General features: G+C 49.2%; 1 protein-coding gene across 2 annotated transcripts; it reads right to left on the bottom strand.

The window, feature by feature from the left end:
• Positions 1-45801: 45801 nt before the first annotated feature.
• On the bottom strand, positions 45802-280319 carry MOGAT2 (monoacylglycerol O-acyltransferase 2). Of its 2 annotated transcripts, none has more exons than XM_063951239.1 (6): positions 280175-280319; positions 210461-210639; positions 75588-75792; positions 67781-67955; positions 57481-57680; positions 45802-46038 (listed from the first exon to the last, which is right to left on the bottom strand). In XM_063951239.1, exons 1-6 carry the CDS (start codon positions 280266-280268, stop codon positions 45884-45886), a joined length of 1008 nt encoding a protein of 335 aa, XP_063807309.1. In that variant the 5' UTR covers positions 280269-280319; the 3' UTR covers positions 45802-45883. The 2 variants fall into 2 exon arrangements, with proteins under 2 accessions (XP_063807309.1, XP_063807310.1); XM_063951240.1 differs by lacking the exon at positions 280175-280319 and adding an exon at positions 245474-245579.
• Between the last annotated feature and the right edge of the window lie 8039 nt (positions 280320-288358).

Raw genomic sequence — 288358 nt, 5'->3', positions numbered from 1 at the left:
CAAACCAATCACTTCAGCGACAGGGTCTGCCACACGACTGTGGCTGAAATAATTGGTTTGTTTGGGCCCCCACAAAAAAAGAAGAAATTAATCACCCCACCAAAAAAGAAGCAATTAATATCTGGGACTGGTGGAAACAGGCAATCCTGAGTACCTGGTACAGACTCCTCTGAGGAAGACACCTCCACAACCTCCAAAACATTTTGTTCTGACATGACACTGACTAGTGATACTGAGCACTGATGATACTACTGAGCAGTGATACTGAGAACTGACACTACTGAGAACTGACACTGAGCACTGACCAGTGATACTGAGCACTGATGATAGTACTGAGCAGTGATACTGAGAACTTACACTGAGCAGCACGATGCAGCACAAGACACTGAGCACTGACCAGTGATACTGAGCACTGATGATACTACTGAGCAGTGATACTGAGCACTGATGATACTACTGAGAACTGACACTGAGCAGCATGATGCAGCATAAGACACTGAGCACTGACCAGTGATACTGAGCACTGATGATACTACTGAGCAGTGATACTGAGCACTGATGATACTACGGAGAACTGACACTGAGCAGCACGATGCAGCATAAGACACTGAGCACTGACCAGTAACACTGAGCACTGATGATACTACTGAGTAGAGATGAGCGCCGGAAATTTTTCGGGTTTTGTGTTTTGGTTTTGGGTTCGGTTCCGCGGCCGTGTTTTGGGTTCGACCGCGTTTTGGCAAAACCTCACCGAATTTTTTTTGTCGGATTCGGGTGTGTTTTGGATTCGGGTGTTTTTTTCCAAAAAACCTAAAAAACAGCTTAAATCATAGAATTTGGCGGTCATTTTGATCCCAAAGTATTATTAACCTCAAAAACCATAATTTCCACTCATTTTCAGTCTATTCTGAATACCTCACACCTCACAATATTATTTTTAGTCCTAAAATTTGCACCGAGGTCGCTGTGTGAGTAAGATAAGCGACCCTAGTGGCCGACACAAACACCGGGCCCATCTAGGAGTGGCACTGCAGTGTCACGCAGGATGGCCCTTCCAAAAAACCCTCCCCAAACAGCACATGACGCAAAGAAAAAAAGAGGCGCAATGAGGTAGCTGTGTGAGTAAGATTAGCGACCCTAGTGGCCGACACAAACACCGGGCCCATCTAGGAGTGGCACTGCAGTGTCACGCAGGATGTCCCTTCCAAAAAACCCTCCCCAAACAGCACATGACGCAAAGAAAAAAAGAGGCGCAATGAGGTAGCTGTGTGAGTAAGATAAGCGACCCTAGTGGCCGACACAAACACCGGGCCCATCCAGGAGTGTCACTGCAGTGTCACGCAGGATGTCCCTTCCAAAAAACCCTCCCCAAACAGCACATGACGCAAAGAAAAAAAGAGGCGCAATGAGGTAGCTGTGTGAGTAAGATAAGCGACCCTAGTGGCCGACACAAACACCGGGCCCATCTAGGAGTGGCACTGCAGTGTCACGCAGGATGTCCCTTCCAAAAAACCCTCCCCAAACAGCACATGACGCAAAGAAAAAGAAAAGAAAAAAGAGGTGCAAGATGGAATTGTCCTTGGGCCCTCCCACCCACCCTTATGTTGTATAAACAGGACATGCACACTTTAACCAACCCATCATTTCAGTGACAGGGTCTGCCACACGACTGTGACTGATATGACGGGTTGGTTTGGACCCCCACCAAAAAAGAAGCAATTAATCTCTCCTTGCACAAACTGGCTCTACAGAGGCAAGATGTCCACCTCATCATCATCCTCCGATATATCACCGTGTACATCCCCCTCCTCACAGATTATCAATTCGTCTCCACTGGAATCCACCATCTCAGCTCCCTGTGTACTTTGTGGAGGCAATTGCTGCTGGTCAATGTCTCCACGGAGGAATTGATTATAATTAATTTTAATGAACATCATCTTCTCCACATTTTCTGGATGTAACCTCGTACGCCGATTGCTGACAAGGTGAGCGGCGGCACTAAACACTCTTTCGGAGAACACACTTGTGGGAGGGCAACTTAGGTAGAATAAAGCCAGTTTGTGCAAGGGCCTCCAAATTGCCTCTTTTTCCTGCCAGTATAAGTACGGACTGTGTGACGTGCCTACTTGGATGCGGTCACTCATATAATCCTCCACCATTCTTTCAATGGGGAGAGAATCATATGCAGTGACAGTAGACGACATGTCCGTAATCGTTGTCAGGTCCTTCAGTCCGGACCAGATGTCAGCATCAGCAGTCGCTCCAGACTGCCCTGCATCACCGCCAGCGGGTGGGCTCGGAATTCTGAGCCTTTTCCTCGCACCCCCAGTTGCGGGAGAATGTGAAGGAGGAGATGTTGTTGACAGGTCGCGTTCCGCTTGACTTGACAATTTACTCACCAGCAGGTGTTTGAACCCCAGCAGACTTGTGTCTGCCGGAAAGAGAGATCCAAGGTAGGCTTTAAATCTAGGATCGAGCACGGTGGCCAAAATGTAGTGCTCTGATTTCAACAGATTGACCACCCGTGAATCCTTGCTAAGCGAATTAAGGGCTCCATCCACAAGTCCCACATGCCTAGCGGAATCGCTCCGTGTTAGCTCCTCCTTCAATGTCTCCAGCTTCTTCTGCAAAAGCCTGATGAGGGGAATGACCTGACTCAGGCTGGCAGTGTCTGAACTGACTTCACGTGTGGCAAGTTCAAAGGGCATCAGAACCTTGCACAACGTTGAAATCATTCTCCACTGCGCTTGAGACAGGTGCATCCCACCTCCTATATCGTGCTCAATTGTATAGGCTTGAATGGCCTTTTGCTGCTCCTCCAACCTCTGAAGCATATACAGGGTTGAATTCCACCTCGTTACCACTTCTTGCTTCAGATGATGGCAGGGCAGGTTCAGTAGTTTTTGGTGGTGCTCCAGTTTTCTGTACGTGGTGCCTGTACGCCGAAAGTGTCCCGCAATTCTTCTGGCCACCGACAGCATCTCTTGCACGCCCCTGTCGTTTTTTAAAAAATTCTGCACCACCAAATTCAAGGTATGTGCAAAACATGGGACGTGCTGGAATTGGCCCAGATTTAATGCACACACAATATTGCTGGCGTTGTCCGATGCCACAAATCCACAGGAGAGTCCAATTGGGGTAAGCCATTCCGCGATGATCTTCCTCAGTTGCCGTAAGAGGTTTTCAGCTGTGTGCGTATTCTGGAAACCGGTGATACAAAGCGTAGCCTGCCTAGGAAAGAGTTGGCATTTGCGAGATGCTGCTACTGGTGCCGCCGCTGCTGTTCTTGCGGCGGGAGTCCATACATCTACCCAGTGGGCTGTCACAGTCATATAGTCCTGACCCTGCCCTGCTCCACTTGTCCACATGTCCGTGGTTAAGTGGACATTGGGTACAGCTGCATTTTTTAGGACACTGGTGACTCTTTTTCTGAGGTCTGTGTACATTTTCGGTATCGCCTGCCTAGAGAAATGGAACCTAGATGGTATTTGGTACCGGGGACACAGTACCTCCAACAAGTCTCTAGTTGGCTCTGCAGTAATGATGGATACCGGAACCACATTTCTCACCACCCAGGATGTCAAGGCCTCAGTTATCCGCTTTGCAGTAGGATGACTGCTGTGATATTTCATCTTCCTCGCAAAGGACTGTTGGACAGTCAATTGCTTGGTGGAAGTAGTAAAAGTGGTCTTACGACTTCCCCTCTGGGATGACCATCGACTCCCAGCAGCAACAACAGCAGCGCCAGCAGCAGTAGGCGTTACACGCAAGGATGCATCGGAGGAATCCCAGGCAGGAGAGGAATCGTCAGAATTGCCAGTGACATGGCCTGCAGGACTATTGGCATTCCTGGGGAAGGAGGAAATTGACACTGAGGGAGTTGGTGGGGTGGTTTGCGTGAGCTTGGTTACAAGAGGAAGGGATTTACTGGTCAGTGGACTGCTTCCGCTGTCGGCCCAAGTTTTTGAACTTGTCACTGACTTATTATGAATGCGCTGCAGGTGACGTATAAGGGAGGATGTTCCGAGGTGGTTAACGTCCTTACCCCTACTTATTACAGCTTGACAAAGGGAACACACGGCTTGACACCTGTTGTCCGCATTTCTGGTGAAATACTTCCACACCGAAGAGCTGATTTTTTTGGTATTTTCACCAGGCATGTCAACGGCCATATTCCTACCACGGACAACAGGTGTCTCCCCGGGTGCCTGACTTAAACAAACCACCTCACCATCAGAATCCTCCTGGTCAATTTCCTCCCCAGCGCCAGCAACACCCATATCCTCCTCATCCTGGTGTACTTCAACACTGACATCTTCAATCTGACTATCAGGAACTGGACTGCGGGTGCTCCTTCCATCACTTGCAGGGGGCGTGCAAATGGTGGAAGGCGCATGCTCTTCACGTCCAGTGTTGGGAAGGTCAGGCATCGCAACCGACACAATTGGAGTCGGACTCTCCTTGTGGATTTGGGATTTCGAAGAACGCACAGTTCTTTGCGGTGCTACTGCTTTTGCCAGCTTTAGTCTTTTCATTTTTCTAGCGAGAGGCTGAGTGCTTCCATCCTCATGTGAAGCTGAACCACTAGCCATGAACATAGGCCAGGGCCTCAGCCGTTCCTTGCCACTCCGTGTGGTAAATGGCATATTGGCAAGTTTACGCTTCTCCTCCGACAATTTTATTTTAGGTTTTGGAGTCCTTTTTTTACTGATATTTGGTGTTTTGGATTTGACATGCTCTGTACTATGACACTGGGCATCGGCCTTGGCAGACGACGTTGCTGGCATTTCATCGTCTCGGCCATGACTAGTGGCAGCAGCTTCAGCACGAGGTGGAAGTGGATCTTGATCTTTCCCTAATTTTGGAACCTCAACATTTTTGTTCTCCATATTTTAATAGGCACAACTAAAAGGCACCTCAGGTAAACAATGGAGATGGATGGATTGGATACTAGTATACAATTATGGACGGGCTGCCGAGTGCCGACACAGAGGTAGCCACAGCCGTGAACTACCGCACTGTACTGTGTCTGCTGCTAATATATAGACTGGTTGATAAAGAGATAGTATACTCGTAACTAGTATGTATGTATAAAGAAAGAAAAAAAAACCACGGTTAGGTGGTATATACAATTATGGACGGGCTGCCGAGTGCCGACACAGAGGTAGCCACAGCCGTGAACTACCGCACTGTACTGTGTCTGCTGCTAATATATAGACTGGTTGATAAAGAGATAGTATACTCGTATCTAGTATGTATGTATAAAGAAAGAAAAAAAAACCACAGTTAGGTGGTATATACAATTATGGACGGGCTGCCGAGTGCCGACACAGAGGTAGCCACAGCCGTGAACTACCGCACTGTACTGTGTCTGCTGCTAATATAGACTGGTTGATAAAGAGATAGTATACTCGTAACTAGTATGACTATAAAGAAAGAAAAAAAAACCACGGTTAGGTGGTATATACAATTATGGACGGGCTGCCGAGTGCCGACACAGAGGTAGCCACAGCCGTGAACTACCGCACTGTACTGTGTCTGCTGCTAATATAGACTGGTTGATAAAGAGATAGTATACTCGTAACTAGTATGTATGTATAAAGAAAGAAAAAAAAACCACGGTTAGGTGGTATATACAATTATGGACGGGCTGCCGAGTGCCGACACAGAGGTAGCCACAGCCGTGAACTACCGCACTGTACTGTGTCTGCTGCTAATATAGACTGGTTGATAAAGAGATAGTATACTCGTAACTAGTATGTATGTATAAAGAAAGAAAAAAAAACCACGGTTAGGTGGTATATACAATTATGGACGGGCTGCCGAGTGCCGACACAGAGGTAGCCACAGCCGTGAACTACCGCACTGTACTGTGTCTGCTGCTAATATAGACTGGTTGATAAAGAGATAGTATACTCGTAACTAGTATGACTATAAAGAAAGAAAAAAAAACCACGGTTAGGTGGTATATACAATTATGGACGGGCTGCCGAGTGCCGACACAGAGGTAGCCACAGCCATGAACTACCGCACTGTACTGTGTCTGCTGCTAATATATAGACTGGTTGATAAAGAGATAGTATACTCGTAACTAGTATGTATGTATAAAGAAAGAAAAAAAAACCACGGTTAGGTGGTATATACAATTATGGACGGGCTGCCGAGTGCCGACACAGAGGTAGCCACAGCCGTGAACTACCGCACTGTACTGTGTCTGCTGCTAATATAGACTGGTTGATAAAGAGATAGTATACTCGTAACTAGTATGTATGTATAAAGAAAGAAAAAAAAACCACGGTTAGGTGGTATATACAATTATGGACGGGCTGCCGAGTGCCGACACAGAGGTAGCCACAGCCGTGAACTACCGCACTGTACTGTGTCTGCTGCTAATATATAGACTGGTTGATAAAGAGATAGTATACTCGTAACTAGTATGTATGTATAAAGAAAGAAAAAAAAACCACGGTTAGGTGGTATATACAATTATGGACGGGCTGCCGAGTGCCGACACAGAGGTAGCCACAGCCGTGAACTACCGCACTGTACTGTGTCTGCTGCTAATATATAGACTGGTTGATAAAGAGATAGTATACTCGTAACTAGTATGTATGTATAAAGAAAGAAAAAAAAACCACGGTTAGGTGGTATATACAATTATGGACGGGCTGCCGAGTGCCGACACAGAGGTAGCCACAGCCGTGAACTACCGCACTGTACTGTGTCTGCTGCTAATATAGACTGGTTGATAAAGAGATAGTATACTCGTAACTAGTATGACTATAAAGAAAGAAAAAAAAACACGGTTAGGTGGTATATACAATTATGGACGGGCTGCCGAGTGCCGACACAGAGGTAGCCACAGCCGTGAACTACCGCACTGTACTGTGTCTGCTGCTAATATAGACTGGTTGATAAAGAGATAGTATACTACTAATATTATATATACTGGTGGTCAGGTGGTCACTGGTCACTAGTCACACTGGCAGTGGCACTCCTGCAGCAAAAGTGTGCACTGTTTAATTTTAATATAATATTATGTACTCCTGGCTCCTGCTATAACCTATAACTGGCACTGCAGTGCTCCCCAGTCTCCCCCACAATTATAAGCTGTGTGAGCTGAGCACAGTCAGATATATATATACATTGATGCAGCACACTGGGCTGAGCAGTGCACACAGATATGGTATGTGACTGAGTCACTGTGTGTATCGTTTTTTTCAGGCAGAGAACGGATATATTAAATAAAACAAACAACTGCACTGTCTGGTGGTCACTGTGGTCGTCAGTCACTAAACTCTGCACTCTCTTCTACAGTATCACAGCCTCAGGTCAATCTCTCTCTCTCTCTCTCAACCCTAATCTAAATGGAGAGGACGCCAGCCACGTCCTCTCCCTATCAATCTCAATGCACGTGTGAAAATGGCGGCGACGCGCGGCTCCTTATATAGAATCCGAGTCTCGCGAGAATCCGACAGCGTCATGATGACGTGCGGGCGCGCTCGGGTTAACCGAGCAAGGCGGGAGGATCCGAGTCTGCTCGGACCCGTGAAAAAAACATGAAGTTCGTGCGGGTTCGGATTCAGAGAAACCGAACCCGCTCATCTCTACTACTGAGCAGTGATACTGAGAACTGACACTGAGCAGCATGATGCAGCATAAGACACTGAGCACTGACCAGTGATACTGAGCACTGATGATACTACTGAGAACTGATACTGAGCAGCATGATGCAGCATAAGACACTGAGCACTGACCAGTGATACTGAGCACTGAGGATACTACTGAGCAGTGATACTGAGCACTGATGATACTACTGAGAACTGATACTGAGCAGCATGATGCAGCATAAGACACTGAGCACTGACCAGTGATACTGAGCACTGATAATACTACTGAGCAGTGATACTGAGCACTGATGATACTACTGAGAACTGATACTGAGCAGCACGATGCAGCATAAGACACTGAGCACTGACCAGTGATACTGAGCACTGACCAGTGATACTGAGCACTGATGATACTACTGAGAACTGACACTGAGCAGCACGATGCAGCATAAGACACTGAGCACTGACCAGTGATACTGAGCACTGATGATACTACTGAGCAGTGATACTGAGCACTGATGACACTACTGAGAACTGATACTGAGCAGCACGATGCAGCATAAGACACTGAGCACTGACCAGTGATACTGAGCACTGATGATACTACTGAGCAGTGATACTGAGCACTGATGATACTACTGAGAACTGATACTGAGCAGCACGATGCAGCATAAGACACTGAGCACTGACCAGTGATACTGAGCACTGATGATACTACTGAGAACTGATACTGAGCAGCACGATGCAGCATAAGACACTGAGCACTGACCAGTGATACTGAGCACTGATGATACTACTGAGCAGTGATACTGAGCACTGATGATACTACTGAGAACTGACACGGAGCAGCATGATGCAGCATAAGACACTGAGCACTGACCAGTGATACTGAGCACTGATGATACTACTGAGAACTGATACTGAGCAGCACGATGCAGCATAAGACACTGAGCACTGACCAGTGATACTGAGCACTGATGATACTACTGAGAAGTGATACTGAGCACTGATGATACTACTGAGAACTGACACGGAGCAGCATGATGCAGCACAAGACACTGTACTAGTATTAGTATTAGTATTAGTGAGCAGCACAAAAGCACTCTGGAATTGTCACCCCCCAGATACAACTGTGACTGGAATGATGATGACCGATGCACAGTCACAGGACACTACCACAGCAACCTACAGCAGCAAGATGCAGCACAAGAGAGACACTGTACTAGTATCCAGGGCTGTTTCTAGCCAATTTGGCTCCCAGTGCGAGATTTAAAAATGCGCCCCCCCCCCATGACATAAAAAAATGTCGTCTCCCCCCCCCCCACACACACACACACCTAGATTAAAAAAAAACTACTTGCGCGCGCACCCGGCAAGGGGCGTGGCCTTATCTAAATGGGTGTGGCCTTGTTTAAATGGACATGGCCTCGTCTGAAAAGACTACCTCACAATCCAGTTTTTGACCCTGCTCCAACAGATCACGACCACCACAGGAAAAAAAATTCTACCATATTAAGCCCCACACAGTAATGCCCCTGCACCATATTATGCCACACACCGCAATGCCCTTGATACATTAAATCCCCACACTACGGCAGGCAAGAGTCCCCATTTCACACATTACGGCAGGTGTCCCCATTTTACACATTGAGAGAGAGAGAGAGAGAATACTTACAGAGGCGTTTACCGCTCTTCGGCCCGCCTCAGCAGTCGCTCCTCGCGCCGGCCTTTGCCTCTTCCTAACTTGGTTCCCCATCTGTACTCCGCGCGGGGGGGGGGGGGGGAAGGGAGGGGGAGTTTCGCGGAGTGACGGGGTTGCGTCGTGATGTAAAGACGCAACCGCGTCATTCCGTGAAACTCCGCCCCCCGAGCGGGTTACTCGGGGAGAAATAGGAGGGGGAAGCAGGGAGCCACAGTTAGTGCCGCGGCGGGCGCCCAGTGCGGTTGCACTGCTCGCCTGCCCCAAGAAACTGCCCTGAGTATTACTGAGCAGCACGATGCAGCACAAGACAATGAGCACGGATACTGAGAACTGACACTGAGAGAACGTAGCCACGTCTTCTCTGTACTCTCTACAATGCCCGAGTGAAAATGGCGGCGACGCGCGGCTCTTTATATGGAATTCGAATCCCGCGAGAATCCGACAGCGGGATGATGATGTTTTGCCTCGTTCGGGTTTTCCGAGTAAGGCGGAAATAACCGAGCCGGGCTCGGAACCGTGTTTGACACGTGGAGTTGGGTAGGGTTCGGTTCTCGGCGAACCGAACCCGCTCATCTCTAGTATGTATATGCCTCAAATCGTTTGATTATATATTGTCACCTGTGTTCATTATCCTCTCCGTCAAACCTTTCTGTTACACTCCCTCTTTTTTATCCATTTATTTCCGTATATAAATATACTGACTGTAAACATATGTGTTAGGTGCTGCGGTCCGCGGCGCCGCTCGGTCTGCTTCCGAGCAACGCTCACGGCCACCGCACCTCCCTTCCTGCCCGCCCGGCGCCTCGCAACGCCAGGACACCGTGCGCGCTGAGCCGCCGGGTCCCTGGCAACGCCAGGACGCTGTGCGCGTTGAGCCGCCGGGTCCCTGGCAACGCTGGGACGCCGTGCACGCGTAGCCGCCGGACCCTTAGCAACGGGGACGCCACAGACGAACCGCGTTCCCCGTTGCTTCCTATCAATCAATACACCTGTTAGCTCTGGTCGTGCAGCAGGGCAGCTGCACGACATTACTAATTAAACTTCGCTGCAGCTATTGGAGGGCTCCCTGTTATATTCTCCCTCACTACCTGGCACAGACGCCGGTGATAGCTTCCTGTATGCTGTTCCTGCCTTGTAACGTCTGTTTCTGGTCAGCTGTATCTGGTCGATCCTGCTCCCTGTGCTCCTGAGTCCTGGAGTTCTGAAGCCGGTCCTGGGGATCCTTCCTGTTCAAGTGAACCTGTTGCAGTCATCTGGGGGTTCTCGTTTGTTGGGGTTCTCTCCCGGTTTCGTGAGTAGCGGCTCCTGCCGCGTATTGCGGCCTAGGCCGCTTAGTCCTTTTGGTACTTTGTATTGGTGGTTTTTGCGGAGGTTTACGCTTTTCACTGTCCTCCCCGGAACTCAGCGGTGCTGTGTGGGGGTGTGGACAGTGGTATTTTTGTTGTTCTTTTCCTTTGGCGGCGTGGCGCACATATATTTAGGTTTAGGGTAGTTAGTAGCCCCTAGCTTCTGTTTGCTTTAGTTAGAGGTCCCCTTGTTATTATCCTGTCTCGGTTCACGCTTTGTCTCACCCTAAGACCTGGGGGCATCGGAGTTGGGCAGACCTAATCCGCCCTTCAAACGCGGCTGCCGTGGGCCCAAGAAACCATAGTCACTCAGGCGTGAACTGACCACACGGGTAAAACAACGGAGGTAGGGTGCTAGGGGCTATTCCCGTTCCCTCCCTATTTCAACGTCACGTCCTGGTGCTCTGGACTCACTTCGCAACATCTTTCTAGTTCTGAGCATCAGGAACGTAACAATATGTGTTTGTTACATTGTTTATTTGTTTTGAATGTATGTGTAAACAAGTCTGGTAAAAAGACGCCATTATGACTATAATCTTCTAGAACTGTTGAGAAATTTTGCTATTACCCATATATCCTCACCCAATGGTGTGGTTCTTTCAGATCTAATTGCCTGTGGGACCATTTTAGCCATACCATTAATTATCGCATAAGGTCTGTCTGACAACTTAATTGGTATGTATATACTTACTACTCCGATATATGACCACCGGATTGAAAATCGTATCATTATTATTTATATATTTAATTCAGATATTTAGATCCCTGATTCAGACCCCTGATGAAGTCCGATGGACGAAACGCGCTGGATTGTTCTCTACAGATTTGAAGTCATCATGCGTCTATTAATGTGACTCCGAGAAGCAATTGGATCATCGATTCTATTCCCACAATTAATTGTGTTATATATGGTTTTAAAGAAATTGTATATATAGTGTGGATGTACCATATGTATTGTTGACATAGTATTTACATATATTGGGATCCATTGTATATGTGAATAAAATTGGATTTTATTTATATGATTGTGGTCAAAGGAGTTTGGAGAATTAATAGATAATGTTATAATAGCTCCCTTGGGAACCCCTTTGTGTGTGTGTATATATATATATATATATATATATATATATATACACCATAAAGTAGCACCATTGCTCCACCTCTCTCATATTAAGCACCGCTGGTATTCATACCACGTATTGTTCATTTGGGGGTGCAGTATTGCTCCACAGCACCCCCGATTTCTGTCCGTATTTAGTAATCTAGTGGACAAATAATATCTCAGAGAGCAGAGGTGATTCGGCACCAGTTGAGATGATGTGAGTACTCAAAAATCAACCAAAATTGGACAATACTGTATATAGGAACAACAAGAGTTCATTAGCTAGTCCACTTGGTGGTGCGTCCAGAGTCAGAGGTAAGTATGCATACAACACAAGGAGAAAAAGAAGACTCTTGTATAGGGGCACTCTTATTTAGTCGGTAAATACCGTGTAAGGTTAAGCTAGGGTAAAATATCACTTTTAATTATATATGATTAATTTAAAACCAATTGGTATCTCACAGACAAAGGCTAGAATAAATAATCACAGAAACAATACAATGAGAGTCAGAGTATAACATTTGCAAATACAGTTAAGATAAAAAAAATGATAAGGTATGCTCTGGTCAGTCTTAGCGTGAGATGGGTTAAGGCCAGGGTATATAGATATGAATTAATCCTACACCCTTTCGCCCTGACCAGTACAGATAAAACTGTGTTAATTACGCCTCAATAGGCCAGTCGGCATTATGGGAGAGCCTCAGCCAATTTTAGTGGTACCGTATAGATGACTGTACCGCTAGATTCTCATAGCAGGTTCGTAATACAAGATATTAAGGGATACTGATAGCAGAAAATGAAGGAAGAAATGTGATTCTGCTGTTATTGTTGGATTAATATCAACACCCTATTAATCCATATGAACCAACAGGGTGTTGATATTAATCCATATGAACCAACAAGTATTTTTTTAGGTCAAAAAGGCTCATTGTGCGGGCAGGGGTGTATCTAGGGGTCCGAGCGCCCCTGGCAAAGTAAAGGAGTGCACCCCCCTCCCCCCTATCCCGCCAGGTAAGGTAAATAGAAGAAAAGAAACAGCGGCACTCCTGGTCTTGCGTAATCAAAAAGTGTTGTATTAAGGCACTAATAAGAATGCAGAGACCGCAATGTATTATCCTTTGGTTTCAATACTATCTCCTGAGTTGGGTCTATCATTTGTTTAATGAGAAATACATTGTATATGCATATCATAGCTCTCAAACCATGCATTCTGTAGATCGTATATCTGGCTAAACCTCACATTATCCTCAAAACAGTTCTGGTCAAAAGTACATTACACCCAAGAGATAGGCCCTCATTCCGAGTTGTTCGCTCGCTAGCTGCTTTTAGCAGCAGTGTAAACGCTAAGCCGCCGCCCTCTGGGAGTGTATCTTAGCTTAGCAGACGTGCGAATGAAAGGATCGCAGCGCTGCTACAAAAAAAGATTGTGCAGTTTCAGAGTAGCTCGAGACTTACTCCTAGCTAGCGATCACTTCAGATTATTTAGTTCCTGTTTTGACGTCACGAACACGCCCTGCGTTCGGCCAGCCACGCCTGCGTTTCCCCTGGCACGCCTGCGTTTGTATCTGACACGCCTGCGTTTTTCAGCACACTCCCTGAAAACGGTCAGTTACCTCCCAGAAACACCCACTTCCTGTCAATCACTCTGCGGCCAGCAGTGCGATTGAAAAGCGTCGCTAGACCTTGTGTGAAACTGCATCGGTTGTTGTGAAAGTACGTCGCGCGTGCGCATTGCGTCCCATACGCATGCGCAGAAGTGCCAATTTTTAGCCTGATCGCTGCGCTGCAAACAACGGCAGCTAGCGATCAACTCGGAATGACCCCCATGGTGTGGTCAAGCAGTTTACTCAGCCAAGATGCGATTAAACATGAATATGTATTTTCTTTATAATCTGTATTTATGTATGGATTACAGGCTGGGATGTCCTGTTATTGTGATCAGGATAATTACTAGCAGGCCCGGGTTACGGGAAGGGAGGAATTTGTAGCTTCTAGTGCATAACAATAGCATATCTTCTAGCAGCTCAGGAGTGATGGTCCTACTGTTCAGATTAGACACAGATCCTTATATTCAGTAAATGAATTCTAGCCTGTGCAGCCTATGCAGACCCCCCCCCCCCCCCCCCGCAGCATCCTCCCCATGTGCAGAATGTTTCTGCCAGAATCCACAACCCCCTGTGCTGTGCAGAATCTCCTCCATCCATGCAGGATGCCCAGCTCCCATCCCCACCTGTGCTGCAGTGGGATCGCCGATGGTTGGGGAGTCCCGCGGCCGATCTTCTCCTCAGGACTCTCCTGGGCAGCCAACACCCAGCTGGCTACAGGCCGTAGCGGGCAGCGGGCGGGCCGCTCTGGGACTGTGGGTGGGAACGGTGTAGCCGGACAGGCTGTGCATCGGCTCTGGGAGCACGGGCGGGGTCCGGCACTGCACCACTCTCTACTAACAAGAAACTACATAAACTACACCTCCCAGCAGCCCTTGCTGCCGGGAGCTCCTGGTTGCAAGGGCTGCTGGAGGGTGTAGTTTATGTAGCATTTCTTGTTTGTAGTGCGATGCAGTGCCGGCCCCCGGCGCCCACTGCTGCATGGTGTGTTCATTACTGGCAGCTTATGAGGAACTACCCAGCGCGGGGAGAGGAACGGATCCAGCTGCTACCTACTGGCCGTGGGTGGCACCGCTGGTGGCGCCCCTTCTCTGCTGGCGCCCCTGGCGAGTGCCATCCTGGCCAATAGGTAGATACGCCCCTGTGTGCGGGCACAGCAGAGATTTTTTACTTTTCAAAAAGGCCTGAAAAGTGGCCGCAATTGTATATCTACTGTATAATTGCACCGCTTTGTGCTTTGCTATCTGTAAACAAGAGCTGCTAGATGTATATTAGTGGCAAACGCAGGATTTCTAGAGGGGGGTTTCCAAATGCAGTCCACAATCTCCCACTCTGAGGAACACTGGAGCAAACGTGGGAGTCTGGGGAGAGGTAGAAGAACCTAGTGAAGACCCTGGACATTAATGTAAACATTAGTCTATTTTTACAGTTTTAAATTTAGCACTATAGATGGTCTATAGCGTAGGCCAGCGGTGGCCAACCCGCGGCTCCTTCTATGTCCGCATGCGGCTCGTAAGCTCCCACGGCGCCTCTCGCTGCCCTACTGCAGTGCCTGGCCACGGCCCGTGAGCCAATCAGAGCTCGCAGGCCAGCAGCCAATCAGGAGTCTTAGCTGCCGGTCCACGAGCTCTGATTGGCTCACGGACCGGCGCCAGAGAGAATCAACGCCGCCGGAGACTGAGGGGCAGGAGAGGCACATGATAGTGTCTCTTACCCTTGACTACAGATCTTTTCTGGCTCTTTGCCTCTGACTGGTTGGCCACCCCAGGTATAGGCTGTATATAACAATTAAATAATATAAATACGTGGTCAGGAAAAGGTTAAGTATACCATAATAAATAAATACACAAACATATTAAAACCAGTACTGCACTTTCTAAGCACACATTCTCCCACCTCATGGTAAGGCTTCTGTCTCTTCTTCCTGGTAGCTACTCTCCAGTCCAGTGCACTTATTGAGGAGTCAGATCCACGCACACACAGCAAACTTGGTTGAAGAAGCTGCTACCACTGGGCACGTGCAGCAGCTCTGCTCTTTCCCTTACACTGCATGATGTGGCGGCAGCTCTAGTAATCATATTATATATCATTGCTATTGTTTTCATAATTTGAGCCACTTGCCAAGAGGAGGGGGGTTTCCCGAAAACCGGAAACCCCCCTCCCTCCCCTTGCGTTTGCATATGTATATTGCTATGAAGTGAAGGAAATACCCCATGACACTTTACTTTTTGCTTATCATTATGCTATATCATGCTATATTATGGCCCAGATTTATCAAGCCTTGGAGAGTGATGATTAGCACGATTAGCAAAGTACCAACCAATCAGCTCCTAACTGCCATGTTGCAGGGTGTGTTTGAAAATGACAGTTAGGAGCTGATTGGCTGGTACTTTATCACCGTGCTATTTAAAGGATTGTTAAAAATGGGCATATATATCATATATACACAAGTACAGCTTTGGGCACATTCATCCGACACTATTACATTTAATCTCAGAGTGAACGTTTGTCCCAAGGAGCTTACTCAGCTTTTTTTTGTATTATTTGGCTTCGTTCCAAACACTATCAGTGGTAAATATGTTATTATGCAACGAGATACAACATTACTGTAATGGTTTGGCAGAGCCCCCGCGCTGTCTGCACCCTTTGCAAGGGCAGATGTAAGGTCACAGACTCTACAGTTTGCATTATCGCTGGTCACAGTCTCAGCCTCTTGCTGCATGTAGAATCTTTCCCTTACATTTGTTTGCTACATGTTCCTAAGAGTGGGGCAAAGAGAAAATGGTTTAGTGGAAAAAGTTTTATTATAAAAGGTATTACTGGTATTTCTCTGGCATTTCAGCCCTTGTACACTTGTAGCATACACTGTTGTTCTGCAGGATGGGGGGGAGGGTTATTAAATTGTGCAAATAGATTTATAGTTGGGATCGGGTAACAATCTGAGCTCATTTGTAAATCACAGCGTTAAAGTAAGGCTGCCTAGTATTAGTGGTCTGCATGCAAAACCAGAATGTATTTTACGTGCATGCAAGAAAATTACATGTGTCTGGAATGACAATGGTGGTCATTCCGAGTTGATCGCTAGCTACATTCGTTCGCTGTGCAGCGATGAGGCAAAAAATCAGCAGTTCTGTGCATGCGTATGCGGCGCAATGCGCACGCGCGACGTACTATTACAACGAACTATGGCCCTCATTCCGAGTTGTTCGCTCGCTAGCTGATTTTAGCAGCATTGCACACGCTAGGCCGCCGCCCTCTGGGAGTGTATCTTAGCTTAGCAGAATATCGAACGAAAGATTATCAGATTTGCTACTACATAATTCTTAGCAGTTTCTGAGTAGCTCCGGACCTACTCACAGATTGCGATCAGTTTAGTCAGTTTCGTTCCTGGTTTGACGTCACAAACACGCCTTGCGTTCGGCCAGCCACTCCCCCGTTTCTCTAGACACTCCCGCGTTTTTCCATGGCACACTTGCGTTTTTCCGCAAACGCCGTGAAAACGCTGAGTTGCCGCCCGGAAACACCCACTTCCTGTCAATCACACTACGATCATTGAAAAAACTTCGGTCGAGCTTGTATAAATCTACTAAGTTCTTAGTTAAATTACTAAGCGCATGCGCTCTGCGTACCATGTGCATGCGCATTTTCCACCTATTCGCAGCATTGCGAAAATCGTCAACGAGCGAACAACTCGGAATGACCCCCTATGTAGTTTCACACAAGGTATAGCGAAGCTTTTCAGTCGCACTGGTGGCCGCAGAGTGATTGACAGGAAGTGGGCGTTTCTGGTTGTCAACTGACCGTTTTCAGGGAGTGTTCGGAAAAATGCAGGCGTGGCAGAAAAAACGCAGGCGTGGCTGGGCGAACGCAGGGCGTGTTTGTGACGTCAAATCAGGAACTGAACAGTCTGAAGTGATCGCAAGCGCTGAGTAGGTTTTGAGCTACTCTAAAAGTGCACAAAAATAAATTGTAGCCGCTCTGCGATTCTTTCGGTCGCACTTCTGCTAAGCTAAAATACACTCCCAGTGGGAGGCGGCATAGCGTTTGCACGGCTGCTAAAAACTGCTAGCGAGCGATCAACTCGGAATGACCCCCAATGTCATTATAATACGTCCCTACAAATTTCACTCACTGGTGAGAGGCCTTCAGGGAGATTTGCAATACTTCCCAGGAGTGCAGGAGATCTCCCAATGGGGGGTCATTCCGAGTTGATCGCTAGCTGCCGTTGTTCGCAGCGCAGCGATCAGGCTGAAAATCAGCATTTCTGCGCATGCATATGCCCCGCAATGCACACGCGCGACGTACGTGTACAAAGACCTTTGTGGTTTTGCACAGGTTCTAGCGAAGCTTTCAGTCGCACGGCACAACGCAAGGAGATTGACAGGAAAGGGGAGTTTCTGGGTGTCAACTGACCGTTTTCAGGGAGTGTTTGGAAAAACGCAGGCGTGCTGGGGAAAACGCAGGCGTGGCTGGGCGAACGCTGGGCGGGTGTGTGACGTCAAAAGCCAACCCTCCAACGTTAGAATCAACGCACACGAAGAGTAATTCCAGGGCTGGTCTTGTTTTGCACAAAATGTGTTTGCAGGCGCTCGGCTGCACAGGCGTTCGCACTTCTGCAAAGCGAAAATACACTCCCCGGTGGGCGGCGACAATGCGTTTGCACAGCTGCTAAAAACTGCTATCGAGCGATCAACTCGGAATGACCCCCAATAATCCAGGAGCTTCACATAATTACAACTGTAGCATGCAGTGACCCCTGTGCGTCATCCAGGCCCGGACATTTTGGGATACGGTCGTTAGGTCGACAGTCATTAGGTCGACCACTATAAGTCGACATGCATTAGGTCGACAGGTTCACTATGTCGACATAGTCATTAGGTCGACCTGTACTAGGTCGACAGGTCAAAGGTCGACATGAGTTTTTCACATTTTTTAAAAATTTTTTGGACTTTTTCAGACTTTACGATCCATGTGGACTACAATTGGGAACGGCAACCTTGCCCGAAGCTCGCGAGCCATGCGAGAGGACACGGTGCACTAACTGGGGTTCCCCGTCACTTTACGGAGAAAACAACACCAAAAAAATTCCAAAAACTCATGTCGACCTTTTCACCTGTCGACCTAGTACAGGTTGACCTAACGACCATGTCGACCTGGTTACCCTGTCGACCTAACTAATGCATGTCGATCTATCGTGGTCAACCCAATGACTGTGGACCTAAGTTGAGTCGACCCAACGACCCACAGCCGACATTTTATGGGTGAGATGTATCATGTATCGCAATCTGACACAGCTCTTGTGCCTACCTGAGAGTTAGATTTGGGTGGGTTATTTTGTTTCTGTGCAGGGTAAATAATGGCTGCTTTATTTTTACACTGCAATTTAGATTGCAGATTGAACACACCCCACCCAAATCTAACTCTCTCTGCACATGTTACATCTGCCTCCCCTGCAGTGCACATGGTTTTGCCCAACTGCTAACAAAAATCCTGCTGCGATCAACTTGGAATTACCCCCATGGTGTTGGGCCCTAGCCCCAATGGGGTCTGCATTGCGGTCAGAAATTGAGAGTCCGCAGCTAGATTTCGGAGATACTAGATTTGCTGCGATCCCTCCATAGTTCATGTCGGGGATCAATAATTTTTGCAGGTACTCACCAAAAACGTCTGTTTTCGGTGAATATCCTGCAAATATTGAATTTTAAATATACCCCTATATCTAATGCGGATCCGTTGCAATACCAGCTACAGACAACAGGTGGGCAGTACACCGTTAACACTGACAGGCTACAGAGGACAGGCGACACTGACATCGGCACACTTTATTTCTACTTACCACAAGCAACAGTGTGCTAAAGTCCAGTCACTTAGGACTACATTCTGCAACTCGCCGACTTGGGTTGCGTCCTTCATAACCTGTTCTCCCAGGAATCAGTGGCTTGGCCAATCATGGCCTCTCTCTGATAGCTGCCCCAGTCAAATGGTTATATCCTGGGATGCCCATCAGCTTTATACCCCTATGGTGCAGATGGAACTCAGCCAGAACATCACACAGTCCAGTACACGGACTCCTGAGATTCCTCAGCTGCCAAGATGTTCCTTCAGCAGGTGATCAGGGTAGTTTTCTTGCCTCCTGGGATAGGCTGAGGATAAACCTCACACTGGCCCCAACTTCATAGAACTAGTCAAGGCAGTAGCCATCTTTACAGTAACACTGACCGGTCCCATGCTGTGAATGACAAGACCACATAGGCTGGCCTGCTTGGATAGGTCTCATACCTTTCACTATATGTTTGTATATTTAGGATCCTGTTTCTCAAAATGCAGTGATAAGGATGATTAAGTGTTGGAGAGAGATAAAGTATCAGCCAATAAGCTCCTGTCATGTTACAAGCTGTGTTTGAAAAATAACAGTTAGGAGCTGGTTGGTTGGTACTTTATCTCCCTTCACTTTATCTCTCGCCAAGGCTTAGTACATAGGGGGTAATTCTGAGTTGATCGCAGCAGGAAAATTTTTAGCAGTTGGGCAAAACCATGTGCACTGCAGGGGAGGCAGATATAACATGTGCAGAGAGAGTTAGATTTGGGTGGGTTATATTGTTTCTGTGCAGGGTAAATACTGGCTGCTTTATTTTTACACTGCAATTTAGATTGCAGATTGAACTCACCACACCCAAATCTAACTCTCTCTGCACATGTTATATCTGCCTCCCCTGCAGTGCACATGGTTTTGCCCAACTGCTAAAAATGTTCCTGCTGCGATCAACTTGGAATTACCCCCATAGACCCCTCAATTACTTATCGTCGCAGTTCATCTAGAAAATATCAGCGGCCAGCTGAGGAACGCAGCGCTGCCCCAGCTATACTGGATCAGATTGGTTAATAATGACATACCCATTAGTTGGGCCAGCATCAAAAACAATTAAGAAATAATGATAAAATAGAGCATTTTTTTAAAAATAAGTATTTAAAAAACATGTACACAGTGTAAAAATGTTTTAGGCAAATAATGAAGCAGATTGTGATAAAGCCTGCTAAACAGGCAGGGTGTTAGCGAGGGGGCAGCACGGTCATTGGCACAACAACAACACCGGTTTACAGCTTGCTGGATGTTCTAGAAAGGCACCCGGTGCCCATCTCCCTTCTACCATGGCACTTGTTGCGTAACATCATGATGTAATGTGCGCTGGGGGCGGGGTGTGTTAGCAAACTGCACCCCTGAGCCATGCAGTGATATAATAGGGACGGAGAGAGATATCACAGGTGAGGTGGTGACTCTTACTGTCTAGGGAAAGTAAAAAAACGTATTTATTATTATAATTATTATCCTTTATTTATATTGCGCCACAAGGGTTCTGCAGCGCCCAATTACAGAGCACAAAAATGAAAAATCAAAAGAGGACAACAGTGACTTACAGTTGAAGACAATATAGGACAAGTACAGGGTATATAAACATAGCTGCATCAGCAGATGACACTGACATAAGTATCACGGTGGCAGAAACCGTGGGATTAGGTGCCGTTGAGGATGTTTAAGTAAGAGAAGGGTAAGCACATGAGGGAAGAGGGCCCTGCTCGTGAGAGCTTACATTCTAAAGGGGAGGGGTAGACAGACAGGGGTGACACAGACGGGGTACACAGAGAGCGTGGAACAGAGGGTTAGGAATAGGATGAGATTTGGCTGGGTTTGGTGAAGAAGTGGGTCTTGAGAGTCCGTTTGAAGTTTTGTAGAGAGGAGGAGAGTCTGAGGGGGAGAGGTAGGGAATTCCAGAGAATGGGAGCAGCACGTGAGAAATCTTGTAGGTAGGAAGTAATCAGAAGACAGGAGAGTCGGCGTGCATTAGCAGAGCGAAGAGGACGGGTGGGAGAGTAAAGGGAGATAAGGTCAGAGATGTAAGTGGGAGAGGAGTGGGTGAAGGCGATTCTGAAGGGGTAGGGGAGCCAGTGAGGGGCTTGTAGGAGAGGAGAGGTGGACGTAGTGCGTTTGGTGAGGAAGATGAGCCGGGCTGCAGCATTGAGGATAGATTGGAGTGGAGAGAGGTAATTGTCAGGAATGCCAGTCAGGAGGAGATTACAGTAATCCAGTCTGGAAATAATCAGTGAGTGAAGAATGGTGGCATCCTGGGTGAGAAAGGGTCTGATCCTGGAAAGTTTTTGATATGAAAGTGACAGGTTTGTGAGAGGTGCTGAATGTGTGGTTTGAAGGAGAGGGAGGAGTCAAGGATTACGCAAAGACAGCGCACTTGGGGGCTAGAGATAGTATTTAGACCCAAAAGATGTAAAAATATGAGGAATCTTGTAAACACAAATTTGGGATTTCGTATGAGCTGCCGCCGGAACGCTCAGTGTACGCCCAATCTGCGTGCTTCCCCCATCACATGCATTTTCGCCCTTGTCGGCCATGCTGCGCAGTGTCATGCAGTGTAATGAAGGACAAAACGAGATCCGTTAAGTCCTTTATTACATCATTCTGATTTGTACAACGTTAACAATATGTCGGTCCGTCGGCCGCCATATCGTCTGGGTATACATGGCTCCAGTGTGTACCCGGCATAAGGCATCTGCTGGTCTGTACAGAAACTCAGCTCCATTCCCAACATGCGTTGTACAGCCAGTGGTAATGGCCTGTGTCATGCTTCACATTTATCAAGAAAAATGTCAGACTATTTATTACTCAGGCAGCCAAGGAGAGGGCGGCTATCTTCTGCCCAGTTCTGTGTATGCAGAAGTGGCAGAATTGTGCCAATGATTTTTTGGATTGGATACGCAGTAGGAGGACAGATGCCAGAAGAGAGGAAATGAAATGAATGAGGAGGGAAAGAGTAACCTTGGAGTCAAGTTCGTGGGAACGCAATATTTGGAGAGAGAAAACTGTTGCTCTTTGTTGTATAATCTCCACACAAAACGATTATTCCCAGTGTACAGTTATATTATTATACTTCAGGTTGGAGACGTCAGACAGAAGTTCAACACAGCCACGGTTAATACAGTTACAAATATATTGGTCACTGAGTTTTGCCAGAAAGCGAAAAGTCTCAAAACCATGGGGGTAATTCCAAGTTGATCGCAGCAGGAATTTTTTTAGCAGTTGGGCAATACCATGTGCACTGCAGGGGAGGCAGATATAACATGTGCAGAGAGAGTTAGACTTGGGTGGGTTATTTTGTTTCTGTGCAGGGTAAATACTGGCTGCTTTATTTTTACACTGCAATTTAGATTGCAGATTGAACTCACCCCACCCAAATCTAACTCTCTCTGTACATGTTATATCTGCCTCCCCTGCAGTGCACATGGTATTGCCCAACTGCTAAAAAATTTCCTGCTGCGATCAACTCAGAATTACCCCCCATATACATATATACAACCGTTATACACACGTGTTGCCAGATAGGGAATTGTTGCATAAAATATCATTTAGTATCAGATTATTGTCTAAAGTAAAAAATCATTAATGATGAAAGGTGATTTTAATCATAGTGAAAAGTATAGATGTATATTTTGTAGTAAGGAATAGATGAAGTAGGGTTGAAGGTAAAAGTTAATTATTTAGACAATTTAGTAGCATGTATATAGATGTGTATTTGTGTTTTACTGTACACTAGAACGATTTTGTCCAATTTCAGCTCAATACGGTCATTTGGGCCGATATATAGGGGGAAATCGTGCATTTTTGGTATGTATACGATCCGATCCGATGCGCGGCTCCGTGAGCCAGGTCGTTAGTGCTGCACTTGTGATATGTCGTAATCAAATGGAATCGTATGGAATCATATATGGAAAAAAGTGTGCTTTTTGTGCTCGCTATATATCGCATGCGATGTATCACACAAGTTTGACTGACATTCTCCAGTACACTCCCAGCCCCTGTAGCCCTCAATCCAGCCCATTAGATGTATCTGATGGTACCTATGAATGCATGCTATACATCGCATGCAGTATGTCGGCGCTTGACATATCGAATGCGATGTATAGCATGCTCAAAAAAGTAAAATTGTACCAAATCATTTGGAATCGTATGTAAACACTCCCAGCAGTAGCGGATCTTGCCACGGGCAAGCAGGACTTTTGCCCGGGGCGCCACCTTCCGGAGCACCAGGGCAAGATCCGCTGCTGCTGTGCCCCCCGCTGCCCGCTGCCGCTGTGAAGGAAAACTAGACGCGTATGCGTCTAGTTTCCCTTCGTGGAGAGGACCTTTGCTGTGCGGTGCGCGATGACGTCCTCACGCACCGCACATCATTTCAGTCTGTGCAGGGGGCGTAAATGACCACGCCCCCTGTATGAAGCTACGCCCCCTATTGCCTATTGACAACATTCAGTATTCGGCAGGATTTCTGGTAGAATCCATGAAAGACCTGGGTTCCCTGGCTGCAGGAATTTCTTCCATGTCTGTCTCAGCTCGTTGAGGACTGTAGCTGCGCCAGTGGTCTGCCGATGCGGAATCCAGGAGGAGTGTGACCCTACCCTACACAGGTCAGGCTCTCTTTGGGGAAGCGTTGGATGCGTGGATCTCCACGGCTACAGCGGGTAAGTCACCATTTCTTCCCTTAGCTGCACCTGCTACGAAGAAACCCTTTTCTTCAACTGCATCACAGCACTTTTGGGCTGCCAAGCCACGAAAGGTCAGACCGTCCAACACCTTCTTTAGAGGAGGCCGGCCCAAATCCAAGAAACCTGCTGCGGCGGGTTCCCAGGAACAGAAACCTGCTTCAGGTACGCCGAAGTCCTCCGCATGATGGTGGACTGCACGCCCCGGAGGTGGGGCCGGTGGGAGCGAGACTCAGGCATTTCTGTCACGTCTGGGTGTCGTCCGGCCTGGATCCCTGGGTGCAAGATATCGTGTCCCAGGGGTACAGGCTGGAATTTCAAGATCTCCCTCATCACCGATTCTTCAAATCAGGCTTGCCAGCTTTGCTGGCAGACAGGGATGTCCTGCAGGCAGCCGTCCAGAAGTTGGTGGATGCACAGGTTATTGTACTGGTCCTTCCTCATATGCAAAACAAAGGTTACTATTCAAACCTTTTTGTGGTGCCGAAACTGGATGGTTCGGTCAGGCCCATTCTGAACCTAAAATCGCTAAATCCCTTTATGAAGGAGTTCATGTTCAAAATGGAGTCTCTAAGGGCGGTTATATCAAGTCTGGAAGAGGGGAAATTCCTGGTATCCCTGGATATCAAGGATGCGTACCTCCACATGCCGCCGCATCAGGCTTATATCCGATTCGCACTGTTGGACTGTCACTATCAGTTCCAGGCTCTGCCATTTGGCCTCTCCACATTCACCAAGGTGATGGCGGAAATGATGGTTCTCCTCCGCAGACAGGGGGTGAACATAATTCCATATCTGGATGATCTGCTGATAAAGGCACCGTCCAAGGAGAAGCTGTTACAGTCCATCCTTCTCACGACCCACCTGCTCAGGGAACACGGTTGGATCCTGAATCTTCCAAAATCAAATTTGGAACCAACCAGGAGGTTGTCCTTTCTGGGAATGATCCTCAACACGGAAGTGCAGAGGGTGTTTCTTCCAGAGGAAAAAGCGTTGGTGATACAAACAATGGTCCGGGATGTCCTGAAGCCAGCCCGGGTGTCGGTTCATCAGTGCATTCGCCTTATGGGAAAGATGGTGGCCTCTTACGAGGCTCTAGAGTATGGGAGGTTTCATGTTCGGTCCTTCCAAGTGGATCTACTGGACAAGTGGTCGGGATCCCATCTACATATGCACCAGATGATACGTCTGTCACCAAAGGCCAGGATTTCACTCCTCTGGTGGTTGCAACTACCTCACCTTCTGGAGGGCCACAGGTTCGAGATTCAGAACTGGATCCTTCTAACCATGGATGCAAGTCTCCGAGGCTGGGGCACAGTCACTCAAAGGGAGACCTTCCAAGGAAGGTGGTCAAGTCTGGAAGCCGGCCTGCCGATAAACATTCTAGAACTAAGAGCCGTTTACAACGGTCTCCTCCAAGCGGCCCATCTTCTGAGAAATCGGGCCATTCAAGTGCAGTCGGACAATGTAACGACAGTGGCTTACATCAACCGACAGGGCGGAACGAAGAGCAGAGCTGCAATGTCAGAGGTAACAAGAATCATCCTCTGGGCAGAAAAACACGCGTTGGCGCTGTCAGCAATCTTCATTCCGGGAGTAGACAACTGGGAAGTGGACTTCATCAGCAGAAACGATCTCCATCCAGGAGAGTGGGGACTCCATCCGGAGGTGTTCACGGTGGTAACAGATCTTTGGCGTGTACCTCAAATCGACATGATGGCGTCTCGTCTCAACAAGAAGCTTCGGTGATATTGTTCCAGGTCGAGGGACCCGCAAGCAGTGGCAGTGGATGCCCTGGTGACTCCGTGGGTTTTCCAGTCGGTGTACGTGTTTCCACCACTCCCACTCATTCCAAGGGTGCTAAAGCTCATAAGGAGAACAAGGGTTCAAGCAATCCTCATTGCTCCAGACTACGTTTCCTACGGTGGAGTTTCAACTGATACGTTTTCTCCTCTTCCTGCAAGCAGGTGTGGATATGGGCCTGAGGTTGGGATCCATAAAGGTCCAAATTTCGGCCCTATCCATTTTCTTCCAGAAACTGTTGGCTGCCCTCCCTGAGGTTCAGACTTTTTTGAAGGGAGTTCTGCACATCCAACCTCCCTTTGTGCCGCCTACGGCGCCCTGGGATCTTAACGTGGTGTTGCAGTTCCTCCAGTCGGACTGGTTTGAGCCTCCACAGGTGGTTGAGGTCAAGTTTCTCATGTGGAAGGCTGTCACTTTGTTGGCCTTAGCTTCTGCTAGACGTGTGTCGAAGTTGGGGGCTTTGTCCTGTAGAAGCCCATACTTGATCTTCCATGAAGATAGGGCTGAGCTTCGGACACGTCAGCAGTTTCTTCTGAAGGTTGTGTCGGCATTTCATATCAACCAACCTATTGTGGTGCCAGTTGCAACTGACTCCTCAATTTCATCAAAGTCTTTGGATGGTGTAAGGGCTCTGAAAATCTATGTGAAGAGGACTGATTGTCACAGGAAATCGGACTCCCTGTTTGTCCTGTATGATCCCAAGAAACTTGGGTGTCCTGCTTATAAGCAGACAATCTCTCGCTGGATCAGGTTCACTGTCCAGCATGCGTATTCTACGGCAGAATAGCCGTGTACTACGTCTGTTAAGGCCCACTCTACTCGTAAGGTGGGTTCTTCCTGGGCGGCTGCCCGGGGTGTCTCGGCTTTACAGCTTTGCCGAGCGGGTACTTGGTCTGGGTCGAACACGTTTGCAAAGTTTTACAAGTTCGATACTTTGGCCGCTGAGGATCTGAAGTTTGGTCAATCAGTTCTGCAGGAGCCTCCGCGCTCTCCCTCCCATTCTGGGAGCTTTGGTACAACCCCATGGTACTAATGTGGACCACAGCATCCTCTAGGACGTAAGAGAAAATGGGATTTTGGTAGCCTACCGGTATATCCTTTTCTCGTAGTCCGTAGAGGATGCTGGGCGCCCGCCCAGCGCTTCGTTTTCCCTCTATCATTATTTGGTTCAGTACAACTTTGTTTTAGTTGAGTACTGCATTGTTACTTGGTAAGTAATGTTTCAGCGGTTGCTGCATTTCAAGCTAGTTAGCTTGATGTGCCTTGTGTGTGAGCTGGTGTGAATCTCGCCACTGTCTGTGTAAAATCCTTCTCTAGAAGATGTCCGTCTCCTCGGGCACAGTTTCTAGACTGAGTCTGGTAGGAGGGGCATAGAGGGAGGAGCCAGCCCACACTCTCAAACTCTTAAAGTGACAGTGGCTCCTGGTGGACCCGTCTATGCCCCATGGCCCTGCATCGAGGGACTAAGGGGGGGAGCAGTGTCCGCCCTGCGGAGTCTGAGCCACTGACTCCGCTGACTGGACACTGAGCTCCAGAGGGGTTGGATCGTTCCCCGCCACAGGGGACCGCTCGCCCCAGCAGCATGCCGGCAACCCCTTACAGAAGCTGAAGAGTGGTGAGTGAGACACCGACCCCCCTAGCAAGCGGGGGGCCGGTGTGAAGATGGCGGCAACGGGGAGGGAGCGCAGTTAGTACTGGGAAGTTTCAGAGGCACATAGTGCGGCGCTGTGAGGGGCCAGCGCTTACCCCCACACTGGTCCACAAGTCTTTCGGGGTCCGCGGATCTCAGCCAGCAAGTTTCTCCTCAGGCCAGTAAAATCTATGAAGAGTGGGAAGACAGCGCCATTAAGAGGGCAGAGCTTCTCCTCAGAGCGGACCCAGCAGCGTTCCAGCACCATTTTCCTGCCTGCACAGCGCTGGATGGAAGAACAGGTCCCTCCACAGCAGCTCCAACTGTCAGTACACGGTACCAGGGGGTTGTAGAAGGGAGGGGAGGCTGTAAAACGACTGTGTCTCCTATTAAGGGTCACAGTCTGCGCTGACAAGGAGTCTCCCTTTGCTGAAAGCACTGTGTGTGGGTTGGCTCCGATCTCTGTGTCTCTCTTTTCACTGAAAATAAAAAAGCCTCGCTAACCTTCCCTGCGTCAAAGGAATTGAATGCTATATTTGAAAAAGCATGGGTAAACCCTGAGAAAAAATTCCATGTCCCTAAAAGGGTCCAGGTGGCATTTCCTTTCCCTGAGGAGGATAGGAAAAAATGGGAAAACCCGCCGATTGTTGACGCCTCTGTGTCCAGACTCTCAAAGAAGGTGGTTTTACCTGTTCCAGGATCTACCGCCTTAAAGGAGCCGGTTGATAGGAAAATTGATAACACGCTTAAATCAATGTATACTGCTTCAGGGGCCATATTACGTCCCACTATTGCTACAGCATGGATTGCAAAGGCTATAGTAAAGTGGTCGGCTACCTTACTAGAGGATTTGGATACTATGGATAGGGATGATGTTGCTTTGTATTTACGCAACATACGTGATTCTGCAGGTTTTATGGTAGAATCCATGAAAGACCTGGATTCCATGGCTGCGGGAATTTCTTCCATGTCTGTTTCAGCTCGTCGGGGACTGTGGCTGCGCCAGTGGTCGGCCGACGCAGAATCCAGAAGGAGTGTGGAGTCCCTACCCTATACAGGTCAGGCTCTCTTTGGGGAAGCTCTAGACGCGTGGATATCCACCGCTACAGCGGGTAAGTCTCCGTTTCTTCCCTCAGCAGCACCTGCTCCGAAGAAATCTTTCTCTTCATCTGCACCGCAGTCCTTTCGGCCCAACAAGCCCAGAAAGGCCAGAACATCCAATACCTTCTTTAGGGGAGGTCGGGTTAAGTCCAATAAACCTGCCGCTGCAGGTTCCCAGGAACAAAAGCCTACTTCGGGTACGCCAAAGTCCACCGAATGACGGTGGACTGCACGCCCCGGTGGTGGGGCCAGTGGGATCGAGACTCAGACACTTCAGTCATGTTTGGGTATCGTCCGGCCTGGATCCCTGGGTAATAGATATTGTGTCTCAGGGATACAGGCTGGAATTTCAAAGTCTCTCTCCTCATCGCTTTTTCAAGTCAGGCTTACCAACTCTGTTGGAGGACAGCACAGTATTACAAGACGCTGTCCGGAAGCTGGTGGAGGCACAGGTCATTGTGCCAGTGCCACCACACATGCTGACCAAAGGTTACTATTCGAACCTTTTCGTGGTACCGAAGCCGGATGGTTCGGTCAGGCCCATTCTGAACCTGAAATCATTGAACCCCTTTCTAAAGGAGTTCAAGTTCAAGATGGAGTCTCTCAGGGCGGTGATATCAGGTCTGGAAGAGGGAGAATTCCTGGTATCACTGGATATCAAGGATGCGTACCTCCACATCCCGATCTGGCTGCCGCATCAGGCTTATCTCCGCTTCGCATTGCTGGACTGTCATTTCCAGTTCCAGGCCCTGCCATTCGGCCTCTCCACAGCACCGAGGGTGTTTACCAAGGTGATAGCGGAAATGATGATTCTCCTCCGCAAGCAAGGGGTGAACATCATTCCATATCTGGACGATCTGCTGATAAAGGCATCGTCCAAGGAGAAGCTACTGCGGTCCATTGTTCTCACAACACGACTGCTCCACAGTCACGGTTGGATTCTGAACTTTTCAAAGTCACATTTGGAACCAACCCAAAGGTTGTCATTTCTGGGAATGATCATGGATATGGAAGTGCAGCGGGTGTTTCTTCCGCAGGAAAAGGCGTTGGTGATACAAGCTATGGTCCGGGATGTCCTGAAGCCGCCCCGGGTGTCGGTTCATCAATGCATTCGCCTGTTGGGAAAGATGGTGGCCTCAAACGAGGCTCTCCAGTACGGGAGGTTCCACGCTTGAACCTTCCAACTGGATCTCCTGGACAGGTGGTCGGGATCTCACCGCCACATGCACCAGAGAATTCGTCTGTCGCCAAGGGCAAGGATTTCACTCCTCTGGTGGCTCCAATTGCCTCACCTTCCGGAGGGCCGCAGGTTCGGGATTCAGGACTGGGTCCTTCTAACCACGGATGCGAGCCTCCGGGGCTGGGGAGCAGTCACTCAAGGAGTAACCTTCCAAGGACGGTGGTCAAGCCTGGAAGCCGGCCTGCCCATCAACATTCTGGAACTAAGAGTCGTCTACAACGGTCTTCTTCAGGTGGCCCCTCTTCTAAGAAATCAGGCCATTCAAGTACAGTCGGACAATGTAACAACAGTGGCTTACATAAACCGACAAGGCGGAACGAAGAGCAGAGCGGCAATGTCAGAGGTGACAGGAATACTCCTCTAGACAGAAAAACACGCGTTAGCGCTGTCAGCAATCTTCATTCCGGGTGTAGACAACTGGAAAGCAGACTTCCTCAGCAGACACGATCTCCATCCGGGAGAGTGGGGCCTCCATCCGGAGGTGTTCAAGGAAATCCTTTGGGGACTACCCCAAATAGACATGATGGCCTCTCGTCTCAACAAGAAGCTTCGGCGGTATTGTTCCAGGTCGAGGGACCCACAGGCAGTGGCAGTGGACGCCCTGGTGTCTCCGTGGGTGTTCCAGTCAGTGTACGTGTTTCCACCACTCCCACTCATCCCAAGAATCCTAAAGCTCATAAGGAGAACAAGGGTTCAAGCGATCCTCCTTGCCCCAGACTGGCCAAGAAGAGCTTGGTACACGGACCTTCTGAATCTACTGCGAGAAGATCCGAGGCCTCTTCCTCTTTGGGAGGACCTGCTGCAGCAGGGGCCGTTCGCCTATCAAGACTTACCGCGGCTACGTTTGACGTATTTGGAAGAAATACGTCTCTTGGTGTGAATCCAAGAAGTTTCCTACGGTGGAGTTTCAACTCGGACGTTTCCTCCTCTTCCTGCAAGCAGGTGTGGATATGGGCCTGAGGTTAGGATCTGTGAAGGTCCAGATTTCGGCCCTATCCATTTTCTGTCAGAAACAATTGGCTGCCCTCCCTGAGGGTCAGACCTTTTTGAAGGGAGTTCTGCATATCCAACCTCCCTTTGTACCACCTACGGCACCTTGGGACCTTAACGTGGTGTTGCAGTTCCTCCAGTCGGATTGGTTTGAGCCTCCACAGGAAGTAGAGGTCAAATTTCTTACATGGAAGGCGGTCACTTTGTTGGCCTTAGCTTCTGCTAGACATGTGTCCGAGCTGGGGGCTTTATCCTGTAAAAGCCCTAACTTGATCTTCCACGAAGATAGAGCTGAGCTCCGGACACGTCAGCAGTTTCTTCCGAAGGTTGTGTCGGCATTTCATATCAACCAACCTATTGTGGTGCAAGTGGCTACTGACTCCTTAATCACATCAAAGTCCTTGGATGTCGTAAGGGCTCTGAAGATATATGTGAAGAGGACTTCTCGTCACAGAAAGTTGGACTCTCTGTTTGTCCTATATGATCCCAAGAAAATTGGGTGTCCTGCTTCTAAGCAGACGATCTCTCACTGGATCAGGTTCACTATCCAGCACGCTTATTCTACGGCAGGACTGCCGTGTCCAAAATCTATTAAGGCCCACTGTACTCGTAAGGTGGGGTCTTCCTGGGCAGCTGCTCGGGGTGTCTCGGCAGTGCAACTTTGCCGAGCTGCAACTTGGTCAGGGTCGAACACGTTTGCAAAGTTTTACAAGTTCGATACTTTGGCCTCTGATGACCTGAAGTTCAGTCAGTCAGTTCTGCAGGAGCCTCCGCACTCTCCCTCCCGTTCTGGGAGCTTTGGTACATCCCCATGGTACTAATGTGGACCCCAGCATCCTCTAGGACGTAAGAGAAAGTAGGATTTTGGTACCTACTGGTAAATCCTTTTCTCGTAGTCCGTAGAGGATGCGGGGCGCCCGCCCAGCGCTTCGTTTTCCTGCAAATGTTATTTGGTTCAGTACCACTTCGTTTTAGTTGAGTACTGCGTTGTTACTTGGTAAGTAATGTTTCAGCAGTTACTGAGTGTTCAAGCTTCGTTGGCTTGACGTGCCTTGTATGTGTGAGCTGGTATGAATCTCACCACTATCTGTGTATAATCCTTCTCTCGAAGTATGTCGTCTCCTCGGGCACAGTTTCTAGACTGAGTCTGGTAGGAGGGGCATAGAGGGAGGAGCCAGCCCACACTCTCAAACTCTTAAAGTGCCAATTGCTCCTGGTAGACCCATCTATACCCCATGGTACTAATATGGACTCCAGCATCCTCTACGGACTACGAGAAAAGGATTTACCGGTAGGTACCAAAATCCTATTTACAGGTGCCAGGAGCCGGGGATCGGGGCTCCGGTGAGCGCTGCCGGTCACCGGATCCTCCATATGCTGCACTATGACCCCGGGCTGTTTGCAGCACGGGGGTAGACGTGACGAGGGGGTGGGGGATCCTGGCGGCGGTAGCGATGGACAGCAGCACATGCGCAGCAGAACATCGGGGTATTTTTAACAAAAAATACCCAGATGATGCTGCGGAGTATCATCGCAGAGACCGAGCTTTCTCGCAAGCTCAGTCCCTTTATGCGATAATTGATATATCCAGTGCTGTTTCTTGCGGTGGGCGAGCCGTGCAACCGCACGGGGCACCCGCCGCTGCACTTCTGGTGCTCTTTGCTTCCCCCCTCCTCCCGAGTATCCAGCTCGGGGGGCGGAGTTTCACGGAATGACGCGGTTGCGTCGTGACGTCACGATGCAATCGCGTCATTCTGCGAAACTTCGCCCCCCGAGCTGGGTACTCGGGAGGAGGGAGGAGGGGGAGCCAAGCTACAGGAAGGGCCAGCGCGACAACGACGAGGGAGAGGCTGCCGAAGAGCGGGAAGAACCGCTTCAAATGTAAGTCTCTCCCTCTCTCCCCCTCCCCCCCGTCCTCTGCCACCTGCCAGAATGTGTAAAATGGGGACACTTGCCTGCCTAATGTGTAAAATGGGGACACTCGCCTGCCTAATGTGTAAAATGGGGACACTCGTCTGCCATCATGTGTAAAATGAGGACTCTTGCATGCATAATGTGTAAAATGGGGACTCTTGCATGCTTAATGTGTAAAATGGGGACTCTTGCCTGCCGTAATGTGTAAAATGGGTACTCTTGCCTGCCGTAATGTGTAAAATGGGTACTCTTGCATGCGTAATGTGTAAAATGGGGACTCTTGCCTGCCGTAATGTGTAAAATGGGTACTCTTGCATGCGTAATGTGTAAAATGGGGACTCTTGCCTGCCGTAATGTGTAAATTGGGGACTCTTGCCTGCCATAATGTGTAAAATGGGGAGTCTTGCATGCGTAATGTGTAAAATGGGGACACTTGCCTGCCTAATGTGTAAAATGGGGACACTCGCCTGCCTAATGTGTAAAATGGGGACACTCGTCTGCCATCATGTGTAAAATGAGGACTCTTGCATGCGTAATGTGTAAAATGGGGACTCTTGCATGCTTAATGTGTAAAATGGGGACTCTTGCCTGCCGTAATGTGTAAAATGGGTACTCTTGCATGCGTAATGTGTAAAATGGGGACTCTTGCCTGCCGTAATGTGTAAATTGGGGACTCTTGCCTGCCATAATGTGTAAAATGGGGACTCTTGCATGCGTAATGTGTAAAATGGGGACACTTGCCTGCCGTAATGTGTAAAATGGGGATTTAATATATCAAGGGCATTGCGGTGTATGGCATAATATATATATATTTTATTTTTTTCCTGTGGTCGCCATGATCTGTCGGTGCAAGGTCAAAAACTGGGGTGTAAGGTAGTCTTTTCAGACAAGGCCACGCCCATTTTAACAAGACCACACCCATTTTTATTGAGGCCACGCCCCCTTGCTGGGAGCGCGCCTATGGCGCACGCATACCTTTTTCTTTTTTATATCTATATGGGGGGGGGGCTTTATTTTTCTCTTACGTCCTAGAGGATGCTGGGGACTCCAAAAGGACCATGGGATATAGACTGGATCCGCAGGAGCTTGGGCACACTAAAAAGACTTAATCTGGGTGTGAACTGGCTCCTCCCTCTATGCCCCTCCTCCAGACCTCAGTTAGACTTTGTGCCCAGGAGTGACTGGATGCACACTAGGGGAGCTCTACTGAGTTTCTCTAGAAAAGACTTTTGTTAGGTTTTTTATTTTCAGGGAGACCTGCTGGCTACAGGCTCCCTGCAGCGTGGGAGTGAGGGGAGAGAAGCAGACCTACTTTTTCTTAGTTAAGGGCTCTGCTTCTCGGCTACTGGACACCATTAGCTCCAGAGGGTTCGATCACTTGGTGCGCCTAGCTGCTTGTTCCCGGAGCCACGCCGTCGCCCCCTCACAGAAGCCAGAAGCCAGAAGTCGGGTGAGTATGAGAAGATCAGAAGACTTCAGGACGGCAGAAGACTTTAGTAAAGGTACAGCGGATTTAAAATTGGCGGGCCGAATCGCGCCGGGAAGGGGGCGGAGCTTCGTCCCGCAGCTCACGGGCGCCATTTTCCCTACAACACGCGGCTGAGGGATAGACGCTGCTGGGACCTCCACGCTTCTCTCCCAAGTAACGGGGGGGCAATTTCAGAGGGGGGCCGCAGTGTGGTGCTTAATATTAACATAAGGCAGCGCTGGGTACATATATCGTTTCTTGCGATATATGGACGCTGGGGTGTGAGCTGGCATACTCCCTCTGTGTCCTCTATCTGGGCTTTATTGTGGGCCTGTCACCTAGCTGGGACGTTCTGTGTGTTGTGGTGTGTCGGTACTATGTGTCGGCATGTCTGAGGCTGAAGGTTATTCACCGGAGGAGGTTATTGGGGGAGCGGATGCGGGGCTAGAGTTGGGACTGTCGACGCAGCCGACACCTGATTTGCTAGCATTGCTCAATACGATAAATTCAAATGTAGCTTCCTTATCAAAGAGGTTAGATAAGTCTGAGTCACAGACGCAGGTGTGGAAAAAGTACATGGAAGAAGCTTTGTCTCAGGTACAGACCTTATCCGGGTCGCAAAAGAGGCCATTTACTCAAGTGGTAGATACTGATACCGACACGGAATCTGATTCCGAGGTCGATTTCACTGAGGCAGCTTTGCATCCACGGTTATTCAGTACATGATTGTGGCTATAAAAGATGTTTTACACATTTCTGATGAACCTGCGGTACAGGAAACAAGGATTTGCTTGTTCAAGGGAAAAAAACCTGAGGTGAAGTTTTCCCCCCTCTCATGAAATGAATACTCTTTGTGAAAAGGCTTGGGAGTCGCCAGATAAGAAATGGCAGATTCCCAAAAGGATTTACATGGCGTATCCTTTCCCCTCTGATGACAGGGAAAAATGGGAGGCATCTCCAAATGTTGACAAAGCTCTATCTCGTTTGTCTAAGAAAGTGGCACTTCCGTCTCCTGACACGGCAGCTCTCAAAGATCCGGCGGATCGCAAACTGGAGACGTCTCTGAAGTCCATTTTCGCTAATTCGGGTGCATTGCTCAGACCCGCTGTGGCGTCGGTATGGGTGAGTAGTGCTATTGCTAAATGGGCTGAGAATTTAGCTAATGATATGGATACTCTTGATAAAGATAATGTCCTTTTAACTCTCGGTTATATTAAGGACGCTGCAGATTACATAAAGGACGCGGTGAGGGACGTCTGTCTCTTGGGTTCAAGAACCAATGCCATGTCGATATCAGCCAGAAGGGCGGGTGGATCCATCAATGGAACGCTGATGCCGACTCCAAGAGGGCTATGGAAGCGCTACCCTTCAAAGGTACTGTCTTGTTTGGGGACGGCTTGGTTGACCTGGTCTCGACCGTGACTGCGGGTAAGTCCTCTTTTCTTCCTTATGTTCCCACACAACAGAAAAAGGCACCACATCAGCAAATGCAGTCCTTTCATCACAATAAATACAGGCGTGGAAAAGGTTCGTCCTTCCTCGCTTCAAAGGGTAGAGGAAAGGGAAGAAAACCTCCTGCAGGCTTAGGCGCCCAGGACCAAAAGTCCTGACCTGCTGCTACCAAGTCCACCGCATGACGCTGGGGCTTCCCTGGGGGAGTCCGGACCGGTGGGGGGCCATCTACGAATATTCAGTCAGGTCTGGATTCAATCAGGCCTGGATCCTTGGGTATTAGAGATCGTGTCTCAGGGATACAAACTGGAGTTTCAGGAGATGCCCCCTCACCGGTTCTTCGTTTCGGCATTACCAGTAGTTCTTCCGGACAGGGAGGTGGTGCTAGCAGCGATTCAAAAACTGTGTCTACAGAGGGTCATTATTCCCGTTCCCTCGTCCCAGCGGGGGGAGGGTTTCTACTCGAGCCTCTTTGTTGTGCCGAAACCGGACGGTTCGGTCAGACCAATTCTAAATCTAAAATCCCTCAATCCATACTTGAAAGTTTTCAAGTTCAAGATGGAATCTCTTCGAGCGGTGATTGCCAGCCTGGAAGGGGGGGATTTTATGGCGTCAGTCGACATCAAGGATGCCTACTTACACGTCCCGATATATCCTTCGCATCAGGCCTTTCTCAGGTTTGCGATACAGGACTCTCATTACCAATTTCAGACGTTGCCGTTTGGGCTTTCCACGGCTCTGAGGATTTTCACCAAAGTCATGGCGGAAATGATGGTTCTCCTTCGCAAACAAGGGGTTACAATTATCCCGTACTTGGACGATCTCCTGATAAAGGCGAGGTCCAAGGAACGGTTGCTGAGAAGTGTAGAGTTGTCACTGTCGGTTCTGCGACAGCACGGTTGGGTGCTCAATTTCCCAAAATCCCAGTTGATTCCGACCACTCGGCTTCTTTTTCTGGGCATGATTCTGGACACGGAATTACAGAAGGTATTTCTTCCAGAAGAAAAGGCTCTGGAACTGCAGACGATAGTCAGGGAACTTCTGAGGCCGACGAGTGTGTCGATCCATCAATGTACTCGGGTTCTGGGGAAGATGGTAGCGGCGTACGAAGCCATCCCATTCGGCAGGTTTCACGCCCGGGTGTTTCAGTGGGACTTGCTGAGCAAATGGTCCGGGTCTCACCTGCACATTCATCGGAAGATAAGTTTATCTCCCAGAGCCAGAATTTCTCTCCTGTGGTGGCTACAAGGTCATCACCTCCTAGGGGGACGCCGATTCGGTATCCAGGATTGGGTACTTCTAACAACAGATGCAAGTCTCCGGGGCTGGGGCGCAGTCACCCAAGGAAGAAACTTCCAGGGGAAATGGTCGCTTCAGGAAGCCTGTCTCCACATAAATGTTCTCGAGTTAAGAGCCATTTACAACGGCCTGCTGCAAGCAAGAAGCCTTCTTCAGGGTCGACCTGTCCTGGTGCAGTCAGACAACATCACAGCGGTGGCGCATATAAACCGTCAAGGGCGGAACGAGGAGCAGAGCGGCAATGGCGGAGTCCACAAGAATCCTTCGCTGGGCAGAACAACACGTGTGCGCCCTGTCAGCAGTCTTCCTACCGGGAGTGGACAACTGGGAAGCAGATTTCCTCAGCAGACACGATCTCCATCCGGGAGAGTGGGCTCTTCACCAAGAGGTATTTGCAGAGGTGACAAAACGCTGGGGAATGCCGTTGATCGACATGATGGCGTCTCGTCTCAACAAGAAGCTCCCGAGGTATTGTTCCAGGTCAAGGGACCCCCAAGCCACTGCAGTGGACGCCCTGGTGTCTCCGTGGGTGTTCCAGTCGGTGTATGTGTTTCCTCCACTTCCTCTCAGGTACTGGGGATCATTTGACGAGCAAGGGTTCAGGCGATTCTTGTCGTTCCAGACCGGCCAAGAAGGGCCTGGTACCCGGATCTTCAGGACTTACTGGTGGAAGATCCGTGGCCGCTTCCTCTAAGAGAGGATCTGTTGTTGCAGGGGCCATGCGTGTTTCCAGACTTACTGCGGCTGCGTTTGACAGCATGGAGGTTGAGCGCCAGATGTTAGCTCGTAAGGGTATTCCCAGGGAGGTCATTCCAACTCTCATTAAGGCTAGGAAGGAGGTTACGGCGAAACATTATCACCATATTTGGAGAAAGTATGTTTCCTGGTGTGAGTCTAAAATGGCTCCTGCGGAAGATTTTCACTTGGGTCGCTTTCTCCACTTTTTAGAGGCGGGGGTAGATGCAGGCCTGAAATTGGGTTCCATCAAAGTGCAGATTTCGGCTTTGTCTATTTTCTTTCAAAAAGAGTTAGCTGCCCTCCCAGAGGTTCAGACTTTTGTGAAAGGAGTAATGCATTTTTTAATTTCGCACTGGGAGCCAAATTGGCTAGAAACAGCCCTGGATATATCCATGCGATGTACTCAATTATCGCAGTGCGAGTTTGGACGATATTATCACCTGTCATCCTCATCATCAGATGCGGATGGTGAAAAATCGGCCCCTAAGTCATTGTGTAGAAAACAGGTTTATACTGCTGCAGCCGTAAGGTCAAATTATATAATGAATATTACATTGGACATCACACAATTGAGAGCCCTTCATAAGTCTTTCACTGCTTAATTCCCCAAAACACCCTTATGTGAGGTGAGCCCCCACACCTCCCAATAAACCACTGGACGGCCGAGCACAATGAGGGGTGTTTTTCCCTGCCATGCAATTACGCATATACTTACTAATTAAACAATCAATGTCTGATCCAGATTAAATACAATTTAGAGTAAGCATTTTATGTCTGGCTAAATACTAAAGTTTGAATGAGAGAGAGAGAGAGAGAGAGAGAGAGAGAGAGAGAAAATAGGGAATTTGGTAACATTTTGTATAAAAGTTATTGTGGCAGGGACAGCATGGTTCCACATGAGGTTAATGTGGAACGTCAGGCTTTGCAGGATTGGAGCACCAGCAACAGATACAGTATGAAGGAATCCAGTCTGGGTTTTGGCTGAGTCTGTTGTAAGCCACAACTGGGCTTATTACTACAACTTGTCTACTACCTTTAAAAGTGTGTTTGTGCAGTAGGTCATTGCTCCTGATGCCAGCAAGTGGCCAGGTGATAGGTTGGGGGTCTGGGGTTACATTAGGAGCCATTTGGAATCTGTACTACTTGTGCGTATTAGAACTTGAAATGTTGTGCTGCTGTTTAAAGACTGCCTGTAAAATGTGACCTGCAAAACCTGCATGTATTGTGTAACCTGCCTGAGGTGGAAATAAAGTGAGTTGGACTGTACTCCGTCTATGTGGCTCTGTCACATTATATATATTATATGTCTGATCAGAGGTAGTCTGAACAGGTTTTAGACAGTCTGTAAATGATAATGGCTATGTGAATTACAGTAGAACCCTATTGGTCACTTGGGTCTAGTGAAATTACATTGGACACACATGCATACCAAATCTAGAGTCAGCGATAGTGACGCACGGGGCCCGCGCATCGCTAACGTTGGGGGGCATAAACATGGAGTGATCCGTGCTTAATTTCTAAGCAGTCTAGTTAGATTGCTTATAATTTAAGCACGGATCTCTCCGTGTGTACCCCCTTATGAGAAGATATCAGCTAATTGGTTACGTTAGGTATAAATTCTGTACATGAGTTCAGTCAGAAGAAGTAAAGGCAGAAGATGAAGGAAGCCAGGAGAGGTCAGAGGGCTAGAAGGAGAGAAGATGAGGAGTTAAGAAGAAGCTGGGTGCAGGAGGAGGGAGGGGAGATGGTCACACAGAGGAAAGGTTCTTCAGGACGGTAACTATGTACTTGCAAGTGCACAGTCTATGTTAGCAATTGTCTACGTTTGTTACATTGTTTCATGCTGATTAATGTTCTATAATTAAGGAAGCATTAATATAATTATTATATGTATCACTACTGTGTATATCTTATCCTGTATGTATAGGTGTGCACAGGGGGGGTGCCTGGGGCGCACAGGCACCCCCTAATGTCTGGCACCCCGATCTCACATGCCTGATGCAGCGATTGCCGAACAGGCTGATTACTGTCCCCTCTGCGCTGCACCCTGACAGGACTGCATTACTGACCAGATGCCTGGGTTAATCAACGATGCCACTGCCACCGGCTTTCAAACTTCCGGCTCCACCTCCATGTACAGAAACAGCGTGATGTGACGTGATTACATCATGCTGCTCGCACGCCCACCTGTCACACCCGTCACACGCCCACCTCTCTTCTTCTATGCTATGTCAATGCCAGCCACTGATGAGGATCAGCATGCAGCCAGCGTTCCTCTTAGGAAGACAAATTCAATACTGGCAGGCGGTTGGCAGCAGCATTGACACGTCACTCGTTTTTCCAGCAGCAGCAGTACTAGTCTGTGACTGTCAGCGACAGTAAGTGGCTGACTTGTAAGTAAGCTGCTGCAGCTTGCAGGGGAAAGAGAGGGGGAGCCAGACCAGGCTGAGGAGGAGCAGTGTAATTGCAGTGAGTGCCATCAGGGGTGTTTGTTTGGTGCACACCACAACATCTGACAATGCATCTGCTTTATTAGGATTGGCACAAGGGTGGATATTTTATATTGCGTTGACCGTCAATAGATGGTGCTAAACACGCCCAAAAGGCGGTGCTGACACACCCCTCTAACGGTGCACCCCCTAATAAAATGTGCTGCGCACGCCAATGCCTGTATGATTTGATTTGCCTGTAAATAATCAGATGATAAGAGCTGTCATTTCATGTCTGAACTCACTTTAAGCAATCATAACTTCAGAATTTCAGCATTCATTTGTATAAGAACTGCATACATTAATCAGCCACCTAGTTTGTAAGCCTGACATAATATACTTGTGGATATATGACTGACACAGTGGCGTCACTAGGTTTGGTGTCACCCAGTGGGGACTCCTTGCTCTTGAATGGGGGCGTGGCCTCCTGTCAGCCATGTCACCCCCCCTGGTGTATTACATTTTGGGGATGTTACCACATTACGCTCCCCATTCTTATCACACTTGGGACCTGCCCAGTGCTCTGGGAGCTGTTGGGCAGTCCTCAGCTTTTCCCAGCATAGTGTGGATGACACAGGTATACACAAATCATCCATCACCGGTGCTTGGTGACACCATCTGAGGGTGTGACACCAAAATAGCAGATATTTTGGTGTCACTCCCCCCCACCCCCACCCCCCTCGGATGGTGTCTCCCTGTGCAGTCTGCACCCCTCACTAGTGATGTCACCTATCTGACATTCTCATTAAATGAACTATTGCTCACATATTTCTGAGAACTACCAAGAACTTGAAATCAATATGGATAAACTAGCATATATTGCATTGTCCACGTATAAAAAAAACCTCATTGGGTAAGTTAGACCCTAGCCGGGCTGTGTAGATTTCCTTATTTGTTTCTAAAAAGCTGGTGGGTTACATCATATATTTGAGCGTTCTTTTTGGACTATAAATCGGCTAGTATTATTTAACGTTGAGCCCTAATGATGTTTTTTTCAATAATACTTTTGATTTTTCTCTCTTGACAGCTTTGTTCTGAGATAAAAGCAACGTTCTCAAATTTATCGTAACTTCATTTCTATTGGAATAGCATTTTTTTACTAGTACCGGTGGTTTATTGATTGTGCCTTGTGTTAAGAATTCTGGATATTTCCTGTCCTTGAACTCTGAACTAGTGTTAACTCTATTGCTGGCCACACACTAGGTGGATATCATGTACGACTATACGATTTTGATGCCTCATACGCTGCATCGCGTGCACATCGCGCATGTTTTGGGTACGATTACGATGCAATGCGCAGTTCTGCAGGTCGAACGTTGCATCCTCAGATCATACGTGCAGCCCATATTATCCGTTGTAATCGTATGCACATCGTACCCTGAGCCTAATCCAGACCTGATCGCTCCTCTGCAAATTTGCAGAGGTTTGCGATCGGATAGTCGCCTCACAGAGTGAAAAACCACCCCGTGAAAGTCTGCGTACGCTGTGCGAAAAGTTTTGCAAATCCGTTTGCAACTCACTCACCATCTGATGATTTTTCCAGTCTGTGCGTAGCCCAGGACTTACTACAGTGCAATACAAACAGGCTGATTGGGGCCGGAGCTGACGTCACACACCCTCCCTGAAAACGGTTGGGAACGCCTGCCTTTTCCCTGACACTCCCAGAAAACGTCCAGTTACCACCCCCAAACGTCTGCTTCCTGTCAATCCTGTCCGTTCCAGCTACGCAACATTGCTCGTATCAGGCCATTTCTCTCCCAGAGTGCAACTAAACTTATCATCCCGTGCTGCACCCCTTCAGTGGAACGCGCTCCCCCGCTCCATTAGACTCTCCCTGATCTTGAAAAGCTTCAAACGGGCACTGAATACCCACCTATTCATCAAAGCGTACCCTTCCGATGCATAACCTAGTCTTGAGGCTGCTCCTCCATCCCCCTGTCTCATTCCTTGAACATCTCCACTTTGCTTACATACTGCCATCAGGCTACCTCCCGCTTGCTTGCACCTCTTGTCATCTGTCTGTCGAGTCGACCCTTCCCACTAGATTGTTAGCTCTTCAGAGGAGGACCCTCTTTCCTCTTGTTATCTAAGCCCTCTTCTCAACACATTTCATTCGCAGCTCTCCCCTACTCAGCAACCATCTTTACCGCTTTCTCTCCTGCTGGTAAAGGCTCATCTCTATCTATGGCCGCCAGCCCCAAGTAGTACGCTGATTACTCCCTCACTACTTACATCCTAGCTGTATTATGTATGAGAATTGTGCGGCTCTCTGTTACCTGTACTCTGTTTCTGTTATTTATTTACTGTAATGCTAAGTTTTGTCTCGCTGTGCTGTCCTTTGTACGGCGCTGCAAAACACTTGTGGTGCCCTATAATAAAATGTAATAATAATAATAATCAGCCTGCATTTGCCTAGCGATCAAAAAAAGATGTTGGATTTTTTTGGCAGTTTGGCCTCGCGCCTGCACATTACGATCCGTACGCATACTCAGTTATTCGATAATCGGACAAAGTGCAATTTCACACAACAGTAATCAGGTCTGAATGAGGCCTCATGTTTTATGCACATACGATGCATTGTACGATTTTCAGTGGCATTTACCTGGAATTTTTTTTTTGTGAGGCACACAATCGATCATTTAACGATGGGTCGTTAGCACATTGTGTGTGTCACTCGTGTTGGCCAGGACTGCCAGGGAGCTGCCAGGATGCGGGTCATCCTGATGTATGGCTAGCATAAGAACTAGTTTTATTCATGATGCAGGGTAGAGACTACTCTTCAGATCATTAGTATCTCATCAAGTTACAGTCTATAAAATCTGATGTGGGTGGAAAAAGTATTTTCAGTTGTAATCATTACATATTCATTTATGTACAGTAGTTTGGCGTAACTAAGGGTGAATGTTGTCCCCATTGCTGTACCACAGATCTGTCAATAAAAGCAGTCAATGGGGGGGGAATTCAAATGTTTGGTGTCTGTTTTTTCATGTCTATTAGATAGCACCCAACTGACTTTTCAAACAATTGAATACCCCCCAATAAATTTGAAGTAATTGTTAAATAAAACATATTAGTGTACATACACAATTTGCATGGACAATTGTAATTGTAATTGTTCTTCAGACTTTCTTCTTAAGCTCATATAATTTGTGTCCGTCAAGTGCAGTGATATACGAATGGACATCTCTGTATAAAGCACTTATTGTTATATGTAAGGGTAATAAGTAATTGTTGCTGACTGCAAGCTGCCATACTGATCTCTCACAAAGAAAATCAAAGTAAATGGTGAATTCTGATTGTGATGCTTTTTAAATGGGAAATATAAATGTCTAGTGTATATGACAGTGCAGTTTATCAATAAATCCATGTCAGTGACTTCAAAAACAGAATGGATGTTATATGGCAGTGTTCAGCAAGCAACCTCTGATAAATCTTGTGTTTTAACCTAAGCAGTTACGATAGTTAATGAAAGATTCAAGTAAAGACCAGCTAGAATCACGTAAGGATAGACAAGGACATCTAATAATGGGCGGGATGTACTAATGTACATCGCCGCCCATCGCCGCCCTGCGCCACGATGCTGATCGCATATGTACTAACATATGCGATCAGCATTGCGGAGGACAGCTCTTCCGATAAGAGCTGTTCTCCGCGATGCGCAGCGGCAGCCTGACTTCCGGGATTTGGCCCCGGGAGTCAGTGTGCGCATGCGCGGGGTGACGGGGCGGCCGCAGGGCATGCTGGGAGAGATCCGATCGGATCCCTCACACAGCGCCGCAGAGAGAAGCCCATAGGCTTCTATGGACTATCGCCAGCTAAAGCTGGCGAACTCCGCCGCGGCGCTGACCTGCCGGACGGGGCTTAGTACATCAGGAAAATGCGGTAAACAGGGGGTTTACCGCATTTTCCGCTTAGTACATCCCGCCCAGTGACTCTGTAATGTTCTCCAGAATGTCAAACAAATTCTTCATCTTCAGGTAACTTTAATTTTTGTGTATCCTCTTGTAACTTTTACTAAATCATTTTATTTTCTCTCTGGAATAATTCCATATTCCTTCACCAAAGAGTTTCCAGCCAATGTTTTTGCTGTGTCCCTTGGATACGACACACAACTGCTTTGCTGATACTATATAAAACAGTGCATACAGCATAGATGATGGGCTGCAGTCATTATGTTGACATTTACAATGCTGGAAATAATGTTGACACTACAATGTTGACATCTGCGGAATGTCGACATGTTCACTGCCACAGGAAAAGCCAGAAGTCACCGTCAGCTGACCAGGAAAACACTGCTGGAGCCACCGGTCCCCCCAAACCAGTTAAGTTACTGCCAGACATCCAGGAACATTATGTCAACAGTCTAATCATGCTGACATTTGCTACACAATGACTGTCGACGTGGTCAATTTTGACATGCTGAATGTTGACAAAATAAAACTGACTCCTATTACACACATTTCATAAAGGAAAAAGAAGAATATTCTACCTACTTAATGTATGGGCCCTGCAGAAAAGAGCAGAAGGCCAGAAAGATGAAGCAACGTTGTTAATAAACCACAGTCACCTGAACATGGAATCCCCGCTAGCAACATCCTCCTTGTGTTTCTATTACACGGTGGTGATAATTCACAGATCGCACAATTCAGCTGTGATGGCTACCTATCTTCTGAGAGCGGCTGTACACAGACTAAGGGGGAGATTTACCAAACCTTCTAAAAAGTACAAGTGTAGTTGTTGCCCATAGCAACCAATCAGATTTTAGCTAACATTTTATTTGCACTACATAAATGATAGCTAGCATCTGATTGGTTATCATAGGCAATACCTCCATGAGTGTCCCAGCAGCCTCATCCCCATGGCTGTCTCTTATCCCAGACTAATTTCGCTTACCTTATACAGTCTCCCCCCCCCCCCCCCCCCCTCCCGTGTCTTTTTCTCGATTCTTTCCCATATTTCTCTTTATGTCGGCACCACTTGTGTCTTTCTCGCTTACACAGTGGAGGACCCCACTCTCTGTATTTGCAACCAATGGGAAACGTACTGCACCAAGCATTTCGCAGAGTACCCCCATTATGGACGTAGGTACATAATGAACGTGCCCAAATTTCCAGAGTGATGGGGCGAAGACCCCTACATGGTAAGTTGGTATGTTTGGTGGAGGGGGGTGGCATGTGTTGTGCCTTAAAGAGCCACATGGCGTTGTGGCATGCGCAGGGCTGTAGAGAACAGCGTGGGGCCAAAGTAAGGCATGGGGGTGTGGGACCTGAATAGGGGGCATGTCCACGTCCCCTCGAAAAAATACATATAAAAACAATTGTGGGTCCATGAAGCGTGTCGTTAAAATTGTGTGTGTGTTGGGGGGGGGGGGGGGGAGGGGTAGGCTTCCTTTTTTGGGAGATGCCACTGATGAGGAGGAGGGACCTGCTTCCCAGATCAAGCTACGTATACTCAGGGGGAAGGGGGTGGTGGATCTGGGCCACTGCCAGGCCCATCCAGCAAGCCCGGGCTGGGTAATTAGTACCTGCCCCCCCCGCCCCTCTCTCTTGGCACCAGTGGGCATGCACACCTCCCTCTACAGTAACTCTCATTACCAAGCACCCTTCTAGCCAGATGCAGGAGCTGTGGGCAGCAGGCAGCAGAATATATATATATATATATATATATATATATGTGTGTGAAAATATTTTTTCCCACAGCTACATATTTCAGTGTTATTTACACACTATAACTATATTATCATTAATGATGACACAAGACAACAGATGTACTGAATACATAGAACTGCTTTATTACTGCGCCGTCAGATATCCGACCGTGTAAACGAGAGTCATTTTCCTGTGGAAGAAGTTATATAAATGTCAGATGTTGATCCGCGGGGACGTTATACTGGCTCTTGTGCGCCTCGAATAATTCGCAGAGCTTCTCAGTGTAGATCTGGTGCACCCTGTCTATCTCCTCGCTGGATGGGTTGGGATTCTCGGCCACTTTGATGGGCTTCCCGACTGCAGGAAACGAAATATTTATTTACACACAAAAACATTCTGACACAGGAGTTATGACATGTGTAACTATACAGCCTGACAGGGCAAAGAGCGTTCCCCAGCCAGTGCTGGCTACTGCTCATACAACAATCACCAAAAAGTAGCAGTAATTCCATTTTATTTTTTTATGGTTTTCGGAACTTACTGAATAACTGGTCTCCAAGCAACACTATTCCCTACCACGGCAGGGATTCCTAAGGCAGTGGGGACTCCCAAAAATGGGGTCCTCTAACCCTAAGGACAACCAGGCCTGGGTTCTTCTCCGCACCCACGGGGCTTTGGGTGGTAGAGTATTATTAGTAATATAAATATTGTTATTTACAGGTATATTGTTCTTTACAGGCATCTCACACATGAAGGCTGGAATGCTGGATGCAAGTCTAATTTAACAAGGGAGGGAATTCCTGAGGTCAGGAGCAGCGCAGCACAGTACTAATTAATTGGTTCTGTGGAATAATAATTTTGTGTTGAAACGGTAGCATAGTGGGGGTCATTCCGAGTTGATCGCTAGCTGAATTTGTTCGCAGCGCAGCGATCAGGCTAAAAATCGGCAGTTCTGCGCATGAGTATGCGGTGCAATGCGCATGCGCGACGTATGGGCACAACGAATGATGTCGTTTTGCATATGATCTAGCGATGCATTTCAGTCGCACTGCTTGCCGCAGAGTGATTGACATGAAGTGGGCGTTTCTGGGTGGCAACTGACCGTTTTCAGGGAGTGTACGGAAAAACGCAGGCGTGAAAGGAAAAACGCAGGCGTGGCTGGGTGAACGCTGGGCGGGTGTGTGACGTCAAAACAGGAACTGAACAGTCTGAAGTGATCGCAAGCGCTGAGTAGATTTTGAGCTACTCTGAAACTACACAACATTTTTTTTGCAGGCGCTCTGCGATACAACCGTTCGCACTTCTGCTAAGCTAAAATACACTCCCAGTGGGCGGCGGCATAGTGTTTGCTCGGCTGCTAAAAACTGCTAGCAAGCGATCAACTCGGAATGACCCCCAATGTTCGTTAGAACAAAAGTTAATCATGAATTGTATTCTTCCAAATATTTCAACAGCCGACAAGATATCTACATTAAATACATACAGGTCCCGACCCATACATTATGTCAGTGGCTGCATTCATATGTTGAATTCTCAAGAACACTAATTCTCAACGCCAACCCTTAAGTACTCCCAGCAGGTCATGTTTTCAGGATTTCTGCCTGTTGAAGCAGGTGGGATAATTAGCAAACTAGATGAACTCACCTGTGCTTGATTAAAGTAATCCACAAAACATGGACTGTTGGGGGAGCACCTGAGGACTGGCGTTTAGGAATATTGGTGCAGCTGACAGAACAGCAGCCTCCGCTTTTATACGGCAGAATCTCTCCAAGTAAATGGAATTGCTTATCTTAAATTGCGGATCTGAGCATAGTCCCAAGTGGCCACTGTTTACCTCCCTCCAGAAAGCGCTGGCTGTAAGTGGACATTAGTGCACATATCTGATGCTATTAATAAAGCCTCTATGAGCAGTCACCCTGTGTAATAGTATCTGCCAGTACATTGTGTACGGTGCGCTGTTTGCCTGTCACATTAGTGCAGCTCACAGGAGGAATTATTAATTCATTAATAAGACACACTGTCATCGGAGAGCCTGCGGATTGTCAGCTGCTATATGGAGAGTCAGTGTGTCCCTCTATAAGAGTGTGTCTAATAACAATCCTTCTGCGCTCATTACCCCAATGCTGATCCCATTAGCCCTGCAAACAGCACCAGAGTATTCAAACATCTTTCCGCCTCCAGTCTTTCCGCTCCCTGATTGTGCTTCTCAGACTCATTCAATCAGTGAATTACTTTCCTAGAATTCAGGACCATTACCTTACCCATGATGCAACCAATCAGCTTTCAAGTAACCTTTATCAGGTGCATTCTATAAAATGATACGTAGCAGCTCACTTCTCCACTCCTTTCACTACTTCATGAGTAGACCCCACGTCCGTTACTTCCTTTGCACTTGCCCTTCTATTTTTATTAAGGTTCTTTAAACTGCTTGTAAAAATATTGTCAATTGAAATTCAAAAGAAACTATTATATTCTTCTTGTAAGAAGCGGTGATGACCCCTTTTTCTTGCACTTTTGCCAAAATGTGTTGTTAGGCTGACAAATCAGAGACTTCTCCAGCAGCGCCTTCGACTTCTGTAAACAATGTCGCCGCCATAGCTGGCTTTGTTGACGGGGAAGTGCGCTACTGTGCAGACTTCAAGTTGCTACTGCGTCAGGGAAGCTTCATTCTCTGTACCAAGATGGCCGCTGAGGCTACTACTGAGCCAGTGCGGAGCCATCTTAAGATGTGTGTGAGTGCCACAGTGGGAGACAGTGGTATTACACTTAGCTTAAGTGAGACCTGCGATTACCTGCTGGCGTTACCACTGTTCCAGCATCCTGCACCACTATCCGGTACCTACATACACTCAGTGGCTGGGGAGCTGTGTGACACCACGCTCTACTGAAGCCCCGCCCCATCTACCAGTGAGTATAACAGTGAGTACAAATGTACCTACTTTAACTTCAATAAAACCACTCCACTGGTTAATTAACTGGGCTGTTCGTAGGTGCAGGGAATTCACTGGTGTGAACCTGGTGAGTAGCTCCCAACCTGCGCAGCTCCTGCGCACTGCCAGGGAGCCGTGTTCCGGGATGCAGCGGCTGCGTGTGACGTCACGCAGCTGCTGCAGCCGTCCCCCCCGACAGCCCGGACACTCTTCCGTTGTCCGGACCGCGCCCTGCCAATGGCATTCTAATGCCGTTGGCACGCCCCCTCCTGCCCCACGACCGCCCCTGGCAGTTGCGGGGCAGAGGCGACTGCCTCTGGAGGTCGCAGGGCAATCAGGCAGAGGCGATCGCAGCCAGTGAGATGCTAATAGCATCTCACTGGGCTCCCTGGGGTGCGCACTTGCAGTGCGGCCGCAGCGCGTGAGCACTCTACAAAGTAATTCAGACTGCGATCGCTGCCGCTGCAGGGATGCAGTCTGAATTACCCCCGAAAGTCTCTGACCTACGAATAAGAGCTTAGCACAAAATAGCTCAGGTGTATCCTGTAGAGATTGAATAACGCTACTTTTTGTGCAAAGTATCATTCAGATAAGGTTTATCAGGCGTAGCAAAGTCTTGCAGCTATAAAGCTGAGGCAACCAATCTACTGTTGGAAATATTAACTGTTTATCCGGGAACATTGATTAATTGGCTCCGGTGTGTAATTAATAGCCCGATTATTTGTTATTCAGCAGTGTTACGTCGCTCTTAGATCCCTGCTTGTATGAACTTTTCACCTGGGAAGAGCGTCAACAGGCAATGAGTGTATGATACATCCTCTCCTTCTGGAGGAGCCATGGGTACAGAGGGGCCGCAAGCTGCCCTATGGGGGTTTCTGACTGGTTGCATCAGATCGGACAGCGGGCTTAATTCAGACTTGATCGCTAGCAAGCGATTTTTGCAGCATTGCGATCCAATAGTCGCCGCCTACAGGGGAGTGTATTCTAGCTGTGCAAGTATGCGATCGCCTGTGTACCAGAACTGTACAAACTGATTTTGTGCAGTCTCTGCGCAGCCCAGGATTTACTCAGTCGCTGCCATCACATCAGCCTGTCCGGGACCGGAATTGAGGTCAGACATCCGCCCTGCAAACGCTTGGACACGCCTGCGTTTTTCCAACCACTCCCTGAAAACGGTCAGTTGCCACCCACAAACGCCCTCTTCCTGTCAATCTCCTTGCAGTCACCCGTGTGAATGGATTCTTCGCACAAACCCATCGCTGAGCGGCGATCCACTTTGTACCCGTGCAACGCGCCTGCGCATTGCGGTGCATACGCATGCGCAGTTTAGACCTGATCGCAGGCTGTGAGAAAACGCAGCTTAGCGATCAGGTCTGAATTACCCCCAATGTCAGGGAAAGCCCAACCTGGAGTGGTCACGTGAGATGCAACCACACCAGGTAAGTGGTTACAAGTGCTCAATCTCCCCCTGTAGGGTATACTCTTTTGAAAGATGGCAGCCCCTATCTAAACTTATGGGACCCCTGAGAAGTGTTCCCTGTACTGCAGAAGTCTATAGATGGGGGTAAATCTCACCCATCGCGACTTCAAGAAACACAGGGGTAACCTCATTGAAAAGAGCGGAGTCTCTTCTTCCAAATGATGTGGCCCCTTGGTGGTTTATGTCTGGTAAGTGCCTTTGACGAATGGGTGAGTCTAATTAATGTGCATGATATTACCCATCCTAGCATATAGACACTCAGAGGGATGGTATCGGGATCCGACGCTTGGTATGCTGGCGGGCAGATCCTCGACGCACTGGATCCCGACACCTGGAAGGTAGGTATGCTAACCTTTCTCTTCTACCTCCCTAACCCCCCCTTTCCACAGCCTGACTCTAACCGCCTACCACCCTAATGTCCCCTATTAGTAGTAATTTTCTGGAGATCATTGACTCCCCATACTACAGACAGCATTAAGAACTCCAGAGATTGGGAATTGTAGCGCCCAGACCCCCACAGACTGACATCAATAAACACACAGGCTGGATGTAGTAGGTCATCTCATGTTCAGAATGTTTTAGGCCACCATGTTATCCCTACACACGTATAACTCAAACTCGTAATAATAATAATAAAATAGGATTTTAATTACCTACCGGTAAATCCTTTTCTCGTAATCCGTAGAGGATGCTGGGGTCCACATTAGTACCATGGGGTATAGACGGGTCCACTAGGAGCCACTGGCACTTTAAGAGTTTAATAGTGTGGGCTGGCTCCTCCCTCTATGCCCCTCCTACCAGACTCAGTCTAGAAACTGTGCCAGAGGAGACGGACAACTTCGAGAGAAGGATTTTGCACAGATAGTGGCGAGATTCACACCAGCTCACACATAACAAGGCACACAAGCTAACTAGCCTGAAAACTCAGCAACGGCTGAACAATATTACTTAACCAAGTAACAAAACAGTACTTAACCAAGAACTAAGCAGTACTGAACTAAGTAACCACTGCAAGATCACGAAGCGCTGGGCGGACGCCCAGTATCCTCTACGGACTACGAGAAAAGGATTTACCGGTAGGTAATTAAAATCCTATTTTCTCTTACATCCTAGAGGATGCTGGGGTCCACATTAGTACCATGGGAAAGTACCAAAGCTCCCAGAACGGGAGGGAGAGTGCGGAGGTTCCTGCAGAACTGATTGACCAAACTTCAGGTCCTCAGAGGCCAAAGTATCGAACTTGTAGAACTTAGCAAACGTGTTAGAACCAGACCAAGTAGCCGCTCGGCAAAGTTGTAAAGCCGAGACACCCCGGGCAGCCGCCCAGGAAGAACCCACCTTACGAGTAGAGTGGGCCTTAACAGATTTTGGGCACGTAGAATATGCGTGCTGAATAGTGAACCTGATCCAGCGAGAAATCGACTGCTTAGAAGCAGGCCACCCAAGTTTCTTGGGATCATACAGGACAAACAGAGAGTCCGATTTTCTGTGACGAGCAGTCCTCTTCACATAGATCTTTAAAGCCCTCACAACATCCAAGGACTTTGATGTAATTGAGGAGTCAGTAGCCACTGGCATCACAATAGGTTGGTTGATATGAAAATCCGACACAACCTTTGGAAGGAACTGCTGACGTGTCCTGAGCTCAGCTCTATCTTCATTGAAGATTCAGTAGGAGCTTTTACAGGAAAAAGCCCCCAATTCCGACACACGTCTAGCAGAAGCTAAGGCCAACAATGTGACAGCTTTCCACGTGAGAAACTTGACCTCAGCCTCCTGTAAAGGCTCAAACCAATCCGATTGCAGGAAATGCAACACCACGTTAAGATCCCAGGGTGCCGTCGGCGCCACAAAGGGAGGCTGGATGTGCAGAACCCCTTTCAAGAAAGTCTGAACCTCAGGGAGTACAGCAAATTGTTTCTGGAAGAAAATGGATAAAGCCGAAATCTGGACCTTTATGGATCCCAAAGGCAGGCCCATATCCACACCTGCTTGCAGGAAGAGGAGAAACCATCCAAGTTGAAACTCCACCGTAGAAAACCTCTTGGATTCAGACCAAGACACATATTTTTTCCAAATGCGATGGTAATGTTTAGACGTTACTCCTTTCCTAGCCTGTATCAGGGTAGGAATAACCTTGCTCGTAATACCCTTCCAGGCTAAGATCTGGCGTTCAACCTCCATACCATCAAACGTAGCCGCTGTAAGTTTTGATAAACGAACGGCCCCTGTTGCAGAAGATCCTCGCGAAGAGGAAGAGGCCTCAGATCTTCCAGCAGTAAGTCCAGAAGATCCGCGTACCAAGCTCTCCTTGGCCAGTCCGGAGCAATGAGAATTGCCTGAACCCTTGTTCTCTTTATGAGCTTTAGAATTCTTGGAATAAGTGGAAGTGGAGGGAATACATACACAGACTTGAACACCCACGGAGTTACCAGGGCATCCACTGCCACCGCTTGTGGGTCTCTCGACCTGGAACAGTACCTCCGAAGTTTCTTGTTGAGACGTGAGGCCATCTTGTGTTTTTGAGGCACGCCCCAACGACTGGTCATGTCTGTGAACACCTCCGGAATAAAGGCTCCATTCTCCTGGATGGAGATTGTGCCTGCTGAGAAAGTCCGCTTCCCAGTTGTCCACTCCTGGAAGGAATATTGCTGACAACGCCACTGCGTGCTTTTCCGCCCAGAGAAGAATTCTTGTTACCTCTGACATAGCAGCTCTGCTCTTTGTTCCTCTCTGTCGGTTTATGTAGGCCACCGTCGTTACATTGTCTGACTGCACCTGGCCTGATTTCGTAGAAGATGCGCCGCTTGGAGAAGACTGTTGTAAACGGCTCATAGTTCCAGAATGTTTATTGGAAGAATGGACTCCAGACTTGACCATCTTCCTTGGAAAGTTTCCCCTTGAGTGACTGCACCCAACCCCTGAGGCTTGCATCCGTGTTTAGAAGGATCCAGTTCCGAACCCCGAACCTGCGCCCTCCAGGAGGTGAGGCATTTGCAGCCACCAAAGGAGTGAAATCCTTGCTTTCAGCGACAGACGTATCCTCTGGTGCATGTGTAGGTGAGATCCCGACTACTTTATCAGCAGATCGTCCAGATATGGAATTATGTTCACTCCCTGCCTGCGGAGGAGAACCATCATCTCTGCCATCACCTTGGTGCCGTGGAGAGACCGAATGGCAGTGCCTGGAAGTGATAGTGACTGAGTGTCTAACAGTGCGAATCTGAGATAGGCCTGATGCGGCGGCCAAATCGTAATGTGGAGGTACGCATCTTTGATATCTAGGGATACCAGAAACTCTCCATCCTCCAGACCATTGATCACCGCTCTCAGGGATTCCATTTTGAATTTGAATTCCCTCAGGAAAGGGTTTAACGATTTCAAGTTCAAAATCGGTCTGACCGAACCATCTGGTGTCGGCACCATGAAAAGGTTTGAATAGTAACCCTTATTTTGCATATGAGGTGGAACTGGGACAATGACCTCTGACTTTTCCAGTTTTTGGATGGCTTCCTGTAGGATAGCCCTGTCTGTCAGTAAAGCTGGCAAGCCTGATTTGAAGAATCGGTGAGGCGGTAGTTCTTGAAACTCCAGTCTGTACCCCTGGGACACAATATCCTGTACCCAGGGATCCTGGCCGGATGACTCCCAGACGTTGCTGAAACGTCGGAGTCTCGCCCCCACCTGCCCGTTTTCCAGGCTGTGCGGACCACCGTCATGCTGAGGATTTTGAGGAACCAGAAGGAGGCTTCTGGTCCTGGGAACCTGCAGGTGCAGGTTTCTTGGATTTTGCCCGTCCACCTCTAAAGAAGGTGGTAGGAGGTTTGGACTTTTTGTATTAGCGGCGTGGATGAAGAAAAGGGTTTCTTCGTAGAAGGAGCAGCTGACGGAAGAAAGGGTGACTTACCCGCGGTTGCCATGGAAATCCACGCATTCAACGTTTCCCCAAATAGAGCCTGACCTGTGAAGGGTAGGTTCTCCACGCTTCTCCTGGATTCCGCGTCTGCAGACCAGTGGCGTAGCCAGAGTCCCCTCCGTGCCGAGACAGCCATGGAAGATATCCTTGCATTCAGAGTACCCAGGTCCTTCATGGCCTACACCATGAAACCCGCAGAATCCTCTGTATGTTAAGTAAAAACAATTCAATGTCACTTCTATCCATAGAATCTAATTCCTCTAGTAATGTGCCTGACCACTTTACTATGGCTTTAGAAATCCATGCACAGGCAATAGTGGGCCGTAGCGCCACTCCTAACGCAGTGTACATGGATTTGAGCGTAGTGTCAACTTTACGATCAGCCGGTTCTTTTAACGCGGTAGATCCAGGGACAGATAAAATCACCTTTTTTGACAGTCTGGAGACAGATGCGTCAACTATGGGTGGGTTTTCCCATCTTTTTCTATCCTCCTCAGGGAAGGGAAAAGCAACCAGAACCCTTTTTGGGATCTGGAATTTTTTCTCCGGGTTTTCCCAGGATTTTTAAAATATAGTGTTTAATTCTTTAGACGCAGGGAAGGTTAGTGAGGCTTTCTTATTATCTGTGAAGCAAGCCTTCTCAACCTGTTCAGGTGGTGTGTCAGTAATTTGTAACACATCCCTAATGGCCTCAATCATGAGCTGCACCCCTTTTGCCAGGGATGCCGCCCCCCTCAGCACATCCCCAGCATCGTCTGCCGTGTCAGAGTTGGTATCCGTGTCGGCTTGCATAATCTGGGCAAGTGCGTGTTTCTTTGGATATATGCTAGGAGATTTAGAAGGAATAGGAACAGAACCTGACCAAACTGCCATAGAATTCTTTAAAACCTGAGTTTCAGTCTCAGTATGAGCTACCCTAGTAGAGATCTGAGAGATCATTCCCTTAATAGAAGTCAGCCATTCTGGCTCAGTAATAGGAATCTGAGACAAGACATTACATTCCTGGGTACAAGGAATGGATTCCTCTGGAGAAGAAACATCCTCTGCAGCATAAGACACAGGGTCCCTGGACATGGCTATGTGAGAAAACATACATCCACACACACACAGGAAAATGTTAGACACAGTTTCCCCCCCAAGTACCCTCAGAGAGAACACAGAGCTTGGAGCCAGCACACACACACACAGCGCTCAATTAGGTACGTAAAACCAACCTGGCGCTGACTGTATACCCTTAATAGACTACACAGTAATACACAGCCCCCCCCCCCCTCTTCTACAACCCCCTGGTACCGCACAGGATAACTGGAGTCGTGTGGAGGGACAGCACTCCCTCTCAGCGTCTCTGTAGCTGTATCTGCAGTGAGAAAATGGCGCTGAACGCTGCTGGGTCTGCTCTGAGGAGAAGCTCCGCCCCCTGGACATGGCGCGTCTTCCCGCACTTTAAAATTTTTATACTGGCCTGAGGATTTTGCTAACAGCGTTACCGAGGTCCCTGATAGCCTTGAGTGACCAGTGTAGGGTATTTGCGCTGGCTCAGGGCGCCCCTCATAGCGCCGCACTATGTACCGCTGAGCTCTCCGAAGCGCAGTTAGTACTGCGCTCCTACCCTGTTGCCGCCATACACACCGGCTCCCCGCTTGTCGGGTCGCCGGTGACACACTCGCCACCGGAATCTTCTGCCTCTGTTAGGGGGTGGCGGCATGCTGCGGGAGTGAGCGGTCGCCTCGGGCGGCTAACGATCATCACCCTCAGGAGCTTAATGACCTGTCAGTGGAGATAGTGGCCATTAACCTCTCTGGGTTGGACACTACTCCCCCCCTAAGTCCCACGAAGCAGGGAGACTATTGCCAGCAGCCTCCCTGTGCCTAACTCTAAGAAAAATAAGAAAACTAGAAAAAACTCCTATGGAGCTCCCCTAGCTGTGACCGGCTCCTCCGGGCACATTTTCTAAACTGAGTCTGGTAGGAGGGTCATAGAGGGAGGAGCCAGCCCACACTATTAAACTCTTAAAGTGCCAGTGGCTCCTAGTGGACCCATCTATACTCCATGGTACTAATGTGGACCCCAGCATCCTCTAGGACGTAAGAGAAAAATACTTTATCATTTTAAAGTGCAGATTTTTTTTGTCAAGCTACAGATGGAGCCACGGTTATCTTGACTAGTTTGCTGCGCCTAGTCACACCATAGTTTATTAGCATAAGCCTTTCATCTATTGTTCTCAGCTCCAATACAATACAGAGAGAACAATACATCAGGGGATTAAGTCATTACAGCAGGGGATTAAGGGGGTCATTCCGAGTTGATCACTCGCTAGCTGTTTTTAGCAGCCGTGCAAAGGTATAGTCGCCGCCCACAGGGGAGTGTATTCTCGCTTTGCAAGTGTGCGAACGCCTGTGCAGCCGAGCTCTGCATAAAACATTTTGTGCAGTTTCTGAGTAGCTCTGGACTTACTCAGCCGCTGCGATCACTTCAGTCTTTTTGGTCCCGGAATTGACGTCAGACACCCGCCCTGCAAACGTTTGGACACGCCTGCGTTTTTCCAAACACACCCAGAAAACGGTCAGTTGCCCCCCACAAACGCCCTCTTCCTGTCAATCTCCTTGGATCGACTGTGCGAATGGATTCTTCGTTAAATCCATCGCCCAGCAATGATCCGCTTTGTACCTGTACGTCGCACCTGCGCATTGCGGTGCATATGCATGCGCAGTAGTTACCTGATCGCTGCGCTGCGAAAAATGGCAGCGTGGGATCAGGTCGGAATGACCCCCTAAGTCCGACAGCCCTGGCTCAATTAAGGCCAAAATAAAGATGGCTTCATCTGTATGTGGTGAATGCAGCTTTCCACTGTTTATTGAAAAGGAGGATTAAAGCCAAAACAAGAGCCACAAAGGGGCATATTTATCCCAATAGGCCCCAAAGTGTTTCTTATCGGTGGTTAGCAAATACAATAAACACAATTCCTTTATTTTCTTGCAGTCCCAATAGAGAACGGCCCTTTGTGGCCAGTTTGGGTAGATGGTCTCCGCTCTGTGAGGAGAAATGAGCGCACTAATGCTATTTACTGGCAATACAAAGTCTTCTGCATAAAACAAACGTATGATGTGTGTGGGTTCTGCACAAATCATTACTAATATTGATGCTGGATTGCGACCAGCCCAAATTCCTCTAAAATAAACTCAGCCGCAAAGGGGTTAACAGACCTATAACATTTTACCTAACATTGGAGTTAATGTATCAAGCAGTGACATGATTGGAGAAGTGGGTCAGGGGAGATGTTGCCTATAGCAACCGACCAACCGGCTATCATTTTATAGAATGTGCTTGGCAAATGCTTCCTCAAAGCTGATTGGTTGCCATGGCAACTTCTCCACTGATCCACTAGCATTCTTCAGGAGCTTGGGATCTGGTACAGCAAATAAGTAGTGTATAATATAGGTCTTTCCTCCAAACCACTTGGACCGGGAACTTACCGACAGTATAAATGGGCCTTCTGTATGGGAGCAGGCCAAAGCTGTACTGGAAGACCCCCCGAGCGTGGAAGAGCGGAAGAGCGACACCCATGGCCTTCTGTAGCTTTTCCTGGACTGTTCTCAGGAAAGATCCCTTGGGGTTGTCCACCTGGTCGAAGAGCTCATTTTCTCCAAATGAAAATACTGGGACCAAGGAAGTTCTGCATAGAAACAGGGACATTGACTACGGTGAGATCTTACAGTTCAGGCAGTGCCGTTTCATGCGGCGGACAAGCCATACGACCGCATGGGGCACCCGTCATGGCACTTTGTCTCCCATTCTACTCCCCCTCCTCTTTCCTAGTACTCCACTCAGGGGCGGAGTTTCGCGGAATAACGCGGTTGTATCGTGACATCACGATGCAACCGTGTCTTCTGCCAAACTCCGCCCACCCGAATGTAGTATTAGGGAGGAGGGGGAGCATGTTATCAGTGCTGGCGGGTGAATATCCTTTATACACCCCCTTGGCAACAAGCATTACCCTTGGCAACAAGCATTACCCTTGGCAACGAGTATGGATCCCAGAGCATGAAACCCCTGGCAATGAGCGTGACACCCAGCTTGTGAAACCCCTGGCAACGAGCATGACACACAGCACATGAAACCCCTGGCAATGAGCATGACACCCAGCGCATGAAACCCCTGGCAACGAGCATGACACCCAGTGCATGAAACCCTGGCAACAAGCAGGTAATGTAAAAGTAATTAGAAGCTTTACTGTAGGGTATAATGTATCACGGGCATTGCGGTATATGGCATAATATGGTGCAGGGGCATTACTGTGTGGGACTTAATATGGTGGAATATAAATTTTTTTCCTGTGGTGGCCGAGGTCTGTTTTTGCAGGGTCAAAAACTGGGGTGTAAGGTAGTCTTTCCCTGCAAGGCCACACCAACTTTTAGTGAGACCACACCCATTTTAGTGAGACCCTCCCCTCACCAGGATTGTGTACACCTTCGGCGTGCGCAAAATGTTTTTGTTTTATGTCTGGGGGGGGGCACATTTTGAATGTCTATGGGGGGGGGGGGCGCACATTTTTTTTCTGTTCGCACTGGGAGCCAAATTGTCTAGAAACTGCCCTATTTCAGGCTGTAGTCATTACAAAAGGTCATACTTGAGTACAGGTACCTCTGTCATGTAACCATCTGTGATCAAGCAGGGATAGTACCCTAAGTTACTTCCCACAGTAAACCCACGACAAGCCCGTGAGGTGCGGACAGGAATAAGCGTTAAGTAGGGCTTTTTGCGATCTTACAGTGTGCGGTAACTGTATCATAACTGCTGGCCCTTAACCCGGAAGCTGACGCTTACCGTGACTAGGCACTGTGAGCTGGCCCCTGCGATCAGATGCATCCAGGGTTCCAGTGATCGCCTGCACTGTGAAAAGTCTGTGAAAACTCATCGGAAGGTGTGCAAAGCATGTACTATATTATACATATATGCACACTACATGTAAAATGGAAACATAAAACCATCAAACTGGAACTAAATATCCCACATTTTTGGGTATACTTTAGAAGAGGATCTGTATAATATTTCCTTTGGGTGTAGGGAATCTTTTTTTCCGCAGTTGTTTGTTGTACACTGCTATATTTCTGTGAAAGTCCATGTCACAGTATAAGCCAGTGAGATTGGATATAGTGATACTCTCATCAGTAGGGCTGCCTCAGAGAATGCTGGGCACGCCCCCACAGTGACGGGAATGGTGGATCTGTGAAGCTCCACCCTTTGCTGTCACGTGCGCACCTTTGGGGCACGCAGGGTCCCGCTCAACTGGCCACCAATGTTGGGAGGTATGGATAAAGTAATAACCAATCAGCTCCTAACTGCCATGTTACAGGCTGTGTTTGAAAAAATAAGATTTTACTTACCAGTAAATCTATTTCTCGTAGTCCGTAGAGGATGCTGGGACTCCGTAAGGACCATGGGGAATAGACGGGCTCCGCAGGAGATAGGGCACTTTAAGAAAGCTTTGGATTCTGGGTGTGCACTGGCTCCTCCCTCTATGACCCTCCTCCAGACCTCAGTTAGGGAAACTATGCCCAGAGGAGATGGACAGTACGAGGAAGGATTTTTGTAAATCTAAGGGCGAGATACCAGCCACACCAATCACACCGTATAACTTGTGATAAACTTACCCAGTTAACAGTATGAACAACAACATAGCCACGGTATCACCGAAAACTACAACATAACCCTTATGTAAGCAATAACTATATACAAGTCTTGCAGAAGAAGTCCGCACTTGGGACGGGCGCCCAGCATCCTCTACGGACTACGAGAAATAGATTTACCGGTAAGTAAAATCTTATTTTCTCTAACGTCCTTGAGGATGCTGGGACTCCGTAAGGACCATGGGGTCCCATACCAAAGCTCCCAAACGGGCAGGAGAGTGCGGATGACTCTGCAGCACCGATTGAGCAAACAGGAGGTCCTCCTCAGCCAGGGTATCAAACTTATAGAACTTTGCAAAGGTGTTTGTCCCCGACCAAGTAGCTGCTCGGCACAACTGTAATGCTGAGACCCCTCGGGCAGCCGCCCAAGAAGAGCCCACTTTCCTAGTGGAGTGGGCCTTAACCGATTTCAGTAACGGCAATCCTGCCGTAGAATGCGCCTGCTGAATCGTGTTACAGATCCAGCGAGCAATAGTCTGCTTTGAAGCAGGGGCGCCAACCTTGTTGGCCGCATACAGAACAAACAAAGCTTCAGTCTTCCTGATCCGAGCCGTTCTGGTCACATAAATCTTCAAAGCCCTGACTACATCCAGGGACTCAGAATCCTCCAGGTCCCTTATAGCCACAGGCACAACAATAGGTTGGTTCACATAAAAGATGAGACCACTTATGGCAGAAAGTGAGGACGAGTCCTCAACTCTGCCCTATCCACGTGAAAAACCAAGTATGGGCTTTTATGGGATAAAGCCGCCAATTCTGAAACACGTCTCGCCGAAGCTAACGCCAACAACATGATCACTTTCCATGTGAGGTATTTCAACTCCACAGTTTTAAGTGGTTCAAACCAAGGTGACTTGAGGAAACGTAACACCACGTTAAGATCCCAAGGCACCACCGAAGGTACAAAAGGAGGCTGAATATGCAGCACCCCCTTCACAAAAGTCTGTACCTCAGGAAGAGAGGCTAATTCTCTTTGAAAGAAAATGGATAAGGCCGAAATCTGGACCTTTATGGACCCTAATTTTAGGCCCAAAGTCACTCCTGTTTGAAGGAAGTGAAGTAGACGGCCCAAATGGAACTCCTCCGTAGGAGCAGCTCTGGCCTCACACCAAGAAACATATTTCCGCCATATACGGTGATAATGTTTTAACGTCACGTCTTTCCTAGCCTTGATCAGGGTAGGAATGACTTCCTCCGGAATTCCTTTTTCTGCTAGGATCCGGCGTTCAACGTCCATGCCGTCAAACGCAGCCACGGTAAGTCTTGGAACAGACAGGGCCCCTGCTGCAGCAGGTCCTGCCTTAGAGGAAGAGGCCACGGATCTTCTGCGAGCAACTCTTGTAGTTCCGGATACCAAGTCCTCTGTGGCCAATCTGGAACAATGAGGATTGTTCTGACCCTGCTTATTCTTAGAATTCTCAATACCTTGGGTATGAGAGGAAGAGGAGGAAACACATAGACCGATCTGAACACCCAAGGTGTCACCAGAGCGTCTACTGCTACCGCCTGAGGGTCCCTTGACCTGGCGCAATACCGCTTTAGCTTTTTGTTGAGACGGGACGCCATCATGTCTATTTGAGGCAGACCCCACCGATCCGCGATCTGTGCAAAGACGTCTTGATGAAGTCCCCACTCCCCCGGATGCAGGTCGTGCCTGTTGAGGAAGTCCGCCTCCCAGTTGTCCACCCCCGGGATGAACACCGCGGACAGCGCGCTTACATGGCCTTCCGCCCAGCGTAGAATCTTGGTCGCTTCTGCCATGGCCACTCTGCTCCTTGTTCCGCCTTGGCGGTTTAAATAAGCCACTGCCGTGACATTGTCTGACTGAATCAGAACCGGTCTTCTCTGAAGTAAGTTCTACGCTTGGCGCAGGGCGTTGTATATGGCCCTCAACTCCAGGACGTTGATGTGGAGACTAGTCTCCAAGCTTGACCAGAGACCTTGGAAATTTTTTCCCAGTGCCACTGCTCCCCAGCCTCGGAGGCTTGCGTCCGTGGTTACCAGGACCCAGTCCTGAATGCCGAACCTGCGACCCTCTAGAAGGTGAGCACTGTTCAGCCACCACAGGAGAGATACCCTGGTCCTGGGAGACAGGGTGATCCTTAGATGCATTTGTAAATGGGACCCGGACCACTTGTCCAAGAGGTCCCACTGAAAGAGATGGCCTCGTATGAAGCCACCATCTTCCCCAGGACCCGCGTGCACTGATGCACTGAAACCTTCTTTGGTCTCAATAGGTTCCTGACCATGGTCATGAGTTCCAGAACCTTTTCGATCGGAAGAAAAACCTTTTTCTGGTCTGTGTCTAGGATCAGGCCCAGAAAGGTCAGACGCGTTGTAGGAACTAGCTGGGACTTCGGTATATTGAGAATCCAGCCGTGTAGCTGCAACGTCTTCATGGACAGAGACACGCTGTCCAGCAACTTCTCCCGAGATCTCGCCTTTATTAGGAGATCGTCCAAGTATGGGATAATTGTGACCCCCTGCTTGCGCAGGAGCACCATAATTTCCGCCATTACCTTGGTGAAAATCCTCGGGGCCGTGGAAAGCCCAAACGGCAACGTCTGAAATTGGTAGTGACAGTCCTGCACTGCAAATCTCAGGAATGCCTGATGAGGGGGGAATAATGGAACATGAAGGTATGCATCCTTTATGTCCAGGGACACCATCCAATCCCCCCCCTCCAGGCTGGCGATGACCGCCCGGAGTGATTCCATTTTGAACTTGAACCTTTTCAAGTACAAGTTCAGAGATTTCAGGTTTAAAATGGGCCTGACCGAACCGTCCGGTTTCGGGACCACAAACAGGGTCGAATAATATCCCTCTTCCTGCTGGAGAGGAGGAACTGTGACAATCACCTGTTGAACATACAATTTTTGGATTGCTGTCAACACTAACTCCCTCTCTGACGGGGAAGTCGGTAGAGCCGATTTGAAAAAACGGCGAGGAGGCAAGTCTTTGAATTCCAGCCTGTATCCCTGAGCAACAATCTCTATTGCCCAGGGATCCACCTGTGATTGAACCCAGACATGGCTGAAAAACCGAAGACGAGCCCCCACCAGATCTGCCTCCCCCCGGGAAGCCCCAGCGTCATGCGGTGGACTTTGCAGACGCAGGGGAGGACTTCTGCTCTTGGGAACTAGCTGTGTGCAGCTTCTTTCCCCTGCCCTTTCCTCTGGTTACAAAGGACGATCCCCGCACCTTCTTGTTTTTATTGGCACGAAAGGACTGCATTTGATAATGAGGTGCCTTCTTAGTATGCTGCGGGTGGACATAAGGTAAGAAATTCAACTTACCGGTCGTAGCCGTAGAGACTAGGTCCGAGAGGCCGTCTCCAAACAACTCCTCCCCCTTGTACGGCAAGGACTCCATGTGCCGCTTAGAATCGGCATCTCCCGTCCACTGCCGGGTCCACAGGAGTCGCCTAGCAGAAATAGACATAGCATTTATTCTGGAGCTTAATAAACAAATGTCTCTCTGAGCATCTCTCATATACAAGGCAGCATCTCTGATATGCTCTATGGTCATTTGAATGGCATCCCTATCTAAGGTGTCAATCTCCGCAGATAAGGAATCTGCCCATGCCACAACTGCACTACAAACCCAGGCCGACGCCATCGCCGGTCTAGCAATAGTACCGGAGTGAGAGTAAATGTGCTTCAAGGTAATTTCCTGCCTGCGATCGGCCGGTTCCTTGAGGGAAGCCATATCCTGAGAAGGCAGTGCCACCTATTTGGACAAGCGTTTCAGCGCCTTGTCCACTTTTGGTGAAGATTCCCAGCGTATCCTATCAGTTTGTGGAAAAGGATACGCTGTAAGAATCCTTTTGGGAACTTGTGGTCTCCTATCTGGAGAGTCCCAAGCCTTTTCGCACAATTCACTTAACTCAAATGATGATGGAAAAGTGACTTCAAGCTTTTTCCCTTTATACATGTGTACCCTCGTGTCAGGGACAGGGGGTTCCTCAGTAATATGCAAAACCTCTTTAATGGCAATAATCATGTACCGAATACCTTTTGCCACCTTCGGCTGTAATTTAGAATCCTCATAGTCGACACTAGAGTCAGAATCTGTGTTGGTATCTGTGTCATCGATCTGGGATATGGTGCGCTTCTGAGACCCCGACGGGCCTGGCGCTACAGGGACAGGCATGGACTGGGTACCTGACTGATCCCTAGCTTCTGCCTTGTCTAACCTTTTATGCAATAGATTTACATTTGCATTCAAGACATTCAGCATATCCACCCATTCCGGTGTCGGCGTTGCCGACGGCGACCTGACATTCAAACACTCCCCCTCCACCGTAAGCGAGCCTTCCTCGTCAAACATGTCGACACACGCGTACCGACACACTTCACACACACAGGGAACCCCTTTTCTGAAGACAGTATCCCTGTCAAGGCCCTTTGGAGAGACAGAGAGAGAGTAAGCCAGCACACACCCCAGCGCAATAACCCTGGAGACCAACACAAAATGTTTTTCCCCAGCAGCGCTGTGTAATATGTAAACCGCCAATTATGTGCCCCCCCCTCTCTTTTAAGCACCCTTTCACCGTGTGTAAGCAGGGGAGAGTCCGGGGAGCTTCCTCTCAGCAGTGCTGTGGAGAGAAAATGGCGCTGGTGAGTGCTGTGGGAGAAGCCCCGCCCCCTCGGCGGCGGGCTTCTGTCCCGCTCAAACTTAGTAAAATATGGCGGGGGCTCTTTTATATACATGTACAGAGCCCACCTGTACATGTATATAGTCTTTTTGCCATGCAGAGGTTTATATTGCTGCCCAGGGCGCCCCCCCCCTGCGCCCTGCACCTTACAGTGACCGGAGTGTGTGAGGTGTATGGGAGCAATGAGGTAACGCACAGCACTGCAGCTGTGCGCTGCAGTGCTGTGCGTTACCTCAGTGAAGCTGAAGGCTTCTGCCGTCGGAGACGTCTTCTGACTTCTGTACTTCTGGCTCTGTGAGGAGAACGGCGGCGCGGCTCCGGGGGTGGACGCCCAGTAAGAACCTGCGTTCACCCCCTCTGGAGCTAATGGTGTCCAGTAGCCGAGGAAGCAGAGCCTATCTTTGACAAGAAGGTCTGCTCCTCTCTCCTCAGTCCCTCGATGCAGGGAGCCTGTTGCCAGCAGTGCTCTTTGTGAAAAAGTAGTAAAAAGTAGAAGAAAAATCCAAACAAAAATGCTTTCAGGCAGAGAACTCTGGAGAGCTCTCTGCAGTGCACCCATCTTGCTCTGGGCACAGTGTAAAACTGAGGTCTGGAGGAGGGTCATAGAGGGAGGAGCCAGTGCACACCCAGAATCCAAAGCTTTCTTAAAGTGCCCTATCTCCTGCGGAGCCCGTCTATTCCCCATGGTCCTTACGGAGTCCCAGCATCCTCAAGGACGTTAGAGAAATGACAGTTAGGAGCTGGTTGGTTGGCATTTTATCACTCTTCAATTTATCACTCTCCAAGCTTTGATACATATCACCCTTATGGTGAGTACACACGGTGAGATCCTTTCTATGCCTGATTTTCACTTGCGATTTCCCCTGAACTCCCCGGAGCCCAGTACCACCGATTTTGACTAACTTTTCTTGAGATATGTACTATGTGTGCTTACGATTTTGGCTTATGTGAGATTTTGGCTTATGTGAGATTTAATTGACATGTGAGATGAACTAGATCAGGGGTGGCCAACCAGTCAGAGGCAAAGAGCCAGAAAAGATCTGTAATCAAGGGCAAGAGCCAGTATCACGCGCGCGCAAAAATGGGGGGCGTGGCCTAGTTTTCACAAAGCCACACCCCATTTTGTGCGCACACCTTTCGTTATGATATTTGTAGGAGTATGACCTTGTGTCATAACTCCGTTTTCAGTCATGTTGTACAGTGCCAAATACATATAATATCCCAGTACAGTGCCACATACATATAAAAGTGTCAAAAAATGTGTGTCTCCACACTGCCAGAAACATATGTCCCCACAGTGCCACATACATATATGCCTCACAGTGCCAGATATACATGTCCCCCCAGTGCCAGATATACATTTCCCCCAAGTGCCAGATATGCCCCCAGTGCCAGATATATATGTCCCCAAAGTGCCAGCTCTGCCCCCAGTGCCAGATATACATGTCCCCACACAGTGCCAGCTCTGCCCCCAGTGCCAGATATACATTTCCCCCCAGTGCCAGCTATGCCTCCAGTGCCAGATATATATGCCCCCACACAGTGCTAGCTATGCTCCTAGTGCCAGATATATATGCCCCCACAGTGCCAGCTATGCTCCTAGTGCCAGATATATATGCCCCCACAGTGCCAGCTATGCTCCTAGTGCCAGATATACATGTCCCCACACAGTGCCAGCTCTGCCCCCAGTGCCAGATATACATGTCCCCACACAGTGCCAGCTCTGCTCCCAGTGCCAGATATACATGTCCCCACACAGTGCCAGCTCTGCTCCCAGTGCCAGATATACATGTCCCCACACAGTGCCAGCTCTGCCCCCAGTGCCAGAAATATATGTCCCCACACAGTGCCAGCTCTGCCCCCAGTGCCAGATATATATGACCCTCCAGTGCCAGCTATGCCTACAGTGCCAGATATATATGCCCCCACAGTGCCAGCTATGCTCCTAGTGCCAGATATATATGTCCCCACACAGTGCCAGATATGCCCCCCAGTGCCAGATATACATGTCCCCCAAGAGCCAGATATATATGTCCCCACAGTGCCAGATATATATGTCCCCACACAGTGCCAGCTCTGCCCCCAGTGCCAGATATATATGTCCCCCAAGTGCCAGCTCTGCCCCCAGTGCCAGATATATATGTCCCCCCAGTGCCAGCTATGCCCCCAGTGCCAGATATATATGCCCCCACAGTGCCAGCTATGCTCCTAGTGCCAGATATATATGTCCCCACACAGTGCCAGATATATATGTCCCCACACAGTGCCAGATATATATGTCCCCACACAGTGCCAGATATATATGTCCCCACACAGTGCCAGATATGCCCCCCAGTGCCAGATATATATGTCCCCACAGTGCCTGATATGCCCCCAATGCCAGTGACCCCATAGTGCCAGATATACATGTCTCCCCAGTGCCAACTATGACCCCAGTGTCAGGTATACATGACCCAACAGTGCCAGCAATACCCCAAGTGCCAGATATACATGACCGTCCCCCCCCCCCCTTCCCCCGTGCTGCTGCTGTCTGTGAGGGGAGGAGAGCGCAGCGTGCGCGTCTCCTGACCCTCACTCTCCGGCGGCTGGGTCTCTTAAATTAGGCGCCGGTCCGTGAGCCAATCAAAGCTCGCGGTCCGGCAGCCTTAGCTGCCGGTCCGCGAGCTCTGATTGGCTCACGGACCGCCGCCGGAGAGTGAGGGGCAGGAGAGGCGCACGCTGTGCTCTCCTCCCCTCACAGAGTGACAGCAGCAGCGCAGTGAGCCCGGGGGATGGGGGGGCCAGGGCTGCGGTGGCCAGGACCTGGCTGAGCCGCATGCGGCGGATGAAAGAGCCGCATGCGGCTCGAGAGCCGCGGGTTGGCCACCCCTGAACTAGATAGTACACCGATCTAGCAAGGATTGACTTACCTGCACAGTCTACCTTTTCTTGCGATACCGATCTGGCGGGACCGCGCATGGGGAACGAATCGGGATCGCAAGTGGCATAACACCTTGCGATTTACACTAACTTTTCTTGCGATTTTGACTATATAGTCAAAATCGAAAGAAAAAATCTCACCGTGTGTACACACCATTAGGGGAACATTTACTAAGCAGTGATAAGAGCGGAGAAGTGAGCCAGTGGAGAAATTTCCCCATCAACCAATCAGCAGCTCTGTATCATTTTATAGTATGCAAATTATAGATGTTACTTCAGTGCTGATTGGTTGCCATGGCCAACTTCTCCACTGGCTCACTTCTCCGCTCTTATCACTGCTTAGTAAATGTCCCCCTTACTTTGCTATAAGTTACGGCACATTATTGCACCATGTCAGTAAATGGGGTGTGGTCTGTTTTGCGTTCCACTCTAGAAAGCTTTACAATGAATAACGCCATAAAGTGGGTGGGGTCTGTAGACTATAAAATGAAGAGTAGTGAATGACATTACCCGTGTTGTATGGCGAGTTTGATAAATCCTTTTCTGTTTTTCAGCAACAACTTGAACGCGCCAGGCCGAGCGTCCAGTGACTCTGGGGCTCCGCCCACAGCGATGACAACAGCATTTCCACCCGTTTTTCTCCTCAGCAAGTAGGAGGCGCTCTCTTTGTCTGACGGGATCAGTCCTACAAGACCACAATACAAATTGATCATTTAAATCGTTTTTATTCAGAATAATAATAATAATAATAATAATAATAACAATAATAATAATAATAATAATGTCCATCTTATTATATAGCATTTACAGTGTTCTCCATCAGTACGTATCTCCCACATGGGCGTTGATGCACTATTGCATTACCAAATTAAGCGTAACACGTCTCCCTTCATCTGTAAAAACAAGGATGGCCCACGGGGCAAATGCCCATCTGCTCCTTCTGTAAGCTGACTATAGTCTTATGGTCAGTTACTGTGCGTAAATGTATTCATCATCTTTCTTTAAAGATGCCAAGCAAGAATCACAGCCACAGGAAGGACTCCCGGAAGAAATGATCATTTGCGTGTTCTACACCTGTTCCCATAATACGAGGTGCGTTTAGCTGCAACCAAATTCGGCAAGAAGAACCCTCTAATTACAATTCATTGTTCCCTGTCCACTGTTCTGGACTCAAACACAAGACAACTTTGGAGACCTGCATACAGGGAGGTGCAGAGAAGGACGGTTTTACATCAGGGTGGAAAAGTTGACGCGTTTCGCATCATCATGGCATCACGTAAAGCCTATTAATATGTGATGTCACAGCATCACAGCACAACGATGAGTTCTGCATCATTACACAGCCTGTGCCGCCCGTGAAGATGCAAATTACATCATCGTGCCCCTGCCCCCAACTACTTCTCCCAGACGTACATTGTATCTCAGGAGATCTCTCATAAATCTGGGAGCTTCCCGGAAATTCCAGGAGAGGTATCATGTATGGTATGCACTTACAGCTAGTTTGGTTTAGTGTTCTACACCCACAATGTGTTATATTGTATCACTGGGCTTATATCTGGGTACACTTGTGTGTGTATGCTGTACATCTCCTATATAATAGCCCAGATCTGTGATCTTGTGATTCATTTGCTAACGCTGGGCGGAGTCACAGCAGTGGGCGGAGTTAGTCAAATGAGTTACAGATCTGGCCCAGGGCCGGTTCAAGGGCGCAGAGCGCCCCGGGCAGGAAAGGGGCGTGGCCTAATACAGGGGGCGTGGTGAGTCACGCCCCCTGTACATTGAAAGCGCCGCTTGAATGCTGAGCGGTGCGCGATGACGTCATCGCGCACCGCACAGCAAAAGGTCCTCTCCACGAAGAGAAACTAGACGCTATGCGTCTAGTTCCCTTCGTGGAGAGGACCTTTGCTGTGCGGTGCGCGATGACGTCATCGCGCACCGCTCAGCAGTTACTCTCCACGAAGGGAAACTAGACGCATAGCGTCTAGTTCCCTTCACAGGAGGCGCCGAGGACGGGGACGGCAGCGGGCAGCGGAGGCGGACGGGGGACACAGCGGGCAGCAGTGGCGGATCTTGCCACGGTGCGGCGCCCTCCGGATGGCGCCAGCGCCCTCCGGAAGGCGGCGCCCCGGGCAAAAGTCCTGCTTGCCTGTGGCAAGAACCGCCACTGATTCTGGCCAAATCTATAGGACACTAGGAGCAGCTGCAGAAGCAGATAGTATGGACATGGCACAGGCAGGGGTGCATACCTCCCAGCTTTCACACACACACACACTCACACTCACACACACACACACACACACACACACAGCGAAAAGGGGGCGTGGCTTCACGGGAGGGCACCCGTTTTCGTCAGTGAGGGGGCTTGCCCAGCGCTCTGTGAGCTGCTGGCATGCCCCCAGGGGCTGATTATGAGTCTGGGGGGCACAGGGTACTTGAGACAGGGGAGCCCTATCTCATTGCTGTGCCTGCTGTGGGTTGGGGGCGTGGCCAAATCGCGTCCCGCGTGGCCACGCCCCTTATGCAAATTCCAGTTGTTTTTTTTTTTTTTTTTTTTTTTTTTTTTTAATGGGATTTTGGCCCCTCAGCTAGGGCTAAATCCAGAGGTGGTGGTCGCTCCCCCCTACACACCCGCACAGGGAGAAGAAAGGAGGGAGACTGCTGCCTCCCTGCACCACCACAGACCTGCCAACACGCAGCAGCATGTGCTGACTGTAGCACAATGCTGCTGCTGTTGCTGGCAGGACGGGGGAGCTTCTGAGCTGGGACAGAGCTACTCGAGCCGGGGGGGCCCCTAAAACTGTGGGGCCAACGGTACGTACCGCACGCCCCCCCCCCCCCCTTAATCCGGCTCTGCTGCTGGAACCCCCCCTTAATCCGTACCCCCTGATGCCCCCTCTCCCTCTGTCTCAACTATTCACCACTGCTCTGCTAAGCAGAACAGCGAGTACAGGAGCTTTCCAACTGCTCCCCCCCCCCACCGCAGGACACTGCGACCCGCGGGTGGGACAGCGGGACAGACCCCAAAAAATGGGACTGTCCCGCAAAAATTGGAACATTTGGGAGGTATGGGGGTGTGTGAGGGGGTATGCCATACTTGACCCCCACATCAGCATACTCAGCAGGGTCTCTCTGGCGGGGAGGAGCGTCACTTTCTGGCACACTCCACGCTTCTTAGCTGTAGTTTTGTGGGTCACCAGCCGCTGTGCACTTTCCGTACTGCCTCTGTTATCTCCAGCCCCTGCGACCCCACCGCTAGCTGCAGCGCTGCCACCCGCAGTGAGTTGCGCCCAGCTCCTTCACACACTTTAGCCGGCGGGTAGCGCTGCAGAAGTCCGCGCTGCTTGCAGGCTCTGACCCCCTCCTCCCTCCAGCATCAGCGTCTCCTGGGAGCTAACCAGTCACTCCCAGTCTCCCCTTACCATAGTGCCCAGCAGCCGTGAGGTCCGCGCCACGTGCATGCTATGACCCCCTCCTCCCTCCAGCCGCAGCATCTCCTGGGGGCTAACCAGTCACTCCCAGTCTCACCTTACCACAGTGCCCGGCAGCTGCGCGAGGTCTGCGGTGTGTGACTGAGGAGGGGGGGGAGTGATGCGGACGGGCAGAGGAAGCAGGAATACAGCCTAAGAGAGTCAGCCATGCCAAGTCTCCACCAGCAGCAGATGCCAACAGGTTGGAGTGGAACAGCAGCAGCCAGCAGCAGTGACTCCGGTAAGACACATCTGTCTGTCACCACTGTTCTGTCCCTAATACCAATCTCTCCCGTGCCCTGTGTTCTGTCATGTCCCTGTCACCCCTGGCCTTGACCTGCCACCCTTATCCTGGCCCTTTCACCCTTATCCTGGCCCTTTCACCCTTATCCTGGCCCTGTCACCCTTATGCTGGCCCTGCTACCCCTATCCTGGCCCTGTCACCCCTGTGCTTGCCCTGTCAACCCTATACTGGCCCTGTCACCCCTGTCCTGGTCCTGCCGCCCCTACACTGACCCTGTCACCCCTATCCTGTCCCTGTCATTTCTGTCCTGGCCCCGTCGCCCATGTCCTGGCCCCGTCACCCCTGTCCTGGCCCCGTCACCCCTGTTCTGACCCTGTCACCCCTGTTCTGACCCTGTCACCCCTGTCCTGGCCCAGCCAACCCTGTTCTGACCCTGTCACCCCTGTCCTGGCCCTGTTACTGCATACCCTCCAAATACCTTTTTGGCAGGTACAGTACCCGCAGCACCTCCAGACCTCTCCCCAATGCACCACACCTCCGCACCTTCCCCTCCACCACATGCAACACTACACCCCTCCCCCACATGCTGTGCCTCCAGACCCCCTACACCACCCGCGGCTCCCACTCCTCCGCCCCTTCACCACCCCCAGCAATCTCCAGGCCCCCTCCACCATTCACCCCCCTTATATATCTCCCCCACACCTGCCCCCCTCCACCCGCAGCATCTGCAGACACCCTCCTCCATCCGCGGTCCCCCCCTCACCCACCAATGGCACCCCCGCACCTGCCCCACCACCACCTGCAGCACCTCCGGACCTCCTTCCCCATCTGCCGCAACACCCGTACCTGCCCCTCCCCTACCCATGGCGTCTACGGACCCCTACCCCAACAGTGGCACTCCCGCCCCTTCCCATCCCACAGCACCTCCGGAACCCTTCACCCATCTGCAACATCCCCACACCTTCCCCTCCCCCACCCATGGCACACCTGCCCCTCCCCCACCTGCAGTGCCTCCGGACCCCTCCCCCATCTGCATCCCCCATTCCTCTGCCCCTCCCCCACCCGCAGCACCTCCCAACCCTTCCCCATCCGGGCCCCACCCCCACTTCCGCCCCCCCCTCCATCCGCAGCATCTACAGACACCATCCGCAGTACCCCCCGCACCCGCTACATTCTGTACATTGTGGCCTGCAGGTGCTGTTCACGCCGTCGCAAGGGGCTGCGCCTCCTTCACCATCGCACACCCTTTCATTGTGCAATATTTAACCACTAACAAAGGAATGCAGGTGATACTCCATATAACACAAATATTGAACCCCAGAAAGGCATGCAAGGGTTAAGGGGGCGTAGCCCCTTGCGACGGTGTGAAGAGCGCCCGTAGGGCGCGATGAAGCACCTAGTTTTATATATATATATATATATATATATATATATATATTTATTATAATTGTTGATAATTAAATCAATCGCATTGACATTTACAGAACCACACTGGACAAGGAGATAGTGGGGGTCATTCCGAGTTGATTGTAGCCCTGGGGGCTACGATCATGACAATAGACAGGCGGGGGGACGCCCAGCACAGGGCTATCCCCCCCCCCCCCCCGCAGAAGTGCAAAAGCATCGCACAGCGGCGATGCTTTTGCACTTTAGGAGTAACTCCCGGCCAGCGCAGCTTTAGCGTGCTGGCCGGGAGCTACTGGTCGCTCCCCGGCCCGCAGCGGCTGCGTGTGACGTCACGTAGCCGCTGCGGCCTGCCCCCGCACGGTCTGGCCACGCCTGCGTTGGCCGGACCGCACCCCCCTAATGGCGGCCAAACGCCGCCATGCCGCCTCCTCCCGCCCACCGACCGCCTCTGCCTGTCAATCAGGCAGAGGCGATCGCAGGGAAACGACGGCCTTCGGCCGTCCAGCATGAGCCGGCGCATGCGCAATTCCGACCCGATCGCTGCGCTGCGATAAACTGAAGCGAGCGATCGGGTCGGAATGACCCCCTGTATCTGTTTTCCAATCTTTCCTCTGTCTCAGTACGCGCATGTTCATTTGTCTGCCTGTCGTAATTAATAAGATTGTAAGCTCCGGGGAAGTGACAGTTGTGAATGAAAATAATAATTGAAAGTGCTATGTGATATATAATGACACATATTACAGCGCAGTTTTGTGTCTAAATGCAATCATAGGTGGTCATTCCGAGTTGTTCGCTCGGTAATTTTCTTCGCATCGCAGCGATTTTCCGCTAATTGCGCATGCGCAATGTTCGCACTGCGATTGCGCCAAGTAAATTTGCTATGCAGTTAGGTATTTTACTCACGGCATTACAGGGTTTTTTCTTCGTTCTGGTGATCGTAATGTGTGTTGTTTCTGGGCGGAAACTGGCCGTTTTATGGGAGTGTGTGAAAAAACGCTACCGTTTCTGGGTAAAAAAACGGGAGTGGCTGGAGAAACGGAGGAGTGTCTGGGCGAACGCTGGGTGTGTTTGTGACGTCAAACCAGGAACGACAAGCACTGAACTGATCGCACTGGAAGAGTAACTGCACAGAGAAGTCTTTTCGCAATATTGCGAATCTTTCGTTCGCAATTTTGATAAGCTAAGATTCACTCCCAGTAGGCGGCGGCTTAGCGTGTGCAATGCTGCTAAAAGCAGCTTGCGAGCGAACAACTCGGAATCACCCCCATAGTGAATAAGCCCTATGATGGAATACTGCCTCTAGTGGCCAAGGTGATTTTTACACTGCGTGTCAGACATAGGGATATTACTGCTGATAACAGCTCTTTAAATCATGGTTTATTATTAAAATAAATAACCCAGAAGACCCGTGTGACATGGAGCCTTCTCAGTATGCTTCCTTTAGGATTCTGAAGGTAAGTAGAGGCGGAATGATCAATCAGCTGCAAATCCGTTCGCAACTCACTCACCATGGAATGATTGTTCCACTGTGTGCAGTGTGTGCGCAGCCCAGGACTTACTTCTACAGTGCGATAGAATCAGGCTGATCAGGGCCGGAGCTGACGTCACACACCCACCCTGAAAACGCTTGGGAACGCCTACGTTTTTCCTGACACTCCCAGAAAACGATCACTTACCACCCCCAAACGCCGGCTTCCTGTCAATCAAAGAAAAAGGTTGAAAGCGCTGTCCACAATAAAGGAGTTTTTTATTTGATTAAAAAATTATAAAATCACTATTCACATATAATCACTAATCAATACTGATCTAAAGGTTTAGACATCAAAACATATTACGGACCATAGCTATTTTCCAGTGGTACCTATTAGTGAAACAGTTTCAACACAGTGGATACACTTGCATTAAATTGACACACTCTACATCAAATTAAACAATTGTGTTAGATGTCATATACTAATCCACTCAGTGTTTATTTCCTTTTTGATAGTTCCCTCCTTTGAGCAGCCTCCTATAAACGTAATTGGAAGGGTTAAATGTTCACAGTCCCAGACATATCCGGAGAGATATGTTCACCATGAATCTAATTTATATATCTCCTCCCGCTGGGACAATAATCCATCCAACACCACAGATTTGAAGCACGCAATATCTGAATTAAGGAGATAAAGTAGCTACTTTTCTTAATACAGTCCCTTAATTCAATAAATGGAGGCCGCATACACGGCTATTCTCTATAGCCGTGTATGCGGCCTCCATTTATTGAATTAAGAACTCACGAATGAACTGTGGAGCATGCCTATATAAACAGGAGTCCTACTGTATATAATTAACTTTCATCACCAGACGGGGACGCCCGTCAGAACGGCAATTTATTCAGTTCTAATAGCCGCCAATTAAGGGACTGTATTAAGAAAAGTAGCTACTTTATCTCCTTAATTCAGATATTGCGTGCTTCAAATCTGTGGTGTTGGATGGATTATTGTCCCAGCGGGAGGAGATATATAAATTAGATTCATGGTGAACATATCTCTCCGGATATGTCTGGGACTGTGAACATTTAATTTAACCCTTCCAATTACGTTTATAGGAGGCTGCTCTAAGGAGTGAACTATCAAAAAGGAATAAACACTGAGTGGATTAGTATATGACATCTAACACAATTGTTTAATTTGATGTAGAGTGTGTCAATTTAATGCAAGTGTATCCACTGTGTTGAAACTGTTTCACTAATAGGTACCACTGGAAAATAGCTATGGTCCGTAATATGTTTTGATGTCTAAACCTGTAGATCAGTATTGATTAGTGATTATATGTGAATAGTGATTTTATAATTTTTTAATCAATTAAAAAACTCCTTTATTGTGGACAGCGCTTTCAACCTTTTTATTTGATTTACATATAAACTATTGGGATTCAACAAACCCATTATTGAAAGCAGCAGTGCACAATTGAGAGGAGGTGTATTTTATTATTAAGGAGCTGCACAGCTGACACACACAAGAGCATAGCGCTTTCTAAGTTTGAGGTTACTTTCCTGTCAATCACCCTGCATACAGCTAGCGATCAAAAAAGAAGCTGGATTTTTTCGCAGTTTGGCCTGCGTACTACGATCCGTACGCATGCGCAGTTGATCGGCAATCGCCCGGCTTGCGAATTCGCACAACAGCGATCAGGTCTGTATCGGGCCCAATATACTTACCGCCGCTCATAATGTAGTCCCTGAAAAATGGAACCCGGAACCAGAGCGGCAACATCAGGAAGTGCTGCGTAATTCCTGGGAACAGGTCAGAAAATCCCGTGGCCTCCGTGCAGAAATTGGTGAAACCTCCAGCAATAAGGACCCCATGAGGGTGAAACCCCAAAATGTAGTTCTCGCGTGGATCCAGGTCCGCTGTTTTAACCAACTGCAAAACATGGAGATCAATAGCGTTAATTACAGGCTTTAATTACAGTGTAATGGATTTTGCAATTCCTACGTTTGGCGATAGATTTGGTTTTAATGAAGAACAACAGACAGTTTATATCAAAGTGAAGTTTGATACAAAACTAAAGAAGATTTATTTGTGACACGCAAAATCGCACCGGCAATATGGAATATACACTCTTCTGTATGCTTGCAAATAACCTTAATGGTAATTATGGGGGTCATTCCGAGTTCGCTCGCAAGCTGCTTTTAGCAGCTTGCACACGCTAAGCCGCCGCCTACTGGGAGTGAATCTTAGCTTCTTAAAATTGCGAACGAAAGATTCGCAATATTGCGAAAAGACTTCTCTGTGCAGTTTCTGTGTAGCTCGAGACTTACTCTGCCAGTGCGATCAGTTCAGTGCTTGTCGTTCCTGGTTTGACGTCACAAACACACCCAGCGTTCGCCCAGACACTCCCCCGTTTCTCCAGCCACTCCCGCGTTTTTCCCAGAAACAGTAGCGTTTTTTCATACACACCCATAAAACGGCCAGTTTCCGCCCATAAACACCCACTTCCTGTCAATCACATTACGATCACCAGAACGAAGAAAAAACCGTGAGTAAAATTCCTAACTGCATAGCAAATTTTACTTGGTGCAGTCGCAGTGCGAACATTGCGCATGCGCACTATGCGGAAAATCGCTGCGATGCGAAGAAATTTACCGAGCGAACAACTCGGAATGACCCCCTATGTCCTTATACCTAATGACCAGTATGATTTTGCCCGTGTCGGTATTTTCACCGTGTCGGCATTTTGACTGTCAGTCAATGGCTGTTGGGATTATGGCCGTCGGTAAATCATACTGAACCCCTAATGACTGGTGTCCTACGCTTCTGCCTCTGCTGTGTATTCCTGTCCAGCATCCGTGCGGTTAAACTAGCTCTGTCCTCAGAGGTTTCGCCATGAACTTCAGGTCTCTCAAGTTCAAATCCATTTGTGTTCCAGATCCCAAACCAGTTAAACTCCAACCATGAAAGCAAACAGATCGCCCAATAAGTGACTTATACACAACAAAGACAGGATAATAATGTTATCACAGTCTGTTGTGGATTCAGAATAGAGCAGAGTTTCTAGGAACTGGCCGGTATACCCCCAGGGGGACATCAGACCGATTCTAGAGGTCCTTCCACCAGTTGAATGAAGCCCCATAAGCACACCGGAGGGTCTTGCGAGCGTCGTTACAATAAACCGTTCTCTCTGAAGGGTCTATATGTGTGACACATTGATACGCGATAGGGGGTAACGACAAAGACTTTGGGCCTGATTAGAGTTATAATGGGTACACACTGGAGCAGTGTGTACCAGGATGATATTGCGGCCGACAGGATGCCATATTGTTACCGCGGTACACATTAGAACGATCTAATGAAGGACGAAACAATTCCTCATTCTGTTCTTCATTGCCTTGTATGATGCAGCATACGATATCGTCTGGTTGGCCGCGCAGCAAGGGCAACCGGACGATATTGCATGCAGCCGCTGGAGCGTGCAGATTGGACGTACACACTGTACGATCCAGCTGATATGTCGTTCCGATTTGGCCGGAAACAACATATCGGGTCTAGATCGCTCCAGCGTGTACCCAGCTTTAGGCCTAATTCAGACCTGATCGTTGTGCTGCGTTTTTGCAGAGGTCTGCGATCAGATAGCCACCGCCCAGGGAGAGTGATAACCCGCCCCGTGCAAGTGTGCGAATGCATGCGTACGCCGTGCGAAAACTTCGCCAGACAGTGGACAGCTGCAAATCCGTTCGCAACTCACCATCAAATGATTTCTCCAGCCTGTGCAGTGTGTGCGTAGCCCAGGACTTACTCCTACAGTGCAATGAGAACAGGCTGATCGGGGCCGGAGCTGATGTCACACACCCTCCCAGAAAACGCTTGGGAACACCTGCGTTCTTCCTGACATTCCCAGAAAATGAGCAGTTACCACCCACAAACGCCTGCTTCCTGTCAATCAGCCTACGTTCGCCTAGTGTTATAAAAACGCAGGATTTGTTCACTGTTTGGCATCGCGCCTGCGCATTGCGGTGCATATGCACGCACATTCGTTCGATAATCAGCCGCTGTGCGATTTCGCACAACGGCGATCAGGTCTGAATCGGGCCCTTTTTACGTAGGCAGATTTGCACAACAGTGATTTAACATGGAGATTGGACAGACTTCTCACCAGCTGAGAGAGCTTAGTGAATAACACCTGGAAGTTACAAATCAGGGGATTAATCCGAGACGGACAGGGAAATGAGCAGATTATGTTCCTGTAATCAAACAACGCACAGTCAGGATTCATTAGGATAAAAGACGCAACAGACACAAAGACAAATAAGAGGCTAAGCGTTTATCGCTTTATCTGTGCATTTAAAACAGCTGCACATAGTGACATTCTCACCTTGATTAGCAGTGCAAATATACTAAGGGGAGATGTATCAATGCTTGGAGAAAGAGAGAGATAAACTACCGAGCAATCAGCTCCTACCGCAGTCTGTAACATGGCAGAAGTTGATTGGTTGGTACTTTAGCTCTCTCCATTGCAGGGATGTATCAATTATCGCATGCAAGGACATAACTTGCAAGAAAGCTCTGTCCCTGTGAATCCTCTCCGCACACTTCTCGGGGTATTTTTCATGCACCGCCGCTGGCTGCCGCCACCACCATTACCCCCAGACCCCCCCCTTGCACCCGGTGATCCACAGTGAGTTCCTCCATGAATCCGGTCATCTGATCGCCGGCTTCCAGCTCTGTGAACCCGTCATCTGCTGTAAACTGAGATGCCAGTTCACAGCAGACATCAGATGACCGGGGTCAAAGAGTAGGAAGCCGGCAAACACATGACCAGAGTCACGGAAGAGCTCACCGGCTAACCGATCACCGGATCTTGGTGCTTGTAAGTATTTTTTTTTTTTTTTTAAGTCTTATTAGACCCACATGGCTGATAACAAGCATCGGCTCCCGACTCTGCTTTGCCTCTCAGAGCAGAGAAGGAGCCGGGGAACCAGAGGGAACAATGGATAACGCCATCTGAAAATGGCATTGTTATCGCAGGGCTCCCTCCAGTATTTTTTTACATTTTTATTTTTAGTAAATGTGCCAGATCGCATTTCCCATTATAAGTATGTGAAATGTAATCTGCTTACAAAAAAAAAGCAAATTAAAGGTAATGGAAGCTGAGTTCTCCCGACGTGCGGAATGCCGAACATACTGTAGTTATGCCTTGTAAATGATTGCCCCTTCAAAAAAATGTCTGAGTTCATCCGAGATCCCGCACGTTGGGCGAACTTGGACTCCATTACATCTGAACCCAACCTGTTATATTATCTCAGTCTTGCTAAAGGCCAGCCTCTTCGAATGCCTTTGGTTTTTGCATGCGCAGTATGGATTCTACACTTTCAGCGGAAACTAGAGATGTGCATCGGAAATTTTTCGGGTTTTGTGTTTTGGTTTTGGATTCGGTTCCGCGGCCGTGTTTTGGATTCGGAAGCGTTTTGGCAAAACCTCCCTTAAAATTTTTTGTCGGATTCGGGTGTGTTTTGGATCCGGGTGTTTTTTTTCAAAAACCCCTCAAAAACAGCTTAAAGCATAGAATTTGGGGGTAATTTTGATCCTATAGTATTATTAACCTCAATAACCATAATTTCCACTCATTTCCAGTCTATTCGGAACACCTCACACCTCACAATATTATTTTTAGTCCTAAAATTTGCACCGAGGTCGCTGGATGACTAAGCTAAGCGACCCAAGTGGCCGGCACAAACACCTGGCCCATCTAGGAGTGGCACTGCAGTGTCAGACAGGATGACACTTAAAAAAATTGGCCCCAAACATCACATGATGCAAAGATAAATAAAAAAAAAAAAGGTGCAAGATGGAATTGTCCTTGGGCCCTCCCACCCACCCTTATGTTGTATAAACAGGACATGCACACTTTAACAAACCCATCATTTCAGCCACAGGGTCTGCCACACGACTGTGGCTGAAATGACTGGTTGGTTTGGGCCCCCACCAAAAAAAGAAGCAATCAATCTCTCCTTGCTCAAACTGGCTCTACAGAGGCAAGATGTCGACCTCATCATCATCCTCCGATTCCTCACCCCTTTCACTGTGTACATCCCCCTCCTTACAGAGTATTAATTCGTCCCCACTGGAATCCACCATCACAGGTCCCTGTGTACTTTCTGGAGGCAATTGCTGGTGAATGTCTCCACAGAGGAATTGATTATAATTCATTTTGATGAACATCATCTTCTCCACATTTTGTGGAAGTAACCTCGTACGCCGATCGCTGACAAGGTGACCGGCTGCACTAAACACTCTTTCGGAGTACACACTGGAGGGGGGGCAACTTAGGTAAAATAAAGCCAGTTTCTGCAAGGTCCTCCAAATTGCCTCTTTTTCCTGCCAGTATACGCACGGACTGTCTGACGTGCCTACTTGGATGCGGTCACTCATATAATCCTCCACCATTCTTTCAATGGTGACAGAATCATATGCAGTGACAGTAGACGACATGTCAGTAATCGTTGGCAGGTCCTTCAGTCCGGACCAGATGTCAGCACTCGCTCCAGACTGCCCTGCATCACCGCCAGCGGGTGGGCTCGGAATTCGTAGCCTTTTCCACGCAGCCCCAGTTGCGGGAGAATGTGAAGGAGGAGCTGTTGACGGGTCACGTTCCGCTTGACTTGACAATTTTCTCACCAGCAGGTCTTTGATCCTCTGCAGACTTGTGTCTGCCGGAAAGAGAGATACAACGTAGGTTTTAAATCTAGGATCGAGCACGGTGGCCAAAATGTAGTGCTCTGATTTCAACAGATTGACCACCCGTGAATCCTGGTTAAGCGAATTAAGGGCTCCATCCACAAGTCCCACATGCGTAGCGGAATCACTCTGTTTTAGCTCCTCCTTCAATCTCTCCAGCTTCTTCTGCAAAAGCCTGATGAGGGGAATGACCTGACTCAGGCTGGCAGTGTCTGAACTGACTTCACGTGTGGCAAGTTCAAAGGGTTGCAGAACCTTGCACAACGTTGAAATCATTCTCCACCGCGCTTGAGTCAGGTGCATTCCCCCTCCTTTGCCTATATTGTAGGCAGATGTATAGGCTTGAATGGCCTTTTGCTGCTCCTCCATCCTCTGAAGCATATAGAGGGTTGAATTCCACCTCGTTACCACCTCTTGCTTCAGCTGATGGAGGGGCAGGTTCAGGAGTGTTTGCTGGTGCTCCAGTCTTCAGCACGCGGTGGCTGAATGCCGAAAGTGGCCTGCAATTCTTCGGGCCACCGACAGCATCTCTTGCAGAGAAGTGGAACCTAGATGGGATTTGGTACCGGGGACACACTACCTCAAGAAACTCTCTAAGTCCCTGTGAATTAACGGTGGATACCGGACACACATCTATCACCAACACAGCTGCCAAGGCCTCAGTTATCCGCTTTGCAACAGGATGACTGCTGTGATATTTCATCTTCCTCGCAAAGGACTGTTGGACAGTCAATTGCTTACTGGAAGCAGTACAAGTGGTCTTCCGACTTCCCCTCTGGGATGACGATCGACTCCCAGCAGCAACAACAGCAGCGCCAGCAGCAGTAGGCGTTACACTCAAGGATCCATCGGAGGAATCCCAGTTAGGAGAGGACTCGTCAGACTTGCCAGTGACATGGCCTGCATGACTATTGGCGTTCCTGTCTAAGGAGGAAATTGACACTGAGGGAGTTGGTGGTGTGGTTTGCGTGAGCTTGGGTACAAGAGGAAGGGATTTAGTGGTCAGTGGACTGCTTCCGCTGTCATCCAAAGTTTTTAACTTGTCAATGACTTCTGATGAATTCGCTCCAGGTGACGTGTAAGGGAGGATGTTCCTAGGTGGTTAACGTCCTTACCCCTACTTATTACAGCTTGACAAAGGCAACACACGGCTTGACACCTGTTGTCCGCATTTCTGTAAAAATAACTCCACACTGAAGAGGTGAATTTTTTTGTAATTTGACCAGGCATGACAATGGCCATATTCATCCCACGGACAACAGGTGTCTCCCTGGGTGCCTGACTTAAACAAACCACCTCACCATCAGAATCCTCCTTGTCAATTTCCTCCTCAGCGCCAGCAACACCCATATCCTCATCCTGGTGTACTTCAACAGTGACATCTTCAATTTGACTATCAGGAACTGGACTGTGGGTGCTCCTTCCAGCACTTGTAGGGGGCGTGCAAATGGTGGAAGGAGCCACCTCTTCCCGTCCAGTGTTGGGAAGGTCAGGCATCGCAACCACCGACACAATTAGACTCTCCTTGGGGATTAGTGATTTAGAAGAACGCACAGTTCTTTGCTGTGCTTTTGCCAGCTTAACTCTTTTCATTTTTCTAGCAGGAGGATGAGTGCTTCAATCCTCATGTGAAGCTGAACCACTAGCCATGAACATAGGCCAGGGCCTCAGCCGTTCCTTGGCACTCCGTGTCGTAAATGGCATATTGGCAAGTTTACGCTTCTCCTCAGATGCTTTTAATTTAGATTTTTGGGTCATTTTACTGAACTTTTGTTTTTTTTATTTTACATGCTCTCTACTATGACATTGGGCATCGGCCTTGGCAGACGATGTTGATGGCATTTCATCGTCTCTTCCATGACTAGTGGCAGCAGCTTCAGCACTAGGTGGAAGTGGATCTTGCTTTTTCCCTATTTCACCCTCCACATTTTTGTTCTCCATTTTTTAATGTGTGGAATTATATGCCAGTAATATAATATATTATTATATCAATAGCAATGGCCTACTGTACTGTAGAGATGAGCGCCTGAAATTTTTCGGGTTTTGTGTTTTGGTTTTGGGTTCGGTTCCGCGGCCGTGTTTTGGGTTCGAACGCGTTTTGGCAAAACCTCACCGAATTTTTTTTGTCGGATTCGGGTGTGTTTTGGATTCGGGTGTTTTTTTCAAAAAACACTAAAAAACAGCTTAAATCATAGAATTTGGGGGTCATTTTGATCCCAAAGTATTATTAACCTCAAAAACCATAATTTCCACTCATTTTCAGTCTATTCTGAATACCTCACACCTCACAATATTATTTTTAGTCCTAAAATTTGCACCGAGGTCGCTGTGTGAGTAAGATAAGCGACCCTAGTGGCCGACACAAACACCGGGCCCATCTAGGAGTGGCACTGCAGTGTCACGCAGGATGTCCCTTCCAAAAAACCCTCCCCAAACAGCACATGACGCAAAGAAAAAAAGAGGCGCAATGAGGTAGCTGTGTGAGTAAGATTAGCGACCCTAGTGGCCGACACAAACACCGGGCCCATCTAGGAGTGGCACTGCAGTGTCACGCAGGATGTCCCTTCCAAAAAACCCTCCCCAAACAGCACATGACGCAAAGAAAAAAAGAGGCGCAATGAGGTAGCTGACTGTGTGAGTAAGATTAGCGACCCTAGTGGCCGACACAAACACCGGGCCCATCTAGGAGTGGCACTGCAGTGTCACGCAGGATGTCCCTTCCAAAAAACCCTCCCCAATCAGCACATGATGCAAAGAAAAAGAAAAGAAAAAAGAGGTGCAAGATGGAATTGTCCTTGGGCCCTCCCACCCACCCTTATGTTGTATAAACAAAACAGGACATGCACACTTTAACCAACCCATCATTTCAGTGACAGGGTCTGCCACACGACTGTGACTGATATGACGGGTTGGTTTGGACCCCCCCCCAAAAAAGAAGCAATTAATCTCTCCTTGCACAAACTGGCTCTACAGAGGCAAGATGTCCACCTCATCTTCACCCTCCGATATATCACCGTGTACATCCCCCTCCTCACAGATTATCAATTCGTCCCCACTGGAATCCACCATCTCAGCTCCCTGTGTACTTTGTGGAGGCAATTGCTGCTGGTCAATGTCTCCGCGGAGGAATTGATTATAATTCATTTTAATGAACATCATCTTCTCCACATTTTCTGGATGTAACCTCGTACGCCGATTGCTGACAAGGTGAGCGGCGGCACTAAACACTCTTTCGGAGTACACACTTGTGGGAGGGCAACTTAGGTAGAATAAAGCCAGTTTGTGCAAGGGCCTCCAAATTGCCTCTTTTTCCTGCCAGTATAAGTACGGACTGTGTGACGTGCCTACTTGGATGCGGTCACTCATATAATCCTCCACCATTCTATCAATGTTGAGAGAATCATATGCAGTGACAGTAGACGACATGTCCGTAATCGTTGTCAGGTCCTTCAGTCCGGACCAGATGTCAGCATCAGCAGTCGCTCCAGACTGCCCTGCATCACCGCCAGCGGGTGGGCTCGGAATTCTGAGCCTTTTCCTCGCACCCCCAGTTGCGGGAGAATGTGAAGGAGGAGATGTTGACAGGTCGCGTTCCGCTTGACTTGACAATTTTGTCACCAGCAGGTCTTTCAACCCCACCAGACCTGTGTCTGCCGGAAAGAGAGATCCAAGGTAGGCTTTAAATCTAGGATCGAGCACGGTGGCCAAAATGTAGTGCTCTGATTTCAACAGATTGACCACCCGTGAATCCTTGTTAAGCGAATTAAGGGCTGCATCCACAAGTCCCACATGCCTAGCGGAATCGCTCCCTTTTAGCTCCTTCTTCAATGCCTCCAGCTTCTTCTGCAAAAGCCTGATGAGGGGAATGACCTGACTCAGGCTGGCAGTGTCTGAACTGACTTCACGTGTGGCAAGTTCAAAGGGCATCAGAACCTTGCACAACGTTGAAATCATTCTCCACTGCACTTGAGACAGGTGCATTCCACCTACTATATCGTGCTCAATTGTATAGGCTTGAATGGCCTTTTGCTGCTCCTCCAACCTCTGAAGCATATAGAGGGTTGAATTCCACCTCGTTACCACTTCTTGCTTCAGATGATGGCAGGGCAGGTTCAGTAGTTTTTGGTGGTGCTCCAGTCTTCTGTACGTGGTGCCTGTACGCCGAAAGTGTCCCGCAATTTTTCTGGCCACCGACAGCATCTCTTGCACGCCCCTGTCGTTTTTTAAAAAATTCTGCACCACCAAATTCAAGGTATGTGCAAAACATGGGACGTGCTGGAATTTGCCCATATTTAATGCACACACAATATTGCTGGCGTTGTCCGATGCCACAAATCCACAGGAGAGTCCAATTGGGGTAAGCCATTCCGCGATGATCTTCCTCAGTTGCCGTAAGAGGTTTTCAGCTGTGTGCGTATTCTGGAAAGCGGTGATACAAAGCGTAGCCTGCCTAGGAAAGAGTTGGCGTTTGCGAGATGCTGCTACTGGTGCCGCCGCTGCTGTTCTTGCGGCGGGAGTCCATACATCTACCCAGTGGGCTGTCACAGTCATATAGTCCTGACCCTGCCCTGCTCCACTTGTCCACATGTCCGTGGTTAAGTGGACATTGGGTACAGCTGCATTTTTTAGGACACTGGTGACTCTTTTTCTGAGGTCTGTGTACATTTTCGGTATCGCCTGCCTAGAGAAATGGAACCTAGATGGTATTTGGTACCGGGGACACAGTACCTCCAACAAGTCTCTAGTTGGCTCTGCAGTAATGATGGATACCGGAACCACGTTTCTCACCACCCAGGATGCCAAGGCCTCAGTTATCCGCTTTGCAGTAGGATGACTGCTGTGATATTTCATCTTCCTCGCAAAGGACTGTTGAACAGTCAATTGCTTACTGGAAGTAGTACAAGTGGGCTTACGACTTCCCCTCTGGGATGACCATCGACTCCCAGCGGCAACAACAGCAGCGCCAGCAGCAGTAGGCGTTACACGCAAGGATGCATCGGAGGAATCCCAGGCAGGAGAGGACTCGTCAGAATTGCCAGTGACATGGCCTGCAGGACTATTGGCATTCCTGGGGAAGGAGGAAATTGACACTGAGGGAGTTGGTGGGGTGGTTTGCGTGAGCTTGGTTACAAGAGGAAGGGATTTACTGGTCAGTGGACTGCTTCCGCTGTCACCCAAAGTTTTTGAACTTGTCACTGACTTATTATGAATGCGCTGCAGGTGACGTATAAGGGAGGATGTTCCGAGGTGGTTAACGTCCTTACCCCTACTTATTACAGCTTGACAAAGGGAACACACGGCTTGACACCTGTTGTCCGCATTTCTGGTGAAATACCTCCACACCGAAGAGCTGATTTTTTTGGTATTTTCACCTGGCATGTCAACGGCCATATTCCTCCCACGGACAACAGGTGTCTCCCCGGGTGCCTGACTTAAACAAACCACCTCACCATCAGAATCCTCCTGGTCAATTTCCTCCCCAGCGCCAGCAACACCCATATCCTCCTCATCCTGGTGTACTTCAACACTGACATCTTCAATCTGACTATCAGGAACTGGACTGCGGGTGCTCCTTCCAGCACTTGCAGGGGGCGTGCAAATGGTGGAAGGCGCATGCTCTTCACGTCCAGTGTTGGGAAGGTCAGGCATCGCAACCGACACAATTGGACTCTCCTTGTGGATTTGGGATTTCGAAGAATGCACAGTTCTTTGCTGTGCTGCTTTTGCCAGCTTGAGTCTTTTCATTTTTCTAGCGAGAGGCTGAGTGCTTCCATCCTCATGTGAAGCTGAACCACTAGCCATGAACATAGGCCAGGGCCTCAGCCGTTCCTTGCCACTCCGTGTGGTAAATGGCATATTGGCAAGTTTACGCTTCTCCTCCGACAATTTTATTTTAGGTTTTGGAGTCCTTTTTTTACTGATATTTGGTGTTTTGGATTTGACATGCTTTGTACTATGACATTGGGCATCGGCCTTGGCAGACGACGTTGCTGGCATTTCATCGTCTCGGCCATGACTAGTGGCAGCAGCTTCAGCACGAGGTGGAAGTGGATCTTGATCTTTCCCTAATTTTGGAACCTCAACATTTTTGTTCTCCATATTTTAATAGGCACAACTAAAAGGCACCTCAGGTAAACAATGGAGATGGATGGATTGGATACTAGTATACAATTATGGACGGGCTGCCGAGTGCCGACACAGAGGTAGCCACAGCCGTGAACTACCGCACTGTACTGTGTCTGCTGCTAATATATAGACTGGTTGATAAAGAGATAGTATACTCGTAACTAGTATGTATGTATAAAGAAAGAAAAAAAAACCACGGTTAGGTGGTATATACAATTATGGACGGGCTGCCGAGTGCCGACACAGAGGTAGCCACAGCCGTGAACTACCGCACTGTACTGTGTCTGCTGCTAATATATAGACTGGTTGATAAAGAGATAGTATACTCGTAACTAGTATGTATGTATAAAGAAAGAAAAAAAAACCACGGTTAGGTGGTATATACAATTATGGACGGGCTGCCGAGTGCCGACACAGAGGTAGCCACAGCCGTGAACTACCGCACTGTACTGTGTCTGCTGCTAATATATAGACTGGTTGATAAAGAGATAGTATACTCGTAACTAGTATGTATGTATAAAGAAAGAAAAAAAAACCACGGTTAGGTGATATATACAATTATGGACGGGCTGCCGAGTGCCGACACAGAGGTAGCCACAGCCGTGAACTACCGCACTGTACTGTGTCTGCTGCTAATATATAGACTGGTTGATAAAGAGATAGTATACTCGTAACTAGTATGTATGTATAAAGAAAGAAAAAAAAAACACGGTTAGGTGGTATATACAATTATGGACGGGCTGCCGAGTGCCGACACAGAGGTAGCCACAGCCGTGAACTACCGCACTGTACTGTGTCTGCTGCTAATATATAGACTGGTTGATAAAGAGATAGTATACTCGTAACTAGTATGTATGTATAAAGAAAGAAAAAAAAACCACGGTTAGGTGGTATATACAATTATGGACGGGCTGCCGAGTGCCGACACAGAGGTAGCCACAGCCGTGAACTACCGCACTGTACTGTGTCTGCTGCTAATATATAGACTGGTTGATAAAGAGATAGTATACTCGTAACTAGTATGTATGTATAAAGAAAGAAAAAAAAACCACGGTTAGGTGGTATATACAATTATGGACGGCTGCCGAGTGCCGACACAGAGGTAGCCACAGCCGTGAACTACCGCACTGTACTGTGTCTGCTGCTAATATATAGACTGGTTGATAAAGAGATAGTATACTCGTAACTAGTATGTATGTATAAAGAAAGAAAAAAAAACCACGGTTAGGTGGTATATACAATTATGGACGGGCTGCCGAGTGCCGACACAGAGGTAGCCACAGCCGTGAACTACCGCACTGTACTGTGTCTGCTGCTAATATATAGACTGGTTGATAAAGAGATAGTATACTCGTAACTAGTATGTATGTATAAAGAAAGAAAAAAAAACCACGGTTAGGTGGTATATACAATTATGGACGGGCTGCCGAGTGCCGACACAGAGGTAGCCACAGCCGTGAACTACCGCACTGTACTGTGTCTGCTGCTAATATAGACTGGTTGATAAAGAGATAGTATACTACTAATATTATATATACTGGTGGTCAGGTCACTGGTCACTAGTCACACTGGCAGTGGCACTCCTGTAGCAAAAGTGTGCACTGTTTAATTTTAATATAATATTATGTACTCCTGGCTCCTGCTATAACCTATAACTGGCACTGCAGTAGTGCTCCCCAGTCTCCCCCACAATTATAAGCTGTGTGAGCTGAGCAGTCAGACAGATATATAATATATATAGATGATGCAGCACACTGGCCTGAGCCTGAGCAGTGCACACAGATATGGTATGTGACTGACTGAGTCACTGTGTGTATCGCTTTTTTCAGGCAGAGAACGGATATATTAAATAAACTGCACTGTGTGTCTGGTGGTCACTCACTATATAATATATTATGTACTCCTGGCTCCTGCTATAACCTATAACTGGCACTGCAGTAGTGCTCCCCAGTCTCCCCCACAATTATAAGCTGTGTGAGCTGAGCAGTCAGACAGATATATATAATATTATATATAGATAATAGATGATGCAGCACACTGGCCTGAGCCTGAGCAGTGCACACAGATATGGTATGTGACTGAGTCACTGTGTGCTGTGTATCGCTTTTTTCAGGCAGAGAACGGATTATAAATAAAACTGGTGGTCACTATCAGCAAAACTCTGCACTGTACTGAGTACTCCTAATGCTCCCCAAAATTAGTAAATCAAGTGTCTCTCTAATCTATTCTAAACGGAGAGGACGCCAGCCACGTCCTCTCCCTATCAATCTCAATGCACGTGTGAAAATGGCGGCGACGCGCGGCTCCTTATATAGAATCCGAGTCTCGCGATAGAATCCGAGCCTCGCGAGAATCCGACAGCGTCATGATGACGTTCGGGCGCGCTCGGGTTAACCGAGCAAGGCGGGAAGATCCGAGTCGCTCGGACCCGTGAAAAAAAACATGAAGTTCTGGCGGGTTCGGATTCAGAGAAACCGAACCCGCTCATCTCTACTGTACTGTACTACTATATACTGCTCACAACAATGCAGCACAGATATGGATACTTGCAGTGACACGGAGCTGCAAGATACAGCAATGGCCTACTGTACTGTACAACTATATACTGTTGGTCACCAAAATGCTGCACTGTACTACTATATATACTGCTCAGGGGCGTCGGAACAGGGGGGGCAAGGGGGCAGCTTGCCCCCCCCCCCCCCCAAATATGACAGAGGCGTAGGGGAGCCGGCGCTGCTCGCTCAGCAAGGGTATACAAAGCAGGGAGGCGCTCTCCCTGCTTTGCTACCCTGCTGCTGCGCCTGTCAAACTGGATATGACAGCTAGTAGCAGCGCTGGCCCCGTGTAGCGCCGCTCACTCCCCCAGTGTGCGGCCTCTGCCCACACACTGCTACGCTGCTGCCGCCGACTTCCCCTGCTGCCGGGACGTTTTGGGGGTGTGGCCTAATCGCGGGCGGCGTGGCCACGCCCCTTTATGGAAAAAGTGGTGGTGGGGGAATCTGTGCAGTGCCTGACCCCTGACTGAGTCCCCAGCCCTGGCTCAGCCCCTCAGCCAGGTTCAATTCGAGGGGAGGAATGTGATCAGTGTGATCACCCCCCCCCCCCCCCCACACCTATACAGGAAAAGGCAGGGAATGAGAAAGAACAGCAGCCTATCTGCCTCACTGCAGCACAGCACACTGCAGCTGTGCTGCCAACATGAGAGCTTATGCTGCTGCCCAGTAAGGAGGGAGAGGGGTGGGAGTGCAGTGCACCAGGGCCCCCGGCAGGCCCCTCTATCAGTCCCAGGTCTGGGTAATTAGTACCTGCTTCCCCCCCCTCCTCTCGGCGTCACTGACGACATAGGATGGAGCCGCTGCTCCTGGAGTAACGGAGCAGCGAGACACCGGAGGCGGAGAAGAGAGAGGAGAGTCAGCGCCTGAGCCGGGACCTCCTGCAGGTACTGGGGCCGCACTGTGGAGGGAACGAGGGCATAGGGGGTTATTCAGAGATGAAAGCAGATTGCTGCATACGCAGCCAGATCTGCATTCATCCCTGCACATGCTGAGGGCCGCCCAGCACAGGGCAAGGCCGCCTCCCGATGCTTCCGCAGTTAGATTGCGGACACATCTGATCTAAGGTTGTGTTGGCTGGCTGCGCTGTCAGGCGGTCAGCAGACTTTTTTGGGGGGGAGCGTTTGTGTGTGACGTCATGCAGCCGCCCCAAAAATGGTCCCGGCCTGCCCCCGTTTTTCCGTCACCGCCCTGCCTTAATCCCGCTACGCTGTCACCTGTCAATCACATTGTGGTTGGATCCATCGGAGAAGCGACCACAATGTGTATGGCCTCACGCCCACTGCGCATGCGCAGTTTGGTGCCACCAACAAACTGCGCTGCGGGCCGCTTTTGCGGCGGGGTCTGAATGACCCTTATAATGTGTATAATGGGCTGTACCTGGCATAATGTCTATAATGGGCTGTACCTGGCTCTAGCTGGATAACGTATATAAGGGACTCTACCTGGCATAAGTGTATAAGCAGCTCTACCTGGCATAACATGTATAAGGTGCTCTGCTGTGGCGTAACGTGTATAAGAGGCTTTTACTCTGGCATAACTTGTATAAGTGGCTCTCCTGTGTGGTGTAACGTGTATAAGGGTCCTACTGTGCAGTGTAATGTGACTAACGGACAATACTGTACAGGGTAATGTGAATTGGTACTATTCTTTGGCCCTATATTTTTTTCGCGCACCTTCGGCGCACACTGTCTCTGTTTTCAGCGTGACGGGTACCAAAGGAAACTTTTTCCCTGAGCTCCTCAAGGTCTGGAACTGGCCCTGTCATCGATTTTTTTTTTTTTAAACTATCTTTTTCTTTTCAAATGCAATACAGAGGAGGTGGCGCTGAAACATACCTTTGCTCAGGGCACCATGGCACCTAGCTATACCTCTGATAAAGAGCACTATTGTATGTGGGCATTGTGTATAAGGGATAGTACTGTGTGGCGTACCATGTATAAGGGGCATTACTGTGTGACGTAATGTGAATAAGGGGCACTATTTTGTGGCATAATATAAATCAGGTGCACTACGTTTGGGGTAATGTGAATAAGATTGTAATACTGTGTAGCATAATTTGAATTGCCTGCAGATCCACGCGGGCGGCATCTCCTTTAAAAACAGCCTGCTACCGCAGGGTGCTGTGTCCTGCTATCTTCATTCGTTGTGTCCTAGCCACCGCCGGCTGTCTCCTTCACAGTTGCATTACTGGGAGGAGGCGTGGCTATGGTCCCGGGATGTCCCAGCCTGGCTACGCCTCCTCCCAGTAATGCATCTGTGAAGGAGAGACAGCCGGCGGCGGCAAGGACACAACGAAGATAGCAGGACACAGCACCCTGCGGTAGCAGGCTGTTTTTAAAGGAGATGCCGCCCGCGTGGATCTGCAGGTAAGCGCTCATCCGCACAGCGGCGGGGGACTAAAAAGGTAGAGGAAGCCGGCACCAGGGGGGCGCGAAAATAATTTTTTTCTACGCCCCCCCCCAACCTAAAAACACTCCAGCGCCCCTGATACTGCTCACAACAATGCAGCACAGGTATGGATACTTGAAGTGATACGGAGCTGCAAGATACAGCAATGGACTACTGTACTGTACAACTATATACTGTTGGTCACCAAAATGCTGCACTGTACTACTATATACTGCTCACAACAATGCAGCACAGATATGGATACTTGCAGTGACACGGAGCTGCAAGATACAGCAATGGCCTACTGTACTGTACGACTATATACTGTTGGTCACCAAAATGCTGCACTGTACTACTATATACTGCTCACAACAATGCAGCACAGATATGGATACTTGAAGTGATACAGAGCTGCAAGATACAGCAATGGCCTTCTGTACTGTACAACTATATACTGTTCGTGACCAAAATGCTGCACTGTACTACTACTATATACTGCTCACAACAATGCAGCACAGATATGGATACTTGCAGTGACACGGAGCTGCAAGATACAGCAATGGCCTACTGTACTGTACTACTATATACTGCTCACAACAATGCAGCACAGATATGGATACTTGAAGTGATACGGAGCTGCAAGGTACAGCAATGGACTACTGTACTGTACAACTATATACTGTTCGTCACCAAAATGCTGCACTGTACTACTACTATATACTGCTCACAACAATGCAGCACAGATATGGATACTTGCAGTGACATGGAGCTGCAAGATACAGCAATGGTCTACTGTACTGTACGACTATATACTGTTGGTCACCAAAATGCTGCACTGTACTACTATATACTGCTCACAACAATGCAGCACAGATATGGATACTTGCAGTGACACGGAGCTGCAAGATACAGCAATGGCCTACTGTACTGTACAACTATATACTGTTGGTCACCTAAATGCTGCACTGTACTACTATATATACTGCTCACAACAATGCAGCACAGATATGGATACTTGAAGTGACACGGAGCTGCAAGATACAGCAATGGCCTACTGTACTGTACTACTATACTGGTGGTCACCAAAATGCTGCACTGTACTACTATATATATATATATATATATATATATATATATATATAGTATATACTGGTCACACAACAATGCAGCAGATATTGAGCACTGATGATCAGGATACTGTCTAGAACTGAGTCTGACACGGAGCTGCAAGATACAGCAATGGCCTACTGTACTGTACTACTATAATTATATACTGGTGGTCCCCACAATGCAGCACACTGAGCACAGATATTTGCAGCACACTGAGCACAGATATGGAGCTTTTCAGGCAGAGAACATAGCCACGTCCTCTCCGCTCAATCTCCAATGCATGAGTGAAAATGGCGGCAACGCGTGGCTCTTTATATGGAATACGAATCTCGCGAGAATCCAACAGCGGGATGATGACGTTCGGCCTCGTTCGGGTTAACCGAGCAAGGCGGGAAGATCCGAGGCTGCCTCGGACCCGTGTAAAATACGTGAAGTTCGGGGGGGTTCGGATCTCGACGAACCGAACCCGCTCATCTCTAGCGGAAACGCAATAGCAAACAATCGTCCAACTATGCAAACATCAGCGCTGCATCCACCTCTGAATCAGGCTCTTAAAAGGCTTACTATACTATCTCTTAAAACTGGGACGCTCATGGATTACACAGGTTCTGTGGCTGATTACAACTAGGGGAAATGCAGGCTTGAAGTCAGCCAGCCCCAGAACCTGTGTAATTCATGAGTGTCCAGATTTAAAGGGATAGCACGGTAAGCCTATGTATAATTGATTTCCAATGACTGAGCTAATGAATATTACGTACGGGCTGTGCCCCAGCTGCAGCGGATGCTGGGATTTTTCCATCACTAGTAATACTGCATTAAATGAAAGGATGGTATAATCTGTATGACAGAGCTTGTTAGTTCAGCAGTCTTCATACAAAGCTTCTAGTATTTATTATGACATAACTTTAAATTCTGTAATAAATTAATTTTTGTACATTTTGAACGGATTATTTATTTTTTTGCTAATTGATTTAGCCCGTCTTTATCACAGAATCCACATTAAAGGATGTTCCAAGTCACAGATATTTTTCCATAGACATAAACATCTCCGATACATAATAACTGCGCTAGTCACAAGCTATTATGTTTCATGCTTATTTACCCTTATTTTAATAATTTCCCTGATAGGATCTACTGTAGCCAAGAGCTGGGCGGAATGTGGTCAGAACCTCGGCGGTCGGGTTCCTGCCAGTTGGAATCCTGATTCCAGAATCCCAACGCCAATATCCCGAAGGCGGTATCCGGACATTCCAATCCAGCTGGACCCATCTAATCACTGCCCAGAGAATACTCCCCACATTGGGGCAGCCTCAGGCCATGCATCAGGATGAGCGGCTGGGAGCATGGAAAGAACTGCATCCTTTTTATAGTTTAATGGTAAAGAATTGATAAGTCTCAGCACTGCACCTAGTGAACGTACGTATTCCCACTTTCCCAGGGGCGTAATCAGAACTTTGGGGGCCCAACAGCAACATTTTGAAGGGGCCCCAGACACCTCTCTGCAGCATTTGTCAATTTTATGCCCCATAACAGTGCCCTAGTTCATTTTCAGAATCATAGTAGTGACCTAGTTAATATTATGCCCCATAGTAGTGCCCTAGTTAGTGCTATACCCCATAGTAGTGTCCTAGTTAGTGTTATACCCCATAGTAGTGCCCTAGTTAGTGTTATACCCCATAGTAGTGCCCTAGTTAGTGTTATACCCCATAGTAGTGCCCTAGTTAGTGTTATACCCCATAGTAGTGTCCTAGTTAGTGCTATACCCCATAGTAGTGTCCTAGTTAGTGTTATACCCCATAGTAGTGCCCTAGTTAGTGTTATACCCCATAGTAGTGTCCTAGTTAGTGCTATACCCCATAGTAGTGCCCTAGTTAGTGTTATGCCCCATAGTAGTGCCCTAGTTAGTGTTATACCCCATAGTAGTGCCCTAGTTAGTGTTATGCCCCATAGTAGTGCCCTAGTTAGTGTTATACCCCATAGTAGTGCCCTAGTTAGTGCTATACCCCATAGTAGTGTCCTAGTTAGTGTTATGCCCCATAGTAGTGTCCTAGTTAGTGCTATACCCCATAGTAGTGCCCTAGTTAGTGCTATACCCCATAGTAGTGTCCTAGTTAGTGTTATACCCCATAGTAGTGCCCTAGTTAGTGTTATACCCCATAGTAGTGTCCTAGTTAGTGTTATACCCCATAGTAGTGCCCTAGTTAGTGCTATACCCCATAGTAGTGCCCTAGTTAGTGTTATACCCCATAGTAGTGCCCTAGTTAGTGTTATACCCCATAGTAGTGCCCTAGTTAGTGTTATGCCCCATAGTAGTGCCCTAGTTAGTGTTATACCCCATAGTAGTGCCCTAGTTAGTGCTATACCCCATAGTAGTGCCCTAGTTAGTGTTATGCCCCATAGTAGTGTCCTAGTTAGTGTTATACCCCATAGTAGTGCCCTAGTTAGTGTTATACCCCATAGTAGTGTCCTAGTTAGTGCTATACCCCATAGTAGTGCCCTAGTTAGTGTTATGCCCCATAGTAGTGCCCTAGTTAGTGTTATGCCCCATAGTAGTGCCCTAGTTAGTGTTATACCCCATAGTAGTGCCCTAGTTAGTGCTATACCCCATAGTAGTGTCCTAGTTAGTGTTATGCCCCATAGTAGTGTCCTAGTTAGTGCTATACCCCATAGTAGTGCCCTAGTTAGTGCTATACCCCACAGTAGTGCCCTAGTTAGTGTTATACCCCATAGTAGTGCCCTAGTTAGTGTTATACCCCATAGTAGTGCCCTAGTTAGTGCTATACCCCATAGTAGTGCCCTAGTTAGTGCTATACCCCACAGTAGTGCCCTAGTTAGTGTTATACCCCATAGTAGTGCCCTAGTTAGTGCTATACTCCATAGTAGTGCCCTAGTTAGTGCTATACCCCATAGTAGTGCCCTAGTTAGTGCTATACCCCATAGTAGTGCCCTAGTTAGTGCTATACCCCATAGTAGTGCCCTATTTAGTGTTATACCCCATAGTAGTGCCCCAGAGCATTGTAAAGCGAGGGTGGGGCTATGATGGCGTCATTCCGCACAAATCGTGTCATTGCCAGTGGTGGATCTAGACTTAACTTTTAGGGGGGGGTGATTTAAGAATTATGACTACTCCCCCCTAATCATAGCTCCTCCCACTTAGAAATGCCCCTCCCGTTCGCTTCTAAAATTTCCTATTGTTGCCATTACTAATAAAATGTTGCCAGTTAGTGGAGAGAACCCTGCGCGCTGGTGATACAGACTGGCGAATCGCCATACCTGCAAAGCACACAGAATGAGCTGAAATTCACATTATAGCACATGGTATGAGCCGAAATTCACATTATAGCACACGGTATGAGCCGAAATTCACATTATAGCACACGGTATGAGCCGAAATTCACATTATAGCAAACGGTATGAGCCGAAATTCACTTTATACCACACGGTATGAGCTGAAATTCACATTATAGCACATGGTATGAGCCGAAATTCACATTATAGCACACGGTATGAGCCGAAATTCACATTATAGCACACGGTATGAGCCGAAATTCACATTATAGCAAACGGTATGAGCCGAAATTCACTTTATACCACACGGTATGAGCCGAAATTCACATTATAGCACACGGTATGAGCTGAAATTCACATTATACCTCACGGTATGAGCTGAAATTCACATTATACCTCATGGTATGAGCTGAAATTCACATTATACCTCACGGTATGAGCTGAAATTCATAATATACCACACGGTATGAGCTGAAATTCACATTATAGCACACAGAATGAGCTGAAATTCACATTATAGCACACAGTATGAGCCGAAATTCACATTATACCACACGGTATGAGCTGAAATTCACATTATACCTCACGGTATGAGCTGAAATTCACATTATACCTCACAGTATAAGCTGAAATTCACATTATACCTCACAGTATGAGCTGAAATTCATAATATATCACACGGTATGAGCTGAAATTCACATTATAGCACACAATGAGCTGAAATTCACATTATAGCACACAGTATGAGCCGAAATTCACATTATACCACACAGTATGAGCTGAAATTCACATTATAGCACATGGTATGAGCCGAAATAATGCAGGCACTGGGGACAAGGGGAATCCTACCCCCTTATTAACTGTACACTGGGGCAGAGAGGAAAAAAAACACAGGGGAGCCTGCCCCCTTCTTTCCTCTCTTAGGCAGAGCATTGCAGCGGAAGGGCTTAAACAGTATCTCACCCAAAGCTGCGGGCCTGCGGCTCTTCTGTCACCTCCGACCGGCTCTCGGGCTGCGCTCTTTGTCCCAGGTCTCACTGTCCGAGGTCCGCTTCTGCACTCCGCATCCAGGTCAGAGTCATCTCTTGGTCCTCTGCTGGGTTCCTCTTCACTCCAGGCTCCTGTCAGCACCGTCCTCCGCACATCAGCCGGGGGTCCTACCACGGTCCTTCTCTAGGTAGGCGGGGTGTCTTCCACGGTGCCTGCGATTCCAGTCACCCGCTCCTCCGCTGCTCCTCCACTTCTCCTAGTCAGGATGGGGGTCTTTCATGAAGTCTCTCGCCCGGCTGCTGTCCCTCTGCCACGGCGCTGTCGTCACTCCACCAGTGGCGGCCCTTTCTGGTGCTCCGTCCGGGCAGGCAGTGCTGCGGGTAGCTATCCTCATCAAAGGGGTCCTCTCTGGTCACTGGTCCTCTCCACGCTGCTGGCTCAGCTCACCGGCTCCCGATCTCATGCTGCCGGAGGCCTCCTTCTTTTCTGCGGACTGCGGTCACTGGTCCTCAGTGCTGCAGGTGGGTCTCTTGTGCTGGCTGCCACTGCCGCAGATGATCATCGTGACGGCCGCCGGGCGGAAGTACTGTACGGCCGGGCAGAGCCGGCCCTAACTAATTTGGTGCCCTAGGCAAGATTTTGGCAGGTGCCCCCTATTTTCAGGGAACATGCTTTCTCAGTGGAAGCTCCAGAGGGATAGATGTGTGTTAGCACATGTGACGAATGCTTACCTCCGCTCACCGCTGCTCAGCTGTGGGCTGTGTCTGGATCCCCACTTTATGTGACTGGAGGTCCTCTGCCAGATCAGTCATGTGTCCTGCCGCTCCACTCAAATGGCCGGTCGTGCTGTCCCTGTCTTGGAGGTACATGGTGACATACACACTGGGGCTTTAAGGGACATAATGCCAAATACAGGGGCTAGGAGAGGGGTTTGGTGACAAACATACTGGGGGAGGGGGGGCATGGTGACATACACACTGGGGCCTGGGCAGTGCCCTAACTAGGCATTTTAGCGCTGTGTGCAAGATAAGGGCATCGGCGCCCCCCCTCTATGTAAAAAAGGGGCAGTGCACCAGGTACAGCCCCTCTTACACATTACGGCGGACAGATTCCCCTTTTTACACATTACGGCAGACAGCGTCCCCTTTTTAAACATTGCGGCAGACACCTTTTACACATTACGGCAGCCAGTCCCCCTTTTACACATTACGGCAGACAGCTTCCCCTTTTAGACATTACGGCAGCCAGTCCCCCTTTTACACATTACGGCAGACAGCTTCCCCTTTTACACATTACGGCAGCCAGTCCCCTTTTTACACATTACGGCAGACAGCTTCCCCTTTTACACATTACGGCAGCCAGTCCCCCTTTTACACATTACGGCAGACAGCTTCCCCATTTTACACATTACGGCAGACAGCGTCCCCTTTTTACACATTACGGCAGACTGCGTCCCCCTTTGTACGCATTACGGCAGACTGCATCCCCCTTTTACACATTACGGCAGACTGCGTCCCCTTTTTACACATTATGGCAGACTGCGTCCCCCTTTTTACACATTACGGCAGACGGCGTCCCCCTTTTTACACATTACGGCAGACAGCGTCCCCCGTTTTACACGTTACGGCAGACAGCGTCCCCTTTTTTACACATTACGGCAGACAGCGTCCACCTTTTTACACATTACGGCAGACAGCGTCCCCTTTTTTACACATTACAGCAGACAGAGTCCCCTTTTACACATTAGGTAGACAGACCGATAGATAGATAGATAGATAGATAGATAGATAGACAAATAGAATAGATGATATTTACCATCTCTCAGGCAGTCAGGCTCCTCAGTGCTGGCAGCTCCGGGTGGCAGGGGAGAAGGAGGAGGAGGAAGCCGCAGCAGCGCACTGTAATTACCGGCGGCGCCGCATGCAGCTGTACCTCTCCTTCAGCATTGGCTGGCCACCGCCGCTTTGAATGCTGGGATGAGGGAAGCGCATCCCAGCATTCACAGCAGCGCCGGGCCAGCCAATGCGGAAGAAGAGGGACTGCTGCAGCGGCGCCGCTACCAATTACATAGCGCTGCTGCGGCTCCCTCCTCCCCCTCCCTCCTCCTCCTTCTCCGCTGCTCCCTCTCCTCCTCCGGCACAGGCGGCTTGTAATGAGTCAAATTGACTCATTACAAGCTGCTGGCCATTGCGCCCTCAGTGCGACTGCGCTGTGTGCCAGGCACACCTGGCACACACGTAGTTACGGTACTGGGCCTGGGACGGTACAAGAGCAGACACACACTTTAGCAAGGGGGGGGGGGGGGCACTGGGACGGTACAAGAGCAGACACACACTTTAGCTAGGAGAAGAGGTGGGGATACATGGCACACACACACTTTAGCTAGGAGAAGAGGTGGGGAGACATGGCACACACACACTTTAGCTAGGAGGGGAGGCATGGCATACACACACTTTAGCTAGGAGGGGAGGCATGGCATACACACACTTTAGCTAGGAGGGGAGGCATGGCATACAAACACTTTAGCTAGGAGGGGAGGCATGTCATACACACACTTTAGCTAGGAGGGGAGACATGGCATACACACACTTTAGCTAGGAGGGGAGGCATGGCATACACACACTTTAGCTAGGAGGGGAGGCATGGCATACACACACTTTAGCTAGGAGGGGAGGCATGGCATACACACACTTTAGCTAGGAGGGGAGGCATGGCATACACACACTTTAGCTAGGAGGGGAGGCATGTCATACACACACTTTAGCTAGGAGGGGAGACATGGCATACACACACTTTAGCTAGGAGGGGAGGCATGGCATACACACACTTTAGCTAGGAGGGGAGACATGGCACACACACACTTTAGCTAGGAGGGGAGGGGGGGAGATGCGAACACAGACACTTTAGCTAGGAGGGGAGGGGGAGACGTGGCACACACACACTTTAGCTAGGAGAAGAGGTGGGGAGACATGGCACACACACACTTTAGCTAGGAGGGGAGGCATGGCATACACACACTTTAGCTAGGAGGGGAGGCATGGCATACACACACTTTAGCTAGGAGGGGAGGCACGGCATACACAAACTTTAGCTAGGAGGGGAGGCATGGCATACACACACTTTAGTTAGGAGGGGAGACGTAGCACACAGACACTTTAGCTAGGAGGGGAGGGGGGAGACGCGAACACAGACACTTTAGCTAGGAGGGGAGGGGGAGACGTGGCACACACACACTTTAGCTAGGAGAAGAGGGGGGGGAGACATGGCACACAGACACTTTAGCTAAGAGAAGAGGGGGGGAGACATGGCACATAGACACTTTAGCTAGGAGGGGGGACATGGCATACACTTTAGCCAGGAGAAGAGGGGGGAGACATGGCACACAGACACTTTAGCCAGGAGAAGAGGGGGGAGACGTGGCACACACACACTTTAGCTAGGAGGGGAGGGGGGAGACATGGCACACAGACACTTTAGCTAGGAGGGGAGGGGGGAGACATGGCACACAGACACTTTAGCTAGGAGGGGAGGGGGGGAGACATGGCACACAGACACTTTAGCTAGGAGAAGAGGGGGGAGACATGGCACACACACACTTTAGCTAGGAGAAGAGGGGGGAGACATGGCACACAGACACTTTAGCCAGGAGAAGAGGGGGGAGACGTGGCACACACACACTTTAGCTAGGAGGGGAGGGGGGAGACATGGCACACAGACACTTTAGCTAGGAGGGGAGGGGGGAGACATGGCACACAGACACTTTAGCTAGGAGGGGAGGGGGGAGACATGGCACACAGACACTTTAGCTAGGAGGGGAGGGGGGAGACATGGCACACAGACACTTTAGCTAGGAGGGGAGGGGGGAGACATGGCACACAGACACTTTAGCTAGGAGGAGGGGGGAGACATGGCACACAGACACTTTAGCTAGGAGCGGAGGGGGGAGACGTGGCACACACACACTTTAGCTAGGAGGGGAGGGGGGAGACATGGCACACAGACACTTTAGGTAAGAGAAGAGGGGGGGAGACATGGCACACAGACACTTTAGCTAGGAGGGGAGGGGGGAGACATGGCACACAGACACTTTAGCTAGGAGAAGAGGGGGGGAGACATGGCACACAGACACTTTAGCTAGGAGCGGAGGGGGGAGACATGGCACACACACACTTTAGCTAGGAGGGGAGGGGGGAGACGTGGCACACAGACACTTTAGCTAGGAGCGGAGGGGGGAGACATGGCACACACACACTTTAGCTAGGAGGGGAGGGGGGAGACGTGGTACACAGACACTTTAGCTAGGAGAAGAGGGGGGGAGACGTGGCACACAGACACTTTAGCTAGGAGCGGAGGGGGGAGACATGGCACACAGACACTTTAGCTAGGAGGGGAGGGGGGAGACCTGGCACACAGACACTTTAGCTAGGAGGGGAGGGGGAGACGTGGCACACAGACACTTTAGCTAGGAGCGGAGGGGGGAGACGTGGCACACACACACTTTAGCTAGGAGAAGAGGTGGGGAGACATGGCACACACACACTTTAGCTAGGAGGGGAGGCATGGCATACACACACTTTAGCTAGGAGGGGAGGCATGGCATACACACACTTTAGCTAGGAGGGGAGGCATGGCATACACACACTTTAGCTAGGAGGGGAGGCATGTCATACACACACTTTAGCTAGGAGGGGAGACATGGCATACACACACTTTAGCTAGGAGGGGAGGCATGGCATACACACACTTTAGCTAGGAGGGGAGACGTGGCACACACACACTTTAGCTAGGAGGGGAGGGGGGGAGATGCGAACACAGACACTTTAGCTAGGAGGGGAGGGGGAGACGTGGCACACACACACTTTAGCTAGGAGAAGAGGTGGGGAGACATGGCACACACACACTTTAGCTAGGAGGGGAGGCATGGCATACACACACTTTAGCTAGGAGGGGAGGCATGGCATACACACACTTTAGCTAGGAGGGGAGGCTTGGCATACACACACTTTAGCTAGGAGGGGAGGCATGGCATACACACACTTTAGTTAGGAGGGGAGACGTGGCACACATACACTTTAGCTGGGAGGGGAGGGGGGAGACGCGAACACAGACACTTTAGCTAGGAGGGGAGGGGGAGACGTGGCACACACACACTTTAGCTAGGAGAAGAGGGGGGGGAGACATGGCACACAGACACTTTAGCTAAGAGAAGAGGGGGGGAGACATGGCACATAGACACTTTAGCTAGGAGGGGGGACATGGCATACACTTTAGCCAGGAGAAGAGGGGGGAGACATGGCACACAGACACTTTAGCCAGGAGAAGAGGGGGGAGACGTGGCACACACACACTTTAGCTAGGAGGGGAGGGGGGAGACATGGCACACAGACACTTTAGCTAGGAGTGGAGGGGGGAGACATGGCACACAGACACTTTAGCTAGGAGGGGAGGGGGGAGACATGGCACACAGACACTTTAGCTAGGAGGGGAGGGGGGAGACATGGCACACAGACACTTTAGCTAGGAGGGGAGGGGGGAGACATGGCACACAGACACTTTAGCTAGGAGGAGGGGGGAGACATGGCACACAGACACTTTAGCTAGGAGCGGAGAGGGGAGACGTGGCACACACACACTTTAGCTAGGAGGGGAGGGGGGAGACATGGCACACAGACACTTTAGCTAGGAGGGGAGGGGGGAGACATGGCACACAGACACTTTAGCTAGGAGGGGAGGGGGGAGACATGGCACACAGACACTTTAGCTAGGAGGGGAGGGGGGAGACATGGCACACAGACACTTTAGCTAGGAGGGGAGGGGGGAGACATGGCACACAGACACTTTAGGTAAGAGAAGAGGGGGGGAGACATGGCACACAGACACTTTAGCTAGGAGCGGAGGGGGGAGACATGGCACACACACACTTTAGCTAGGAGGGGAGGGGTGAGACATGGCACACAGACACTTTAGGTAAGAGAAGAGGGGGGGAGACATGGCACACAGACACTTTAGCTAGGAGGGGAGGGGGGAGACATGGCACACAGACACTTTAGCTAGGAGCGGAGGGGGGAGACGTGGCACACACACACTTTAGCTAGGAGGGGAGGGGGGAGACATGGCACACAGACACTTTAGGTAAGAGAAGAGGGGGGGAGACATGGCACACAGACACTTTAGCTAGGAGGGGAGGGGGGAGACATGGCACACAGACACTTTAGCTAGGAGAAGAGGGGGGGAGACATGGCACACAGACACTTTAGCTAGGAGCGGAGGGGGGAGACATGGCACACACACACTTTAGCTAGGAGGGGAGGGGGGAGACGTGGCACACAGACACTTTAGCTAGGAGAAGAGGGGGGGAGACATGGCACACAGACACTTTAGCTAGGAGCGGAGGGGGGAGACATGGCACACAGACACTTTAGCTAGGAGGGGAGGGGGGAGACATGGCACACAGACACTTTAGCTAGGAGGGGAGGGGGGAGACATGGCACACAGACACTTTAGCTAGGAGGGGAGGGGGGAGACATGGCACACAGACACTTTAGCTAGGAGGGGAGGGGGGAGACATGGCACACACACACACTTTAGCTAGGAGGGGAGGGGGAGACGTGGCACACAGACACTTTAGCTAGGAGCGGAGGGGGGAGACGTGGCACACACACACTTTAGCTAGGAGGGGAGGGGGGAGACATGGCACACAGACACTTTAGGTAAGAGAAGAGGGGGGGAGACATGGCACACAGACACTTTAGCTAGGAGGGGAGGGGGGAGACATGGCACACAGACACTTTAGCTAGGAGAAGAGGGGGGGAGACATGGCACACAGACACTTTAGCTAGGAGCGGAGGGGGGAGACATGGCACACACACACTTTAGCTAGGAGGGGAGGGGGGAGACATGGCACACAGACACTTTAGCTAGGAGCAGAGGGGGGAGACATGGCACACAGACACTTTAGCTAGGAGGGGAGGGGGGAGACATGGCACACAGACACTTTAGCTAGGAGGGGAGGGGGGAGACATGGCACACAGACACTTTAGCTAGGAGGGGAGGGGGGGAGACATGGCACACAGACACTTTAGCTAGGAGCAGAGGGGGGAGACATGGCACACAGACACTTTAGCTAGGAGGGGAGGGGGGAGACATGGCACACAGACACTTTAGCTAGGAGGGGAGGGGGGAGACATGGCACACAGACACTTTAGCTAGGAGCAGAGGGGGGAGACATGGCACACAGACACTTTAGCTAGGAGGGGAGGGGGGAGACATGGCACACAGACACTTTAGCTAGGAGGGGAGGGGGGAGACATGGCACACAGACACTTTAGCTAGGAGGGGAGGGGGAGACATGGCACACAGACACTTTAGCTAGGAGGGGAGGGGGAGACGTGGCACACAGACACTTTAGCTAGGAGGGGAGGGGGGAGACGTGGCACACAGACACTTTAGCTAGGAGGGGAGGGGGGAGACATGGCACACAGACACTTTAGCTAGGAGGGGAGGGGGGAGACATGGCACACAGACACTTTAGCTAGGAGCAGAGGGGGGAGACATGGCACACAGACACTTTAGCTAGGAGGGGAGGGGGGAGACGTGGCACACAGACACTTTAGCTAGGAGGGGAGGGGGGAGACATGGCACACAGACACTTTAGCTAGGAGGGGAGGGGGAGACGTGGCACACAGACACTTTAGCTAGGAGGGGAGGGGGAGACGTGGCACACAGACACTTTAGCTAGGAGGGGAGGGGGAGACATGGCACACACACACTTTAGCTAGGAGGGGAGGGGGAGACGTGGCACACACTTTAGCTAGGAGGGGGGCAGACATGCTGACACATATTGTATTTTGGAGTCCGTTGGGCCGCACGCTGCAGCATCAGGAGACAGAGAAGGGACGGCAGAGGCAGCAGTGTACACAATCGCTGTAGCCTGTCCCCGCCGGCCTCTGTTCTGACCACACCCCCTCCTCCCTGTACGCTCATCACGACGGACAGATTGGCTGCTGCTGCGCTGTGTCACTCTTCCGCTCTCTCTCCCCTTCCCCCGCCACGCTGCACCGCTCTCCAGTCCGTTACAAGAAGAACACTTCTATTATTTGAATACATTTTGCTGGCGGAGGGAAGAGGCAGGTTCTTTGCCTAGAATGCCTATAGCTAAGGCCGGCTCTGCAGCCGGGTGATGCCGCAGATGATTGTCGCGGCGGGACCCGCCCATCCACCCCGGCGCCGGTATGTGTAGGGGGGGGCGTTCGCCCTAATCGCCCCCCGCTAAATCCGCCACTGTGCCACGCCGACTTTTACTAAGTAAGCAGATGGCTGTTCCGGGGGATGTGGGCAGTTGGGGGGGGGTGGGGGGGTATAGGGGTGTGTGGATAGGTGGAGGCTGACTTGGGAGACTTGCCCTCTCTTCCAGGAGGCCATGGAAGTGCAACCCGATTTTCGTGATCCTCCCAGACGTTCAAGGACAGTAGGCAAACATGGAGAGCCGAATGATGGTATATATAGAACAGTAGTTATGAAATGATCAGAGACAAGGGTGCACTACATGTTGCTTTACCAGCAACTTAAAATAAAGTATGTATCAAATCCGAGGTACTGAACTGTAGTTTAGAAACATGTGTAACTAATTTTCACGCATATCATCCTTTTTTTGATCTTCACACACGGTGGCATAGTGGTTAGCATTACTGCCTCACACAGCTCTGACATCATGAGTTCAGTTGCTGACCAGGGACCTATATGTGTGGGGTTTGCATGTTCTCCCTGTACCTGAGTTTTCTTTGGGTGCCCCAGTTTCCTCCCACTATCCAAAAACATACCGGCAGAATAATTGGCTTCTGATCAAAAAAAGTTGTCCCCATTGTGCCCATGTGGCAGGGAATATAGAGTGTAAGCTCCACTGGGGCAGGGACTGATGGGAATGAGTGAAATATTATCTGTAAAGCACTGCGGAATATGTGTGCGCTATATAAACTGTTAATGAATATAAAAATATTCCCATATTTGACTTCTAACGAAGTAAGTGCTGAGATAAAGAGCAGACAAATGTATTGTGAGTGAAATGGGTCCGGCTGATGTCCCTTAGGCTGAGTACACACCATCATGACTTGACAGCGGACCCATCGTCACAGCGACCGAGCGGCCAATCCAGGTAAGCATACTAGTGATGAGCGGGTTCGGTTTCTCGGAAACCGAACCCCCCCGAACTTCAGCCTTTTTACACGGGTCCGAGGCAGACTCGGATCTTCCCGCCTTGCTCGGTTAACCCGAGCGCGCCCGAACGTCATCATCCCGCTGTTGGATTCTCGCGAGGCTCGGATTCTATCGCTAGACTCGGATTCTATATAAGGAGCCGCGCGTCGCCGCCATTTTCACACGTGCATTGAGATTGATAGGGAGAGGACGTGGCTGGCGTCCTCTCCGTTTAGATAGAGAGTGAGACACTTGATTTACTGGAGCATTAGGAGTACTCAGAGAGTGCAGAGTTTTGCTGATAGTTATACTAGTGACCACCAGTTTTATTTATTATTTAATATAATCCGTTCTCTGCCTGAAAAAAAACGATACACAGTCACATACCATATCTGTGCTCAGCCTCAGTGTGCTGCATGATAATATCATCTATGTATATCTGACTGTGCTGAGTGCTCACTGCTCACACAGCTTAATTGTGGGGGAGACTGGGGAGCAGTTATAGCAGGAGTACAGTGCACACTTTTGCTGCCAGTGTGACTGACCAGTGACCACCAGTATATTGTCTGCCTGAAAAAGTTAAACACTCGTGTGGTGTTTTTTTATTTTATTCTATAAACGCATTCTGCTGACAGTGTCCAGCAGGTCCGTCATTCATTATATTATAATATATACCTGCAGTAGTGATATATATATATTTTTTATATCATTATCATCCAGTCTATACTAGCAGACGCAGTACGGTAGTCCACGGCTGTAGCTACCTCTGTGTCGGCAGTCGCTCGTCCATAATTGTATACCTACCTGTGGTGGGGTTTTTTTTTCTATCTTCTTCATACTAGTAGTTTAGGAGTCTGCAGTGCTGACAGTGTCCAGCAGGTCCGTCATTATAATAAGAATTTACTTACCGATAATTCTATTTCTCGGAGTCCGTAGTGGATGCTGGGGTTCCTGAAAGGATCATGGGGAATAGCGGCTCCGCAGGAGACAGGGCACAAAAAGTAAAGCTTTTCCAGATCAGGTGGTGTGCACTGGCTCCTCCCCCTATGACCCTCCTCCAGACTCCAGTTAGGTACTGTGCCCGGACGAGCGTACACAATAAGGGAGGATTTTGAATCCCGGGTAAGACTCATACCAGCCACACCAATCACACCGTACAACTTGTGATCTAAACCCAGTTAACAGTATGATAACAAAGGGAGCCTCTGAAAGACGGCTTCCTACAACAATAACCCGATTTTTGTAACAATAACTATGTACAAGTATTGCAGAATAATCCGCACTTGGGATGGGCGCCCAGCATCCACTACGGACTCCGAGAAATAGAATTATCGGTAAGTAAATTCTTATTTTCTCTATCGTCCTAGTGGATGCTGGGGTTCCTGAAAGGACCATGGGGATTATACCAAAGCTCCCAAACGGGCGGGAGAGTGCGGATGACTCTGCAGCACCGAATGAGAGAACTCCAGGTCCTCTTTTGCCAGGGTATCAAATTTGTAAAATTTTACAAACGTGTTCTCCCCCGACCACGTAGCTGCTCGGCAGAGTTGTAATGCCGAGACCCCTCGGGCAGCCGCCCAAGATGAGCCCACCTTCCTTGTGGAATGGGCATTTACATATTTTTTGCTGTGGCAAGCCTGCCACAGAATGTGCAAGCTGAATTGTACTACAAATCCAACGAGCAATAGTCTGCTTAGAAGCAGGAGCACCCAGCTTGTTGGGTGCATACAGGATAAACAGCAAGTCAGATTTCCTGACTCCAGCCGACCTGGAAACTATATTTTCAGGGTCCTGACAACATCCAGCAACTTGGAGTCCTCCAAGTCCCTAGTAGCCGCAGGCACCACAATAAGCTGGTTCAGGTGAAACGCTGACACCACCTTAGGGAGAAACTGGGGACGAGTCCACAGCTTTGCTCTGTCCGAATGGACAATCAGATATGGCTTTGTGAGATAAAGCCGCCAATTCTGACACTCGCCTGGCCGAGGCCAGGACCAACAGCATGGTCACTTTCCATGTGAGATATATCAAATCCACAGATTTGAGTTGTTTAAAACAATGTGATTTTAGGAATCCCAAACTACGTTGAGATCGCCCAGTGCCACTGGAGACATCAAAAAAGGGGTTGTATATGCAGTACTCCCTTAACAACTTCTGGACTTCAGGAACTGAAGCCAATTTCTTTCTGGAAGAAAATCGACCGGTCGAAATTTGAACCTTAATGGACCCCAATTTGAGACCCATATACACTCCTGCTTGCAGGAAATGTAGGAATTAACCTAGTTGAAATTCTTCCGTGGAGCCTTCCTGGCCTCACACCATGGCACATATTTTCACCTAAGCGGTGATAATGTTGTGCGGTCACCTCCTTCCTGGCTCTGACCAGGGTAGGGATGACCTCTTCCGGAATGCCTTTTTCCCTTAGGATCCGGCGTTCACCCGCCCTGGCGTCAACGCAGCTGCGGTAAGTCATGGAACAGACATGATTCTTGCTGAATCAAGATCCTTTCTAGTATCTCTTGAAGTTCCGGGTACCAAGTTCTTCTTGGCCCAAACCGGAACCCCGAGTATAGTTCTTACTCCTCTCCTTCCTATCATTCTCCATACACTGGGTATGAAAGGCCGAGGAGGGAACACATACACCGACTGGTACACCCACGGTGTTACCAGAGCGTCCCAGCTATTGCCTGAGGGTCTCTAGACCTGGCGCTTCATGTGGGACGCCATCATAACCACCTTTGGTCTTTCCCAACGGTTTACAAACATGTGGAAACTTCCAGATGAAGTTCCCACTTTTCCGGGTGGAATTCATTTATGCTGAGGAAATCTTCCTAGTTGTCCACTCCCGGAATGAACACTGCTGACAGTGTTATCACATGATCTTTCGCCCAGCGAAGAATCCTTGCTGTCATTGCCCTCCTGCTTCTTGTGCCGCCCCGTCTGTTTACGTGGGCGACTGCCATGATGATGTCCTACTGGATCAGCACCGGTTGACTTTGAAGCAGAGGTCTTCCTAGGCTCAGAGCATCGTAAATTGCCCTTAGCTCCAGTATATTCATGTGGAGAGAAATCTCCAGACTTGACCACACTTCCTTGGAAATTTCTTCCTTGTGTGACTGTTCCCCAGCCTCTCAGGCTGGCATCCGTGGTCACCAGAACACAGTCCTGAATGCTGAATGTGCTGCCCTCTAGAAGATGAGCACTCTGCAGCCCCCACAGAAGAGACACCCTTGTCCTTGGAGACAGGGTTATCCGCTGATGCATCTGAAAATGCGATCCGGACCATTCGTCCAGCAAATCCCCCTGAAAAGTTTTTGCGTGAGATCTGCCGAATGGAATCGCTTCGTAAGAAGCCACCATTTTTCCCAGGACTCCTGTGCATTGATGCACTGATACTTGGCCTGGATTTAGGAGGTTTCTGACTAGGTCGGATAACTCCCTGGCTTTCCCCTCCAGGAGAAATACCTCTTTCTGGACTATGCCCAGAATCATTCCTAGGAACAGCAGACGTATCATCGGAAAACAGCTGCGATTTTTGGAATATTTAGAATCCACTCGTGCTGTCGTAGAACTACTTTAGATAGATCATTTCCGACCTCCAACTGTTCTCTGGAAACTTGTCCCTTTCAGGATATCGTCCAAGTAAGGGATAATTTAGATGCCTTTCTTCTTTTAAGAATCATCTTTTCGGCCATTACCTTGGTAAAGGCCCGGGGTGCCGTGGATAATTCAACGGCAGCGTCTGAAACTGATATTGACAGTTCTGTATCACGAACCAGAGGTACCCTTGTTGAGAAGGGCAAATTTGGACATGGAGGTAATCCTTGATGTCCAGGGACACCATATAGTCCCCTTTTTTCCGGTTCTCTATCACTGCTCTGAGTGACTCCATCTTGATTTGAACCTTTTTATGTAAGTGTTCAAAGATTTCAGATTTAGACTATGTCTCACCAAGCCGTCTGGCTTCAGTACCACAATATAGTGTGGAGGACTAATACCCTTTTCCTTGTTGTAGGAGGGGTACTTTGATTATCACCTGCTGGAAATACAGCTTGTGAATTTTTTCCCAATACTGCCTCCTTGTCGGAGGGAGCCGTTGGTAAAGCAGGCTTCAGGAACCTGCGAGGAAAAAATGTCTCGACTCTCCAATCTGTACCCCTGGGATAATACTTGTATGATCTAGGGGTCAACTTGCGAGTGATCCCACTGCGCGCTGAGACTCTTGAGACTACCCCCCCACTGGTGGAGGGCTTCTTTTCCTGGGAAGGGGCTGCCTGCTGCAGTCTACTTCCCTTTCCTCTATGTCTGGGCAGATATGACTGGCCTTTTGCCCGCTTGCCCACATGGGAACGGAAGGATTGAGGCTGAAAAGACAGTGTCTTTTTCTGCTGAGATGTAACTTGGGGTAAAAAGGTTGGATTTCCCAGCTGTGGCCGTGGCCCCCAGGTCCGACGGACCGACCCCAAATAACTCCTTCCCTTTATACGGCAATACTTCCATGTGCCGTATGGGATCTGTATCACCTGACCACTGTCGTGTCCATGACATCTTCTGGGAGATATGGACAACGCACTTATCTTTATGCCAGAGTGCAAATATCCCTCTGTGCATCTCGCATACATATATATAGAATGCATCCTATTAAATGCTCTATATCAATAAAATATTTTTAGTCAGGGAATTCGACCAAGCCAACCCAGCACTGCATCTCCAGGCTGATGGCGATCGCTGGTCGCAGTATAACCACCGTCTGTGTGTATATACTTTTTAGGATATTTTTCCAGCTGCCTATCAGCTGGCTCCTTGAGGGCGGCCGTATTTGGAGACGGTAACGCCACTTGATAAGTGTGTGAGCGCCTTATCCACCCTAATGGGTGCTTCCCAACGCGCCCTAACTTCTGGCGGGAAAAGGTATAACGCCAATATTTGCTATCGGGGTAAACCCACGCATCATCACACACTTCATTTTATTTTATCTGATTCAGGAAAAACTACAGGTAGTTTTTTCACTTCCACATAATACCCTTTTCTGTGGTACTTGTAGTATCAGAAATATGTAACAGCTCCTTCATTGCCCTTAACGTGTGGCCCTAATGAGGAATACGTTTGTTTATTCACCGTCGACACTGGATTCAGTGTCCGTGTCTGTGTCTGTGTCGACCGACTGAGGTAAATGGGCGTTTTTTATAAAAAAACCCTGACGGTGTTTCTGAGACGCCTGGACCGTTACTAATTGTTTGTCGGTCGTCTCATGTCGTCAACCGACCTTGCAGCGTGTTGACATTCTCACGTAATTCCCTAAATAAGCCATCCATTCCGGTGTCGACTCCCTAGAGAGTGACATCACCATTACAGGCAATTTCTCCGCCTCCCCCAGCATCGTCCTCATACATGTCGACACACACGTACCGACACACAGCACACACACCTGGAATGCTCTGACAGAGGACAGGACCCCACTAGCCCTTTGGAGAGACAGAGGGAGAGTTTGCCAGCACACACCAAAAAACGCTATAATTACATAGGGACAACCTTATATACCGGTAAGTGTTTCTCCCTAATAGCATCTTTATATATATATTTATATCGCCAATTTGTGCCCCCTCTCTCTGTTTAAACCCTGTAGTGCAGTGCAGGGGAGAGCCTGGGAGCCTTCTCTCCAGCCTTTCTGTGAGAGAAAAAATGGCGCTGTGTGCTGAGGAGATAGGCCCCGCCCCTTTTACGGCGGGCTCGTCTCCCGCTCTTTAGTGAAGTTTGGCAGGGGTTAAATATCTCCATATAGCCTCTGGGGGCTATATGTGAGGTATTTTTAGCCAGTATATAGGTTTACATTTGCCTCCCAGGGCGCCCCCCCCCAGCGCCCTGCACCCTCAGTGACAGCGTGTGAAGTGTGCTGAGAGGAAAATGGCGCACAGCTGCAGTGCTGTGCGCTACCTTTAGAAGACTGTCAGAGTCTTCAGCCGCCGATTCTGGACCTCTTCTAACTTCAGCATCTGCAAGGGGGCCGGCGGCGCGGCTCCGGTGACCATCCAGGCTGTACCTGTGATCGTCCCTCTGGAGCTAATGTCCAGTAGCCAAGAAGCCAATCCATCCTGCACGCAGGTGAGTTCACTTCTTCTCCCCTCAGTCCCTCGTTGCAGTGATCCTGTTGCCAGCAGGACTCACTGTAAAATAAAAAACCTAAGCTAAACTTTCTCTAAGCAGCTCTTTAGGAGAGCCACCTAGATTGCTCCCTTCTCGGCCGGGCACAAAAATCTAACTGGAGTCTGGAGGAGGGTCATAGGGGGAGGAGCCAGTGCACACCACCTGATCTGGAAAAGCTTTACTTTTTGTGCCCTGTCTCCTGCGGAGCCGCTATTCCCCATGGTCCTTTCAGGAACCCCAGCATCCACTAGGACGATAGAGAAATAATATATACCTGTCCTGCAGTAGTGATATATATATATTTTTTATATCATTATCATCCAGTCTATACTAGCAGACGCAGTACGGTAGTCCACGGCTGTAGCTACCTCTGTGTCGGCAGTCGCTCGTCCATAATTGTATACCTACCTGTGGTGGGTTTTTTTTTTCTATCTTCTTCATACTAGTAGTTTAGGAGTCTGCAGTGCTGACAGTGTCCAGCAGGTCCGTCATTATATAATATATACCTGTCCTGCAGTAGTGATATATATATATTTTTTATATCATTATCATCCAGTCTATACTAGCAGACGCAGTACGGTAGTCCACGGCTGTAGCTACCTCTGTGTCGGCAGTCACTCGTCATCCATAAGTATACTAGTATCCATCCATCTCCATTGTTTACCTGAGGTGCCTTTTAGTTGTGCCTATTAAAATATGGAGAACAAAAATGTTGAGGTTCCGAAAACAGGGAAAGATCAAGATCGACTTCCACCTCGTGCTGAAGCTGCTGCCACTAGTCATGGCCGAGACAATGAAATGCCATCAACGTCGTCTGCCAAGGCCGATGCCCAATGTCATAGTACAGAGCATGTAAAATCCAAAACACCAAATATCAGTAAAAAAAGGACTCAAAAATCTAAAATAAAATTGTTGGAGGAGAAGCGTAAACTTGCCAATATGCCATTTACCACACGGAGTGGCAAGGAGCGGCTGAGGCCCTGGCCTATGTTCATGGCTAGTGGTTCAGCTTCACATGAGGATGGAAGCACTCAGCCTCTCGCTAGAAAAATGAAAAGACTTAAGCTGGCAAAAGCACAGCAAAGAACTGTGCGTTCTTCGAAATCACAAATCCACAAGGAGAGTCCAATTGTGTCGTTTGCGATGCCTGACCTTCCCAACACTGGACGTGAAGAGCATGCGCCTTCCACCATTTGCACGCCCCCTGCAAGTGCTGGAAGGAGCACCCGCAGTCCAGTTCCTGATAGTCAGATTGAAGATGTCAGTGTTGAAGTACACCAGGATGAGGAGGAAATGGGTGTTGCTGGCGCTGGGGAGGAAATTGACCAGGAGGATTCTGATGGTGAGGTGGTTTGTTTAAGTCAGGCACCCGGGGAGACACCTGTTGTCCGTGGGAGGAATATGGCCATTGACATGCCTGGTGAAAATACCAAAAAAAATCAGCTCTTCAGTGTGGAAGTATTTCAACAGAAATGCGGACAACATTTGTCAAGCCGTGTGTTGCCTTTGTCAAGCTGTAATAAGTAGGGGTAAGGACGTTAACCACCTCGGAACATCCTCCCTTATACGTCACCTGCAGCGCATTCATCATAAGTCAGTGACAAGTTCAAAAACTTTGGGCGACAGCGGAAGCAGTCCACTGACCAGTAAATCCCTTCCTCTTGTAACCAAGCTCACGCAAACCACCCCACCAACTCCCTCAGTGTCAATTTCCTCCTTCCCCAGGAATGCCAATAGTCCTGCAGGCCATGTCACTGGCAATTCTGACGAGTCCTCTCCTGCCTGGGATTCCTCCGATGCATCCTTGCGTGTAACGCCTACTGCTGCTGGCGCTGCTGTTGTTGCTGCTGGGAGTCGATGGTCATCCCAGAGGGGAAGTCGTAAGACCACTTTTACTACTTCCACCAAGCAATTGACTGTCCAACAGTCCTTTGCGAGGAAGATGAAATATCACAGCAGTCATCCTGCTGCAAAGCGGATAACTGAGGCCTTGGCATCATGGGCGGTGAGAAACGTGGTTCCGGTATCCATCATTACTGCAGAGCCAACTATAGACTTGTTGGAGGTACTGTGTCCCCGGTACCAAATACCATCTAGCTTCCATTTCTCTAGGCAGGCGATACCGAAAATGTACACAGACCTCAGAAAAAGACTCACCAGTGTCCTAAAAAATGCAGTTGTACCCAATGTCCACTTAACCACGGACATGTGGACAAGTGGAGCAGGGCAGACTCAGGACTATATGACTGTGACAGCCCACTGGGTAGATGTATGGACTCCCGCCGCAAGAACAGCAGCGGCGGCACCAGTAGCAGCATCTCGCAAACGCCAACTCTTTCCTAGGCAGGCTACGCTTTGTATCACCGCTTTCCAGAATACGCACACAGCTGAAAACCTCTTACGGCAACTGAGGAAGATCATCGCAGAATGGCTTACCCCAATTGGACTCTCCTGTGGATTTGTGGCATCGGACAACGCCAGCAATATTGTGTGTGCATTAAATCTGGGCAAATTCCAGCACGTCCCATGTTTTGCACATACCTTATATTTGGTGGTGCAGAATTATTTAAAAAACGACAGGGGCGTGCAAGAGATGCTGTCGGTGGCCAGAAGAATTGCGGCACACTTTCGGCGTACAGGCACCACGTACAGAAGACTGGAGCAACACCAAAAACGCCTGAACCTGCCCTGCCATCATCTGAAGCAAGAAGTGGTAACGAGGTGGAATTCAACCCTCTATATGCTTCAGAGGTTGGAGGAGCAGCAAAAGGCCATTCAAGCCTATACAACTGAGCACGATATAGGAGGTGGAATGCACCTGTCTCAAGCGCAGTGGAGAATGATTTCAACGTTGTGCAAGGTTCTGCAACCTTTTGAACTTGCCACACGTGAAGTCAGTTCAGACACTGCCAGCCTGAGTCAGGTCATTCCCCTCATCAGGCTTTTGCAGAAGAAGCTGGAGACATTGAAGGAGGAGCTAACACAGAGCGATTCCGCTAGGCATGTGGGACTTGTGGATGGAGCCCTTAATTCGCTTAACAAGGATTCACGGGTGGTCAATCTGTTGAAATCAGAGCACTACATTTTGGCCACCGTGCTCGATCCTAGATTTAAAACCTACCTTGGATCTCTCTTTCCGGCAGACACAAGTCTGCAGGGGTTCAAAGAACTGCTGGTGAGAAAATTGTCAAGTCAAGCGGAACGCGACCTGTCAACATCTCCTCCTTCGCATTCTCCCGCAACTGGGGGTGCGAGGAAAAGGCTCAGAATTCCGAGCCCACCCGCTGGCGGTGATGCAGGGCAGTCTGGAGCGACTGCTGATGCTGACATCTGGTCCGGACTGAAGGACCTGCCAACGATTACGGACATGTCGTCTACTGTCACTGCATATGATTCTCTCCCCATTGAAAGAATGGTGGAGGATTATATGAGTGACCGCATCCAAGTAGGCACGTCAGACAGTCCGTACTTATACTGGCAGGAAAAAGAGGTAATTTGGAGGCCCTTGCACAAACTGGCTTTATTCTACCTAAGTTGCCCTCCCACAAGTGTGTACTCCGAAAGAGTGTTTAGTGCCGCCGCTCACCTTGTCAGCAATCGGCGTACGAGGTTACATCCAGAAAATGTGGAGAAGATGATGTTCATTAAAATGAATTATAATCAATTCCTCCGTGGAGACATTCACCAGCAGCAATTGCCTCCACAAAGTACACAGGGAGCTGAGATGGTGGATTCCAGTGGGGACGAATTGATAATCTGTGAGGAGGGGGATGTACACGGTGATATATCGGAGGATGATGATGAGGTGGACATCTTGCCTCTGTAGAGCCAGTTTGTGCAAGGAGAGATTAATTGCTTCTTTTTTGGTGGGGGTCCAAACCAACCCGTCATTTCAGTCACAGTCGTGTGGCAGACCCTGTCACTGAAATGATGGGTTGGTTAAAGTGTGCATGTCCTGTTTATACAACATAAGGGTGGGTGAGAGGGCCCAAGGACAATTCCATCTTGCACCTCTTTTTTCTTTCATTTTTCTTTGCGTCATGTGCTGTTTGGGGAGTAGTTTTTTGAAGGGCCAGCCTGCGTGACACTGCAGTGCCACTCCTAGATGGGCCAGGTGTTTGTGTCGGCCACTAGGGTCGCTTAGCTTACTCACACAGCTACCTCATTGCGCCTCTTTTTTTCTTTGCGTCATGTGCTGTTTGGGGAGTAGTTTTTTGAAGGGCCAGCCGGCGTGACACTGCAGTGCCACTCCTAGATGGGCCAAGTGTTTGTGTCGGCCACTAGGGTCGCTTAGCTTACTCACACAGCTACCTCATTGCGCCTCTTTTTTTTCTTCTTTGCGTCATGTGCTGTTTGGGGAGTGTTTTTTGGAAGGGCCATCCTGCGTGACACTGCAGTGCCACTCCTAGATGGGCCAGGTATTTGTGTCGGCCACTTGGGTCGCTTATCTTAGTCACACAGCTACCTCATTGCGCCTCTTTTTTTCTTTGCGTCATGTGCTGTTTGGGGGGTGTTTTTTGGAAGGGCCATCCTGCGTGACACTGCAGTGCCACTCCTAGATGGGCCAGGTATTTGTGTCGGCCACTTGGGTCGCTTATCTTAGTCACACAGCTACCTCATTGCGCCTCTTTTTTTCTTTGCGTCATGTGCTGTTTGGGGGGTGTTTTTTGGAAGGGCCATCCTGCGTGACACTGCAGTGCCACTCCTAGATGGGCCAGGTATTTGTGTCGGCCACTTGGGTCGCTTATCTTAGTCACACAGCTACCTCATTGCGCCTCTTTTTTTCTTTGCGTCATGTGCTGTTTGGGGGGTGTTTTTTGGAAGGGCCATCCTGCGTGACACTGCAGTGCCACTCCTAGATGGGCCAGGTGTTTGTGTCGGCCACTTGGGTCGCTTAGCTTAGTCATACAGCTACCTCATTGCGCCTCTTTTTTTCTTTGCGTCATGTGCTGTTTGGGGGGTGTTTTTTGGAAGGGCCATCCTGCGTGACACTGCAGTGCCACTCCTATATGGGCCAGGTGTTTGTGTCGGCCACTTGGGTCGCTGAGCTTAGTCATCCAGCGACCTCGGTGCAAATTTTAGGACTAAAAATAATATTGTGAGGTGTGAGGTGTTCAGAATAGACTAAAAATGAGTGGAAATTATGGTTATTGAGGTTAATAATACTTTGGGATCAAAATGACCCCCAAATTCTATGATTTAAGCTGTTTTTTAGGGTTTTTTGAAAAAAACACCCGAATCCGACAAAAAAAATTCGGTGAGGTTTTGCCAAAACGCGTTCGAACCCAAAACACGGCCGCGGAACCGAACCCAAAACCAAAACCCGAAAAATTTCCGGTGCTCATCACTAAAGCATACACACTTACGATCAGCCACTCAATGTGGCGTTCTTGCATCACAGCTGGGTGACCAGTGGCGCACGCAGGGGGGGTTTCCGAGTACCCGGAAACCCCCCCTGATGAGCCAACATTTATATTTTTGAGATGGAGACAGCAGTGTCTCCATCTCAGTAAAAGCTACGATCGCGTACGCGACCGCTACAGCGGAGCAGCTGCAGCAGAGAGCTATGTAGCTCTCTGTATAGAGAGTGTCCCGGGGGAGCTGCTGCTGCGCATACTCAGCCATAGCAGCTCCCTCCGTTAACACAGTGCCACCAGGCTGCTTCCGCCTCCCAGCCCCTGATGGACGGTACAGTACTGTATATTAAAATATGTAGTGTATACAGCATGTGAAGTTTGTGTGAATGTATGTATGTGTGTTTCTGTGTGTGCTTGTGTATGTATGTTTGCATGTATACAGGGGCGGATTGGGATCGAACACCAGCCCGGGAAATTTATGGAAGCAGCCCTAATGGGAGCGAAGTCTGAGGGGGAGGGGTCTGTCAATAGGGTGGGGTCACTCCTCAGAGGTCTTGATTCTGAAACAGACACAGTTGGAACATACTTGCCTACCCTCCCGGAATGGCCGGGAGGCTCCCGAAAATCGGGTGACCCTCCCGGCCCCCCGGAAAGGTGGGCAAGCCTCCGCTTTCCCCCACAGCCGCCCGCAGCAGAGAACAAGCGGGCGGCCCGAGGGGGTCCGATGACGCGATTTGCGCTGAATCGCGTCATCGTAGCTCCGCCCCCCGCTATGCAGCGGCTCGTTTCTCGGCACAGCACAGCGGGGGGCGGAGTCACGATGACGCAAACCTGATGTAATGCCCCCAGACCGCCCATCCTGCTGCCGGCCACGCCCCCGGACCACCTATCCTGTGCCGGTCACGCCCCCCATACACCTACAACGCTGCCTCCTCCCGGAGGAGGAGGCAGCACAGTAGGTAACTATGAGTTGGAACCTCCTTTGCTTTACGACTTTATGCATATGCTGCTACAATGCCCTTCCCTGATGTACATCCATATGTCTGAATATACAAGGACTGACATGGCCACTTTCAGTGTCTACTGACACTGCAGTCATGCCTTTAATCTACTTCTGATTTTATTGATTTTTCATTCTACAAACCCCTTCTGTTTAACCTTATATGTTTCAAAGTACAGGGAGGGGGAGCACACACTACATACAGCACAGTACAGGGAGGGAGCACACACTACATACAGCACAGTACAGAGAGCACACACTACATACAGCACAGTACAGGAGGGAGCACACACTACATACAGCACAGTACAGGGAGGGAGCACACACTACATACAGCACAGTACAGGGAGCACACACTACATACAGCACAGTACAGGGAGGGGGAGCACACACTACATACAGCACAGTACAGGGAGGGAGCACACACACTATATACAGCACAGTACAGGGAGGGGGCACACACTACATACAGCACAGTACAGGGAGGGAGCACACACTACATACAGCACAGTACAGGGAGGGAGCACACACTACATACAGCACAGTACAGGGAGCACACACTACATACAGCACAGTACAGGGAGGGAGCACACACTACATACAGCACAGTACAGGGAGGGAGCACACACTACATACAGCACAGTACAGGGAGCACACACTACATACAGCACAGTACAGGGAGGGAGCACACACTACATACAGCACAGTACAGGGAGGGAGCACACACTACATACAGCACAGTACAGGGAGGGAGCACACACTACATACAGCACAGTACAGGGAGGGAGCACACACTACATACAGCACAGTACAGGGAGCACACACTACATACAGCACAGTACAGGGAGGGAGCACACACTACATACAGCACAGTACAGTGTGTTAGGTGCCGCAGTCCACGGCGCTGCTCGGTCTGCTTCCGAGCAACGCTCACGGCCGCCGCACCTCCCTCGCTGCCCGCCCGGCGCCTAGCAACGCCAGGACGTCGTGCGTACTGTAGACGCCGGGTCCCTGGCAACGCTAGGACGCCGGGCGTCCACAGCCGCCGGGTCCATGGCAACGGGGACGCCATTGGCGGACCGCGTTCCCCGTTGCCAGATAAAACTGGATTAGTTGTTCGTGCAGCAGGGCAGCTGCACGGCAACTAGTAATTAGGGTCTGGGGGCTGGTCTTGCTGGCCCTCCTGTCATTGGCCAGCAGGGTCTTTTTATGGGAGCCAGCACACTGCAGCCTCGCCGGTGATAGCTTCCTGTATGCTGTTCTTGCCTTGCAAAGTTTGCTTCTAGTCTGCTGAATCTGGTGGATCCTGCTCCCTGTGCTCCTGAGTTCTGGAGTTCTGAAGCCAGTCCTGGGAATCCTTCCTGTCCAAGTGAACCTGTTGCAGTCATCTGGGGGTTCTCGCTTATTGGGGGTCTCTCCCGGTTTTGTGAGTAGCGGCTTCTGCAGCGTGTCGCGGCCTAGGCCGCTTAGTCCTTGCGTTTGTTTTGTACTGGTGTTTTTGCGGAGGTTTCCGCTTTTCACTGTCCTCCCCGGTACACGACGGTGCCGTGTGGGGGTGTGGACAGTGGTATCTTTTGTTGTTCTTTTCCTTTGGCAGCGTGCCGCACATATATTTAGTTTTAGGGTTGTTAGTAGCCCCTGGCCTTCTGTTTGCTTTAGTTAGAGGTCCCCTTGTTATTATCCTGTCTCGGTTCACGCCTTGTCTCACTCTAAGACCTGGGGGCATCGGAGTTGGGCAGACATAATCCGCCCTTCAAACGCGGCTGCTGTGGGCCCAAGAAACCATAGTCACGCATGCGTGAACTGACCACACGGGTGAAACAATGGAGGTAGGCTGCTAGGGGCTATTTCCATACCACACCTTATTTCAGCGGCACGTTCTGGTGCTCTGGACTCACTACACAACATCTCTCTTGTTCTGAGCACCAGAAACGTAACATTATCACCGGCCAACAAAAAGAATAGAGAGTTATTTGTATTTGGTGGGCCTTGAAATTCGGCCTCATGAATCCGGCAGTATTAGGACCGAATCCCAGCCAGCTTTTGGCCAACCAGATTCAGGAACTAACTCAGATGGTTCAGGATCTTACTCTTCGTGTGAGATCGCAGGAAGATCTTTTGCGAGCCTCCCCGAGTATGATTCCAGAACCAAAGATGCATCTTCCCGACCGTTTTTCGGGTAACCAAAAGGATTTTTATAATTTCAAGGAAGCTTGTAAACTTTATTTTCGTTTAAGGCCCCGATCCTCTGGTACTGAGTCTCAACGGGTCGGGATTGTGATGTCATTACTACAAGGCGATCCGCAAACCTGGGCTTTTGGGCTAAAAGCCGATGACGCAGCCTTGCTATCTGTAGATGCCTTTTTTAAGTCCTTAGGCCTTTTGTATGACGACCCTGATAGGGAAGCGTCGGCTGAGAGCCACCTGCGTGTACTTAAACAGGGGAAAAATCCCGCAGAGGTGTATTGTACCGAATTTCGCCGTTGGTTGAACGACTGTGGCTGGAACGACCCGGCCCTGCTCAGTCAGTTTCGCCTAGGTTTGTCCGAAGTTATCAAAGACAGTCTCCTTCAGTACCCCGCTCCTGAGACTTTAGATAAACTCATGGAGCTTGCTATTAAGATTGATCGTCGTCTCCGAGAGCGGAGGGCTGAAAGGGGAGCTAATTTCAGGCCCAGTCCATGTGTGTATACTTTCCCTGAGGACGGAGAGGAGCCCATGCAAATGGGTCTCTCCCGGCTGTCCCCAGAGGAAAGAGCCAGAAGGCTAAATTCTGGGCTCTGTTTGTATTGTAGTGGCAAGGGACATGTTGCGCGTAATTGCCCAAATAAGCAGGGAAACGCGCTGACCAAGTGAATTGTGAGGGGGTTCACTTGGGTCTGCAATTAATCTCCTCTAACAATTCCTTATTAATTCCTGTAAAAATTTCCTTTGGTAGTCTCACTTCGTTGGTGTCGGCCTTCGTTGACAGCGGAGCTGCAGGAAATTTTATGGATCTTGTTTGGGCTCAGGCTTTGGGCCTTCCGCACATACCTTTAGATAAACGTATCACCATGCACGGCCTGGACGGTGGTCCACTTTCTAATGGGGTAATTACTCACCGCACGCCTCCAGTACAACTGACTGTGGAGGCCCTACATTCGGAGAAAATCAAGTTCTATCTTACCCATTGTCCGGCTGTTCCCATTGTCTTAGGTCACCCCTGGCTTGCCTTTCATAATCCCACCATAGATTGGCGGTCTGGGGAGATTTCCCGATGGGATTCCTTTTGTATTGAGGAGTGTATTTCGCGTCCAGTCCGGGTCGCGGCTGTCATTCCAGAACTTATTCCTTTGCAATATCAAGATTTTGCCAATGTTTTTTCCAAGGGTAATGCGGATATCCTGCCTCCTCATCGGTCCTATGACTGCGCCATTGACCTGGTTCCCGGTGCCTCTCTACCCAAAGGGAGACTATATGCCCTGTCTGGCCCGGAAACTACGGCAATGGATGAGTATGTACAGGAGAGCTTGAAGAAGAGCTTTATTAGGCCCTCAAAATCTCCATTGAGCGCAGGATTCTTTTTTGCTGAGAAAAAAGATGGGTCGCTCAGACCATGTATTGATTATCGGGCGTTGAATAAAATTTCTGTTAAAAATACCTACCCCTTGCCACTGATTTCGGTACTATTTGATCAGCTCCGTACTGCCGTTATCTTTTCCAAAATCGATCTTAGAGGGGCTTACAATCTCATCCGAATAAAATCTGGGGATGAGTGGAAGACGGCTTTCAGCACACAGTCGGGACATTATGAATACCTGGTGATGCCGTTTGGGCTGTCTAATGCTCCTGCTGTATTTCAGGATCTCATTAACGACGTCCTTCACGACTTTCTAGGAAAATTCGTAGTCGTTTATTTAGACGACATTTTGATTTACTCTGAGTCCTTTGAACAACATATTACCCATGTGCGACTGGTCCTTTAGAGGTTACGGGAAAATCATTTGTACGCCAAACTGGAGAAATGTGATTTCCACATCACAGAAGTGTCCTTCCTGGGGTATATTATTTCTCCAAAGGGGTTTTTCATGGAACCAAAAAAACTCCAGGCCATCCTAAATTGGGCACAACCCACGAACTTAAAAGCTATCCAGTGCTTTTTAGGGTTTGCAAATTATTATAGGCGTTTTATTCATACCTTCTCAGATTTGGTTGCTCCTATTGTGGCGTTGACTAAAAAAGGAGCGGACCCTTCCAATTGGTCGCCTAAAGCCAAGTCTGCCTTCCTGGCCTTGAAACAGGCCTTTGTCTCAGCTCCAGTACTCAGACACCCTAAACCGGATCTCCCCTTTATTGTCGAGGTAGATGCCTCAGAGGTTGGAGTGGGGGCTATCCTTTCTCAGGAAGACCCGGAGTCTCGGGAATTACACCCATGTGCCTTCATGTCCAGAAAATTCTCCTCCGCAGAATCCAACTATGATGTTGGTAATCGAGAATTGTTGGCAGTTAAATGGGCTTTACGAAGGCCGATGCCCTGTCCCGTTGTTTTCTTCTGGTTCACAATAACCACCCGGCTACTACCCCCATAGTCCCATCGTCTGTCTTCCGGGCTGGCCTCACACAGGATTTATTTACACAGCTAGTCCAGCTTCAGCAACAGGCTCCCAATGTCACTCCTGCAGATCGTCTCTTCGTCCCTGAATTTCTGAGAGGCACTGTTCTAGCTGAGTTTCATGATAATAAGGTTTCTGGTCATCCGGGTATCACTAAAACCTTGGAGTTAATCTCTCGCTCAGTGTGGTGGCCTAATCTTTCTAAAGATGTGAGGGAATTTGTCCGTTCCTGTCAGGTTTGTGCTCAGTACAAGGTATCTCGATCGTTGCTGGTCGGGCAACTCATGCCTCTAGCCATTCCTCTCGGGCCATGGTCACATATATCCATGGATTTCGTGGTGGACCTCCCTCTTTCTGCTGGGTTCCGGGTTATTTGGGTGGTAGTAGACCGTTTTAGTAAGATGGCCCACTTCATTGCTCTTCCCCGATTACCCTCCGCTCAAGGGTTGGCAGTTTTGTTTCTCCGCCATGTCTTCAGGCTCCATGGTTTACCCAGGGATATTGTCTCTGACCACAATTCATTGCCCGTTTCTGGAAACGTTTTGTGCCTCATTAAATATGAAACTCTCTTTAACATCTGGGTACCATCCACAGTCTAACGGACAAACTGAACGTGTTAATCAGTCATTAAAACAGTATTTACGGCTATATTCGGCCAAACTTCAGAATGATTGGTCTGAATTTCTTCCTTTGGCCGAGTTTGCCTATAATAACTCTTGTCATTCTTCCACCAAGGAGTCTCCATTCTTTTCGGTCCTGGGCTTTCATCCTAGAGCCAATTCTTTTTACCCTCATTTTCCAGTCTCTTCGTTGACCTTAACTTCCCGTCTCAGAATGATTTGGAAAAAGGTGCACCTTGGCCTTAAGAAGGCTGCCTTCCGATAAAAAAAAATTTCAGATAGGTTCCGACGCCCATGCACTTTTAAGGTGGGAGATAAGGTGTGGTTGTCAACCCGCAACATCAAGCGGGTTGACAACCCTCGGCTAGATTGGGACCCAAATTTATTGGACCATTCCTTATCGTAAAGAAGGTCAATCCAGTTGCTTTTCGGCTATGCTTGCCTAAATCACTCAGAATTGGCAATACTTTTTACTGTTCCCTTCTGATGCAATATATTTCTTCCAGGAGATTCCCTCGGAAAACTTCCCAGGGTAGACCTCCGGTGGATGTTCAGGGGCAACAAGAGTTCCTGGTGGAGAAAGTTTTAGATTCCAAAGTTTCTCGGAGCCGGCTTTATTTTTTGGTTCACTGGAAAGGCTATGGCCCGGAAGAAAGGTCTTGGGTTCTGGATAACAATTTACATGCCCCTAAATTTAAGAGATTATTCTTTCAGGAATTTCCTCAGAAACCCGGCTTTGGGGGTTCTTTAATCCCTCCTCAAGGGGGGGTACTGTTAGGTGCCGCGGTCCACGGCGCCGCTCGGTCTCCTTCCGAGCGATGCTCACAGCTGACGCACCTCCCTTGCTGCCCGCCCGGCGCCTAGCAACGCCAGGACGCCGTGCGTACTGTAGCCGCCGGGTCCCTGGCAACGCTAGGGTCCGTATGTCTGAATATACAAGGACTGACATGGCCACTTTCAGTGTCAGTGTCTAACGCCAGGACGCCGTGCGTACTGTAGACGCCGGGTCCCTGGCAACGCTAGGACGCCGGGCGTCCACAGCCGCCGGGTCCATGGCAACGGGGACGCCATTGGCGGACCGTGTTCCCCGTTGCCAGATAAAACTGGATTAGTTGTTCGTGCAGCAGGGCAGCTGCACGGCAACTATTAATTAGGGTCTGGGGGCTGGTCTTGCTGGCCCTCCTGTCATTGGCCAGCAGGGACTTTTTCTGGGAGCCGGCACACTGCAGCCTCGCCGGTGATAGCTTCCTGTATGCTGTTCCTGCCTTGCAAAGTTTGCTCCTAGTCAGCTGAATCTGGTGGATCCTGCTCCCTGTGCTCCTGAGTCCTGGAGTTCTGAAGCCGGTCCTGGGAATCCTTCCAGTCCAAGTGAACCTGTTGCAGTCATCTGGGGGTTCTCGCTTGTTGGGGTTCTCTCCCGGTTTCGTGAGTAGCGGCTTCTGCCGCATGTTGCGGCCTAGGCCGCTTAGTCCTTGCGTTTGTTTTGTACTGGTGTTTTTGCGGAGGTTTCCGCTTTTCACTGTCCTCCCCGGTACACGACGGTGCCGTGTGGGGTGTGGACAGTGATATCTTTTTTTGTTCTTTTCCTTTGGCGGCGTGGCACACATATATTTAGTTTTAGGGTTGTTAGTAGCCCCTAGCCTTCTGTTTGCTTTAGTTAGAGGTCCCCTTGTTATTATCCTGTCTCGGTTCACGCCTTGTCTCACTCTAAGACCTGGGGGCATCGGAGTTGGGCAGACCTAATCTGCCCTTCAAACGCGGCTGCCGTGGGCCCAAGAAACCATAGTCATGCAGGCGTGAACTGACCACACGGGTGAAACAATGGAGGTAGGCTGCTAGGGGCTATTTTCATACCACACCTTATTTCAGCGTCACGTCCTGGTGCTCTGGACTCACTACACAACATCTCTCCTGTTCTGAGCACCAGAAACGTAACACAGTGAAGGAGCAGACACTACATACAGCACAGTACAGGGAGGAAGCACACACTACATACAGCACAGTACAGGGAGGGAGCACACACTACATACAGCACAGTACAGGGAGGGAGCACACACTACATACAGCACAGTACAGGGAGGGGGAGCACAGACTACATACAGCACAGTACAGGGAGGGGGAGCACAGACTACATACAGCACAGTACAGGGAGGGAGCACACACTACATACAGCACAGTACAGGGAGGAAGCACACACTAGATACAGCACAGTACAGGGAGGGAGCACACACTACATACAGCACAGTACAGGGAGGAAGCACACACTACATACAGCACAGTACAGGGAGGGGGAGCACAGACTACATACAGCACAGTACAGGGAGGAAGCACACACTACATACAGCACAGTACAGGGAGGGAGCACACACTACATACAGCACAGTACAGGGAGGGAGCACACACTACATACAGCACAGTACAGGGAGGGAGCACACACTACATACAGCACAGTACAGGGAGGGAGCACACACTACATACAGCACAGTACAGGGAGGGGGAGCACAGACTACATACAGCACAGTACAGGGAGGGGGAGCACAGACTACATACAGCACAGTACAGGGAGGGAGCACACACTACATACAGCACAGTACAGGGAGGAAGCACACACTACATACAGCACAGTACAGGAAGGGAGCACACACTACATACAGCACAGTACAGGGAGGAAGCACACACTACACACAGCACAGTACAGGGAGGGGGAGCACAGACTACATACAGCACAGTACAGGGAGGGGGAGCACAGACTACATACAGCACAGTACAGGGAGGGGGAGCACACACTACATACAGCACAGTACAGGGAGGGGGAGCACACACTACATACAGCACAGTACAGAGAGGGGGAGCACAGACTACATACAGCACAGTACAGGGAGGGAGCACATACTACATACAGCACAGTACAGGGAGGGGGCACACACTACACACTGTATGATACAGCACAGTACAGGGAGGGGTAGCACACACTACATACAGAACAGTACAGGGAGGGGGAGTACACACTACATACAGAACAGTACAGGGAGGGTCACACACTACATACAGCACAGTACAGGGAGGGAGCACACACTATATATAGCACAGTACAGGGAGGGGGGCACACACTACATACAGCACAGTACAGGTAGGGGGAGCACACACTACATACAGCACAGTACAGGGAGGGAGCACACACTACATACAGCACAGTACAGGGAGGGGGAGCACACACTACATACAGCACAGTACAGGGAGGGAGCACACACTACATACAGCACAGTACAGGTAGGGGGAGCACACACTACATACAGCACAGTACAGGGAGGGAGCACACACTACATACAGCACAGTACAGGGAGGGGGAGCACACACTACATACAGCACAGTACAGGGAGGGAGCACACACTACATACAGCACAGTACAGGGAGGGGGAGCACACACTACATACAGCACAATACAGGGAGGGAGCACACACTTCATACAGCACAGTACAGGGAGGGAGCACACACTACATACAGCACAGTACAGGGAGGGAGCACACGCTACAGGGAGGGAGTACACACTACATACAGCACAGTACAGGGAGGGAGCAGACGCTACATACAGCACAGTACAGGCAGGGGGAGCACACAGTACATACAGCACAGTACAGGGAGGGGGCACACACTACATACAGCACAGTACAGGGAGGGGGAGCACACACTACATACAGCACGGTACAGGGAGGGAGCACACACTACATACAGCACGGTACAGGGAGGGAGCACACACTACATACAGCATAGTACAGGGAGGGAGCACACACTACATACAGCACAGTACAGGGAGGGATCACACACTACAAACAGCACAGTACAGGGAGGGGGAGCACACACTACATACAGCACAGTACAGGGAGGGAGCACACACTACATACAGCACAGTACAGGGAGGGAGTACACACTACATACAGCACAGTACAGGGAGGGGGAGGACACACTACATACAGCACAGTACAGGGAGGGAGCACACACTACATACAGCACAGTACAGGGAGGGGGAGCACACACTACATACAGCACAGTACAGGGAGGGGGAGCACACACTACATACAGCACAGTACAGGGAGGGAGCACACACTACATACAGCACAGTACAGGGAGGGGGAGCACACACTACATACAGCACAGTATAGGGAGGGAGCACACACTACATACAGCACAGTACAGGGAGAGGGAGCACACACTACATACAGCACAGTACAGGGAGGGAGCACACACTACATACAGCACAGTACAGGGAGGGAGCACACACTACATACAGCACAGTACAGGGAGGGAGCACACACTACATACAGCACAGTACAGGGAGGGGGAGCACACACTACATACAGCACAGTACAGGGAGGGAGCACACACTACATACAGCACAGTACAGGGAGGGAGTACACACTACATACAGCACAGTACAGGGAGGGGGAGGACACACTACATACAGCACAGTACAGGGAGGGAGCACACACTACATACAGCACAGTACAGGGAGGGGGAGCACACACTACATACAGCACAGTACAGGGAGGGGGAGCACACACTACATACAGCACAGTACAGGGAGGGAGCACACACTACATACAGCACAGTACAGGGAGGGGGAGCACACACTACATACAGCACAGTACAGGGAGGGAGCACACACTACATACAGCACAGTACAGGGAGGGGGAGCACACACTACATACAGCACAGTACAGGGAGGGAGCACATACTACATACAGCACAGTACAGGGAGGGAGCACACACTACATACAGCACAGTACAGGGAGGGAGTACACACTACATACAGCACAGTACAGGGACGGGGAGGACACACTACATACAGCACAGTACTGGGAGGGGGCACACACTACACACTGTATGATACAGCACAGTACAGGGAGGGGTAGCACACACTACATACAGAACAGTACAGGGAGGGGGAGCACACACTACATACAGAACAGTACAGGGAGGGGGCACACACTACATACAGCACAGTACAGGGAGGGAGCACACACTATATATAGCACAGTACAGGGAGGGGGAGCACACACTACATACAGCACAGTACAGGGAGGTAGCACACACTACATACAGCACAGTACAGGGAGGGGGAGCACACACTACATACAGCACAGAACAGGGAGGGAGCACACACTACATACAGCACAGTACAGGTAGGGGGAGCACACACTACATACAGCACAGTACAGGGAGGGAGCACACACTACATACAGCACAGTACAGGGAGGGGGAGCACACACTACATAGAGCACAGTACAGGGAGGGAGCACACACTACATACAGCACAGTACAGGGAGGGGGAGCACACACTACATACAGCACAGTACAGGGATGGGGCACACACTACATACAGCACAGTACAGGGAGGGGGAGCACACACTACATACAGCACGGTACAGGGAGGGAGCACACACTACATACAGCACGGTACAGGGAGGGAGCACACACTACATACAGCACAGTACAGGGAGGGAGCACACACTACATACAGCACAGTACAGGGAGGGAGCACACACTACATACAGCACAGTACAGGGAGGGGGAGCACACACTACATACAGCACAGTACAGGGAGGGAGCACACACTACATACAGCACAGTACAGGGAGGGAGTACACACTACATACACAGGGCCGGCTCCGGGGCTTGTGGCGCCCCGGGCGGCTTTAGGGGACGTGGCTTTGTACAGGGGGCGTGGTCATTTACGCCCCCTGTACAGCTGAATTGATGTGCGTGCGCGATGACGTCATCGCGCACCGCACAGCAAAGGTCCTCTCCACGAAGGGAAACTAGACGCGTAGCGTCTAGTTCCCTTCGTGGAGAGGACCTTTGCTGTGCGTTGCGCGATGACGTCATCGCGCACCGCACAGTAAAGGACCTCTCCAGGAAGGGAAACTAGACGCGTACGCGTCTAGTTTCCCTTCCCAGCAGTAACGGCCGGGGGCAGCGGGCAGCAGGGGGCACACACCAGTAGCGGATCTTGCCCTGGTGCGGCGCCCTCCGGAGGGCGCCCTGCGCCCTCCGGAAGGCGGCGCCCCGGGCAAAAGTACTGCTTGCCCGTGGCAAGATCCGCTACTGTACATACAGCACAGTACAGGGAGGGGGAGCACACACTACATACAGCACAGTACAGGGAGGGAGCACACACTACATACAGCACAGTACAGGGAGGGGGAGCACACACTACATACAGCACAGTACAGGGAGGGGGAGCACACACTACATACAGCACAGTACAGGTAGGGAGCACACACTACATACAGCACAGTACAGGGAGGGGGAGCACACACTACATACAGCACAGTACAGGGAGGGGGAGCACACACTACATACAGCACAGTACAGGGAGGGAGCACACACTACATACAGCACAGTACAGGGAGGGAGCACACACTACATACAGCACAGTACAGGGAGGGAGTACGCACTACATACAGCACAGTACAGGGAGGGAACACACACTACATACAGCACAGTACAGGGAGGAGGAGCACACACTACATACAGCACAGTACAGGGAGGGAGCACACACTATATACAGCACAGTACAGGGAGGGGGAGCACACACTACATACAGCAAAGTACAGGGAGGGGGAGCACACACTGCATACAGCACAGTACAGTGAAGGAGCAGACACTACATACAGCACAGTACAGGGAGGGGGAGCACACACTACATACAGCACAGTACAGGGAGGGAGCACACACTACATACAGCACAGTATAGGACGGGAGCACACACTACATACAGCACAGTACAGGGAGAGAGTACACACTACATACAGCACAGTACAGGGAGGGGGAGCACACACTACGTACAGCACAGTACAGGGAGGGAGCACACACTACATACAGCACAGTACAGGGAGGGAGCACACACTACATACAGCACAGTACAGGGAGGAGGAGCACACACTACATACAGCACAGTACAGGGAGAGAGCACACACTACATACAGCACAGTACAAGGAGGGATCACACACTACATACAGCACAGTACAGTACAGGGAGGGAGCACACACTACATACAGCACACTACAGGGAGGGAGCACACACTACATACAGCACAGTACAGTACAGGGAGGGAGCACACACTACATACAGCACAGTACAGGGAGGGAGCACACACTACATACAGCACAGTACAGGGAGGGAGCACACACTACATATAGCACAGTACAGGGAGGGGGAGCACACACTACATACAGCACAGTACAGGGAGGGAGCACATACTACATATAGCACAGTACAGGGAGGAGGAGCACACACTACATATAGCACAGTACAGTACAGGGAGGGGGAGCACACACTACATACAGCACAGTACAGGGAGGGAGCACATACTACATACAGCACAGTACAGGGAGGGAGCACACACTACATATAGCACAGTACAGTACAGGGAGGGAGCACACACTACATACAGCACAGTACAGTACAGGGAGGGAGCACACACTACATACAGCACAGTACAGGGAGGGGGAGCACACACTACATACAGCACAGTACAGGGAGGGGAGCACACACTACATACAGCACAGTACAGGGAGGGGGAGCACACACTACATACAGCACAGTACAGGGAGGGAGCACACACTACATACAGCACAGTACAGGGAGGGGGAGCACACACTACATACAGCACAGTACAGGGAGGGAGCACACACTACATACAGCACAGTACAGGGAGGGAGTACACACTACATACAGCACAGTACAGGGAGGGAACACACACTACATACAGCACAGTACAGGGAGGGAGCACACACTACATACAGCACAGTACAGGGAGGGAGCACACACTACATACAGCACAGTACAGGGAGGGAGTACACACTACATACAGCACAGTACAGGGAGGGAACACACACTATATACAGCACAGTACAGGGAGGAGGAGCACACACTACATACAGCACAGTACAGGGAGGGAGCACACACTATATACAGCACAGTACAGGGAGGGAGCACACACTATATACAGCACAGTACAGGGAGGAGGAGCACACACTACATACAGCACAGTACAGGGAGGGGGCACACACACTACATACAGCACAGTACAGGGAGGGAGCACACACTACATACAGCACGGTACAGGGAGGGAGCTCTCACTACATACAGCACAGTACAGTACAGGGAGAAAGCACACACTACATACAGAACAGTACAGGGAGGGAGCACACACTACATACAGCACAGTACAGGGAGGGGGAGCACACACTACATACAGCACAGTACGGGAGGAAGCACACACTACATACAGCACAGTACAGGGAGGGGGAGCACACACTACATACAGCACAGTACAGGGAGGGAGCACACACTACATACAGCACAGTACAGGGAGGGGGAGCACACACTACATACAGCACAGTACAGGGAGAGGGAGCACACACTACATACAGCACAGTACAGGGAGGGGGAGCACATACTACATACAGCACAGTACGGGAAAAAACACACACTACATACAGCACAGTACAGGAAGGGAGCACACACTACATACAGCACAGTACAGTACAGGGAGGGAGCACACACTACATACAGTACAGGGAGGGAGCACACACTACATACAGCACAGTACAGGGAGGGAGCACACACTACATACAGCACAGTACAGGGAGGGGGAGCACACACTACATACAGCACAGTACAGGGAGGGGGAGCACACGCTACATACAGCACAGTACAGGGAGGGAGCACACACTGCATACAGCACAGTACAGTGAAGGAGCAGACACTACATACAGCACAGTACAGGGAGGGGGAGCACACACTACATACAGCACAGTACAGGGAGGGAGCACACACTACATACAGCACAGTACAGGGAGGGAGCACACACTACATACAGCACAGTACAGGGAGGAGGAGCACACACTACATACAGCACAGTACAGGGAGGGAGCACACACTACATACAGCACAGTACAAGGAGGGAGCACACACTACATACAGCACAGTACAGTACAGGGACGGAGCACACACTACATACAGCACAGTACAGGGAGGGAGCACACACTACATACAGCACAGTACAGGGAGGGAGCACACACTACATATAGCACAGTACAGGGAGGGGGAGCACACACTACATACAGCACAGTACAGGGAGGGAGCACACACTATATACAGCACAGTACAGGGAGGGAGCACACACTATATACAGCACAGTACAGGGAGGAGGAGCACACACTACATACAGCACAGTACAGGGAGGGGGCACACACACTACATACAGCACAGTACAGGGAGGGAGCACACACTACATACAGCACGGTACAGGGAGGGAGCTCTCACTACATACAGCACAGTACAGGGAGAAAGCACACACTACATACAGAACAGTACAGGGAGGGAGCACACACTACATACAGCACAGTACAGGGAGGGGGAGCACACACTACATACAGCACAGTACGGGAGGAAGCACACACTACATACAGCACAGTACAGGGAGGGGGAGCACACACTACATACAGCACAGTACAGGGAGGGAGACACACACTACATACAGCACAGTACAGGGAGGGGGAGCACACACTACATACAGCACAGTACAGGGAGAGGGAGCACACACTACATACAGCACAGTACAGGGAGGGGGAGCACATACTACATACAGCACAGTACGGGAGGAAGCACACACTACAGACAGCACAGTACAGGAAGGGAGCACACACTACATACAGCACAGTACAGTACAGGGAGGGAGCACACACTACATACAGTACAGGGAGGGAGCACACACTACATACAGCACAGTACAGGGAGGGAGCACACACTACATACAGCACAGTACAGGGAGGGGGAGCACACACTACATACAGCACAGTACAGGGAGGGAGCACACACTGCATACAGCACAGTACAGTGAAGGAGCAGACACTACATACAGCACAGTACAGGGAGGGGGAGCACACACTACATACAGCACAGTACAGGGAGGGAGCACACACTACATACAGCACAGTACAGGACGGGAGCACACACTACATACAGCACAGTACAGGGAGGGAGTACACACTACATACAGCACAGTACAGGGAGGGGGAGCACACACTACATACAGCACAGTACAGGGAGGGAGCACACACTACATACAGCACAGTACAGGGAGGGAGCACACACTACATACAGCACAGTACAGGGAGGAGGAGCACACACTACATACAGCACAGTACAGGGAGGGAGCACACACTACATACAGCACAGTACAAGGAGGGAGCACACACTACATACAGCACAGTACAGTACAGGGAGGGAGCACACACTACATACAGCACAGTACAGGGAGGGAGCACACACTACATACAGCACAGTACAGGGAGGGAGCACACACTACATACAGCACAGTACAGGGAGGGAGCACACACTACATACAGCACAGTACAGGGAGGGAGCACACACTACATAAAGCACAGTACAGGGAGGGGGAGCACACACTACATACAGCACAGTACAGGGAGGGAGCACACACTACATATATCACAGTACAGGGAGGAGGAGCACACACTACATACAGCACAGTACAGGGAGGGAGCACACACTACATATAGCACAGTACAGTACAGGGAGGGAGCACACACTACATACAGCACAGTACAGGGAGGGGGAGCACACACTACATACAGCACAGTACAGGGAGGGAGCACACACTACATATAGAACAGTACAGGGAGGAGGAGCACACACTACATACAGCACAGTACAGGGAGGGAGCACACACTACATACAGCACAGTACAGGGAGGGGGAGCACACACTACATACAGCACAGTACAAAGAGGGAGCACACACTACATACAGCACAGTACAGGGAGGGGGAGCACACACTACATACAGTACAGGGAGGGAGCACACACTACATACAGCACAGTACAGGGAGGGGGCACACACTACATACAGGGCCGGTTCTGGGGCTCTGTGCGCCCTGGGCGGCAATAGGGGGCGTGGCTTCGTACAGGGGTCGTGGTCATTTACGCCCCCTGTACAGACTGAAATTATGTAATCGCGCACCGCACAGTAAAGGACCTCTCCACGAAGGGAAACTAGACGCATACGCGTCTAGTTTCCCTTCACAACGGCAGCGGGCAGCGGAGGGCACCACAGCAGCAGCGGATCTTGCCCTGGTGCAGCGCCCTCCGGATGGCGCCCCGGGCAAAAGTCCTGCCTGCCCGTGACAAGATCCGCTACTGACTACATACACTGTATGATACAGCACAGTACAGGGAGGGGGAGCACACACTACATACAGTACAGTACAGGGAGGGGGAGCACACACTACATACAGCACAGTACAGGGAGGGAGCACACACTACATACAGTACAGTACAGTACAGGGAGGGGGAGCACACACTACATACAGAACAGTACAGGGAGGTGGCACACACTACATACAGCACAGTACAGGGAGGGGGAGCACACACTACATACAGCACAGTACAGGGAGGGAGCACACACTACATACAGTACAGTACAGTACAGGGAGGGGGAGCACACACTACATACAGAACAGTACAGGGAGGGGGTACAGACTACATACAGCACAGTACAGGGAGGGAGCACACACTACATACAACACAGTACAGGGAGGGGGCACACGCTACGTAAAGCACAGTATAGGGAGGGAGCACACACTACATACAGCACAGTACAGGGAGGGGAGCACACACTACAGGGAGGGAGCACACACTACATACAGCACAGTACAGGGAGGGAGCACACGCTACATACAGCACAGTACAGGGAGGGAGCACACACTACATACAGCACAGTACAGGGAGGGGGCACACGCTATATACAGCACAGTACAGGGATGGAGCACACGCTACATACAGCACAGTACAGGGAGGGTAGCACACACTACAGGGAGGGAGTACACACTACATACAGCACAGTACAGGGAGGGGGAGCACACGCTACAGGGAGGGAGTACACACTACATACAGCACAGTACAGGGAGGGAGTACACACTACAAACAGCACAGTACAGGGAGGGAGCACACACTACATACAGCACAGTACAGGGAGTGGGAGCACACACTACATACAGCACAGTACAGGGAGGGAGCAGACGCTACATACAGCACTGTACAGGGAGGGAGCACATACTACATACAGCACAGTACAGGGAGGGAGCACACACTACATACAGCACAGTACAGGGAGGGAGCATACGCTACATACAGCACAGTACAGGGAGGGAGCACACACTACATACAGCACAGTACAGGGAGGGAGCACACGCTACAGGGAGGGAGTACACACTACATACAGAACAGTACAGGGAGGGAGTACATACTACATACAGCACAGTACAGGGAGGGAGCACACACTACATACAGCACAGTACAGGGAGGGGGAGCACACACTACATACAGCACAGTACAGGGAGGGAGTACACACTACATACAGCACAGTACAGGGAGGGAGCACACACTACATACAGCACAGTACAGGGAGGGAGCACACGCTACATACAGCACAGTACAGGGAGGGAGCACACGCTACATACAGCACAGTACAGGGAGGGAGCACACGCTACATACAGCACAGTACAGGGAGGGAGCACACGCTACATACAGCACAGTAGAGGGAGGGTGCACACGCTACATACAGCACAATACAGGGAGGGAGCAGACGCTACATACAGCACAGTACAGGGAGGGAGCAGACGCTACATACAGCACAGTGCAGGGAGGGAGCAGACGCTACATACAGCACAGTAGAGGGAGGGAGCACACACTACATACAGCACAGTACAGGGAGGGAGCACACACTACATACAGCACAGTACAGGGAGGGAGCACACACTACATACAGCACAGTACAGGGAGGGAGCACACACTATATACAGCACAGTACAGGGAGGGAGGAGACGCTACATACAGCACAGTACAGGGAGGGAGAGCACACCCTACATACAGCACAGTACAGGGAGGGGGAGCACACACTACATACAGCACAGTACAGGGAGGGGGAGCACACACTACATACAGCACAGTACAGGGAGGGAGCATACGCTACATACAGCACAGTACAGGGAGGGAGCAGACGCTGCATACAGCACAGTACAGGGAGGGAGCACACACTACATACAGCACAGTACAGGGAGGGAGCACACGCTACATACAGCACAGTACAGGGAGGGAGCACACGCTACATACAGCACAGTACAGGGAGGGAGCACACGCTACATACAGCACAGTACAGGGAGGGAGTACACGCTACATACAGCACAGTACAGGGAGGGAGCACACACTACATACAGCACAGTACAGGGAGGGAGCACACGCTACATACAGCACAGTACAGGGAGGGTGCACACACTACATACAGCACAATACAGGGAGGGAGCAGACGCTACATACAGCACAGTACAGGGAGGGAGCAGACGCTACATACAGCACAGTACAGGGAGGGAGCACACGCTACATACAGCACAGTACAGGGAGGGGGAGAACACGCTACATACAGCACAGTACAGGGAGGGAGCACACACTACATACAGCACAGGGAGGGAGCACACGCTACATACAGCACAGTACAGGGAGGGAGCACACGCTACATACAGCACAGTACAGGAGGGAGCACACACTACATACAGCACAGTACAGGGAGGGAGCAGACGCTACATACAGCACAGTACAGGGAGGGAGCACACGCTACATACAGCACAGTACAGGGAGGGGAGCACACGCTACATACAGTACAGGGAGGGAGCAGACGCTACATACAGCACAGTACAGGGAGGGAGCACACACTACATACAGCACAGTACAGGGAGGGAGCAGACGCTACATAGAGCACAGTACAGGGAGGGAGCACACGCTACATACAGCACAGTACAGGGAGGGAGCATACGCTACATACAGCACAGTACAGGGAGGGAGCAGACGCTACATACAGCACAGTACAGGGAGGGAGCACACGCTACATACAGCACAGTACAGGGAGGGGAGCACACACTACAGGGAGGGAGCACACACTACATACAGCACAGTAAAGGAAGGGAGCACACACTACATACAGCACAGTACAGGGAGGGAGCACACACTACATACAGCACAATGCTACATACAGCACAGTACAGGGAGGGAGCACACACTACATACAGCACAGTACAGGGAAAGAGCACACACTACATACAGTACAGGAAGAGAGCACACGCTACATACAGCACAGTACAGGGAGGGAGCACACACTACATACAGCACAGTACAGGGAGGAAACACACACTATATACAGCACAGTACAGGGAGGGGGAGCACACACTACATACAGCACAGTACAGGGAGGGGGAGCACACACTACATACAGCACAGTACAGGGAGGGGGAGCACACACTACATACAGCACAGTACAGGGAGGGAGCACACACTACATATACAGCACAGTACAGGGAGGGAGCGCACACTACATACAGCACAGTACAGGGAGGGAGCACACACTACATACAGCACAGTACAGGGAGGGAGCACACACTACATACAGCACAGTACTGGGAGGGAGCACACACTACATACAGCACAGTACAGGGAGGGAGCACACACTACATACAGTACAGTACAGGGAGGGAGCACACACTACATACAGCACAGTACAGGTAGGGAGCACTCACTACATACAGCACAGTACAGGGAGGGGAGCACACACTACATACAGCACAGTACAGGGAGGGAGCACACACTACATACAGCACAGTACAGGGAGGGAGCACACACTACATACAGCACAGTACAGGGAGGGAGCACACACTACATACAGCACAGTACAGGGAGGGAGCACACACTACATACAGCACAGTACAGGGAGGGTGCACACACTACATACAGCACAGTACAGGGAGGGAGCACACACTACATACAGTACAGTACAGGGAGGGAGCACACACTACATACAGCACAGTACAGGGAGGGGGAGCGCACACTACACACAGCACAGTACAGGGAGGGAGCACACACTACACACAGCACAGTACAGGGAGGGAGCACACACTACACACAGCACAGTACAGGGAGGGAGCACACGCTACATACAGCACAGTACAGGGAGGGAGCACACGCTACATACAGCACAGTACAGGGAGGGAGCACACACTACATACAGCACAGTACAGGGAGCACACACTACATACAGTACAGTACAGGGAGGGTGCACACACTACATACAGCACAGTACAGGGAGGGAGCACACACTACATACAGCACAGTAAAGGGAGGAAGCACACGTTACATACAGCACAGTACAGGGAGGGAGCACACGCTACATACAGCACAGTACAGGGAGGGAGCACACGCTACATACAGCACAGTACAGGGAGGGAGCACACGCTACATACAGCACAGTACAGGGAGGGAGCACCCGCTACATACAGCACAGTACAGGGAGGAAGCACACGCTACATACAGCACAGTACATGGAGGGAGCACACGCTACATACAGCACAGTATAGGGAGGAAGCACACACTACATACAGCACAGTACAGGGAGGGAGCACACACTACATACAGCACAGTACAGGGTGGAGCACACACTACATACAGCACAGTACAGGGAGGAAGCACACACTACATACAGCACAATACAGGGAGGGAGCACACACTACATACAGCACAGTACAGGGAGGGGAGCACACACTACACACAGCACAGTACAGGGAGGGAGCACACACTACACACAGCACAGTACAGGGAGGGAGCACACACTACATACAGCACAGTACAGGGAGGGGGAGGACACACTACATACAGCACAGTACAGGGATGGAGCACACACTACATACAGCACAGTACAGGGAGGGAGCACACACTACATACAGCACAGTACAGGGAGGGAGCACACACTACATACAGCACAGTACAGGGAGGGAGCACACACTACATACAGCACAGTACAGGGAGGGAGCACACACTACATACAGTACAGTACAGGGAGGGAGCACACACTACATACAGCACAGTACAGGTAGGGAGCACTCACTACATACAGCACAGTACAGGGAGGGGGAGCACACACTACATAGAGCACAGTACAGGGAGGGAGCACACACTACATACAGCACAGTACAGGGAGGGAGCACACACTACATACAGCACAGTACAGGGAGGGAGCACACACTACATACAGCACAGTACAGGGAGGGTGCACACACTACATACAGCACAGTACAGGGAGGGAGCACACACTACATACAGTACAGTACAGGGAGGGAGCACACACTACATACAGCACAGTACAGGGAGGGGGAGCGCACACTACACACAGCACAGTACAGGGAGGGAGCACACACTACACACAGCACAGTACAGGGAGGGAGCACACACTACACACAGCACAGTACAGGGAGGGAGCACACGCTACATACAGCACAGTACAGGGAGGGAGCACACGCTACATACAGCACAGTACAGGGAGGGAGCACACGCTACATACAGCACAGTACAGAGAGCACACACTACATACAGTACAGTGAGGGTGCACACACTACATACAGCACAGTACAGGGAGGGAGCACACACTACATACAGCACAGTACAGGGAGGAAGCACACGCTACATACAGCACAGTACAGGGAGGGAGCACACGCTACATACAGCACAGTACAGGGAGGGAGCACACGCTACATACAGCACAGTACAGGGAGGGAGCACACGCTACATACAGCACAGTACAGGGAGGGAGCACACGCTACATACAGCACAGTACAGGGAGGGAGCACCCGCTACATACAGCACAGTACAGGGAGGAAGCACACGCTACATACAGCACAGTACATGGAGGGAGCACACGCTACATACAGCACAGTACAGGGAGGAAGCACACGCTACATACAGCACAGTACAGGGAGGGAGCACACGCTACATACAGCACAGTACAGGGAGGAAGCACACACTACATACAGCACAGTACAGGGAGGGAGCACACACTACATACAGCACAGTACAGGGAGGAGCACACACTACATACAGCACAGTACAGGGAGGAAGCACACACTACATACAGCACAATACAGGGAGGGAGCACACACTACATACAGCACAGTACAGGGAGGAGCACACACTACATACAGCACAGTACAGGGAGGGGGAGCACACACTACACACAGCACAGTACAGGGAGGGAGCACACACTACATACAGCACAGTACAGGGAGGAGCACACACTACATACAGCACAGTACAGGGAGGAAGCACACACTACATACAGCACAATACAGGGAGGGAGCACACACTACATACAGCACAGTACAGGGAGGAGCACACACTACATACAGCACAGTACAGGGAGGGGGAGCACACACTACACACAGCACAGTACAGGGAGGGAGCACACACTACATACAGCACAGTACAGGGAGGGAGCACACACTACATACTGCACAATACAGGGAGCGAGCACACACTACATACAGCACAATACAGGGAGGGAGCACACAAATACAGCATAGTACAGGGAGGGAGCACACACTACATACAGCACAGTAATGGGAGGGAGCACACACTACATACAGCACAGTACAGGGAGGGAGCGCGCACACTACATACAGCACAGTACAGGAAGGGAGCACACACTACATACAGCACAGTACAGGGAGGAGCACACACTACATACAGCACAGTACAGGGAGGGGGAGCACATACTACATACAGCACAGTACAGGGAGGAGGAGCACACACTACATACAGCACAGTACAGGGAGGGGGAGCACACACTACATACAGCACAGTACAGGTAGGAGGAGCACACACTACACACAGCACAGTACAGGGAGTGAGCACACACTACATACAGCACAGTACAGGGAGGGAGCACACAATACATACAGCACAGTACAGGGAGGGAGCACACAGTACAGGGAGGGGGAGCACACACTACATAGAGCACAGTACAGGGAGGGAGCACACACTACATACAGCACAGTACAGGGAGGGAGCACACACTACATACAGCACAGTACAGGGAGGGAGCACACACTACATACAGCACAGTACAGGGAGGGAGCGCACACTACATACAGCACAGTACAGGGAGGGAGCGCACACTACATACAGCACAGTACAGGGAGGGAGCGCACACTACATACAGCACAGTACAGGGAGGGAGCGCACACTACATACAGCACAATACAGGGAGGGAGCGCACACACTACATACAGCACAGTACAGGGAGGGAGCACACACTACATACAGCACAGTACAGGGAGGGAGCACACACTACATACAGCACAATACAGGGACGGAGCACACACTACATACAGCACAGTACAGGGAGGGAGCACACACTACATACAGCACAGTACAGGGATGGAGCACACTCTACATACAGCACAGTACAGGGACGGAGCACACACTACATACAGCACAGTACAGGGAGGGAGCACACACTACATACAGTACAGGGAGGGAGCACACACTACATACAGCACAGTACAGGGAGGGAGCACACACTACATATAGCACAGTACAAGGAGGGAGCACACACTACATACAGCACAATACAGGGAGGGAGCACACACTACATACAGCACAGTATAGGGAGGGAGCACACACTACATACAGCACAGTACAGGGAGGGAGCACACACTACATACAGCACAGTACAGGGAGGGAGCACACACTACATACAGCACAGTACAGGGAGGGAGCACACACACTACATACAGCACAGTACAGGGAGGGAGCACACACTACATACAGCACAGTACAGGGAGGGAGCACACACTACATACAGCACAGTACAGGGAGGGAGCACACACTACATATAGCACAATACAGGGAGGGAGCACACACTACATACAGCACAGTACAGGGACGGAGCATACACTACATACAGCACAGCAGGGCCGGCGCCACCATTAGGCAGCTGCCTATGGGCGGCAGCACTTAAAGGGCGGCGCTGAGTTCAACAACAAAAAAAAATATGAAGAAAGTGACAGCTCTGCGATCACCATGAGGGATGTGAGACACCCGCTATCCACTCACCCGGTGTCGGGTCTGGCGGATCAAAACCACATGTCTGGAGCTGTTTCCACGTTCCCTTCTTGCATTGCTCACTTTCACCGTCCTCCCGACCTGATTACCATTTAGGAGGTCATCTGCTCCCTCCACCGGCTCCACAAACCTGCCAAGGAGGCAACGGAGCTGCTGGAGCCCGAGGAGGAGGAGGAGGAGGAGGAGGAGGAGGAGGAGGAGGAGGAGGGGGCCAGGACACTTTTTTTTTCAGAGAAGGAGAACCTTGTCTCCATATCTGCACTGGACGCAGGTCACCTGATGCTGTCATTGAAGCTGCTGGCAGCCAGGTTCGGAATCTACCTTCTTGTAGCCGAGTAGCGGAGGTCCTGGCCGAGAGCATGGGGAGGGGGCACCCGCAAGCGGGGGAGGGTGTTACAGCCGAGAGCAGGGGGAGGGGGTGTAGCGCCCGCAAGTGTGGAAGGAGGGTCCGACCATGAGAGTGGGAACAGCGGCGGCCGTGAGTGAGGTATAGGGGCGGGCATCCGTTCATAGGAGGTGGAGGGAGACATCTGCAAGCGGGGTCCGTCCATGAGAGGGGGGTCTGACCACCGCTGCCGATAGGATCCATGCAACAGCGCAACTCAGTGATTACCGGCTCTGAGTTCCTCAGCTGTGACTACCCCGTGGCCAGCCAATTAGCATGCAGGGTCAGCCTGCACAGTGCACAGGCTCCAGGAAAGAAAAAGGTCGGGTGTAGCAGCAAGTGAGACGAGACCTGAGCAAGCAGCTAGTGTATTGTCCCAACAGGCAGTCTACACACTCAGAAACGTAAGTAGCAACTAGTAATACACAGTGTAGAATAGAGGGCACCAGGTGGGTGCATATAGTGTAGAATAGGGGGCACCAGGTGGGTACACATAATGTAAAATAAGGGGCACTAGGTGGGTACACATAATGTAAAATAAGGGGCACCAACTGGGTACACAGAGTAGAATTAGGGGCACCAGGTGGGTACACATAGTGTAAAATAAGGGGCACCAGGTGGGTACACGCAGTGTAGAATAAGGGGCACCAAGTGGGTACACATAGAGTAGAATAAGGGGCACCAGGTGAGTACACACAGTGTAGAATAGGGGGCACAATGTGGGTACACATAGTGTAGAATAGGGGGCACTAGGTGGGTACATGCAGTGTAGAATAGGGGGCACCAGGTGGGTACATGCAGTGTAGAATAGGGGGCACCAGGTGGGTACACACCAGTGTAGAATAGAGGGCACCTGGTAAGTACACACAGTGTAGAATAGCGGGCTCCAGGTGGGTGCATATAGTGTAGAATATAGGGCACCAGGTGGGTACGTGCAGTGTAGAATAGGGGGCACCAAGTGGGTACACATAGAGTAGAATAAGGGGCACCAGGTGAGTACACACAGTGTAGAATAGGGGGCACAAGGTGGGTACACATAGTGTAGAATAGGGGGCACCAGGTGGGTACACGCAGTGTAGAATAGGGGGCACCAGGTGGGTACATGCAGTGTAGAATAGGGGGCACCAGGTGGGTACATGCAGTGTAGAATAGGGGGCACCAGGTGGGTACACACCAGTGTAGAATAGAGGGCACCTGGTAAGTACACACAGTGTAGAATAGCGGGCTCCAGGTGGGTGCATATAGTGTAGAATATAGGGCACCAGGTGGGTACGTGCAGTGTAGAATAGGGGGCACCAGGTGGGTACACGCAGTGTAGAATAGGGGGCACCAGGTGGGTACACGCAGTGTAGAATAGGTGGGGATAAGGTGCATTTTAGAGAAACTTGTGTATTGTGCATTTGCAGAGACATCCTGGTACTCCGCATCCCATACCTACCTGTGTGCTGTGCAAGAGTGGAGATGTCCTGGTGCTGTGTATTGGAGATGACTGTGAGTTGTGCATTTGAGAGACATACAGGTACTGTCTATTAGAGCTGCCTGTGTGCTGTGCATTTGAGCTCCCTGCATGGACATTGCAATGAGGGCACACTTGCTTGCAGTTATTTATAATTGTTTCTGAGACACTGTGGCACATGCCACAAGTTTTGTGCAGTCCCAGGGGTGCTGCCCTGGTCCTGACCCTGATTGCCCTGAATCTCAACCCTTGTCTCAAACCTCACCTTGGCCCCTAGCCCTTGTATCCTAGCCCGGGCGGTTAGGCCTTCCCTGGTGCCCTAGCCCAAACCCTTAGACTAAGCCCAGTGCCCTGTCCCCTGGACCAAACCTCTAAACAAACCCTGGTGAACTGGCCCAATCCGCTGAACCAACCCTGGTGCCCTGTCCCTAATGCCCTAGCCCTTAACCAAACCACCTAAACTGGCCCTGGTACCCTGGCCCAGTGCTCTGGAACAAGCCTAATACCCTATCCCTACTGCCCTAACCCAAACCCCTAAACTAGCCCTAATACCCACACCACTAGCCCAGACCCCTAAACTAGCCCTAATACCCAAACCACTAGCCCAGACCCCTAAACTAGTCCTAATACCCACACCACTAGCCCAGACCCCTAAACTAGCGCTAATACCCAAACCACTAGCCCAGACCCCTAAACTCGCCCTAATACCCAAACCACTAGCCCAGACCCCTAAACTAGTCCTAATACCCACACCACTAGCCCAGACCCCTAAACTAGCCCTAATACCCAAACCACTAGCCCAGACCCCTAAACTAGTCCTAATACCCACACCACTAGCCCAGACCTCTAAACTAGTCCTAATACCCACACCACTAGCCCAGACCCCTAAACTAGCCCTAATACCCACACCACTAGCCCAGACCTCTAAACTAGCCCTAATACCCAAACCACTAGCCCAGACCCCTAAACTCGTCCTAATATCCTAACCCAAACCACTAAACTAACTAATATAAGTAATTTGGACCCATCCTACAACATTATACTGGTTCCCCCAAGACCCACTGTGCATAATGGAGATGCACAGACTATACAGCATGGTATTCCAAGCAGTGTTGGGATCCCGAACGTTGGGATCCTGACCACATTTCCTAAAGATGATGCATGCTGTATAGTCTGTGTGTATCCGTTATGCACAGTGGGGCCTGGGGGAACCAGTATAACATTGTAGGATGGGTCCAAATTATTTATTTGTAGAGAGAGAGAGAGAGAGAGAGAGAGAGAGAGAGAGAGAGAGAGAGAGAGAGAGAGATAATTATATATATATAAAACACATGGATCCCGATGACACGCAATAAAGCTTTAAACATCGATAATCTATCCTGTGTTGTTGTAATCGTGTCCTGTGTATATATGTATATTTTATAATCTATATGAAATGTGGTCAGGACCCCATCATTGGGAACCCTGGGATACCAAAGTGCAGGGACTCTTGAGAAGTAAGCTGTGGGGGGTGTTTGGGGAGAGGTTAGGTCTAGGCTGCGGCGCAGGGTTAGGCTGCAGGGTGGGAGGGGTTAGGGTTAGGCACCCCTGGAGAGGGTTAGGGTTAGGCTGCGGGAAGGGGGGTTTAGGGATTAGGGATAGATTACTTAATTAGTAAGTGTCAGAATTTTAATCTCCGGGATGCCGCTGTCGATTGTGGCTGTGGAAATTCTAAAATGGCGTGTCTGACTTTTTTACCTGAGGGCTCGGTATTTTGGCAGGGGGGGGACACTGACTATTTGCCTAGGGTGCTGAGAAACCTTGCACCGGCCCTGCAGCACAGTACAGGGAGGGAGCACACACTACATACAGCACAGTACAGGGAGGGAGCACACACTACATACAGCACAGTACAGGGAGCACACACTACATACAGCACAGTACAGGGAGGGAGCACACACTACATACAGCACAGTACAGGGAGGGAGCACACACTACATACAGCACAGTACAGGAAGGGGGAGCACACAATACATACAGCACAGTATAGGCAGGGGGAACACACAATACATACAGCACAGTACAGGGAGGGAGCACACACTACACACAGCACAGTACAGGAAGGGAGCACACACTACATACAGCACAGTACAGGGAGGGAGCACACACTACATACAGCACAGTACAGGGAGGGGGAGCACACAATACATACAGCACAGTACAGGCAGGGGGAGCACACAATACATACAGCACAGTACAGGGAGGGAGCACACACTACACACAGCACAGTACAGGGAGGGAGCACACACTACATACTAGAGATGAGCGGGTTCGGTTTCTTTGAATCCGAACCCGCACGAACTTCACTTTTTTTTTCACGGGTCCGAGCGACTCGGATCTTCCCGCCTTGCTCGGTTAACCCGAGCGCGCCCGAACGTCATCATGACGCTGTCGGATTCTCGCGAGACTCGGATTCTATATAAGGAGCCGCGCGTCGCCGCCATTTTCACACGTGCATTGAGATTGATAGGGAGAGGACGTGGCTGGCGTCCTCTCCATTAGAATAGATTAGAAGAGAGAGAGATTGTGCAGACAGAGTTTACCACAGTGACCAGTGCAGTTGTTGTTAAGTTAACTTTTATTTAATATATCCGTTCTCTGCTATATCCGTTCTCTGCCTGAAAAAAACGATACACAGCAGTCACACAGTGTGACTCAGTCTGTGTGCACTCAGCTCAGCCCAGTGTGCTGCACATCAATGTATAAAAGCTTATAATAATTGTGGGGGAGACTGGGGAGCACTGCAGGTTGTTATAGCAGGAGCCAGGAGTACATAATATTATATTAATTTAAAATTAAACAGTGCACACTTTTGCTGCAGGAGTGCCACTGCCAGTGTGACTAGTGGTGACCAGTGCCTGACCACCAGTATAGTAGTATATTGTTGTATACTATCTCTTTATCAACCAGTCTATATTAGCAGCAGACACAGTACAGTGCGGTAGTTCACGGCTGTGGCTACCTCTGTGTCGGCAGTCGGCACTCGGCAGGCAGTCCGTCCATCCATAATTGTATAATTATATACCACCTAACCGTGGTATTTTTTTTTCTTTCTTTATACCGTCGTCATAGTCATACTAGTTGTTACGAGTATACTACTATCTCTTTATCAACCAGTGTACAGTGCGGTAGTTCACGGCTGTGGCTACCTCTGTGTCGGCAGTCGGCAGGCAGTCCGTCCATCCATAATTGTATTATTATAATATATACCACCTAACCGTGGTTTTTTTTTCATTCTTTATACCGTCATAGTGTCATACTAGTTGTTACGAGTATACTACTATCTCTTTATCAACCAGTGTACAGTGCGGTAGTTCACGGCTGTGGCTACCTCTGTGTCGGCAGTCGGCAGGCAGTCCGTCCATCCATAATTGTATTATAATATATACCACCTAACCGTGGTTTTTTTTTCATTCTTTATACCGTCATAGTCAGTCATACTAGTTGTTACGAGTATACTACTATCTCTTTATCAACCAGTGTACAGTGCGGTAGTTCACGGCTGTGGCTACCTCTGTGTCGGCACTCGGCAGGCAGTCCGTCCATCCATAATTGTATTATAATATATACCACCTAACCGTGGTTTTTTTTTCATTCTTTATACCGTCATAGTGTCATACTAGTTGTTACGAGTATACTACTATCTCTTTATCAACCAGTGTACAGTGCGGTAGTTCACGGCTGTGGCTACCTCTGTGTCGGCAGTCGGCAGGCAGTCCGTCCATCCATAATTGTATTATAATATATACCACCTAACCGTGGTTTTTTTTTCATTCTTTATACCGTCATAGTGTCATACTAGTTGTTACGAGTATACTACTATCTCTTTATCAACCAGTGTACAGTGCGGTAGTTCACGGCTGTGGCTACCTCTGTGTCGGCAGTCGGCAGGCAGTCCGTCCATCCATAATTGTATTATAATATATACCACCTAACCGTGGTTTTTTTTTCATTCTTTATACCGTCATAGTCAGTCATACTAGTTGTTACGAGTATACTACTATCTCTTTATCAACCAGTGTACAGTGCGGTAGTTCACGGCTGTGGCTACCTCTGTGTCGGAACTCGGCAGGCAGTCCGTCCATCCATAATTGTATTACAATATATACCACCTAACCGTGGTTTTTTTTTCATTCTTTATACCGTCATAGTCAGTCATACTAGTTGTTACGAGTATACTACTATCTCTTTATCAACCAGTGTACAGTGCGGTAGTTCACGGCTGTGGCTACCTCTGTGTCGGAACTCGGCAGGCAGTCCGTCCATCCATAATTGTATTATTATAATATATACCACCTAACCGTGGTTTTTTTTTCATTCTTTATACCGTCATAGTGTCATACTAGTTGTTACGAGTATACTACTATCTCTTTATCAACCAGTGTACAGTGCGGTAGTTCACGGCTGTGGCTACCTCTGTGTCGGCAGTCGGCAGGCAGTCCGTCCATCCATAATTGTATTATAATATATACCACCTAACCGTGGTTTTTTTTTCATTCTTTATACCGTCATAGTCAGTCATACTAGTTGTTACGAGTATACTACTATCTCTTTATCAACCAGTGTACAGTGCGGTAGTTCACGGCTGTGGCTACCTCTGTGTCGGCAGTCGGCAGGCAGTCCGTCCATCCATAATTGTATTACAATATATACCACCTAACCGTGGTTTTTTTTTCATTCTTTATACCGTCATAGTCAGTCATACTAGTTGTTACGAGTATACTACTATCTCTTTATCAACCAGTGTACAGTGCGGTAGTTCACGGCTGTGGCTACCTCTGTGTCGGAACTCGGCAGGCAGTCCGTCCATCCATAATTGTATTACAATATATACCACCTAACCGTGGTTTTTTTTTCATTCTTTATACCGTCATAGTCAGTCATACTAGTTGTTACGAGTATACTACTATCTCTTTATCAACCAGTGTACAGTGCGGTAGTTCACGGCTGTGGCTACCTCTGTGTCGGCACTCGGCAGGCAGTCCGTCCATCCATAATTGTATTACAATATATACCACCTAACCGTGGTTTTTTTATACCACCTAACCGTGGCAGTCCGTCCATAATTGTATACTAGTATCCAATCCATCCATCTCCATTGTTTACCTGAGGTGCCTTTTAGTTCTGCCTATAAAATATGGAGAACAAAAAAGTTGAGGTTCCAAAATTAGGGAAAGATCAAGATCCACTTCCACCTCGTGCTGAAGCTGCTGCCACTAGTCATGGCCGAGACGATGAAATGCCAGCAACGTCGTCTGCCAAGGCCGATGCCCAATGTCATAGTACAGAGCATGTCAAATCCAAAACACCAAATATCAGAAAAAAAAGGACTCCAAAACCTAAAATAAAATTGTCGGAGGAGAAGCGTAAACTTGCCAATATGCCATTTACCACACGGAGTGGCAAGGAACGGCTGAGGCCCTGGCCTATGTTCATGGCTAGTGGTTCAGCTTCACATGAGGATGGAAGCACTCAGCCTCTCGCTAGAAAACTGAAAAGACTCAAGCTGGCAAAAGCACCGCAAAGAACTGTGCGTTCTTTGAAATCCCAAATCCACAAGGAGAGTCCAATTGTGTCGGTTGCGATGCCTGACCTTCCCAACACTGGACGTGAAGAGCATGCGCCTTCCACTATTTGCATGCCCCCTGCAAGTGCTGGAAGGAGCACCCGCAGTCCAGTTCCTGATAGTCAGATTGAAGATGTCAGTGTTGAAGTACACCAGGATGAGGAGGATATGGGTGTTGCTGGCGCTGGGGAGGAAATTGACCAGAAGGATTCTGATGGTGAGGTGGTTTGTTTAAGTCAGGCACCCGGGGAGACACCTGTTGTCCGTGGGAGGAATATGGCCGTTGACATGCCAGGTGAAAATACCAAAAAAATCAGCTCTTCGGTGTGGAGGTATTTCACCAGAAATGCGGACAACAGGTGTCAAGCCGTGTGTTCCCTTTGTCAAGCTGTAATAAGTAGGGGTAAGGACGTTAACCACCTCGGAACATCCTCCCTTATACGTCACCTGCAGCGCATTCATAATAAGTCAGTGACAAGTTCAAAAACTTTGGGTGACAGCGGAAGCAGTCCACTGACCAGTAAATCCCTTCCTCTTGTAACCAAGCTCACGCAAACCACCCCACCAACTCCCTCAGTGTCAATTTCCTCCTTCCCCAGGAATGCCAATAGTCCTGCAGGCCATGTCACTGGCAAGTCTGACGAGTCCTCTCCTGCCTGGGATTACTCCGATGCATCCTTGCGTGTAACGCCTACTGCTGCTGGCGCTGCTGTTGTTGCCGCTGGGAGTCGATGGTCATCCCAGAGGGGAAGTCGTAAGCCCACTTGTACTACTTCCAGTAAGCAATTGACTGTTCAACAGTCCTTTGCGAGGAAGATGAAATATCACAGCAGTCATCCTACTGCAAAGCGGATAACTGAGTCCTTGACAACTATGTTGGTGTTAGACGTGCGTCCGGTATCCGCCGTTAGTTCACAGGGAACTAGACAATTTATTGAGGCAGTGTGCCCCCGTTACCAAATACCATCTAGGTTCCACTTCTCTAGGCAGGCGATACCGAGAATGTACACGGACGTCAGAAAAAGACTCACCAGTGTCCTAAAAAATGCAGTTGTACCCAATGTCCACTTAACCACGGACATGTGGACAAGTGGAGCAGGGCAGGGTCAGGACTATATGACTGTGACAGCCCACTGGGTAGATGTATGGACTCCCGCCGCAAGAACAGCAGCGGCGGCACCAGTAGCAGCATCTCGCAAACGCCAACTCTTTCCTAGGCAGGCTACGCTTTGTATCACCGCTTTCCAGAATACGCACACAGCTGAAAACCTCTTACGGCAACTGAGGAAGATCATCGCGGAATGGCTTACCCCAATTGGACTCTCCTGTGGATTTGTGGCATCGGACAACGCCAGCAATATTGTGTGTGCATTAAATATGGGCAAATTCCAGCACGTCCCATGTTTTGCACATACCTTGAATTTGGTGGTGCAGAATTTTTAAAAAAACGACAGGGGCGTGCAAGAGATGCTGTCGGTGGCCAGAAAAATTGCGGGACACTTTCGGCGTACAGGCACCACGTACAGAAGACTGGAGCACCACCAAAAACTACTGAACCTGCCCTGCCATCATCTGAAGCAAGAAGTGGTAACGAGGTGGAATTCAACCCTCTATATGCTTCAGAGGTTGGAGGAGCAGCAAAAGGCCATTCAAGCCTATACAATTGAGCACGATATAGGAGATGGAATGCACCTGTCTCAAGTGCAGTGGAGAATGATTTCAACGTTGTGCAAGGTTCTGATGCCCTTTGAACTTGCCACACGTGAAGTCAGTTCAGACACTGCCAGCCTGAGTCAGGTCATTCCCCTCATCAGGCTTTTGCAGAAGAAGCTGGAGGCATTGAAGAAGGAGCTAAAAGGGAGCGATTCCGCTAGGCATGTGGGACTTGTGGATGCAGCCCTTAATTCGCTTAACAAGGATTCACGGGTGGTCAATCTGTTGAAATCAGAGCACTACATTTTGGCCACCGTGCTCGATCCTAGATTTAAAGCCTACCTTGGATCTCTCTTTCCGGCAGACACAGGTCTGCTGGGGTTGAAAGACCTGCTGGTGACAAAATTGTCAAGTCAAGCGGAACGCGACCTGTCAACATCTCCTCCTTCACATTCTCCCGCAACTGGGGGTGCGAGGAAAAGGCTCAGAATTCCGAGCCCACCCGCTGGCGGTGATGCAGGGCAGTCTGGAGCGACTGCTGATGCTGACATCTGGTCCGGACTGAAGGACCTGACAACGATTACGGACATGTCGTCTACTGTCACTGCATATGATTCTCTCAACATTGATAGAATGGTGGAGGATTATATGAGTGACCGCATCCAAGTAGGCACGTCACACAGTCCGTACTTATACTGGCAGGAAAAAGAGGCAATTTGGAGGCCCTTGCACAAACTGGCTTTATTCTACCTAAGTTGCCCTCCCACAAGTGTGTACTCCGAAAGAGTGTTTAGTGCCGCCGCTCACCTTGTCAGCAATCGGCGTACGAGGTTACATCCAGAAAATGTGGAGAAGATGATGTTCATTAAAATGAATTATAATCAATTCCTCCGCGGAGACATTGACCAGCAGCAATTGCCTCCACAAAGTACACAGGGAGCTGAGATGGTGGATTCCAGTGGGGACGAATTGATAATCTGTGAGGAGGGGGATGTACACGGTGATATATCGGAGGGTGATGATGAGGTGGACATCTTGCCTCTGTAGAGCCAGTTTGTGCAAGGAGAGATTAATTGCTTCTTTTTTGGGGAGGGTCCAAACCAACCCGTCATATCAGTCACAGTCGTGTGGCAGACCCTGTCACTGAAATGATGGGTTGGTTAAAGTGTGCATGTCCTGTTTTGTTTATACAACATAAGGGTGGGTGGGAGGGCCCAAGGACAATTCCATCTTGCACCTCTTTTTTCTTTTCTTTTTCTTTGCATCATGTGCTGATTGGGGAGGGTTTTTTGGAAGGGACATCCTGCGTGACACTGCAGTGCCACTCCTAAATGGGCCCGGTGTTTGTGTCGGCCACTAGGGTCGCTAATCTTACTCACACAGTCAGCTACCTCATTGCGCCTCTTTTTTTCTTTGCGTCATGTGCTGTTTGGGGAGGGTTTTTTGGAAGGGACATCCTGCGTGACACTGCAGTGCCACTCCTAGATGGGCCCGGTGTTTGTGTCGGCCACTAGGGTCGCTAATCTTACTCACACAGCTACCTCATTGCGCCTCTTTTTTTCTTTGCGTCATGTGCTGTTTGGGGAGGGTTTTTTGGAAGGGCCATCCTGCGTGACACTGCAGTGCCACTCCTAGATGGGCCTGGTGTTTGTGTCGGCCACTAGGGTCGCTAATCTTACTCACACAGCTACCTCATTGCGCCTCTTTTTTTCTTTGCGTCATGTGCTGTTTGGGGAGGGTTTTTTGGAAGGGACATCCTGCGTGACACTGCAGTGCCACTCCTAGATGGGCCCGGTGTTTGTGTCGGCCACTAGGGTCGCTTATCTTACTCACACAGCGACCTCGGTGCAAATTTTAGGACTAAAAATAATATTGTGAGGTGTGAGGTATTCAGAATAGACTGAAAATGAGTGTAAATTATGGTTTTTGAGGTTAATAATACTTTGGGATCAAAATGACCCCCAAATTCTATGATTTAAGCTGTTTTTTAGTGTTTTTGGAAAAAAACACCCGAATCCAAAACACACCCGAATCCGACAAAAATAATTCGGTGAGGTTTTGCCAAAACGCGTTCGAACCCAAAACACGGCCGCGGAACCGAACCCAAAACCAAAACACAAAACCCGAAAAATTTCAGGCGCTCATCTTGACTACATACAGCACAGTACAGGGAGCACACACTACATACAGCACAGTACAGGGAGGGAGCACACACTACATACAGCACAGTACAGGGAGGGAGCACACACTGCATACAGCACAGTACAGGGAGGGAGCACACACTACATACAGCACAGTACAGGGAGGGAGCACACACACTACATACAGCACTGTACAGGGAGGGAGCACACACTACATACAGTACAGTACAGGGAGGGAGCACACTCTACATACAGCACAGTACAGGGACGGAGCACACACTACATACAGCACAGTACAGGGAGGGAGCACACACTACATACAGTACAGGGAGGGAGCACACACTACATACAGCACAGTACAGGGAGGGAGCACACACTACATATAGCACAGTACAAGGAGGGAGCACACACTACATACAGCACAATACAGGGAGGGAGCACACACTACATACAGCACAGTACAGGGAGGGAGCACACACTACATACAGCACAGTACAGGGAGGGAGCACACACTACATACAGCACAGTACAGGGAGGGAGCACACACTACATACAGCACAGTACAGGGAGGGAGCACACACACTACATACAGCACAGTACAGGGAGGGAGCACACACTACATACAGCACAGTACAGGGAGGGAGCACACACTACATACAGCACAGTACAGGGAGGGAGCACACACTACATATAGCACAGTACAGGGAGGGAGCACACACTACATACAGCACAATACAGGGAGGGAGCACACACTACATACAGCACAGTACAGGGAGGGAGCATACACTACATACAGCACAGTACAGGGAGGGAGCACACACTACATACAGCACAGTACAGGGAGGGAGCACACACTACATACAGCACAGTACAGGGAGGGAGCACACACTACATACAGTACAGGGAGGGAGCACACACTACATACAGCACAGTACAGGGAGGGAGCACACACTACATACAGCACAGTACAGGGAGGGGGAGCACACAATACATACAGCACAGTACAGGCAGGGGGAGCACACAATACATACAGCACAGTACAGGGAGGGAGCACACACTACACACAGCACAGTACAGGGAGGGAGCACACACTACATACAGCACAGTACAGGGAGCACACACTACATACAGCACAGTACAGGGAGGGAGCACACACTACATACAGCACAGTACAGGGAGGGAGCACACACTACATACAGCACAGTACAGGGAGGGAGCACACACAAGTAGTGAAACACAGACACAGAGGACTAGCGCATCAGAATCTGTCCAAGTGGCCAATCCGCCCCTGATTACATACATAGCCACCACATTATTACATACATAGCCACCACATTATTACATACATAGCCACCACATAACACGAATAGCACCACATTACACGTATAGCACCGCACTACACGTATAGCACCGCATTATACAAAATAGCACCACATTACATACGTAGCCACTGTATTACATACGTAGTCACCACATTACATACGTAGACACCACATTACATACGTAGCCACCACATTATATAAATAGGCCTATCATCATGGACAGACATTGGGCAGCTCTAGGGCTGAAGGGCTTTGCATTAGGGGTGGTCTTCGGGTTGCCGACTGTTGGGATCCCGGCGCACAGTATACCGGCGCCGGAATCCCGACAGCCGGCATACCGACAGTTTTTCTCCCTCGTGGGGGTCCACGACCCCCCTGGAGGGAGAATAAATAGCGTGGCGTGCGTAGCGCGCCACCGTGCCTGCAGCATGGCAAACGCAGCGAGCCCGCAAGGGGCTCATTTGCGCTTGCCACGCTGACGGTATGCCGGCAGTCGGGTTTCCGGCGCCGGTATGCTGGTCGCCTGGAGCCCGGCCGCCGGCATACCATACCACACCCTGCATTAGAGATTGTCCCAGGGCTGGCTGTGAGTGCAGCCTGATCAGCTGGCACCTGAGAACAAAGTACGTCCTGCTCCTGTCCAGTCCCCAAACTATACACTGTGACCGGGGACGCTCTGACCCTTACACCATCATGATAATACAAATAATGTAATTAAATATAACCTCTCTGCCAGGCCCCCTTCAGTGCTCAGTTGCCGCTCTGGCCAGTTCAGTGAGAGTGCGGGAGCTGGGGTGGCGGCGGGTGTAGTGAATCTGGCTCCGACCATCATTATGCTGCTACTCCCGGTACGGGCTCATTGAAGAGACCTTTGGCTGGGGTCAGGGAGAGGATGCTGCTGGGCTGGTTAACTTTCTCCAGGCCCCCTATTGGTAGAACACTTTTCACGGCTCGCGGCACCTGGAAGTCCTTTCTAGCCTAACTTCCAGATTGCGTTTCAATGAACCACAAGTACTGGAAGCAGTGTGAGCCAGCCCAGCCTGAGTGCGAATCAGCCTGGCTGAGGGGGATATGGGACCGGCCCATCGGAATCTGTCATGGTGTCCTGGTGGGCCAATCCACCCCTGCATGTATCTATGTGTGTCTGTATGAATGAATGAATGTGTGTGCTATATAGCGGCAGCACCCGAAGAAACATCGGGGGTTTTTACTCCCGATGTCTCTTCGGGCAAAATTGAATATCCCCCTTAGTTGGTAAGGTTATCGTGTAATGATGTCATGCAGTCCGACATCGGCCGATAGAAAGTTTACAGCATTTGACAACTAATTAGTGTATGGGCTTGTGTATCCTAAGGCACTTCAACAGCAAGGGAGGCTTTGGCGCATGTGCGCAGGAAAAGACGCATTTATACGAGTATGTTCAGTCGGACACATCTCAATCTGTACATCAAAAGTATTTGTGCAGGTTTACATCATAAGTAGCAAGTGTGTACAATCAAGGACCACGATAGCGCATTTAGGGGCTGATTCTCAGTCCCACTCTGAAAAGTCACGTCTCACGGCGTCTGTGTACAAAATGATAAGACCAACTGTGCCGCACTGACTCTGGAATGTATTGGGCGATCCCAGGTGGTGGCTAAACAGACGTACCAAGATATTCCGTTTGCTGTGTAATGGAAGTATCACAGGAGTGTGACAGGAGTGGTTGCGAACTTTGGGGCCCATTGCATATGATAAATGGTACTCCAGCCAATCAGCTTTTACCTGTCATGTGTTTAAAAAATAACAGTTGGGAGCTGATTGGATAGAACACCATTTATCATAAGCAGCAAGTTTTAAATAGCTAATACTCATTGATAAATGGGCTCATAAGATTCTTAATCATGTACATTGGAGGCAAAACTCTGACGGAGATTCTGCACCTAGCAATGGACTGGTGCAAGTTACAAAGGTGCATCCGATGGTTGCGACTGGGTGTTCCAGATCTACAGCATTCAGATGTACATGTGTACAGCAGAGGGAGGGGCTTTACTAGCAGTAGCGGCGGCAGCAGCAGTTATCAGCCCCAGGAAGCTCAGAGATGCGGATTAGCAGTTTTAGCTGTAAAGGTAACTTATCCTTAGTGTAGGGCCACACATAGCGGCCAAGCGGTTCCTGTTCAGCGGGACCCGCTTGGCCGGAAGGAGACTGCACATGGGCACCTATGCAGACGCCCACACATGTGCGGCAGTCCCGCCGGCGGCGGCTACGACCGCAGCATGCTGTGGTTGGGCCAGACGGCAGGACGACAGGATTTCATTGTGAACACATGTATTTCACGCTGTGTGTGTGTGTGTGTGTGTGTGTGTGTGTGTGTGTGTGTATGTATATAGCCGTGGCCTACCGTACTGCTGCTTAGTGCTTATATATAAATATAATATACTGTATAACGGACCTGGTGGACAGTGTCAGCAGCAGACTGCTAAACTAGTATGAAGAAAGAAAAAAAAAAACACCACAGGTATACAATGTAGATGGATGGATAGTATTACTTATACTTATGGACGACGAGTCGACACAGAGGTAGGTACAGCCGTGGCCTACCGTACTGCTGCTTAGTGCTTATATATAAATATAATATACTGTATAACGGACCTGGTGGACACTGCAGTGTCAGCAGACTGCTAAACTAGTATGAAGAAAGGAAAAAAAAAACACCACAGTGTTTTTCAGGCAGACAAACGTATACTGGACTGGTGGTCACTGTCAGCAAAACTGTGCACTGTACTCCTGCTATAACTGCTCCACAGTCCCCACAATTAGGCAGTGTGAGCAGTGCACTCAGCACAGATATATCATGCAGCAGTGCAGCACACTGAGTGAGCACAGATATGGTGGAGCGTTTTTTTTCAGGCAGAGAAACAACGGATTAAACTCAAAACCCTGCACTGTACTCCCTAACAGCTGCTCCCCGTCCCCAATCCTCCCCACAATTTATAACTAACTAAGTTCTAATATAATACAACGGACTCGGAGAGGACGCCAGCCACGTCCTCTCCCTATCAATCTCAATGCACGTGTGAAAATGGCGGCGACGCGCGGCTCCTTATATAGAATCCGAGTCTTGCGAGAATCCGACAGCGGGATGATGACGTTCGGGCGCGCTCGGGTTAACCGAGCAAGGCGGGAGGATCCGAGTCTGCTCGGACCCGTGCAAAAAAGGGTGAAGTTCGGGCGGGTTCGGATTCCGAGGAACCGAACCCGCTCATCACTAATATATATATATATATATATAAATATATATATACTCACACATACACACGGAAAACCCGCTGACTAGATCCTGCGTTTGCCTCTGGGTTGGGCATTTGAGGTTGACCACCCAGTTGTGATGTCAGACCCTGTAGCCGGCGTGCTGCTGTCCGTAAACACAGCCAGATGCACCGCTGTATCTGAACATCGGTCATCGGTCACAGACGCAATATGTCTGTGAATGACATCGTTCACAGCCATATCGTTGGTTACTCCCACCGACCATCTAGCGATATATCGCCTGTTCGCTCGACCGCCCGATATATCACCTAGTGTCTCCCCAGCTTTAGTACACAAACACAAAATACTATAATTTCCCTATCTATATTCTGTTCTGCACTCTCTTCCCAGCCCAGAATTTTCAGCAGTATGTTCTTAAAACCCCCTACAAGAAAACAGTATGTGAAAGCGCTATATTTCATCCATAAGGCAGTAGTGTATTGTATGTTATTATATTTTAATTTGAAGATAGCTATTAGTGAGATAAGGGTGGTCATTCCGAGTTGATCGCTAACTGCATTTGTTCGCAGTGCAGCGATCAGGCTAAAAAACGGCAGTTCTGCACATGCGTATGTGGCGCAACGCTCACACGCGACGTACGGGCACAACGAACGATGCAGTTTTGCACAGGGTCTAGCGATGCATTTCAGTCGCACTGCTTGCCGCAGAGTGATTGACATGAAGTGGGCGTTTCTGGGTGACAACTGACCGTTTTCAGGGAGTGTGCGGAAAAACACAGGCGTGCCAGGGAAAACGCAGGTGTGGCTGGGCGAACGCAGGGCGTGTTCGTGACATCATAACAGGAACTGAACAGTCTGAAATGATCGCAAGCGCTGAGTAGGTTTTGAGCTATTCTGAAACTACATAAAAATGTTTGCAGGCGCTCTGCGATCCTTTCGTTCGCACTTCTGCTAAGCTAAAATACACTCCCAGTGGGCAGCGGCATAGCGTTTGCACAGCTGCTAAAAACTGCTAGCGAGCGAACAACTCGGAATGTCCCTCATGGTCTCTATTCATCTCCCTCCTCAGCACATATGTGACAGCTAACATCCAATGTGTCTTGGCTCCTTCTAGGAAAGGTATGTCCAAAACACTGAAGAGCTAGATTACTAAATTCCAGGTAAGCGATGTATCGGCACTAGGTGTCCTAGTGGTATCAGCGTCACGGGATAGAGGGGGGACTATTGCTGACTGATATCTCCGTCCTCCCGTCCCAAGCCTGCAGTTCTCCTGGTCACTGTTTTTATTGACTTGAGATGGTTTCTAATCAGTTAATCATTGGCCTCTGTAGTTACTACTTGTATAACCTTGAACTCATTTTAACCAGCAAAACTTGGGAATAAACATGTTTTTGTGGAGTGTGCAGCAACTGAGCAGGGTTCCGGGGCGGATTAATGTTTTACCTTCAGATTTATTCATAGTGATTATTACAGCTGTGTTATGGCTCCTGCAGACTGACCCGCAATAAATAGCCACCCTCTTTTTCACTCCCCCAACGTGCCCACAATCACAAAGAGGAAGAAAACATGTTATTATTATACTCTGAGATTACACTACGACATTCCTGATTCTGTGTAGTGACACCGCTGGGTTCTGTGTCGCGCGAGACAGCCGGTAACATTTACCACCTACAGTACCAGAAAACTAAGGGGTATATTTATTAAACATAGATAAGAAAGCGGGGTCACAGTTGCATCTTTGCCTCCATGTTGGCCTGGCAAAGCGATAAATCATGCCATACCGTTGCGATCCGGCATTGCCAGGGAGCAGAGCAGGAGCCCACGTCTTTCTGGTGAATTGTGGCAATAGAAGAATTTCTGTGTTGGTCCCCTCCTCCCCAGTCTCCTGTGGGTGCAGCAGCTGCTGAGAGGGACAAATGTACCCCTGTGCGGCCACTGGCCCCCACTGTGTCCCCCTGTTCATCGCACAGTGCGGTTTTATTTTACAGCTTTTTTAAAGAGGCGCCGTGGCCACGCCTCCCCATAACTGTCCAGAGCCTCCTCAGTACCGGGGGGCGTGGCTTCTCTCTATGGCCCTGGCAATGGCACCCTCTGCCACTCTTCTGTGACATCCTGACATCATATTGCTGGTAGCGGGGAGCGACCGGGCACAGAAGTGTCCTACTATGGCCAGGGCCGGCCCTAGGCATAGGCAAACTAGGCACAAGCAGCTTCTGCTGATTAAAATGATATGCGGCATGCCTATATTCTGTGTGTGACTGCGGCTGTATCTGCATATGAAATGCTACGTTACAGTGTATTACTGGAAATCACTGTAACATGCATATTGTATGCAGATAGTGACAGTCGCACACATAATATAGCCATGCCGCATATCATTTTAATCAGCAGAAGCATAGTAATGCAAATAAGATCCATTTTCATCAAAAAAGGAAAACGACGTTAGCAGAGCTGGCAGCTGACTCATGCCAGGCATCTCCTGCTGCATGACATATTGAGGCAGGATGTATGAGGACACATCTGTGTCCAAGCAGAGGTCACAGTGTTAGTGGCCATGTGAGTGCTGTGTGCGGGTGGGTTGGTTCTGCAGTAGTGTTCGCATATATGTAAGGGCACTACTGTTTGGCCTAATGTGAATAAAGAGCAATATGGTGTGGTGTAATGTGAAAAAGGAGCAATTCAGTGTGATGTAAGGTGAAGAAGGGGCACTACTGTGAGGAGTAACATTTATAAGGTAAAGTGGTGCTACTGTGTGATGTAACGTGAATAAGGGACACTATCGCATGGTAAAATGTGAATAAACAAGCGGCAGTACTAGGGGGCACCAGCCAAAATCCTGCCTATGCCATCATATTGGTTAGGGCCGGCTCTGACTATGGCCCTCCTCTTATCAGCGTCCTGTTAAAGTCACATTGGCCAGATCAAGGCCTGTGGGTTTCCATGGCAGCACCATGCCCATGTTGAGTGGTTTATGCAAAGCATGTGGTTCCCGCCTCATTTAAAGAACCTAAAAGGTTCTAAATGTTGTCTTTATATTGGCCCTTGCCGATGTTATCAGTGTTGTCGCTGATGCACCTGCTGCGTGTTATTAGCGAATGCCGTTATCACCGCGTTACTGTTCAGCTAATCTTTACACTAACATTGTACTACTGTCTTATTACTTGTTATGTACATTTTATGGTTACGGTAATCTCAGCCACTTTATCTCTGACAAGGGCAGATTCCTTTCTCCTCACTCCTTGGTTACTGGCCTGTCCGTTACCTGGCCATTTACTAAACATGCCAAGTGGCTTTCCCCTTTTTCCAGATGTGTACGAGTCATCGCTGGTCATTTACTATAAGCCGGACATTGGTTTCCTGAGTTACCCCTGGCAGAGCTGGCCAAGGCCGGCTGCAACCCCTCAAAGAGAGAGCGCGACTTGGGCGGAGAGGTGAAACCAAGGAGGATATTTACTAAGCCTTGGACAGAGATAAAGTCAATGGAGATAAAGTACCAGCCAACCAGCTCCTGTCATTTTTCAAACCCAGCCTGTGACAAGGCAATTAGGAGCCGATTGGCTGGGACTTTGGGGGTGATTCCGAGTTGTTCGGTCGCTAGCTGCTTTTAGCAGCATTGCACACGCTAAGCCGCCGCCCTCTGGGAATGTATCTTAGCATAGCAGAATTGCGAACGAAAGATTCGCTAATTTTCTCGTAACGATTACCCCGCAGTTTCTGAGTAGCTCCAGACTTACTCTGCCATTGCGACCAGCTCAGTCCTTTTCGTTCCTGGTTTGACGTCACAAACACGCCCAGCGTTCGCCCAGCCACTCCCCTGTTTCTCCAGACACTCCCGCGTTTTTCCCTGAAACGCCTGCGTTTTTCCGCACACTCCCATAAAACGGCCAGTTTCCGCCCAGAAACACCCACTTCCTGTCAATCACACTCCAATCAGCAGAACGATGAAAAAACTTTGTTACGCCGTGAGTAAAATACCAAACTTTTGTGCTAATTTACTTGGCGCAGGCGCGCTGCGTACTTTGCGCATGCGCAGTTTGCAACTAATCGCTCCGTAGCGGAAAAAAATAACGAGCGAACAACTCGGAATGACCCCCCTTTATCTCCGTCGGCTTTTTCACTATCCAAGGCTTAGTAAATAGACCCCTTAGATACCTGTGAAATGTACCACCCATTCTGGGGAAGCCACTCCCACTTCTGATAAGCCACGCCTATTTTGGGGTCTGCAGTTTGTGAGTCCTGCAAAAGCCTTGTATACTGGGAGGTACAGTCACCATTGTCCCAACACAGTTATCTTTATTTTTCCAACAAAGGGCCTTATCCTGAGTCGGAAGCAACTAGGATTATGGGTATCCGTTCACATGGTCGACCATGTTATGGTCGACAGTCATTAGGTCGACCACTATTGGTCGATATTGACATGGTCGACATGGACACATGGTCGACACATGAAAATTGTCGACACATGAAAGGTCGACACGTGAAAAGGTCGACATGCGTTTTTTTTACTTTTCTTTCTTTTGGGGAACTATTCCATACTTTACGATCCACGTGGACTTAGATTGGAACGGTAATCTGTGCCGAGCGAAGCGAAGGTACCATGCCCGAAGCATGGCGAGCGAAGCGAGCCATGCGAGGGGACTCGGTGCACTAATTGGGGTTCCCAGTCACATTACGCAAAAAACGACACCAAAAAAAGTAAAAAAACTCATATCGACCTTTCACGTGTCGACCATTTTCATGTGTCGACCATTTTCATGTGTCGACCATGTGTCCATGTCGACCATGTCAATGTCGACCAATAGTGATCGACCTAATGACTGTCGACCATAACATGGTCGACCATTCATACCGGAACCAGGATTATGTATGGCTCATGCACATCTTAACATACTGCCCATGAAGAAATAAGTGGCTGCGATTGGGCTGGATCAAGGTTACACACACGGATTGATTGCACCACTCTTTCTGTGAAATGGGCATTTCTTGGTGGTACCCGGGCAGCCGCTTAAACTTCTTTTCCCACCGTTTAACCTCCTAATGCAGTCAAAACAACAAGAATCCATGAAAGCCCTTGCAGCCCCCATTTGCTAGTAGGGCATTCTGGGTTTTGTAGTTCCACAGCAGCTGGAGCGAAACAGGTGGCCAGTGAGCTGCAGCATCTGTACAATAAGTGGAATAAATCTTCCTATTACTCCGTCTGTCATTTTTGACCGTTACCTGTAGCCGAGGGGACTAATTGCAGACTCGCTCCTACCTGACATATGTTACACTGAGGGGTTTTGTTTAGCTCTTCTAGATTAGATTTATGGATTACATAAAGCGAGCTGATTTCAGTCTTTATGGGTCAGGGACGGGACAGGTTTCCATGGCAATCTCAGCGACCTTACTAAAAATAGTGCTTAAATTTACTAAGGTGTCTAAGATTTAGTGGGACTTTCAGTACAGTAATAGGAGAGAGATGTAAGCTCTGTCCATCCGTGAGGGGCATGGAGTGCGTGTTCCTGGTGTCGTTGCATATGGAATGTAGCGAAGGGATACGCTAATAAAATGGTCTGCGTTATCCTGTGCATTCTATAGTAACATACGGGATAATGGGGCTCATTCAGATGCGGCTGGAGTTGCGATCACTTCCTTGGAAGCAGCAGTGATATATATGTATGTATATATATATATATATATATATATATATATATATATATATGTATAGTATGGTAACGCAGCAGGAGACATCGGTTGCATCAGCACATGCCGGTGAAGGTTTGTGACTGGGCGGCTTTATACGTAGGCAAAGTTTAGTGAGGGCGTGTTGACAGAACTGACAGCTACGCAAAGCTGTGCGAACGCGTAACAACACCTGTTTTTTATATACTAGCTGTTCTACCCATTCTTCGCACGGGAGTTTCTGATTTTCACTGTTTTAAAAATAAATGAGTGTTCAAAATGTAATAAATCTATAGAGATGTAAATTTGAGACGTCTTAATGTAAGTAAATATTAATCCATGATTCTTGGCGTTACCCGAGGAGCACCCGTAGCAGATACGGTAAAAAGTGACAGGACCATTTTTGTAGTCTATTAAATTCTACACACTGGAGGTACAATCCAAATTTTTAACCGGTTGTTCGTTTCGGTGTTATCATTCACGCAACGCAAGCTACGCATCGGTAATGATGTCATTATGTCAACCCCCTTTTCATCCCCTTAGGGGAGGTTTATTAGAATTCTAATTATGTGGTTTTCCTATTTCCCATCTGAAGAATACCTATGTTACATTTCAGCTTCCTAATATATCGGGAAGTAAGAGAATTAGCGATGAGTCAGTGGGGTATATTTACTAAGATTCGTAATTTTCCGTTTGAGGTCAAAGTTCAATCACGAATGACATCGAAAATAAGAATTTACTTACCGATAATTCTATTTCTCGTAGTCCGTAGTGGATGCTGGGGACTCCGTCAGGACCATGGGGAATAGCGGCTCCGCAGGAGACAGGGCACAAAAGTAAAAGCTTTAGGATCAGGTGGTGTGCACTGGCTCCTCCCCCTATGACCCTCCTCCAAGCCTCAGTTAGGATACTGTGCCCGGACGAGCGTACACAATAAGGAAGGATTTTGAATCCCGGGTAAGACTCATACCAGCCACACCAATCACACTGTACAACCTGTGATCTGAACCCAGTTAACAGCATGATAACAGCGGAGCCTCTGAAAAGATGGCTCACAACAATAATAACCCGATTTTTGTAACAATAACTATGTACAAGTATTGCAGACAATCCGCACTTGGGATGGGCGCCCAGCATCCACTACGGACTACGAGAAATAGAATTATCGGTAAGTAAATTCTTATTTTCTCTGACGTCCTAAGTGGATGCTGGGGACTCCGTCAGGACCATGGGGATTATACCAAAGCTCCCAAACGGGCGGGAGAGTGCGGATGACTCTGCAGCACCGAGTGAGAGAACTCCAGGTCCTCCTCAGCCAGGGTGTGCCCCTGACCAAGTAGCAGCTCGGCAAAGTTGTAAAGCCGAGACCCCTCGGGCAGCCGCCCAAGATGAGCCCACCTTCCTTGTGGAATGGGCATTTACATATTTTGGCTGTGGCAGGCCTGCCACAGAATGTGCAAGCTGAATTGTACTACACATCCAACTAGCAATCGTCTGCTTAGAAGCAAGAGCACCCAGTTTGTTGGGTGCATACAGGATAACAGCAAGTCAGTTTTCCTGACTCCAGCCGTCCTGGAAACCTATATTTTCAGGGCCCTGACAACATCTAGCAACTTGGAGTCCTCCAAGTCCCTAGTAGCCGCAGGTACCACAATAAGCTGGTTCAGGTGAAACGCTGACACCACCTTAGGGAGAAACTGGGGACGAGTCCGCAGCTCTGCCCTGTCCGAATGGACAATCAGATATGGGCTTTTGTGAGACAAAGCCGCCAATTCTGACACTCGCCTGGCCGAGGCCAGGGCCAACATCATGGTCACTTTCCATGTGAGATATTTCAAATCCACAGATTTGAGCGGTTTAAACCAATGTGATTTGAGGAATCCCAGAACTACGTTGAGATCCCACAGTGCCACTGGAGGCACAAAAGGGGGTTGTATATACAGTACTCCCTTGACAAACTTCTGGACTTCAGGAACTGAAGCCAATTCTTTCTGGAAGAAAATCGACAGGGCCGAAATTTGAACCTTAATGGACCCCAATTTGAGGCCCATAGACACTCCTGTTTGCAGGAAATGCAGGAATCGACCGAGTTGAAATTTCTTCGTGGGGCCTTCCTGGCCTCACACCACGCAACATATTTTCGCCACATGTGGTGATAATGTTGTGCGGTCACCTCCTTCCTGGCTTTGACCAGGGTAGGAATGACCTCTTCCGGAATGCCTTTTTCCCTTAGGATCCGGCGTTCAACCGCCATGCCGTCAAACGCAGCCGCGGTAAGTCTTGGAACAGACATGGTACTTGCTGAAGCAAGTCCCTTCTTAGCGGCAGAGGCCATGAGTCCTCTGTGAGCATCTCTTGAAGTTCCGAGTACCAAGTCCTTCTTGGCCAATCCGGAGCCACGAGTATAGTTCTTACTCCTCTACGTCTTATAATTCTCAGTACCTTAGGTATGAGAAGCAGAGGAGGGAACACATACACCGACCGGTACACCCACGGTGTTACCAGAACGTCCACAGCTATTGCCTGAGGGTCTCTTGACCTGGCGCAATACCTGTCCAGTTTTTTGTTCAGGCGGGACGCCATCATGTCCACCTTTGGTTTTTCCCAATGGTTCACAATCATGTGGAAGACTTCCGTGTGAAGTCCCCACTCTCCCGGGTGGAGGTCGTGCCTGCTGAGGAAGTCTGCTTCCCAGTTGTCCACTCCCGGAATGAACACTGCTGACAGTGCTATCACATGATTTTCCGCCCAGCGAAGAATCCTTGCAGCTTCTGCCATTGCCCTCCTGCTTCTTGTGCCGCCCTGTCTGTTTACGTGGGCGACTGCCGTGATGTTGTCCGACTGGATCAGCACCGGTTGACTTTGAAGCAGAGGTCTTCCTAGGCTCAGAGCATTGTAAATTGCCCTTAGCTCCAGTATATTTATGTGGAGAGAAGTCTCCAGACTTGACCACACTCCTTGGAAATTTCTTCCCTGTGTGACTGCTCCCCAGCCTCTCAGGCTGGCATCCGTGGTCACCAGGACCCAGTCCTGAATGCCGAATCTGCTGCCCTCTAGTAGATGAGCACTCTGCAGCCACCACAGAAGAGACACCCTTGTCCTTGGAGACAGGATTATCCGCTGATGCATCTGAAGATGCGATCCGGACCATTCGTCCAGCAGATCCCACTGAAAAATTCTTTCGTGAAATCTGCCGAATGGAATCGCTTCGTAAGAAGCCACCATTTTTCCCAGGACTCTTGTGCATTGATGCACTGACACTTGGCCTGGTTCTAGGAGGTTCCTAACTAGCTCGGATAACTCCCAGGCTTTCTCCTCCGGGAGAAACACCTTTTTCTGGACTGTGTCCAGAATCATCCCTAGTAGCAGCAGACGTGTCGTCGGAATCAGCTGCGATTTTGGAATATTTAGAATCCACCCGTGCTGTCGTAGAACTACTTGAGATAGTGCTACTCCGACCTCCAACTGTTCTCTGGACCTTGCCCTTATCAGGAGATCGTCCAAGTAAGGGATAATTAAGACGCCTTTTCTTTGAAGAAGAATCATCATTTCGGCCATTACCTTGGTAAAGACCCGGGGTGCCGTGGACAATCCAAACGGCAGCGTCTGAAACTGATAGTGACAGTTCTGTACCACGAACCTGAGGTACCCTTGGTGAGAAGGGCAATTTTGGGACATGGAGGTAAGCATCCTTGATGTCCAGGGACACCATATAGTCCCCTTCTTCCTGGTTCGCTATCACTGCTCTGAGTGACTCCATCTTGATTTGATCCTTTGTATGTAAGTGTTCAAAGATTTCAGATTTAGAATAAATCTCACCGAGCCGTCTGGCTTCAGTACCACAAATAGTGTGGAATAATACCCCTTTCCTTGTTGTAGGAGGGGTACTTTGATTATCACCTGCTGGGAATACAGCTTGTGAATTGTTTCCAATACTGCCTCCCTGTCGGAGGGAGACGTTGGTAAAGCAGATTTCAGGAACCTGCGAGGGGGAGACGTCTCGAATTTCCAATCTGTACCCCTGGGTTACTACTTGTAGGATCCAGGGGTCCACTTGCGAGTGAGCCCACTGCGCGCTGAAACTCTTGAGACGACCCCCCCCACCGCACCTGAGTCCGCTTGTACGGCCCCAGCGTCATGCTGAGGACTTGGCAGAAGCGGTGGAGGGCTTCTGTTCCTGGGAAGGTGCTGCCTGCTGCAGTCTTCTTCCGTTCCTCTACCCCTGGGCAGATATGACTGGCCTTTTGCCCGCTTGCCCTTATGGGGACGAAAGGACTGAGGCTGAAAAGACGGTGTCTTTTTCTGCTGAGATGTGACTTGGGGTAAAAAGGTGGATTTTCCAGCTGTTGCCGTGGCCACCAGGTCCGATGGACCGACCCCAAATAACTCCTCCCCTTTATACGGCAATACTGCCGTTTGGAATCTGCATCACCTGACCACTGTCGTGTCCATAAACATCTTCTGGCAGACATGGACATCGCACTTACTCTTGATGCCAGAGTGCAAATATCCCTCTGTGTATCTCGCATATATAGAAATGCATCCTTTAAATGCTCTATAGTCAATAAAATACTGTCCCTGTCAAGGGTATCAATATTTTCAGTCAGGGAATCCGACCAAGCCACCCCAGCGCTGCACATCCAGGCTGAGGCGATCGCTGGTCGCAGTATAACACCAGTATGTGTGTATATACTTTTTTGGATATTTTCCAGCCTCCTATTAGCTGGCTCCTTGAGGGCGGCCGTATCTGGAGACGGTAACGCCACTTGTTTTGATAAGCGTGTGAGCGCCTTTAATTTTCTATTGGGGGAGACCCACGCATCATCACACACTTCATTTAATTTATCTGATTCAGGAAAAACTACAGGTAGTTTTTTCACACCCCACATAATACCCTTTTTTGTGGTACTTGTAGTATCAGAAATATGTAACACCTCCTTCATCGCCCTTAACATGTAACGTGTGGCCCTAATGGAAAATAAGTTTGTTTCTTCACCGTCGACACTGGAGTCAGTGTCCGTGTCTGTGTCTGTGTCGACCGACTGAGGTAATGGGCGTTTTAAAGCCCCTGACGGTGTTTGAGACGCCTGGACAGGTACTAATTGGTTTGCCGGCCGTCTCATGTCGTCAACCGACCTTGCAGCGTGTTGACATTATCACGTAATTCCCTAAATAAGCCATCCATTCCGGTGTCGACTCCCTAGAGAGTGACATCACCATTACAGGCAATTGCTCCGCCTCCTCACCAACATCGTCCTCATACATGTCGACACACACGTACCGACACACAGCACACACACAGGGAATGCTCTGATAGAGGACAGGACCCCACTAGCCCTTTGGGGAGACAGAGGGAGAGTTTGCCAGCACACACCAAAACGCTATAATTTTACAGGGACAACCTTATATAAGTGTTTTCCCTTATAGCATCTTAATATGTAATAATATCGCCACAAAAATGCCCCCCCTCTCTGTTTTAACCGTTTCTGTAGTGCAGTGCAGGGGAGAGCCTGGGAGCCTTCCCACCAGCAGTTCTGTGAGGGAAAATGGCGCTGTGTGCTGAGGAGAATAGGCCCCGCCCCCTTTTCGGCGGGCTTCTTCTCCCGTTTTTCTGACAACCTGGCAGGGGTTAAATACATCCATATAGCCCCAGGGGCTATATGTGATGTATTTTTAGCCAGCATAGGTACTTTCATTGCTGCCCAGGGCGCCCCCCCCAGCGCCCTGCACCCTCAGTGACCGTTGGTGTGAAGTGTGCTGAGAGCAATGGCGCACAGCTGCAGTGCTGTGCGCTACCTTAAAAAGACTGGGAAGTCTTCAGCCGCCGATTTCTGGACCTCTTCTCTCTTCAGCATCTGCAAGGGGGTCGGCGGCGCGGCTCCGGTGACCCATCCAGGCTGTACCTGTGATCGTCCCTCTGGAGCTAGTGTCCAGTAGCCTAAGAAGCCAATCCATCCTGCACGCAGGTGAGTTCACTTCTTCTCCCCTAAGTCCCTCGATGCAGTGAGCCTGTTGCCAGCAGGACTCACTGAAAATAAAAAACCTAACAAAACTTTTACTCTAAGCAGCTCTTTAGGAGAGCCACCTAGATTGCACCATTCTCGGCCGGGCACAAAGATATAACTGAGGCTTGGAGGAGGGTCATAGGGGGAGGAGCCAGTGCACACCACCTGATCCTAAAGCTTTTACTTTTGTGCCCTGTCTCCTGCGGAGCCGCTATTCCCCATGGTCCTGACGGAGTCCCCAGCATCCACTTAGGACGTCAGAGAAAGTGTAAATATGCAACTTTTTGAATTTAGTACGACTAATTTACTAAGCTGCCGTATTCTGCATTTTCGGTTTTACCGATGTCGATGTCATTCGTTTTTTTAGGCAGTGTTTTACGTGAGTGACTTGTAAAACACTGCCGACTTTAATACAATGAATCTCGGCCGGATCTGAGAGATCCGTGCTGGGCTTCATTGTGCACCTTGTTAAAAAAAAAACAACAGTGTTAAAATAAAAAATAAAAATTGCGTGGGGTCCCCCCTCCTAAGCCAAACCAGCCTCGGGCTCTTTGAGCCGATCCTGGTTGCAAAAATATGGGGGGAAAAATGATAGAGGTTCCCCCATATTTAATTAACCAGCACCGGGCTCTGCGCCTGCTCCTGGTTCCAAAAATACGGGGGACAAAAAGCGTAGGGGTCCCCCGTATTTCTGAAACCAGCACCGGGCTCCACTAGCCAGATACATAATGCCACAGCCGGGGGACACTTTTATATAGGTCCCGGCGGCCCTGGCATTACATAACCAACTAGTCACCCCTGGCCGGGGTACCCTGGAGGAGTGGGGACCCCTTCAATCAAGGGGTCCCCCCCCTCCAGCCACCCAAGGACCAGAGGTGAAGCCCGAGGCTGTCCCCCCCATCCAAGGGCTGCGGATGGGAGGCTGATAGCCGTTTGGAAAAAAAATGAATATTGTTTTTAGTAGCAGTACTACAAGTCCCAGCAAGCCTCCCCCGCAAGCTGGTACTTGGAGAACCACAAGTACCAGCACGCGGAGGAAAACCGGGCCCGCTGGTACCTGTAGTACTACTACTAAAAAAATACCCCAATAAAAACATAAGACACACACCTTGAAAGTATAACTTTAATGCATACATACACACCTCCATATACACATACTTACCTTATGTTCACACGAGGGTCGGTGCTCTTCTCCATGTAGAATCCATGGTGTACCTGTGGAAAAAATTATACTCACAAAATCCAGTGTAGAAGCCTCTTCTTCTTTTAATCCATTTGTAATCCACGTACTTGTCAAAATAAAAAAACGGACACCCGACCTCGCACTGAAAGGGGCCCCATGTTTTCACATGGGACCCCTTTCCCCGAATGCCAGAAACCCCCTCTGACTTATGTCTAAGTGGGTTCCATCAGCCAATCAGGGAGCGCCACGTTGTGGCATCCTCCTGATCGGCTGTGTGCTCCTGTACTGTCTGACAGGCGGCACACGGCAGTGTTACAATGTAGCGCCTATGCGCTCCATTGTAACCAATGGTGGGAACTTTGTGGTCAGCGGGTGACCGAAAGTAACCTCACCGCTGACCACAAAGTTCCCACCATTGGTTACAATGGAGCGCATAGGCGCTACATTGTAACACTGCCGTGTGCCGCCTGTCATACAGTACAGGAGCACACAGCCAATCAGGAGGTTGCCACAATGTGGCGCTCCCTGATTGGCTGATGGAACCCTCTTAGACATAAGTCAGAGGGGGTTTCTGGCATTCGGGGAAAGGGGTCCCATGTGAAAACATGGGGCCCCTTTCAGTGCGAGGTCGGGTGTCCGTTTTTTTATTTTGACAAGTACGTGGATTACAAATGGATTAAAAGAAGAAGAGGCTTCTACACTGGATTTTGTGAGTATAATTTTTTCCACAGGTACACCATGGATTCTACATGGAGAAGAGCACCGACCCTCGTGTGAACATAAGGTAAGTATGTGTATATGGAGGTGTGTATGTATGCATTAAAGTTATACTTTCAAGGTGTGTGTCTTATGTTTTTATTTGGGTATTTTTTTAGTAGTAGTACTACAGGTACCAGCGGGCCCGGTTTTCCTCCGCATGCTGGTACTTGTGGTTCTCCAAGTACCAGCTTGCGGGGGAGGCTTGCTGGGACTTATAGTACTGCTACTAAAAACAATATTCATTTTTTTTCCAAATGGCTATCAGCCTCCCATCCGCAGCCCTTGGATGGGGGGGACAGCCTCGGGCTTCACCCCTGGTCCTTGGGTGGCTGGAGGGGGGGGACCCCTTGATTGAAGGGGTCCCCACTCCTCCAGGGTACCCCGGCCAGGGGTGACTAGTTGGTTATGTAATGCCAGGGCCGCCGGGACCTATATAAAAGTGTCCCCCGGCTGTGGCATTATGTATCTGGCTAGTGGAGCCCGGTGCTGGTTTCAGAAATACGGGGGACCCCTACGCTTTTTGTCCCCCGTATTTTTGGAACCAGGACCAGGCGCAGAGCCCGGTGCTGGTTGTTTAAATATGGGGGAACCCCTATCATTTTTTCCTCCATATTTTTTCAACCAGGATCGGCTCAAAGAGCCCGAGGCTGGTTTTGCTTAGGAGGGGGGACCCCATGCATTTTTTTTTCCTAAAAATAACACTTTCCCATCCCCTTCCCACTGATAAACATGCACGGATCTCATGGATCCGTGCATGCCTATCCAAACACGGTAAAAAAAAGCAGGTCTGTTTTTTTTTAGCACTTTTTCACGAATTGTATTTCAGCACGGCAGTGTTTGGCTATTGTCGGCAGTGTTTGTGATTTGCACTTTTTAGTAAATTACCGATTTCTACCAAATTGCAGGTGTATTTGACCGATGGTGTATTGATTCGTGATTTTTTCCTAGGACTTCCAATATATTACGAATGCCCTCATCACTGCCGAGATTTTTGCTTAGTAAATTCCCGACATGACACTTTGAAGAAAAAACGTCATCTCGGTCAAAATCGGGAGCTTAGTAAATATACCCCAGTGAGTGCGTTTGCATTTTTGTAGTTTCTTAAATTCTACCCACTGGAGGTGCAATCCAAATGTTGATCCGATTGTCCGTTTGGGCGTTATCGTTCACGCAACGCAAGCAAAGCTTTCACGTTTATATATATAGATACCATACCATACAATCACTGCTGGAACCTGCCAATTGGGCATCTTGAATTAAAGCATTTGGATATGAATGGAAGGGAACAGGTCACCAACTCCTTATAAGTTACTGATAGCTCCTTATTATCACTGACTGGTACCAGATTTCTGGGTGGTCTTCAGTTTGCCAGTGGCCGGGCTCCCGATGTCCAGCATACCGGCGCCGGAATCACGACCGCCGGCATACCGACAGCTTTTCTCCCTCTTGGGGGTCCAAGACCACCCTGGAGGGAGAATAGATAGCGCCACTGTGGCCGCAGCATGGCGAGCGCAGTGAGCCCGCAAGGGGCTCATTTGCGCTCACCCAGCTGTCGGTATGCCGGTGGTCGGGATTCCGGCGCCGGTATGCTGGCCACCGGGAGCCCGACCGCCGGCATAACATACTACACCCCAGATTTCTACATTACAGTCACTGAAATAATATGAAACATTCTACAACGCCTCACAAGTTTATTTATGAAGCGTAGAAAAGCCAGATCTCCACGGAAAGCACAGCAGAAACGTTTGGCCACTGCTCCTCACAATGTAACACAGGAGATCTGATGACGACCTATTTTGGGTGACTTTATGTTGTCTCCATAGACCTGTATGGGAACGGCTGCCTTAGTCAATTTAACAAGCGATGAAAAGACAAGTTTGTTGCTGCTAGCGATTACTTATCATTATCTATATCCGGCAATGAGGACCGCCGAAGCTGCAGACCTGGATCCACTCCGATTCATATTGCCTGTGTAATGTGTATGTGCCAGATGCCAGTCTGTAATGTTAGGCGAGGTGAGAGGGAGAAAATCTTCCTATTCCAGAACTTGTCCCCACTTCTAACACCATCTGAAGATAGCGTTAGCCCATAATAGCCTACAGGCTACTCCATCTGCGTCGACCCCCACAGCTGTGCTTGTATTGCACAGAGTGTACGCACAAGGGTACTGTTGCGTTTGAGACACAAAGATCACAAAATGGTCAGTTTTATAGGCATGTTATGGGAGTGTTGCAAGCATGTTAGTGAAAGCGGCTGGGTACACAGATGCACAGCCGCCGGCATAGGAGGCTGCGGTCAGACGGAGGCACTGCACCTGCCATAGGGCTGCTGCAAGCCTCCACTGTGAACCAGTTGGTGCACCCTGTTGCACATTGGTACGCAGGATGTACACTAGGGAAGGACTGTGATAAATAAGTGCGCAATAAGTTCCCCATTATATTCACGCTTGCAGTCACCTGTGCTGAATGAATGAATGGATGAGAAGGGTGTTTCTTAAAAGCATAAACTAGACTTCCGGTTCCGGCAGCGCATGGAGTAGCCGCGCTCCGTTTTAGCTCCGGTGCCCGCCGCCTCTTACCCGGCGTATCGCCTATCTAAGCATCTCCACCGCAACCCCACCGCAGCCTGAACCTCCTGGGGCCCCCCCTTCACGTGTATGGAGCGGTTCCTGGCCGGCAACATGCCTGGGAAGCTTCCACGTACCACTAAGGATAGTGACCGCAGCGCCACTCCTAAGATGGCCACCGCAGCAGCACCAGGTTCTGGATCCACAGACCTCACAACCCTTGTGGAACTACAGGTACACAAACGGCCCCACAAAAGTTCTGCACTCGATGCAGCCCTCAGCACTACTAATGACTGTACTCTCTCTTATGCTGATATTGTGAGGGCTGTTAAAGAAACAGTGCAACCATTATTGCAGGAGCAGGCTCAGTCTCAAGCAGCTGCATTACAGCAGGCAGTGTTAGATATAAAAAGCCAATATAAACAGCTCACGAAGAGGATAGCCTAAGTTGACCAGACGGTGGGCTCTAACTTTCAGGATATTGCTGAATTAAAAGACACCACCGCGACTCCAAAATCTGATGCACAGGTCTGGGCGAAGCTAGACGATTTAGAAAACAGATCGCGCAGATGTAATTTGCGCCTTATTGGCTTACCAGAGACGGTCCGTGGCCCTGAACTATCGCTTCATACGCCACACGTTACCTGAGTTATTGGATGTTCAAGAGGTCTGTGCGGATTTAGTTGTGGAAAGGGGTCATAGAACCGCCCCCCCCCCCCCACAGACTTTCCAGCCCGAATTCTAGACCACATGCAGTTTTATTTAAATGTCTCAATTTCCTTCATAAGGAAGCGCTGTGGTCGGCATCTTGCCGTCTCAAGGATCTGACGTGGGAAGCAAATAAACTTCCAAGATTACTCCCCAGAGTTAACGAGGCTGCAAAAAACTTTTACACCTTCCTGTTCTAAGTTGGTAGCCGCTGGACGCAAATTTGCCTTATTATACCCGGCTCGTAATTCCTTTAAAGACTTTTCTACCCCGGAAGACGCTGAGTCTTACCTCGCAGAGGGAAACGCTCCTGCAACTGAAGATATGACCTAGCTTGCTTCCCGTATTCATTTATCACACACACCCACAGTGTTTGGTCACCAGCCAGTCCGGTTTAATATTCATCTACCTGTTCTGAAGTGGATTTTATGGAACTATACTTTCCTACTGGGTAGTGGACTCCCTGCTGGTACTTTTCTCTGACACTGTCATACAGATGGGTCCATGTTTATCTTGACCTTTAACAGGAAAACTGAGACTGGCCAGTCGGATTTAATCCCCTGTTGTGACGACTTAATCCACTGCTGTATTGTTCTTTGTATTCTATTGCATCTGAGAACAATACATGAAGGGTTTATGTTAATAAACCATGTTGTGCCTAGACGCAGCAAACTAGCCAAGATAACTGTGGACCCATCTGTATGTCTGACGGCTATACACTTGGAGTCAAAGTGGTCTGACTGATTTCTTTGTTCTTCTTATCCCCCCCCCCCCCAGCTCCCCCCGCCAAATTGTAGATTCAGTGTTTATTTTATAACTCCTTCTCTTTGTTTTCTATATTTTTGGGAAAGTTGCGGTGATTATAATAAGAATTTACTTACCGATAATTCTATTTCTCGGAGTCCGTAGTGGATGCTGGGGTTCCTGAAAGGACCATGGGGAATAGCGGCTCCGCAGGAGACAGGGCACAAAAAGTAAAGCTTTACGATCAGGTGGTGTGTACTGGCTCCTCCCCCTATGACCCTCCTCCAAGCCTCAGTTAGGTACTGTGCCCGGACGAGCGTACACAATAAGGAAGGATTTTGAATCCCGGGTAAGACTCATACCAGCCACACCAATCACACTGTACAACCTGTGATCTGAACCCAGTTAACAGTATGATAACAGCGGAGCCTCTGAAAAGATGGCTCACAACAATAATAACCCGATTTTTGTAACTATGTACAAGTATTGCAGACAATCCGCACTTGGGATGGGCGCCCAGCATCCACTACGGACTCCGAGAAATAGAATTATCGGTAAGTAAATTCTTATTTTCTCTATCGTCCTAGTGGATGCAGGGGTTCCTGAAAGGACCATGGGGATAATACCAAAGCTCCCAAACGGGCGGGAGAGTGCGGATGACTCTGCAGCACCGAATGAGAGAACTCCAGGTCCTCCTTAGCCAGGGTATCAAATTTGTAGGATTTTACAAACGTGTTTGCCCCTGACTAATTAACCGCTCGGCAAAGTTGTAAAGCCGAGACCCCTCGGGCAGCCGCCCAAGATGAGCCCACCTTCCTTGTGGAATGGGCATTTACATATTTTGGCTGTGGCAGGCCTGCCACAGAATGTGCAAGCTGAATTGTATTACACATCCAACTAGCAATAGTCTGCTTAGAAGCAAGAGCACCCAGTTTGTTGGGTGCATACAGGATAACAGCAAGTCAGTTTTCCTGACTCCAGCCGTCCTGGAACATATTTTCAGGGCCCTGACAACATCTAGCAACTTGGAGTCCTCCAAGTCCCTAGTAGGTGCAAGGCACCACAATAAGCTGGTTCAGGTGAAACACTGACACCACCTTAGGGAGAGAACTGGGGACGAGTCCGCAGCTCTGCCCTGTCCGAATGGACAAACAGATATGGGCTTTTTTTGAGAAAAAACCACCAATTTGACACTCGCCTGGTCCAGGCCAGGGCCAAGAGCATGGTCACTTTTCATGTGAGATGCTTCAAATCCACAGATTTGACTGGTTTTAAACCAATGTGATTTGAGGAATCCCAGAACTACGTTGAGATCCCACAGTGCCACTGGAGGCACAAAAGGGGGTTGTATATGCAATACTCCCTTGACAAACTTCTGGACTTCAGGAACTGAAGCCAATTCTTTCTGGAAGAAAATCGACAGGGCCGAAATTTGAACCTTAATAGACCCCAATTTGCGGCCCATAGACACTCCTGTTTGCAGGAAATGCAGGAAACGACCGAGTTGAAATTTCTTCGTGGGGCCATCCTGGCCTCACACCACGCAACATATTTTCGCCACATGTGGTGATAATGTTGTGCGATCACCTCCTTTCTGGCTTTGACCAGGGTAGGAATGACCTCTTCCGGAATGCCTTTTTCCCTTAGGATCCGGCGTTCCACCGCCATGCCGACAAACGCAGCTGCGGTAAGTCTTGGAACAGACATGGTACTTGCTGAAGCAAATCCCTTCTTAGCAGCCAGAGGCCATAAGACCTCTGTAAGCATCTCTTGAAGTTCCGGGTACCAAGTCCTTCTTGGTCAATCCGGAGCCATGAGTATAGTTCTTACTCCTCTACGTCTTATAATTCTCAGCACCTTAGGTATGAGAAGCAGAGGAGGGAACACATACACCGACTGGTACACCCACGGTGTTACCAGAACGTCCACAGCTATTGCCTGAGGGTCTCTTGACCTGGCGCAATACCTGTCCCGTTTTTTGTTCAGACGGGACGCCATCATGTCCACCTTTGGTATTTCCCAACGGTTTACAATCATGTGGAAAAAACTTCCCGATGAAGTTTCCACTCTCCCGGGTGGAGGTCGTGCCTGCTGAGGAAGTCTGCTTCCCAGTTTCCATTCCCGGGATGAAACACTGCTGACAGTGCTATCACATGATTTTCCGCCCAGCGAAAAGTCCTTGCAGTTTTTGCCATTGCCCTCCTGCTTCTTGTGTCGCCCTGTCTGTTTACGTGGGCGACTGCCGTGATGTTTTTCCCACTGGATCAATACCGGCTGACCTTGAAGCAGAGGTCTTGCTAAGCTTAGAGCATTATAAATTTACCCTTAGCTCCAGTATATTTATGTGGAGAAAAGTCTCCAGACTTGATCACACTCCCTGGAAATTTTTTCCTTGTGTGACTGCTCCCCAGCCTCTCGGGCTGGGCTCCGTGGTCACCAGCATCCAATCCTGAATGCCGAATCTGCGGCCCTCTAGAAGATGAGCACTCTATAACCACCACAGGAGAGACACCCTTGTCCTTGGATATAGGGTTATCCGCTGATGCATCTGAAGATGCGATCCGGACCATTTGTCCAGCAGATCCCACTGAAAAGTTCTTGCGTGAAATCTGCCGAATGGAATTGCTTCGTAGGAAGCCACCATTTTTACCAGGACCCTTGTGCAATGATGCACTGTTTTTAGGAGGTTCCTGACTAGCTCGGATAACTCCCTGGCTTTCTCTTCCGGGAGAAACACCTTTTTCTGGACTGTGTCCAGAATCATCCCTAGGCACAGCAGACGTGTCGTCGGGATCAGCTGCGATTTTGGAATATTTAGAATCCACCCGTGCTGTTGTAGCAGTATCCGAGATAGTGCTACTCCGACCTCCAACTGTTCCCTGGACTATGCCCTTATCAGGAGATCGTCCAAGTAAGGGATAATTAAGACGCCTTTTCTTCGAAGAAGAATCATCATTTCGGCCATTACCTTGGTAAAGACCCGGGGTGCCATGGACAATCCAAACGGCAGCGTCTGAAACTGATAGTGACAGTTCTGCACCACGAACCTGAGGTACCCTTAGTGAGAAGGGCAAATTTGGGACATAGAGGTAAGCATCCCTGATGTCCCGGGACACTATATAGTCCCCTTCTTCCTGGTTCGTTATCACTGCTCTGAGTGACTCCATCTTGATTTGAACCTTTGTAAGTGTTCAAAAATTTTTTTAGAATAAGTCTCACCTAGCCTTCTGGCTTCAGTACCACAATATAGTGTGGAATAATACCCCTTTTCTTGTAGTAGGAGAGGTAATTTAATTATCACCTGCTGGGAATACAGCTTGTGAATTTTTTCCCATACTGCCTCCTTGTCGGAGGGAGACCTTGGTAAAGCAGACTTCAGGAGCCTGCGAAGGGGAAACGTCTCGACATTCCAATCTGTACCCCTGGGATACTACTTGTAGGATCCAGGGGTCCTGTACGGTCTCAGCGCCATGCTGAGAACTTGTCAGAAGCGGTGGAACGCTTCTGTTCCTGGGAATGGGCTGCCTGCTGCAGTCTTCTTCCCTTTCCTCTATCCCTGGGCAGATATGATCTTATAGGGACGAAAGGACTGAGGCTGAAAAGACGGTGTCTTTTTCTGCAGAGATGTGACTTAGGGTAAAAACGGTGGATTTTCCAGCAGTTGCCGTGGCCACCAGGTCCGATGGACCGACCCCAAATAACTCCTCTTCCTTTATACGGCAATACACCTTTGTGCCGTTTGGAATCTGCATCACCTGACCACTGTCGTGTCCATAACATCTTCTGGCAGATATGGACATCGCATTTACTCTTGATGCCAGAGTGCAAATATCCCTCTGTGCATCTCGCATATATAGAAATGCATCCTTTAAATGCTCTATAGTCAATAAAATACTGTCCCTGTCAAGGGTATCAATATTTTTAGTCAGGGAATCCGACCAAGCCACCCCAGCTCTGCACATCCAGGCTGAGGCGATCGCTGGTCGCAGTATAACACCAGTATGTGTGTATATACTTTTTATGATATTTTCCAGCCTCCTGTCAGCTGGTCCTTGAGGACGGCCCTATCTATAGACGGTACCGCCACTTGTTTTGATAAGCGTGTGAGCGCCTTAGCCACCCTAAGGGGTGTTTCCCAACGCGCCCTAACTTCTGGCGGGAAAGGGTATACCGCCCCTAATTTTCTATCGGGGGGAACCCACGCATCATCACACACTTTATTTAATTTATCTGATTCAGGAAAAACTACGGTAGTTTTTTCACATCCCACATAATACCCTCTTTTGTGGTACTTGTAGTATCAGAAATATGTAACACCTCCCTCATTGCCTTTAACGTGTGGCCCTAATAAGGAATACGTTTGTTTATTCACCGTCGACACTGGATTCAGTGTCCCTGTCTGTGTCTGTGTCGACCGACTAAAGTAAACGGGCGTTTTAAAACCCCTGACGGTGTTTTTGAGACGTCTGGACCGGTACTAATTGTTTGTCGGCCGTCTCATGTCGTCAACCGACCTTGCAGCGTGTTGACATTATCACGTAATTCCCTAAATAAGCCATCCATTCCGGTGTCGACTCCCTAGAGAGTGACATCACCATTACAGGCAATTGCTCCGCCTCCTCACCAACATCGTCCTCATACATGTCGACACACACGTACCGACACACAGCACACACACAGGGAATGCTCTGATAGAGGACAGGACCCACTAGCCCTTTGGAGAGACAGAGGGAGAGTTTGCCAGCACACACCAAAAACGCTATAATTATATAGGGACAACCTTATATAAGTGTTTTCCCTTATAGCATCTTTATTATATTTCTAACGCCAAATTAGTGCCCCCCCTCTCTGTTTTAACCCTGTTTCTGTAGTGCAGTGCAGGGGAGAGCCTGGGAGCCTTCCCTCCAGCCTTTCTGTGAGGGAAAATGGCGCTGTGTGCTGAGGAGATAGGCCCCGCCCCTTTTTCGGCGGCCTCGTCTCCCGCTCTTAACGGATTCTGGCAGGGGTTAAATATCTCCATATAGCCTCCGGAGGCTATATGTGAGGTATTTTTAGCCAAAATAGGTTTTCATTTTGCCTCCCAGGGCGCCCCCCTCCCAGCGCCCTGCACCCTCAGTGACTGCCGTGTGAAGTGTGCTGAGAGGAAAATGGCGCACAGCTGCAGTGCTGTGCGCTACCTTTAGAAGACTGAGGAGTCTTCTGCCGCCGATTCTGGACCTCTTCTTACTTCAGCATCTGCAAGGGGGCCGGCGGCAAGGCTCCGGTGACCATCCAGGCTGTACCTGTGATCGTCCCTCTGGAGCTGATGTCCAGTAGCCAAGAAGCCAATCCATCCTGCACGCAGGTGAGTTCACTTCTTCTCCCCTAAGTCCCTCGTTGCAGTGATCCTGTTGCCAGCAGGACTCACTGTAAAATAAAAAACCTAAGCTAAACTTTTCTAAGCAGCTCTTTAGGAGAGCCACCTAGATTGCACCCTTCTCGGCCGGGCACAAAAATCTAACTGAGGCTTGGAGGAGGGTCATAGGGGGAGGAGCCAGTACACACCACCTGATCGTAAAGCTTTACTTTTTGTGCCCTGTCTCCTGCGGAGCCGCTATTCCCCATGGTCCTTTCAGGAACCCCAGCATCCACTAGGACGATAGAGAAATATTGCTTATTACCTTTATAGGCGTTGTGGCCAGCGGCTCACTTGCTCCCTACTTCACTTACCTGTTCTCTTCACGCCGTGAAGTCATTCTACAGTTTATGTAACAGAGATGAATGTTATATATTTCTGTTACTGTGTATTACGTTTTCTTGTTTGTCTTGTGCGATTTCTTATTTTAGAAGTTAATATTTTTGCTTCCCGCTATGTGTTATGTACAGTTTATGCTCCTAATACCGTACTTATTCTAAAGCATTTTTCTGTTCCCTGCTTACTCAGCCATACTCTTTTTCTTCCCTACCTCTGATTGTGTGAAGGGGGGGGGGGGGGGGGGGGGGAGGAGAATTTCAATATTATTTATTCGAAGTATATGGATACAAATTCTACCTCCTCGACTCGTGTTCCTCCCAAATTTGTTATACCATACATAGAACAACAGCTCAAGCTATCGGATATATGGAGATTTCTACACCCCACTGAGAAGGAGTACACCTGCCTCTCTGCAGCCCATCATTCCCTCTCCAGGATTGATTACTTACTGATCTCTGATCCCCTAGTTATCAATACTTTAGATTCTAATATAGAACCAATGGCGCTGTCAGACCACTCAGTTGTCTGGACTTCCATATCTACCAGGTTAGATGTAGGTGTCTTCAAACGCTGGCGTTTCCCCACAGATTTTTCCTCGTCTATGAAATTCCGTAGGGAACTCAAATTTTTCTGTGATGACTATGCCACTCTTAACGCCCAAATGGCTCCGGATGATCCTTTGGTTTTCTGGCAGGCCTCTAAAGCGGTCCTTCGTGGATGACTCATTGAATATGTTTCTCGCAGAAAGAAGTTTACTGCAAACTTTAAGCAATCCCAACAACAGCTGACAGAGGCCTACCAGCGATTCAAACTAAATCCTTGCCCCACCCTAAGGCGTCTTTATTTGATGTGAAAGTCGCTTTTGATGCTGTGCTAAATGCTTTAGGGGAAAAACACACTTATTATAAAAATCATAGATTTTATCGCTTTGGAAATAAAACGGGTAAGCTATTGTCAAATTTACTATGGGGAACCACATCAAATTCTCTTATTCATCCACTTAAACGTTTAGATGGTTCTTTAGCTTCTAGATCTAAGGATATAGCTCAGGTCCTCTCTGATTTCTTCACAGATATTTATCAATCCCCTACTGTTGATGAAAACGGTAAATCAACGTTTTGGGATTCTATCTCTCCCCCCTCAACTAGATTCGGCTTTAACGGATCACCTCTGTCCCCCAATTACTAAATCTGAGGTTGAAACTGCTATTAAGCACCTCAAGCCTCTTAAGTCCCCCGGCTCGGATGGTTTATCCGGGGAATATTATAAAATACTATCCTCTAATTTACTTCCTTCCCTCACTACATTATTTAATGTTATTCTCATGTCCCATAAAGTACCTCCTTATTTTAACGACGCTTTCATACGTCTTCTTCCTAAACCGGGCAAAGATCCACAACTTCCTGGGTCCTATAGGCTTATATCACTTCTAAATGTAGACTACAAGCTATTCACGAAGATTCTTGCTGATAGACTAAAAACCCTGCTCCCCTCTGTGGTCCATCCAGACCAAACGGGATTTATTTCCGGGAGGCACTCCACTAGCAATATACGCAAGATACTGGCTGCGGCGCATTGGTTGGGCAGCACTGGGAACCCAGACCCACACTTTCTTTTTTCTCTAGATGCCGAAAAGGCTTTTGACCTGGTGAGTTGCGACCATTTCTACATCACTTTGGCAAAGTTCGGGTTCCCGCTGGGCCTGGCTCGTGTGCTGTAGGCTTTATACTCCATGTCTAGTTCTCGCATCTTATGCAATGGCTACCTCTCAGAACCTGTGATGCTGGGACGGGGAACTAGACAGGGGTGTCCTCTCTCGCCATTACTATTTGCGCTCGCTATAGAACCCTTGGCAATGGCATTGAGAAACCTCCTCTCTTTTTCTGGTATCACAATACTAGACCAGGAACTTAAAGTTAGTCTCTTTGCCGATGACATGCTGCTTTTTATTTCCCACCCAGGGATCTCCGTCCCGGCTATTATGGACAAAATTAGTTTATTCAGTCTATTTGCTGGATACCGAGTGAACTCTTTAAAATCTGTGTTTCTCCCCCTTACCCCAGCAGCTTCTCGTTTGTCCTCCCTCCCATACTTTTCCCAATTTGTTTTTAATACCTCCAAATTAAAATATCTTGGGGTTTATATCCCGGCCAATCTATCTGATTTATACAAGGTAAATTATACCCCTATTCTGACTAAGATTTCCCTCCAACTTAAATCCTGGTCAGCACTCCCACTATCTTTACTTGGTCGAACGGCTGTCCAGAAATTTCCCAAAAAATTCTTATTCGCTCCAATTGTTGCCCTTGAAGCTTACTAAAGCCGATTCTACGTGTAACCCACTCTTCACATAACCAGGCTAATGAGTTACAAATTTAACAAATGAGCTACCTTTAAAACGAAGTGCCTCCACCCAAGTATTTATATATCATGGGGCCTACTTAGGAAAACCCAACGATGAATATTGTTTACCTTAATGCCAAGATACTATGTATATTACATTTAATATATATTGTTACATATATAAACCACTTGCAATCTCTCTTGTATTTTCATGAATAGATTTATTAATGTCCTTTGGTCAAGACTCCCCTGTTTCACCGTACCCACATGAAACCCTCAGTAAGTGAAAGATACAGTTTTCAACACAATGTGGGTACAATCCTTTAAATTTGGGTAGGACTGAGGAAATAAGGCAATAGAATTATATTACACAACAGCGACCTACATTTATATATCCAGGGGTCAACCTCAGTAACTCAGTGCTATCCAATGTGGTTAAACCAGTTTAAAGTATATATCTACGTACAACTATTGCATGAATTTACTGCTATGTCTAGTTTACAACAGGTACAGTTTTTCCCACACACGTTTACAACATTAACACGACACATCTTCAGTTAATACATATCACGTCCCTTGTAGGAGAAATCATCCTACATTTCTTTAAGTCCTGGAGACATACTGTAAGTGGTTACATTCCTTACCACATGTCAAGCTCATTTTTACTTGGTCAGTTACTTATGTTTGGACTGGTAATTATCATGCCGAATGTACTTGGTTCTCAGATATGAAGTTAGTAGATCATATATATGCATATATATTATTTGTATATTTAATGAGCTCTCCACTCCCTTTCCTGGCTGAAATAGGTTTCTCGTTAGATGGACTGTCGTCGTATGGCTCCTGATGTAGTTTAATGTAGTCCCACGTATTTGACTTTGGAAATAAGATGTATCTAATAAAGGCCCTCATTCCGAGTTGTTCGCTCGCTAGCTGCTTTTAGCAGTATTGCACACGCTAAGCCGCCGCCCTCTGGGAGTGAATCTTAGCTTAGCAAAATAGCGAACGAAAGATTCGCAATATAGCGAAAAGATTTTTCTTTGCAGTTTCTGAGTAGCTCGAGACTTACTCTTCCAGTGCGATCAGTTCAGTGCTTTTCGTTCCTGGTTTGACGTCACAAACACACCCAGCGTTCGCCCAGCCACTCCCCCATTTCTCCAGCCTCTCCCGCGTTTTTTCCCGAAACGTCAGCGTTTTTCAAACACTCCCATAAAACGGCCAGTTTCCACCCAGAAACACCCACGTCCTGTCAATCACATTACGATCAGCAGAACGAAGAAAAAACCTCGTAATGCCGTGAGTAAAATACCAAACTTCTTAGCAGATTTACTTGGCGCAGCCGCAGTGCGAACATTGCGCATGCGCAGTTTGCGGAAAATCGCTCCGATGCGAAGTAAATAAGATCAGCTGTTTCCCCTTCTTTTCATATTATTGTCAGGTGCAGCTCTGTCTTTGCCTAAGTTTGCAGAGCCTTCTGTCCTGTGTTACAGGTGGCTAGAAGCCCTTTTACTCAGTCAGTGGAGGGCTATATTACATGCAGGTTTTGCAGCAGAGTAGTGTATAAACCTGTCACAATGTGCTGGCTCAGTCACAAGTTATAAGCCTACTGAATTCTGGTAAAGACAGGTAACCGCTGGCCACCCCATTACTATCTGGCCCCTGATGTGTGAGATATGCAGTGAGTTCGTACAGACCTCTCCTTTATGCAGCACTGGTCATCTCCATTAATTAGCTGTGTAGCTCCCACAACTTATACCCCTTTTCCACCTACGAGCACGGGTCGCAGCCGGGAGCCTGACAGGGGTACTACCCGGCTGCGGCCCGTGCTCAGCCCCTTTCCCATCAGCAGTCACCAACCCGGCATATTGCTGGGTTGGTGACGCTGCTAGTGACGCGGCAGGGGCGGCGCTCGGAGATCACATGATCTCCCAGCGCCGCCCTGCCATACAGTGTAAACGGGAGCCGTGTCGCATCGACACGGCTCCCGTTTACACTACAACCCTACCCGGATCATTCCCGTGTCCTACCCAGGTAGATAGCCGGGTAGGATTCACGGGTCACTTGAGCCGGGTTTTTGCGGGGGGACCCTTTTCCACTTGCAAAAAACACGGGTAAATGCGCGCCCCCGTGCATTTACCCGTGTTTTTTGAGCTAGTGGAAAAGGGGTATAACTGTACAGCCTCCTCTAGAAGGGAAATGCAGGCACGTGAATGCTGATGCCTCTCCACACCCTTGTCCTCTGAGCACTGTTCTGGCTGTCACTGATACTTGTCAGTGCTGCCGCCTATACTGCTGCTCCTTCTCCCGCTGCTTTAAGCTGCAAGGGTCCTGCCTCTTTACATACAGGACCTGTCTCCTCTCCTGAGAGCACGAACTCCGTCTCTCACATGAGGTAAAATCCTCTCCTCAGCTCCTGAGGTACCGCTCTCCTCAGGGGCGGGATGTACTAATGTACATCGCCGCCCAGCGCCACGATGCTGATCGCATATGTACTAACATATGCGATCAGCATTGCGGAGGACAGCTCTTCCGATAAGAGCTGTCCTCCGCGATGCGCAGCGGCAGCCTGACTTCCGGAGTTCGGCCCCAGAAGTCAGTCTGCGCATGCGCGGGGTGACGGGGGCGGCCGCAGGGCATGCTGGGAGGGATCCGATCGGATCCCTCACACAGCGCCGCGGAGAGAAGCCCATAGGCTTCTATTGACGTCTGGCGTACCCCGCCGCAGCGCTGTCCTGCCGGCCGGGGGTTAGTACATTAGGAAAATGCGGTAAACAGGGAGTTTACCGCATTTTCCGCTTAGTACATCCCGCCCCAGGTACCTCTACAATCTCGTCAACTGATGCCTGTTGCAGGCTCCTCCCCCCTGTTCAGGGCTCATGGCGGTTATTGCGAACTGCACAGGGAGTTTCTAGAAAAGTCTCTGGCACCTTCTCTGCTCGTGTACATTTCTTATGTATATTTGAACAATAAGACATTTAATATACATCTTTTAATAATAAACAGTACTGTATATTATACAGTACATACTGTATATGTACTCTGCTGCTTTCCTGTAACTCCCATTATGTGGATGGAGGTTACATACGCTCTATGACAAACTATTTACAAAATTTCTATGGGCAAATAAGAAGCCGCGAATAGCGCTTACCAAACTTAAACTGAAACGGGAGGACGTAGGTCTCGCTATCCCAGATTTGCCTTTAGATACATTACCGATTGGCTATTGATGAGTTCCACCTATACCAATTATCATCTTGAACAAGCTTTAATGTCCCCTTATAACTTGAAGGCCCTATTGCAATGCATACCCCATCTCCTTTATTACCTCCAATGGCGAAAGACAATTTGTTATTTTGGGACTCTTATCTGGCTTAGAAAGCGATTAATAAAGCGATGAATCGAAATTATGAACGCTCTGATTTTATCCCCATTTGTGGAAACCCGCTTTACCCCACCTTTGGAAAATACAAAGTTTGCCCTATGGCAAACTAAAGGAATCAGTTGTATTAGGGACGTTTTTGATCCGGAGGGAGTAATGTTCTCTTTTTCTGGACTAATAGAAAACGCACAGCAGCGATCGAGTCTGAATCGCCCCCCTGAGGCTCTCTCCCTGCTAACCACCCCGGCCTGCCAGGCTGAGCTCACGAAAACTGAGTATAAAGAATCTAATTATATACACTTTCCAGATGTGTAATAAATGGCCTGCTTCTGAAGCGTGTCCACTGATTCATTAACATTTCTATGGTCCTGATTCATGTTTGTAAGTAAAGCAAAAAAAGCCAGTAACCTTGTGCCTGGAACAAAGCACGATGCCACGCAAGAGAAGGGTTCAGTATGATTTACTGACGGACACAATACTGACGGTCATAATCCCGACAGGCATTGACCGACAGTCAAAATACTGACACGGTCTAAATACCGACATTCATTATGCCGACGTGTTCAAAATGCCGACATATCGGGTAATTCAGATCTGATCGTAGCAGCAAATTTGTTAGCCACCCAAATCTGACTCTCTCTGCACATGTTACATCTGCCCCTCCAGCAGTGCACATGGTTTTACCCAACTGCTAACAAATTTGCTGCTGCGATCAGATCTGAATTACCGCCGTAGTCTGAATACCGACATTTGAAATGCCAACATTTCAAAATACCGACATGACTTTTTCTGGGGGGTTTTACGTCAATGTTGACATAGACACCGTGTGCAGCGTCCCCTTCGGGCACGGTGCCTCACTGCACTCGGCACAATATTATATTCCCCCTCCAGGTCCACTGGGATGTTAAAGTATGAACAAGTCTGTTTTGGGGCAAAAATTCCTTTAAAACGCATGTTGGCATTTTGACATGTCGGCTTTTCAAATGTCGGTATTCTGACTATGTCGGCTTTTTTAATATGTCGGTATAATCAATGTCAGTATTTTGACCGTGTCGGTATTTTGACTGTCAGTCAATGGCTGCCGGGATTGTGACCGTCGGTATTGTGTCCGTCGGTAAATCAACTGCTTCCCCAAGAGGAGCAAATACATGTATATATTGTTTCTGCGCAGGCTAAATACTGGCTGCTTTTGCGTGCGGCCCACCAATGTCAGACAGCTTTATTTTTACACTGCAATTTAGATTTCAGTGTGAACACACCCCACCCAAATCTAACTCTCTCTGCACATGTTACATCTGCCCCACCTGCACTGCACATGGTTTCGCCCAGTTGCTTGCTTTTCTGCTTTACTTACAGACATAAATCAGGCCCAATATCGGGAAAGGCACAAGGAATAAGCAGAGGCCAGCTGACTGTGAGAATGAGGTTGAGTTTTGCTGACACATTTTAGCGCTGTTGTCAGACCAGCTTCGGTGACTTACGATTCGTCAGCTACTTGCTGGATTCTCCATCATATACCAATGGCTAAGTAAATTACCAGTTATTCATGTGGACCAGCGTTTGTTACTAACAGCGGCACTTGTCACATTATGGTCGTGTAATGTTATATTTCTTCTGACAATCAGTATCACAAGCAGCTGCCGTGGCTTTGACTTATATACGTACACGGAGCTACATAGTACATACAGAGGGGCAGATCTGAGATGGTTGGACGCTGTGTAATCACATTAACGTCTTTTGCTGTAGTTGCACCTTAATGCTAATGCCAGTATTAGCCCGTTATAAGTATGACAACTGCAATCTGGAATGGGATTTTAAGGGCTGGGAGGAGAATCTGGCTAATTCTCCTGCAATTGCCCTTCAGAACATTCTGGCGATACTAAAATAATGTGAAAAGGGTGTGAAAAGTGCAAACACCCTTAGTAATAATATACTGGTAAAGCTTATTTACTTATATTGATCACCAGTATGTATTTAAAAAATATTGCAAATCCAATTAGCTCTGAAGGGTGCAATGTGCCGTCGTTGCAACGTTTCAACGCTTGCAACGGCAACCAGTTTCGCCCCCTTCACGGGCTGGCTTCAGCCTGAATTCGCACATAAATTGCTCGGAGCCCTATGGGGTGGTGTGCATTTTTGTGCAAATTCTGGCCACCGCAAAGTGCGGCCGCTGCCGCGATGGCTCTCACCCGCGAGTTCATTGCGGCTAACTGGATTGACCCCCAATGTGTGAGAAATTAACTAAAGTTTAAAAACAAATATTGAAAAATTCATAGATAGATTCTTGTCTGCACGAATGCATGAAATCGCGCTGTACTGATAGGATTGTCTAAAATACCCGCATTGTCTAATTGCCTACATGGGATGGCGTGATCAACAAAGCAGGTAGCAATTGCCGCCGTAGTGCTTGTAAATAGGCTTCCCGAGTAGAGACATGTGACAGCATTTCCTGGCGAAGGTTACCGCCGGTGGCAGTAGCGCCCGCGATAAACACTCCCATGTATTGTGCAATGCAATAACGAGAACTGTCAGTGGCGAAAACACCTATTTTCAATGGATACCAAGCTAATCGCTCTCTGATAAGTAACTGTGCCGCAAATAAATGGTGGTAGTGTGTGAGCGGCACATATACATGAGGGAAAGGGCTCTCAGTATGAAATAAAATGTACAGTAAAAGTGAATAATAGGGGAAAGCTGTTAATAGTTATATTATACTGTATGTGATAATAGTGATAATGGCTTTAAATGCAGCAACAGTAAGAAATTGGTATATTCACAAAGAGGAGCATAGCGCCACCTAGTGGTAATGTTGGATATTGCTGAATATCAAACGTTCCCGGTGTTCCCAGATTATTTAGGGGTGATGGTCCTGGATTTCTTTTAGTGCAGGCATTTCTTTATATTTTGTTTCCATCAAGCTTAGCAAGTCTATGGATCAGTTTAGCGTGCGATTGGATGGCGTTGTCACGGGGTGAGAGTAGCGCAGTTACACCCTCTATGCAGCAAGTTAGTCTGTGACATCAATATCACAGACTAACCTGCTGCATTGTCGGGACAATTGTAAATCGCATAGACAAACTCACATAACGGTTGCAGTGCAAGTAACACACTTTGCAGAGTGTGCTTATGTATCCGGACTATTGTTGAAACTGTAAAAGTAGATAGCATGCAGGGCCGTAACTAGGTGAGTGTTGAGTGTGCCACCGCACATAGCGCTGCAGGGTAGGGGGCCCTGTTGGCGGCACTTGTTAATTATGTTTTAATTACTTTCACTTGTAGCTTCCCCCCTTTTTGAAGCCCAGCATCTCCTGACCGCCACTGTCTCCTACCCTCACCTCTTCGGTCACTAATACCTATACAACATTCATGAACTTAACTTGAGATGTCTTTGTTATTCAGTCACACTGTCCTTTATTACATTTCAAGATGCTGACATACCCGGGATTCAAACCCAGTGCCTGCGGCATTGCAGTCAGACAATCTATTCATTGAGCTACAGTATCTGCCCTTGCATAGAAAGCTGGCAAATTCTAACTATTTGAAGCTTACCTTGTACTTTGTGAGGAAATGATCAGCATTGCGACTGAGCAGATCTATGTAGTGTGCGGCTGCAAGAGATTGGATGTGTGACCTCACACTACATAGATCCGCTCAATTGCAATGCTGATTTTTTACAAAGTACAAGGAGTTTCACATACTGTAGTTAGTAATCTTTTATGCAGGATCAAATAGCTCAATGAGTAAGGTGTTTGACTGGAATGCAACAGGTTATAGGTTTGAATCCAGGGTATGGCAGTATATTGAAATGTGTTAATTAATAAAGGGTATCGTAACTGAATAACAGTGAGCTCTCATGTTTAGTGCAAGAATGTGGTATATAGAGGTTTGTGTCCAAATAAATTTTCTTGCAGTGTGTAATAAATGTGTGTATAATATATATATATATATATATATATATATATATATATAAAGAGAGAGAGAGAGAGAGATAGATAATGTAGAAAGGATCAATTTTGTCATGCCCTTTACCCATGAGGCATGCTCCTTATGTCCCTATTGGAAAAATGCGGGGAGGGGCACCAATTCTCTTTCTAGCACAGGGCACCAAAAAGTCTAGTTACAGCTCTGGGAGCATGGACCCAAATCCCCGCTACACACATGTTCTCAGGGCCGGATCAAGGCTCCAGGGGGCCCGGGGTACTTTAGACAAGGGGGGCCCCTGAGGGCTAAATATAGTGTATATACTGTAGGAAGGGGAGGTTCCTTACAAATATATATATATATATATATATATATATATATATATATATATATATATATATATATATATCTCTAAAGGTGGGTACACACTGGAAAGATATATCTGCAGATCAATTGATCTGCAGATATATCTATAGACGGATCGGGCAGTGTGCTGTGCATACACACTGCCCGATCCGTCGGGGACTGACGTCATGAACTGGCCCAGTTCAGCTGTCAATCACCGCCGGCCGCCGCAGCATGTGTACGGGCGGTCGGCCGACCGCCGTACACACACAGCGACGCGCCAATATATCGGTAGATATATTGGCCGTCGGCTGTGCTGCGGGGCCGACGCGATACGTCTGTGAACGACGGAGTTCACAGACGTATCGGCCATACACACTGGCCGACGGACCCGCGATATATCGGCCGTTCAAGAGAACGGCCGATATATCGGCCAGTGTGTACGGGCCTTAAGATAAATAAAAGTGTGAGCAGAAAGCTGTTGGAGGCAGCAACAAAGGATAGCACATATTATTAAATAGAAAATTAGCATACATACACACAACACACACATAGCATACATAAACACTCACAAACAGCATACATACATACCACACAGCATACACACACACACACACACACACACACACACACACACACACACACACACACACACACACACACACACACACACACACACACACCAACGAGGAGAAGAGGAGGAGATTCTGCCGGAGTCCTTGTGAGTTAAGCACAGGAGGCAGAGCTGCTGCTGCTGCTGCACATGCTCAGCAGCTCCCTCTACGGTGTTAGAGAGGCAGAGAGCTCAGCTGATCAGAGGCAGAGCTCTCAGTGAGGAGCAGACGTGCATTTCATTCACGGCAGTTCGTTAGTGCCTGTGGGTGGCCCCGCCGGGTGCAGAGACGGAGACAATGCTGTCACCGTCTCTGAAACACAAAATTTGTCTGCAGAGGGGAAAGTTTACACCACTGCCACCAATGAATGAACTTACTAGAATAAAAAAAAACAACCAGTGTTTGACGGCAGGCACGGGGGGGCCCTTAAATATGGGGGGCCCAGGGTAATGTGTCCCCTGGGCTCCCCCCTTAATCCGGCTCTGCATGTTCTGCAGCGCTTTACAGAGAATATTCTGCCCCAGTGGAGTTCATACTCTGTGGGGTCAATCCAATAAGGTGTGAGCTAGATCCTGTGAGCCGTTCTCACCACAAACTCCCACTGCGCATTACAATCCAATCCCAAATTTGCGCGGCCTCAAATGACACCAAAATCAACTTTATTATTTGATTATGTGCCCCAAATTTAATGAAACTATTTATTTCAACAAAAACACTTTGCTTTTTATAATATTTTTTTATTATTATTATTATTTAGTCGCCTCAAATTCCCCCCAAAGCACCTTTTTTTAGATTTTGATAATTTTTTTTGCATTTTAACTCTCTCCAAGCTTTGATACATACGACTCTTGGACCCGGTATGTAGTGCTATCTGTAGATGGTGTTGTCTAATAGAACCCTATGGGCTTTTTTTCATATTTTGCACTGAGAGGGATCCCTCCCAGTGTCCCCTGCGTCACCAGCCCCAACTGCATGTGGCACTACACGATGCCTACCCGGTGTTGGGAACGCGGTTGTTGCGGCCCCTCTACGCAAGGTCTCTCTGCACACTAGGCAAAGCTTCAGCCTTGCGCCCCCTAACCTGCAAACTCCCCCCAATGGTGGTCATTCCGAGTTGTGCGCTCGGTAATTTTCTTCGCATCGCAGCGATTTTCCGCTAATTGCGCATGCGCAATGTTCGCACTGCGACTGCGCCAAGTAAATTTGCTAAGAAGTTTGGCATTTTACTTACGGCATTACGAGGTTTTTTCTTCGTTCTGATGATCGTAATGTGATTGACAGGAAGTGGGTGTTTCTGGGCGGAAACTGGCCGTTTTATGGGAGTGTGTGAAAAAACGCTGCCGTTTCTGGGAAAAACGCGGGAGTGGCTGGAGAAACGGGGGAGTGTCTGGGCGAACGCTGGGTGTGTTTGTGACGTCAAACCAGGAACGACAAGCACTGAACTGATCACATACTTGCCGACTTCTGGGCTGCTCTCTACGGGAGAGAGCAGCCGGTCGGCTCATCAGGGCAGGTGGGAAGTGAGGGGACGTCCAGAGGGGGACGGGCCAGAGGCGGAACGGGGCGGGCCAGAGGCGGGACGGGGCGTGGCTGATTGATCGCGTCATGTAAGCCACGCCCCCCGCTGTGTAATGCCGCTATTCTCTGCATTATACAGCAGGGGGCGTGGCTATGATGATGCGATTCAGCAAGAATCGCGTCATCGCCTGCTCGGACCGCCCACTTTACTCGCTAAGTGGGCGGCCGGGCAGGGGGTGACCGCTGAAATCGGGAGACTTGTCTGCCCTTCCGGGGAGCCGGGAGGGTCACCCGATTTTCGGGAGCCTCCCGCCCATTCCGGGAGGGTAGGCAAGTATGACTGATCGCAGTGTAGGAGTAAGTCCCGAGCTACTCAGAAACTGCTTAGAAATTTCTATTCGCAATTTTGAGAATCTTTCGTCGCAAATTTGCTAAGCTAAGATTCACTCCCAGTAGGCGGCGGCTTAGCGTGTGCAATGCTGCTAAAAGCAGCTTGCGAGCGAACAACTCGGAATGAGGGCCAATGTCCGTAGTGTAGATGCAGGCGGAAACTAGGAGGGCTGGAGTGAATTACACAATTATATGTGTAGAGAGAAAAGAGATGGTACTATTAAAGTGAATATATATATATTGTAAACAAAGGGCCTTATTCAGCTTTTATCAGAAATCAGATGCCTCCGGGTAAGGAGGTGGATGTAATCATTTTAGACTTTGCCAAAGCTTTCGACACAGTACCACACATGCGACTTATCTATAAGCTACAAGAAATAGGGCTAGGGAGCACAAAATGCACTTGGGTCAGTAATTGGTTAGATAATAGGGAGCAAGGGTCTGTACTAGGGCCACTTTTGTTCAACATTTTCATCAACGACCTAACAGTAGGTCTAGAGAGCAAGGTGTAAATTTTTGCAGACGATACCAAATTGTGTAAGGTTATAAATACGGAGGGGGAAAGTGAGTCTCTTCAGAACGACTTAACTAAACTGGAAGCATGGGCAGCAAAATGGAGAATGAGATTCAACACAGACAAGTGTAAGGTAATGAAGAGCGCGTGCGAATAGCGCAAGCGAGCGTAAAATTCTAGGCTGTTAGGATTGCATGGGCTTTACACAATGTGTAGGTTACTTAACAGTTAATAGGCTTGTGGGGTTAGTCTTAATTAGAATAGTGTAGGGAGGAGCTAGCAGACATTTTGAGTCAGACAGGATCTGCATCCTGTCTCTTTCCCCCAGGAGTTTCCAACAGAAGGACATGTGCTCCTGTGAGTAGCTCTTTGATTCTTTTTTGTCTCTCCAAAATCCTCTTTCTCTACTCTGCTTTATTCTTTCACTAATTCCTATCTATTCTATAGCCTCTTTATTCTCCCTTCTTTCTCTTATTCCCTCACTATCCCCTTTTTCATTCTCCTCCTAATGGCCGCTCGCCCACGCAGACGGGCGCACCCCCCTGCTCGCTACCTAGTCCCCGGGTCTGGTGCGGCTTCAGCGGTATCTTCCGCGCTGCGCCACCGTCAGTCCCTCAGCCCTGCCCTGCTACCTGCTGCTGCGGGCGCACCCACGGGTGCTTCCCCCGGCGGTCTAGGGGCTACTTCCGCCGGAGGTCCCGCGACGCGCTCGCGTGGCTCCGGCGGATCGTGGCTACACACGGCGCTTCTTCCACCCCGGCCCCCTCGGCCGCGCAGGGTGCGCGGGACGGGCCGGCGGCGGGGGCGGACACAGGAGGACATTACCCCTGGGGGTGCTGCGGTAGCCTCCAGGGGTAGGGGCACACGCAACACCACCCGGACATGGGCCGCAGGTGGGGGGCAAGGCGGGTCTACTGGGGGGAATAATTTGTCAGCCTCCAGGGGCTCGTCCCCCCAATACTGTTCAACCCATTCCTGCTGAGGGGCCCCCACGGGATCGTGTGGTGCATGCGGGGGCAGCGGCACGTGCGCTCTTCCCGCCACGCGGATACCGGGCGCGGCGTGCCGAAAGGCGTGGTGCTGCTGTGCCCAGTCTGGGGGAGACCCCAGTGTTTTATGCTCGCCCTGCATTAGGTGCCCCCCGTCCGGTCGGCAGCCCCCTCGCGGTTGTTGGCCGGTCCCGGGCGGGCGCTGGGCGCAGGACGAGACGCACAGCTTCAGGTACTACGCATCCGGCTGGTGGTGCGGGGCCTTTGGCCGCCGGCGCACCTGCGGCGAGCAGCGTGGTCCTCCCTATTGCACCTGCGACAGTGGCCGCTCCTGCGGACAGGGACACGGCGGCTGTTTCCGCACTGCTGGTCTCGGTTATAGGGATTTTGACTCCCCTGTTGACGGCGCGGTCATCTGCAAGTGGTTCGGCTGGCCAGTTCGGTGACTTGCGGACCGCACTCACCCCACTGGTCGCTCAGCTGACGTCGTTATGCGCCGCTCCCCCTTCTGCTGCAGGTCAGCAGCCGCTTGTTTCCACTGGGTCCAATGCGCAGGCGCCTGCACTTAACCACTTGCCAGGCGCTTCGCTGGCACTTTCTGTTCCCTCTCCTGTTGCAGATCCGGTGGACATGCCGGAGAGTGATTCCAGCGACAGCGACCAGTCTTCCGCATCGGCTGCCACGAGACGGGACTCCCAGGCCTCCCCATCCGGTGAGACTAATGGTAATGGCGCTTTGGGTCAGCAGGATGCCGGGGCCGAGACTGCCAAGGGCAAAGACCAGGCGAAGGTTGTCAAGGGTAAACGCCATAGGCACGGGCGTTCCCACAAGCGCAGTAAGCGATCGCGCCGCCATAGGCATGGTAGCAGTAGCAGCAGTCCGGAAGAGTGCAGCCCCAGCGACGTTGTGCGTTGCCCATACACCAAGGTTATGCGGGGTCTTCGCCCACGGATACGGGATCGTATCAATAGCGGATCTTACGTGGATGTCTTCGCATTAACATCCAAGTCCCGCAAGGCTTTGGTGGCGGCCAAGAAAAAGAGTGGGATAGGTGAGGACGCATATAGGTCCTATGTTAACTGGCTCAAGGGGTTCTACACATTCTCAGCCTGTTACCTGGAGACTCGCCCGGAAGAGGCCATGAACATCGTGCGCTACCTGCACATGATTCATGGTCTATTCCTTTCTAACAGGCCTCTCGCCTGGCTTCGGTACGACACGGAGTTCAGGCGTAAACAGCACGGTCTGCATCTCCTGTCTTTCGGTGTCAAGGATGTTGAAGTATGGCTTGAGGTTACGGAGGGCTCCCTCGAGCTTCCGGAAGCCTCTACGGCCAAGCCCGTTAGCACGTCCGCTAGGGGTTCCTTTCGGGCCACCGCGGGACGAGGGTCCAAAGGTCGTTGTTTTGCCTTTAACAACGGCAATTGCGGGTCCAAATGTCGTTTCCAGCACAGCTGCCTGCGCTGCGGAGCTTCCCACCCGGCTAAGGAATGTCCCAAGCCTGCCGGTGCGGTTCCGGGTGGCAGATTACTAGTGCTAAGTAAAGCCCCCTCCCCTGTCCGGCTGGACGCCATGCACAAATGGCTTACTTGGTACCCACTTCGCCCTCAGGCCCAATTTTTGCTGGAAGGTTTTACAGAGGGATTTCGCCTCCCCATTAGCGGCGAGTTCCCTTACTCAGCTCCTCGGAACTTGCGCTCGGCCAGAGTGCTTCCCCACGTTCTGCAAGGTAAAGTGGCCAAGGAAGTGCAGCTGGGACGCATGGCCGGCCCCTTTGCTGCACCCCCTTTGCCGAATTTGGTTTTATCCCCAGTTGGAGAGGTCCCTAAGAAAACTCCTGGCAAATTTAGGCTAATCCAGCACCTGTCTTACCCTCATGGCGCGTCTGTTAACGATGCGATCCCCGAGGCGCTATCCTCGGTTACGTATCAGTCGTTTGATGACGCTTTGAAATTAGTCAGAGCGGCGGGCCCCCATGCGTTATTGGGTAAAGTTGATGTGGAATCTGCATTTCGTCTTTTGCCATTGCACCCTGATTCGTTTCGTTTCATGGGCTTTAGGCTGGACGACGACTTTTACATCGACAAATGCCTACCCATGGGTTGCTCAGTATCCTGTGCTTTTTTCGAGGCTTTTAGTTCATTTCTCCATTGGTGCATTTGCGCTGGGACGGGTGAACCGGGAGTCGCACATTATCTGAACGATTTCCTGTGCATCGGGCCTTGCAGCTCGGACAGGTGTGCTCGGCTGCTCTTCTCCTTGAAAGCACTTTTTTCCGAGTTCGGGGTACCAATCGCTCTGGATAAATGTGAGGGTCCTTGCACCCGCCTCTCGTATCTAGGCATCGAACTGGATACTGAGGCGGGATGCTGCCGATTGCCCTTAGACAAAGTTGCCAAGTTGCGTGTGTGTATTGAGAGGGCATTGGCAGGTGGCAAGGTTACCTTGCGCCAGTGCCAATCCCTTCTCGGTCTTTTCAATTTTGCATGCAGGGTCATTCCCATGGGTAGAATCTTTTGTCGCAAATTGGAACGGGCGACGGCTGGCGCTCGTAGGCCGCATCACTTCATTAGATTGTCATCCGAGATTTGCAGGGACCTGCGAGTTTGGGATGCCTTTCTGCATGAGTTTAATGGCGTAGCCATTTGTCTGTCTGATGCGGTCCATAGCCCAGGTATCCAGTTGTTCACCGACGCGTCGGGTTCCTGGGGATATGGTGCATACCTCTATGGTACGTGGTCCGCTGCCCCTTGGGCGGACTCCTGGTTCCAGCTGGGCTTAACCCGCAACCTTTTGTTGCTGGAACTGTTTCCCATTGTCGTTGCATTGGAGCTGTGGGGGGAGCGGATCAAAGACCAGCACGTGGTCTTCTGGTGCGACAATCTGGGCGTGGTTCAGGCGATCAATGGGCAGCGATCTTCTTCGCTTCCAGTTCTTCGCTTGTTGGCCCGCCTGGTCTTGCTCTGTTTGTATCTGAATGTTCACTTCGTTGCGCGGCACGTCCCAGGGGTTGACAACAGCATTGCCGATGCTCTCTCTAGACAACAGTGGGCTCGGTTTCGCGTGTTGGCTCCTGCTGCAGCGCTTACAGGTGACGTTTGCCCTTCTCATTGCTGGCAGGTTATATGGCTGGGATAACTGCTTTGGCCAGCCAGTCGGTGGCTCCAGCCACGCTGGTGAAATATCGGGCGGCGTTCCATGGGTGGGAGGCATTCATTGCGCACAAGCGAAACGAAGGTAAGCCTTCCTTTCGACTATTGTTGGATTTTGTCTTGCGTATGTACGTAGCTGGAAGGTCGCGCGCTGTTGTCAGCCAGATGCTGGCAGGTATCTCCTTTTTTCTGCGTTTACAGGGTAGCCACAATTTCACTAAAAGCTTTTTGGTGAGACGCTGTTTGCAGGGCTGGGCTCGTGGCACTCCTGTGTCTATGGACAACAGGCGTCCTATATCGGTTGCACTGCTGGGTCGTCTGCTGGAGGTTTTACCATCCGTTTGCGATTCTCAGTATGAGGTGTTGCTTTTCCGGCTTGCCTTTGTGATGGCTTTTCCCAGAGCCTTTCGGATCGGCGAGTTGGTGGCCCCCTCCAGGTCCGCGGCCCCTCCTTTGCTTGAGTCCCATGTGTTGCTGGCGGATGCGTTACTGTGCAAATTAAGCCGTTCTAAGACGGATCAGTTGGGGAGTGGGCATTGGATTACCTTGCCTGCCTGCCCTAACACTAGCGTCTGCCCCGTAACCTTGGCACGCGTGTATGGTGACTCCCGGCCACGTGGTGGCAGAGCGTGGCTTGTCCACCTCGATGGGTCACCTTTGATGTTGTACCAATTCCGGTGGGTATTTAAGCAATGCATCCTTGCGTTGGGATTGTCGCCATCACTGTATGGTACACATTCCTTTCGTATTGGTGCTGCGACAACAGCCGCTTCATTGGGTTTTTCTGAGACTGAGATTAAAGCGCTTGGTCGATGGAAATCCAATGCCTACAAGCGCTATGTCAGGTAATTCCATTGTCCAGTTTACGGCAGGCCTTCTTCTGGTTTGCCTCAAATTTTTCTTGTTCTCCTTGCTTTCTTTTCAGTTTACTCGAGGGACGACGGGATGGCGGGCCGGCGGTTCGGTATTGGGGTGCCCTCGCTAACCGCTACGTTTTTGGCGGGTTCTGCGGGAGTGCCTTGGCTCTGACTCGTTTCCCCGTCTTTTCGTCTCTCCTCGACTGGACTCGACCTGTAGCCTTTTTTGGCCACTCGTCACCGTTTGAACGGTGGGGGTCCCGTTGGATTTTGCCCTGCTTTTCTCCTGAGATCCCAGAGGGTGCTCTTGGCCTGCGCCCTCTGCGGCAGGTTTTCACTTCGGGACAGGTCGTTCCCCTCCCCTCCCCACCCCTTATTCGTTTTTAGGACGCACATTTCAGTAGACCAGATGGCGTCCTTTGTCTGATGAGGGCATTTGTTTAGGTTGGAAGGTAGTTTCCGAGTTCTTTATAGGTCAGCTTTAGTTAGTTCGTTGTTAGTCAGGGTATGTTGGCGGCACCGGCTCCTTACAGGCCGGTGTGTGGCGGGAAAGAACGGCAGTTACAGTGGCTATTGCGCCGCTGTTTGTGGGTGCGCTCTTTGCCCAATACATTGTATACTCTGGCCCTCCTTACCAGGGGTCATTGGGGCTCGGCTGTCTGGCCGGCTCTATTATGGTGTATTGGGGAGAGAGTTGGAAACTCAGCACTTATTGGCGTAAGCCAATGAGATAAAGAAGTCATGTCGTTGACATGCGTAGCGGCAATAAGTCGTAATGTCACTGTTGGTCTGGCCGTTCTTTCTCATTGCCACCATACTTAGCTTAAATATATCATAATAAATAACGGTTGACCGATTTTAATGGCATTTCAGTGGTCTGTGTCGTTATTTCTCTGTGTCATTTATTTCTAGATAAGTTAAGTTAGTTCACATTTATTTGTAAGGTTATTGTGTAATGATGTCATGCGTTCCGACATCAGATGATAGAAAGTTTATGCACTGTGGGGGCAAGACCAAAAATTACACCTACATACTAAATGGGGTAATATTAGGGGATTCTGTACTGGAAAAAGACTTAGGGGTTCACATAGATAACAAATTAAGCAGCAGTACCCAAAGTAGGATTGCAGCAAAGAAGGCTAATAAGATATTAGCGTGCATAAAATGTGGAATTGATGCAAGGGACGAGAGTATTATACTCCCATTATATAAATCACTAGTGAGGCCACATCTTGAATACTGTGTGCAATTTTGGGCACCATATTACAAAAAGGATATCCTGGGGCTAGAAAAAGTTCAGAGGCGGGCGACCAAATTAATCAAGGGCATGGAGACGCTGGAATACGAGGAAAGGCTTGCAAGGCTAGGCATGTTTACATTAGAAAAGAGGAGACTAAGAGGGGACATGATCAACATCTACAAATATATAAGGGGTCAATACACAGAGCTTGGGAGGGACCTGTTTTCTATAAGATCAGCACAGAGGACACGTGGTCACTCGCTTAGGTTAGAGGAGAGCAGTTTCCGCACATTGAGGCGAAAAGGTTTTTTCACAGTAAGGACAATACGTGTTTGGAATTCCCTGCCTGAGAGAGTAGTAACTGTGGACTCAGTCAACACCTTTAAGAATGGGTTAGATAAATTCTTATTGGATAAAGATATTCAGGGTTATGGTGCGTAGTCACGCATTATAGTTAATATAACTAGTCCTAACATAAAAATAACTAGTCCTATAATAAGACTGCATAGGAGACCACAAATAGGTTGAACTCGATGGACAATTGTCTTTTTTCAACCTTAGTTACTATGTTACTATGTTATGTTACTATGATGCAATTGCATTCTCCCAATCCGCGGGCCAGGGCGCACGCATAGGGCCCGTTCTGCACATGCGTGGCCCGTGAAATGCGATCGCATTGCATTGATGCGCACACCTCTGCCTGATTGACAGAGGTGTTCACGAGGCGGTCGGCGGTGGCATGGTGAGGGCAGGGTTCCTCTTACAGGTGGCAGCAGCATTACAGCGACGCTGCGGGTGCAGACATGTAGTCAGGTGCTGCTTGCTGCTGGAGAGCCGGGATCCAGGGGCCTGGAGGAGGTGCATCAGGGCTATGAGGAGCGGCCGTGGGGGCACACCTCGGGAGCCATAGTAGCATCCGCCTCCTATGTGCCTTCACATGACTTGATGATACATGTTTTGGCACGGAGGCTGAGGCACAGGGGGTCATTCAGACCCGATCGCTGCTGTGCGTTTTCGCTCAGCAGCGATCGGGCCTGAACTGCGCATGCGTATGGGCCGCAATGCGCATGCGCGTCACCCCCCCAGCGACGGGGAGCGCCGGACAGCGACGGGATGGATGAAGAAAGCGATTGCACTGGCGATCGCAAGAAGATTGACAGGAAGAGGCCATTTGTGGGTGGCAACTGACCGTTTCCAGGGAGTGTCCGGAAAAACGCAGGAGGGACCAGGCGTTTGGAGGGAGGGATTCTGACGTCAACTCCGGCCCCGATCATCGCACTGGAAAAGTAAGTCCTGGGCTGTGCAGCTCTCTGCACATCCGATCGCTCCCTGCACAGCGATTTCCCCCTCCCCCTGTAGGCGGCGACTACCTTGTTACGACCAGGTCTGAATTAGGCCCACAATGCGGCGCAGCCTGGCAGCGGCGGCTGCACCTGATCAGACCCGCAGCTGCCAGCGCAGTATAAAAGTAGGATGTCTCTCACACAGAGACATCCTTCAGTTTATTGCTCGGTGAGTTCAGTGGCGCCCTCAGAGGCCGGCGCCCTTAGGAAGCTGCCTTCTGGTAGAGCTGGCCCTGGCTCTTTGCTCAGCTGGTGTAGAACAAGAAATCCATGTGACAGGCCAGATAAATGGGGACAGCCCCCTGTAATGTTACTCCATAGGACACTGGTGCTCTGATAGAGGTGTGACATAAATATGGTGCATTAACCCCATGAATCAATCCCATGAGTGCAACACAGATTTCTTCCTCCTTAATAAAGGGGATACGTACCTCAGGGGTGAAATAAAAAGGGGTGTTACCATGGTAACAAATGACACCAGGGGCCCAAGGCCATTACCCCATAAGCCCTTTTGATACTCCCCACAGTTATGCTCCACACTGCTGGCTTCTAGCCCCTCTCCTATAACTTAAGGTGGGTACACACTGATAGATATATCTGCCGATCAATTGATCGGCAGATATATCTGTAGACGGATCGGGCAGTGTGTTGAGCATACACACTGCCCGATCCGTCGGGGACTGACGTCATGAACTGGGCGGGCGTGTACACACGCCCGCCCAGTTCAGGTGTCAATCACCGCCGGCTGCCGCAGCATATGTACGGGCACACACACAGCGACGCGCCAATATATCGGTAGATATATTGGTCGTTGGCTGTGCTGCGGGGCCGACGCGATACGTCTGTGAACGACAGAGTTCACAGACATATCGCCCGTACACACTGGCCGACGGACCCGCAATATATCGTCCGTTCAAGAGAATGGCCGATATATCGGCCAGTGTGTACCCACCTTTAGACTGATCTAAGAGGGGTCCAGCAGGCGGGTGTGGATCATAGTGTCGACCTCACTTAGGTCGACAGTCATTAGGTCGAACAGTATTGCTCGACAGTGTCTAGGTCGACACCTGGAATAGGTTGACACAGTCCTTAGGTCGACATGAACAAGGTCGACATGGAAAAGGGTCGACATGAGTTGGTGTCATTTTCTCTGTAAAGTGACCAGGAACCCCAATTAGTGCACCATGTCCCCTCGGTCCAGGTGCCTTGTTCCGCTACCGCTGCGCTCGGCACAGATTACTATTCCCAATCGTAGTCCACGTGGATCGTAAAGTATGAAAAAGTTCAAAAATTATAAAAAATTTGAAAAAGTCATGTCAACCTTTTTCCATGTCGACCTAGTGACCATGTCGACCTATAGGCCATGTCGACCTAATGCATTTCGACTAATAGTGGTCGACCTAATGACTGTTGACCTAAGTGTGGTAGACCCAGAGACCGGATAGCCAGGAGGCAGATCCCAGCAATGTGCTCCTCACTCCTCCAGCAGGCAGATCCCAGCAATGTGCTCCTCACTCCTCCAGCAGGCAGATCCCAGCAATGTGCTCCTCACTCCTCCAGCAGGCAGATCCCAGCAATGTGCTCCTCACTCCTCCAGAAGGCAGATCCCAGCAATGTGCTCCTCACTCCTCCAGCAGGCAGATCCAAGCAATGTGCTCCTCACTCCTCCTGCAGGCAGATCCCAGCAATGTGCTCCTCAATTCCTCCAGCAGGCAGATCCCAGCAATGTGCTCCTCACTCCTCCAGCAGGCAGATCCCAGCAATGTGCTCCTCACTCCTCCAGCAGACAGATCCCAGCAATGTGCTCCTCGCTCCTCCAGCAGGCAGATCCCAGCAATGTGCTCCTCACTCCTCCAGCAGGCAGATCCCAGCAATGTGCTCCTCACTCCTCCAGCAGGCAGATCCCAGCAATGTGCTCCTCAGTCCTCCAGCAGGCAGATCCCAGCAATGTGCTCCTCACTCCTCCAGCAGGCATATCCCAGCAATGTGCTCCTCACTCCTCCAGCAGGCAGATCCCAGCAATGTGCTCCTCACTCCTCCAGCAGGCAGATCCCAGCAATGTGCTCCTCACTCCTCCAGCAGGCAGATCTCAGCAATGTGCTCCTCACTCCTCCAGCAGGCAGATCCCAGCAATGTGCTCCTCACTCCTCCACATAAACGTCTCTGGTCACAGATTGGACAATGCTTATTGCTCCGGGCCAGATACCTCCCGACACGAAACTCATAAAGTAGAGGCTGCGCTAGGGGGTGGGAGCCGCCAAGCAGCCGCTGGGGAAAGGGCAGACGTGGAGTGTACGAGACCACAGATTCAGAAGTATTTGGGACACCATTGCACAAATAGCTTTTCCCCTGGGCTCGCTCACCATCTTGTTAATAATATAATAATAATATAATAATTTTATTTATATAGCGCTCTTTCTCCAACAGGACTCAACAGTTACTTTTGCAACTCTCAGCCATGGGAGTACCTGTGTTTTAATTTTGATTAAATGATCACTTTTCCGTTAATGTCTCCAATAAAACAGATTTATATCATAGTGTGCCCGACAGGTGGCCCGATTCAGAGTTGCGCGTAAAGGATATGCAATTACAGCCGCTTTCCCTGCTCGGATATAAATGGGAATATTCATCTATATTGAGAGTCACGACGCACCAGCGGCACACTTATCCTACGTGCAAACGCCCAGATACCCTCATTCAACAGCAAGTTGTGATATGACTAGATCTGTATGACTCTAAATCACCGGTAATTGTGCTACGTTGTATATGCCTGCGCAGTTTGCCACAAATAGCGAGATCCATCCGCGGACGGGCTTGTGTTTACCTGAGATACAGACCCTCCTAGTGTGCTGAAATGTTGTGCAAACTGTGTGTGACCGGCTGTGGCAGCGAGAGACAGTTCATTCCGGCGTGTTGTGCGGGTGTGGGGGAGGACTGTGAATAAATTCTGCTGAAAAATGTGCAAATTTCTCAGCCAAATGCGAAAGGAGCAGAATATTTTGCAGAACATTTTTGAAGGTTCAGCTGATAATTATATTCTAGAATGTTTCAGTTACCGTATGGCGGTTACTAAATCTGCAGTTTGGAAGGCAGCCCACTAGATGGCAGTCTACACAATGCAATTAACCTGAACATGACATTAATAAAGTACAAAGCTTTCTGTGCAGTAGTTACATTTGTGCAGTACTCAGAATAACATCTTGTACTGTACATGCTGCATGCAGTCGTTACAGCGCCGAACAAAACCTTGTACAGTACCCTGTATTTACTTTTAACAGAGCAAAGAAAAGAGTTACATATCCCAATTTATGACATCATCCCCTAGCTTCCCTGCAGAATATTGCACATTATCATTAAGAGGGGTGGTCTTCAGTATGCCGAATGTCGGGATCCCGGCGCACAGTATACCGGCGCTGGGATCCCGACACCCGGCATACCGACAGCTATTCTCCCTCGTGGGGGTCCACGACCCCCCTGGAGGGAGAATAAATAGCGTGGCGCACGTAGCGCGCCACCGTGCCCGCAAGGGGCTCCTTTGCGCTCGCCGCACTGTCGGTATGCCGGCGTTTGGGCTCCCGGCACCGGTATGCTGGTCGCCGGGAGCCCGGCCGCCGGCATACCATACTACACCCCATTAAGAGGCCTATTTATCATACTTGCCTACCTGACCCTGTCCATGAGGGAGAAAATGCTCTGTTCCTGGACTTTCCTGGTAATGTATGATTGCCATCACCTGTGGTGAGCTAGTTAATTGATAAGCAGGGCCGGTGTTAGGGTGTTCGGCGCCCCCCTGCAAATTATAAATTTGCGCCCTCCCATACTTTACAGAGGGACAGCACACAGTGAAAAAAGGGGTGTGGTCTCACAAGAAAGGGGTGTGGCCACACAATAGTACCCCCATTTCAAATTACTCCACACAGTAGCACAATCCTATTCACATTACACCGCACGCATAGTGCCCCCAGTAGTAGCACCGATTTCCCTCCACTCACCTAAGTCTGTCTGGCTGGATCAAGAGCAGCATCCTCTCCCTCTTCACACACAGCTGCCTCGTCCCCTGTAGCTCCGCCCCTCTGACCTGTATGACTCCGCCCCCTCCGGGCGTTTAGCCCTGCCCTTTTTTCCCATGCACAATGCTGCTGAAGGGAGAGGGGGTGCGGACTCTTCAAGCTGCCGGCGCCACTGCCTGTGTAATGTGACAAGCGCAGCGGCAGCTAGCAGCAGCAGCAGCAGGGACCTCAGCACAGGGATGCAGAGCAGGTAAAGCGCCTATCCAGCACAGCGCCTCCCTGCACTGCATCCCTTTGCTGAGTGGGTAGCGCCGGGCCTGTTGATAAGAAAGGTGTTTCACCACAGGTGATGGCAATCATACATTACCAGGAAAGTCCAGGAACAGAGCATTTTCTCCCTCATGGAGAGGGTCAGGTAGGCAAGTATGCTATTTATTAACATTATTTTTACTAAAATAATGTGAAAAAAGGTGTTTTATGTTTTCACACCATTTTCACGTTATTTTAGTATCACCTGAATGTATTACATGGCATTAGGTGCAGTTTTCATGAAAAACTGCTCCATACCCTATAATTTACTTTTTTCTAGTAATTAGAATCAGCTTTATTGGCCAGGTATACTTGCGTATACTAGGAAAAAAAATTTCGGTTACCCAGATCGCATTCCTCATACTTATAAAGGGAAATGCGATCTGGGCCAAATTTACTAAAAACAAAAACGTGAAAAAAACTCTCAGTGTGCCCTGAGATAATTAGGCCAGCTCAGGCTGGCGAAATCACAGGGCAGCACTGCGAGATCCCTGCTTCTGTCCAGCTTTCTCTGCCCCCTGGCAGAGAAAGCTGTGCGGGTCCCGGCAGTGTACTCAGCTCTGTGTGTCCGATGGACACACAAACTGATCACTGCTAAAAAAATAAAAAAAGTAAAAACAAAACATACTTACCAGTCCAGGGAGCCGGTGATTGGTGCTCCGGTGCGGGCTGCCGGGCGCCGGTCCTCTATGTGCTGTGCTGTGACCCTGCAAAATGGCAGCTCACTTTACAGCTGCGGGGGTCACAGCGGCACACAGACAGTGATCACTGACTCCTGGGACTGGTAAGTATTTTTACTATGGGAGGGTGGGTCAGGGTCAACCCGGCGGCAGTAGCGGCGATGTTGACGGTGGCAGTGCATGCGCAGCAGGACATTGGGGTATTTTTCCCAAAAAATACCCCGATGATGCTGCGGAGAGGCATCGCAGGGACAGAGCTTGCTCATAAGCTCTGTTCCTGCATGTGATAATTGATACATCCGTGCGATGTAATCAATTGTTGCAGTGCGGATTCGGGCGATTTTATCACATCACATCTGCATCCTTGGATGCGGATGGTGATAAATAGGCCCCTAAGGGAGCTTTCCCATAAAACTCCATTCTATATTACTGGGAGTCAGTGCTGCTAAAACCTTTAGGCTAAGTTAAAATTGTGAAATACAGCCATTGCTGGTCAGTGATATGCCTGATTCAGAGGGGGACGTTGATTCGGTCACAGATGGGTGATGTTTGGTGATCTGCATATGCGGCAGAGCTGGACTGCGCATTTTCCTCAATGGTCTTGTGACGGCGGTCGCAGTACAGCTCTAGACGCAACTTGATTGACAGGCCACAGGCATTTGGGGACGATACCGGGGAGTGTGTAGAAAACAGTTGCGTTTCACCGCTGTTGTGGGTGCGTGCCAAAGCCAGCAACTGCGTCTTCAGATGCAGATTCACTGCAATGTCCGGTGGACTCCCCAATTAAGGGGAGACCTCTCGGACTCTTATTAGAGCAGGCAATTCTCCCAGGAGGGAGGAGCCGCAATCACATCACTGTGCCCCGCCTCTTTAGAATGCTGCATTTCACTGTACCGTACGTGGTGGGAGGGCCACAGTGATGCAATTCAATGCAAATTGAAGGCTGTTCCTCTCTACCCAACATTTCAGGAGAGCAGGTACGTATGACAAACCGTTTGTGCCACTTACGTGATGATGCAAATGATGTCACGGAGCCCAGCCTGTCTCAGAGAACGCCAAGAGAACAGGTGTATCTATGATAATGAAATAGCTGTCTGCATATGCCAGCCCCACCCACTTGATGACAAACAATGGCAGCAAGCCACACCCACCATTTATTTTTATACTTCCCAATGGCTAAGAAAGAAAAATGAGCAGATATAGCAGGGGTGGGCAATTATTTCAGCTGGGGGGCCGCTTAACACTTCCAGCGAATATTCGAGGGCCACACACAAAATACTCAAAAAGAGTCCCCTTTTTACACATTACGGCAGACAGCGTGCCCTTTTTTACACATTACGGCAGACAGCGTCCCTCTTTTTACACATTACGGCAGACAGCGTCCCCTTTTTACACATTACGGCAGACAGTGTGCTCTTTTTACACATTACGGCAGACATCGTCCCCCTTTTTTACACATTACGGCAGACAGCGTCCCTCTTTTTACACATTACGGCAGACAGCGTGCCCTTTTTTACACATTACGGCAGACAGCGTCCCTCTTTTTACACATTACAGCAGACAGCGTGCCCTTTTTTACACATTACGGCAGACAGCGTCCCTCTTTTTACACATTACGGCAGACAGCGTCCCCTTTTTACACATTACGGCAGACAGTGTGCTCTTTTTACACATTACGGCAGACATCGTCCCCCTTTTTTACACATTACGGCAGACATCGTCCCCCTTTTTTACACATTACGGCAGACATCGTCCCCCTTTTTTACACATTACGGCAGACATCGTCCCCCTTTTTACACATTACGGCAGACAGCATCCCCCATTTTTACACATTACGGCAGACAGCATCCCCCATTTTTACACATTACGGCAGACATCGTCCCCCTTTTTACACATTACGGCAGACAGCATCCCCCATTTTTACACATTACGGCAGACAGCATCCCCCATTTTTACACATTAAGGCAGACAGTCCCTACCCCCCTTTCCTCCCCTCCCCTAAACCCATATTGCAGTTTTTAATCCCCCTCCCTCCCCACCCCTAAACCTATATGGCAGCTTAAGCACTGATCCAGGGGTTGGCTGGACAGGGGGTTTACCTGTTTGTCACCGTGACAAACGATCCCCGCTGTCCGAAGATCCGCGCTGCTGCTGGCCGGAGTCACCACTGATGTGGCCTCTCCTGCTCCGGCTCGCTGCCCGCCGCTTCTCCTCACTGGCCACCGCTTAATCTCCTCCTCACGGTAGTCCGATATAGAACCAACCTCCTCCTCACAGGCCGCCGCTCCTGGTCACTGCAGTGCCCGCTCCCCGTGCCGCCCAGCTAACAGAGGAAATCCCGGTCAGCTGACTCTGTGACGTGACCGGGATTTCCTCAGCGGCGCCGCGTCTGAGAGCAGTGCAATGACAAGCGGCATGTCGGGCCGCTTGTCATTGCACTCTGGTGGGGCACAGCGGGCCAGGCAGGATCGGTCCGCGGGCCACATCCGGCCCGCGGGCCGCCTGTTGCCCACCCCTAAGATATAGCTTACAGGAACCCTTTCCTCACATTAGGTGAATATTTATAAAGTGGGCCCACATTCATCTCCGGGCCCCATAGCCACTGCATCATCTGCAATGGCGGTACTTTCGCCGCTGAGCCCTATAATTACAGTAACATATCACTGCAGGAAAGTAACAGTGGTTGACTTACTTTAATAGGAAAATAATCCCTGAGGTATCTCCACACTACGCTCCTCTGGAGACTGAGACTCCTCCTGCCGCCCTGGCTGGGTGTGTCCCAGTCTGTGAACCACCATATTCCGTATACAACACTGATGATCCAAAAGCGGGTGAAGAGCAGGACGAAGTATAGAATGATGCAGGTCTGGGCTGCAAGAGAGGAAAATGAGTCCATATTAGATTGTGATTCTCCACCAAAATGCAAATGTAAAGCACAAAATGCAGGAGGAGACCTGACCAGTTCAGTGCTGGTGCACAACAAAGTCCATGTGGGGAGGGAAATGGCCAAGTGCCCCTCCTCCGGCCAGGAACCGCCCTAATAATGCGGTATCCAGTCTATAGATCTACATTAAAAAGGTCTACAGTCACTAATGGTCGACATGTATTAGGTCGACAGGATAAAAAGGTCGACAGGGTCAAAAAGGCGATATGGTCAAAAGGTCGACAGTGTCAAGAGGTCGACGTATGGTCGACACATCTTGTAAAAATTAAAAAAAAAACTAAAAAACTTTTGCTGCATTAACTATCCATGTCACAAACTATTACCTTTAGTTACCTTGTGGCGAGCGAAGCGAGTCCGCGAGGGGACGCATTTCAACAAACTGAGGTAAAAAATATGTAAAAACACAAAACACCCCCCATAAATGTGGGCGTCGACATTTTTATCCTGTCGAACTTTTGACCCTGTAGACCTTTTGTCTGTCAACTTTTTGAAACTGTCAACCTTTTACTGGCGACCTAATGACTGTCTATCTTTTTAATGTCTTATCTTCTGTATCACACCCAAATAATGCACCCGTTTCACTAGAGCCGTAACTACATGTGTGCAGTGTGTGCTTTGCACACAGCGCACATGTACTGGGAGCGCATTGTGCTCCGTGTCCGTCCCCAATTGGCCGCCCCGGAGATGACAGCAGGCAGCGCTGGCTTATGTGAGCAGAGATCCGCGCGTCCTGCGTGGAGAGGCTCACAGGAGGAGGTGTGTGTGTGTCCGTGCATCGCCGGTTAAGAAATCAGCGGTGGCCGGGTCCTGCTGCTGGGAGAGGTCGTAGATGGGCGTGGGAAAGACGCATAGATGGAGGTGTGAGTGCCAGGTATGAAAGTGGCGGTGGCCGAGTCCTGCTGCTGTGTGAGGACGGCCTGGGGAGAGGAGCAGAGGTGTGTTGCATCAACTAAGGCTATCTACCACTGTTACAGTACCAAAGTAGCACATGTACAGTACTTGCAGCATCTGGATAAAAAGGGGGACTCTGCTGCTGTAATGTGTAAAAAGGGGACTCTGCCTGCTGTAATGTGTAAAAAGAGGGACTCTGCTATCGTAATGTGTAAAAAGAGGGACTCTGCTGCTGTAATGTGTAAAAAGGGGACTCTGCCTGCCATAATGTGTAAAAAGAGGGACTCTGCTGTCGTAATGTGTAAAAGGGGGACTCTACCTGCCATATTGTGTAAAAGGGGACTCTACCTGCTGTAATGTGTAAAAGGGTCTCTACCTGGCGTAATGTATGATAGGGGCTCTACCTGGTGTAATGTGTGATAGGGGCTCTACCTGGAGTAATGTGTAAAATGGGACTCTACCTGGCGTAATGTGTGACAGGGGCTCTACCTGGCGCAATGTGTAAAAGGGTCTCTACCTGGCGTAATGTGTGTAAGTGGCGCTACTGTGCGGGGTCATTTGAATAATGGAGACTACTGTACAGCGTAATATGAATTGGTATTATTTTGTGGCCATGCCCCTTCCCCATGAAACCACGCCCCTATATTTTTGTCGCACAACTACGGCGCGCAATGGCCCTATTTTACATTTTAGAGGGGGGCGCCGATGCTGTTTCCTGCACACAGCGCTAAAATGTCTAGTTACGGCACTGCGTTTCACCTCACTCAACACAAGGGAATCTAATCTTTAACCATCTGTAGAGCCTACTCCATACATTGCATGTTGCCCCTCCTTCCTATCACCCTCTCACACCAAGCTCAGGAAACATTTACTAATCCGCCAAGTGCCGCCATCTAGCTCCACAAGCTTGTGCAATTAGGCGGAAGTCTAATCATGCTGGCACAGACTGAGGCACATCTCATCTCCAAAGAGCATTTAGGGCCACGCAAATGAGGCCTAATTGTAAAGTGTGTGGGTGTTTGCTAAATGTGCGAGTTCTTCCTGTGGCTTCTTCTTTCCCACTACAGCAGAGAGGCAGGTGCCCCCCCATCCCAACACAATAAATAACACAATACATGATGTGTGTTTTATTTAGCTGGAACTCTTCGATAATTCTGGATCTGTTCATGCATATAGGGAAACAATAACGCAAAGCATTCCATGCTTGTTGACACTCCGTTATGCATTATATGTATATAACCTACTAAACAAATAAAATAATAATACACTGTTTCACAGACCACCTATAAAATTAAAACTTCTTAACTGTATGTAAGGGAGGAGGGATCGTAATCCTAGATAAAGCTCAGTATGAAGAAGAAGCTAACCGTCTACTAGCAGATACCGAAACATACAAAAAATTGAAGACTGATCCCACAAAAGAATTTCAAAAAGAACTAATGGACCAGCTAGAAGAAGGAAGAATGATGGGTATTATCAATGAAAAGGAATTCAAATATTTGAAGATAGACAATCCGAAGGTACCGACATTCTACTTTCTCCCGAAAGTCCATAAGGACCAACAAAAACCACCTGGGAGACCCATAATTTCGGGCATAGGATCCATGACTTCCAATCTCTCGAGATATATTGACCAATACTTACAACCAATAGTATATAAACAAAAAAGCTACTTGAAAGACACAATTCACATATTACAAGTATTGGAAAAGTTACAGTGGCAAGAATCATACATCCTATGTACATCTGATGTAAAATCGTTCTACACATGTATAAGACATTCCATTGGCTGTGAACACACCTCATATTACTTGAATAATCAGACAGATTTACCAAATGTACAGGTTAACTTTATCATGGAACAATTAGAGTTCATATTAACACACAATTTTTTCTGGTATAATGGTGACTACTTCCTACAAACGAAGGGCACCGCAATGGGGACTCCAGCAGCCCCAAGCTATGCAAATCTTTTCGTAGCCAAATGGGAGGATGACAACATATGGATGAATAACCCCTATAGAAGCAACATCATAAGCTGGCATCGGTATATAGATGATATTTTTTTCGTTTGGGAAGGCTCTGAAAGAGAACTAGAAGATTTCATCAGATATTAGAATTTACAACTACCACCAGCAGGCTAGAGGTCAATTTCCTCGACCTAAAGATCTATATAAAAGATGGAAAACTTCAAACACAGACCTACAGGAAAGAGGTCGACGGCAATAACATACCACCGTTCACCAGCAACCACCACAGAAATTGGGTAAGAAATATACAGAGTGGCCAATTCAAATGAATTCGGAGGAACTGTACAGAAGATAATCAATTCCAAGAACAAGGAAAGACACTAGTGAATAAATATTCAGAAAAAGGATACAATGAAAAAATTCTGCTACAACAATTTGAGAAAATCAGACAGTTAGATAGAAAAGAAACCATTACATACAACGATAAAGAAGAGAACAAAAGAAAAATGGACACAGCTTTTGTTACACAATATTACTCCAACCATCAAGATTTGGAAAAGATCATATCCAAACACTGGCACATACTCGAACTAGACACTGAACTGAAAACACTTCTTCCAAAAAAAACACAAATTATTTACAGGAGAGCTAAAAATCTTAAACAAGAACTAACAAGAAGTTACATTCCAGTGGACAACAACACTACAAAAAAAATGAAACGAAAGGCTTTTTCAAATGTCTCAACTGCAATTGCTGCAAACTAACAAAGGCATGATCTACACAAGCTACTACAGCCTTCAAATCAAATCAAACGAATAAAGAATATTCCATAAAACAAAAATTGACGTGCGACTCAGAAGGAGTCATATATCTCCTAGAGTGCCCGTGTGGCATGTAGTACGTGGGACAGACAAAAAGAAAATTAAGAATCCGAGTTGCTGAACATCTGTATAACATCAGAAGAGGGTTACAAACACACAGTGTCCCTGAACATTTTAAAGAAAAACACCAAATGGATCCCACTAATCTAACATTTACAGCTATACAACAGGTAAAACCCCACTGGAGAGGAGGAGATATAGTTACAGATCTGAAAAAAAACAGAGACGAAGTGGATTTATGAACTGGCAACAATGGCACCTCGAGGTCTGAATATAGACATAGAACTGAAAGTCTTCTTATAAATGAAAAGTTTCCTTCCTATAAATAATCCTTTGATATACAAAAAAACTTTTTTCTTCAAAAAAAAAAGGTCTGAGAAGTTACAAGAATATCATTTTCATGTACACATTTTTTATTTTTCACATATATTTTTTATTTTTACCTATATCACACACTGCAAAGTAATAGAACATGTGCTACCCGCTTTTTATGAAGTCACTTCTGGTAAGGACTTCCGTTTTTGTCAATAAAGTTTTTATGAGGATTTTCCTTTATAAAGCCCAACAGGAACAACAATCATCCTTGACGAAGTGCTCAGTCACGAAACGCGTTGGATGCTGGGAAACCGGACGCACGCCATACCGGAAGTCACGGAGCGACTGGAACGGAGGACGACTGCCAGGACGAGTAACCAGCGTTGCAGGGAAGGAAGGTAGGATAGGGATAGGTAGACAGGGAACCCACCTCCCCGCCCGCAAAAGACACGGACACTCTGACCAGCAACCTCCATACCGGCCGTCCGGTATACCAACTAAAATACTCAAAAAAGAGTGTAAACATCTGCAACACAGCAGCAGCATTTCTCAATGCTAAATAATTGTTTTAAATATTTGTTTTTTTTACTTTGCAGGTACAATTAACATAGCGCTCCCATATCACCTTTTCTAACTACCTTTTAATTGGAGCAGCTTTCACTTTAGCGCGGTATTAACATACCTTTTTCTTTGTATGTAATCTCCCCCACCTTGACGTCAACAAAAAATTAAATATATTAATAATAATTTATATAAAAATATCACATAATGAGAAATAATTACCTTCATTTGGGCAGGCAGGCCAAGTCATGGAATCAAGAGAGAAAAAAGGATGAACAGATGTTTATGGGTACCCTGGTTATCGAGATACTACCAAGCTGCTCTGAGAGCTCTGCTCACATAATGGCTCCTCAACCCTTCTACAGTATATATGTAATAACCCGCTATGCACATGTGCATGTCATTACACAGGCAGACCACCACAATTCCCAGCAGCCTCTGCAGCTGCTCCAGATGTCAGGAGGACATCACAGGAGCAGTGTCGGGGGATAAGGCCAGTGACAGCTTGAAGTGAGTGGCAGTTGGTTGCAGAGGAGCTGAGGTCACTCCGGAGAGTGGTCATATATTGTGAGGGGCTCCCAGGAGCGCACCTAGGCAGAGATTTGGAGCCAGTGAGGCGAGGGATGGATAGAGATGCGGCAGAGTGCCCTGCCTCTGGAAGGAGACATCATCTGAGAATTACAGATGCGCAGTGGCGTCACAAGGGGAGTGCAACCCGTACCCAGGTGTCACCCGCCGAGGGGTGACACCAAAGTGCCGGCTCCTGCTCAGTGACAGGAGCCGGGTGCTGCACTGTAACATTACATGCAGCAACCCGGCTCCTGTCACCCTGTAGGAGCCGTCACTGCAGACACGCTAATCTCTGGGGGCAGCCCGCAACTCCTGGACCCACGAAGTGAGGAAAATAGGGAACGGGTTTGCTTAGCCACGCCCCCTCCGTGAAGTTGCATCCTCCGCGAAGCCACGCCCCCTTTGCGGCTGCACCAGGTAAGTAAGAGGTGAGTGACGCCTCTGCAGATGTGTCCTGCCTCAATCAATATGCCACGCAGGGAGAGATACCAGGCGTGAGTGTGCTCATTTTATTTGCAACACTTGTATATCTGTGCGCGACAGAGTCTGTATATGAAGCACAACAGAACTTGGCGTGGAAAAATGTTGCTGCATTGTAAAAGGTTCAGAGACTCAGTCGCACACAGATATGCAAGTGGTGGATATCAAATTAATCAGCACAGTCTCCTGGTGCGGCCTAGCGGCATCACATTGCGACTAAGACATATTTTCGGCAGAGTCTCGCAGGACATGGCCAAGAGGGGCTGTGTCCTCAGTGCAGGGGGTGCCAGCAGTGCGGGGGTGCTGGCCGTGTCAGCAATGTGGGGTTGCCATTGGTGTCGGCAGTGCGGGGGTGCCGGAGGTTTCCTCAGTGCGTGGATGCCAGCGGTGTCGGCAGCACGGGGGGGGGGTGCTTGAGGTGTCAGCAATACAGTGGTGTCCTCAGCGCAGTGGGGTGCTAGCTGTGTCCTCAGCGCAGGGGTGCTAGTGGTGCATACTTGCCTACTCTCACGGAATGGCCAGGAGGCTCCCGAACCGGTCACCCGGAAGAATAGGCAAGTCTCCCGATTACTGCAGCCCCCCACGGACCCAGCCGTCCACTTGCAAGTGAAGTGGGAGGTCCGAGCAGCCGATGACACGATTCTCGCTGAATTGCGTCATCGTAGCCACGTCCACTGCTGTATGATGCCGGTAAACGTGGCATTATAGGACAGGGGGCGTGACTACGATGACATCATCGCAACCGCCACACCACAGTGCAGGCACATTTTACATAGGCAACTATGTAGTTGTGTCGGCAGTGCGGGGGTGCCGGCGGTGTCCTTAGTGCGGGGGATGCAGTGCGCGTTGGATACAGTGCAGTCTGATACAGTGTGGGTTACAGTGCAGGTCTGATACAGTGCGGGTTGGATACTCCAATAGTGCATTGACAGGGGGTGCTGGCGGTGTCTTCAATGCAGGGGTGCCAGCAGTGCGAGGGTGCCGGGCAGTGTCAGCAGTACAGGGATGCTGGTGGTGTCTTCAGTGCGGGGGTGCCGGCGGTGTTCTCAGTGCGGGGAAGCTGGCAGTGTCAGCGGTGCGAGGGTGCCGGCGGTGTCAGTAGCAGGGGGTGCCGGTGGTGTCCTTAGTGCGGGGGTGCCGGCAGTGTCCTCAGTGCGGGGGTGCCGGTGGTGTAAGCAGTGCAGGGGTACCGGCCGTGTCCTCAGTGCAGGGGTGCCGGTGATGTAAGCAGTGCGGGGGTGCCGGCCGTGTCCTCAGTGCAGGGGTGCCGGTGGTATCCTCAGTGCCGGGTTGCCGGGCAGTGTCGGCAGTGTGTGTGTGTGTGTGTGGGGGGGGGGGGGGTTGGGGGTATTTTTACTGCTGTTGAAGTCTAAGGGCAAGCGCTTATGGGCTGAGAACTGTAACAGACGTGTCAAAGTCAGAAAAATATCTCTATGCACACTACCATATTTGCACCTCACACAGGTCCGTGCTGCGCATGCGTGCGCTCTCCCGTACTTGCGCATACTCACAGTCGCGGGCACCCGCAGGCGCACGGTATGCGTATTTACGGTAGAGTTTATGTGATCGTAGCGTGCGACTCAATCGTTACATATTTTCACTATATAATGTATTTTGTAGATCATGGTCCCTTTGATAGATTCTGAAAGTTTAGTTAACATAGCATGTTCCTGAACAGAGAGATCCCTCTTTGTATTGTACGAAGGGTCTAACAGGGGTCATACAGTGGTGTTTGGTACCCATCGGAAGAGTATTTAAATAGCAATATTCCGGTGTTGGTTTGGAGCGGATTAATCGCTCGTGCGAATAGTTATGGACATAAGAAGTTTATGTCCATTTACTATTATTTGTTCTTATTTAGTCATGCGGCGGGAAACTCAGTGTCCCACCCACCTGAACAGTTGGAAGCAGTCACAGCCCACCTGTATGAATCAACCTATGACCTTTTGTTATAATGCGAAGCCGAATTCCTGTGTCCAATGAACAATGAGATTGTAGGGACCATTGAATTGCATTGTGTGTGGGGCATAAATAGGCAGGCCGACCATATCCAGTTCACTCTTTTCAACGGTTCTCATTGCTGATAATCGGGAGCTGGATATCGAGGCGCATGCGATCGTTTCCCCTTGTGCGTAAGTGTTTCTCCGCAACCATATTGATCTTCTTGTTATTATGAGCCATTTCTCTCTCTCTTCTCTTTCTCTCTTATTTTCCCTTAGATAGTAATTGCATTGTATTTCCTGTGTAGTTATCTGGTTAGGTAGTCTATGTTATATTGTAGTGTATGATTTGTATTTGTATTAATTCTTTTGCAAGTATATCATTCATAATATATATATATTAGGCGTTGGACCCTAAGCCCAGGTATCTGTGTATTTCTTATAGTGTCTAGTATTCTCAGAGCGTCGGTGACGCTCAAACAGCTTTTAAGTTAATAAGGTTACACTAGGTTGCATCTACACCCTATCTCTACACTAAGGTTTTACAGCATATTACATTGTTTCTGGTTTAGATATAAAGGGTTAACATGGTGAGCGTCAGCGCCGCTCGTGATCTCCTCGTGGTCTTGAGCGTCCGCTACGCTGATAGCGTAGCATTACGGTAGTCGCTCACCTATAAGTGTGCCCGATACCAACAGCGTATTCTCGTGAGCGTCTGTATCGCTCGAGCAGCCCGCTCCCGATACAGCGTCCGTTACGCTATAGTGAACCATTACGTTAGTCAGCAGCCAATAGCGTGCCTGCCTGTGATCTCTTGGCCGTGAGCGAACGTGACGCTTGAGCGTCTCGACTACGGCTAAGCGATTGTTACGCAACGAGCGTACCCTTTCGGTACTTCATACGTAAATAGCGTACAGTGTTCTTAGACCTCACAAAGGGTTTTTATATACGATAAATATTCAGCTTTATCAATTGGCGGCTCGCCCGTCCTTCACATATCTGCACTAGGTAGATACAGCAGACATTATCCATCAGCAAAGGGCGGGAGGTTATATTCCTCGTAGTGCTGTCGGGATAAGCGTCTGCTTCTCTTAGCAAAGGGTGCTGAAGGAATCCGGGACCGGAGGTAAGAACAAAACGATAGTCTCTTTTAAAACTGTTTATTTTTCTGTCTTGCGTACACACGCACGCACATATATATCTGCATTTCTTTTTCATTTGTGTATTTTCGTATATCACTCTTCGGTTTGCCTTTTTATAATTGATAAACGTGCTGAGAGAGATTTGCCGCTATTTCAATAGTTTGAGTAAAGGTAATATAGTTAAAGTATAGACAAACACAGCTGTGCCTGAGAGACAAGGAGGTCAGTGTAGTGCGCGGTAGATGATCGAGGATCATCTACATTGATAAACGTATAAGTTGTGTTACGGTGGATCTTTGCTTTGCGTACACGTGTCTCTAACAAAGGACTGAGACTTGTGTACGCAATCCAAGGACCGACGCACGCAGCGTATATTACGCAACGGAGCGTACGGGTACGCCCACGTAACTCAAACCACAAGTGTTATTTTTAAAAGGAGATAAATAGCGCAACGCGGTAAATAACGCAAGGCGATAAATAGCACAAATTTATTTCAGTTTTTCCAAAACTTAGTTTAAATACCTTACTTTACTGTAACGCCTCTGGGGAGAGCTATCAGACTACGGGAAATGATTTTTCTGATCAGAAAACTATAAGAATGATAGTGGGTTGAAAACGGTATGAGTGTATTGAATCCCGCTTTGTGATCTATGTGATAAAACGGTATTGAATTCCGCTTTGTGGACTTTGTGATCTGTGTGATCTTTGGTGGAACGTGATGAGCACGGTCTGAGTGAAAACGTGCAACAGAGTGTGATAAAGTTTTCGTTGTATTACGCTCTGGCTGTTTTGGAGCACAGTAGGGAGACTCCAATGATCCTACCATTTATGGGCAACAAGTGTCTATAAGTGGTACGATTGGACCGCACGGTTGTATGTGTGACCAATAACGCAACGTGATATGAGGTCGTATATCCATGCGTAAATCTTGCCCTCATACGTGTTGTAGGGAGCACATGCAAGCGTGATTTGTGTAAAGAAAAAGGAAGGGAATTTTCTCAGGAAAATCTCTAGAGATAGGGCCTGCAACGGCTACACGTGTCTGCTAGAAGGCGGACCGGAGATACTCGGAGCAGAAGAAGTTCAGTGGAAGAGCTTTAAGGATTTCCAACGTAAATTTCTGTGTTTGGTGCATTTTAGGAAGTTTTTCTGTGTAAGGTCCACAATGGCAGCCAAGTGCACAACACAGAGACGTTCAGCAGTCAGGATTCAGACTCCAGAGGCTTGCAGACCCCGAGGGTCTGCTCGGTTAGTAATGTGGGGGAAATATGGTCCCCACACTGAGACCTTTTGTGATGAATGGACACGAATGACTGCGGGGGATAAGGCACCATTTCCCGGGATAGGTAGTTTTGACACAGAGGTGTTGCATAATTTAAGGCGGAGGATCTGTCTCATAAAATTCTGGAAACAACGAGTTAAACATTATGATTGTTTGCAGTTATGGCAACAGGAAAGTGAAATGCAAAGAAATGTAACTTACACACCTAACTTTCATCTTGAGAAGAGAGACATGGCAATGGAGAGGATTGTGGTTGCGGAGAAAAGCACAAGGGTGAACAATAAAAACGCTCTTAGCAACTGTAGTATAGATGATAAGAATAAGTGTAATAAATGTAACAATGATAATTGTAATGCTGTTGAATGTACAACTATTAACCCATGCAAGTCGCACCCCATGTTAAACTTTCCTCAGGAACAACAACAAGAAAGTGAGCCCAGCACAATGTCGGAGCCTTTTCCAGAAGCCATCACACAAGACATCCAGGTGGACGCGACCAAATCGGTAAAGACTGTAATCAAACCCCCTAACGGAGGGTCAGGTGAGGTCGTGTCCACAGGTACGTATGGTATTATACATCACGCACAAACAAATGTACCTTATATCGTAGAATCAATTCAGAATGACGTTACTGGACTTAATCCTGTCAGGGTAATTGCAGTACCAAATGGGAAAACTGACTCTTCAGGAGTCACTCCCGTCAGGAACATCGCCATGTACTGCCCCTTTTCCCGGACAGAATTAAGAACAATTCTGTCTGAATTTCCTGATCCCAGGAAAGACTTAGTTGCTTGTCAGAAATACATTAGAGTGCTAGGACATACTGCAGAGCCAAATAACAAAGATTGGAGGACAGTTTTGAGGACATGTTTACCCCCCGATGTTGATTCATTGAAATTTATCGCTGATTGTAAACTAGATGAGGAAGTGCCACTAACAGACGAGTATAACCAAGATAATGTAAAAAGAATTAATCTACAGTTGAAAGAATATTTTCCTACAGTAGTAAAGTGGAATAAAATCTTTACAATAAAACAAAAAGAAGGTGAATCCGCATCAGAGTATTTTCACCGGGCTCTGCAGGATATGGCTAGGTACACGGGTATAGATGACATTGACACTAATGTACACCACAGAGAGGTAGCTGTGTCTGTATTAATGAACAACTTAAAAGACACACTAAAAATTAGGGTACAAACCTCGATACCTCATTGGAGAGGTATCTCGGTCGCTGCATTAAGAGAGTCCGCTATCGAGCATGACCGAAATATCCAAAGAACCAGGGAAGCGCAGGGAGAGCGGTTAATGGCACTGAACATCCAAGCACTAGAGGAGGCATCAAGTCGACCAGAACCCCAGGCCCCTAGCACATGGAGAAAGCCAAGGATTTGTTATCATTGTAGAAGAGAAGGGCATTATGCCAGCAACTGTAATAACCCACATAAAGTTAGACCCCCTAGACCAAGAAATGAGCAAAGTTATAACACACAAAATTATAATCAGGGATCATATAGGAAAAATTTTGGCCCACACCCATAATGTGCAGTCAGGAAAGGTGATCATTAGGACTGATGGTAAGCCTGAGGTTATAGTTAATAAATTGGGAGGTCATTCCCTGAAGACACAGGAATGACCGGGTGAAACGTTGTAAATGTATCTGTGAAATGTTTCTTTTTCTCTCTCCCCATCTCTGACGATTATTGGTAGGATTCAAACATTGCATATATACTTGGTCTTTGCAGAAGTCTACCAAACCCCAGCATGACCTATCCGCACCAATGTATTCTGGCCAGATACAGACAATGGAATATGGAAGTGCTGGGGGGAGGGACTGCGCAGGAAAACCATTGGACATGTGGATGTGACAGCCTGATGATCTGACAGTGTTTTGAAATGTTTAAAAAAAAAAATGTTTTTTTTCTCTTTTCCTATTGATGGCTATTGTTGATTTAGGTAATATACACATGCATATAAATTGTTCTCTCTCTTTGTTTTTTTTTTTGCTGTTGTTGTTTTCTCTCTCTTCTCACTCATGCTTTCATGTTTTGAAGATGGTATGTCACCCATCAGTTAGACAAATGGTAATGCAAGATTTTTGCTCCTTACAGAAAGATCGCTGGTTTGGAGGGAATATTGCATCACCAGAATGTTCGTTTGGAAGACTGAGAGACAGCACCTTTGAGAAGACAGCAGAACAAGAAGAACAACAAGACGAGAGAACTAATTATCGTAACAAGTTTCTCTCCCCCTCAAACTGATTTTCTGTACCCCATTACAAATTTCTTCTTTTCTCCTCCTGTAAGATGGACTTGCCCCAAGAGACTGTGATATGGATTTTCCTGTTGACCATGATGTTGACCAGAGCAGTCTGTTCCGGCGAGAGTACCAGAGAGGTCGAGAAAGGATCCAGAAAGGTTCCGATGACTGAGACGGAGGTGTAAATTTCCAATAGCAATACAACCACCAAGCAAAAGGCGAGTACCAGAAACGATCTAGCCATGTTATTTGTAAACATTTTTCTTTTAAGGATTGTTAGCTGAAGAGAACTGTATCTGTCGGCTCTGTAACAATGTCATTGAGGATGGGTGCATAAAGAAATGCCAATCCAGTTTTAATATCCATATGGACCGGCATCCCTTGAGTGACTATCACTCTTTAGTGGGTAGTGTGTTAAATCAAACAGATTGTTGGGTATGCTCTCAAGTACCTCAAGGTCATAGCAAATCAGGGCTAGTACCATTTCCTTTAACGGTAGGGGAGGTACTTGAGCTAAAGGGTGGGAGACCGGTGGACAGGAGGTTTAATATCTCCATCCCTCCTAGTTTGAAGCTCCACCAATACCATGTGGATAGGTCCCTATTATGTTTTAACATCTCCAATCCCCGAAAGCCGAGAAATTGGGAAGTGTCATGGAGTAATCAAACCATGACCTTTTCGCATAGAGCCGATAGAATGCCAACAGATACAGAGCTTATACGCCACATAGCCAGTAGAGGAAAATCTTTCCGGTATAGGTATACCTTAGGAAATAGGATTACGAGAGTTGGAGAGGTATCACCAGGATACTGTGCACATATTGTACAACCCGATACGTGTACTAAGCAGATGGAAGAATTAGGGTTAGGAGATTTCACATGGAAGGTGTGTAATATGGTTATGTCCTACTCCGTCCCATATGTTCTCCCCGATGATGCATATTTCATATGCGGGAGAAAGGCGTATAAAGTGGCTTGCCCCAAACTCTGAAGGATTGTGTTATATTGGAAAAGTATTACCTGAGGTAATGAGTCTAAGGAGTGAGGAAACTGTAATTCCAATGGACTTGATTTATGACCCAACGGTAGAAACAATGATGTGAGGAAAATGCGATTTCTACGGTCCGTTTCTTTCACCTGTTTTTCCGTTTTCTCCAAGGTAAAAAGACCCATTTGGACGAGGAGTTTGATGAGCCGATATACAGATAACAGAGGGATTAAAGAAGAAGTTTTGACAACCTGATACACAGATTTTTGATGAACTATGCCATGGATCCCCAGTTTCCCTAGAAATTTTAAAATTACGCTAGCCCAACACTTTTGTAAATCTATGGACATTGACAGCTTTTGCTCGCACCTTATGGGCAAAAGCACAAAGAAGACTGCATTCAACAGACACCAAACAAGACCTCAATCGACGAATGTACATTTACCTGACATAGAATACCACCGCATTTACCGTAATTATGTCTTTTCTTCATTTCTACAACCCTCAGGTAATGACACACATAGTCGATAGGGAATACAGGCACAGATATCAGCAATCACATATCTCCCCCATTCATGTATCATCAACTAAAATGTGCTCCCCCATTTTGTTACAACCAAAGCCGAAAAGAGCTCGGTAAAGTTTGACAGCCCATCCACAGACCCGTACCACGGGATAAGAAGGAATTCAAATGTATACTTCGCAATACCTCGAAGCTTGATTTAAAACACGTACGGCATGATGATACATGACCCCCAAACACGGATTCATACACACATGCTTCTGCTATCTCACTAGGTCATACCCTTTTCCTACCTTCTCCTCTCCTCCCCTACCCAACCATGTAAATGTATTAACCCCTGACATATATTTTTCTCTTTTTGAAATGTTTTAGAAGGTGGCAGTTATTGTTGACTGCCAAAGGGTGGACTGTCAAAGTCAGAAAAATATCTCTATGCACACTACCATATTTGCACCTCACACAGGTCCGTGCTGCGCATGCGTGCGCTCTCCCGTACGTGCGCATACTCACAGTCGCGGGCACCCGCAGGCGCACGGTATGCGTATTTACGGTAGAGTTTATGTGATCGTAGCGTGCGACTCAATCGTTACATATTTTCACTATATAATGTATTTTGTAGATCATGGTCCCTTTGATAGATTCTGAAAGTTTAGTTAACATAGCATGTTCCTGAACAGAGAGATCCCTCTTTGTATTGTACGAAGGGTCTAACAGGGGTCATACAGTGGTGTTTGGTACCCATCGGAAGAGTATTTAAATAGCAATATTCCGGTGTTGGTTTGGAGCGGATTAATCGCTCGTGCGAATAGTTATGGACATAAGAAGTTTATGTCCATTTACTATTATTTGTTCTTATTTAGTCATGCGGCGGGAAACTCAGTGTCCCACCCACCTGAACAGTTGGAAGCAGTCACAGCCCACCTGTATGAATCAACCTATGACCTTTTGTTATAATGCGAAGCCGAATTCCTGTGTCCAATGAACAATGAGATTGTAGGGACCATTGAATTGCATTGTGTGTGGGGCATAAATAGGCAGGCCGACCATATCCAGTTCACTCTCTTCAACGGTTCTCATTGCTGATAATCGGGAGCTGGATATCGAGGCGCATGCGATCGTTTCCCCTTGTGCGTAAGTGTTTCTCCGCAACCATATTGATCTTCTTGTTATTATGAGCCATTTCTCTCTCTCTTCTCTTTCTCTCTTATTTTCCCTTAGATAGTAATTGTATTGTATTTCCTGTGTAGTTATCTGGTTAGGTAGTCTATGTTATATTGTAGTGTATGATTTGTATTTATATTAATTCTTTTGCAAGTATATCATTCATAATATATATATTAGGCGTTGGACCCTAAGCCCAGGTATCTGTGTATTTCTTATAGTGTCTAGTATTCTCAGAGCGTCGGTGACGCTCAAACAGCTTTTAAGTTAATAAGGTTACACTAGGTTGCATCTACACCCTATCTCTACACTAAGGTTTTACAGCATATTACATTGTTTCTGGTTTAGATATAAAGGTTTAACATGGTGAGCGTCAGCGCCGCTCGTGATCTCCTCGTGGTCTTGAGCGTCCGCTACGCTGATAGCGTAGCATTACGGTAGTCGCTCACCTATAAGTGTGCCCGATACCAACAGCGTATTCTCGTGAGCGTCTGTATCGCTCGAGCAGCCCGCTCCCGATACAGCGTCCGTTACGCTATAGTGAACCATTACGTTAGTCAGCAGCCAATAGCGTGCCTGCCTGTGATCTCTTGGCTGTGAGCGAACGTGACGCTTGAGCGTCTCGACTACGGCTAAGCGATTGTTACGCAACGAGCGTACCCTTTCGGTACTTCATACATAAATAGCGTACAGTGTTCTTAGACCTCACAAAGGGTTTTTATATACGATAAATATTCAGCTTTATCAGACGTCTCTCAGCCTATTAAATGGGACCGGCGCCCAAGGCAAAACCAGCCAGATCTGACAGAGGGATCTTCAGGTTTTGCCTCAATTAGGGATCCAGGGCAGGCAGGTAGATCCGAGCTGTGGCTCAGGTCGTCTATGATCCCGGAAGTTCGGGTGGGTTCGGTTTCTATGGAATCGGAACCACTCTTCTCTAGTTTGCTGTAGTGGAGTGAGGACCACCTGCCTCTCTGCTCTGCAGTAAGAAAGGAAGGACTGAAGTAACAGATTTTGCCTGACAGACATCATTAATAGGAAAAGCAGAACTGTGAGTAATTCTGGCTCACACCCATATAGAGCTGCTGAATGTATTACATTTACAGTACAACAAACATCGATGCCTTCCAACTCCACAGCTCATCTCTGGCTGATAACCCAACACAGAGAAATGTCCTACAGGTTCACTGGGGTCATTCCGAGTGGATCGCTAGCTGCCGTTGTTCGTAGCACAGTGATCAGGCTAAAAATCAGCATTTCTGCGCATGCGTATGCACCGCATTGCGCACACGCGCGACATACGGGTACAAAGGCCTTTGTGGTTTTGCACAGGTTCTAGCAACGTTTTCATTCGCACTGGCGGCCGCAAGAAGATTGACAGGAAGGGGGCGTTTCTGGGTGGTAACTGACCATTTTCAGGGAGTGCCAGAGAAAACGCAGGCATGGCTGGGCGAACGCTGGGCGGGTGTGTGACGCCAAAAGCCAACCCACCAACGTTAGAATCAACGCACACGAAGAGTAACTACAAGGCTGGTTTTGTTTTGCACAAACTGTTTTTGCAGGCGCTCTGCTGCACAGGCGTTCGCACTTCTGCAAAGCGAAAATACACTCCCCAGTGGGCGGCGACAATGCATTTGCACGGCTGCTAAAAACTGCTAGCGAGCGATCAAGTTGGAATGACCCCCCATATCCTCTCTGCTCAACAAGCACATGGTATAAGGCATGGGGGGTCATTCTGAGTTGATCGCTCGCTAGCAGTTTTTAGCAGCCGTGCAAATGCATTGTCGCCGCCCACTGGGGAGTGTATTTTCGCTTTGCAGAAGTGTGAACGCCTGTGCAGCAGAGCGCCTGCAAAATCATTTTGTGCAAAACAAGACCAGCCCTGGACTTACTCTTCGTGTGCGTTGATTCTAACGTTGGTGGGTTGGCTTTTGATGTTACACACCCGCCCAGCCACGCCTGCATTTTTCCTGGCACGCCTGCGTTTTTCTAAGCACTCCCTAAAACGGTCAGTTGACACCCAGAAACGCCCCCTTCCTGTCAATCTTCTTGCGGCCACCAGTGCGAATGAAAACGTCGCTATAACCTGTGCAAAACCACAAAAGCCTTTGTACCCGTATGTCGCGCGTGCGCATTGCGGTCCATACGCATGCGCAGAAATGCCGACTTTTAGCCTGATCGCTGTGCTGCGAACAACGACAGCTAGCGATCAACTCGGAATGACCCCCTTTGTCCAAATATAAGGCCTGAGTTGCACGCAGAGGTGGGGCAGCAGCGCAGTCCAAAATTCAAATAGGGGAGACACACCAACTGCCAGTGAGTCCCATCCGGTTTGGTAGCATTTGGGGTGGGGGGGCAGTTGGTGTGTCTCCTCTATTTGGACTTTGGACTGTGCTGTAGCCCCAACTCTGGAGCCGCCACTGGTTGCATGTCAGTCTGAATGCGGTCGCACCTACTATCGCACAGAGATGCGTAATCCATATAGTTACATTACTGCAGTATTCCGCTGACATGATGTGTCTCAGAATCAGGCGAATACTGTAGGCTCACTTTACCAGAGGCACATTGGGCTAGATGCATCATTGCTTGGAGAGTAATCAAATGGAGAGAGATAAAGTACCAACCAACCAGCTCCTAACTGTCATTTTTCAAACACACCCTGTAACATTAGTTAGGAGCTGATTGGCTGGTACTTTATCTCTCCCCAAGGTTTGATTAATCTCCCCCATTCAGGGCCGGTGCAAGGTATCTCGGCACCCTAGGCAAAACTTCAGCCTAACCCACCCCCACCCCCCCACCCCAAAAAATAAGAATTTACTCACCGGTAATTCTATTTCTCGTAGTCCGTAGTGGATGCTGGGCACTCCGTAAGGACCATGGGGAATAGACGGGCTCCGCAGGAGACTGGGCACTCTAAAAGAAAGATTAGGTACTATCTGGTGTGCACTGGCTCCTCCCTCTATGCCCCTCCTCCAGACCTCAGTTAAGGAAACTGTGCCCGGAAGAGCTGACACAACAAGGAAAGGATTTGGAATCCAGGGTAAGACTCATACCAGCCACACCAATCACACTGTACAACTTGTGATAACCTTACCCAGTTAACAGTATGAACAACAACTGAGCCTCAGTAACAGATGGCTCATAACAATAACCCTTTAGTTAAGCAATAACTATATACATGTATTGCAGAGAGTCCGCACTTGGGACGGGCGCCCAGCATCCACTGCGGACTACGAGAAATAGAATTACCGGTGAGTAAATTCTTATTTTCTCTGACGTCCTAGTGGATGCTGGGAACTCCGTAAGGACCATGGGGATTATACCAAAGCTCCCAAACGGGCGGGAGAGTGCGGATGACTCTGCAGCACCGCATGAGCAAACTCAAGGTCCTCCTCAGCCAGGGTATCAAACTTGTAGAACTTAGCAAACTTGTTTGACCCCGACCAAGTAGCAGCTCGGCAAAGCTGTAAAGCCGAGACCCCTCGGGCAGCCGCCCAAGAAGAGCCTACCTTCCTTGTGGAATGGGCTTTCACCATTTTGGATGCGGCAATCCAGCCGCAGAGTGAACCAGCTGAATCGTGCTATAGATCCAGCGAACAATAGTCTGCTTCGAAGCAGGAGCGCCAACCTTGTTGGCTGCATACAGAATAAACAGCGAGTCAGACTTTCTGACTCCCGCCTTTCTGGAAACATAAATTTTCAAAGCCCGGACTACGTCCAGCAACTTGGAACCCTCCAAGTCCCTAGTAGCCGCAGGCACCACAATAGGCTGGTTCAAATGAAACGATGATACCACCTTAGGAAGAAATTGGGGACGAGTCCTCAATTCTGCCCTGTCCATATGGAAGATCAGATAAGGGTTTTTACATGACAAAACCGCCAATACTGACACACGCCTAGCCGAAGCTAAGGCCAATAGCATGACCACTTTCCACGTGAGATATTTTAGCTCCATGGTCTTAAGTGGCTCAAACCAGTGGGATTTCAGGAAATCCAACACAACGTTAAGATCCCAAGGTGCCACCGGTGGCACAAAAGGAGGCTGAATATGCAGCACCCCCGGAACAACGTCTGAACTTCAGGCAGTGAAGCCAGTTCATTTTTAGAGAAAATGTATAGGGCCGAAATCTTGACCTTTATGGATCCTAATTTTAGGCCCATAGTCACTCCTGACTGTAGGAAGTGCAGGAATCGACCCCGCTGGAATTCCTCTGTAGGGCCTTCCCGGCCTCACACCAAGCAACCTATTTTCGCCATATACAGTGAAAAAGTCTTGCTGTCACGTCTTTCCTAGCCTTTATCAGCGTAGGAATAACTGCATCCGGAATGCCCTTTTCCGCTAGGATCCGGCGTTCAACCGCCATGCCGTCAAATGCAGCCGCGGTAAATTTTGGAACAGACAGGGCCCCTGTTGCAACATGTCCTGTCTGAGAGGCAGAAGCCCTGAGTCCTCTGAGAGCATTTCCTGCAGCTCCGGGTACCGAGTCCTTCTTGGCCAATTCGGAGCAAAGAATATTGTTTTCACTCCTCCTTTTATAACAATTCTCAGCCCTTGGGTATGAGAGGAAGAGGAGGGAATACAGAGACCGACTGGAACACCCACGGTGTTACTAGTGCGACCACAGCTATCACCTGAGGGTCCCTTGACCCGGCGTAAAACCTTTTTTAGCTTTTTGTTGAGGTGGGACGCCATCTAGTCCACCTTAGGCAGTTCCCATCAATTTGCAAACTGCGTGAAGACTTCCTGATGAAGTCCCCACTTTCCCGGGTGGAGGTCGTGCCTGCTGAGGAAGTCTGCTTCCCAGATGTCCACTCCCGGAACGAACACTGCTGACAGTGCGCTTACTTGATTCTCCGCCCAGCGAAGAATTCTGGTGGCTTCTACCCTCGCCACCCTGCTCCTTGTGCCGCCTTGGCGGTTTACATGAACCCCTGCGGTCTGACTGGATCAGAACCGGTTGGTCGCAAAGCAGGATCTCCGCTTGACTTAGGGCGTTGTATATGGCCCTTAGTTCCAGGATATTGATGTGAAGGCAAGTCAGTTGACTTCACCACAGACCTTGGAAATTTCTTCCCTGTGTAACTGCCCCCCACCCTCGGAGGCTTGCATCCGTGGTCACCAGGATCCAGTCCTGAATGCCGAATCTGCGGCCCTCGAGAAGGTGAGCACTCTGCAGCCACCACAGGAGAGACACCCTGGCCCTGGGGGATAGGGTGATTAACCGATGCCTCTGAAGTGGTGATCCGGACCACTTGTCCAGTAAGTCCCATTGGAAGGTCCTCGCATGGAACCTGCCTAAGGGGATGGCCTCGTATGATGCCATCATCCTTCCCAGGACTCGAGTGCAGTGATGCACTGACACCTGTTTTGGTTTTAATAGATTCCTGACCAGTGTCATGAGCTCCTGAGCTCTCTCTATCGGGAGATAACCCTTTTCTGGTCTGTGTCTAGGATCGTGCCTAGGAGAGGCAGATGAGCTGTAGGAAACAACTGCGACTTTGGAATATATAGAAGAATCCAGCCGTGTTGCCGTTACACTTCCAGAGAAAGTGATACGCTGTTCAGCAACTGCTCTCTTGATCTCGCTTTTATTAGGAGATCGTCCAAGTACGTGATAATAGTGACACCTTGCTTCCGCAGGAGCACAATCATATCCGCCATTACCATGGTGAATATTCTCGGGGCCGTGGAGAGACCAAACAGCAACATCTGAAATTGGTAATGACAATCCCGTACCGCAATTCTGAGGTACGCCTAATGAGGTGGATAAATGGGGACCTGAAGGTATGCATCCCTTATGTCCCGATTCACAATAAAGTCTCCCCCTTTTTAGGCTTGCACTGACCGCTCTTAGCGATTCCATCTTGAACTTGAACCTTCTCAGGTATATGTTCAGGGATTTTTAATTCAATATGGGTCTGACCGAACCGTCTGGTTTCGGGATTACAACATGGTCTAATAATAACACCCTCTTGTTGAAGGAGGGGACCCTTGACCACCACCTGTTAAAGATACAATTTGTGAATTGCAGATAACACTGGCTCCCTCTCTTGGGGGGAAGCCCGCAGGGCCGTCGGTGAGGGGGCATCTTCTCACAGTCCAGCTTGTATCCCTGAGACACAATATCTATTGCCCAGGGATCGAACAGGGAGTGAACCCACTTGTGGCTGAACTTACGAAGGCGTGTCCCCACCGGGCCTAGCTCCGCCTGTGGAGCCCCAGCGACATTGGTGGATTTTTGTAGGGGCCGGGGAGGACTTCTGTTCCTGGGAACTAGCTGCCCGTGTCTGACAAGAAAGGACGCCCCTCAGACTTTCTTGTTTCTTTATACGAAAGGCTGCATTTAATAATGTCGTGCTTTCTTAGGCTGTGCAGGAATATAAGGCAAACTAGCAGAATTACCAGCTATAGCTGTGGAGACCAGGCCCGAGAACCCTTCTCCACACAATCCTCAGCCTTCCATATGCCTCTTAAGTCGGCATCATCTGTCCAATGCATATTCTACAGGACACGTCAAGCAGAGATCGACATAGCTTTGACTCTAGGACCCAGTATACTCATGTCTCTTTGGGCATGCTTTATAACTATATATCTATCACTTAAGACAGCATCTTTAATATATTTATATTGCATACTAGGGTCTCATCTCTGCTGATAAGGTACCTGTCCACGCTGCCACAGCGCTATAAACCCATGCCGACACAATCGCCGGTCTGGGTAGTATACTAGAATGTGCACGCTATCTGCAGGATCCCTGAGAATAGCAAGTGCTACCGTCTGTGCAAACAGGACACCCCAGGGGAAGATTCTCAACATATCCTGGCCCTAGTGGGGAAAGGATACAGCCTGAGAAGTCTCTTGTGGGAAGCTGCCGTCTCTTGTCTGGAGATTCCCGCACTTTTTCCTCATGAGAGGAGGGAAATTTACCTCAGCATTCTTCCCCTTAAACATGTGTACTCTCGTGTCAGGGACAGATGAGTCATCAGTGATATGCAAATCATCTATTATTTCAATATCATATATTGAATACCTTATAGCCATCTTGGCTGTAACTTTGCATTATCGTAGTCGACAGTGGAGTTAAACTCCATGTCGATACCAGTGTTTGTTATTTTGGATAGTGAGCATTGTGAGACTCTGAAGGTCTCTGTGACATAGGGACAGACATGGGTAGATTTCCTGTCTGTTCCCTAACCATTTGTGCAATAAATTCACCTTAGCACTTACACATATCCACACAGGTGTCGGCGTTGTCGACGGAGACACCCTCTCACACACATATCCGCTCTATCACCTCCTTAGAGGAGCCTTTTACCTCAGACATGTCGACACACGCGTACCGACACACCACACACACAGGGGATGCTCTATTTGAGGACAGTTCCCCCACAAGGCCCTTTGGAGAGATAGAGAGAGAGTATGCCAGCACACACCCCAGCGCTATATAACCCAGGGATTACACTACAACTCAGTGTTTACCCAGTAGCTGCTGTATTACAAATTTTTGCGCCTAAATTTATGTGCCCCCCCCCCCCCCCCCTCTCTTTTCACCCTTTGTGTACCAGGATACTGCCGGGGAGAGCCTGGGGAGCTTCCTTCCAGCGGAGCTGTGAAGAGAAAATGGCGCTGGTGTGCTGAGGAAGAAGGCCCGGCCCCCTCAGCGGCGGGCTTCTGTCCTGTTTCTGACTAAAAATGGCGGGGGTTTTACACATATACAGTTTTCCAGACTGTATTATGTGTATATATGACCGGAGTGTGTGGTGTGCAGTGGGAGCAATGGCGCACAGCTGCAGTGCTGTGCGCTACCTTAATGAAGACCGGAGTCTTCTGCCGCCGATTTTATCTCCTTCTTCTGTCTTCTGGCTCTGCAAGGGGGACGGCGGCGCGGCTCCGGGAACGGACGATCGAGGTCAGGCCCTGTGTTCGAACCCTCTGGAGCTAATGGTGTCTAGTAGCCTAAGAAGCACAAGCTAGCTGCAAGCAGGTCAGGGACGTGCAGTCAGGGGAGGCAGGGGAGGCAGTGCCTCACCTGTCATTTAATGATTAAAATAATACAAAGAACATATTTTTAACACATATTCTGTGTTATGAATATGTGTTTTGTATTATAGTAATCAATTCTGTTGTTCAAATGCAGCCACATTTGTTTGTGAGGCACCGAAAGCGCTGCCTCACACTTACAATATTGAAGGAGCTGAAGCCGTGGGCGGGCAGGGGGCGGGAACAAGCTACGGGCTGTAAAAGCCCATTGAAAAAAAGCATTAGCAGCGGCACTAGTATAAGTGCCTCAGCCAGGGCCAGCCACTTGAGGGCGCTGCAGGAAGTCCAGGAAGCTCTGCATCTGGCTCCCGGCAGTGTCACAGTCATGTAGTAATGACGCGACAATGCCTCAGAGGAGCCGGGACAGCAGGAAGAAGACAGCCGTCTTCAGTAAGTACACCGCTGCCAGTACCTGGACCCCCCCCTCGCCCCGCATAGCCCGAATATTTACTATTATAGATGGAGACAGGCAGCTGTGCACTGTCTCCAGCACAGTAAAAAGCCGCGATCGCGTTCGCGGAGTGGCAGCAGCAACAGAGCGGCAAACGGCAGCACTTACTCGTAGCCACAAAAATATCCTGAGGAATAGGATTGGCCCCATAATGTGAGATGAACCAATAGTTCTGAGTGAAGCCTACAAAGTCACTGGGAACTAATGACAACACTGAGGTATGAGGCACTCTGTACCTCGTCCCTCACTGATGTCGCAAGTTCCTAGTGAAACCCTGTCTGCCTACTCATTAATATTGATTCAGCTTACAAAATGACTGTCTTCATTATATGTAGGCAACTAGTAAACTTGAAAAATTGATCTGTTTTGAACAAATTTAGTAACAGACCGTATGAAAGTTATACAGCAAGTGAATAATAAGGTGTGTAGCACATGACTGGGGGCTGCATAGGCGAGCTGTGATTACTATCAAACGTAGTTTGTCATTGGTATTTTTCATTGCAGTTGCAGGGCCTATAAATGAAATCAGGGCCGTTTCTTGGGGCAGGCGAGCAGTGCAACCGCACTGGGCGCCCGCCGCGGCACTAACTGTGGCTCCCTGCTGACCCCTCATATTTCTCCCCGAATAACCCACTCGGGGGGCGGAGTTTCATGGAATGACGCGTTTGCGTCGTTACGTCACGACGCAACCCCATCACGACGCGAAACTCCCCACCTCCCGAGCGGAGTACAGAGGGGGATCCAAGTTAGCAAGAGGGAAAGGCCGGCGCGAGGAGCGACTGGTGAGGCGGGCCGAAGAGCGGTAATCGCCTCTGTAAGTATTCTCTCTCTCTCTTTCTCTCAATGTGTAAAATGGGGACACCTGCCGTAATGTGTGAAATGGGGACTCTTGCCTGCCGTAGTGTGGGGATTTAATGTATCAAGGGCATTGCGGTGTGTGGCATAATATGGTGCAGGGGGCATTACTGTGTGGGGCTTAATATGGTAGAATTTTTTTTTCCTGTGGTGGTCGTGATCTGTTGGAGCAGGGTCAAAAACTGGATTGTGAGGTAGTCTTTTCAGATGAGGCCATGCCCATTTAAATGAGGCCACAACCATTTCGATGAGGCCACGCCCCCTTGCTGGGTGCGCGCACAAGGTTTTTTTTTATCTAGGTGTTTGTGTGTGGGGGGGGGGGCACATTTTTTTATGTCATGGGGGGGCGCATTTTTAAATCTCGCACTGGGAGCCAAATTGGCTAGAAACAGCCCTGAATGAAATATTGGCTAGAATTGACTTCCATGTGATGCCCGGTTGCACACATCGGCCACTTACGATATTGCTGGCATTGCACCTTTGTGGGGTGAGAGGAAAAACATGCAATGCTGGTTGCAGCTGATGATTTGAATTCCCTAAATTGTCATTTCAGTCAGGTAATCTAGCAGTTCTGCTGTGATCGTTGGCCCTCATTCCGAGTTGATCGCTCGCTACGGGTTTTCGCAGAGCAGCAATCATGGCAAAACGGGGCTAATCTGCGCTTGCGTATGCACCACAATGCGCACGGGTGTCGTACGGGTACAATGAGCGACGTGGTTTTGCACAGGTTCTAGCGACGCTTTCAGTCGCAGTGCCGAACACAAGGAGATTGACAGGAAGTGGGAGTTTCTGGGTGGCAGGATGTCTGGAGGGAGCTGCTGGCTGTGCATGCAGCTCCCTTCGTCCTCAGGCTCACAGTTTCAAAGTCAAGTATCCATGCCATGGAGGCAGTGTATTAATGTTAACTAGGAGGGAGTGGTGTGGGGGAGTATTAATGTTCTCTAGGAGCCTGAGGGTGTATTGGGCAGTGGGGGTGTACTAAAGTGTCGCTAGGAGGGGGTGTTGGGGTGTAGTGAAATGTCTCTAGGATGGGGTGTTGAACTGTGGGGTTGTATTTATGTTTGCTAGGAGGGAACAGTGTGTGGGGCAGTATTAATGTTCTCTAGGAGAGTTACTGTGGAATGTACTGTAGGTGTATTAATGCCATTTGGGGTGCCAATATGTGATACCCGCGTTTGGGGTATCCCTTCTGCTAGTTAAACCAGTTGCAGATGCACTGTGAGGATTAAAATCCTTTTTACACTGGTTGCTAAGCAACTATGGCAACCAGGAGAGGAATATGTATAGCACTAGGACCCTGGGCTTTCCATCAGGATCCCTGCAGAGCGGGAAGCTGGGAGCGCTCTGATTGGCCGTGTTGTGTGGGGAGAGAACGAAGCAGGAAGGAGAACTGCAGTGAGCAGAGAGAGAGAGCAGCATGGCAGTGGAACAGGAGGCAGTGTGTCATGTGTGGGTGTGAAGAGCTGTACGCGGAGGTCTGGAGGCGCGCTGCGCTGGGAGAGTCTGGGCATCGAGAGACGGCTGTCATCCTGAAAAGCAGCAGTGAGAAGTGACCAGCAGGAGCTGGCAACAGCAGCAGATAATGCAGGTACTCTACTTCACCCCAGACAGCCCCCACATATGGGCACCCAGACCAACAGTGGTCACCCTGACAGCTTGCAACATCACAGCCCCTTGGGACAGATCACAGCAGGACCCTATGTACAAGGAGAGGGACATGTGGGATTTATTTGGAGCTGCCTTCCATTGTACCAGAGAGAGCCTTAAGGGATAGGGTTGTGTGAGACCCTCTGCTTCCCCTTACCACTGCAATTGCAAGGAAAACACGAAGTGACACTTATCCCTAGACTGTTTGAGCTGCAGCACAATGTGTGTGCCAGAATTGGGTCATTTGCTCTGTGACCCACTGTATGTGAAATGACTTACTCCACAGCGCCCTCTATTTGAAGCATTGCTAGACTGTGAAATGACTTACTCCACAGCGCCCTCTATTTGAAGCATTGCTAGACTGTGAAATGACTTACTCCACAGCGCCCTCTATTTGAAGCATTGCTATACTGGGATATGACTTACTCCACAGCGCCCTCTATTGGAAACTGGTGCTATACATGGCAAGTAGCTGCTCCACAGCACCACCCGTTGGATTACAAATACTGTGCACAGTGCGAACTCATTCTACAGCACCCCCTGTAGGACAGTGATATAGCTGGAACATTTTGTCAGCAGCATAAACTGAACATGTCCAATCTAGCGCCATCTAGTGACCCGTCAGTATAACGCATGCATACTCATGAAACAGCTGTATAAGACGTCTGAGTGTTGAAATTCTGAAATGCTCTTGTATTAATGTTATGTTATATTTTTAGTATGTGACTAAAAGTATTGTGGCTTATTGAATTGCACTGAACTTTACTAAGAGGTGAATTTAGTCACATGGACCAGTGACTAACCCTGTCTATAATAAATCTTTGTTACTGTATCCCACCGTAGTGGTCCTTTCACCTTTAAAAGGGGGGTGTTGACTGGGGTATCCCCGTCCCTTCTGCCCAGGTCCTACGCAGCCTTCCCACGCAGATTCCGCCCGACGTCGCGACAAGCAAGAACCGAACGACCAGAGAGGCCGCAACTGGACAGGCGTGAGACTGCAGGTACGCTTAGCCACCTATCACACTTGGCGTCCGCGAACAGGATACGAGCAAGATGACGGATCCACAGGTTCCCGCTACTCCCATGCTACCACCGGCACTCGGACAAGGAAACACGACCACCATGGCGGCATCACCGTTGACTATGCCATACTATTTTGGAGCACCATGGTTACCAACGTTTGCAGGAAAACAAGTGCCGGGTTCGAGTACGTTCAAAGAATTCAAAGACAAGATGTACTCCATGTTCCGCCTGTACTCACTAACCGAAGAACAGAAAATAGAGATCGTTATGGGTCAATTGACGGATTCGGCACTACGGGAAGTGAAAGCATGGGAAGACAGTGAAAAGAAGACCGTCGAAGGGATCTTTAAGAAGCTGATGACCATATTCGACTGCGAGACCATAGCGGAATTAAAGAGCCGCCTTTATGCGAGAAAACAAAGACCTGACGAATCACTGCGAGACTTCGCGCTGGCCCTACAAGAAGCTGCAAAGGCTATACGGGCCCTGGATGAACGAGAAGTCGAAGGGATAGATAGAACGTTAACAGACCTGTTTGTAGAAGGGGCAAGAGGAGAGACGATTCGCTCTCAAATGCGCATGGAGAGACGACAGCAACCAGGGAACTCCTTCTCTGAATTCAAAGAGACGGTGCTGCAGATCCTTGGGAAAAATCAGAGCAACAATGTCGTGAAAGATGCGTCTTCAGAGTGGAGTGAAGATGACAGCTACAGAGAAACCGCACTGCCCGTGAAGTCAGACGGACTAGCCCAAGTGGGAGCGGTTCTCCAGCAAGCACAAGCCCCACCGGGACCAGATCCTATGGAAACGCTCAATCAGAGGCTGACGGAGATGATATTGAATCTCTCCCAAATGAGCCGGAGATTAGAAGAGCTCGACAGGAACCAAGATAGGAATAGACACAGAGAATGGCATCAAGAGCAAGATTGGCAGAGTCGTCCTCGCTGGGACGTAGTAAGAGAATCGGGCCGACGATTGACCGATCAATTCCATGCTCCGAAAGGCACTGTATGTCAACAGACCTCCGAAAGAGTGGAGAGAATAGATCTACCATGGGAGGAACGACCCAGAAAAGCAGGACCAAGACTGGTGTGGCAGAGTCAAGTCGGAGTGATGGGTGTACCATCTGGTGGGGATGAACGAAGAACCAGAACAAGAAAGACGACAGGCCAAGTATTGTGGTTTAGTGCAACGCGTGGTTACGGCTTCATAAGGAGAACAGACACTAAGAGAACCATATATGTTCACTATACGGGCATTCAGAAGACCCATCAGAACAATTACTTCCGAAGCCTAGGAAGCGGGGAATGGGTCGAATTTGAATTGACCAATGGAAAAAGGGGCGTTAAGGCCATCAACGTCACAGGTCCTAATGGCGTTCCAGTGCAAGGCAACAGACATGCCAGAGAGCGTAACCGGTATTGGCGCTGTCCGCGGTATAGAAAGCCTCCACTCTACTACCAGCAAGACTACTGGGACAGCGGAAGCAGAGAGGAACCAAGAGACTGTAATAGTGAGACCGGTAGACCTAACACCAATCCTCCTCGACCTGAACGGATACCCCGACCACCCGAACCTGAAGTCCCAAAGCAAAGGAAAATGCTGGACACAAGCGAGAGACCGGTTGTGAAAGGTCAGAGTGAGACAGTGCAGCAGTGCCTTCAAAATGTGATAAAGCCTCAGATTTCTCCTCAACCAAAACGAGAGTACATCCCAAAAAGGCAAGACGCAGATTACCGTGCAGCAAATTTCGAGCAAACAGATGCCGGTGCGACTGACCAGAAAAGGGACACTGAAGCAGTGGTCCACATGGCCATGACAAAGATAGTGGAACCCGTGGAATCCAGAAGTCCGGAGCCAGCAATGCCACCGTCTGAACCCAAGCCCCAGGCAGAGACCCCACAGGCAGCTGAGAAGGCTGAGGCCCATTCCACGGAAGAGAAGCCTGTAATGGATAGTGAGTACAGGACCATTACGGGAGAAGAATTCGCCTTCAGGATACGGCAGGCTATACGAAGATCAATGAGATGCGATAAAGGTGCACCACATGCTCGTTGCAGATCGCACGCCGTGATATAGAGTACCACCCATGTACACCTTTGAAGAACCCGTACCGCAGAGGGATCGGAGTCCTGTGGCGGAGGGATGGGGTCCCTGGGATGGACATACCCTAGCTATTTAACAAGAGTAAAAGTAGAAAGGTATAACTGTTCAGGTTTAACTTGTTGGCATCTAATTATTTGCATGTATCGGGAGTTCAAAGACTGTGGTGTAGGACTTTAATCCATTACAGTATGCGTGGGGACACGCATAATTTCAGCGGGCGGACATGTGATACCCGCGTTTGGGGTATCCCTTCTGCTAGTTAAACCAGTTGCAGATGCACTGTGAGGATTAAAATCCTTTTTACACTGGTTGCTAAGCAACTATGGCAACCAGGAGAGGAATATGTGTAGCACTAGGACCCTGGGCTTTCCATCAGGATCCCTGCAGAGCGGGAAGCTGGGAGCGCTCTGATTGGCCGTGTTGTGTGGGGAGAGAACGAAGCAGGAAGGAGAACTGCAGTGAGCAGAGAGAGAGAGCAGCATGGCAGTGGAACAGGAGGCAGTGTGTCATGTGTGGGTGTGAAGAGCTGTACGCGGAGGTCTGGAGGCGCGCTGCGCTGGGAGAGTCTGGGCATCGAGAGACGGCTGTCATCCTGAAAAGCAGCAGTGAGAAGTGACCAGCAGGAGCTGGCAACAGCAGCAGATAATGCAGGTACTCTACTTCACCCCAGACAGCCCCCACATATGGGCACCCAGACCAACAGTGGTCACCCTGACAGCTTGCAACATCACAGCCCCTTGGGACAGATCACAGCAGGACCCTATGTACAAGGAGAGGGACATGTGGGATTTATTTGGAGCTGCCTTCCATTGTACCAGAGAGAGCCTTAAGGGATAGGGTTGTGTGAGACCCTCTGCTTCCCCTTACCACTGCAATTGCAAGGAAAACACGAAGTGACACTTATCCCTAGACTGTTTGAGCTGCAGCACAATGTGTGTGCCAGAATTGGGTCATTTGCTCTGTGACCCACTGTATGTGAAATGACTTACTCCACAGCGCCCTCTATTTGAAGCATTGCTAGACTGTGAAATGACTTACTCCACAGCGCCCTCTATTTGAAGCATTGCTAGACTGTGAAATGACTTACTCCACAGCGCCCTCTATTTGAAGCATTGCTATACTGGGATATGACTTACTCCACAGCGCCCTCTATTGGAAACTGGTGCTATACATGGCAAGTAGCTGCTCCACAGCACCACCCGTTGGATTACAAATACTGTGCACAGTGCGAACTCATTCTACAGCACCCCCTGTAGGACAGTGATATAGCTGGAACATTTTGTCAGCAGCATAAACTGAACATGTCCAATCTAGCGCCATCTAGTGACCCGTCAGTATAACGCATGCATACTCATGAAACAGCTGTATAAGACGTCTGAGTGTTGAAATTCTGAAATGCTCTTGTATTAATGTTATGTTATATTTTTAGTATGTGACTAAAAGTATTGTGGCTTATTGAATTGCACTGAACTTTACTAAGAGGTGAATTTAGTCACATGGACCAGTGACTAACCCTGTCTATAATAAATCTTTGTTACTGTATCCCACCGTAGTGGTCCTTTCACCTTTAAAAGGGGGGTGTTGACTGGGGTATCCCCGTCCCTTCTGCCCAGGTCCTACGCAGCCTTCCCACGCAGATTCCGCCCGACGTCGCGACAAGCAAGAACCGAACGACCAGAGAGGCCGCAACTGGACAGGCGTGAGACTGCAGGTACGCTTAGCCACCTATCACAAATATAGTATTGTTGTCTGGGGTAGGGGGTGTCTAATAATGTTATCTTTGAATTGGTGCTGAGTGTATTAATGCTGTGTGTGTGTGTGTGTGTGTGTGTGTGTGTGTGTGTGTGTGTGTGTGTGTGTGTGTGTGTGTGTGTGTGTGTGTGTGTGTGTGTGTATATATATATATTATAGGGGGTCATTCGGAGTTGATCGTAGCTGTGCTAAATTTAGCACAGCTTCGATCAGTTACTCAGACATACGGGGGGACGCCCAGCACATCTGGCTCGCCACCCCACCCCCAGCAGAAGTACAAAATCACCGCACAGCGACAATGCTTTTGTACTTCAAGAGTAACTCCCGGCCAGTGCAGCTCCTGTGGCTGGTCGGGAGTTACTCCCTCGCAGACCGGGTCGCAGCAGCTGCGTGTGACGTCACTCAGCCACTGCGGCCCGCCCCCCCGCACGGTCCGGCCATGCCTGCGTTGGCCGGACCGCGCTCCTAAAACGGCGGCTAAACGTCGCCGTGCCACCCCCTCCCACATAGTGACTGCCTCTGCCTGTCAATCAGGCAGAAGCAATCGCTAGGCAGTGACGGCCGTCAACATCTGGCATGCGCTGGTGCACTGCGGCGCCGGCGAATGCGTAGTTCTGGCCCAATCGCTGCTGTGCGAAAACACACAGCAGTGATCGGGTCGGAATGACCCCCATAGTGTGTGTGTTATCCAGGGGGCTTTGTGGAAGAATGTGGGGCATACTTGCCTACCTGACCCTCTCCATGAGGGAGAAAATGCTCTGTTCCTGGACTTTCCTGGTAATGTATGATTGCCATCACCTGTGGTGAGCTAGGTAATTGATAAGAAAGGTGTTTCACCACAGGTGATGGCAATCATACATTACCAGGAAAGTCCAGGAACAGAGCATTTTCTCCCTCATGGAGAGGGTCAGGTAGGCAAGTATGATGGGGGGGGAGGGGGGCGATTGTGCGTGAATCAGGGGTGCCTCACTGGCCACTGACTTCACCGCACGTCACTGACGCAGGTAGGTTCGCTTCTCTCCCCTCAGTCCCACGTAGCAGTGAGTCTGTTGCCAGCAGATCTCACTGAAAATAAAAAACCTAACAAATACTTTCTTTCTAGCAAGCTCAGGAGAGCCCACTAGGTGCATCCAGCTCTGGCCGGGCACAGATTCTAACTGAGGTCTGGAGGAGGGGCATAGAGGGAGGAGCCAGTGCACACCAGATAGTACCTAATCTTTCTTTTAGAGTGCCCAGTCTCCTGCGGAGCCCGTCTATTCCCCATGGTCCTTACGGAGTTCCCAGCATCCACTAGGACGTCAGAGAAAAAAACAAAACACTTGCTCTCCTTGGTGTCTGAATGCCTGTGTCTCTCACCTTTACTTACTCCTCGCATTGTGCCTGCTACCCATTTGGCTCCTTCTTCCCTCTCAACCCCTGCCCCGCCCTCATTCCCCACACCTCTCATTGCTTGTTTCACTCCCTGCCTGCATCCTTGCCCCACTGCCTACCTGATTCCTTCTCTCAGCCCCACACCTCTCACTAGCTTTCTTTTCTTTAACCCCTAGCCCCTCTCCCCAATGCAATTTCTCATCCAATGCAGCTCCTTTCCCAACATAGACATCTCAAATCAGGAGCACCACGGCAGATATGGTGGCAATTTATACTTAGCACAGTCACTCACACAGGAGTCACCCACTGTCGCACACATTCACACACAGCAGTCACCCAATGTCACCCACACACAGCAGTCATTCACTGGCACCCATATAGAGCATTCACCCAATGTAACCCACAATGTCACCCACACACAAACAATGCACCCAGTAGTGCTCACCTAGTGCCACCTTGCACTGCACAGCTGGCTGGGAGGAGCCCGGGAGGCAGCTGTCATCCGCAGCGCTATGTGACTGTCTAGCCAGATAACTGGAAAAGTGTGGTACAGTAGCTGCAGCTGGTGTGACAGCTGTTCAGCGGCTCAGGGCAGCTCAATGTCAGGATTAGCCACATAGCAGCAACAGCCGGGGGCGGGAGGGCGCATGGTCATTGAGGATGTCCCGGGTCCTAATGTTGCTGTGTTTTTAGTGCAAAGGGGAGGTCTTGACCCTCCTCAGCCTGGCCCTGGCAGCACAAGATGCAGGAGGTGGGGAGGCAGCGGGTAACATTTGGGAGCACAATCGCGGGAGGGGGGGGGGGGGGGCTGGTAATGATGCAGAGAGGAGGAAGTAACATTCAGGAGCATAATTGCGCGGGGGGGGGGATTGCAGTGAGCGAAAAAGCTTGTGGGTCCCAGTGGCCCATTACTTAAAGAAAATGGGGTCCTATTCCACTGTTTCTGGGTCCCATCTCTATATGCCGCACCTACACCTTCTCTATATACCGCACCTACACCATCTCTATATACCGCACCTACACCATCTTTATATACCGCACCTACACCATCACTATATACCGCACCTACACCTTCTCTATATACCGCACCTACACCATCTCTATATACCGCACCTACACCATCTCTATATACCGCACCTACACCATCACTATATACCGCACCTACACCTTCTCTATATACCGCACCTACACCATCTCTATATACCATACCTTCACCATCTCTATATACCGCACCTACACCATCACTATATACCGCACCTACACCTTCTCTATATACCGCACCTACACCTTCTCTATATGCCGCACCTACACCTTCTCTATATGCCGCACCTACACCATCTCTATATACCGCACCTACACCATCACTATATAACGCACCTACACCTTCTCTATATACCGCACCTACACCTTCTCTATATGCCGCACCTACACCTTCTCTATATGCCGCACCTACACCTTCTCTATATGCCGCACATACACCATCTCTATATGCCGCACCTACACCATCCCTATATGCCGCACCTACACCATCCCTATATGCCGCACCTACACCATCCCTATATGCCGCACCTACACCATCCCTATATACCGCACCTACACCTTCTCTATATGCCGCACCTACACCTTCTCTATATGCCGCACCTACACCTTCTCTATATGCCGCACCTACACCTTCTCTATATGCCGCACCTACACCATCTCTATATACCGCACCTACACCTTCTCTATATGCCGCACCTACACCTTGTCTATATGCCGCACCTACACCTTCTCTATATGCCGCACCTACACCATCCCTATATACCGCACCTACACCTTCTCTATATACCGCACCTACACCTTCTCTATATGCCGCACCTACACCTTCTCTATATGTCGCACCTACACCTTCTCTATATGCCGCACCTACACCATCTCTATATACCGCACCTACACCATCTCTATATACCGCACCTACACCATCACTATATACCGCACCTACACCTTCTCTATATACCGCACCTACACCATCTCTATATACCGCACCTACACCATCTCTATATGCCGCACCTACACCATCTCTATATATCGCACCTACACCATCTCTATATACCGCACCTACACCATCACTATATACCGCACCTACACCATCCCTATATACCGCACCTACACCATCTCTATATACCGCACCTACACCATCTCTATATACCGCACCTACACCTTCTCTGCATGATGCTCCTGAATAGAACTTTCTGTGTATTGTGAACCTTGCTAACCCAATAGCAGAAACCAGAACTACATGGCTGAAGTTTCTCTGCAAATTGAGATTGTCCTGGGGGATAAGGTGTTAATAGTCACAGATTCCCATGTAGGAGGGGAGCAGTGTAGCACATTCCAAGAAGCTGTGGCAGACACTACTGTGTACTATGCATTGCTTCAGTCAGTGTTTCTGTACACGTGCAGCAGGGAGCAGTGACCGGTCAGCCGGAGCTGGAGACGGAGCGCTGCCTGGTGCTTCAGCCTGAATGTGAGTGTATGTCACAGCAGAACAGACAGAGCCAGTGTGAGTTACCTTACATCGTTCTGCACTGCACATTTCCTGTGTGTGCTGTGCTGGAACAGCATCGTAGGTAACCACTGTTGGAGGGTGATGTGAAGAACGTCGGCGCTGTTGTTCCTTAGTTCCGGGGGAGGAGGGAGGAGGGAAGAGAAAGGGAGGGAGGGAGGGCTGTACAAACTCCCCTGGGACGCGCTGCACTGATATTGGTTTATTTTAATGATTGCTGTCCCCCTCGCAGGCTGGCTCCTCCTCCACTTCTGCAGTCGGGCAAGGGAGACTTCAATCATTAAAACAAACCAATATCCGTGCAGCGCGTCCCAGGGGACCCACCCAGCCGGAGACCAACCCACCCTGGCACGTATTTGCGAACACTGGAGGTAACATTCGGGAGCGGGTGGACGGGAGCGGGGGAGCGGGTGGACGGGGGCGGAGGATGACCCACTCACGTTGAACTCATGTTGAACAATTGTCAGCAGGGTGATAAAGCGTTGTCTGATTCATTCAGTGTGCAGTGCCGCCCTCCAGTGGTCGCCGCCCATAGGCAGCTGCCTAAAGCTGCCTAGTGGTAGCGCCGGCTCTGCCCCCATTCTATGCTATACTTATTGCATTGCAAATATTTACACAAAGGACGTCTCTTCGAATAAGTGCTGTCCTTTGCGTTGTTACTCAAATCTACCTATCCTCCCCTGACTTGTCCCTATCTGTACTGGACCGTGTCACTGAATGCCTTTCTGCCATTTCATCCTGGATGACATCTCACCACCTCAAACTGAATATTTCAAAGACAGAGTTAATTATATTTCCACCGGCCAATAGTAGTTACCAACCTGATATCTCTATCACTGTTGAAAACTCGACTATCTACCCTACCCCACAAGCTCGCTGCCTAGGTGTCATCCTTGACTCTGATCTGTCCTTTGTTTCCCACATTCAATCTGTCTCAAGATCATGTTACATGCATCTAAAAAACATATCCAAAATACGCCCTTATCTTACACAAGACACTGTTAAAACTCTAATCCACGCTCTCATTATCTCCCGCATTGATTATTGCAATAGTCTCCTAACTGATCTTCCCAAAAAGAGACTCTCACCACTACAATCCATTCTGAATGCAGCGGCGAGGCTAATCTTCCTCGCTAGACGTTCGTCATCTACAGATCCACTCTGTCAGTCCCTCCATTGGTTACCTGTATTTTACCGTATTCAATATAAAATACTTTTACTCACACACAAGGCCATTAACCAAACTACACCAACGTACATCACTTCGCTTATCACAAAATATCTCCCAACCCGACCTCTTCGCTCTTCACAAGACCTGCGTCTCTCATCCACACTCATTACTCGCTCCCACTCACGACTGCAGGACTTTCATCGGGCTGCACCCTCTCTGTGGAATGCCCTACCACACACAATAAGACTCTCCTCTAGTCTCCAAACCTTCAAGTGTTCCCTGAAAACTCACCTCTTTAGGCAAGCGTATCAAATTCCAGAACCGCCCACATAACTTTCATAAACCTTCCTATCAAATTGCATCCACTCTGTACAGTCCACACATATCCTCACATGTCTTCTCATTCTATGCAATAGATAGCACCTTTCCTTATGTACACATGCCTATTTCCCTATAGATTGTAAGCTTGCGAGCAGGGCCTTCCTACCTCTATGACTGTTATCACCCAGTTTGTTATATCATTGTTATTTCAAATTGTAAAGCGCAACGGAATTTGCTGCGCTATATAAGAAACTGTTAATAAATAAACAATAAATAAATAAATAAGGACTTCCGGATTTATGACCCGGGAGTCCTATTGCTCAGACATGGCCATCGGCCTGCGCCTGTGGAATCCGTGGGACAGAAGGAGAAGGATCTTTCGTATCACTCTCTGGGGGTTTATGTGGAAAGGAACCTATAGTCTTCTATAAGCAATGTTATCTGTAGATGGCTTTGCCTATTGGGTACAAGCTATGGAAAGTTTCGCTGACTGAAGCTTGATACGTATGCGGACTGCAGAAAACCTCAGAAAACTGCAGTTTTCAGAAGTCTGACTGCATTTTACTGATAGACTATCTGGAGTTAGGCCTTCATTCCGAGTTGATCACACGTAGCAACTTTTTGCTGCCCGTGCGATCAACTTGACGCCGCCTATGGGGGAGTGTATTTCTGCATAGCAGGGCTGCCATCGCTTGTGCAGCCCTGCTATGCTAAAAAAGTTACCTGCAAAACAAGACAAGGGTCAGACCTACTTACCCTGTGCGACGGATCCAGCGACGAAGGTCTCGGGATTGATGTCAGACATCCGCCCTCCAAATGCCTGGATACGCCTGCGTTCGGATCTCCACGCCCGGAAAACGGTGAGTAGACGCCCCGGAACGCCTCCCCGCTGTCAATCTTCTTGCGATCACGCTAGCGATCACTTTCTTCTTTCTTATAGCCGCTGCCCGGCGCAATGACGCATGTGCGCATTGCGGCCGCCGCGCATGCACATTTCTGACCCGTTCGCTCCGCAGCGTAGAACCGCTGCGTGCGAATGGATCGGAATGACCCCCTATATATCTTTCTCAGGTGATGTGAGACATAGGGAAGGAGAAGACCTGATTGGTGGGCAGTAGAAGGGATCACCTATCTTGTTCTTTTCATAATCATCCAGCTACTCTCATATACTTCCATTCTAGTGTTAGAAAACTTCCTTTTCTAGGCTCACAAGTCTTTTATTTACTAGATTAAGCTGTGTATTAGACTAGCGCCATATAATTGATGTAGGAATTTTAAGAGAACACGAAAGATTAGGTGAGATGTATCAAGGAGTGGGGAAGTGGACCCACAGAGAAGGTACCCACAGCACTCAATCAGCTGTGAGGTAGCGTTTATCAAGTACATGCTATAAAATGATAGGTGCAAGATGATTGGTCGCTATGGGCAACGTTTCCACTTGCCCTCTTCTTCACTCTTGAGACTACTTGATACATTTCCCCCGCACTGTGGGGGTCATTCCGAGTTGATCGCTCGCTAGTTAGTTTTAGCAGCCGTGCAAACGCTATGCCGCCGCCGCCCTCTGGGAGCGTATTTTAGCTTAGCAGAAGTGCGAACGAAAGGATCGCAGCGCGGCTACAATATTTTTTTGTGTAGCTTCAGAGTAGCTTCAGACCTACTCAGCGCTTGCGATCACTTCAGACTGTTTAGTTCCTGTTTTGACCTCACGAACACGCCCTGCGTTCGGCCAGCCACGCCTGCGTTTTTCCTGGCACGCCTGCGTTTTTTCAAACACTCCCTGAAAACGGTCAGTTACCTCCCAGAAACGCCCACTTCATGTCAATCACTCTGCGGCCAGCAGTGCGACTGAAAAGCGTCGCTAGACCTTGTGTGAAACTAAAATCGTCCATTGTAAAAGAACGCAGCGCGTGCGCATTGCGCCACATACGCATGCGCAGAAGTGCCAATTTTTAGCCTGATCGCTGTGCTGCGAACAACGGCAGCTAGCGATCAACTCGGAATGACCCCCATTGTCTCTTTATTGCAGGCTGCATTTCACAAGACTGGTCTCGCAGCATCAAAGTGTTCTGCTACTATTGTAATACTGTTGTAATAAAAGGTAGGTCATAACAGATATCGCTTTATTATTGCACTTTTATTGCTTTTATCACCCATTTATATGTGATGTATTTGTATTTCTTTGAAATAATCTGTCATGAAAGTGTCCTTTTTGTTTCTTCGTGTGTGTGTCGTTGGGCGTCAAATCGTAAGGAGATGCTAAAAACACAGTTTGCAGATATACTGTAGCATTTGGCTTATAGAACCAGCGCCGGGCCCTTTGCTCATAGGGACCGATTCAGTAAGGATTGCAAATTCTGCTAAGTAGCAGAAAGTGTAATCCTTTGGATCGCATGCTGGGGGCCGCCCATCACATGACAAGGCCGCCCAGCATGCTGACCGGGGCCTCCCACCTTGACCACGCTGAAATTGTGGTAGCCTCCTGCCGGCACAGCAGGAGGCCCGACGCCATTTTTGTGATCACAGCGGCTGCATGTGACGTCACGCAGCAGCCCCGATCATGCCCACGTCCCCCGTTCGCGCCGCCATGCCCCCGTTTTTAAGTAGCGCCCCCGCAACGCTCAGTCTCCGGCTTAGAAACGGAGCGTTGCAGCCACTCCGTCCAGTAAATGCGGACACACGCACAGGACGGGCGCTGCGCAATTGCCCGTGGGGCAATCATAAAAACTCCGGTTGGATCGCTCTTTGCGATCCAATCTGAATTAGCCCCATAGTCAGGAGCGGGATAACGTCATATGAAGATGGCGTTAGGTGCTGCATTTAAGCTCTGAAAACGTTTAGTTTTTCAAGCATGATAAATAGCAAAACCACAAAGTCCTCGTACACTGTATTGGGACTACGGTGAGCTTAGAACTGCGCAGGAAACATATTCTGCCTTACTACCTTAATAAATAGGGACGTTACTTATAAAGGCGCTAGTCATGTATTATCTCTACGTCCAAACTCGTTCTGCGTCTCCGGCGGTTACCATGGGGACATATGCACAGTGAGACTCGGGCGCATACACAGACTAAAAACATCGTCCGCTTGCGTCAGAATTCGACTCTGCCTCCACCTATGGATTGGCCCTGCAGCCGCGACATTAGCGTATTACACAGTTGCAGTGTACAAAGACGCTGGCTGTACACTAACTGACTCTCTCCATCAGTTAACGTAAAGCCAGCTACACATCAGATCGATGTGTAGCCGGCCGATCCAGCAGGTGGCGGGACCCTGCAACGGCAAGTGCATATACACTAGCATACTGCAGGGGGCAACAGAGCTAGCCCAATACAACGTTCCGCTTTGGCCAGAAACGACATATTGGTCCTAAATCGATCTAGTGTGTACCCGGCCTAAGAGGGCAATTCAGACCTGATCGCTGCTGTGCGTTTTCGCACAGCGGGCGATCTTCAATAAACTGCGCGTGCGTCGGACAACAACAACGGGCATCGCCGGTCAGCAACAGGATGGTGCAAAAATTTCATTTGCACGGGCGTTCGCAAGTTGATTGACAGGAAAAGGCCGTTTGTGAGTGGTAACTGAGCGTTTACTGGGAGTATCTGGAAAACCACAAGATCCGTCCGCATTCCCCTTTGCGTCCGACTGAGAATCAGACCCTTTGTGTTACGGGATAAGAGAACTTTAACGAGACTGAACTTTTATGAGCTTTTAGGAGGTTTGTTCCCTATGTAATGGGAGTCCGTGGGGTATTTTTCGCCTATTGATTTTTAGGCTCTCTTATATGGCGGTAACAGGACTTTAGCGTTCAGTAGGGAACATTCTGCACTTTTCAGTTATACGCTTACAAGAAATTATAAGAACGACGACAGGAAGACGACAATGGCACATGAAACATATCTCCTGACCCCCATATAATAGCACCTGAACAGGACACCATATACCACAGAGAAGATGACATATATACGTTGAGACAACAGGACTGCAGTATAATGACCACCCCATGTCTCCTCCTCTGGGCTCAGCTGGAGTAAAATCTGGAGAGTGTCGCTAAGTGAGTCGCAGCCACATTATCACATCCATTATTAATGAGCTGGCTCCCGCCTCCTCTTGTCCAGACACCCTGTTATCACCGGGAGGAGGGGAGACGGCGCCCGGCGGTGGGCTTATACAAACAATACATATTTATAATCCTCTATGTAAATGTTCCATTTAATCAGCATCTGAGGAACGCCATACCGGAATAACACAGAGGACAGGACTAAGGGTAAAAGTCACTAATTGCAACATTAGCGCTAAGGATCCAATGGACATATTATATATGAATAAGCCCTACAGTAGCCGTTCTTTCAGGTCACTCTATCAAACACTCCAACTCATCAGATAACCTCGGAGGCATCACACACCTCACGCCCCATAATGGGTGTGACATGCGCTCACTAATGCTGCAGGGGGTATTTGAAATAGCTAAAGGAGGTTACGGGCAATTATGACAGTATGGCAGGGTTCTGAGCGTTGCTTTATGGCAGCTGTTACACTGGCAAACACTTCTTATACCTCAGATATATAAAAGAAGCAACCGTGAGAATACTGAATAGCAAATGCAGCGCCAAATAATAATCTATATCACTGATGAGATCAAATATGTAGCATGGCAGAAAATGCAGCCTGAAGATGACCACTATTTGTGTGTATAGTAAGTTTAGTGAGTTTCTCAGACCACAATGAAAAGCTGGATTTAATAATCTGGTCACTTTGTTACCTATGAGACCGCAAGTCTGTAACAGGAACACTGCCCTGCATGCAATTTCCAATGTAACGGAAGTGAGAACATTCACTAAGGAACACCATGGTGGTAGAGATGGTGGAACATCCGTGCCCCCAGCACCAAGTAGGAAAAAACACATTGCTGCCTTACAGCCATCGATGGTGGAGAGCCATCAGATCTCTGCAATCGATGACAACACCACCTTCAACCATCGGTGGCAAACCATGGATGATTGTTAAACATCAATGGGGGAGGTCATCCCTACAGAACAATGGGGGTAATTCCAAGTTGATCACAGCAGGACATTTTTTAGCAACTGGGCAAAACCATGTGCACTGCAGTTGGAGGCAGATATAACATGTGCAGAGAGAGTTAGATTTGGGTGTGGTGTGTTCAATCTGCAATCTAATTTGCAGTGTAAAAATAAAGCAGCCAGTATTTACCCTGAACAGAAACAAAATAACCCACCCAAATCTGACTCTCTCTGCACATGTTATATCTGCCTCCCCTGCAGTGCACATGGTTTTGCCCAACTGCTAAAAAATTTCCTGCTGCGATCAACTTGGAATTACCCCCAAAGAGTAACAGCTTATTACTAAACATCTTAGTGATATTTGGTGGACCCCTTTCTTTGAAAGTAAAGCATTCATAATCATAACCAGAAATAACGACACTGAGACTTGAATTTTGGCAGAAAATTGCTAGCTATTTATTTGTCCCTAACCATTAGGAAACCTGTAATAAAGAGATTAATTTAATATGCCGCTCCAGCTGGCATATGGTGGCGGCCCAAAAGAACGGCTCACTTAATCTAAATTAAACTTAAATAACTCAACCCTATAAATTTACTAAAACTTACCATAAACCGGTAATAGGTGACAACTCAACCCCCACAGTGACTACCCACCGCTCCTGGGTGCCCTGCCGCTGCCTTCCCGGACGGGTGGTCAAGCGGCCATAAGTCGATGGAGGTGAGTGCACCTAAACCACAACCAACTGTAAAACACTACAGTTTTCTCTACAATACGAAACTGCCGTTCTTTTCCGCCAACAGCGAAAGACTCATCCCCACAGTCTTTCGCACCGCCACCATAAACCTACCCTAACTCCTGCAAAGCGAAACCTAGATCCTCCAGAAAAAACATCATCCCCTCATTGGATAGATGTACTCCATCGCGCCGGAAAAGGTGGCTGTCTTTTAACCGACTCCTCGGGTGGCGAACCACCCTCCCACCGTGGGACAGCACCCACTTTGCCACCGCTCCGTTCACCTTTTTCCGGGCCTCATCAATCTGGCGACCATCCGCCACACCCCTCCAACACAATCTTGGCACCATCATGGAAAAAACCAACACACAATCGGTCCATGCCGCGGTCACACTTGCCAGATCCTGTATCATGGCCCACCGCAGATCCAAGGATGTCCTCTTCCCCAGGTCGTTGCCACCTAGATGGACAACCAAAAACCCTAGGGACTCCATGCTTGCTGGCCTGACTCACTAACCTACTCCTCAGCTCACCCCACATCATTCCTCGCCAGCCAAGCCATCTGACACCCTGTGCTCCAAGCAATGCCTGAGACCCTTCCGAGGCCACAAACCTGGCCGCCCAGTAAATGTAAGAGTGGCCAACCACCCAAATGGGCAAATAGTCTTCGAACCATCCTGAAGGGAAAAAGAGGGGTAGAATTGATTACTAAGAGGCTTATTAATTGTTTATACTGAAGGATCTGCCAAAAAAGAAAACTTTAGATCTCGCTATTGCAGCAGTCACGGCCTAGCCGACTGCACCATGTTTCGTAGCCGATTTAAAAGCGCAATTAAAGACACAAAGGGGAAAGATCAAATAAAATAAACGAAATAAAAACAGGGGGGGGGGGGGGGGGAGGCGGGGGTATAAAATGGGAAACACATGTAATAACTCAGCTGGAGGTGAAACGTAAAGACCTGCTGAGGGACTCTGATTAGACCAAATTAGCCGAATTGTAGATTAGAATTCAGTCCGTCAAGTCAGGCAAAAAATCGCAAATAACTCCAGACCCCCGCTGCCGACTCATGCCAGCAACGGCGAGTAGCTAATCCCTGAGTAGGATAAAAAACAAAAAAACAAAAGGGGTAACACCAACAGACGCACAACACCATAAAATCACAGAACTGTAACAACATAATACATTGCAAATTTAAACAAAGCCCAAGCGCAAACCGACCTCTCATGTGACGGGGCGAATATATCGTCTATAACTTGACGACTTCCATCGCCCCACCGCCTGTATTTCAGTTCTGGAGCAACCCGCCGCAGCAGCCAACGTCGCTGCGCCTATGCGAAAGGAATGGGTACCAAAAACAGTGGGTGGGAGGCCCAAGCCCGCCAAACAGCGACTCAGCATCCATCGAAACTGGTATTTCGTGACTGGCAGCCCATCATAATGCAACAGCCAAGACCCCTCCTTAACGGGTCGCACCACCACGTATTGCCTTGCCAGCCCCACCGGGCAAACGCTCTCCTCCAGCGCTGGAACCATTGTAACCCAGCGCCCTCTCCCCCCTTGATCCGTCTTGGAGCGTCGCAACCTGCACAGCAAGGACCTCTCACCCACTACTACGTCTCCGACCAGCATGCGCGAATCTGCTCTCTTGGAAGGCGCTACCAACTCAGAAACTCGAAAGGCCCCGTGGTAAGCCATTGAGAACGCCAAACTAAACAAAAGCGTCTCAAACCTGGACGACGCGACTCGCCCTACTGCCTCGATGACGGCCGGCAACAACGCCGCATCGATGGGCCGCCTCCTATCCGGTGGCGACGGCGCGACTCGCGCCCACCCTTTCATTGCCTTCCGCAGAACCTCGCTTTTTGTTACGTCAGGGACGCCTCGCAGCTTGCAGAAAAATGAGATGCCTGCCAAATACCGCGAAACCACTGCTCGTGACCTACCGGAGACGTAAAGCTGCCACATAAAAGAAAGCATCAGCCGATGCCTGCTCTTACCTTGTTGCTGACGACCTTGGACAAACTCGTCCCACTCATTCCAAGCATGTCCGTAAGCCTTGAGCGTGGCTGGCGCGACTGACCGCAACACTATACCCTCCAGTCCGGCCCGATCACCTGCCAAACCTAACCGGGACAGTGAAAACCCTGCTCGTTGGCCTCAGGTGCCAACAACCAACACCTCTCCCACTGTCCTCGCGACAAAGCGTCGACAATACCATTCTCCAAACCGGGCACATGTTGCGCGCGGAACCACAGGTTCCTACGCAAGCATGTCAAAAGCAATTGCCCTAGCACCCGCATAACCACCAACGACTTTGCCCTTTGGTTATTAATCGCATGCACCACGCCCAGATAATCGCATCTAAACAAAATGCTGCGATTAGCCAGCCGATCGCCCCAGACCTCCAACGCCACCATAATGGGAAAAACTCCAGAAGCAAAAGGTCCTTCGTGAAACCCCCGCGATGCCATTCTGCCGGCCACGCGCACCAAGATCCCTCCAGATGGCAACCGAATCCAGAGGCGCCCGCTGCGTCGGTGAACAGCTGCAACCTAGCGCTGTCCGCCATTGGGGCCTGCCATATACACACCCCGTTGAAGTCCTCGAGGAACGAGGCCCATATTGCCAAATCCCTCTTAATCTCTGAGGACAAACGCACGAAATGGTGCGTTCTGGCACACCCCGCAGTCGCCCTTCACAGCTTCCGGCAGTACACACCTAAAAGCGAACTCAAATGAGCCGGAAGGCGCCTGGAGCCTTCTTAGGAACCACCCCCACTGGAGAGATGACCAAGTCATCCCCCGAAGGAACACGCCGCGTTGTTAAACGCGAAACATTTTCCTTTTTTGTGGTGGCACGCCCCCCTGCGCGGACTGCCGACCTACCTGACTTGGCCAATCCGCCGTCCGCGCCGAACCCCTGGGAGGACGACCCTGCGTGGTGCCCGTCCGCCCCCGGCTTCCGGGGCTCCTCCGCCTGTAGCGAAGCCCGGGTGACCTTGAGCCCAACCTCAACGTCCTTGAACCCGAAGTCCATGACCTGCAAACCTTCCTGTTGTTCCCTGAATTCCTGATCGTACCTGCGCCACTCCGATCCCGAAGACGTGCGCTGCATGTCATGTATGAGATGCAGGTACCTTATTATATTTGTGTGCTCTGCCGGCCTGTCCTCCAGGTAAGATGCCGCGAAGACCCAGAACCCGGCCAGGCAATTATCGAAGGTACGGAATGCCTCAGCCCCGATGCCCTTCTTTGCGCCGCCACCTTATACTCTTTCTTCGCGACCTTCGTCAATACGAACACGTCCACGAAGTCCCCCCTCCAAATCTTCTTGCGGCAGCTATCTCGCAGCCCCCGCAGTACAGCAGTATAGACGAATCGCACGACACCGGGCAAATTGCGAGCTTCTTGGCCCTACGCGCTTCCTCGCTAAGCCGCTTGCGCCTGTTCCGCTGCCCTCTTGGCGAATTTAGTTGCCCGCTTCTTTGCCCTAGTTGTGCTACTGACTTCGGACGCCTGTGACGACATTGAAGATGAAGAGGAGGAAGAACTACGCGAACTAAAGCTCGTGGAGGAACCCGAATACCGACTGCACCACCTTACCTGATGCCGCCGACTCCCCCGACATGGAATCTTCCGGCGCGTCCAAATCGTTGCCTTCCTCCTCGAAATCTGCCATCGCCTCATCCCCGAGCTCCCTTGAAAAAGAGGAAGAAGCGGAGGACCCCTCCAGTACTCGCGGCACATGCCGCGGCCTCCGTGCTGGGGGCGTTGCGGCCGTGAGCTCCCCCGCGTCCTGCCCTGGACCCTGTTGTAATTCTGCGGCGACCGTCCCGAGCTCACGGCAGGCGCGTGCCACCCGCTGCGCCGCCATAGCCCGCCGGAACGAACAGCCGTTCTAGGGGAGGCAGCCGCGGCTAGCGGCCCTAACACCTTCACCGCTGTGGCCAGGGCCGAGCCAGCGCTCCGGAGGGGTCGTGACTGCCCCAAAGCGCGGTCCTGGGTCCTTCGCCGGGGCCCGCGTGCGACCACGCGCTCGCCGCCCGACATGCGTGTGCCGGGCATCCGACGCACGCTGCCCTTGCGGGAAAGCGGAGGCACCGCTGTCGGCGCCCGCACTGCCCTCGCCTCTGAATTTGTCCCCTCTTCCCGTGTATCGGAACTATCCGATGCCGCAGAGGGGGGGGGGGACCGCCGCGAGTTCCTGCGGCGCGTGCAGCAGCCCCGCGGCCACTAACCCATTCCCTGTCCCCCCTCCTCCACCGCAGGCCGCTAGATTCTGGCCCCGGGGGAGTGATCTGAAAAGACCGGGAACCCCGCGGCGCAGCAGAGCGCGCGCGCACCGCTCCGCTTGCAGTGGACACGGGCTCGCGCACCTCCTGTGCCCGCACCCCGTGACCTCTTGCTGCCGCACCCCTTCTCCTTGGTATCGCACTGCCCTGCCAGTGATCATAATTGCCCTGTCTCCCCTCTCCCCCCGGCTCCCGCCGGATTCCGGCTGCCTGGGAGATAGCAGGGGAGACAGCAAGGCCGGCGGCGCTGCTGCGCACACACGGGCGCGCGCCCCACTGCTCTCTGTCACCACAAGGCCTCTTGTCTGGGCTCCTGCATTAAGAGCCCCATTAGCTCCACACCGTGTTCCGGCTGCGGGGGAGAGGGCTGAGGAGACAAGGAGGAAAGCGGCGCCGCCCCCAGGGCCAGCCAGCTCGCCGCCGGAACCAGCCCCCACCGCCAGATGAGCGGTAACGGGCTGGGGTCCCGGCGGACCGTCGTGGGCGAGTGGCAGCCAGAGCACTGATGTGTGACCTAAATGCAGGGGGCTGACAATAGAGATGGCTACTGACTCTCTGTCTCAACACAGTGACTGGAATCATCAGGAAGTGTGAATGACTCGAGTCACTCACTGTTTCATGAGTGGAGACAGCAGCAGCAGCAGCTTCTCTCAGACAGAGGGAGGAAACTCTGTGTCCTGTGTCCTTCAGTCAGTGTGTTCTGCTGTCTTTAGCTGTGATTGGCCAGAGGCTATACCAGGTGACACCCAGTGGGAGGGGGGAGGGAGCAGTCACGACTCACCAGTCAGTGAGTGCTCTGCTGCTGTGCCTGATCCATGTCATGAATCATGATTAATCCTGAGTCTGCCAGTGAGTGAGACAGTTGTACACTGTGGAGACTCAGTGAATGAATCTGATTCATGCAGCAGGAGGTGGAGCCCCTGTGGTACAGGGCTCTCAGCTCAGTGCTCACTGATTCTGCTCAGTGTGATTGTGGGTGGCAAACTCCCTGGAGGCTAGATAGTGGATAATATAATAAATCCAAGGCCACCTAAAATCATCCAATTAGCAAAGTATGCAAAATAAAACATTAAAAAAAAATGTTTTTATTTGGTTTAGTTACAGAATGAATGATGTGTTTCATGGCTGTTAAGCTTTCTCTCCTCAGCCAGAAGTAATGTCATATTCTATAACTAGTATGCAATAAGTGGTTATTAATAATATATCAACATAACAGTAAATCTATGTTAATATATTATTAACAATCAGGGCATAAGCAGCTGCCTCCCCCAGATACACTGCACAATCACTGCAGCTGAATAACTCCATGAGTCCAGCACTGATCTGCCAGCACTGGCAACTCACTGATTCATGTGCAGTCTCTGCAACACATTCCACTACAGATGAGTCATGACTCATGTGCCGAGACACTGACTCCAGACACTTCACTGAACTGTAACTGTAACTTGCACAGCAAGAATCCCCTAATAAAACAAAGTTTTGCTTGCACTGCAGCACTCACCTAAACCAGATCACCAAGAGACTTAAAATGGCTTCACCTTCCCTATATATATCAAGCCCTCCCCTTAAAGAAGGCTGTACTTTCCTCACAGCTAGGTCCACCCCTCCCCAGATGTTTAACTCTTTCCTCTCCTATGCAGTCAATACTCTCTTCAACTTGGAGTATGTGAATTTGAGTGAACACCTCCTTTAACTGATTACTGTGCACCTCCCAATATCGGAGGTCTAAAGAGTGAGACAGTCAAGGGCATACAATAAATACCATATTTTATGGAACGTTCCATGGAAACTCTTGCTGTGGAATTCCTTGCAAACCCCTCTTTATATAATTGTGGTCAATAAGTAACCTTTGATCATGTGGCAAGCATGTCTTACATAGCATGGCTATGAAATAATCAGCAGCAACCTGTCCCGTCTCCATCCTGCGCAGTAGGAGTGGGAGACGCTCTCCCTCCCAGTGGCTTCCACCGCAGTGGGACCAGGAGAGGGGAACCTCTCCAGAGTGAGCACATAGTGAGTATAGTGGGGTCGGGGCAGGGGTGACCCGGCATACTTATTATTACTAGTTGTTAGTAATGTTTGAGGCTTACAGAGAACAGCATTTGCCACTAAGGGCTCCTGCGTACGGTCCGTGCATCCTGATGCAATTTTACATTTAAAGGACAATATAACTGCAGAACTCATGTAATCACCGCCACCCCATACTGGAAACATGGGGCCTATTCCTTGGGTTCTGATATTTGTGGGAACCTTGATAATATTGGTACAGTCTAGATCACAGGTTCTCAAACTCGGTCCTCAGGACCCCACACGGTTCATGTTTTGCAGGTCACCTGTACATTTTTGAAATGTGACAGTTGGTAATGCACAGTGCAGCTGCTGGGTGCCATGGAAAAGGTGAACCGTGTGGGGTCCTGAGGACTGAGTTTGAGAACCTGTGTTCTAGATGATGGCCCAGTACGCAGTACATGGGAGATTGGGGTGTAATGTCAGACACAGCACCTCTACGTCATATCGCTGCTTCCATCTGCCTGGCCATAATAACACTCAGCGGCTATAGTTACTACGTGGATGCATACAGGCGGATGCGGGCAAGCCTGACATTATTTTCCATCGCCGTAACCTCCACTGTATGAGCCCTGTTCATATGGGGGACCACCCCTAATACTAGGGACATATTCACTATGAGCGCAGATGTGCACAGGAAGCCACCACACCAGTATTATGGGCCCCTCCTGCAACCACAGTTGTGCTGGGGTCTTAACCCCTTACCTCCTCTTTCCTCTGCCCCTCCTGTTGTCACATTCTGTATCCTCAACCAGGGCCGGTGCTAGGGTGTTCGGCGCCCCCCTGCAAACTATAAAATTGCGCCCTCCCATATTCCGTTGGCGTGCGCCGGGAAAAGGGGTGTGGTCTCACAACTAAGGGGCATGGCCACACAATAGTACCCCCATTTAAAATTACGCCACAATGTAGCACAATCTTATTAATCTTATACGTAATGCCCCACCCGTAGTAGTAGCGTCCTTATATGTAATGCACCCCAGTAGTAGTAGCATCCTTATACATAATGCACTCACAGTAGTAGTAGCATCCTTATACATAATGCCCCCCAGTAGTAGTAGCATCCTTATACGTAGTGCCCCCCCAGTAGTAGTAGCATCCTTATACGTAATGCCCCCCCAGTAGTAGTAGCATCCTTATACATAATGCACCCAGAGTAGTAGTAGCATCCTTATACGTAGTGCACCCCCAGTAGTAGACGCGTCCTTATATACGTAATGCCCCCCCCAGTAGTAGAAGCGTCCTTATACGTAGTGCACCCCCAGTAGTAGAAGCGTCCTTGTACGTAATTCCCCCCTAGTAGTAGTAGCGTCCTTATACGTAATGCCCCCCCCCACAATACTAGTAGCGTCCTTATACGTAATGGCCCCCCCAGTAGTAGCATCTTTACATGTAATGCCCCCCCCCCTGTAGTAGTAGCGTCCTTATGCATAATGCCCCCCCAGTAGTAGCATCCTTATACGTAATGCCCCTCTAGTAGTGGTAGCATTGTTATACGTAATGCCCCCCGAGTAATAGTAGCGTCCTTATATATAATGCCCCCAAGTAGTAGTAGCGTTCTTATACGTAATGCTCCCCCCAGCAGTAGTAGCGTCCTTATACGTAGTGCATCCCCAGTAGTAAAAGCGTCCTTATACGTAATTCCCCATAATAGTAGTATCGTCCATATACGTAATGCCCCACAGTAGTAGTAGCGTCCTTATACATAATGCACCCCAGTAGTAGTAGCATCCTTATACATAATGCACTCACAGTAGTAGTAGCATCCTTATACATAATGCCCCCCAGTAGTAGTAGCGTCCTTATACGTAGTGCCCCCCCAGTAGTAGTAGCGTCCTTATACGTAGTGCATCCCCAGTAGTAAAAGCGTCCTTATACGTAATTCCCCATAATAGTAGTATCGTCCATATACGTAATGCCCCACAGTAGTAGTAGCGTCCTTATACATAATGCACCCCCAGTAGAAGCCTCCTTATATGCAATTCCCCCGTAGTACTAGTAGCGTCCTTATAAGTAATGCCCCCCCCAGCAGTAGTAGCGTTGTTACGCGTGATGCCCCCCCTGTAGTAGCGTCCTGATACGTAATGCACCCTCCCAGTAGTAGTAGCGTCCTTGCATGTAATGGCCTCCCCCAGTAGTAGCGTCATTATACGTAATGCCCCCCCCAGTACTAGCGTCCATAAAGTGCGCGAACGCAGACATACCTCACACACACAATTCACACATATATACACACACATACACACCCACCCACCATATGCACACACACACACACACACACACACACACACACACACACACACACACACACACACCACTTACCTAAGCCAGTCTCCCTCTGTACTGCAGCCTGGTCAGTGTAGCTCCACCCCTTTTGTCCCGTTTAGCCCTGCCCCCTTTCGGGCCGTTTAGCTCCGCCCCCTTCTGTCCCGTACTCAGCCGCTGTCACACGGGGAGGGGAGGCAGGAGGTTTTTGATTCTGCAGGCGCTGCTGCCAGTGACTGTCATACAGTGACAGACACAGCAGCAGCAGCAGTGGGGACAGGACGGCGCAGCAGTGAAGGGATTCAGAGCAGGGAAAGCGCCTCTCTGTCCCAGCGCCTCCCTGCACTGCATCCCTTCGCTGAGCGGGTAGCGCTGGGCCTGTCCTCAACTCTGCACGGAGCCCCCCCACACCCCCCACACACACACTCCCACCAGCAAGAGGCCGGTAGCCGAGCCTCTCCTTCTTCAGGTAAATATGGTGGGTATTTTGGCTAAGATCTAGTATAGTTCTGTCCTGGGATGGAATGGTGACCAGTGGTGGCTGCAGAGGAGGGGCTACAGGTCAGTTCAAATTTCAAATAGAGGAGCCACTCCAACTGCCACCAACTGCCATTTCACACTGACTCACTGGCAGTTGGTGTGGCTCCACTATTTCAGTTTTGAACTGAGCTGCAGCCCCACCTCTGGAGCCGCCTCGGATGGTGACCCCTCTGGTCATGGAGAGGTTACTAAAGTCCTCTGGCCACTGGCCTAGGCAGCTAACCCAGTGGTGTGGCACCTACTCAGAGAAGAGCAAGGCATCCCAGCCTTGTGGCTAGGTAGCAGAATATTATACCAGCCCAGCCATAGGCTATAGAACTCAGCACTTCTGACTCACCTCCTGTTTTGTTACTTTACATTTTTGAGGTTTTTTTTCCCTAATGGTCAGAAGGTTCAGTAGGCCCTTATGGGTTCCTGTATCCATGAGATCTAAGTAGGGGATGCCACCCCAAGGTTCCATTACCTTACATCAAAAAAGTTCCCTCTCCAGGGAAAGAGGCAAAAGATTTTGGACCCTGACTACCTATGGAGGATCCTAAGGTAAACAGACCCATCTAGCCTTGCGGCTAAAGGGACTCTGAAGACCACACCCCACCCATTGTGCATATGAATCGGAGCATTTGGGGACTTTGGAGAGTCTACACAACCCTAGCATGCCTTCCAGAAATTTTGCAGATCACAATTTACTGTACTTCTTGTATTATGTGACCACGGGCCATAGTTGCCTACTTTGAAAACTAGACTCAGGGAGATTACGCAGCACGCTGCCGAGGGGGGCGTGTCATACTCTGCCCAAAGGGACGTCTAGTTCCATAAATGGGAGTGTCTATGCTTATATGCTTGTTGCGAGATAATTCCAAATAATCTTAGTAACAATATATTCTGGCAAGTGTCCAAAAATATACTGGTAGGTTAATTGGCTCACAAAAATAATAACCCTAGCGTTAATGTGTGTGCGTGTAGGTGTGATAGGGAATATAGACTGTAAGCTCCACTGGGGCAGGGACTGATGTGAATGGCCAAATATGCTCTGTAAATCGCTGCGGAATATGTGTGCGCTATATAAATACTTAGAAATAAATAAATAAGTATTGGTACTAACATTGCCGTCTGCAATACAGGGTTTCCTTTTTTGCAATATGTATTCGCTGTGATATTTCTTTTCTTCTCACTCAGCACAATATACATTGTAAATGTGATGCCTATGCAATAAATTTTAAATGCAAGTTGACCTTGTGTGAATTCATCACTAAACATACAGTATGAGTAAATTTTGATATTGGTGTATTAAATGTTATTTTAATGTGAACACTGGACTGTCTGCATCTTGTAGACACTAAATATATCTATTGGATGTGATGTTTTCCATACCATTATAGCATTAACCAAATCATTACAGACACCAGATACTCTAATTAAACAAATGTATTTAATAGTGATGAGCGGGTTCGGTTCCTCGGAAACCGAACCCCCCCGAACTTCACCCATTTTACACGGGTCCGAGGCATACTCGGATTCTCCCGTATGGCTCGGTTAACTCGAGCGCGCCCGAACGCCATCATCCCGCTGTCGGATTCTCACGAGATTCGGATTCTATATAAGCAGCCGCGCGTCGCCGCCATTTTCACTCGTGCATTGGAAATGTTAGAGAGAGGACGTGGCTGGCGTCCTCTCCGTTTATTAATGTTGATGCAAATATTTGTGCTTATTGCTTAATTGTGGGGACTGGGGAGCAGCTGTATTATATAGGAGGAGTACAGTGCAGAGTTTTGCTGACAGTGACCACCAGTATACGTTGTCTGCCTGAAAAACACTCCATATCTTTGCTCAGTGTGCTGCATATATCTGTGCTAGTGATGTGCACCGGAAATTTTTCGGGTTTTGTGTTTTGGTTTTGGATTTGGTTCCGCGGCCGTGTTTTGGATTCGGACGCGTTTTGGCAAAACCTCCCTGAAATTTTTTTGTCGGATTCGGGTGTGTTTTGGATTCGGTTTTTTTTTTTACAAAAAACCCTCAAAAACAGCTTAAATCATAGAATTTGGGGGTCATTTTGATCCCATAGTATTATTAACCTCAATAACCATAATTTCCACTCATTTCCAGTCTATTCTGAACACCTCACACCTCACAATATTATTTTTAGTCCTAAAATTTGCACCGAGGTCGCTGGATGACTAAGCTAAGCGACCCAAGTGGCCGACACAAACACCTGGCCCATCTAGGAGTGGCACTGCAGTGTCAGACAGGATGGCACTTCAAAAAAATAGTCCCCAAACAGCACATGATGCAAAGAAAAAAAGAGGCGCAATGAGGTAGCTGTTGACTAAGCTAAGCGACCCAAGTGGCCGACACAAACACCTGGCCCATCTAGGAGTGGCACTGCAGTGTCAGACAGGATGGCACTTCAAAAAAATAGTCCCAAACAGCACATGATGCAAAGAAAAAAAAGAGGAGCAATGAGGTAGCTGTGTGACTAAGCTAAGCGACCCAAGTGGCCGACACAAAGACCCAAGTGGCCGACACAAACACCTGGCCCATCTAGGAGTGGCACTGCAGTGTCAGACAGGATGGCACTTCAAAAAAATAGTCCCCAAACAGCACATGATGCAAAGAAAAAAAGAGGCGCAATGAGGTAGCTGTGTGACTAAGCTAAGCGAACCAAGTGGCCGACACAAACACCTGGCCCATCTAGGAGTGGCACTGCAGTGTCAGGCAGGATGGCACTTCAAAAAAATAGTCCCCAAACAGCACATGATGCAAAGAAAAAAAGAGGCGCAATGAGGTAGCTGTGTGACTAAGCTAAGCGACCCAAGTGGCCGACACAAACACCTGGCCCATCTAGGAGTGGCACTGCAGTGTCAGACAGGATGGCACTTCAAAAAAATAGTCCACAAACAGCACATGATGCAAAGAAAAAAAGAGGCGCAATGAGGTAGCTGTGTGACTAAGCTAAGCGAACCAAGTGGCCGACACAAACACCTGGCCCATCTAGGAGTGGCACTGCAGTGTCAGGCAGGATGGCACTTCAAAAAAATAGTCCCCAAACAGCACATGATGCAAAGAAAAAAAGAGGCGCACCAAGGTCGCTGTGTGACTAAGCTAAGCGACACAAGTGGCCGACACAAACACCTGGCCCATCTAGGAGTGGCACTGCAGTGTCAGACAGGATGGCACCTCAAAAAAATAGTCCCCAAACAGCACATGATGCAAAGAAAAAAAGAGGCGCACCAAGGTCGCTGTGTGACTAAGCTAAGCGACACAAGTGGCCGACACAAACACCTGGCCCATCTAGGAGTGGCACTGCAGTTTTCTAGCGAGAGGATGAGTGCTTCCATCCTCATGTGAAGCTGAACCACTAGCCATGAACATAGGCCAGGGCCTCAGCCGTTCCTTGCCACTCCGTGTCGTAAATGGCATATTGGCAAGTTTACGCTTCTCCTCAGACGCTTTTAATTTTGATTTTTGGGTCATTTTACTGAACTTTTGTTTTTTGGATTTTACATGCTCTCTACTATGACATTGGGCATCGGCCTTGGCAGACGACGTTGATGGCATTTCATCGTCTCGGCCATGACTAGTGGCAGCAGCTTCAGCACGAGGTGGAAGTGGATCTTGATCTTTCCCTATTTTACCCTCCACATTTTAGTTCTCCATTTTTTAATGTGGGGACTGGGGAGCAGCTGTATTATATAGGAGGAGTACAGTGCAGAGTTTTGCTGACAGTGACCACCAGTATACATTGTCTGCATGAAAAACGCTCCATATCTGTGCTCAGTGTGCTGCATATATCTGTGCTCACACTGCTTTATTGTGGGGACTGGGGACCACCAGTATATTATATAGGAGGAGTACAGTGCAGAGTTTTGCTGACCAGTGACCACCAGTATACATTGTCTGCCTGAAAAACACTCCATATCTGTGCTCAGTGTGCTGCATATATCTGTGCTCACACTGCTTTATTGTGGGGACTGGGGACCAGCAGTATTATATAGGAGGAGTACAGTGCAGAGTTTTGCTGACAGTGACCACCAGTATACGTTGTCTGCCTGAAAAACACTCCATATCTGTGCTCAGTGTGCTGCATATATCTGTGCTCACACTGCTTTATTGTGGGGACTTGGGACCACCAGTATATTATATAGGAGGAGTACAGTGCAGAGTTTTGCTGACCAGTGACCACCAGTATACGTTGTCTGCCTGAAAAACACTCCATATCTGTGCTCAGTGTGCTGCATATATCTGTGCTCACACTGCTTTATTGTGGGGACTGGGGACCAGCAGTATTATATAGGAGGAGTACAGTGCAGAGTTTTGCTGACAGTGACCACCAGTATACGTTGTCTGCCTGAAAAACACTCCATATCTGTGCTCAGTGTGCTGCATATATCTGTGCTCACACTGCTTTATTGTGGGGACTGGGGACCACCAGTATATTATATAGGAGGAGTACAGTACAGAGTTTTGCTGACCAGTGACCACCAGTATACGTTGTCTGCCTGAAAAACACTCCATATCTGTGCTCAGTGTGCTGCATATATCTGTGCTCACACTGCTTTATTGTGGGGACTGGGGACCAGCAGTATTATATAGGAGAAGTACAGTGCAGTTTTGCTGACAGTGACCACCAGTATATATAGCAGTACGGTACGGAAGGCCACTGCTCTACCTACCTCTGTGTCGTCAAGTATACTATCCATCTAGATTCTATATCTGTGGTGCACTTTAGTTTTGCAGTTTGCTGACAGTGACCACCAGTATATATAGCAGTACGGTACGGAAGGCCACTGCTCTACCTACCTCTGTGTCGTCAAGTATACTATCCATCTAGATTCTATATCTGTGGTGCATTTTAGTTTTGCAGTTTGCTGACAGTGACCACCAGTATATATAGCAGTACGGTACGGAAGGCCACTGCTCTACCTACCTCTGTGTCGTCAAGTATACTATCCATCTAGATTCTATATCTGTGGTGCATTTTAGTTTTGCAGTTTGCTGACAGTGACCACCAGTATATATAGCAGTACGGTACGGAAGGCCACTGCTCTACCTACCTCTGTGTCGTCAAGTATACTATCCATCTAGATTCTATACCTGTGGTGCATTTTAGTTTTGCAGTTTGCTGACACAGTGACCACCAGTATATATAGCAGTACGGTACGGAAGGCCACTGCTCTACCTACCTCTGTGTCGTCAAGTATACTATCCATCTAGATTCTATACCTGTGGTGCATTTTAGTTTTGCAGTTTGCTGACAGTGACCACCAGTATATATAGCAGTACGGTACGGAAGGCCACTGCTCTACCTACCTCTGTGTCGTCAAGTATACTATCCATCTAGATTCTATACCTGTGGTGCATTTTAGTTTTGCAGTTTGCTGACAGTGACCACCAGTATATATAGCAGTACGGTACGGAAGGCCACTGCTCTACCTACCTCTGTGTCGTCAAGTATACTATTCATCTAGATTCTATACCTGTGGTGCATTTTAGTTTTGCAGTTTGCTGACAGTGGCCACCAGTATATATAGCAGTATGGTACGGAAGGCCACTGCTCTACCTACCTCTGTGTCGTCAAGTGTACTATCCATCCATACCTGTGGTGCATTTCAGTTGTGCGCAGTATATATAGTAGTAGGCCATTGCTATTGATACTGGCATATAATTCCACACATTAAAAAATGGAGAACAAAAATGTGGAGGTTAAAATAGGGAAAGATCAAGATCCACTTCCACCTCGTGCTGAAGCTGCTGCCACTAGTCATGGCCGAGACAATGAAATGCCATCAACGTCGTCTGCCAAGGCCGATGCCCAATGTCATAGTAGAGAGCATGTAAAATCCAAAAAACAAAAGTTCAGTAAAATTACCCAAAAATCAAAATTGAAAGCGTCTGATGAGAAGCATAAACTTGCCAATATACCATTTACGACACGGAGTGGCAAGGAACGGCTGAGGCCCTGGCCTATGTTCATGGCTAGTGGTTCAGATTCACATGAGGATGGTAGCACTCATCATCTCGCTAGAAAAATGAAAAGACTTAAGCTGGCAAAAGCACAGCAAAGAACTGTGCGTTCTTCTAAATCACAAATCCCCAAGGAGAGTCCAATTGTGTCGGTTGCGATGCCTGACCTTCCCAACACTGGACGGGAAGAGCTTGCGCCTTCCACCATTTGCACGCCCCCTGCAAGTGCTGGAAGGAGCACCCGCAGTCCAGTTCTTGATAGTCAAATTGAAGATGTCACTGTTGAAGTACACCAGGATGAGGATATGGGTGTTGCTGGCGCTGGGGAGGAAATTGACAAGGAGGATTCTGATGGTGAGGTGGTTTGTTTAAGTCAGGCACCCGGGGAGACACCTGTTGTCCGTGGGACGAATATGGCCATTGACATGCCTGGTCAAAATACAAAAAAAATCACCTCTTCGGTGTGGAGTTATTTCAACACAAATGCGGACAACAGGTGTCAAGCCGTGTGTTGCCTTTGTCAAGCTGTAATAAGTAGGGGTAAGGACGTTAACCACCTAGGAACATCCTCCCTTATACGTCACCTGGTCCGCATTCATCAGAAGTCAGTGACAAGTTCAAAAACTTTGGATGACAGCGGAAGCAGTCCACTGACCACTAAATCCCTTCCTCTTGTACCCAAGCTCCTGCAAAACACACCACCAACTCCCTCAGTGTCAATTTCCACCTTACAGAGGAAAGCCAATAGTCCTGCAGGCCATGTCACTGGCAAGTCTGACGAGTCCTCTCCTGCCTGGGATTCCTCCGATGCATCCTTGAGTGTAACGCCTACTGCTGCTGGCGCTGCTGTTGTTGCTGCTGGGAGTCGATCGTCATCCCAGAGGGGAAGTCGGAAGACCACTTGTACTACTTCCAGTAAGCAATTGACTGTCCAACAGTCCTTTGCGAGGAAGATGAAATATCACAGCAGTCATCCTGCTGCAAAGCGGATAACTCAGGTCTTGTCAGCCTGGGTGGTGAGAAACGTGGTTCCGGTATCCACCGTTAATTCACAGGCAACTAGAGACTTGTTTGAGGTACTGTGTCCCCGGTACCAAATACCATCTAGGTTCCATTTCTCTAGGCAGGCGATACCGAAAATGTACACAGACGTCAGAAAAAGAGTCACCAGTGTCCTAAAAAATGCAGTTGTACCCAATGTCCACTTAACCACGGACATGTGGACAAGTGGAGCAGGGCAGACTCAGGACTATATGACTATGACCGCCCACTGAGTAGATGTATTGCCTCCCGCAGCAAGAACTGCAGCGGCGGCACCAGTAGCAGCATCTCGCAAACGCCAACTCGTTCCTAGGCAGGCTACGCTTTGTATCACCGCTTTCCATAAGAGGCACACAGCTGACAACCTCTTACAGAAACTGAGGAACATCATCGCAGAATGGCTTACCCCAATTGGACTCTCCTGGGGATTTGTGACATCGGACAACGCCACCAATATTGTGCGTGCATTACATCTGGGCAAATTCCAGCACGTCCCATGTTTTTCACATACATTGAATTTGTTGGTGCAGAATTATGTAAAAAACGACAGGGGCGTGCAAGAGATGCTGTCGCTGGCCCGAAGAATTGCGGGCCACTTTCGGCATTCAGCCACCGCGTGCCGAAGACTGGAGCACCAGCAAACAGTCCTGAACCTGCCCTGCCATCATCTGAAGCAAGAGGTGGTAACGAGGTGGAATTCAACCCTCTATATGCTTCAGAGGATGGAGGAGCAGCAAAAGGCCATTCAAGCCTATACATCTGCCCACGATATAGGCAAAGGAGGGGGAATGCACCTGACTCAAGCGCAGTGGAGAATGATTTCAACGTTGTGCAAGGTTCTGCAACCCTTTGAACTTGCCACACGTGAAGTCAGTTCAGACACTGCCAGCCTGAGTCAGGTCATTCCCCACATCAGGCTTTTGCAGAAGAAGCTGGAGACATTGAAGGAGGAACTAAAACAGAGCGATTCCGCTAGGCATGTGGGACTTGTGGATGGAGCCCTTAATTCGCTTAACCAGGATTCACGGGTGGTCAATCTGTTGAAATCAGAGCACTACATTTTGGCCACCGTACTCGATCCTAGATTTAAAACCTATGTTGTATATCTCTTTCCGGCAGACACAAGTCTGCAGAGGTTCAAAGACCTGCTGGTGAGAAAATTGTCAAGTCAAGCGGAACGTGACCCGTCAACAGCTCCTCCTTCACATTCTCCCGCAACTGGGGGTGCGAGGAAAAGGCTAAGAATTCCGAGCCCACCCGCTGGCGGTGATGCAGGGCAGTCTGGAGCAAGTGCTGACATCTGGTCCGGACTGAAGGACCTGGCAACGATTACTGACATGTCGTCTACTGTTACTGCATATGATTCTGTCACCATTGAAAGAATGGTGGAGGATTATATGAGTGACAGCATCCAAGTAGGCACGTCAGACAGTCCGCACATATACTGGCAGGAAAAAGAGGCAATTTGGAGGCCCTTGCACAAACTGGCTTTATTCTACCTAAGTTGCCCTCCCTCCAGTGTGTACTCCGAAAGAGTGTTTAGTGCAGCCGCTCACCTTGTCAGCAATCGGCGTACGAGGTTACTTCCAGAAAATGTGGAGAAGATGATGTTCATCAAAATGAATTATAATCAATTAGAGATGAGCGGGTTCGGTTTCTCTGAATCCGAACCCGCCCGAACTTCATGTTTTTTTTCACGGGTCCGAGCAGACTCGGATCCTCCCGCCTTGCTCGGTTAACCCGAGCGCGCCCGAACGTCATCATGACGCTGTCGGATTCTCGCGAGACTCGGATTCTATATAAGGAGCCGCGCGTCGCCGCCATTTTCACACGTGCATTGAGATTGATAGGGAGAGGACGTGGCTGGCGTCCTCTCCATTTAGATTATAAGAGAGAGAGATTTACTGGAGCTTAGGACTAGGAGGAGTACTGTAGAAGTGTAGAGAGTGCAGAGAGTTTACTAGTGAGTGACCACCAGACAGTGCAGTTTATTTAATATATCCGTTCTCTGCCTGAAAAAAGCGATACACACAGTGACTCAGTCACATACCATATCTGTGTGCACTGCTCAGGCTCAGCCCAGTGTGCTGCATCATCTATATATATTATATATCTGTCTGACTGCTCAGCTCACACAGCTTATAATTGTGGGGGAGACTGGGGAGCACTGCAGTGCCAGTTATAGGTTATAGCAGGAGCCAGGAGTACATAATATTATATAGTGAGTGACCACCAGACAGTGCAGTTTATTTAATATATCCGTTCTCTGCCTGAAAAAAGCGATACACACAGTGACTCAGTCACATACCATATCTGTGTGCACTGCTCAGGCTCAGCCCAGTGTGCTGCATCATCTATATATATTATATATCTGTCTGACTGCTCAGCTCACACAGCTTATAATTGTGGGGGAGACTGGGGAGCACTGCAGTGCCAGTTATAGGTTATAGCAGGAGCCAGGAGTACATAATATTATATTAAAATTAAACAGTGCACACTTTTGCTGCAGGAGTGCCACTGCCAGTGTGACTGACCAGTGACCTGACCACACTGACCACCAGTATAGTTAGTAGTATACTTATATTGTGATTGCCTGAAAAAGTTAAACACTCGTCGTGTGACTTCACTTGTGTGTTGTTGTTTTTTTTATTCTATAAAAATAAAACTCATTCTGCTGACAGACAGTGTCCAGCAGGTCCGTCATTATATAATATATAATATATACCTGTCCGGCTGCAGTAGTGATATATATATATTTTTTATATCATTTATCATCCAGTCGCAGCAGACACAGTACGGTAGTTCACGGCTGTGGCTACCTCTGTGTCTGCACTCGGCAGGCAGTCCGTCCATAATTGTATACCACCTAACCGTGGTTTTTTTTTCTTCTTTATACATACATACTACTACGACATCTCTTTATCAACCAGTCTATATTAGCAGCAGACACAGTACAGTACGGTAGTTCACGGCTGTGGCTACCTCTGTGTCTGCACTCGGCAGGCAGTCCGTCCATAATTGTATACCAATTAACCGTGGTTTTTTTTTCTTTCTTCTTTATACATACATAGTTACATAGACATCTCTTTATCAACCAGTCTATATTAGCAGCAGACACAGTACAGTACGGTAGTTCACGGCTGTGGCTACCTCTGTGTCTGCACTCGGCAGGCAGTCCGTCCATAATTGTATACCACCTAACCGTGGTTTTTTTTTCTTTCTTCTTTATACATACATAGTTACATAGACATCTCTTTATCAACCAGTCTATATTAGCAGCAGACACAGTACAGTACGGTAGTTCACGGCTGTGGCTACCTCTGTGTCTGCACTCGGCAGGCAGTCCGTCCATAATTGTATACCACCTAACCGTGGTTTTTTTTTGTTTCTTCTTTATACATACATAGTTACATAGACATCTCTTTATCAACCAGTCTATATTAGCAGCAGACACAGTACAGTACGGTAGTTCACGGCTGTGGCTACCTCTGTGTCTGCACTCGGCAGGCAGTCCGTCCATAATTGTATACCACCTAACCGTGGTTTTTTTTTCTTTCTTCTTTATACATACATAGTTACATAGACATCTCTTTATCAACCAGTCTATATTAGCAGCAGACACAGTACAGTACGGTAGTTCACGGCTGTGGCTACCTCTGTGTCTGCACTCGGCAGGCAGTCCGTCCATAATTGTATACCACCTAACCGTGGTTTTTTTTTCTTTCTTCTTTATACATACATACTACTACGACATCTCTTTATCAACCAGTCTATATTATTAGCAGCAGACACAGTACAGTACGGTAGTTCACGGCTGTGGCTACCTCTGTGTCTGCACTCGGCAGGCAGTCCGTCCATAATTGTATACCACCTAACCGTGGTTTTTTTTTCTTTCTTCTTTATACATACATAGTTACATAGACATCTCTTTATCAACCAGTCTATATTAGCAGCAGACACAGTACAGTACGGTAGTTCACGGCTGTGGCTACCTCTGTGTCTGCACTCGGCAGGCAGTCCATAATTGTATACTAGTATCCATCTCCATTGTTTACCTGAGGTGCCTTTTAGTTGTGCCTATTAAAATATGGAGAACAAAAATGTTGAGGTTCCAAAATTAGGGAAAGATCAAGATCCACTTCCACCTCGTGCTGAAGCTGCTGCCACTAGTCATGGCCGAGACGATGAAATGCCAGCAACGTCGTCTGCCAAGGCCGATGCCCAATGTCATAGTACAGAGCATGTCAAATCCAAAACACCAAATATCAGAAAAAAAAGGACTCCAAAACCTAAAATAAAATTGTCGGAGGAGAAGCGTAAACTTGCCAATATGCCATTTACGACACGGAGTGGCAAGGAACGGCTGAGGCCCTGGCCTATGTTCATGGCTAGTGGTTCAGCTTCACATGAGGATGGAAGCACTCAGCCTCTCGCTAGAAAAATGAAAAGACTCAAGCTGGCAAAAGCAGCACAGCAAAGAACTGTGCATTCTTCGAAATCCCAAATCCACAAGGAGAGTCCAATTGTGTCGGTTGCGATGCCTGACCTTCCCAACACTGGACGTGAAGAGCATGCGCCTTCCACCATTTGCACGCCCCCTGCAAGTGCTGGAAGGAGCACCCGCAGTCCAGTTCCTGATAGTCAGATTGAAGATGTCAGTGTTGAAGTACACCAGGATGAGGAGGATATGGGTGTTGCTGGCGCTGGGGAGGAAATTGACCAGGAGGATTCTGATGGTGAGGTGGTTTGTTTAAGTCAGGCACCCGGGGAGACACCTGTTGTCCGTGGGAGGAATATGGCCGTTGACATGCCAGGTGAAAATACCAAAAAAATCAGCTCTTCGGTGTGGAGGTATTTCAACAGAAATGCGGACAACAGGTGTCAAGCCGTGTGTTCCCTTTGTCAAGCTGTAATAAGTAGGGGTAAGGACGTTAACCACCTCGGAACATCCTTCCTTATACGTCACCTGCAGCGCATTCATAATAAGTCAGTGACAAGTTCAAAAACTTTGGGTGACAGCGGAAGCAGTCCACTGACCAGTAAATCCCTTCCTCTTGTAACCAAGCTCACGCAAACCACCCCACCAACTCCCTCAGTGTCAATTTCCTCCTTCCCCAGGAATGCCAATAGTCCTGCAGGCCATGTCACTGGCAATTCTGACGATTCCTCTCCTGCCTGGGATTCCTCCGATGCATCCTTGCGTGTAACGCCTACTGCTGCTGGCGCTGCTGTTGTTGCTGCTGGGAGTCGATGGTCATCCCAGAGGGGAAGTCGTAAGCCCACTTGTACTACTTCCAGTAAGTAATTGACTGTTCAACAGTCCTTTGCGAGGAAGATGAAATATCACAGCAGTCATCCTGCTGCAAAGCGGATAACTGAGGCCTTGACAACTATGTTGGTGTTAGACGTGCGTCCGGTATCCGCCGTTAGTTCACAGGGAACTAGACAATTTATTGAGGCAGTGTGCCCCCGTTACCAAATACCATCTAGGTTCCACTTCTCTAGGCAGGCGATACCGAGAATGTACACGAACGTCAGAAAAAGACTCACCAGTGTCCTAAAAAATGCAGTTGTACCCAATGTCCACTTAACCACGGACATGTGGACAAGTGGAGCAGGGCAGGGTCAGGACTATATGACTGTGACAGCCCACTGGGTAGATGTATGGACTCCCGCCGCAAGAACAGCAGCAGCGGCACCAGTAGCAGCATCTCGCAAACGCCAACTCTTTCCTAGGCAGGCTACGCTTTGTATCACCGCTTTCCAGAATACGCACACAGCTGAAAACCTCTTACGGCAACTGAGGAAGATCATCGCGGAATGGCTTACCCCAATTGGACTCTCCTGTGGATTTGTGGCATCGGACAACGCCAGCAATATTGTGTGTGCATTAAATATGGGCAAATTCCAGCACGTCCCATGTTTTGCACATACCTTGAATTTGGTGGTGCAGAATTTTTTAAAAAACGACAGGGGCGTGCAAGAGATGCTGTCGGTGGCCAGAAGAATTGCGGGACACTTTCGGCGTACAGGCACCACGTACAGAAGACTGGAGCACCACCAAAAACTACTGAACCTGCCCTGCCATCATCTGAAGCAAGAAGTGGTAACGAGGTGGAATTCAACCCTCTATATGCTTCAGAGGTTGGAGGAGCAGCAAAAGGCCATTCAAGCCTATACAATTGAGCACGATATAGTAGGTGGAATGCACCTGTCTCAAGCGCAGTGGAGAATGATTTCAACGTTGTGCAAGGTTCTGATGCCCTTTGAACTTGCCACACGTGAAGTCAGTTCAGACACTGCCAGCCTGAGTCAGGTCATTCCCCTCATCAGGCTTTTGCAGAAGAAGCTGGAGACATTGAAGGAGGAGCTAACACGGAGCGATTCCGCTAGGCATGTGGGACTTGTGGATGGAGCCCTTAATTCGCTTAACAAGGATTCACGGGTGGTCAATCTGTTGAAATCAGAGCACTACATTTTGGCCACCGTGCTCGATCCTAGATTTAAAGCCTACCTTGGATCTCTCTTTCCGGCAGACACAAGTCTGCTGGGGTTGAAAGACCTGCTGGTGACAAAATTGTCAAGTCAAGCGGAACGCGACCTGTCAACATCTCCTCCTTCACATTCTCCCGCAACTGGGGGTGCGAGGAAAAGGCTCAGAATTCCGAGCCCACCCGCTGGCGGTGATGCAGGGCAGTCTGGAGCGACTGCTGATGCTGACATCTGGTCCGGACTGAAGGACCTGACAACGATTACGGACATGTCGTCTACTGTCACTGCATATGATTCTCTCAACATTGATAGAATGGTGGAGGATTATATGAGTGACCGCATCCAAGTAGGCACGTCACACAGTCCGTACTTATACTGGCAGGAAAAAGAGGCAATTTGGAGGCCCTTGCACAAACTGGCTTTATTCTACCTAAGTTGCCCTCCCACAAGTGTGTACTCCGAAAGAGTGTTTAGTGCCGCCGCTCACCTTGTCAGCAATCGGCGTACGAGGTTACATCCAGAAAATGTGGAGAAGATGATGTTCATTAAAATGAATTATAATCAATTCCTCCGCGGAGACATTGACCAGCAGCAATTGCCTCCACAAAGTACACAGGGAGCTGAGATGGTGGATTCCAGTGGGGACGAATTGATAATCTGTGAGGAGGGGGATGTACACGGTGATATATCGGAGGGTGATGATGAGGTGGACATCTTGCCTCTGTAGAGCCAGTTTGTGCAAGGAGAGATTAATTGCTTCTTTTTTGGGGGGGGTCCAAACCAACCCGTCATATCAGTCACAGTCGTGTGGCAGACCCTGTCACTGAAATGATGGGTTGGTTAAAGTGTGCATGTCCTGTTTTGTTTATACAACATAAGGGTGGGTGGGAGGGCCCAAGGACAATTCCATCTTGCACCTCTTTTTTCTTTTCTTTTTCTTTGCATCATGTGCTGATTGGGGAGGGTTTTTTGGAAGGGACATCCTGCGTGACACTGCAGTGCCACTCCTAAATGGGCCCGGTGTTTGTGTCGGCCACTAGGGTCGCTAATCTTACTCACACAGTCAGCTACCTCATTGCGCCTCTTTTTTTCTTTGCGTCATGTGCTGTTTGGGGAGGGTTTTTTGGAAGGGACATCCTGCGTGACACTGCAGTGCCACTCCTAGATGGGCCCGGTGTTTGTGTCGGCCACTAGGGTCGCTAATCTTACTCACACAGCTACCTCATTGCGCCTCTTTTTTTCTTTGCGTCATGTGCTGTTTGGGGAGGGTTTTTTGGAAGGGACATCCTGCGTGACACTGCAGTGCCACTCCTAGATGGGCCCGGTGTTTGTGTCGGCCACTAGGGTCGCTAATCTTACTCACACAGCTACCTCATTGCGCCTCTTTTTTTCTTTGCGTCATGTGCTGTTTGGGGAGGGTTTTTTGGAAGGGCCATCCTGCGTGACACTGCAGTGCCACTCCTAGATGGGCCCGGTGTTTGTGTCGGCCACTAGGGTCGCTAATCTTACTCACACAGCTACCTCATTGCGCCTCTTTTTTTCTTTGCGTCATGTGCTGTTTGGGGAGGGTTTTTTGGAAGGGACATCCTGCGTGACACTGCAGTGCCACTCCTAGATGGGCCCGGTGTTTGTGTCGGCCACTAGGGTCGCTTATCTTACTCACACAGCGACCTCGGTGCAAATTTTAGGACTAAAAATAATATTGTGAGGTGTGAGGTATTCAGAATAGACTGAAAATGAGTGGAAATTATGGTTTTTGAGGTTAATAATACTTTGGGATCAAAATGACCCCCAAATTCTATGATTTAAGCTGTTTTTTAGTGTTTTTTGAAAAAAACACCCGAATCCAAAACACACCCGAATCCGACAAAAAAAATTCGGTGAGGTTTTGCCAAAACGCGTTCGAACCCAAAACACGGCCGCGGAACCGAACCCAAAACCAAAACACAAAACCCGAAAAATTTCAGGCGCTCATCTCTATTCAATTCCTCCGTGGAGACATTCACCAGCAATTGCCTCCAGAAAGTACACAGGGATCTGAGATGGTGGATTCCAGAGGGGACGAATTAATAATCTGTGAGGAGGGGGATGTACACAGTGAAAGGGGTGAGGAATCGGAGGATGATGATGAGGTGGACATCTTGCCTCTGTAGAGCCAGTTTGTGCAAGGAGAGATTGATTGCTTATTTTTTGGTGGGGGCCCAAATCAACCAGTCATTTCAGTCACAGTCGTGTGGCAGACCCTGTCGCTGAAATGATGGGTTCGTTAAAGTGTGCATGTCCTGTTTATACAACATAAGGGTGGGTGGGAGGGCCCAAGGACAATTCCATCTTGCACCTCTTTTTTCTTTCATTTTTCTTTGCATCGTGTGCTGTTTGGGGACAATTTTTTTGAAGTGCCATCCTGCCTGACACTGCAGTGCCACTCCTAGATGGGCCAGGTGTTTGTGTCGGCCACTTGTGTCGCTTAGCTTAGTCACACAGCGACCTTGGTGCGCCTCTTTTTTTTCTTTGCATCATGTGCTGTTTGGGGACTATTTTTTTGAAGTGCCATCCTGTCTGACACTGCAGTGCCACTCCTAGATGGGCCAGGTGTTTGTGTCGGCCACTTGGGTCGCTTAGCTTAGTCACACAGCTACCTCATTGCGCCTCTTTTTTTCTTTGCATCATGTGCTGTTTGGGGACTATTTTTTTGAAGTGCCATCCTGTCTGACACTGCAGTGCCACTCATAGATGGGCCAGGTGTTTGTGTCGGCCACTTGTGTCGCTTAGCTTAGTCACACAGCGACCTTGGTGCGCCTCTTTTTTTCTTTGCATCATGTGCTGTTTGGGGACTATTTTTTGAAGTGCCATCCTGTCTGACACTGCAGTGCCACTCCTAGATGGGCCAGGTGTTTGTGTCGGCCACTTGTGTCGCTTAGCTTAGTCACACAGCGACCTTGGTGCGCCTCTTTTTTTCTTTGCATCATGTGCTGTTTGGGGACTATTTTTTTGAAGTGCCATCCTGTCTGACACTGCAGTGCCACTCCTAGATGGGCCAGGTGTTTGTGTCGGCCACTTGTGTCGCTTAGCTTAGTCACACAGCGACCTTGGTGCGCCTCTTTTTTTCTTTGCATCATGTGCTGTTTGGGGACTATTTTTTTGAAGTGCTATCCTGTCTGACACTGCAGTGCCACTCCTAGATGGGCCAGGTGTTTGTGTCGGCCACTTGTGTCGCTTAGCTTAGCCATCCAGCGACCTCGGTGCAAATTTTAGGACTAAAAATAATATTGTGAGGTGTGAGGTGTTCAGAATAGACTGGAAATGAGTGGAAATTATGGTTATTGAGGTTAATAATACTATGGGATCAAAATGACCCCCAAATTCTATGATTTAAGCTGTTTTTAAGGGTTTTTTGTAAAAAAACACCCGAATCCAAAACACACCCGAATCCGACAAAAAATTTTCAGGGAGGTTTTGCCAAAACGCGTCCGAATCCAAAACACAGCCGCGGAACCGAATCCAAAACCAAAACACAAAACCCGAAAAATTTCCGGTGCACATCACTAGTATTTAACTACAGAAAGATTACTAACAACAATGCTTAGCAGCAGCAGCACACTATGGATGAGTGCACCAGCACAGATAAGAAGACCCTGTAACACACAGATCATCTGCTGCTGTTTCTCTCTCCAGGGTTCCAAGAAGGGGGGATAATAACAGTCGTCAGCAGTGAATCCTGAGCAACTACAGCAAATCAGTGTTCTTGCACACCTGGCAGAATCAGAAGAATACGGGAGATTTGACCTACAAAGCAGGGCAGCAGGAGAGTTATGGCTGAAACAGGAGCCTCCCGCAGGATGCAGGAGGGTAGGCAACTATGGGCCTGATTCATGTTTGTAAGTAAAGCAAAAAAGCAAGCAACTGGGCAAAACCATGGCCCTCATTCCGAGTTGTTCGCTCGCAAGGCGAATGTAGCAGAGTTACACACGCTAAGCCGCCGCCTACTGGGAGTGAATCTTAGCTTCTTAAAATTGCGACCGACGTACGCGCAATATTGCGATTACAAACGAGTTAGCAGTTTCAGAGTAGCTCCAGACTTACTCTGCCTGTGCGATCATTTCAGTGCTTGTCGTTCCTGGTTGACGTCACAAACACACCCAGCGTTCGCCCAGGCACTCCCACCGTTTCCCCGGCCACTCCTGCGTTTTTTCCGGAAACGGTAGCGTTTTCAGCCACACGCCCCTGAAACGCCGTGTATCCGCCCAGTAACACCCATTTCCTGTCAATCACATTACGATCGCCGGAGCGAAGAAAAAGCCGTGAGTAAAAATACTTTCTTCATAGTAAAGTTACTTGGCGCAGTCGCAGTGCGAACATTGCGCATGCGTACTAAGCGGATTTTCACTGCGATGCGATGAAAAATACAGAGCGAACAACTCGGAATGAGGGCCCATGTTGCATTGCAGGTGGCGCAGCTGTAACACGTGCAGAGAGATTTAGATTTGGGTGAGGTGTGTTCAATCTGAAATATATTTTGCAGTGTAAAAATAAAGCTGTCTAACGTGTGGGCTACGTGCAAAAGCAGCCAGTATTTATCCTGCTGTTCCAGACACAAAGTTACTTGATTTTTATTGCTTTACTTAAGTTATAAACATGAATCAAACCCTAAATACTAAACCCAATGAATCACAACATGAATACAGTAGGTCATGAAGGCAGAAGATGGGCACCTACAGAATCAGGACTTCCCTGTGTGCTGACATCCACAGGTCCCACTTCCACCCTGCAACCCTTCCCACACAGTGAAAAGAAAGTGAGAGGGCTTCCTTACCCAGAGCCAGGAATGAGTAAACCCACTGAATGACCGCAACTGTCTGCAGCCTCCGCTTTAGGGGAACGGAGAGTGGAGCGAATTGGATCGCCATGTCCCAAGCACAGCTTACAGGGAGGAAATGTTACAGTAAGTGGTTTGGCATTGGGGTCCAAAGTCTCCCAGGTATTGGGCGGTGCGTTGCAACATCTGACTATTAGTGCAGGGCAGCCCCGTCCTGCAAGGTGCACAGTTCCAGCGGTGTGTACACAAGGGAATAATCACTGCTGCGCACTTATCAGCCCTGAGATCCTATCATTTGTTCTTTACATGAAGAGTCCCTTCCTGATATGCCACCGCAGCACAACGTTATCACAGGAATACAATTAACCCTTCCATGGCCAGAGCGAGAGTGACAATGACACTTTGTCGCAGTTCTGACTTGTGAAATGCAGATGACAGGTGATAAAATCGACCGAATCCGCACTGCGATAATTGATTACATCGCACGGATGTATCAATTATCACATGCAGGGACAGATCTTGCGAACAAGCTCTGTCCCTGCGATGACAATCCGCAACAGTATCGGGAAAAATACCCAGAGGTCCTGCTGCGCATGCACTGCTACCGCCGCGTTGACCTTTGATTGCTGCCCCTGCAGGTCTGCCAGGCATTGGATCCTGTGCGCTGCTGTGACCCCCGGTGCTGTAAAGTGAGCTGCCGTTTTGCAGCGTAACTTTACTGCACCGGGGGTCACAGCAGCACACAGGAAGTCCAGATGACTGGCAGTCCGCACCGCAGCACCGATCGTCGGCTCCTGTGACTGGTACAGTAAAGTATGTTTTTTTGTTACCAGTGATCACACAGAGCTGATCACCGGAGCCCGGTCCCGCACAGCTTTCTCTGCCGGGGTGCAGAGAAAGCTGTGCAGAAGTAGGGATCTCGCAATGATCCCTGTGATAACTCCAGCTGGAGCTGGTGTAATTATCACAGGGCTCATTGCCGGGTTTTTCACATTTTTTTATTTTTTTATTTGTGAATTCGGCCCAGATCGCATTTCCCATTATAAGTACGGGGAATGCGATGTGGGTTACAAAAAAAAAAAGTGAATTAAAGGGTTTGAAGTAGTTTTTCATGAAAACTGCTCCAAACGCCCTTTAATACATTTAAATGATACTAAAAACACCCTTTAAAAAAAAAAAAAAAATTAGTATAAAAATAATGTTAACAAAAAGTCCCCTCAATCTGGATTCCCTGGCATCACACAAATGCAGCAACTTGCGCCCAATTGACAATCAGACCCCACAGTATATTGTTTAGTTTTCCCAAGTATAAAAGACTGAGGTCATGAGTTCAATCTGTGTGGAGTTTGGATGTTCTTTACCATGCTTACATGGGTTTCCTCATCCTCCGAAAACATTCTGGTAATTAAGAGCCTAATTCAGACCTGATCGCTGTTGTGCGAAATCGCCCAGCGTCTGATTATCGAATGACTGTGCATGCATACGAATCATAATGCGCAGGCGCGAGGCCAAACTGCAAAAAAATCCTGCGTCTTTTTTGATCGCTAGGCGAATGCAGGTGATTGACAGGAAGCGGGCATTTGTGGGTGGTAACTGAACGTTTTCTGGGAGTGTCTGGAAAAACGCAGGCGTGGCCAAGTGTTTTCAGGGCGGGTGTGTGACGTCAGCTCCGGCCCCGATCAGCCCGTTCTCATCGCACTTTAGGAGTAAGTCTTGGGCTGCGCACAGACTGCACAGACTGGAACATCATTCGATGGTGAGTGAGTTGCAAACGGATTTGCAGTTGGCCGGCGTTTGCAAAGCTTTTCGCACGGCGTACGCAGACTTGCACGGGGCAGGTTTTCACTCTGTCTGGGCGGCGACTATCTGATTGCAAACCTCTGTAAATTCGCAGAGGAGCGTTCAGGTCTATAATGGGCCCTAAGTCACTGCATATAAAGAAGGTGATCATAGTGTGTTTGTCCATGTGCAAGGGAGTATAGCACCTGACTCAGAGATGTACGTATACTGAACGGCTTCTGTACATCTCTGATGGTGGCTGGACTGCACATGTGCACCAACAATTCTGCGCATAAGCAGAATGGGTCCCTGCGTCCTCTAACGTAGTGCCCCTGAGCCGCAGACTGATTTACCGGCTGCCAGCCTTTGTGGGGTGGGGGTGGGCGGAGCTGGGCAGCATTCCCCAAACAGGGGTGTGTCACCCTATTTTCTGGGAGTGGCTAGGACAGTACTCAGCTTTCCTGGCACAAGCAGTGTGAACAGCTCGGTCATCCTGCGTAACCCGAGGATCACTCAGATGGGCGATGTTCACACATCTGACGCTGCATATACAGACACAGCAGCGGATCACACAAGCCTGCAGGGGGCGTCTGTTTACTCAAGATGCCTCCCGCTGCTTTTGCACATTTTCATACAGCATCAGGCCAACTCTGGCTAGCACACAATTCCATCATTGCGCCCTGACTGAAAACTGCCTACATGAGACTAAGGGGGTCATTCCGAGTTGATCGTAGCTGTGCTAAATTTAGCACAGCTACGATCATCTTCCCTGACACGCGGGGGGACGTCCAGCACAGGGCTAGTCCACCCCACATGTCAGTGCCGCACAGTGGCGATGCTTTTGCATTTCTGGAGCAACTCCCGGCCAACGCAGCTCCTGAGGCTGGCCGGGAGTTGTTCGTCGCTGCCGCTGGCCGCAGCAGCTGCGTGAGACGTCACGCAGCCGCCACGCCCCCCCCCCCCAACGGTCTGGCCACGCCTAAACGGTGGCTTAACACCACCGTTCAGCCCCCTCCCGCCCAGCGGTCACCTCTGTCTCAGAGGCGATCGCTAGGCAACAACGACTGCCATGCGCCGGCGCACTGCGGCGCCGGCGCAGTTCCAACCCGATCGCTGCGCTGCGACAAACTGCAGCGAGCGATTGGGTCAGAATGACCCCCAAAGTGGTTACAGCCAACGCAAGTGGAGGAGCGACTGAAAGCATTGGCCATGGTTGTGTACACTCGGCTACAGAGCATGCGCAGTGCGAGAACACGCAAAGACTGGGGGTACATTACACTACGCACCAGCCTCCTTGTGTTTATGTTATGTACCTGGGGGGCCATGTCTCTTTTATCTGTCACCAACTCTTCACCCTCTGAAGGTGAGACAGCACCCAGGAGTGAGGAAGGGGTGCATGCGGGAGGAGAAGCGCTGGGAGTACACAAATTGGGTAACCCCACATGTAGCCCGAATGCCGGCCCACGGGTAAGTAACCATTCCGGATCATGTTTTACTGTGGCCACCCAAAACTGAAAATCCAATGGAATTATCTTCTAGTGGCAGCGACCCACCAGAGCCGGAGCAGGGTTCACTGGTGCCCTGTGCGGGCTCTGCCCCCCGAACGCATTATATCACACGAGGGGGCGAGGCCACGGGCTGGAGAAAGTGTAGAGTGACCTGTACCCTCCGGGTGGCTCTACACGCTGCAGGGTGCCTTAGCCATATGCAGGGGCCATTAGACAGCGATCATCTTACCCCAGGGCCCTGTGCCCTGAATAACAGCACCACCCACACACCCTCTCTACGGCCCTGCAACCCACGTCATGGATAGTTCTGGCACTGTAGAGCACCGATAGGATGAGATTGCACATTTTAAAGAGGACATGTGGAGGTGTGTCTCAAAACAACCAATCAGATTCTACATACCATTTATCTGGAATGTTCTATACAATAGGTACAAGCTGATTGGTTGCTAGGGGCAACATCTCCACCTGCCTTCTTCAGAGAGTTTGAAACATCACATGGTAACCCCAGAAGATATTGCAGTTTTGCCATAACAATTGGGTCACGTAAAATGTCACCACAGCTTTAGCTATTCCTAGCGGGCACCTAACAAATTGCTTGGCAGACCAGTAGGCACCGTGGCGCACATAAACAAGCATTGTGAGTCCTTAATGTTTCTCCATAATGGCCGGCACTCACCGAAACAGCCATCAGTAGACGCTGTAATTCAGCTCCAGAACTCTCTCTCCCTCTGTTGTGTCGTCTATCAGTCGGCAAAGAACAGCCCCGTTCCTGCTGAGCAAGCACCCTGCATACACTTATATACTTTCTCTTACGTCCTAGAGGATGCTGGGGACTCCGTAAGGACCATGGGGTATAGACGGCTCCGCAGGAGACATGGGCACTCTAAGACTTTAGAATGGGTGTGCACTGGCTCCTCCCTCTATGCCCCTCCTCCAGACCTCAGTTAGATCCTGTGCCCAGAGGAGACTGGATGCACTGCAGGGGAGCTCTACTGAGTTTCTCTGAAAAGACTTTTGTTAGGTTTTTTATTTTCAGGGAGCACTGCTGGCAACAGGCTCCCTGCATCATGGGACTGAGGGGAGAGTAGCAGACCTACTTAAATGATAGGCTCTGCTTCTTAGGCAACTGGACACCATTAGCTCCAGAGGGTCGGAACACAGGTATCGTCCTCGCTGTTCGTCCCGGAGCCGCGCCGCCGTCCTCCTCACAGAGCCGGAAGAGAGAAGCCAGGTGAGTATAAGAAGAAAGAAAACTTCACAGGCGGCAGAAGACTTCAGATCTTCAATGAGGTACCGTGCAGCGGTAACGCTGCGCGCCATTGCTCCCACGATCACACACACATACGGCACAGTAAGGGCGCAGGGGGGGCGCACTGGGCAGCAATTAATACCTCAAGGGACACTGGCACAGATATAGGTACTGTGGAGGCAGTATATTACAAAACCCCTGCCAGTATAAAGAATTTGAGCGGGACCGAAGCCCGCCGTCGAGGGGGCGGAGCTTGATCCTCCAGCACTAACCAGCGCCATTTTCTCCACAGCAAGCTGCAGAGAAGCTGCTCCCGGACTCTCCCCTGCTGAACACAAGTACAGAGGGCAAAAACGAGGAGGGGGGGGGGCACATTTAATTGGCGCAGTAAGTGTATATATATATATATATATATCTATAAAAGCGCTGTACAGACTGGGACTTTGTTCCAGTGTCCAGTGGCGCTGGGTGTGTGCTGGCATACTCTCTCTCTGTCTCTCCAAAGGGCCTTATTGTGGGTCAGTCCCCATATTTGTATATCCCAGTGTGTGTGGGGGTGTCAGTACGTGTGTGTCGGCATGTCTGAAGCGGAAGGCTCATCTAGGGAGGAGGCAGAGCAGATGATTGTGGTGTCTCCGTCGGCACCGCCGACTCCTGATTGGATGGAAATGTGGAATGTTTTAAATGCAAATGTGACCTTATTACATAAGAGATTGGACAAAGCAGAGTCCAGGGAAAAAGCAGGGAATCATTCCATGGCTTTGTATGTCTCACAAGGCTCTTCGGGGTCTCATAAACGTTCCCTTTCCCAGATAGCAGACACTGATACCGACACGGATTCCGACTCCAGTGTCGACTACGATGATGCAAGGTTACACCCAAGGGTGGCCAAAAGTATTCATTATATGATTGTTGCGATAAAAGATGTGTTGCATATCACAGAGGACCCCTCTGTGCCTGACACGAGGGTCTGCATGTTTAAGGAAAAGAAACCTGAGGTAACTTTTCCCCCATCTCATGAGCTGAACGCTTTATTTGAAAAAGCTTGGGAAACTCCAGACAAAAAATAAGATTTTACTTACCGGTAAATCTATTTCTCGTAGTCCGTAGTGGATGCTGGGGACTCCGTAAGGACCATGGGGAATAGACGGGCTCCGCGGGAGACATGGGCACTTTAAGAAAGAATTTAGATTCTGGTGTGTTCTGGCTCCTCCCTCTATGTTCCTCCTCCAGACCTCAGTTAGAGACACTGTGCCCGGAAGAGCTGACAGTACAAGGAAAGGATTTTGGAAATCCAGGGCAAGACTCATACCAGCCACACCAATCACACCGTATAACTTGTGATAAACTTACCCAGTCAACAGTATGAACAACAACAGAGCATCAGTTCAACCCTGATGCAACAATAACATAGCCCTTATTGCAGCAATAACTATATACAAGTATTGCAGAAGAAGTCCGCACTTGGGACGGGCGCCCAGCATCCACTACGGGAAATAGATTTACCGGTAAGTAAAATCTTATTTTCTCTAACGTCCTAGTGGATGCTGGGGACTCCGTAAGGACCATGGGGATTATACCAAAGCTCCCAAACGGGCGGGAGAGTGCGGATGACTCTGCAGCACCGAATGAGCAAACACAAGGTCCTCCTCAGCCAGGGTATCAAACTTGTAGAACTTTGCAAAAGTGTTTGAACCTGACCAAGTAGCCGCTCGGCACAGCTGTAATGCCGAGACCCCTCGGGCAGCCGCCCAAGAAGAGCCCACCTTCCTAGTGGAATTGGCCTTAACTGATTTTGGCAGCGGCAATCCAGCCGCAGAATGAGCCTGCTGAATCGTATTACAGATCCAGCGAGCAATAGTTTGCTTTGAAGCAGGAGCACCAAGCTTGTTGGAAGCATACAGAATAAACAAAGATTCTGTTTTCCTGACCCTAGCCGTTCTGGCTACATAAACCTTCAAAGCCCTGACCACATCAAGTAACTCGGAATCCTCCAAGTCAGTAGTAGCCACAGGCACCACAATAGGTTGGTTTATATGAAAGGATGAAACCACTTTTGGCAGAAATTGTGGACGGGTCCGCAATTCTGCTCTATCCGCATGGAAAACCAGATAGGGGCTTTTATGTGACAAAGCCGCTAATTCTGACACACGCCTAGCCGAAGCCAATGCTAGTAGCATGACCACCTTCCACGTGAGATATTTCAATTCCACCGTTTTGAGTGGTTCAAACCAGTGGGATTTCAGGAAACTCAACACCACGTTAAGATCCCAAGGTGCCACTGGAGGCACAAAAGGGGGCTGAATATGCAGCACTCCCTTTACAAACGTCTGAACTTCAGGTAGAGAAGCCAGCTCTTTTTGAAAGAAAATGGATAGGGCCGAAATCTGGACCTTAATGGCCCATGATGCAGGGAGTCTGTTGCCAGCAGAGCTCCCTGAAAATAAAAAACCTAACAAAATACTTTCTTACAGCAAGCCCAGGAGAGCTCACTGAACAGCACCCAGCTCGTCCGGGCACAGATTCAAACTAAGGTCTGGAGGAGGGACATAGAGGGAGGAGCCAGAGCACACCAGAATCTAAATTCTTTCTTAAAGTGCCCATGTCTCCTGCGGAGCCCGTCTATTCCCCATGGTCCTTACGGAGTCCCCAGCATCCACTAGGACGTTAGAGAAAACTGCAGATTCCCAAGAGAATTATTATGGCGTATCCCTTCCCCACACAGGACAGGTTACAGTGGGAATCCTCGCCCACGGTGGACAAGGCTTTGACGCGTTTGTCCAAGAAGGTGGCGCTACCGTCTCCAGACACGGCAGCCCTCAAGGATCCTGCTGATCGCAGACAGGAAACTACCTTAAAATCAATTTACACGCATACGGGTGCCCTACTCAGACCGGCAGTAGCCTCGGCTTGGGTGGGTAGCGCAATTGCAGCATGGGCAGATAACTTGTCATCTGACATTGACACCATGGATAAAGATAGCATTTTGTTGACCTTGGGTCACATTAAGGACGCAGCGTTATATATGAGAGAGGCTGCGAGAGATATTGGGCTGTTGGGTTCAAGAGCCAATGCCATGGCAATTTCGGCTAGAAGGTCCCTGTGGACCCGCCAATGGACAGGTGATGCCGATTCAAAGAGACATATGGAGGCTTTGCCTTCCAAGGGTGAGGTTTTATTTGGGGAGGGCCTCGCGGACCTGGTTTCCACAGCTACCGCAGGTAAGTCTTCTTTTTTGCCTTATGTTCCCCCACAGCAAAAGAAAACACCTCAGTATCAGATGCAGTCCTTTCGGTTGCATAAGTTCAGAAAGGGTCGGGGCTCTTCCTTCCTCACCAGAGGTAGAGGGAAAAGAGCGCCTGCTACGGCTAGTTCCCAGGAACAAAAGTCCTCCCCGGCCTCTACAAAATCCACCGCATGACGCTGGGGCTCCGCTGAGGGAGTCTGCACCGGTGGGGGCTCGTCTTCGACTCTTCAACCAGGTCTGGGTTCAGTCGGATTTGGATCCTTGGGCGGTAGAAATAGTATCCCAAGGCTACAAACTGGAGTTCGAAGATGTGCCTCCTCGCCGATTTTTCAAATCGGCCTTGCCAGCTTCTCCCCCAGAGAGGGAAATAGTGGCAGCTGCCATACAAAAGCTGTGTC

This window comes from Pseudophryne corroboree, chromosome 2 (genome assembly GCF_028390025.1).
Source record: "Pseudophryne corroboree isolate aPseCor3 chromosome 2, aPseCor3.hap2, whole genome shotgun sequence".
Lineage (NCBI taxonomy): Eukaryota > Metazoa > Chordata > Amphibia > Anura > Myobatrachidae > Pseudophryne > Pseudophryne corroboree.
This window is presented reverse-complemented; position numbering and strand designations above follow the sequence as displayed.

What these genes read in the sequence shown, in the direction of transcription:
- MOGAT2 (XM_063951239.1), bottom strand. Translation starts at nt 280,268, where the DNA reads ATGGCGATCCAATTCGCTCCACTCTCCGTTCCCCTAAAGCGGAGGCTG. An exon ending in AAACTCGCCATACAACACGG is followed by an intron (nt 57,681 to 67,780) that starts GTAATGTCATTC and finishes GTTTCTATGCAG; the next exon opens with AACTTCCTTGGTCCCAGTAT. An exon ending in AAGGCCCATTTATACTGTCG is followed by an intron (nt 46,039 to 57,480) that starts GTAAGTTCCCGG and finishes CGTTTCCTGCAG; the next exon opens with TCGGGAAGCCCATCAAAGTG.